We start from the raw sequence: 288,358 nt of genomic DNA on the forward strand, positions 1-288,358 counted from the left end.
GAATAGTTAGAAGGAATAATATTAGCTAGAACAGTAGAGCCATTTTTGTGAAAGATAAAACACTGTAATTAGAGATGAATGGTAGAGGAAAATAGTCAGATGCCATGCATTACAGAAGCACAGAGTGAGGAACACTTCCCTGCTGTGCAAGGTTAACGATCCTAAGACATATACATCCTTTTAATATAAAATTTACATGCAGAGAAATGAACTGTCTATGGGGGCTAGAACATTAAAAAGGTCATAATTGTATTTTTCACATTTGATTTCACATATTTGTATTCCATTGTGTCTTCTGCCCATTCTTCCCTCAAGTTCACCCCTGCTCTCTGAGGGCTCACCTCCCTAGGCTTGCTAAAAGCCTAGCTAAAGTTAACATTGACTCTTGTCTGAAGAACTTTGTAAAGGATGGGGATAGAATAGGGATAATGAATGACTCAGCTTTTAACCCCTCTGATGCTTTCCCTCTGCCTGAGGAATTCATATGCTTGGAATCTTCCATTGATAATATAAATTTTATAAACTGTAACATAAATTTACATTGAAAATAGAAACACTATAATGAACATTTTAAACAGAAATGAATAACTGAAGTTAAGTAAAACTGGCATAATCATTTTATAAAGGATTTTATTTAGATAATTTTGAAGTGAAGTGTGTGGTTGTTCACCATCTGTACAATATTTAACATGATTAAAAACTAAAGTCATACTTTATCAGTGTTCTTTTGTTTCAGTACAAAAGACAAAAGCACTGATATTTTTGGAGCCATGATTATTAATGTAGGAATTAAAACTATTCCTCTAGTTCATATCTGAAATTTGTGGCATCTTCAGCTTTTAAGATCTTACTGAAAGCTCTGAAGGGAGACGGAGGGAAAAAACAATGCCCTATTTTCCAGGGGAGAAGGTGTCAACAACTCAAAGGGAGATTCCCATGCCAGGAACACAGGTTTTCATTATATAGTCCTATGAACTTTGGCGGGGAGTCTTATCACCTTCTGGCATAATTCCATCATTCATGTAGGTATGTGTGCATATGTATGTGTAATGTGTTTAGGAAATAATGTTTCCCAGTTGTTTGGATTACTTATATCTGCTTCCTCCTTGTTACTCTGCATACCCTCTGTCTCCTTCTTAGGTAAAACAAACCCCACATCTATGTTACTATTTAATAATTGTAGATTGAATCCTGTAATATTGGTAATAGAAGTTTATTAGACTCACATCATGTCTATGTAGTCGCACAATAAGTGTATTTTTTAATCTTAAAATTTCATGGATCTTTTTAAAGAATGCGATCAGAAGGCATTAAAAAAGTGACTAAGAAAAATTAAAAGATAAAGGGAAAAATATCAGGTATACCAGGAACCATAAAACAGCAGGGATTTGGGACACAGACTTAAATCCCAGCACTTCGGTGGATGAAACAGGAGAGTTACCATGGTTTAGAGGCAGTGCTCTGTACACATAATAGGTTCCAACCAGTCAGGTCTACAGTATAAGATACTGTTAGTCGTGTAAATAAATTTCTCTTTAATTAATTATTTACTTTACATCCTGACCCCCAGTTTCTCCCTCTCTCTCCTCTCCTTCCTCCCCCCACCCCATTGCTGCCACTCCTCCTGCAATTCTTCCTCTGTTTCTGTTCATAAGGTGCAGGACTCTTATGGTCAACAAAGCAATCCACAAAGTTGCAGTAAGACTCAGCAAACCCCTTGTAGTATGGCTGGGCAAGGCAATCCAGTATGAGGAATAGGTTCCCAAGAACTATCAAAGCAAAAGGAATAGGTCTGCCCCCATTATTAGGATTCCAAAAGTAGACAAGGCTACTCAACAGTCATATATCAGGCACCTAGGTCAATACCATGAAGGCTCCCTGGATGTTCGATCAGACAGCATGAGTTCTAATGAGCCAGGTAGTAGTTTCTGTGGGTTTTTCTTGTGAGATTTTCTTTTTTTTTTTTTTTTCTTGTTTAAAAATTTTTTTAGGAATTTCCTCCTCCTCCTCGCCTCCCATTTATCCCTCCCCTTCCATTCCCCCTCCCTCTCCTGTCCAAAGAGCAGTAAGGGTTCCCTGCTCTGTGGGAGTCCAAGTTCCTCCCCGCTCCATCCAGGTCCAGGAAGGTGAGCATCCAAACAGGCTAGGCCCCCCAAGCCAGTATGCGTAGTAGGATCCAACATCCAGTGTCATTGTCCTTGGCTTCTCAGCAGGCACTTATTGTCCGCCATGTTCAGGGAGTCCAGTTTTATGCCATGCTTTTTTAGTCCCAGTCTAGCTGGCCTTGGTAAGCTCCGAATAGATCAGCCCCAACATCTCAGTAGATGGGAGCACCCCTCGCGTCCAGACTTCTTGCTCATGTTCTCCCTCCTTCTGCTCCTCATTTGGACCCTTGGAGCTCAGTCCAGTGCACCAATGTGTGGCTCGTCTCTATCTCCATCCATCGCCAGATGAAGGTTCCCTCATGGTGCTGACTTTCTTTCTCATGTCTCGCCTCCTTCTGCTCCTCATTTGGACTTGGGAGCTCAGTCCGGTGCTCCATTGTAGGGCTCTGTCTCTATCCTCCATCCATCGCCAGGTGAAGGTTCGTCTCAATGGGTAAACGCACTCCTCACAGTCCTGACTTCCTTGCTCATAATTCTCCCTCCTTTTGCTCCCTCATGGGGACCTTGGGAGCTCAGTCCGGTGCTCCATGTGGGGGCTCTGTCATTTCTCCATCCAATGCCAGGTGAAGGTTCTATGGTGATATGCAAGATATTCATGAGTATGAACAAGAGATCTAGACATTTCTGGCACCCTTTCCTCAGCTGCCCAAGGACCTAGCTGGGGGCATCTTCCTGGACAACCTGGGAACCCCTCTAGAGTCAAGTCTCTGCCAACCCTAGAATGGCTCCCTTAAGTAAGATATATAATTCCTTGTTCCCATATCCACCCCTTCCTATATCCCAACCATCCTGTTTCCCCAAGCTCTTCCCATCCTCCACTTCACACTTTCTCTCCCCATCCCACCCACCCCCATGTTCCCATTTTTTGTCCGGCAATCTTGTCTACTTCCAGTATCCAGGAGGATAACTATATGTTTTTCTTTGGTTCACCTTCTTATATAGCTTCTCTAGGATTTTTACGAATTATAGGCTCGATGTCCTTTATTTATGGCTAGAACCCAATTATGAGTGAGTACAAATCCCCATGTTCTCTTTTTGGGCCTGGGTTACCTCACTCAGGATGGTGTTTTCTATTTCATCCTCCATTTGCATGCAAAATTCACCAAGATGTCGTTGTTTTTTACCGCCGAGTAGATAACTCTAATATGTATATATTCCACACTTTCTTCATCCATTCTTCCACTGAAGGGCATCTAGCTTGTTTCCAGGTTCTGGCTATTACAAATAATGCTGCTATAAACATAGTTGAACAGATGCTTTTGTAATATGATTGGGCATCTCTTGGGTAAATTCTCAAGAGTGGGATTGCTGGGTCCTGGGGTAGGTTGATACCAAATTTCCTGAGAAACCTCCACACTGCTTTCCAAAGCGGTTGCACAAGTTTGCATTCCCACCAGCAATGGATGAGTGTACCCCTTACTCCACATCCTCTCCAGCAAAGGCTACCATTGGTGTTTTTGATTTTAGCCATTCTCAATGAACCCAATTAAAAAATGGGGCACTGAACTGAACAGAGAATTCTCAACAGAAGTTCGAATGGCCAAAAGACACTTAAGGGCATGCTCAACCTCCTTAGCAATCAGGGAAATGCAAATCAAAACAACGTTGAGATACCATCTTGTGATTTTCTTGATCCTTCTTGGTGCTGCAATCTTTGCTCTTTCTCTTCAACAGGATTCCCTGAGTTTTGCCTAATATATGGTTGTAGGTCACTGCATCTATTTTCATCAGTTAATGGATGAAAGCTCTCTGATGACAATTGGGGTAGTCACCAATCTGATCACAGGAGATGGCCAGTTCAGGCTACATATTCTATATTCGCTATTATTAGGAGTCTTAGCTGGGCAGGTGTGACATCAACAAACACAGATGCCAGAAGTCAGGTAAAAAGGCTTACCTGACTCATTTATTTAACAACAGGGAAAAACTTATATAGTCTCGCATAACCCAAGCATTCTGACTTATTGACAATTGACATTTCCTGCTCATCCCTCATTGACTATACACTCAGGAAATCCAAACTTGGTCACTCTTTTTAAGATAGGCAAGGTCAGGACCTCTGACAGTGGCATGCAGACTCCAGGTTGGCTTCTTTTGGCCTGGTAGATTTTAAATTCCTACACCTGCCTTGAACTCTCTCTGGGTCTGTGGAATATAGCATAGTTATCCTGCCCTTACAGCTATTAACCATGTATGAGTGAATACAGACCATGTTTGTCTTTCTGGTTCTGATTTACCTCACTCAGGATTTTTTTCTACTCCCATTTATTTGCCTTCAAATTTCCCGATTTCATTACTTTTAACAGCGTAGTAATACTTCATTGTGTAATTGTACCACATTTTCTTTATCTTTATGCAGTTGAAGGGCATGTCAATAGGAGAAAAGCATTAATGTAAATATTAAAAAAACATATGTAACATTGAAGTTCCATATTAGTACAAGAATTCATAAACAAATTTAAAAAAAATTGTGATACATAAAATAAAATGAAACAAAAATAATTGAGTCAATGAGAGTAAATCGTAAGTATAGCTTAAAATACTCCTAAACTTATTTCAACCAAAAAGTTGCAAGTTGTATAACAGTAAGCACTTTTGCCTATACTGGGTTAGTAATAAATTATAATACTGGATAATAACCCATATTGGCAACTGAACAGAGGAACTGTCCTTTTTATTTTCAAGGATGATATTCAGTTAAAATATACTATTATAGTAAAATATCTTCCCTGCATTAGAATCCAATGAGATTGGACAGTGTCTTAGTTCTCATAATTTCAAGATATTTTCATAGTTCTCTGGTGTAAATAGGAATACAGTTTGACAAAATATTCTTAAAGCACAAAAGATATATCCAGACTCAGAATAGGGTATCATGGGTAAGTGAAATCGCTAAGGTATAAGGGCAATTGCTGTCAAATAGACAATCTGAGTTACATGCCTGGGTTCCATATGATGGAAGGAGAATAAGTCACTCTTACAAGATAACCCCAAGGTTTCAGAAATATGACCCACACAGTGACAACACCCGTCAAAATGTCAGTGTGAGTATGGAAATTTCCATAGTTCAGTACCTAGACAAAGAGATGCAGGCTATCTACGACTGTTTAGAGAGGGGACATTGCTTTTCTTCAAGGAAGAGACTCTAGAAAGCTATCCAAACCCAAGCAGTTAACCTTGTGCATATGTACATATGAGCAACACCAAGTGGATTTCATAGGTTATATATGTGTAAATGTAACAATAGTTATTATGAAAGAAGTCATGAATTTGAGAGGGTGGGAGAGACAAGGAAAGAATCCAAAGGTGAGATATAGGAATAGAAATAACCTAAAACATGTATGCACTTCATAAATCAATGGTAAAATAGAGAATAAGGCAGGATTACCTAAAAAAATCTTTATATAATCACTAAGAAATCAATATATTTTCAACTGGTTGAAAACATGGAATGAGGTTAGTGGTAAAGAATTTTGGTAATAACTACCTAAGCAGATGCCTTTATTTCTAATGATGTGCATTTAAAAGTTAAAAGACTTCTATTTTGAGGCAAATTCCAAGTATAAGATCTAACTAATATTAATTGTATTCTCATTATTTTTCTTCTGTCAGTCCATGGATTTTTGAGCCATAGTAAAGAAGGTGGTTCACATTAGTTATACTCTCAAGAAGTCTCACTGTGTAGATGCTGAATATGTGATTCTGTTGCCTTAATTATTAATGTATAGCCACAGTGCCATTTTCACAGTATGTACAACCTACCCCCTTGCCCACTGGATCATACATGCTCCTGGTCATTGGCACCTTTAATAACTGGCTACCCAGGCATTTGGCTTACCTCCAAAGGATGAAAGAAAGTTTAGGTCCATGCTAAAATTATTATACCTGCATAATTATAATGACTTTAAATCCTACAGTCATCTGTATTTGAACTACTGGTTTATGGTACAAATATATACAATTTGTTGTTTCTGATTCTCCTTTCAAAATGAAACTGGGATCTGGAAGTCCTTCAGACAATTTGCCAAGTGCTCTCATGATATCAACATTAGGAATACTAGATTCAAAATTATCAGAGCACAGGAAATCTAATTCATAGAATCTGTTTAGGTGACTTCGTAAGCCAGTGAATAAAAGAATTTTTCACAATTGTTTGCCTCCTCTTTGATCAATAAGAGAATAGGGAGAATTTTAAAGTAAAATTCATATATTACATCTCAACAGCTTATGAAACTATACAGTATTTCTAGAGGCAAATATACTTGCAAAACTTTGAGTTACTGGTGTATTTATTACAATGGCTTATTTTGTCTTTTCTCCATCTCTGATACTACCTTTTTTGCTTCGCATTTGTTGATCAAGAGTAGTATACACAATTGAAAAACTTTACATTGTTCTAACTCTATATATGGGTCATCAAATAGAAGAGGAATGATTAATTATGAATAAAGTTTGTTAAATTTGAATATGCTATTGGATAAACTGAGTAAAATCTAGACTCATTTTTCCTACGGGAATCTTGAGTAAGACAGTATAAGAAATAAGCATTGAAAGCAAAGCATATGTAATTGGATTTTGAATTGGCCATTTCACCTACCTTGTGTTATTAAAATCCCTCTGACTTTTTAAGGTGCGAAATAAAGTTATAGCATGCCATAACATAACCCATTATTAAAGTGTTCACCTTCTCAAATTGTTATGCAATATATGACATTATAAGATCAAGAGGACGTTGCCCTGTGGATTTAAGGGCTATGAATCTATGAAGGATTGCAGGAAGAGTGACTCTTTTTTTAATGGCATTACAGAACTTACAAAACACACAGAAACTGATAGGCTTAAGGACACTTAATCTCTAATTTTAGATGTGTTTTAAAAGCCAGAAGCTTTTGAGCAGCTTCAGAGAGGATTATCATATACCACAACTGCAGGCAATGTAGGGCTGAAATCAAGCCTGTGACAGAGGTGAACAAGTTAGGTACATTGGATTGTTGCACGCCCAATTTTAGAACCCAGTAGAAAATGAATAGAAGCGTTGGAATTAAAATTTAGAGAAAGAGTTGAGGAATTTCATTTCCTAAAACCTGTAGAACATATTTTCTGGGAGCAGCTTCCTTATCCCACTGACTATACTAGAATACTTCCTTTGTGTGAAGACCTTATAATAATCATGAATGAGCATTTTCTTGATATTCATTTCTTTACCCCTTTTGGCTTAAGAGAAAATGCAAGGATATTTCTTCAGTACTTCCAGAACCTAAAAGAATGTGTTCAAGTACTAAAGTAATTGCATAAAAGGGAGACCTTTATGAGGACAAGGTGTCTGACTAGTTTTAGATAAGAGGATCAAAATCAAGCTGGTGAGTGAGAATTCATTGACAATTAGGTTTTGACACAAAATAAAATCTTCTTCAAATGAAATGGTCTGAATAGTTGGTGCATTTTTTCCTGTAAATAACTATCTCAACCATAGATTAAAATGATTAACATTATATATATGTGTATATATATATACATATAATAATAAATATTATTTATTATTATAATAATAATAGAATAAACTGAATACTCAAAGTGTATTGTTACAAAAGGCAGCACAATGACAGTGTCCTTTGCTTTACAAAAGCTTCTCATTTTAGGAGGTTCCAGTTTATTCAATGTTGCCCTTATTGTCTGTGCTACTGGGAATCTACATAGGAAGTGCTCTCCTGTGGCCATGTGTTGTAGAGTACTTCCCATTTTCTCTTCTGTCAGGTTCAGTGTGTTCAGATTGATATTGAGGTCTTTAATCCATTTGGACTTGAGTTTTATGCATGGTGATAGATATGGATCTATTTTCATTCTTCTACAGATTGACATCCAGTTATGCCAGCACCATTTGTTTAACATGCTTTCTTTCTTCCATTATATACTTTTAGCTCCTTTATCGAAAATCAGGTGTTCATAGGTTTGTGGATTAATATCCGGGTCTTCTATTTGATTCCATTGGTCAACATCTCTGTTTTTGTGCCAATACCAAACTGTTTTCATTACTGTAATAGACTTTGAATTCGGGGATGGTAATGCCTCTGGAAGTACCTTTATTATATAGGATTGTTTTGGCTATCCTGGATTTTTTGTTTTTCAATATAAAGTTGATTATTGTTCTCTCAAGGTCTGTGAAAAATTTTGTTGGGATTTTGATGGGGATTGCATTAAATCTATAGATTGCATTTGGTAGAATTGCCGTTTTTACTATGTTGATCCTCCCAATCCAAGAGCAAGGGAGATCCTTCCATTTTCTGGTATCCTCTTCAATTTCTTTCTTCAAAGACTTAAAGTTCTTGTCAAATAGATCTTTCACTTCCTTGGTTAGAGTTACCCCAAGATATTTTATGTTATTTGTGGCTATCGTGAAAGGTGATGCTTCTCTGATTTCCCTCTCTGCTTCTTTATCATTTGTGTATAGGAGGGCAACTGATTTTTTGAAGTTGATCTTGTATCCTGCCACATAACTAAAGGAGTTTATTAGCTGTAGGAGTTCTTTGGTAGAGTTTTGGGGGTCGCTTATGTACACTATCATATCATCTGCAAATAACGAAAGTTTGACTTCTTCCTTTCCAATTTGAATCCCCTTGATCTCCTTATGCTGTGTTATTGCTATTGCTAGAACTTCAAGCACTGTATTGAAGAGATATGGTGAGAGTGGACAGCCTTGTCTTGTTCATGATTTTAGTGGAATGGCTTTGAGTTTCTCTCCATTTAATTTGAGTACTACTCAGCTGTAAAATACAATGACATCTTGAATTTTGCACGCAAATGGATGGAAATAAAAAACACTATCGTGAGTAAGATAACCCAGACTCAAAAAATGAATATGGTATTTACTCACTCATAAGTGGATTCTAGCCATAAATAAAGGACATTGAGCCTATAATTCATGATCCTAGAGAAGCAAAATAAGAAGGTGAACCCAAAGAAAAACATATAGTTATCCTCCTGGATACTGGAAGGAGACAAGATTGCCGGGCAAAAATTGGAAACTGGGGGGTTGGGGTGGGGTGGGGGTAAAAGGAGATGGGGAGAAATAGTGAGAAGGGGAGGATGGGGAATGGGACCGTTGGGATGGAGGAAGGGGGAATATGGGAGCAGGGAAGTATATATCTTAATAAAGGGAGCTATTTGATGGTTGGCAAGAGTCTTGACTCCAGAGGTGTTCCCAGGTGTCCATGGAGATGTCCCCAGTTAGATTCTTGGGCAACAGGCGAGAGGGAGCCTGAAATGGCCGCATAATTGCTATAGCCACACTGATGAATATCTTGCATATCACGCAATAGAACCTTCATCTGGCAATGGATGAAGCTAGAAACAGAGAATCACATGGAGCACTGGACTGAGCTCCCAAGGTCGCAATATGAGGAGCAGGAGGGAGAACATGAGCAAGGAAGTCAGGATCGCAAGGGGTGCGCCCAACCACTGAGATAGTGGGGCTGATCTACTGGGAGCCTCACCAGGCCAGCTAAACTGGGACTGATATAGGCATGTGATCAAAAGGGACTCTCTGACGTAGCAGACAAGGAGAAGACTGACTGAGAAGCCTAAGGACAATGGCACTGGGTTTGATCCTACAGCATGTAACTGTCTTTGTGGGAGCCTAGTCTGTTTGATGCTCACCTTCCTAGACCTGGATGGAGGGGGGGAGGATCATGGACTTCCCACAGGGCAGGGAACCTTGACTGCTCTTTGGACAGGAGAGGGAGGGGGGAGGGGAATGGGAGGAGGGGAGGAAGTGGAAATTTTAATTAAAAATAAATAAATTTAAATAAAAAAGCAGAACAATAAATACTGGAAGCAAGGGAATTATTCTGCATAAAATGATGTGTGAGTCCGTTTCTTTGGCAGGTTAGGATAGAAGTTGGATACGCTGACTATAATATATATACTGCGTCTCTTCAGAAAATGGCAGAAGCCAGATGGCAGCAGTGGATTGATGCAGAGTGGAACCAATTATCTTAATGAGAAGCAAGTTGAAGTACGTTTGGAGTTCATTAGCCCCAGAAATATGAGGTAATGGATAATAAATAGATCACGTTTAGGGTGTTCTGTAGGCAGGCCGATAACTTACTATAGTTTACTCTATTTGCATAATGTATAAAGAGAGAAAGCTGCAAGCAAGACTGAGCTTAATTTTTGGCGAGGGAGGGGACTGCTCGTTCAACTTGGCCAAACAGATCTAAAATAACCACACAGAAACTTTATTAATTAAAACACTGCTTGGCCAATCACTTAGGCATATTGCTAGCTAGCTCTTATATCTTAAACTAACCAATTTCTATTAATTGTATGTAGCCAAGTGGTTGTTGCCTACCAGTAAAGATCCATACTGCATCTGGCCTCCAGTTCTGTCTTCTGTGGTGGCTATATAATTTCTCTTTGACTCCGCCTACTCTCTTTTTCTCCATCTTTTCCAGCCTGGCTATATTCTGTTAATCCAGTGGACAAAGCAGGTTCTTTGTTAACCAACAGTAGTAAAACTTTTCATATCATAGAGAGGGGAATCCCATATCACTCTTCCCCCTTTCTGTCTAGATTAAAAAGGAAGGTTTTAAATTGACATAGTAAGAATACCTACAAAAAAACCCCCAGATCTCAGGCAAAGATTTACAGTTACAATATTTACATCTACTTTATCTTTTATCATAAATAAGTAAAACTATAACTATTATTCAACTCCATAAAACACTCAAGAAGGATATAACATTACCTAACGAAACAGGAAGTGTTTGTAAGCAACTTCCAAAACTTTAGAATTGACAGAGACATATTGCTACCTGGAAAGTCACCCAAAGTTCTTCTGTAACATTGTGGCATCCATCTTCAGTCTACAGTTCATACTATCTGGCAGACTTTTCCATGAAGCAGGAAATTTTAAAGATAGTTTCACCTATACTGGCACTTTGCCAGTCACTTTTTTGTGTGTCCTGCAGAATGTCTGGCAGACTCATTCATGAAGTGGGAATCCTGATGGACTGCCTTGCCTTTTGGCAAGTTCAGCAGTCACTTTACTGTGGGACCTGCATGTCAAGTTCATACAGCATACCATCAAACAAACCAGGCAAGAGCAATATCTTGCCCAAATGGCTAGGAAACTCTATATGAAGCTTCTTTGATGACCACCATCCTTTTGAAGTAGATTGGTGCTGCCAGGAGCAGATGTGTCTCATTGTCATGAAAAGTCCTAAGTTCTTAAAACAATTTATTTTTTAAATTTTATTTTTAATTTTTTAATAAAAGAAAATAAACTATCATTTTTTCATTATATCATACAAATCCAGTTCCCACCCCTCTCCTCTTCCCAAATCCTCCACATACCCTCTCAAGCTACCCCCATCCAATCCTCAGAGAGGGTAAGTCACAATGCTTTGGGGAATGCCCAAGGCCCTTTGTACTATAAATAGGCTGAGCAATGTATCATCAAAGAGAACAGGTTCTCAAAAACCCAGCACATGCAGTAAGGCTAAATCCTGGTGCCAACTGCCAGTGTGTCTCTCCCCCCTCCCCAGTCTGCCCCAGCCATGCAACTGTTAACCACATTCAGAGGGACTAGTTTGGTCCTATGCTTGTTCCTTTCCAGATCAGCTGGAGTTGGTGAGCTCCCATTAGATTAGGTAGACAGTTTCAGTGGGTATGTCTGTCATGTTCTTGACTCCTTTGCTCATATTCCCATTCCTCCCACTCTTCAACTGGACTTTGGGAACTCAGTTCAGTGCTCCAATGTGAGTCTCTGCCTCTGTTTCCATCAGTTTGCTAGATGAAGGTTCTATGGTAATATTTAGATATTCATCAGTCTGACTCCAAGGGAAGTCAAGATCAGCAGCTCTTTTCTCTATTGCTTAGGTCTTAGTTGGGGTCATCCTTGTAGATACTTGGAAACTTCACTAAGGCAGGTTTCTGCTAACCTACAATTGCTCCCAAAATCAAGATATCTCTTAACTTGCTCTCATCTCTGTCCTTACTCCTTCTTGACTATCCCATTCGCTCATGTTCTTCTCACTCCTCCCATTCTCTCCTCTTTTTTGGCCTTGTTCTCACTCTTTTCCGCCCAACCCCATATTCCCAATTTTGTCAGGAAATCTTTGTCTGTTTCTACCTTTGAAGGTAGATCTTTATATGTTTCTCTTAGGGGTTCACCTTATTACTTAGCATCTCTAGGATCATGAATTATAGGCTCAATATCCATTGTTTATAGCTAGTATCCACTTATACCATATTTGTTTTTTTGGGGGGGGTCTGGGCTACCTCACTTGGGATAGTATTTTCTAATTCATCTATTTTCATGCAAAATTCAAGATGTCATTATTTTTGACTGCTGAGTAGTACTCTAAATGTAAAAGTGCCACGTTTTCTTTATCCATTCTTCAGTTTAGGAGCATCTAGGTTGTTTTCAGGTTCTGGTTATTACAAGTAATGCTTCTATGAACATAGTTGATCCAATGCTTTTGTAGTGCAATTGAGCATCTTTTGGGTATATGCAAAAGATTGGTGTGGTGGATCCTAAGGTAGGTTGATTCCCAGTTTTCTGAGAAACCACCATACTGATATCCAAAGTGGTTGCACAAGTTTGCATTCTCACCAGCAATGGAGGAGTGTTTGCCTTACTCCACATCCTCTCCAGAATAAGCTATCATTGGTATTTTTGATGTTAGCCATTCTGACAACTGTAAGATGGTATTTTAGAGTATTTTTGATTTGCATTTTACTGATGGCTGAGGATGTTTAACATTTTTTTAGTATTTTTCAGCCATTTGAGATTCTTCTGTTGAAATTCTCTGATATTTTTCTGTACTCCATTTTTCAATTGGGTAATTTAAAATTTTGATGTCTAATTTCTTGAGTTTCTTATATATTTTGGACATCAATCCTTTGTCTGATGAGGGGTTGATGAAGATCTTTTCCCATTCAGTAGGCTGCCTTTTTGACTTATTGACTTTGTCCTTTGCTTTACAGAAGCTTCTCTGTTTCAGGAGTCCCATTTTTTTATTGTTGCTCCCAGGGTCTGTGCTACTGGGGTTATATAAATATTTTAAATGGCATATTCTATTTTATCCATCTTAAATATATCTCTGGACATCTAGAAAATCTAAGTAATATTATGACAAGCTTGACTATTATAAAGACTATCTATTAACCTGAATAATAATACATTACATTTTTAAATGAGCTGCACTAGCAATATATTAATCAAGATCAGAAATATACATATAACAAAATTGGCCTTAAATTTGTATCAATAAACCAAGATCCACACCATTGCAAAGAATTCATGTCTATAGCATATCCCCCTTTAAATGTAAACAAACATTGATAAACAATATTAGGAATTTGAGTGTGGTTGACTCCAAACTATTTTCCTGCTTTTTGGTTGGGTGAAGTAATTTTAGGAATTCATGGAGACCTTTTGGGAGGGCTTGGTCAATCAAACCACATTAGTCTTGAAGGAATCCACAGGGTCTCATCTTCTGTGGAAACAAAAGCAGAACCTTTTTTCCAAAGCAACGTATCTATACACAAATTTTGAAGTCAAGGTATCTTTAAAGTACATATGTTGGTTTAGTTTAGCTGCCTGTACAATTAAATTTTTCTCTGTACTTCAGTCATTCACAGTCAAAAAAAATAAAGAAAACACAGTAGTATACATAATCCAGACTCTTTTTGTTTAATCCATGTTTATGTAGTTATTTTTCCTTTTTTCTTTTAATCTATTACTGCCTGTACTTTGTCTCTTCAAAGTCTTTGTTTTATTTCTTAAAACATTTACTTTTTTTATAAGCTTTCTATAATATTTTTCCTCTCTCTTTCAAGTCTCAAGTCTATGTACATTTATTCAACACGGTGACCTACTTAGAGGTTTTTTTTCCATCTTTATTTGTCTTTATTGTGTATCTGTAATAATTTTCTGACCAGGAGTGCTTTTTTATGTTAATTGACTATGACTAGTGCCAACTTCATGGCAATACCTGTTGGCTTCACCCAGTCCAACATGGCAAAAGCATGTACATTGCCTCTGAGAGCCATGCATATTTCCCCATCTCCAGAGTCACAGCGGGTCTGTGTTACCATTAATTGATTTGTAACTTTCTGCTCAGAAACCCCATTAAGTGCTTGGCATCCTGAAAGAGTCAGAATTTATATTAGCAACACAAACTAGGAAGCCACCATTTCCTAGGCTGAGTCAGTAAGCCTTTTCTTAAAGGAGCTGTGGGAACCCTGCTTGCTGCTAGCAAACAGAGCCCATCTACAGTAAAATAAACAATAAATAAAATAAAACGTGACTTCCGAGAAACTGTGCTTATCTCTGTGCTTTTGTGTCTAGAATTCCTTCCAAGTTTTCTTAGGTTTTAGGTGGATATAGTCATTCCCACATTGGATGTCAATTTCTATGCCTCCTCTCTCTCTACATTTTATTTAGACAGAAAAGGGTAGGTGATGCAAGATTCCTTTCTGTATGCTGTGAAGTGTTTGGTTAATGAACAGAAACTGCTTGGGCCTATAGCAGGGCAGAATAGAGTAAGGTAGGAATTCCAAGCAGATATACAGAAGAAAGTAGGCAGAGTCAATAAGAAGCCATGTAGCTGCTGGAAGAGAAAGATGACCATGCACTGGTACCAATAAACCATGAGCCTCTTTGTAAAATAACAAATAATACAAGTTGATTAAATTAAGATATAGAGCTAGCTATAATATGTTTAAGCTTTTGTCCAAACAGTTTTTCAGTTAATATAGTTTCTATGTGATTATTTGGCTCTGTGCAGCTGGAATTGAATTAGCCATCTCAGCCTACACTTAATCCTTCCAGAGTGGTCATAATTGCTCAAATATTTTCCAGGTAAAGACTACTAACAGACACACTGACTTGTTTAAATACGACACGTATCTTGATTGATATACTTTGTAAATAAGCATACAACTTTCAAAGATAAATAAAATTATTATATAAAATAAAGATAACAAATATTACTATGAAGACTTTTTAATAGCTATCTCAATATATGACTAATGATTTTTTTTTTTCATTCTGAATTCGAAGAACCTGAGGCCACTTGGTCAGTTAATGCCTATTAGAAGGAAGTCATACCAATTGGGAAAAAACGTTAGTAACTGGCCTTGATACTATCAACTGTAGCAGAAGACAGTGAGACTATTTTCAGCAACAATGTTTCAGTGCATGATTATGCTAATTTACCTTCTGTGCAGTACATAAAGGGACTATGTTTGGATGTTCACAATGGAGGAATTTGTAATGGAAACATGATGGCTAGCAAGGAAATACTCAGGTATTTCTAGATCTCTTAGCTATTCCTTAGATGAGGACACATGCTGGTCCAATTGAGTAACTCTGGGTACATGACAACTGTAGAAACTGATTCATATTCTTTGTCTTAGAATGTAAGAAGTCATAAGAGCTTAGTTTAATAATGTACTTAACATATATATGTATATATATATATATATATACATATATACGTGTGTGTGTGTGTGTGTGTGTGTGTGTGAATGGACCTTACTTTAACTCATGCATAGGTATAATTGATATACCTAAGTATGTCAAAGTAGCACAAAACACCAAATGTAACAGAATGAGATTCATCAACTTCTTTAATCCCTTGATCTCAGTGGTCCACGGTCTGAATCACTTGCTACCTGGAAAATTCTGATTGCCACAGTTTTAGCTTCATCTCCTAACAGTAACTGCAAGGACAATAACTGAGGGTTAATGTGGTATTTAATGTAATGACCATTACGTTCCAAGTAAGTATTTCCCCCACTCTGAGGAGAAATGTGTCCCATAGCATGTGTCCAGAGGATGAGGCTATACACTTAGGAAAAATAAGGGATTTACATCCTTTGTTTCAATTTAATATCAGACACATTCGGGGCAGGTGATCATAGATTAGCACCTTACATAATTCTTCTGTAAAGATTGCTATGAGATATGCTTATTCCATACGGCTTTTCTGGAGGCATTTTGTGTGGCTGGAGAAATTGCTTTATTTTCTTGTGACAATGTGGCCCCAGGTTACACAAACTTTTATTTACTTTTCTTACTTTTCAGAGTCATTTCCCCATTTGCTATTACTTTTTTGAGATTTTGTCTTCTAATTGATTTTTTGTCTTCCAACATATAAATTTTGCTTCAAACTTTTTTTATGGAATCAATGAAATATTTGGGTTTTTTTGTGTGCTTGCTTTCAAAAGCTTAAATATTAACTTTTAAGAAAAGTGCATATTGCATAGTAAATAATGTACATGGAAAATAACTTCCATTGTCATTGTTAATATTACAATGAAGAAATAAAATATGTGCCTTATCATTAAATGAAAACAAGTAAGGGTTGAGTTAGTACATGTTATCTAATCATTTGATATGTACACCATTTAAACATACATCTATTTTTACCTTTGATCATTGCTACTTACATTATGAAACAAAATTAATTTAAAATTAAAAAAAATATCCATCTTATTTTAGGCATTGGTTCCTTTACTGTGAGAGTAAACATGTAAGATCAGAATTGGAACATACAGCAATATATTATATTACTTTCCCTAAAGAGTCTATTTCAATTGACTACAAATTGATTGCAATGCTCAAAAAAATTCTCTCCAGTACAGCTTGGTGAACCACTTATAATTTATCAGGGTTACTCGTAGGAAGGTGGGTAGTTTCTGCAGTGATGACAAGAAAAAGCCAACTTCTTCATGTCTGATAACTTACCATGCCATTATCAAAGTTCGCCATGACAAGGGAAGGCAGCAACATGACTGATAACACTGCCTGTTTTCTCAGCAATTGAGTACTGCTTCTACAATATTGAGGATGGGCTTATAAATCTTTTAAGTTGTTTGATTTTGTGAATTCTTTGAAGCTCTTCTTTTATTTCAAAGAGGAAATGTTTCATCTAAGAGAAGACAGCCCACACACAACTGCTCCTCCCGACACATATGTTTTTGTTGCCTGCTCTTCCGCCAATGTTTCTTGAGCCTTGGAAAGGGTAATAGTAATTATTGGCTGTATTGTTTCATTTATAACTGAGCAGTATACTGATAGGCCATACAAATTATCAGTTATTCTCAATATTTTAACTGGTTAAGGTCCTGCTATAACTACTTCCCACTAAACCAAAGAAGTTTCAATTATCAAACAAGGTATAAAGAACCAGCAACTGATAATCATTCATAGAAGTATTTACAAGATGCTTTAAAAGACACATCCTACTCATTTAGCTACAGTGGAGATTTCCCTTTACTAGAGTCATTAATCACTACTCCCAGTCTTAGATCTTTGTTGTGACTACAGTGTTCTCTTCTGCTGTGTGAACCTTAAATCCAGTAAACAGCTGGTTGTAACCATCTTAGTTTTACCACTATTGAATCCATAAATATATCTCATTAATACTATTAATACTATATTAATACTAGGACACACAGAATCCACATCCTTGTAATTCTCTTGACGATAATTCTTCCCCAGGGGCACACATTGCCAGAATTATGAATAGCAACTAATAAGAAGGCAACTACTAATTACTAACTTATCTCTAGCTTCATATAAAAATTAAGTGTATGTTGTCTTTAGAAGTGTGGCATTAATATTTACTTCTTGTGTATAGTAAAAAACATGGTCATAACTTATATTAAGACAGGGAGCTTATCAATTTGAATTTCTCAGACCATTCAAGACAGCTTAGTTTATATTATGTAACAGTTACTTTGCTGCCCTTAGAATTGGATTTTGTTCTCTTTTTTATTCAGATCTATGTCATTCAAGACATAAACTATGAAGATCCATCATTATCTATTCAAGCAACAGCAAAATGGGATGTGGGAATTAACAGATAATGGAAGAAAAAAATATAAAGAAGAGGAATGAAAAGGAAAAAATAAAGGCCCACTGTAGCATTCTATACATGGAATTTTTTCTATTACTAAATAGAGTAATAAATAAATATTAATAAATAGAGTAATAATAGGTATTAAAGTACTATAGTTAGGGTATATCACCTTATTTATTCTTCTAATCTACAGTCATTCTGTATGAGAAATTACATCCTTTCTGGGTCACTGTCAGGCCTGTTGTGAATTTCCCACTATGGATGGGTTCAAGCATGTCAGTAATATTCTTTCTTTTTTTTTTTTATTTCGAGACAGGGTTTCTCTGTAGCTTTGGAACCTTTCTTGGAACTAGCTCTTGTAGACCAGGCTGGCCTCGAACTCACAGAGATCCACCTGCCTCTGCCTCCCAAGTGCTGGATTAAAGGCGTGTGCCACCAGCACCTGGGTGCCAGTAAAATTATGCACTATTATATAAGGTATGGCCTAAGGAAAGGAGCAGCAAAGATTGAGCATGGCTGTGCTCACCTTATCCCCCGCCCCTTGAGAGCAGATGAGACAGGATAATGACCTAAGACACAAGTGTGTTCATAATTATTTTAAATAGGTTATATAGTATTTTTTAAATCTCTAAAGCAGGTAACTTTTCCTGAGAGACTTTGTATGATCCCTGTTATTGACAGGACTGTTCAGATTGACTCTTACAAGAGATAAAAATGGCATTTCTTGAGTGTTTTTCTTGTTAGTGGTGATGTTGATGTTATTTTTAAATTTAAAACATTTTTCAAATTTTAGGAATTTTATGAGTATAGTATTTATAGCATTTCCATACCCTCTTCCTCTTCTAGAAATTCTTATGTCTCCCTGGTTTCCTCTCAAAATATTCATGTCTTCTTTAAATATTGACACACACTAATATAACATATGTCTATATAAAAATCCAGCATGTTGATGCCATTTAGAGTGGCTATTATGTCTATATACTTTTGACTAATTCTTGTAATTTGGTAACAATAACAGTCTCAGCGCTAGACTAGAAAAGTCAGATTTCTCACTTTTTCAGCATATACTAATTGCTGGTAGTTGCATAATAAGGGATAATGCCTTGCAAGGTTTCCCCAGTCCACACTGTTATATCAAATAGTGTCATCATTGTATATGTATTGTTAAAATGGCAATATTTTTAAGATTTCCTGGCTGAAACTTTTCTATACTCTATAGAAAATACTTTCTCAAATAGATATCATGGTCCTTTAACTCCTATAATGTTTCCCTACCATCTTCTGCAATATTCTGTGAACTTTTGGTACAACGGCAGCATTAGAGAAACATTAATTGAGTTTAGGCACAACATAGCCTTTTTTTTTTTTTTTGCATTTGAGTGGTTCTGGATTTTTTTAAATGGCTTCTATTTATTGGAAGATGAAGGTTCTTTATTGATGAGTGAAAAATACACTTATCATAAATCAGGATAAATATTTCGAATGCATCTAGAGATTATATTTGTTTATGAGAGTGGCATTAGAGCGTTCTCCTCCATTTCCACCATCCCACCAGCTATGTCTAGTTGTCTATATTTACAGTGCCAGGGAAGATTTCCCTCTTAATGAGTGGAATCAAGTCTAAATAGAAAGTTGTTTGCTACATGCAAGATATATGTGCCACTATTTTACATTAAGGACATCTTACCACTCTTGCAATTTTTGTGGTTTGTATCCTTTAAAGCTGAATACTACTACTGATTGCTTTTTTTTTACATTGGCAGCTTGCACAGCATCATTTTACATTAAGAAAGTTAGTTCTTAGAAAGGTGACGTCCAGTCCAGTTATAGCTCCTTTCCTCCAAGTTCTGGTCTTCAGAGTGTGGTGCTGTCATTACTAGTATCTCACTTTCAAGTTTTAAGAGGCAACCAAGGGCAAGGATAATAGCCTACACTATTTTTAGAAGCTCAACTCTTCTCACCAAATACTTGAAGAGAGGTTTCCTATGTTCCTAGTACTGGAGTTTTTGTCAGATAATCTATGGCTCTTTGGAGAGAATGATCATTTCCAGTGGCATTAATTTATCAAACTCTGTGTTATTTATGTATATAATTACTGTCATTATCATGATCCTTCATTTTTTCATGAATAAGTTGTAATATATATTTTACATATAAAATATACTTTGAAATAATTACATGGACATTATTCCATAAATTCTACAATGTATTTAATAAATGTACTACACTATAAAATAATAATTTTCCCTACAATATGATGGCTTTTATTTGAGTCATACTAAGTTACATATTGCTATCTTTTCCACTATTTTTTCTATGTATGAATGTAGAATTGAATCAGACACAAGAAAATGCACATGATATATGACAGACATAGTCAAAATCATATTCTTAATTTTGGAGAAAGGAATCAGAGATCCTGAAGTTTCCAAGGGTAGTCCAAGATCTTCTTATGAAGAGGATATTATTTGACTTGTTTTCATTTCTTACCATAACAAAAGACAAGAGCAGTAGTATGAAAAAAAAATCCAGTCTACAGTCTCTCTATGTTAGCTGGACTTCCTTTGATGCTTTAAATTCTGTAACAAACTCATCTTATGGTAGAAGTCTTCATTTCTGACTCATAGTTCCTGAGGACATATAGTTTATTAAAGCAAAGAACACACGTTAATAGGAGCATAAAGCCACTCCATTATATTATAATGGCAATCTGAAAGCAGAAAGTAGACGGAGAATGGGGCCAACCATAAAACCACAAGGGTAAGCTTAATTGACACACTCTTCCATCAAGTCTCAAACTCCTAAGAATTCCATAAACTGCTACAAAAGCAGCACCAGCTCAACGATAAGTGTTCAGATAAATGTGCCTGATATACAAATTTCAAGTTCAAAGTACAACGATACTTTTTATTTTTATCACTAAATGTTCTTTTTCAGTCTCTATATAGCATGGGATTGAAGACCCTACGGCAGGGAGATATTTTCTGGTTTGTCATAAAACTTTCAAGTTTTATCTCATGGGTTCAGATACTTCTTTGTGATTCTAGCTTGCCTTGAACTGCCCATATCCATTTTGTTTCTAGAATAAATCTATATGACACCACCAAATGCAGCTAATAGCCCTGCATAAACTGTTTATGCCCTCACTGTGAGACAAGATTAATACTTATAAGAACTCTTTGAAGGGGCAGTTTCTTTTCTTCTAAAAAAGGCTGATTCATTAATTTGTACCAAAAAAATAAACCATAGTCTATATTAAAGTTTATTTTTATATTTTATATTATTTATTATAATAAAATACAAGGATAAAAGTTGTTAAATTATAACATCTTCACAACAACATAACTTATATTTATTAAAATACAAAACATTCTCATACCTGTTTTCATTCAAGACTTTTTTAACCTTCATATAGGTGTTCTACTTTTAAATTACTTCAGTAATTTTATTTTAAGTAGAAAATAGAATACTGTATTAGTTGAATTCTTTGAAAAATTCATTGGTAATTTTTTTAAATGCAAATCTGTTGGGCCAAAATTATCTCATGGCCTAAACCTTAAGGCCTGTAGGACAGGGAAAAGCCTGACTTAACTTTGAAGGATAGTCTCAAAGCTACCGAGGATAAGACAGAAAGAAAGGTAGGTGGCCCTTCATCCAGAGGGAGGGATTGGCTTTCCATCATTGGCTGGAGGGACACCCACATCACATGATGTCTCCTAACCTATATAAGCTGACACTCACAGTAATAAACTGAGTTCTTGCTTTGACTTGACTCTCTATTGCATCTGATTGTCCTGCATAACAAGGCTACAGAAAGGGCAGTTGGCATACTCAACTTTCCCTAGGGAATAAGGCTAAAGGGGCATGGCACAAATCTAATAAGGATGCAATTTAAAATTTAAATTTACCTCATTCAATTCAGAGTAAACCACCTGTCTTTGCATTCCATGTGTTGAGTTTACAGGTATGTGCCCCACACAATAGTTCTACGATGTTAAACTATTTTGAATAGTCTTATTGAAAACATTGTCAAAAGATGAATAGAAGGACTTTTCTATTTCTGGATCATTTTCTTTTCATATTTAAGAAAAATAAACTGAATAATATAAGTCACCTATGAAAATATAGACAATTTTTAAAATCATTTATAAAAAACAGCCTTTTAAATTGTGGGGAATATATTGCAATTAGGATTTGATAGATGAGGAATCCAAAGAATATATATATATATATATATGCACATTTATCTGTTGGAATTTTGTTTTCAGTTAAGAATTTTTTTATTTCTGAAATCAAATATTTTGTTAATGATGTTATCTCCGTAGCATTCTAAAATTGTCCTTCACACATACACATATATCACATATACGTTCTTTGACAATTTTATGAAAATTAGTTTGATACTTTCCTTCTCTACATACCCAACATTGTGACTTAAAAAAACAATCATCATATCCAATTTGTGGTTCCAATAATCTGTGTCATGTGTCCTTAGGATGCAGCATAGTTAACTTGCTAAAAACTAAACTTTTAGTGAAAAGTGATTCTCCCTCTCACAAGAGTTAACAATTGTAAAAACTCTCCAGCTTCATGCCTCATACATACATGCCTAGGCTAGTATTTGTTCTTGTTTCTGCTTCATAGGCTTTGGTGCAATAGTGGCACACATCTGAGATATGAAGGTTTGGCTAAGAATGGCCCCCATAGGTGCATATATTTGAATGCTTAGTCACCAGGAGTGAAACTCTAAATGGGATTAGGATAAGGAGCCAAGGCCTTGTTGGAGGAAGTGTTTCAAGGTGGAGAGTTTTGAGGTTTCAAATACCCAAGTCAGGGCCAGTGTCATTTCTCTCTCTCAGCCTGCAGACCAGGATGTAATTCTCAGATACTACTACCACAACCCCTTGTATAACGAACAACATGTTTCCTGCCATGATGATAATGGACTAACCATCTGAAACTATAGCAAGCCTCAATGAAGAATTTTCCTTCATAAGAGTTGCCCTGTCACAGAGTCTCTTAAAGCAATAAAACAGTCACTAATTGGGATGTTTGCTTTATTAATGTTTTAGGTTTCTTTTTTTTTTTTATTCTAACCCTTAGTCAGAGGGTTTCCCTATCATGTAGATGTTTCTTCATTATAATTACTGAGTCCTTAGCTCTACAGACAAGTTTTATTTTCATGAGCTCTCATTTTTCACCATTTTTCCCAATGCTTATATTATCAGAGTTCTTTTCTGAAAATCTTTTCATACATCAATGAGCTTAAGGGCATTTCCCACATTCTCCTCTATAACGTAAGTTTTATGTTGAGATCTTTGAGGTGGTGTATTCTGTGCAGCGTGAGAATTCGGATCAGGTTTCATTCATTACATCCCCTTTTAAGTCATGAAAAGGTTATGAAGATAAATTGAGATTTGACACTTTGAGTAGGCGAGGGAAGGAGGGAAGCATTGTTGAAGGGACAGTCCCAATAGCAGTAAAGATTCAAGGATTGCTGGAGATGACAGCATTTTAGGACACCTGCTAAGGACAGTGCTTGATGTTTGGTGAAGTTGACACAAGACAATCTGTTCATGCTTTGAATAGCAGAAGTAAAAAGTGGAGTCACTGAAGCCTTTGGTGCCAGATCATGGGTGAATCCCAGCCATATGCCAGGAAGAAAATTTATAAGATTTTTATTTCAAAGCACACTGCTTGATTTTGGTCTTGCTTAAATATAATGTTTTTTTTTTTTTTTTGTTTGTTTGTTTGTTTTTTCTACCCTGGCTTTTTTCTATTGGAGAAATAGAAAACATTTAACTGGGTTTGGGTTTTACAGGACAGCACTACTGAGACCCGTTGGAGTTTGACAGAGACATTGAGCATTTTATTTTGCTGTTTTTGTTTTGGTTTTTATCAAGACAGCTTCTTTGGCAGCTTTGACTGTTCTAGACCTCACTCTGTAGACCAATCTGGCCTTGAATTCTCAGAGATCCACACATCTGAGTCTGCCTCCTGAGGGTTGTTATTAAATGTGTGTGCTGCCACCGTCAGGCAAGGTATTGAACTTTTTTTTAACAATTTTTAAAAGTTGGGAATTTAAGGCTGTATTGTGTATTTACTGTGCTATTACCATGAGATGGGAAAAATAACAAAAGAAAGGTCATAGCTAGAAAGAGAAAACTTCGATTGAGGAATTCTTTTATTATGGTTGGCCTGTGGATATGTCTGTGTGGTATTAACTTTATTGGTATTTTCTGCAATGGAGCCTGTCTCACTGTGGTCCATATTTCTGCTGGGCAGCTAGGTTTACGTTTTGTTTTTTTTTTTTTTTTTTAAAAAAAAAAACTGAGGTTGAGGCTAGGCCAGTAAGAAATATTCCTACTGTTTTCCTGCTGTAGATATTGCCTCAAATTCCCTGCATTAATGTCATGATTTGAATTCTTTAGATACTGAGCTGTAACCTGAAACTGAAATTTACATTTTTCTACACACAAATGCAGACAAACAGACAAACACATATAGACATACATGCACAGACAAGGGCACACAAAATAACTCCCAAAATGTACATATTTCTGTCTGTGTGTATGATGGTATAATTTGAATTAAAGGTACTAATCAATTTCAATCTCACATACTCTTTGTTTGAACCTTTTTCTTCCTATCAAAGGCCTAAAGTTACTAAATTTAATACTTATATTTTCTAAAGCAGGCTCTGTCTGTATTTGCAAATATAATTATTTTCTGAAGCATTTATCTTATTCTGTTGCTCCTTATATCAATGGATGTATATTTTAGAAGTTATGACATCCATGCATGTGTTGATTTTTTTTTATCACCAGATTTGCCAAATAGTAAAGCAGAATAAATTTACGTGCAACCTCAGGCATGACAATTCATTTCTTCAAATAAGTGTTTATTAGTAATGCAAGCGTGGATTAGTTCATTCATCAATTTATTGTCTCTTTTGCTTTTCTGAAAAAGGAGATTGTACTAGATTATCAAACATAAGACTATTCTTTGTGAAAGTAAATGATGAAATTCATATAATTATGTAGCATATCATAGAAAGATAGTTTGCAATAAATTGATTCTACTAATTCATGTGATCAATGGGTAGTATGTTGAGGCAAATAGATCTCCATTGAATTTTAATTTAAATAATTTCACTTCAATTGTGTAAAGTATTGGTTGGCTTATTAACGTATTTTCCTTTGTCAGATTGTATGATGAAACCACACTGACATAACCTATAATTCTGCTAGTAAATTTTGTATATAAGACTATTATCAGTTTTTAGGGGAAATGGTAATGTTAATTGACATATATCTCCTGAAATAGAACTTCCTTCCTGATACGAATGTCACTTTTGAAATTAATGTCTGGCAAGCGCAATCTGCTGGCAGCTCATTAGAACCAGTTACTTCTCTGAAAAAAAGAAGTGATAAAAAAAATAAAATCGCCATTTGTTGATGCATACAAATAAGTGACAGATATATGATATTGCAAAGGCTTTTTAGTGCAAAGGATCATACTGTAGAAATTCATGCAAGATTGCTGTCATTCAAATGCACATATATTTTGCATTTTTAATAATCTATGAGAAATTTATCCATTGTTCAAATAATATCTTCACAAAAATGGATCTAGCCTATTCAAATTAATATCTCTTAGTGAATCAAATTCTCTTGAGTCACAATAACATGCTGCAAATGTAATGAGGTGGTTTCATCCAATAAACAAGAAAATACATACTTATTATTGAGAAATGATCAAAGCACTGTCTCCATACCCATCAACACTTTTCTAGATGATAAGACCTTCTTAAGAAAATTGTTTATTATATTCACCCTTAATGATAATTAAGACTCCTCTGTTTTGACAACTTTCTCTTTTTAATAGAAATGCTACTAAAACAAAAACAAAATTGTTAAACCTTGTCAATTGCCCAAGGCTAGTAAAGTCATGGATTATAGAGGAGGTTCTAATACTACCAATTTAAGAAACCATCAGAATCCCTCCCTACATTCTAAATACTTGTCCCAATACCAATAACTGTAGTTTTTTCCCCACCCTCCTTCAAGAAAACTGATATTGTCAACGGACAAAGACCATACCAGAAAACCACAGTCAAACAAAATTCAGAGATGTACTGCCCAACCACAATGGATGCATCTAAAATACAATCTCTACTCCTCAAGGATCATTGCCGGCTATACAAGAAATTTTCTGAGAGATTGTGTCCTCTAGGAATATGAGAAGCCACGTTCATAAAATCAACCATCATGCATGGCTAAAACATGTGCTGAACAAGAACAACCTCAGTAGACATAGTGGGGAGGGAGATCCAAGGAGGCCTCATCCCTACACAAGTAACTACAGTCGAATAGAGAATGTTGAAAGTGAGAGGAATACACTTCTCTAGAAAAGAGAGAAAGAATGTGTGTGATGTCTGTGCACATGTAACAACAATTAATGAAAAGGGAAGGCATGAATTTGAAAAAGAATAGAGGTATGTGAGAGGTTTTAGAAGGATGAGTAGAAAGGGAGAATGATATATTGTAATCTCAAAAATAAAAGATATATTTAAATAGACATTAAATAAATTACAACTAAATTAACTAATAGCAAACTTCCACAGACATGTTTAGACATATGGTGTTGTTTCAAATATGAACATCATTAGGACATTAATGTGATAGCTTATGATGACATATGTACAGTAGTTGAATTTAAGAAACCTGTATAAACTTAAGAGATGGCCATTTAGGAAAAATAATTACCTTGATGTGATATCAATCTCTAGAATGCACGGCTAGTCTATTAACTGGATATAGTCAGATACCTTTGAGTACCTAGGGAGATGCTTGCTGCACGTTACACTTTTTGTCTTCTGAATGGACCAGCAGGCATTTGTGTTGCAAAACACTCACTTGAGGTAAATGTTTTTATTCACAGAAGGAATTATAATATGAAGAATTCTGTCACATTAAACACAAATTAACTCAAATAAATGCAAAATTGTTTACATAATTATTCTTAAAAATAGGCCAACATAAATAAAGTGTAGGGATCAATAATTAGTTCCAATTAAAGCTATAATTAAAAAGCATGAATACTGAGAAACATCAATAAGCATTTTAGTAACTAATAATTTTCTACCAATTACCTTAGTAAAAATATATCTTCTATTTAGTAACTTTTACTAAAGTAACTGACATTTATATAATCAGCTATATGTAGACCTGTATATTTTGACTAATTTCTTTCTCTATGAACTTTCACTACATTTCATTGCTTTCATGAGGAGACATGTAAAAGAAATATTGATATTGAAATCAAAAGTGTTTGTCAAACATTTTCTAGTCTACAATTTGATAGTAAGCATTTGAATTGACTTTGTTTTCTCACATTCACATATGAGAACATGTGATTTTTTTAAGTTTACCATATTTCTGAAACAAAATATTGCATAGTTTCATCCAAATTTCTATAAGTGAAAAGTATATAAAATTACTATTGCAGAATAACATATTACATATTTGTACATTTAAGGGATTTTCAAAGCTATCAATCATAAAGTATATTAAAGTAAAGGCTAATTGTTCAGGTTAAGAACATTGCATTAATATTCTGAAATATCATATTGAACCACATGAGTAGATAAAATAAATATATGCTAAAAATGATTCATCCTAATTTATACCCAGTGCAATTATACTTTCTTACAATTTGACTGGGTACTTAGAAGATAAAAGTGATTTTTTAAAAGTGAATTTTAGCTATAGAATTTTACTCTACAAACTGATAACTAATATTAATATAATCAAAGCAAATGTATACTAACTTATGAAATCAGTAAGTTTATTTTTATTAGTTATAAAATACAAGAACCATATGAAAATCAATTTGATATTATAGTGATAAGCATATTTTCATGGAAGCTATGCGCTTCTAATAAGCATTGGTCTTCTTGAAATTTCTCTGGATCTTGCCCAAATGCATGTTGATTTTTTTAAAATCACACCACTCATATCATTTGTTTTCATATTATCTAGTGAATACACTAATATTTACATGGTCAGCATGTAATAGCCTATGCAGTGGAGCACAGTTAGTCAGTTAAGGAATATTTACAGATTCATTTGTTCTCTTTGTTGTCTACTTCCTTTCCAATGGAGGTCACTTCCCCCTTGACGGACTGTCCAAGCAATGGGAATAAAAAAGTGAATCAAATGCTCACATAAGTGAAAACTATCTGTCAGTATCCAGTTTTATCTCAGCCAACCATCAAACACATTCAATTCCAATAACATATTCTACTGTTACAGGCTGTATTGCTGTTAAGAAAATTGTTCTGACTTGTGTTACAACCAGCTCCAAGTTACCACTAAAGTTCTACTAAGGCTAACAATGAGTTCAGTGCAAAGTAGAAATATGCTACAAAAGTTTACTATTACAATGTTTATGTATGTTAAATATGACTTTTATAAATACACCCTAAGCTCTCAGCTTATTATGTTAAAAAAATAAAAGATAAGAAACTTAAGCAAACTTCAAAACTCAAAACAGAGGAAAGTTATCCAACAGCAGTTACTGGAAAACACATATATCCATAAGCAAACTGAGACCATATAATAATTAAACATCTGAATAATTTTTTTAATTTATCTTTTCTTGGTTGTTGTTTGGTTGGTTTTTTTTATTTGTCTTTTGTTTTAGATAGGATATCACTTAGCCCTACCTGCTCCTTAACTCAGCCAGAAATGATCTGCAAATCCCAATTCCTGCCTCTGTGTTCCAAGTTCCAATTTTTTTTTTTTTTTTTTTTTTTTTTTTTTTTTTTTTTTTTTTTTTTTTTTTTTTTTTTTTTGGTTTTTTTCGAGACAGGGTTTCCCTGAAGTTTCTAGAGCCTGTCCTAAACTAGCTCTTGTAGACCAGGCTGGCCTTGAACTCAGAGATCCGCCTGCCTCTGCCGGGATTAAAGTGCCGGGATTAAAGTGCTGGGATTAAAGGCATGGGCCACCACCGCCCGGCCTCCAAGTTCCAGTTTTAGAATTACAAGCTGCCACACTAATCACATTCTCAAAAGGTGAATTAATACTGTTCTTTAACCAATTTATCGTATAATATGGCTCCATGCTAGTTGAAGGGGATCCTTGACTCTGTCCTGTAACTCAAGTGAAGTGAGAACATAAGAGACTTAAAAGGAACTGCTGTCATTCACTTTCATATTTGTTATAAAGGCTGTCATGATGCAGCTTCGCATTCAGACTCTTGCATCGGATGAGGACTGTGGCTTTCTCTCTTCCCACCAGAAGGGACCATGAGCAGATACTTAAACTGAATGGCAGCTACATGAAATCCACTCTTCCTCACCAGCATGACCACTGTTCCTCTCTTTGTCATCCAGGTCATTTCTTTCAGTGTCATCCTGTCGAACATGAGTCATGTATGGTTGGCACCTTTCTTAAAGCCACTTTCATTGGCCCTGTAATTCATAACGTGTCTGCATTTTAAAGGTGTTTGATTTTTCTCTTCTAGACAACTGTGTCTGTCTGGGCTGATATAGCTTTCCAAGAAATATCATCTGGAAGTTGTTTTTAAAACGCTATCTCATTAAGTTGATTTCCTTTACTGAAACAATAGAAGACTTGACAGGTGAAGTTCAAACAAGTGCACTAATGGGAAAATATAGATGATAAAAATAACTATAATCATGTAAAGGTGGAATCATGTGACTGTTTGAAATATTGCTAAGATTTTTATAACACTAGAAAATCTCCATCACTATATTTTGCTTAAATCTAGATAGTTTACCCTCTTAAAGGAAAGTTTAAAATGCTCATAAAAGAAGGGATCTTTTTAGAATATTTTTATGACAAACATAAAGAAAATATATCACGTGAAACTTTAAAAATGCTGAACAAACTGAACACCAATGAGATATTTCAGGGTATTTCAAAGTTTTTTTTAAAGAATTACAATTAGGAGATATAGCAAGAAAATCATTACAATTCATCTTTCTTTCTGCGTCTAGAAGATATAACTATTTAAACAAATAAGGGGTAATGGAGCAAAGCAAAACTAGTTTTGAAACTGTTTAATATGGAAAAGTCTCTTTGGGAATTCATTGTGTAATCATCAGGGAAAAGCTTATTGTAAGAATAAGAACTACATTAACAAGAGAAAAAAATATCCAGAGATTGGCATTTTACATTTGATGAAGTGCTAAAAATTTTCTAAAAGCATAATGTTTTTTCAGAGTTAATATCTCAATTTGGGCTAAATTACCGCAGTTTAAACATGAGTGGTCAGCAGTTTTGAAAAGTCCATGGGTATAGATCTACATTCTACAAATCCTAATGCAATCTCCCTTTGCTTACTCATTTTCAAGCAGTTGAGAAATTCTTCAAAACAACGTCAAAGAACAAGAAAATTAATGCAGACATTTTGTAGCCTGTGTTTGTCGATGTTTTATTTCGTGACTGGATTACACTCACCACCTGATAGGATACTTGGCAAAAGATGATCAGAATTTTCTCTGCATGTATTTTTGTGCTGAGAAGATCTTGTCAAAATCTTTTAACATGGCATTTAAATATTTTTTTGCATATTTTCTGTTAATATTTTCAGTTTGAAGTAGTAATATCTGGATTTACATCACATAAACATTACAAGGCATTGAATTAAGTACTATCTTCCATTTCTACATATGAATATTGAATATTGGATGCAACATTTAATGAAGTTTTCTTGAATTTGAGCATACTTACTTCAAGAAAGTAAATAATTCTTGAACCACAGCAGTAGAATGATGATTATGTAAAATTAACTTACATACAAGTAATGTGTTCCAAATTACTATATGTTCTATGACTACCTTTTTTTTACTAGTTTGTTTACAGTAAACATATAGCAACCAACTATGAACTTCAAGATAAATAATTCTGTAATTACTCTTCTAAATACCATGTCTGCTTCTTATGTTTAGGTTGTATCTCCTTGTCTTTACAGCTGAGTGTTTCAAAGATTGTTATCCATGAAAACATAATAGAATACTGACATTTTTGTGTATTATTATATGCTATTTTGATATTAATACGGAAGCAATGAATCTATAATCTAAACAAGGAATGCTGAATGTGTCAATGATCATTAAAGCTGCCCTGATGACTTAAATTAACTAATTTATTCATTTATGTATTTATCAATTTGCTTTTCCAAGATGCTTTTCAAAATGTTCCCATGAGTGTGGACAATTTAATCTGAATCTTGATTAATTCTTTCAGCTAATAATGGAAAACTCTACTGTTTTCATAAGTCAAATAGATATCCACGTGGTAATTTGTAGCCCAATGACTAGCAATAAGCTATTCTATTATAAATAAACTAGACATACTAGTCTTTGAAAATACTATGGGAGCTAAAAAATATATCTTAGATTTGGAATGGTGAGATCAGGACCCACGCTTGAATCAGTATATCACATAGCAGCCTCTCTGTTGACTTCTCAGTGACACTATAAACATTTTTGTTAATTAAAAATCCAAGAAAGACTGTTTCCCACTCAATAAAAAAATTATTTATTTCTGACTGAATTCAGATATATTATATTTTATATACATACTTTACCTGTTATTTAATAAACAAATAATAAAAAATGTATATTCCTCTGCAATAGAGTTAATATTCAGTGTCTCTATAAGAGCAAAGTATACAAGACAAATGAAATAGTCATTGACTCATAATTTTTAACTCATTATAATTAAGATACAAATTGCTTACTAATTATATTATAACGAGCACCTTGCTGAGAGACTTGATTCTAGTTAGTTCCTGACTAACTCAGATTTTTCTAACATGTTTTATATTGCTTGAGTATCAAGTCAATTTCCCTTAAATTTTAAATATATTTGCATACTGATTTCTTCATTATATTCTAATTACGTAAACTAATTCTTTCAGAGAGAAACAGGACAACTGCTGTGATGTTTGAGTGTCTTGCAGAGGATTCAGCAAGTTTCTCCAGGCTTGCTTGTTGTAAAATTCTCTCAGGACTTTTACAGAATGTCCTCCCATTTTAATCAAAACTATCCACTGTTCTCTTGTGGTGGGACTTATCAGTTAGGCAGGAATTTTTTCCTAGTTAATGTTTTTATGCTGTGAATACACCATGGCCAAGGCAACTCTCATAAAAGAAAGCATTTAATTGGAAGCCTGCTTGGAGTTTCAGAGGTTTAGTTATTGAATATCATGTCATATTCATGTTAGCACACATGATACTGGAGCAACAGCTGAACACTGTATCCTGATCTGACAGGCAGAGAGAGAGAGAGAAAAAGAGAGGGGGGGAGGGAGGGAGGTAGGGAGGGAGGGAGGGAGAGAGAGGGAGAGGGAGGGAGGTAGGGAGGGAGGGAGAGAGAGGGAGAGGGAGGGAGGGAGATTGAGAGATTGGCTTGGTTTGGACTTTTGATATGTCAAACCCATAAACCAGTGACACATTTCCTCTAGCAAGTCCACAGCTCCTGATTCTTCTAATCTTTTCAAGTAGTAGCACTCCCTGGTGACTAAACATTTTTATTAAAACCACTACATAATTGCTATCACTCTCCATTTGCACCAGTGTTATATTTTTGATAAGTTTCTGCCTTTATTACTTCATATATTAAATAAATACTTATTAAACATTAAAAAGATAAATGAAACAGTGTGGCCTCTCACTACAGAAAACAGTGTCACTAGATAAAAGCAATGAACACAATATTAGAAATTTTACCATATATATCCCCTCTCTAATATTTCCTGCCTTACTACCCTACTTTGCATCATTTCTCCACCCCCTTTAAGACCAGTTATGCCAATCAAATAGTCCTGAAAGTTTGGTTTTTCACTGGAGTGTGATGAACTTAACAGGGGATACATTCTTAGAGAACTGATTCTCCCTTTTGCTGCAGCTAGCAACTGTCAAGATCCCTACCCCTGAGAGTGGAAGAATTTTGTGCCCAACTCACTTCTCTATGTTTCGATTTGGACTGGCTTTGACTTGCATAACTTTCCACTTCAGGGATTTTAATTACACATTCCTTAGGTGAAAGATGTATCATAGAGAACAAAAAAAGTTTATTTCACTATTAGAGTCTACAGCAGGAAGACTGAGAAGCCAAGGACAATGGCAATGAACATGAACTCTACAGCATGGACGGGCTCACTGTGAGCCTTGTCAGTTTGGTTGCTCACCTTCCTGGACTTAGGGGGAGCTGGGAGGACCTTGGACTTAACATAGTGAAGGGAACCCTGATGGCTCTTTGTCTTTGGAGAGGGGTGGAGTGGGGGTATGGGTGGAAGGGAGGGGAGGGAAGGGGGAGGAGATGGAAATCTTGAATAAAAAAATGCGAAAAAAAAATAAGAAGTCTCTCTTAACAGAATATACTTGAAAACCCGGAAATAAATCCACAATCTACAGAAAGCTGATTTTTGATTAAAAAAAAAAAAGAAGTACACACTGGAAAAAAAGACAATATCTTCAACAAATAGTATTGGTCAAATACATGTTGAATGTAGAATAATGCAAAAGATTCATACTTATAACGTCACAAAAACTCACCTTAAAATGAAACAATGACTTTAACATAAAGCCTGATAGAATTGAATCTTATAGAATTGAAAATGGGGAATTACCTTGAACTCATGAAGGGCAGGAACTAACATGGAGGGTAAGGGAAGACAAGAGGGAAGGGAGGAATATGTGGTAGGGCAGTTAAAACTAGGGACCATTTGATAGGTTGCACGGAAAGCTAATACACTAGAAGTTTCCTATAATATATAGACATATCAAAACAATCTAAATGAGCATACCAAATAAAGGAGTAGACAGAGATATCTCAAATGGCTATTCCTTTTCACCAAATTCCAGTACCAAGAATGGGTTAGATCTAATTGAGTCGTTGGCCAAATGGTTCCCATGGAAACCCCCAAACAATACAGGCTATTGACAAAGCTATTTATCACATTACACAAACAAACATATGACTCTATCACTGAAGGAAACAGCTTCACAACACATTGAAAACAAAGAAGTTCAGCTTGTACCTACTGATGGACTCACCCCTAAGTTAATACTCATGGTGCCCGAAGTTACGGCTATACTTTACCAAAAGATAAATGTAAACACTAACACAATTTATAACCTTCTGATCCACAATAGTGAGCTACCTGCAGCACACTGGTGCAATAATGGCACAAAACTTGTCATGGTTCCATGCCATAGAGTGGCCAGTCATCATCTGACACTACAGAGGCTATAGAACAAGGGGGGAACCAATACTACCCTTTCAATAAAGGAATAAACCAACAGAGTCATGTCTAATGACGTTTTTCTATACTCAGCTATTTTTATAAAGTAGGAAGTGACTTTGTTTTATAGCACAATGCTGCCTGTGTAACAAGTGAGATTTGGACCCATGAAAATCTCCTTTTTAGTTTTTGTTTTTCATTTTGCAAGTAATAAAAAGAATGTTGCCAAAATATGAAATAGGTTGATATGTGTGTAATTAAAATAGGTTTATACTACTTTTTCTTTTTTTCTCTAATCTCTCCCTTCTACTTTTGCTCCAACCCTCCTTACGACTCCCAACTCTCAAACCGATAGTCATTTTTATTTCTATTTTTGTCATATACATATATAGGAGTGGGTTTTTTTTCGCTGTTTTGCTATGTTATTTTTAGGTATTATGTCTAGTTGACCTATAAAATTCAAAGCATGAATTCTTACATTTTGAGGCAAAATAAGTTATTCAATGCAAATATTGTGGGTTTAGGCAGTGGCCGAATGCATAGGACAGTTTTGAGTCTGATGAGAGTTGAAGAGAGATGTTCAAAGTGGGTGGTAAAGTAATTCAGTATGAAAGAAACTTCAGGCATGAGAACATACCTAAGTATCTGTGAATGTATTATTACATGTCTCTAATGCACAAAAAATCTTAAATAATTTTATCTTAGAAACTGTGAAGTGCTTATTATGAAAAATAATAATGTAGTGACCTGGAATTTTATATAATAAAGGAGACTGGGTCTATAAATGAGCAATTCTGTAGCTCTGAGTGGAAAGGTTTTGGTTATCTATATATATAATTGCATTTATCATATTTATATTTTTATTGTCTTTAAAATAGGTTTAAAAGTAATATTTCAATTTCAAAAAAATTCAGTATTCAAATACAAACAAAATATTTGCGTGTAATGTTGATTTCAAAGCATGCATATATAAGGATTATTTTTTCTTAAAGAAGTATAAGTGAGCCGGGCGGTGGTGGTGCACGCCTTTAATCCCAGCACTCGGGAGGCAGAGGCAGGCTGATCTCTGAGTTCGAGGCCAGCCTGGTCTACAAGAGCTAGTTCCAGGACAGGCTCTAGAAACTTCAGGGAAACCCTGTCTCGAAAAACCAAAAAAAAAAAAAAAAAAAAAGAAGTATAAGTGATAAATTCAATATGAACTATAAATATAAATTAATAAGATGAAATAGGGATACTTTTAATGTAAGACTAAAAGTACAATAAAGTTTTTAAAGAATTTTCTTTTAATCAAAAAAATATTGTAAAGTCGTATTGATTAGTGAGTGCTTTCTTAAAATCATACTTTTCTTGTAGATAAACATCCTGAGCTTAAGGGATTTGGAATTTTGTCCTCACTCTTCAGAGGGTGATTTATCTCAGATTAGCAAATTAGTCATTGTGCTCTTTATTTTCTCTTCATCTGCAGGAAAGAACTCATTGCACCTCCCAGATCAACTGTTTCAGGATTTAAATGGAGTATCTCATCTCAGTAGGTAAGTGTTCAAGTAATAATTCCTTACATTTCATCAGTATCCTGGCATATGATTCAGAACTCTGTTTCTTTAATATTTGTGATATGTTTGGCATGTATAAACAACAGATTTAAAAATTAAAGAAATGGCCAGTCTCCTGTGAAAATTTTGTTAGCACTCAAATATTTTAATTCCTGGGCTTTGAAAGATCAAACAAATTATTTGGCATGTTTACAGTTTCAACAGAGAGTGAGCCTCAGCATAAAACACATTATGAAGCTCAGGTAATTTTATACTGATTATTGTAACTTCGTGAAAGAATGTGTGATTTATTATACCTGTCTCTCTAAGTGAGATAAAATGTTTGAATAAAAAGTAATTTTCATCTTTAAGCCTAGAAATGGATTTCATAGGGAACAGCCAATTAGTGATAAACCCCTTGTGATGTAAGGAGTTGAAGGTAAAGACTGAGTGAAAAGAAGAAGCAATTCCATTGTTCCAGAAGTGCCAGAGAATTCTCAAAACAGGGCTGAGGCAGAAGCTGTGAGAATTCAGAATTTTGCTGTGGGTTTTATTGAACAGATACCATCTCTATTCCAAATTAAGATCAATCCCCTTTTTTTCAGGATTATTGAAAGATAAACAACTAGTTTGTGTTTATTTAGTTGGTTTATCATAACTACTGCACTATCCATAGAAGTAGAGTTTATCTTTTGGTATTAAAGTATCTATCAGTAGAAGCAGAGTTGAAGATAGGACACAACACAATATGTAGGTCAGTGACTGCTCATTTGGTATATATTACTGACAACCACTTCCCTATAGTGAAATGTGTGCCGAAGAGACTTATTTTAACTGACATTTTATATCATCCTGAGAATACTTTTATGATAAGAGTTAATCTCTAAGTCTAATCATGAATAGATATCTTTCTGTTAAAATAATCAAATTCATCTTTATTTATCTAATTCTTCTGACAGTCTAACAGTAGTATAACATTGAGAAATTACTATCTTATCTGTAGTTTATAAACATTTTAAAAGTGTGGTAGAAAAACTTTACCCCATGTAAATAATTACAATCTCCCAGGATATTGCTGATGGTAAGTTTAAATATTATGAGATTTCCATGTATAAGTGATTTGTAGAAAAGCCAAGTAAGTTTCACTGTGATGTTTGATTTAGTTTTATACAAAGGAATTAGGATAAGCTATAACAAAAATATGTATTCAAATAGAAGACATGTTGAATTAATTAGATTAGCAAACAGCCAGTTACAGAAGTTGTTAAGAGGGAGATTCTTAATATTTGTGGAAGAGGGATTTCTTGCTTTCTGCCTTAAGTGTGGAGCAAGCTAGATACACATGAAGGTACTATCCTTCAGGAACTGAAACTCAAAAAAAAAAAAAAAAAAGAAGTTCTGTATGACTTCTTCCATTAGGTAAGTTAGTTACAAATTATTCTTGTTTTTTGTATAGGGAAGCATGCATTCCCCTCACTAAATAAATTGCTTTTAATTTAGCAATTTAATTTAATTAGGAAATGGTTTGTCAGCATAAATTAGGGAAAGTTTTATTATCCAACTCATATTGTACTGAGAATAGTAAAAGAGGACGTAAAATAGTATGCTAATATATAAGAGCTGACGAACTCTATGTCTGCCCACTTATTTTATGTCTTAGTGGTCTTGACTAACTTTTCAGCTTTCTGTAAGACTAGTTCTAGTCTTGTGTTTGAAGTAGATGATTTTGTTGGAGAAATCAATCACCATAACAAAGAACAAACAGCTATAAGAACCTAAGAAATCAATCAGGTCACCTTTTGAATTATCATGATACACATATGTCTGAAACAATACCAACATGGGAAGAAGCATGCACCACAATGACTTTCTCAGCAACAATGAGAAAGTTTCTTCCTTTAGCTAAACTCTAGAAGACTATTGGAAAGAACCCAATTGAGTTTATCTGTGAGGTACAATCACAACACAAAGGAGACCAAACGTGTACAAGCTGGATCACGGCTGTTCATTACAAATTAAGCACATAGCAGATACTGAATAACATTTTGGGCATCAATGAATGCAATAACTTGAAGCATAAAACAAGTTTCATGGTAGTAGTAGTAGTAGTAGTAGTAGGTATGTGAGGAGGTATAACATTTTGTCTGTCTTTTTTTAACTCTTGGCCTTTTGGAAACTCATAACACAGCTTCTAAATAAATAAATACTTATTCTTACTTATGATGTCTGACATTTGCTTGGCTTTTTCTAGCCAGCTTTTCTTAAATTATCCATCTTCCTTCAGTCTCTGGGCTTTTATTTTTCTCTATTTTATGTTCCTTTCTTTCTTACTCCATGCAGGTTGTGTGGATAGGTGGCTGATCCCAGGTGTCCTCTTTTTCATTTTTTTTCTTGATCCTGCTTCTCCTCTCTTCTATTTATTCTCCCTGCCTGGCATCTCTGCTTAATTCTTTCCTGAATAGCTATTGGCTGATCAGCTCTTTATTGGACCAATTATGTGCTTTAGACAGGCAAAGTAACACAGCTTTACAGAGTAAAACAAATGTAACATAAAAGAATGTCACACATCTTTGCATCATTAAACAAATATTCCACAGCATCAAAGAAGGTAACACATCTTTAACTAATTTTCCACAATGGCCCATCATTTGGTATATGTGGAATATACAGACGGAAACAAAGGAACTTTTAATATTCTTCATCTTATCCTTATATATAAGAGTAAAAATGCATTTGTTTAGAAGCATGAATTATAACATATTTATGTTTGTTAATTCCATTTCTACTATTAACTAATAGTAAGAAGCAACTTAAAGGAAAATAGGTTGATTGTGGCTCTCTACTTGAACTATATAATCTATCATGGCTGAAAAGGTATGATGGATAGTACTTGTCCAATGGAGAAGCTGGTGACAACTACTTCATTTGTCATGGATACCAGGAAGCAGATAGCACATGAAAAGTAAGGACAAACCATATATTCAAAAGGCTGACGTACCTCCTCAAGTCTGCCTCCTGCAAATTATTCACTGCCTTCAGTTAGGCTACTCATAAAAGTTCCATAAACGTATAATATTAGCGACACTGTACCCTGGGAACTAAGTGGCCAAAAAACATGATGTTTCAAAGGAGATTTCATTATAAACTGAATCCTTTTTCCTTTATAGCCCTACTTACTCATAACTAATACATAATAAAAAGGCATTGGATATAACTTCAACAATTTCCAGTCCTAAAATTTCTGTGCTGTTTGATGCTCAAAGTACATTCTTAGTCTCCCACTGAATCCTTAACTGAAAGCTTTTGTAAAATAAAATATAATAAATAGACCATTGACTATATACCTGTTACATATACTCATCAATTAATATGATAAAAATTCTCATTCTAAAGGGAAGGGGTTGGGGCATAACCATGCATGATTAAAACCCACAAAAACAAACTCTAAACTGAACTCATAACTAGATTGGGGTTCAGAAAGATATCAATTGTGCTATAATTTTCTTCATTAGGTCTTCTAATCATACTCACTGAGACATGTATGTCATATCCCTCAAGTCAGGTCTACTTGTCAATTACAGCTTGCCTCTTCTGAAATCCCGCATTCTTGAACTTCCAATGTCCTGAAATGTTCAGTGCAATTTAGGCATTTTTAACATTTGTAGCATCAGTCCTATTATACCCTGGAACTCCATTCACACAATACTGATGTGGTACATGATAGATTATCTTTCTGGAATTGTCGTGCAAGCTCTACTGAATCTTTTGCTTTTGCATTTTTTCATCCTGCAATCCCACAGAATCAATACTATGAGACAATGACAATATTTGCTCTCAGATCAAGTTGTATCTTCACCCTTACTTATGGGGAACAGTGACTTCTAGGTTTCTTTATGTTGGAAACTACAAAACACTTCCATAGGTGGCAATGCCTCAAGAAACACATTGTAGGCACTATTTTTCTATGGGCCCTCTTCTGTTTAATTTGTTATCAGTTTTGAGATAGTTTCTCATTGCAGCCTATACAGGCCAGCATTAACAATGTTACCCAGTTTTGTTTTATTATACTCTGCTCTCAGTCTCCCCAGTTCTGAGACTATTAAAATTCAAAGCAGGCCCAGCTAGGCACTCTCTTTTGGAATGAAGACTCTTCAAATATGTTTGTGTTGTCACATGGGTAGTACCATGTGAGTAGATTCCTACCCATCAGGCAATTTTCTATTGTGCCAGTAAAAAGTGTTATATTTATTCTTACTAGCTATAAACTCTTTGTACTCCTTGTCTATGACTTTAAATGTTCATTCTACTCTTTGTTACATGGTGCACATGATTTTACAACTTCACTTCCACTACAAACTTCACAAAACACAGAGACGGCTAACCATGTCACAGCTTGGCTGTTAGGTTGTCTGGATTTATTCTACCATGCAACTGAATCAATTAGTTCTGAAATTTGCTTCACTATAGATTTTAACACACTGGGAGACACTATCTGGGTCTTCTCTAGAATAGAGCCAGAATGACATTTCCTCCAATTCCTCACGAAGCCCTTTGTTTTGCTCTAAAATCTTATAAGCACAGTCTATACTGTACTTATTTAAAACTGGTGTACGAGGTTCTTCTTTTATGTGTTGCTTTCATTGGCTGAATAAAGAAACTGCCTTGGCCTTTTGATAGGGCAGAACTTAGATATGTGGAGTAGACCGAACTGAATGCTGGGAAGAAAGACAATGTGGCAAACTCCGTGAATCTCCTGCCTGAGAAAGATGTAGGTTAGAATATTGCCGGTAAGCAACAATCACGTGGTGTTACACATATTTAATAGAAATGGGTTAATCCAGATATGAGAGTTAATCAATAAGAGGCTAGAGCTAATGGGCCAGGCAGTGATTAAATGAATACTGTTTCTGTGTGATTATTTTGGGTGAAAGCTAGCAAGTCAGCCGGGACTAAAAGCAGGCCCTCTCACACAACATGAAACTATTATTATAGTCTTCTGAACTTTCACCAGAAATGCCTGTTAAGTGTGGCTGTTAAATTTAAATGCTTTTCTTTTTCATAGCTTCATATATTCCTATATAATTATGTAGAGCAATTGCAAATACTTTGGAATCTCATGGCCACACTTGTCACATCAAAAACCCAGTTCTAAATTTCTATTTTCTCCGTTCCTCATTACTGTGACCATATCACATATCAAAACAATGTAAAGAGAGAAATGATTTTGCTACATGGATCGACAGTAATGGTGACAATTAGATCCCTGACAGAGAGGTTCACAGTTTATTACTTTGCACTGGCAAGGAACAGAAGAACTGCCAGAAGAAGAAGTGGCTTGTAAACCTCAAGACCTGTTCTTGACCAATTCACTTTCTCCAGGGACATTCCATAGTCTAAGTGTTCCACAACCTTGCATAATAGTACCATCAGCTAGAGTTTCAATCTTCAGACGTTAGCCTGTGGGGGGAAAAGAACAATAAAATCATAACATACAACATATCTCCTGTTTCTATGTGCTCTGCAACAGCATATACTCCCTCATTTATTTTCCAAAATGCTTGGTTTGTGGAGGTGAACTAGAGCTCCAATAATTTAACTTACAAAAAAATAGGAACTGAAATGGAGCAATGCTAATGTAACAAATGTTGTATTGTGATTTCACAATAAACTAGAAACATTTATGAACTAGACATTTGGCACATTATCAATTCAATCAAAAGATGTAACCATGATAATAAGTTTGAAACTAGCCTATGCTATATAGCATGACTCTATTTTTTTAAAAGTCACATGGAGAAAGATGGTTACTACACTAGGCTGAGTAAAGTTCATAAAAGGCATACATTCCCTAAACTTTAGAAATCATGACTATGTTTGATTGTAGATTAGTTAGGGAGTCAAATTTAAAATATGTAAATCTTTTGTGACTTGACTACATCTGGAACTAACTAAAACCCACAGGGCTCGGTCCACCTGTGAGAGATTTTTTACTAATTAACTTATTTGAAGTCTGAAGTTTAAGGACCAACTTTAAGTCTGTATCTTTTGAGATGGAAAGATTAACCTTTAATCTGGACCACACATTATACTCAAAGTCTATATAAAGAATATAAAAGAATGAAACTTAGTTTTGTGGGGTTTTTTTGTATTTTTTTTTTTGCCTGCCTGCTTTTGTTCTTGCTGGCAAGTCCATTCCTCCACAGACATTAAAGCCTACTTCTTTGGAATTCCAGCATATACTAAAAACCAGCTATGATATTCAGCCTCATGGACTGAATAACAGCTTGATTCTAGGACATTCAGTTGTTAGACAGCCATGAACAAACTACATATATTGTTCAAAATTTTAATAAACATCTTCTTTCTACATACACACACACATATATATGAACATATACATCTATATTGTATATGTAGAATGAATATATAACTCTTTTCCTTTAGAGAGCCTACTAATTTCTTACAACACAGAGATTCCTATACATTGAATTAATAATAAGGATTGTGAGAAATTATAGAGAACGAGACTATGAAAGATACTGGAAGAGGGCTGCCTATTTGGTCTTTGAGTCCACATGCAAGTGTTTAATGAGGCCACTGGAAGATAAATGAGAAATAAAATGTTGAGTTCTGGTTGTCTGCAGAGTTTGCTTTAAAGTATTCTAATATGTTGACAGAGATTTCCGTCCTGCCCCATCCTGCAGCTGTTCAGCCCCAAAGAAATACACAGAGGCTTACATTAATTATAAATAGGTTAACCTATTAGCTCAGACTTCTTATTAACTAATTCTTCCATCTTAAATTAGCCCATTATTCTTGTATGTGTTAGCCACGTGGCTTGGTACCTTTATCAGTGAGACTTTCTCATCTTGATTTTTCTGTGTCTGGCTTCCTCTGTGATGACTGCGTACTGACTGTTTTCTCTTCCCAGAATTCTCCTGTTCTTGTTACCCTGCCCCTACTTCCTGCCTGGTCACCCCATCTATACTTCCTGCCTGGCTACTTGCCAATCAGCATTTTATTAAAATACAAGTAACAAATTTTTACAAGGTACAAGACCATTGTCCTAGAGCACTAATAACATAAAAATAAAGGCATAATTGCTTTTACAATTTTTGAAATGGGTCAGTCACCTTCTTATAACACTGTCCTAAAATGATAAAATGACTGTTCAGGAGCCAAGTAAATTATTCATTTGTATCATTGTTCTTTAACATAGTGGGAGTTTTTATTTCTGACCTATGATGAATACAGAAATAATTAATACTGTTTTCTAAAACATTTTACATTTGAAAAGATTCTTTGGAATGCTGTTCCACTGAATTGTTTGTCTCAAAACCTATGACATTCTCCATTATGTAAGCAATAAATATGATAGAGAAAAGCACATGGAAGACTTTTTATTCAATGCTATGCCCAGAAAGAAATGTATCTCATTTAACACTGATAAAAACATAGAAAGAGTTGATTGCAATTGTTATTTCACAGCTGAATGGTCTGCTGGTTTACGTTTATCCTCTACAGTGATGAGGTCAACAGTTGTATCCCACCTACGTTTCAATGCCTATTCCTTTCATGTTTTTAGTATTCAATCTTGTCATTTCTATTTTCGTATAAAAATGTTTCTATTGCAAGGATCATCTAAAAGTAGCAAAATTGTTTTTAACAATGATACAAGATTAAGATTTGCTAAATCAGGGGTAGGTTTATTACCTCCATATAACACTTGAGATTTAAATGACACTACTTTAATATAATAAAACAAAACAGCACCAATACCATCAGAGAGACAGAGATAAACACACACACACACACAAACATATAAAAAATACGTACACATAAACACATATACACAGAAGTTGCAGGAGGAACTGAGTAGAGTGATTTCTATAAGACAACTGCAAGGAAGAGACTTAGTACTTAACTGTTCTTACAGATTCTGGCTTATGCAGATGTAAGTTATCTAATCACTCCTTTATTAGCTTGCATAGATTGGATGCTTCTAAGAGCATCTGTAGATTCTGTGCTTCACTGATGTTATAAGACTCATCACCATGGTCTGGAAAAGAAAACTGTTGCTTTGTATTTTAATGATGGGAGAAAATTACACACTAAATGTTTAACAGACGAACTCTCTTTGAGTTTAACATAAAAACTACAAGTGGTTAGTGAAGTGTGAGGCTAGAACACTCACTCACTGTATTTGTCTTTATGCTAGAAAAGGGAAAAGAGCCAATGTAACAAGCCTACATGGATTTTCCAGGGATATGAATCAATTAAAATTCAAGAAAAGAGAAAACAAAAGTCCAGAGCAATTTATTAATTTGTTTACAGCTGTTTGAATATGTAATATGAAACAGTAGTTTGGGGAATAGCTGTAGATTGAGGGATATATTGATTTTGATGATATTGCTCACAGAAATAGACAAGAGCGTTTGATGTATAAACTGCTACAGTGTAACTTGTTTAGTCTATTGATTCATGCGCTTTGATAGAATTGTATTTGTAGGCTGTTTGGGGACTCATTGAAAAATGAGATGCCATTTCAATGTGTACAATAAAGGGCATATTTAAATGTGAAAAGCCTCTGTTTACTTCTGCCATTTTACTGTAGTTTTTGTTCATTGGGCAAGAGATTTAGTTGCAGCAATCATTGTACTTGATTTTAAATAAAGTGGAAAGAATAATTTAAAACTTCTGTATAAAATTAAAGCTATATATATATATATATATTTATATAATTATACATATATGCGCATATGTACCCTTATGTGCATATACATCCATATGCATATGATGAGCCAGTAATTAAAAGCATTTAATTTTAATTACTCTTGCAATAGAATAGACTTGGGTTCTCAGCACAAACTGTAGAGTGGCTTACAAATGTCTTAACTACAAGAGATCAGACAGCTCTAGGTAATTTGGACACCTGTATTTCATAGAGACAGAGACATTCCTAAACTAAGATATAAATTTAAAAAAAAAGCAGTCATCAAATTTGTATTTAATGATAAAATTTTAAGATGAAATCACTGTTTCAGAGACAAAACAATTGACATCGAGAATGAATTCATTATTACACCACAATTCATTTTTTATGTTTTGAAATACTTTTGCTTGAAGCATCAATCTAATGAACCTTTAACAATAAAAAAAATAAGAGTCAAATATGGGGGTAAGAAGCTTAAAGAACAGAGAGGCAAGGAGCAGCTACCGGATGCTTTCTACCTCTTCTGTTTCTTCATCCAAAAAGAGAATCCTGTCTCAGCCATGCCTCACTACTTCCTGTCTCCTCTCAGTCTACAGCCCTTCAATACTCTATGATTAATTTTGTTCAGCTAGCAGATAGCTCTTTTGTCTGACTCAAGCAAGCTTTATTTGTCAAAATACAAAAAAAATCACACAACATTTTCTTTTCAAAAATAATTTTCTTTTTAGAAATTATAGACGCATCATTTCCCCATCCTTTTTCTCTTTCCTAAACCTCCCAAATATTCCTCCTTGCTCATTTGAAAATTCTTGGCACTTGTTTTGATTAATTTTTGAATTATTTATACATACATACATACATACATACATACATACAGTCAGACACAGACACAGATACATACATACATACACACACACACATATTTATTTAGTTTAATTTTTCCTGAATACATAAGGGTAGGTTGCTTCATCTTTATAATGCTTTATATGTGTTTTCAGGCAATATAAAAGGCCATGTACTAGATTAGGGTGTGTTGAAAACATTTTTATTCTTTTTATATTTTCCTGAATTTACTATTGCTATTTTTGGTTACTTATTTTATTTTACAGCCAATATATAATTACATAATCTTCACCTTCCATTTCCTCCTGCAAACCCTCAAATCTATGGCCTATTTTTTTAAAAAATATTTTTTCTATGCTCATATATGTCCATTTATATACATACAGATCTCTAAATATAGCCTACTAAGGCTTCATAATGATATTTTATATATATTTTAAGTGGTTTTTCTTTCACATAAAAATAGGTCTGAATAGCTTTTAGAATACTTGATCCTATTGTAGAAGGTACCACATAATTTGGTCATCAGACATATAGAAATCAATATGGTAGTTGACTAAAAGAACCTCCTTGTTGGTTTCTTGCTATGGTGCAGGAAGGTATGAAGCAGGCTATTGTGGATGAAAAGTCCTCAACAATCTTATGTAACTCTTAACACTGAAAACAACACTCATAAACTACTTGGCAAAACATACCCACTGGATCAACAGTGATAAACGGTTGCCACAGAGGGTGGGTGGTGGGTGGTGGGAAGAGTGTGGGTGAGAAGCTGCTTTTATTGGATCTGAAGTCCACTAAAGAGGTGGGAACTTCTACCCCTTTCTATGAAACGTGTCAAGTTCTGATAAGTAGGGAAGTCATAAATGGGAAAAGGTTGCTACTATTGTGTTCATAAATAATCATAGTATCAAATTGCCTTCTAAATACACATACCAAAATTTTTTAAATATAAAGGTTATCTAGATTTAGATACCTATTTCTAATTCTTGCCCTCAGCTCTGACAATTTATTGTAGTGAGAGCCAGTTAGTGCAGAGATTCTTAAATGCTGAGTGTCCAAAACATAGATGACAGTGGCTTACTTGGCCCTAAATGGGATATTTGCACTACCCACTCGAAATCTCAGAGAACACTGTAGAAGAATGACCAACACAATGTCAGATTCAGGGATTTAGGAAGTATGTCTTGAAAGTCATCTTATAGATATGGCCCTGAAGTTGCCCTCAAACATTCATTGCAGCCGTGTTTACTCTTGAAAAGCTTAAACAAGATCAGAACCAATGATATTTTGCACGGCATGTGAAGGGGCTCATAAGGTTCTATCTCTTCATTAGGGATTGTTCAAAGTTAACAAATTTAGTGGGAAACATAAATGGGGGTGGAGCTTTACTTTTCTACTGATAACCCAGTCCAAATAAAGGCAAAAAAGTTTATATTAATTACAGAATGCTTGGCCTATAACTCAGATTTTTTTAAACTAGCTCTTGCAACTTAAATTAACTCATTTGTATTAATCTATGTATCCCCATGTGGAAATGGCTTTGTTGGTCTTCTGTCATCTTTCTTCCCCAGTGGATAGCTCATCTATCTTGACTTCACCCTTCTTCCTCTTCCCACCTCGCCTTATTCTGCCATGCTATAGGACAAATCAGCTTTTATTGTCAACCAAGGAGAGAAACACAAATTTAATGTATACAAAAGGATCTTCTCACTGATTTCCCCTTTCTTCCTGATCAAAAAGGAAAGTTTTAACTTTAAAATCATAAAATTATTTAAAACTACACAGACATAAAGAAAGAAAAACAGTTGCAATATCCAGTCCATTTGTATTTGGCAAAATTGAAGAAAATACTCATCTCATCTTGTTGAGTTTAAAGTTTTATATCTATTTTACATTTTAAATTAACTAATAAAAACTTTACTTATTAATATTTAGTCTTCAACTCCATCAAAGACATGAAAAGGAAATGTTACTTGAGTAAGCAAGACAATTTGGCAAGTGACTTCCAAAAATATGTGAGAAATGACAGAAAGAGATGGCTCTCTGGACAGTCACAAAAGGTTCCTCTGCAGTGTAGGGGCATCCATCTTTGGCCTACTGGCTTAGAATATGTGACAGACATTTTTTGTGAACCAGAATATTTTGAAGGACCTTCCTACCTTGTCTAATCAAAGCTCAGCAGTTACCTTTTTTATGTTCTGCTGTTCCAGTTTTGACAGTAATTTTCAGCAATAAAGGCAAAGGTAGTTTCTTTGCCCACGTGCCTAGCTTTTGTCATAAAGAATATAAGCTCCATTCAGAGTCTCTTTGTCGGCCATCATTTATGGAGAATATTGGTTCTGCCGGGAGTGGACATATCTCACTGTCATGACAAAATGAAGTAATTAAAACTTGAAATGCCATATTCTTTAGGTCTTTGAAATGTTTATAGAAAACCTATATATCTGAGATATAATTTTTATATGTAGAAAACCAAACTAACATAACTATTACAAGTTTGACTATTATAAATGACTAACTGTATTTTTGTAATTTTATATTTCTTAATTATACATTACATTTTTAATTAAGCTTAATAAAAGCAGTACCTTAAACAAGAGTAGAAATATTCATACAGCATAAAATATTAGCTTTAAATTAGTAGGAAAAAACTAAAATCAATAACAATGTAAACTTTTTTGAAATAACAGTTGATTTTTGTTGCATTAAAGTATGTTCAATAATCGACTTTTTAATATTATGTTTTCTATATGCCCATTATTCTTTTTAGAACAAGATCCCTGAATCTAAACATTTTTGTTCAGCTTTTTTCCTTACATTACCCCAAACTCCCTGTAATCAACCCCTTAAATGATGAGAAACAGTCATAATTTAGTTTGGGGAATGTGGGTGCAGTACCTGCTTGGCTATTTCCTGTTGATTGGGGCACTGATAATCTTTGGAGCACCCTGACAATTATTAAGGTAATTGTTAAGTCCTAACTATACTATTCTATAAGGCAGGGTCATCTCTGTCCGCATCCTCAAAGCTGCTTAGGATGCTTTATCACTTAGGCCATCATTTTCATTAGTGATTTTTTTCAAGGGGGGTCTTCCTCATTCAAACCTGCTTTTTCTTAATCCAGAGTGAATCCAGAGCCTCTCATTTTCTGTAAAAATAAAAGCATACCCTCTCTTTCAAAGTGGCCTGTATCTTTTGACTTGAATTTTGAAGTCAAGATAATTTTAAACTATAAATTGGTTTTTCTAGCAGTTTCTATAATACAAGGTCTCTTAACAGCCAAAAAAAGTTAAAGACAACACAGTAATGTACATAATCCAGACTCTATGTATATCTTTCATCTTTATGGGACTTATTATATTATTTTATTTCTCTAATTATTTTTTACAGATTTTGAAATCATTTTTTTAATCTATGACTGCTCTTACTTTTTCTTTTCTCTCTCCCAATCCTATGCAAATTTTACAGACATGCTAAACCCATTTACAAGCACTTTTTTCTGAATGGGTCCTTACTGTGTATCTCTAACCATTATTTTTTTTTTGTTTGAACAAAAACCTTAAATTCACCATGCAGAGCACAGCTGTGTTCTCAAGCCTGCAGGCAGCTGCTGGGAAAGAAGTCTTTTTGTACTTTAGCCCATGAGAGACTGATGGAGTCTGCCATGCTGCAACTCAAGCCTCGAGTAGCCAGGGAATGCTGTACTATGGCCCGCATGAGAGACATAAACTATGAAGCTACTCTTGGCTCCATCGTTGTGTTTCTAGAACCTTTTACAAAACCTTTGTAGGATTTATATGAATGTACATGACCCATGTTTCATGCCATGTGGGAATGGTAGTGGAGCTTTTTTGTTGTCCTAAATAAGGACACAAAACTTTATATTAATTACAGAATGTTTGGGCTATAGCTTAAGCTTATTAACTAGCTCTTACAAACTAAATTAACCTATCTCTCTTAATCTATGTATTGCCACATGGTCTCGACTCTATCATTCCTCTGGCATCTTGGTTCTTGCTTACCTGGTGGATATCTTCCTCTTTGACTCTGCCTCCCTTTCTCTCTCTATTTTCAGTTTTTCTTTTTCACTTAGCCTTATTCTGCTTTGCTATAAGCCAAATAGACTTTTATTATCAACTAATGGGAACAACACATATTTTTAGAGGACAGAAGGACTACCTCACAACAGATAATTCTCTTTCTTCGGGAATAGCTTTGATGAAGTTACCCATGTTTCATCAAATACCCTTCCAAATATTTGTCTGAAAGAATCTACAGTCGAACTCAATAAATCACACTGTCTTATAGACAGAGTTATAATAGATAACCCACAATTTTGCTTAAAAATATTGTAGAGATAGTTCAATTAAATATTCTCTATAGTATAAGCATTGTACTAATTTTGATGTTTAACAAAATTTATAGTTGTATGAAGTTAAACTTCTCTGTCTCTTTCTCTCATGTGTTTGAATAGTCAAAGATAAGCTACTTTCTCCACCTAATATCGTATTTAATTATCTTGATATTGTTATGTAAAGAAAAGATTGATTTGTAAGATGAGAATATTAATGTTGGAAACAAATACTACTCAGAAAAATCATGGTTTTACCTCTGCAGATCGTTTAAGGTCTTGTTTAAATTAAAACATGTGTAGGAACTTGGGATGCTTTATCACTTAGAGAAATTGAAAGACATCCCCCAATGTATCTGTGGTGTATGTAAAGATATTGGCTTTTTGGAGATATTCATTTACCTATAATCATAATAAATCTGAAATCTTATACTCTACCGTACAGTCAAAATATTCATGGAAAGCTGCATCGAATCATCTGTCTCTTGGTTGGAAATGATGTGGAGATTTCACATCAGCTTTATAAAACTCAGAATCTCTTGATTTCAAGATTTTCCTATTATGACACACCATACTGCAGTCATATTGTATTAAATTTGTAACCCTGTTGACTGATGGTACTGTAAATGATCAAAAATTTGTTTCTTTCTCCTAGGAGTATTTTTTCTCCTGTAATTATACAATTAAAAATAAATTTCGGTAAGTACAAATTATGTATGTGTTTACAAACTGATTGTATACACATATTTACACTTACATTTTAAATATCATTTGTTAGTTTGCAAGTATAAAACCATCACAGTTTCTGACACTACAGTAAAGTTTAACATTAAAAATAACTAAAATATGGTATTGTTAAATAAAACATAAAATATTACTTTGCGCCAATCATCAGTAGGTGATAGACTATATAAATTATATACATACATATCACCTTAAATCAGCTCTACCCGAATTTTTAAAACTTGCAAATATAGCATGTGGTATTCCATGCTTAGCTTATGAACACTTGAACACATGGATCTGCTGTGAGACAATGGTTTGTACCTTGTCAATTGCATTTTAATAAAATACTAATTGTCCAGTAGCCAGGCAGGAAATATATGTGGGGCAACCAGGCAGGAAGTAGACATGGGGTGACAGGAATTCAGGGAGAGAAAAGCTCAGTCTGTAGTTGTGACCCAGCTGCAGAGGAAGCAATATGTGACTGCCTCACTGAAAAAGGTAACAATTCATATGGCTATGATAGACAAGTTTATGGGCTAATATAAGTTATACGAGTTAATAAGAAGCCTGAGCTACTAGGCCAATCAGTTTATATTTAATATAGTCCTGACCTATGTGTGTTTCTTTTGGACTGAATTACTGTGGGGATGGGGAGTGGGTGGGACACAACCCCCAGTCAACATGGATCATAGAAAAGGGGGTGAGAGAAAGAAAGAGAGAGAGGGAGAGAGAGAGAGAGAGAGGGAGGGAGGGAGGCAGAGAGGGAGGGAGAGAGAAAGAGAGAGACAGAGACAGAGAGACAGAGAGAGACAGAGAGAGACAGAGAGAAGAAGAAGAAGAAGAAGAAGAAGAAGAAGAAGAAGAAGAAGAAGAAGAAGAAGAAGAAGAAGAAGAAGAAGAAGAGGAGGAGGAGGAGGAGGAGGAGGAAGAGGAGGAGGAGGAAGAGGAGGAGGAGGAGGAAGAGGAGGAGGAGGAGGAGGAGGAGGAGGAGGAGGAGGAGGAGGAGGAGGAGGAGGAGGAGGAGGAGGAGGAAAGAATTAGAAAAGAATTAAGAATGGTGATTGAAACTCTCTGTTTTGTATTTGCCATAAAAATAGAGTTGGGGAAAGGGACCATGATCCTAGAGTCTGCTGTATGAAGATCTGCCCTTAACTGAAATCTGGTATGGGAAAATAAGTCCTTCAGCATTCAAATGCAAGTGGATTAAGGAGCCACAAAATTCTCGCTACTCCCAAAGGCAGCACAGCTCTAGCAATGTTTTAGTTTTAACTTCATTTTGAAGAAATTTATTACTGCTTTCAGCCACAGGTTTGAGTGAATCAGTGTATCCATTCTTTCAGCTACACTGATAGGCATCTTACCCAGCAGGATGCTCGTAGCCATTACTTAAAAAAAATTGGAAAACATGCTGTTTCTTGAATCCATTTCATCTGGTTTTTAAGCTATAACCTCACTACTGTATTTAACTATGATAACTTTTTTTAAAATTATCACATGTTGGGAATAGAAAAAAAAAAACACATATAAAGAAGACCACAGGAGCAGAGCACAGTGTAAGGACGACCAATGAACTCTATGAAGTTATTGGATTATTGTATTTATTCTTAACTGAGACTAGCAGTGTCTTTAGATATTTTCATCATGCAAGTCCATAAATACAGTTTTATAGACAAGCCATATTTAGATTTTATACTGCTGACTGATACTTAATTCCCAATATTTCATGAATATTATGTGCTCTACTATAAGCTTTAGTCAGCACTTTTTCATGATTTAAAAATCATTCTTTTCTGCTAAAATGGGGTTCATGTTGTTGAAATAAAATTCATGAATGACAAAATTTCTTCATAAATTTACCTAGGTCATCCATTATAGAGGTAGTTTTAAAAAATAGTACATGAAATACAATTTGCAGACAAGCATCCTCTTAACCACTGGGGTATTCTTAGAAAACAAATTGGAAGCCAATGATTTCATAAGATGGAACTATCATCTAACTCATAGGTACTTTTCATCCAATACTCCACAGCATAAAATACATTTAATATTGTATTTCATCTAATATCGATGAACCTTTTGGAAGAATACAGATTTATAGTTTATAGTAGCATAATTCAAAGAAGCAGAAATAGACATTGATTTTTCCGGATGGGTTATTGATAAAAGGGAGATAGTGTTACCTTGATACCTTTACTCTTTTGTCAATAACAGCAAGGTGAACTATGTGAATTATTTTTTCTTACATTTTTCTTTCTTCTATAATTTGTTTATGGCCATGTGTCACAGACCTCTCTTTAACATACTTATATGTTTGGCCAAGTGAAAAATGCATGCTCAATTATTTGTAATAAAATAAAATAAATAAGAGCCCAGGGAGGTGATTCAGAGGTTAAAGTGCCTGCCACCAAAACTGACCACTGGAGTTGGATGTTTGACACTCACCTTCCTGATGTAAGGAAAGATCTGATTCCAAAGCTGTCCTCTGACTTCTGAATGTATGACACATAAAACACACACACACACACACACACACACACACATACACACACTAAAAATTTATTTTATTGAAAAATATTCATTAATAATTTATTTAAAATAAATTACTTAAAAAGACATGCTAATGCAAACTTTAGCACTCAGAATCTTTTGTCTCCATTAATGTAAAAGAATACTTTAAATCCTGAAGAATGATAATCATTTGTTGTATTAAGGTAAACAAAGACAAGCAACAGTGAGAAGTGGAATCAGCTTAAAAGCAATAACAACCAGGTGAAATTTGGCTTTACTTTGATCCAGTAACTCTCCGTGAACCAAATTGAGAAAAACTCATTTCCCTCCATATAGGTGACAGCTTACATCTGTAGCTCTGGGATTCATGAGGCTGAGGAACAATGTCTGCGGCAAGTTTGAGGCAGTTCTGGGATGAATAGTAAGTACCAGCATGGCCTGAGTTATAGAAAATAGTGAGAGTGTAAGGGAGGGAGGGGAATGAGGAGGTGAAAATCGAAGGAGAGACAGAGAGACAAGATGGAGTCCTTTATTGCTGATGCTATCTGAATTTGGTGTATAATATATGGCCCTGAAAGAGACTTTAATGCATACAGAACAGATTCTGTTATAGACAGAGTAGTGCCAGCAATTTAGTCAGAGAATTTTCTTAATATAATGGATTATTTCCTAACATAAATATTTTTACATTTTTGATTGTTAATGATAATTATTAAGTCATGGTGATGCAATATTTTCAAATATCGAAATTATTTTTCTTCATAAACATTTCATAAGCTATTATGTGTTTTAATCCAATGATGGAACTCCAATGTTTTATTTTTTGTCTGTTTTGTTTTCGTTGTTGTTGTTGTTTGTTTTTCGAAACAGTTGAACAAAGCTACAAAGAGGATTTATTTATGTCGATTCTATTTTGAAATACTATTTTTAAACAATAAAAAATTATCTTCAAATACACATAATATACTTTAGCATTTATTTCCTCAAAACCATCTGAACTTCCACTTATGTGAAGTTCTTTCATCATTAGGGTTAAGTACATCAGGAAACACAAATTCCATCATACGAAAGGACCATTTAGAAAACTTAAAAGAAAATTTTAAGTATTTTTAAAATATTCATTTTAAAATATTCATTCATGCCCAACCACAAGAAACATTAATTTAATTGACTTGTCATTGTTATTTGTTTCCAATGTGCTAAAATGATTTACTATTTAACTACAGTCATATATCATTGCTGTAAATTATCATCTCCAATTAAAGTATTATATTAAGGCTAATCTCATTAATTCTTCAACTTACTTTACAGATACTTTAAACATCTAGTTCACCTAAATCAACTTTGGAATGCTTACTTTTCAGAAATATACATAAAATACCCACATATTCTTTGCTTTAACATTTTTAAGGACTAGTCTCAGGCTTCCTCCTCTTATAAAACATGAATTATATATATATATATACACAATTTGATTAAAGTTCACTTATATAATTATGTGTAGTAACTTTATGTGATGTCTTTTCTAAACAATAAAATTATTCAAATTGTGTTTATTGATCTCAGCTATAGAAACTTGAACTGAAAGGCTGTTCCTTCTCAAGCAACTTTTGCATCTAGGATAAAATACAGTGTCCTGGGTGACTCAAGGAGTTAGTTTGAGTCGACTCCTTTTCTCTTAATGGCATTCCATGGCTTCGTCAGTTATTTACATATATGTTTCAGCCCTAGAAAACTTTTAAAATGGTTGATTTTTAAAATGTTAAATTAATACATATAGAGAACAATATGCATAGGATCATGAACTTGTGAGTCGAAAACTTTACCTCCTCAGTTTTGCCACTTTTCTGTTTTAATTTCTTTGCTCATTGGAATTTGATATTAACTTGGACAGTGTTTTATAGAAATTTCAAAAAATAAGTCTTCATACCTAATGATGAGTACATTTAATACTCATCATTGTGTAAATATACATTTTCTTTCACATATATAATTATATATATATATCCATTATTTGACTGTTAATATAAAAAAATTGTGATGTTCACAGGTAATAGATAGCGTTAGAAGAAGTTAAACACTTTCATTAGTGCTGAAAAATCAATTTAACGGAGGAGAGGATGTTGTAATGTGCTATCTTCAACAGCAGTCTCTTACCAACAAATTCTGTATGGTAACCAAGAGCACTGTTAACTTGTTAAAGAATAAATTCTTTTTTTTTATTAAAAATTTCTGCTTCCTCCTCGCCTCCCATTTACCTCCCCCTCCCCCCCTCCACTCCCCCTCCCTCTCCTGTCTGAAGAGCAGTAAGGGTTCCCTGCCCTCTGAGAAGTCCAAGGTCCTCCCCCCTCCATCCAGGTCTAGGAAGGTGAGCATCCAAACAGGCTAGCCTCCCCCCCAAGTCAGTATATGTAGTAGGATCAAAATCCAGTGCCATTGTCCTTGGCTTCTCAGCAGCCCTCATTGTCCACCATGTTCAGGGAGTCCGGGTTTATCCCATGCTTTTTCAGTCCCAGTCCAACTGGCCTTGGTGAGCTCTGATTAGATCAGCACCACCATCTCGGTGGGTGGGTGCACCCCTCACAGTCCTGACTTCCTTGCTCATGTTCTTCCTCCTTCTGCTCCTCATTTGGACCTTGGGAGCTCAGTCCAGTGCTCCAATGTAGGTCTCTGTCTCTATCTCCATCCATTACCAGATGAAGGTTCTATGGTGATATGCAAGATATTCATCAATATGGCTATAGGATCTGGCCATTTCTGGTTCCCTCTCCTCAGCTGCCCAAAGAACTAGCTGGGGGCATCTCCCTGGATACCTGGGAACCCCTCTAGAGTCAAGTCTCTTGCCAACCCTAAAATGGCTCCCTTAATTAAGATATATACTTCCCTACTCCCATATCCACCCTTTCTCCATCCCAACTGTCCCATTCCCCCAAGCTCTCCCCATCTTCCCCTTCACACTTTTCTCTCCCCATCTCCCCTTACCCCCATCCCACCCCACCCCCAAGTTCCCAATTTTTGCCCAGAAGCTTGTCTACTTCCAATATCCAGGAGGGTAACTATATGTTTTTCTTTGGGTTCACGTTCTTACTTAGCTTCTCTAAGATCACGAATTATAGGCTCGATGTCCTTTATTTATGGCTAGAAAACAATTGTGAGTGAGTACATCCCATGTTCATCTTTTTGGGTCTGGGTTACCTCACTCAGAATAGTGTTTAAATCTCTTTTTCAGAGTCTGTAGTTTTACTAATCATAGGTACCATAGGAAAATACTCAACATGCCACATTTCTTTCTTAATCCTATCTGGTTGTAAAATATTATGGTACAATCTGGTCAAATTTTCTTTTTAAAAATTGATTATCTATTAAAAGAATCCTTATGCTTTTAAAATATTTAACACTTTTTAGAATTGAAAATAATAACTTGAGTAACAGTAAATGAAGTAAATCAAAAATTGAAGTAATAAATTAAAATTCTAATTTATTTTATAATAAATATTTCAAAAATATACATATAAATATATGCAACTTCTGCTGGTTTTTGCCTGATAACTCTAATATTATTATGAAAATACATCTTAAAATTTCTATAAAAATAAATTAAATCTTATCTAGTCAAAGTATTTTATCTTAATCTTCAAAATTAATAAAATTCTATCCATTTCAAACGTCAATCAAGGATTCAGTTATTTTGAAATATTTATGATTTTTGCATGTTCTTATGGAGGGCCACTAGACAACATGGAATCATTGTTACAAAGTAGAATTCACAGTGCAATAAATCACTCTTTTACACTCAAAAAAATCTGAAATATATTCAACCAAGTTGCATTTATAAAATGTAAATCATAGTATGGCATACCTTCTAAACACCATCAATCACACAGTTCATTACTGTCTTGATAGTATACATGATTCAGACACTCAGAATGTAGAAAACTTAATGTAGATTTCATGAGATGGACTTAATGCTTTTACTAATAACAGTCTTGGAATTTTTAAAGCTTCCTGTGGTCCCTGTGCAGCTGCAGCAAAGGATTTGCAAATTCTTCTCCTGTGTAGTCTTTGGACATCTGACATAATGAGATTCTACTACAATGATCATGATTGACTCTCCTGGGAGCTGACTGCTGAGCCAAAGGCAAGAGCTTGCTGCCTGTGCGTCATGAGAGCCTGTGTGTATTGGTATTGTTTGAGAACTCTCTCGGAGGATCTGCTTTATTAAACATTGATGACAGAATATCGTTGAGAGTTTCTGGTAAAATATTGTACTGATAAAAGAACTTTAAGTACGCAAAAAGTTAATTCCTATCACCTCTGTTTTGGTATTGAATATGATAGGACATTGATAATAGCTATTCCCAGGCTCTGCTCCATACTACAGATATAGAAAAATATCTTGGTTCAAATTCTTTCCTGACAATTTTCTGTGAACATATTTTGTGCATAATATTTTATTTTTATCACATAGCATTATATGTAACTGATAATTTTAACACAGCAATTATTGCTTTTATGATACATTTAGGTAATTTATTTCCATTTTAGTCAGAAGTCACTAACAATTGTAAATTAATAGGATATGGATCTTATTTGAGTTCATGTCAGAAAGCCTATATTATAATTTTAAATGTTAGAAGAATGAAAAATAAATTACATTAAACTCAAAACTATCCCAGAAAATACTCTGACAGTAATAGATATCTTTCCATAGTCATAACAGTTCAAATAAGATGATTTTGTCAAAATATTTTGTATAAAATGCTAATAATCTCTTACTTTTCTTATTAAATCGCATTAAATGCACGGTTTTGACTACTATGTTATTGCAAATGCAATTATGTGGGATCTATTAAAAAACGGTGGCATACTGGATTGAGTATATATTAATTCTTCAACTTCTCCACATGTTATCTATCACATCAATGAAAAGTTTCTTTCCAAGTTTGTTGTTTTAGGTTCACAATTTAATTACTTTGATTAAATTTTTAACGTGGTACCAAAATTGTTCATTTCCACATCTATTTTTAAAATTTCCCTTATGGCAGTGTAGAAGGTATGCAAATCCAAAGTCAAAGGTACAAGAGCTTAACTAAGTGTGAGAGCAGATGTAAGCACCCTGGTCACTCATATCTGAGAGTGCAATCAACACACCTCTAATTATCTCATGAAAGATGAAGGTATATTTCCATAATTGCCTTCTTCCCAAGTGAGCTGGCTGATTCACTACCTCATTAAAAATGGCCATTTGTTGTGTTTTGTCTTCAGAAAGGCATTCTGGCAACAGATAATGACACCGAAGGCTAAGAAGCAGGTCCTAACCACTGTTATGACAGACAGAGGAAAAACTCATACCAATAATGTTGAAATAAAGAGAACTTGAGGAAGTCGATTGAGATCAATTTGGAATGAAACACATCATGCATAATGTGAGGATATGAATATTTTGAGACTTATAAGTTATAATTAAGTTATTGCTCAGAAAACTGTAGTTAATATATAAGAATAATAATAAACCTAATAATATATTATTTCCATGAATGAAGCAAAAAATTAGTTTTGTTGTTATGAAAATATTAATGAAAATGTTGCAATAATACTTGGCATTGACTACATATTCATTTGTTCTGATACTAGTGTAAAATCTTGGATATATTATTGCACTAATTATAATAGCAAAGATAAAGGTTAATAATGTTCTCATTTGTATTCATAATTGAGCTAAGCTTTGGAGAGGTTAAGTAGCATCCAAAACATAATACAGTTGGCAGTCAACTAAGTCATTTGGCTACACAATCAGTGTTCTTAATTGTTTCTCTGTATGTTATTCCAGTAATACTATAGTTTCAATCACAACATTTTATATGTATTTATGAACTTTATAGTATAAAAATTTGAAAACAAATCATTGCAAAATTCAAACATTTACATATATATTTTTCACAAAATTCTAATTTTTGTAATATATTTTACAAAAATATAATTTACATGCATATATATATGTATATATATATATATATATATATATATATATATATATATATATATATATATCAATAACCTTACAGGAAGTAGTGGCATCCCAATTAATAAGTCAAGCATTTGTATTATCAAAGATAGATATGAATACAAATATGTGGTTTACAAAATATTAAATAAAAGCACATATAAAAATATATATAAATAAATAAAGAACAAATAATGCCGAATAAGGAACACATTAGAAACTGTTCAATCCTTTTTACCCAAACTCTAATCATCAATTTTATATCAGTTAAGAATCAACTTGTTGCCAGGCGGTGGTGGCACACGCTTTTAATCCCAACACTTGGGAGGCAGAGGCAGTCGGGTCTGTGAGTTCAAGGCCAGGCTGGTCTATAAGAGCTAGTTCCAGGAAAGGCTCCAAAGCTACAGAAAAACCCTATCTTGAAAAAAAAAGAATCGACTTGTTTAGGATGTTATATTTAATTCATGAGGTATTAGATTTAGGAAATTCTGCAATTTTAATATAAATGTATAATTATTATCTCTTCCCTTTTTCTTACTCCAACTCCAATCATTCACTTATTTTTGTTTTCTCTCTCATATATATGGTTTCTTTTTCTTCAGTTTTTATGATACACATTATAGGGGTGTGTGTGTGTGTGTGTGTGTATGTATGTATGTATTTTCACAGACATAAACACAAAATGTTTAGTCCACATTGTACTTGTATGTATGCAATCTGATTACTTAGTGCTGGATAACCATAGGAAAGGTCATTACTTCCTTTCTTAGCATTTCTTGGATGCCTGTATTCCTTTGTCTAGCAGTGGGTCTCCAAGAATGTTATCCCTACCATATGTGCATTACTATGAGAACTGTTGTCCTTCTGGTACTGCTTTGTTAGCCATGCTGATGAGACATCATGTGTGTAACTTCTCAGATGTTTCTAGGAGATGCAATCTCACAGGAAACTTTGTTTCTCAGGTTCTTAAAATGTTTCTGCTCCTGCCTTCCTCAGTGACCTCTGAGGCTTAGATGCAGGAATAGTGTTGTTGATGGAACAATTGGGACTGGGCATCACAGGACCTCTTGTTCTCTACCTTTAGATTAGTTGTGGCCTCTTGTAATTGTCTCTCTGTGTTTGTTTCAAAGGTGTAGGGGGAGGTATATGGAAGGGAGGATCAGGTTTGCTCTGGTGAGGGTTCTATATAAATTCTTAAATTGTGTCTCTGAGTATTAAGCATTAACTAATATAGATGCTAAGCTCTTGGTTATACTCAGTGTTTGTCTCTTCATAATATATGACATATGGCACTTTGTACTATCCATTCTAGATATCAAATTATTTCATAAGATATAGAATAGAATAAAATATTTAAGTTTATTGATGAAATATGTGTATAAATTAATTATTTTGGCATTATGATATGAATGTCAATGGCATTAAGAGTATTTCATAAGGAAAATCATAATAAATTTGTTTCTTTAGTAAGAAATTGGTATCTCATTTAGTACTTCAAAATGCCAAGAATTTGAATGGGTACCATGGCTTTATTAAATAATATGTTCTAGAAAGCTGAAGGGTTAACCATTTATATTATCCTCCAACAAAATTAAGTACCTTTAGATGAAGGTCTGAATGAATTCAGGCAATTATGCTTGCACTTACCCCTTAGCCTTGACCCTTGTGACAACCAAAAGAAATAAAGGTCATGGGTTTCGAAGCTGTCTATGAAATTAATGAGCAGCTTCCTAAAGTGAAATATTCAACTATGTGCATTAAAAAATGCATTACTTTGTAACTGTGTTTCATAAATTGAACACCTAGGGGTTATTTTGTGTTGGTGACTAGCCATAAAAGGTAGGTAAATGCTTTCTGCTTGGTTGATATTGAAAGTAGAACAGATTAGACCTAGTCAGAGCAGTGACCACATGAGTGCTGTATACCATGGTTTATGGTTTTGATTATTGTCTCAGTTCATTTGGGATATGAATTCTCACCCTTCTAAAATATTCTATACATATCTAAATATTTTTAGTATTTAAATAAATGTATTGGTTTCAATTTTTAGACAAACTTAGAGATTATTTAATATGAAAAACTATTTTCTTCTTTAGATGTATAGACTTGCAAAAGCTCATTCAGTATGTGTCATTAGCATTTCTAAGTAGTTGAGTCATTTTTGAAATGTAATTAAGCTTACAGTACTAGTTGGAAATGTGCTGTTTTATGTGATGCTTTTAATTCACATAGATATTATAGTTTTACTATGCAATTAGATACTGTGGAAAAATATGGTTATGAATAAAATAATGAAGAATGATGTAAAAGCGAATGGGTCAGAGAACATGAAGGCTTGAATGGCAGAAGAAAATTAAATTTCAACAATTCATATTTATATAAGATGATCTTAGTTTTCAACAAACATGAAGATAAATCAAAATATATTTATAAGCCTTAATCTTCAAACAGAATGCACTGGAGTATATCTTTTTATATGATCTATCCAATTATGCATGTCCATGTTGCTCAAATTTGGCACTTCTATTGACTTAGAAAAATTAGATAAAAATTGCATGCTTAGTACAGACCTGATGAGTTGGAATTTCAGTTTAACATTTAATATGAGAGTTTAGAGAAATGCTTTACTAATAAAATTCCAAGATATATCAAGCTACCATCCTTGAGGAGCTATTACTTATTTTTGAATTTTTATTTTAAAAGTATCTTGGACAGTACTCAGGCTTGTATTCTCAATGGTATAGATTATCTTCACTAAAATAAATTGTTTAAAATTAATGAAAGGGAGACCGAAATAATAAAAATTTTATATTAACTAAAGGAAAGGAATAAAGTTAAATCTTCAAAATAAAATCAGACAGAAAAAAGAGATGAGATAAAATGGCAGTGAGAGATATCTGTTCCTTAAGATTGAAAAGGCTTGAGCAGGTGAGATGGTTCAGAGGGTAAAGATACTTGACTTGAAGCATAATGACTTCAGTGTGATCCTGGGACCCACATGCTGGAGGTAACAAACTTACTGTTGCAAGTTGTCCTCTGGCTACCACACAAGTAGTAGTAGTAGTAGTAGTAGTAGTAGTAGTAGTAGTAGTAGTAGTAGTAGTAGCAGTAGTAGTAGGTGTGTGTGTGTGTGTGTGTGTGCGTGCGTGTGTGAGAGAGAGAGAAAGAGAGAGAGAGGGAGAGGGAGAGAGAGAGAAACATACATGAACACTAAGCAAACAAAATATAAATGACTAACTAATTAAACAAATAAAGGTAAAATTAAAAACAGTCTACAAAGACACTAAAGAAGTGACTCCTGAATACATGAAAAAGTACAAGTAAAGGGCTGGAGAGATGGGTCTTCTAGACATCTATCTTCAATTTCTAACACTCAAGTGGCAACACACAGTCTATGTAATTTTAGGTTCAGGAACTCTGAATATAACTTATGACCCTGAGAGACAACAGGCACACATGATATATAGACATACATTCAGGCAAAATATCCACACACATAAAACAAAGAAATAAATGTATTTAAATGTAATTTAAAAATAAAATTAACAATGCAGGTTCAGACTAAGCATTTATTGCCTTTTTCATCCTTGTCAGGTATACAAAATAAACACACACCTTCTGCTTCTGCCATGGTGAATTTCCCAAATGAAGCAATATGTTTCCTGGAACTGTGAGCCACATCTTCTGAGGTTCTATTACAATGAGCAGTGGTCAGATACCTGGGATAGTGGCACAGTTATTTAACCATTATAAACAGTTGACAATTAGTAAGTATGTGTTGGGCATGAACCTACAAAGCTGAAGGCTCATATTATGATTGCAATTAACATTGCATTAACATGGTTAAATGACACATACCTATTTTTTTCTCTTTGAAACCTTTTCAAAATCCCTTGTATTTAACTTACACTATAATTCGTTGTTGTAACCAATGAAAGAATTTGGTCTACAAAAAAGAGTATTTGTTATTGATTGTAGTCTGATTGGATTTAATTTTCCAAAAACAAAATTAAGAAAATATTGTTGAAGAAAAGAAACTTTAAAATCAATATTTTAGGGTTAAGTCCTAACCAAATACTGTGAGCTCAGAAGTTTACATAATATTGGTAACCAACTCATTCGTACAGTATTTTCCAAAGAAATGATACTTTGGGATGTAGTTTAGTGGGGTGGGATGGGGGCAAAGGGAGATGGGGAGAGAAAAGCGTGAAGGGGAGGATGGGGAGAGCCTGGGGGAAGGGGATGCTTGGGATATAGGAAGGGTGGACATGGGAGCAGGGAAGCATATATCTTAATTAAGGGAGCCATCTGAGGGTTGTCAAGAGACTTGACTCTAGAGGGCTTCCCAGGTGTCCAGTGAGATTCCCCCAGCTAGTTCCTTGGGCAGCTGCAGAGAGGGAGCTGAAAAAGGCCAGATCCTATAGCCATACTGATGAATATCTTGCATATCACCATAGAACCTTCACCTGGCAATGGATGGAGATAGAGACAGAGCCCCACATTGGAGCACCGGACTGAGCTCCCGAGGTCCTGATGAGGAGCAGAAGGAGAGAGATCATGAGAAAGAAAGTCAGAACCGTGAGGGATGCGTTCACCCACTGAGACGGCAGGACAGAACTAACGGGAGATCACCAAGTCCAGTTGGAATGGGACCGATGGAACATCCGACCAAATCGGACTCTCTGAATGTGGCTGACGATGGAGGAGGACTGAGAAACCAAGGACAACGGCGATGGGCTTGGACTCTACAGCATGGATGGGCTCACTGTGAGCCTTGTCAGTTTGGTTGCTCACCTTCCTGGACCTGGAGGGAGTTGGGAGGACCTTGGACTCAACATAGTGTAGAGAACCCTGATGGCTCTTTGGCCTGGAGAGGGAGGGAGTGGGAGTATGGGTGGAGGGGAGGGGAGGGATGGGGGAGGAGGAAGGGAGTAGATGGAAATCTTTAATAAAAAAATGAGGAAAAAAAATTGGAAGGGGTAGACTGAGTTCACTCTTAGCTTCTTAAATATCTAGTTAAAAATTTTCCCTATTGTTCTTGTATCAAAACTAGATTTTTGTTCATAAAATACACTCCAATTATGCTTTTCCTTCCTCTAATTTCCCTAAGATTTTCACTACTACCTCTATCAATTAAATCCAGATGAATTCTCTCTTGCTAGAATACAAACAGGCTTGTAAAACAAAATAAGATAAAATTAAAGCAAACAATCTGAATTGGGACAAAACAAGCAAACATAAGAAAAAGATGAAGAAAACAAAGAAATGCATATAGATAGAAAGACTCACATTTGCACACATAGGAATCCCATAAAACACAAGTCTATAGCCATAATATGAGCAATAAACAACCTGTAAAGTAAAAATAAAGAAATCATTTTATATTGTTGTAAGGAGGCCACTTGGTCATTATGGCAGGAGACCAGTCATTCACCTCTTCTTCCAGTTTGTACAGGTGGTCCCTGTGACTCCTAGGTAATCTTTTTTATGATTTTGGATTTGGTTGTCAAGTATTTTTTTGAATTTTTTCATCCATGTTCATAAGGAATTTGTTCAGAAGTTATCTTTCTTTGTTGGTCTTTACATATGTGGTTTTAATATCAGGGTAATTGTGTTTTCATAAAAAGATTTGGGCAATATTTCTTTTTTCTATTTTGTGGGGAAAATTGAGGAGTATTAGCATTACTTCTTTGAATATTTTAGAATTCTTTTTATTTTATTTTTTAAATTTAATTTTATTTTTTAAGAAGGGAAAAGAAAACAAATTATTTTTTTTCATTACATATGCCAATCCAAGTTCCCACTTTCTCCCCTCCTCCAATTCTCTGCACTTGTTCCCCCACCTCACCCCCCATCCACTGCACAGAGAGGAAAAAGCACATTGCTTTGGGGAAGGTCCAAGGAGTCTTGTAGAATTCTGTGCTTAACTGATCTGGCCCTGCAATAAGTAGTTGGGAGATTTATTTATTTATTTATGGCTTGAATAATTTTATATACTGTTTCTGTTTTACTAGGGTATACAGGTTTTTGAAATTGTTTTTCTGATACTGATTTAACTTTGATAGGTTTTCTATATCAAGAAAATTATCCATTATTATTTTTTCATTATTATTATAGCTTCCCAATTTCATTACAGTCAAGTTTCTAAAGAATGTCCATGTGATTCAGTGATTTACTCTGTCCGTGTGATTATGTTCCCTTTTTTACCTCTTATAATTCAAATTTGAATCCACTATCCACTTTTTCCTTAATGTGACTAAATTAAATCTGGCTTGTCAACCTTAATTTTCTTAAAGAACAAACTCTGCTCCAATGATTTTTAAGTTCTGTCTTATAGATTTCAAACTTGGCTTTGATTATTTTCTTCTGTCATCTCCTTTTTTGTTAGTTCATCTTTTGTTCGAGAGCTTTCAAGTGCGTCACAGAGTTCCTAATATTAAATCTGTCTCTGTATCTCTTTCTCATGCACTCTTCAGTGTGGGCATTTAGAACCCTGAGCTTGTCTCAGAACCACTTTGGTTGTGTTCTACAGGTGTGAGTTAGTCATTTACTCCCTTTCATTCAATTGTAAATTGTCATCATTAATTCCTTTCTGAATATCTGCCATGGCCCATTTCTCCTGTAAAAGGTAGTTGTTCAGTTTCAATGAACAATTTGAACGTTTTCTATTATTTCTGTTGGAGTTGAAATATAGCTTAATCCGTGGTGGTCAGATAGAAGATAGAATATAAGAGTATAATTTAATTTTTCTTGTATCATTTGAAGCTGGCTTTGTGTCCACATATGTGGACAATTTTGTGAAAAGATCCGTGAGCTTAAACAAAACAAAGCAATAAAAGAACCCTATATTCTTCTGTGTTTAGTTGGAATATTCTGTATGTTGTCTTTATCTAAAGTTATTCTATTACCGGTAAAGACTTGGGAGTAAGAAATTGGGGTGAAAACCTGAAAAATTGAAAAAAATGGGAGAGGAGTAACTAGCAGACTTTCTTTCCACAATTCCCAAATCGGGTTGCAAAATCCTCAAGTCCCTCACTAATCCTGCCTGTGCATCTGTTATATCCATATTACAGCCTTCTCCATGGCTAATTCTGTTCAGCTAGCTGCTGGCTCCACCACCTCATTCAAAGTTAACTTTATTAACTAAGTCGTGGGGTGTCACAGATTGATCAAATATCCTGAAATATCTGTAAATATGTATTAAGACCATTTGGTTTATTACATCATTTAAATCTGGCTTTCTTTTCTGTTTAAATTTTATCTGGATAACTTCTCTAACAGAGAAAGTAAGGTAATGAGATTTCCCACTATTCCTGTTTGATAGTCAGTATATGATTATGTGATTTAAGGTGTAATTGTTTTTTTATGAACCTGAATGTTCTTGTTTTTAGTGCACAGATGTTTAGAATTACAGTATAATCTTGGTGTATTTTTTCCCCATTGGTGAGTTTGTAGTATCCTTCCCTTTCCCTTTCTTATCTGATTAGTTTTGGTTTGAATTTTTTATATAAATATATTAAAAGGCCAATTCTGACTTGTATCTTGGGTCTATTGCCTGGAAGATTTTTTTACATCCTTTTACCCTGCTAAGGTTTGTTTCTTGGATGCAGCATTAAGATGGATCGTGTTTTCTAATGTAACTTTTGGTCTGCATTTTTTAAAATCTATATGATTTTACATTTGAAAGGTGCAGGCAGGATAAATGTTTAACCACCAGTCTTTTTCTATTCATGAGGAAAGGTTTGGTTGTGGGATAATCTTTTTGTACACTGTGAAGTTATGTACCCATTGATTTGTTTAATAAAGGGCTGAATGGGTAATAACTAGGCAGGAGAGAACAGTTGGGATTTCTGAGGAGAGAGAGGACCGCAAAAGAATCTGAGGCTTGTGGAATTTGGCGACCAAACACAGAGGGAGTCATACAAATAGAATAGAGAAGGGGTTAAAGACCTACATGACAAAACATTGATTAAAAGGAACAGGTAAAATTAAGTTATAAGAATGAGATGAGGAAAAGCCTAAGCTAAGGCCAAATTTTCATAATTAATAATGTTTCACTGTCACTTTAGGGGGCTGGAAGTCCAAAATGTCTGATAAAAAATACCTGCTCTATTGTTTCTTATTGCTAATTTAATGGATGTCTATGTTTAAAATCAATTATAGGAAAGAAGATAGACAGTTTTATTTGAAAAAAACAGGAATTCTATCAAACTGAGTTGCTTACTTGGCTGTATTTACAAATTCATTATTTATATTATTAATGTTCTGTTTAATTGGCCACAAAATACCATGTGATTTTAAGGTTTCTAATGCAATTTGTCTCCTTTGGTTCTATCGAGTTTTAGTTTTATGTTCTCTATTGTACTTGAATATGTTTAATATTGTTGTGTTTTAATATATTTTATAATAAAGTATTCATTTCATCCAATACTAAACTATTTAAAATAACTTTTCAAGAGTTTATAGAAGTTCTTTTCATGAAATAGCTCCAAAATAGTGAAAATTTTAATTCTATGACATATAGAAATCATCTATTCAGAAGTATTTCCTTACCTGTGGCAAAATGCTAAACAAGCTGTGTTCTATGATGAGAGCCTGAAGCTATGACTTAGCAACAGAGTCAAAAAATAAAATCCTAATAAAAAGGGAGGCAGCAAATATATTTCCTGGCAGAAAGCTTTAGGAATCTCAATGAGCTATGGGGGAAAGGAAAACATACGAATGTAAAAAAAAAGGACAAGAGACTGTGGGGAGAGAAGACCTCAAGAATGCTGTGGGCTGATAGTAAAATGCATTATTATACCAGTGGCATCAGCTTTTAACAATAAGACCCTAATTTCAACCCTGTTCCTTATATGCTGTTTCTAATTGATGGTCTTTCTTTTGACAAGGATGTAATTCACTAGAGACCAGTAACATTGCTCCAACTGTCTACTATTTCACCCGAATTTTAATAATTTCTGAATTTCCATGGGTTTACTGATATTTTGCATCTTTCAGTGATTATGTTCTGTCATTATAACATCACATAACCCAAACATACATGGTATTATGGACATCACTGTACTATGAGAAAACTAGCAAAGAGAAAGGGGCTCATGTCTATATTTCTTCTCTTGTGAGACATAGGAAGTATAATAGGTGTAAGTTTTAGTTCATTAAGGTTACATGATGATTTATGAGATAGCTGTCTTACAGAGCACAACATAGTCTCAAAAAAGCACAACTAGAAAAACTAATAATTGGGCAAGTGTGATGGTGGCACATAACCTTATTCCCAGCACCGAGTAGGCAGACACAGGTAGAAACTTAAGAGATGAAAAGAAGCAGGGTCTACCTACAATGTCCCAGATCACTCAGGGCTACATAGAGAGACTCTGGCTGGAATAACAATAGCAGAAATCATTCACAGAAGAAATCCAGAGGTAAAAGAAAGAAGACGAATGTTGTTAGAGAAGTCTAAAGAAGTAGGTTTGCTTGTGGACCTCAATGTGGTATGAAATTTTTGCTTTGATTATTCTTGCTGACGCATAAATGAGAGTGAACTCACTAGGTGACTATTGATTGGCAAAGTTTTGAGTAAAGGCATATAGCAAATGCTTCCATATTTACAAAAAGTATAAATTACCATGATGTTTGATGAAATAAAATACATATGGACCTTTTATATTAAAGAATAGGCTAGTAATGCAGAAAATTAAAAGAAATTATTTAGATTAAAAATGTTCAAATATCCTTAACAGTAATATTTTCATATAGTGTATTTAAAAGACATTTTCAAATATAAAATGAAGCGCCATTCAGAAAGTTTAAAGCAAAAATGTCTTGTTTTTATTTAACTGCTTATATCAGTGTTTTTCATTGGCTTTGTATTGTAAGGTAATTTATCAAGATCTCTACAAATAAGAAAGAAAATTCAAGGAACCATTTCAATAACTTAAAAGATGTTTTGTATTATTATAGTGACCCCTATAATGAATCTTTTTTCTGTGTTCTAGAAACTTCTTTAATATATTCTGTTATTATAATGATTATATTTAAATAAGCAAAATTCCAAGAGTATTGTAGACTTGTTATCAAATGTACCTAAACCTTAATTCATCCTATTGCAGAAACATTACCCTCCACCCCCTCACTCTGTCTTTTATTTTCTCCATCTTTCTTTGGCTAATATTAATTAATTAGCAAACTCTTTAAATGAACATTTTTGAAATAGTGCTTAACTACTGAGCTATGATTTGAAAATTAGCATTTTGACATTGTTGTATATATAGTACAAATTTCTTTCCCTCATATTGTACTGTAAGTTGAAAATAAAGAACATTGTGTCATTCTGATAGTCTAAGCATTATGTGTTAAGTGAAGACATATCAGAATAAACATATATTTTAAATATACATTTAACAGCACATCTACAATTATTTTCAAGGCTCTTGCTAATCAATAAAGAATGACACTGTATCCATCATAAGAGAAAACTGGGAATATGGGATAAAAAACACAGAACTTCTTTTCAAGCTTTTAATTCCTCAATGTATGAGAATGAAGAAAATCAATATTATGAATCAATGAGTAAGAGAAAAGTCTTGTTGCTTTTGCCTACATTTTTAACTTTGCTGTTGTTAAGTAGGACTAAAGGAAACAGAGAGAACAAACATATAAGATAAGGAGAACCTTTTAAATATACTCTAGATGCAACAAATAATATGGCAGGTAAATATTTTTAAATGTATTAATTGAAAAAATATTTGCTTAGAAAATTTCCTTAAATTGTTTGCTAAAGAATCCTTGATGTTCTACTGTGTTATTTTTATACAGAAGCTTTGGGTCTTTCAGAACTTTGTTTAAAATAGTCAGATCACACCTTTAATTCTAGCATATGGGACAAAGAGCCAGGTAGATATTTGTGAGGTTGAAGCCACCCTGGTCTAAAGAGTGAGTTTCAGTATAGCCAGGGATGTTATAAAGGGAAACTCTGTCTGGATAAACCAAAAACCAAAAGCAAAACAAACAAACAAACATAAAGTTTAGAACACAGTTGTTCACTCCAGTATTATAATGAGACATTGGGAGGTTTTTTTTCTTTTTTTCTTTTTTTTTTCTCATTTTTTTATTAAAGATTTCCATCTCCTCCCCTCTCCTTCCCCCTTCTCTCCCCTCCCTTCCACCCATACATTAGGAGTTTTAAAGAGAAGCTTTAGAAATTTCTAGTTACATTATAAAATTCTTAGAACAATTTTCTGTTTAATCAGACTTGAATATTTAAATAATTAGAGATTTATAAGCACCAAACTATGTTAACATGAAAGATTTGATGCATTCCTTTAGAGTCCCACAGGTTCCAATGCTGATTTTATATGTTTGATACACATGCTACCCAACAGTTACTTGCAGTGAATCATGGGATTAGCTATCAATTAGTTAGGATTTCGTCAATATGCTGCAAGGAATTCTATGATTTTAGCTTGACTTGCAAGACCTAATTATTTAGCAACAGTAAAATCTGAACAAATCTACAACCAGTAAGAAACTGAGTCAGCAATAATTTCTTATCAAGGTACAAGAAAAAAATACAAAAAAGAAAGACAGAATCATTTTTTTTTTTTACCAGCAATCTTGGTGAATATTAAAAAAACAAAGAACAAATATCATTTCTTCCCAAACTCTTACAACAATTTATATATAAAAATCAGTTTCAACTCACTTCATGAGACAACAAATTCCTAACACAAAAGTAAATAGAAATATCTTAGTAAAAGCATTGACCAATAATCCTGGAAGTTAGAGATTCAAAAGTCCTCAACAAAATAATAGCAAATTTCATTAAACAGCATAATAAAAAAAATCACATACCGTGACTGGGTAAGTCTTCCCTGAGAAATAAAGATAATTCAAGAAACAAAAATCAATTAATGTGATAAATATCTCATTAAAACAATGAAGGACAAAACGATGTATGTATAAATGAAGATAAAGCACTTGACAAATTCAGGACGTTTTCATGAAGAAAAATGATTTTCAGTTAAACAAGAAATAGAACATAGTTCAGATAAGCTCCTTTTTTGACAAGCAACAGCCAACTGTTGCAAGAGGGGCCACTTGTTTGTCCTAGCCACCCAGCTAGTTTAGATAAAAACAATCGCATAGAAACTATATTAATTAAATCACTGTTTGGCCCATTAGCTCTAGCTTCTTATTGGCTAACTCTTACATATTACTTTAACCCATTTCTATTAATCTGTATATTACCATGAGGCTGTAACTTACAAGGTAAAATTACCAGCATCTGTCTCCGGCAGTTCCATGCCAATCTCTCTCTGTCTCTGCCTTCTTCCTCACAACCCCCCCCCCCCCCCCCCCGCCAGCAATCACTTTAGTTTTCCTGTCTAGCTCTGTTCTTTTGCCCTACCACAGGCCAAGAGTTTCTTTATTAATGGTAATCACAACTAGTTGCCAAGTGTCCCTCCCAATACATCTCTATGACAACTCAGGCCCCATCTTCTTTTCTCTTGATTTACTGAGTCCAATTAGTGATGCCCATATGTGTATGGATACGTAGCCATCTAGTCAGTCAAGACATGATGCACTTACCTGTGGGCATACCCTAATAAAATAAAAGAGAGTTTCTGCCAGAGCAAGCTATCAACTCCCAATAACCCTCCATCTCCAACCCCCTCCTTGCTGAAATGATTCACTGCCAAGGTTTGATCAGGTCTTTTCGGGTAACTGCAGCTGCTTTACAGCATGGCATGGCCAGAAAACAAGACGCCATAAATTCTTTACAACCCTCTATTTCTAAAGTTTCCATTATCTGGCTTTTATATAATTTTTGCTCCTTCTCTGATGATTTCTGAGCTTTGGACTTTATGAATTGGTACAGATAAACCATATATCATGAAGCTTTTGTAGTCACATATTCTCACTACCTTGTGTGTCTGCTATACTCGTTATCGTCTACAAAAGTAAACTAAACACATTCAACTCTCGACAAATGTCTAGGTTAAAACAAAGATTTGGAATTCAGTTTGAAGATATAACAACTTAGCAGACAACAGTAAGACTACTCACCTACAGTATAGGTCTTCTCCACCATGTATTAGGCCAGGCTTATAAGACCTGTAATGAATTCCAATCTGTTGAACACTTTTCTCCTTACCTTTTCTCTTATTGAATCATTTCTGTGGAATGAACACATATTTTGTCTCTTAAAATTTTCATGACAATTTTAATCATGATATTTTTATCATAATTTTATTTTTTAAAATTAATGGCTGATGGTGGAGGCTGACCGAGGAGCCAAGGACAATGGCGGTGGGCTTGGTCTCTACGACATGGACGGGCTCTGTGTGAGCCTTGTCAGTTCGGTTGCTCACCTTCCTGGACCTGGGGGGAGTTGGGAGGACCTTGGACTCAACATAGTGTAGAGAACCCTGATGGCTGTTTGGCCTCAAGAGGGAGGGAGTGGGGGTGTGGGTGGAGGGGAGGGGAGGGAAGGGGGAGGAGAAGGGGAGGAGATGGCAATTTTTAATAAAAATAAATAAACTGGGAAAAAAATTAATTATTATATGTTGTTCATTTAGAATCAGAAGTTTTACATAGGTTGGTGTAGGAGGATCTTCTTTCTCTGTGTTGCTTTCATTGGTCAAATAAGGAAACTGCCTTGGCCTTTTGATAGGGGAGAACTTAGATAGGCAGGGAAGACAGGGCTAGATGCTTTGAGGAAGAAGGCAGTGTGGCAGACACCAGGAATCTCTGGCCCAAGACAGACGCAGGTTAGGAATTTTCCCGGTAAGCCACAGTCACGTGGTGATACACAGTTTTAATAGAAATTACTTAATTAAGATGTGAGAGTTAACCAGTATGAGGCTAGAAATAATGGGCCAGGCAGTGTTTAAATTAATACAATTTCAGTGTGGTTATTTCGTGGGTTAAGCTAGCCGGACACCGGGAATGCAGCCCCCTTCTCACTATAGCAATAGGTAAAACAGAAATAAGCCATGGTGAAATTAATGTCAAACTATGAGTTAATGAGGTGATCCACTGTAAAAATTATTCTATAGATTGTTTTCACATTTTAAGGAACATAGCTTCCATTAGCAGATCTGTCCATCTATCTCTCTCTCTCTCTCTCTCTCTCTCTCTCTCTCTCTCTCTCTCTCTATCTATCATCTATCTATCTATCTATCTATCATCTATCTATCTATCTATCTATCATCTATCTATCTATCATCTATCATCTATCTATCTATCTATCATCAATATTTAGTACTTGAGAAATTTCAATCTTTTAAGACTAATTACAAGTGATAAAACATACAAAGATATTTTATAAAACTTTTTATTAGCTAAGCTTTTACCAAGACAATAGTTTGTTGTCTGAATTCATTTCTAAGCATCTTCACAGTATTTTCTGAAACAACAGATCTTTGGGAAGGATATTGACATTGGACTAGATCTGCACTATTGCTTTGAATAATATATTTACTGCTGCAGCCATGTGGTAGTTTCTATATGAATACTGAATTTTTGCCAATCTACCTAGTGCGTGCGTGTGTGTGTGTGTGTGTGTGTGTGTGTGTGTGTGTGTGTATGTGTGTGTCCATCCATGTCTGGGGTATGTGGTTACATATATTTCTGAACACTCTTGTTCAAGGCACGGGTGAAAGACAGAGGACCTCTTGCAGGTGACCGCTTTCTCCTTCTACAATTTGTGTTCCAGGAATCAAAATCATGTATACCATCATGCTTGACACAAAATGCCTTTACCTGCTGAGCAGTCACCCTGGTTCATAATTTTACCCTTTGCTTTGTTTTCTTCAGTGCTTGGTTTGATCTAGGGACTTGCAAAGCAATGGAAATATCACTAGAAATAATAGGTGGTCTGTTTGGCTGTTTTTGCTCTCTTCCAATAATATTTCTATTGCTTTGCACTTCATTGCTCCAGTTCCTTCCTCCTTGATGGGACGAGTCTATTCATATACAATGACTTCACCCATATTTGTTGAATTACTTATATTTTCATGGTCAATATGCCAAAATGAGGCAACAAATAGAGTTTGAGATATAGGTTAATGTTAAATCTTCTGCCTAACATGAGCAAGTCCCTTAATTCAAAACCAAGCACTGGGATGGGCACCAGCCAGCTCTCAAATAAATCCCACGCAGAGGCTTATTCTTACTTATGAACACCTGGCCTAATTTTACTTGTGTCTTGCCAGCTTTTCTGAAATTATCCCAACTACCTTTTGCCTCTGGGCTTTTATCTTTCTCTGTTTTTGTATACCTTTCTTTTCTTCTTTCTCAATGGTTTGTTGTGTAGCTATATATAGCTGGGCGCTGGCGTCCTCCTCTCCTTGTTATCTTGCTCCTCCTCTTCATCATTTCTCCTTCTATTTTATACCCTCTGCCAGCCAGCCCCACCTATTCTTGCTCCTATTTTGCCATTGGCCATTTTGTTCTTTCTTAGATCAGCAGGTGTTTTAGACAGGCAAAGATTCACGGCTTCACATAGTTAAACGAGCAGAGCATAAACAAGAGCCATACACCCTAAAATAATATTTCCCAAGAGAGGTCCTGGAAAAGTTCAAGGAATATACTCTTTTATGTGATCTACTGTCATTATCAGGAAACAATTACTATGAGTAAAGAAGGGTAAGTAATACAGAGTTCACCTTTCTTCTTGCTAGAGATGACTGCACATCTTTATATTATAGTTTGTCTTTTCAAAGATTATCTTTGGGTACTTAAAAATTTGCATATAGAATTTTTAATGATCATTTTATTTGCTCTGTTAAAATGAAATACTGTCTCTTTGTTCACATCCATGTTACATTTACATATGACAGTGTGTGAAAAAGAATGTCTGCTCACTAATTATTTTTAATGGATGGGTAAATGAAAATTAATTCATCTGAAAAATAAAGAAAATGAATATTTCCAAACCTAAAGAAGAATATTTTGTCAAATGTTAGACAAGAATGAAAAATATAGAAGCTTACCTTTCTGAATTATTTGATTATATTAATTTATTTGACTATAGTAGCTGCTATAATTTTTGCAAATGAATCTCTTAACTTTTTCTAAAACACTGCTGAAACAAATGTCCAACTTCAAGGTTCATGTCTTTTGTTGCCCAATTTCAATTTCATTTGATTCTTTCTAGCCATTTTTAGAAATTAATTATTTTATTTTTTCTGAGAAGTTCATACATGTGTACCACATTTACACCATTTTCTCCCCGTCTTGCTACAACTGTTGTGATATCTCCCTCATTTCCTCTCAAATTTATGACTTGTTATTGGTAAATATGTATACATAATGTATATGTAGCAAATATGTATAATTTTGTGTGTTTCCTATCACAGTCTATGCTCATGTGTATATGTAGTTAGCATTGGCTAATTTTATTTGTATCATGTGTCCTGTAGGTCATCTCAGGGAAAAAAAAACTGATTCTGTTTCAGCAGGCATTGATTACATACAGGCCTTCATCCAAAGTTATATTATTACACCTCCCCAGTACCGCCAGCCCCCACTAGTCATTAATATTGACATGTCAACTGGAGGTGTTATTCTTCAGGTTTTGTTTAAGTGGTCATATTTTAAGAATATTATTTGTACAGCTTCTCTCTCATATTTTGAAAGCCCTATCTCACAACATTTATTCTGATTTTACGATCTTACAAAGAGCTTACAATCTTTCTGCATGTTCTTTGTAATGAACGCTGAGCCTTGGCATGTTAATTGATGTTGTCATTTATTCAGATCACGTTTAGACAGACATATTATTGAAATTTTTTGCATTGAATTGCTTCAATAAGCATGGAAATAGATTTTGGCAGTTTAGAATTATTCATTTAATAAATATGTATTATACTGTACTGTATACATTAAAGAAAACAAAACATTATTTTCCTAAAATGTCTAACAACGGTTCATATCTTTTGTGGGAATTATTATTTTCTCTACTTTCTAAATTTGTTAAATAACTTCTCCTAAAATAATAACATGTAAGAGGAAAAGTACTATTAAATCCTACTCTTAATTTCCTGTGTTTCTAAAGAACAAACTGGAGTAATTAGAATATAAATCTTGAAACAGAAGATTGACATAAAAAGGTTGTAAAGTTTTCTTAAGTTTATAATTTATAAATGAACTTGGAGTCATATGTCTCTGAATAATTTTTAAAAACTATGTAAAATTAACTCAGAATGTTACTGGTGTTTGGCTTGCATTTATTGCTGCATCTGCCCATTGTTCAACACTCAGTGCTCTGGGTCACGCAGATGGCAGTGCTTGTAATCTCCCTTCTTCATTAGTTGACACATTTGGATTCAGTGCCTAGCCAAAAACCCTACAATTCTGGATGTCAAAAATTTATGATTATATTGTGAAAAATTAAAAGATATGTAAAATACAAGATTTGAGTAGATTTCTCACATGTAGAACACTCTCCTAAACCATGTCTCTAAAGTACCTGGAGGTCACCTCATTCATATATATAAGATACCTATTAAAGTGCTTTTACAGATTTTAAAAAGGAGCTGGGGATTAACTGTTCTCTGTGGAATCACACTTTAGTTGTTAAACAGCTCTTTTGATTTCAGTAGGAATCCATGATTCCCAGGAAACCAAATCTATTTAAGAATTTTATCAAATGTCACAAGACTCTACTATAAAAATCCGCTCCTAGACTTCCTCAAGTGGAAATGCTGTCATAGTTTTTCAAAGTATTATATACTAAATAAACAAAATACTCAGATATTAATATTTTAGGGTGTTGAGCTCACTTTGAAATCCAACAGTCAAACCTGCTATGAGTCAAAGTGAAAAGGTCATGTAGTCTTTTAGGTGATATCTATTCATCCCAGTCAGTTTATTCAATATTATTTCAAATTACTTGCCAATCCTTTAAATCAAAATTTATACATGGCATCAACAAGTATTATCATATCACTTAAACTTTTATTTCCACGTGTAGTCTGTGCATGTGTGTACACCTATGCACCTGTGTGTGCTGGAGAGTTTACATGAGATCGATTCATAATTGTTAGTTCCAAACACTTGTTCACTCTATTTACTATAGAAGCTTACTTAACACAAAGTTTACATTTTCAGAAAAAGATCAGATTACCAACGTGCCCTTGGATGTACCTGTTTTGCCCCCATAACTGACATTTCAGGCATGCCACTATGCTTGGAACCAGAACCTGGCTTTTGATCACAAATGGGGGTCTCCAGCCTGTAAGCTAGCATTTTACTTACTGAAACACATCTTTGGGTCACTACAAAATGAGACCAAATGTAAAAAAGTTTTTCTTCCGGGTTAATACCAATGGTAATGCCAGCTGACTTGCAAATTAGAAGAGGAAATTGTCACAATTAAAGATAAAAGACTCACTGTTAGTCCTCTAAAGGATTAAGTTGGCTTTGTGAATATAAAGGTATAACTTAGGCTTTATGAATTACTAGTTTCAAATATAATGATTTGTCCTAATGTGTTATCTTTCTTTGTTGAAATTGATTCATCAGCAGCAGTTGATGCAGAATCATCAAACTGTCACATGTGATTATTATTTTTATCTTCCCATAGTGCATGATTATCATATCAATTGGGGTTTATCTCCTCCTTGTTCCACAACACTGTACTGAGCAAATGGTCGTTGACTGTCAAATACTCCATACATAATTACTGAATATATTTTATAAAAATCATTTCCCTGCATTGAGGTCTTAAAGAGCATGAGTTATGGTACATACATTGCTGTAAGCAATACTTCCCCATGGTGCTTATGGGTAACAAAAGGGAAATTATAGCACCCATACTGGCATTGGATATATCAGGCCACTGGGGTTTAATCAAAAGGTGGTAGTCGATTTGATATTGGTCCTCAGAAAATACCAACTGTATGCAGAGATTCATAAACAGTTGCCTTAGAATTTTATCTTTTTACAAATAGTGCTATGACTACCCTTTCTCAATTTATATTAGTGGAATTTTAGAAAATTTGTTATGGAAGCCATATGACTGATAGATGATAGGTAAACAAAAAATTAGATATATCTAATAGGCACTCTATAGACAGATTGATTGATAGACAGACAGACAGACTGACAGACAGACAGATAGATAGATAGATGATAGATAGATAGATGATAGATAGATAGATTTAGAAAGATACATGATGATAGATATTTAGATAGTCACTTAACCAAAACTGAGAGTAATGATATAATGAATTTCAAGGACCAGGATGAGAATAAATCAGGGAAATTCCATTATATATAATACATATTTAAATATATATGTATATGTATGCATAGGTATGTACATTATTGAGTATTTACTAGGACATGTGCAAGTTGGGGACGAGAGGGTTATACCAATTGTCTTCTTCTGTAGTTATCAGTCTTGCTAATTGATATAGAATCTGGAAGTGACCCCAGAGGTCATTAGTCACTATTCTTAATGTCCAGCAGGTTCCTTTATCTGACTGTTTCTTAGCAGCCACCAAGAATTCTGATTATAGATCTCTACCACGTGTCCAGATTTTCACACAGGTACGAGGGAGCTAAACTCAGATTAAGTCTTATGTAGCAAGCATTTTGCTAATGAAACCTTCTCCCAGCCTGAAAAATTGAATTTCAAATAGTTCATGACATTTCTTTTTATGGAAAGCATCACTGAGGTAAAGAAAATATTTTCAACTAACAGCAATGACTAAAGACCTAAATCAATTTTCAGAGAACAGAATCCGGAGAACAGTTGCACAGGTGTGGATCAATCTCCCAGAGTTTGATAAAGGTTAAAGGATGTTTATTATCTGCTACTTAGTAATAAGAATCAATGAATATGGAGACTCATAACAATCAGATGTAGGACTATTCTTCCTTGTGATTGTAAATCTTTCAGTACCTCCTCCAACTCACCTCCCCACTCTTCTAATGAATTGATTAGAAAGTAATAGTTTTCTCAGGATAGAATACAAGAAATCTTTGTCATGGATTAAGTCTCACAAAAGTGACGAAGATATGCTGGTATTGAGTGAAAACTTTGCCAGACTATTGTATAGTTTCATTTCTCAACACAACACCCTGCTCTTCTCTTACAGCAATGAGCCAGGTATATCATAGCAGGTTGTGTCTGTTGTGGTAGCCAAAATGTTTTCTCACTTGGAAAGACAATTTTTTTTGAATTTTAGGTTTCTTTCTTCTTTTTACTTCCTCTTTTACAATTAATAGGCTCCTAAAATGTACAACATCAGAAACTTTAAAATGATCATGTTTTCATGTAAATAATACAAAGTAAGTACATAAAATGTCATAAGATCTAATTTGTTAATCAATGTCATAACTTTACCTTCATGTTTACCATAACAGCCCAGATCAGACCTCTTCATGTGGTGAACATATCTGCGCTGTTTTCAATTTTCTCTCTGATTTCGCTAAAGTTTTTTCTTCTTGAGGTAACTGCTTTTATTGTACCTCTCTCATGGGGCCTATTGTGTTCTCTGTCATGGAGAATAATGAATCACAGTATGTAATAGCATAACTAAATTTTGGTAATTAATTAAACTGTACAGTATTTGTTCCTTAGGATGAGGTACTGTTAAAATTTTAATATTGTGTAATGATATTTTCCTTCTTTTAATCATAGCATGACAAAAAATATAATCTAGGTCTAGTAAAAGCAACCAAAAATTTTAATATTGTATCTGCAAACCCATGTTAAAAAGGTCTTTCCCTGGCTACTGGTAATATTTGACTTAGAATCTTGAGGTCCAAGCCAGAAATGCATTATAGTATACACATTGACTTGTTCACCGGATTTTTACCATAGCAACCATAAGGTTAATAATTCTATAGGGCATCCTGTATGCATTTCCCTGTCTGAAAGTCAAATCATCAAAGGCTCAGACCTCTATGTAACAAAATTTTGAATTGGGCTACAATTTAATATTCTATTGATTTTAAATACATTGTAAGCTCACCCTCTCTCTTTCTCCCTTCCTCTCCCAGGCTGCTTTTCTGATGTATGTGTGGGTATGTATGTGTTCACATGAGTATGTATGTTTAATTAATTAGAGGAATAATTATATGTAATTAACTTTTGTGAACCAAATTACTGTGAATAATGACTCCAATGCTTTTGTTTGTTTGCTTAGTTTTTGTTTGTTTGTTTGTTTGTTTTTCAAGTTAGGGTTTCTCTGTAGCTTTGGAGCCTGTCTTGGAACTAACTCTTGTAGACCAGGTTAGCCTCGAACTCACATAGATCTGCCTGACTCTGCCTCCCAACTACTGGGTTAAAGGAATGCACCACCAACGACCTTGCAGAAAGCTGCTTTATATCACATGTACAGTTTCATCTGCTGATCCAAGTGCATTTTATCAACAGTCATTTTAATTTTAAATATAATTTGATATTATTGATGAGACACATATTTTAAGAACTTGTAAATAGATATTTTTGTTATGTTAAAGAATCTCAAAGCTCTGGCTAACCTACAGTTTGTCATGTAGCCTAAGACTCTCTTTCCAAGTTATCAAGCACTGGGAATACAGTCCTGTAACCTCATACTAGGGGTTGTGACAGGTAAATATTAATATGGAAAAAGGACCTTCATTCTCTGCTTTTGGGATTGCAAGCTGCTGCAGCTACAATAGAAATCATTGTAGAGAATATTCAAAATGCAGAGTAACAACAACAAACAACAGTAACCAAAAACACAACAAAACAGAACAATCATATGAACCAGATATACTATTCATTGGCTTATATCCAAAGACATTACAACTATTCCCTACATACTTGCTCAACCATGTTCTTTGCTGCTCTATTCACAATAGCTAGGAATAGCTAGGAAGAATTAGAGGGAGGATTTGGAGAAATGAATTCAATCTGATCCTTTCCACTTTTGTATAAAAGCAACAACATTGAATTCTTTAGCCAAAAATAAACAAATAACAACAACAACAAAATACTATGGTGTCTGTGTGCTCAATATTTTGTACTCATTTTCCTTGAATTTTTCAATTCTACAGTCAAAAGATCAACATTAGTAAAGATATTGATTGCAATGCAGCTGTTTGTTTCAACAAATATTTAAGACTATGTTTTAAGAAGACTTTATTATTATCATCTTAATGTCTTCTCTCAAACATTCAATTAGGAAATTCTTAAATAACAATTATTTTTTTCTTAAACTAAACATATGCAGAAGAAATCAGTCAGCTCATTAGAATACTATGACTGTCCTGATTCAACAACATTGATTTCAGAGGTCTACCTTTGCAAGTGAGAATGGTTGGGTATAGAAAGAAGGCAGCTTCAAGTCAGCAAATACTAACCTTCAGAGCATTCTGGTGCACACTTCTCTTATTTGTCTTATATCAGTGTAGTGGTTGTTTTATTTCTAATTTCTGAAATCCAGTGTATGCATTTTACTGATTGAGAGGCCTGCATTTTTCTTCAGGTATTTTTTTTTCTGTCCTGTTATAAATGGAGTCCTGATAAACATTCACTCTCTTAATCATGCGGAAACAATTTTCCCTTACTCAGTCTAAAAACTGAAAAGCAGCAATGACTAGTGAGCATTTATATATCATTCAGAGATTTTTGCATTCTTACCTAAAGTTTCTTTTATAAGAGATGTGAATTCCCAAAATGTGGGCCCATTTTTATTTTGTCTGATGGCCAAAGAGTTTGAAGGTTACATAAATGATGGACAAGCATAGTTGCACATAGTTGCTTGGGTAATTTTAACAGTAAATAGCTCATTCAAGTAGGTCCACGCCATCCTGACAGGGGATCAAGATGTACAAACGTACTTATGCTCCTTCTTTTGTAACAATGAGGTAACCTGGGGAGAGGCAGCCTTCAGAATAGTGATGTAGAGCAGATTCACTACCTAGACAACAGAATGCTAATGATTTGATGTCTCAGAGAGTTAAGGACATTGGCAATGTGAGTTATCTTTGGATCATGTTAATAAAGTCTTTTGTTACCTTCCTTGCCCCCATTAAGTTGGGTATAAAAGCTGTGGCAAAATAAATGCAAATGATTTCAGGATTTTAGTATCACTAGAATCCCCTCCTGTATTGTTCTTTGGTTTCTGTCCGGTTATTTTTAGGCATCTTAATATTCTCTACTTATATTTCTAAAAGTCCCATGACATCATTCTGGTAAGATGTGATTTTGTCAAGGCCAATCCTTGACAAAGAGAAATATCAATTTTGCTGATATGACTCAAATTAGTTATTTTTCACAGCCATATTCAAACAACCATAATACATAAAGCAAGACCAAATGTAAACCATCCCGAGAACTTGGTAATTTTGGCATTACCAACCCATTCAGATTAATTCTTCTCCAGTATTTATAAAATGTAAAGTTTCTAAATTTGACCAATGATGTAAGGGGGAAAATGGCATCATTTCTATGCTAAAACTTTCTAAGGAATTGGTCATTTTTATCACTATTAAAACTAATAGGCTTACTTAATACCTTCATGTTAATGCCTTATTCACTTCAAGGATTGCATTTGAAATACAATAAAGCCTATACATTGAGGTTGCTTCTTTGTTGGAACTACCATGATTATCTCACTTGGAAAGAGTACATTGAAATAGCTTTTTCATATTACTTCATATTTTTCATATTACTTCAATAAGAGACAGATGAGAAGCGATGTTGCATTCTTTCTAACATATGTCTCATTTCAAACCCAATGCTTTAACCATTATCATAAAAAATTAGCTATATTTCTTTATAATATGATATGAAAAGTGTTCACACTTAAAATTTAACATTACAAGTTAAGTGTTCAGAGGCTGGAGAGACAACTCAGAATTTAAAAGCAACTGCTGCTCTTGCAGGGGAACTGTGTTTGATTTTCCACACTTGCTGGTTCACAGCCATTTGTTTGTTTCTGGAGTCAGACTTTTTCTGTAGCTTTGGTGCACATTCTGCAACTAGCTCTAGTAGATCAGATTGGCCTTGAACTCACAGAGATTCCTCCTCCTTTGACTTCCAAGTGCTGGGATTAAAGGCATGTGCCACACTGCCCAGCTTCCAATGTTACTCCAATTTTAGGGTTCCAACTCTCTCTGCTAGTTCTCTGGACACACATGGTGCATATACATATATGAAGGCAAAACTTTCATACACATAAAATAAACCAAATAAATCTTTTGATCAGCTAAATAGGCAAATGCCAATTTTGCTAGTTAAGAATGTATTTAAAAGACAACTAGTTCACAAATATTTAATCCAATATAACACTGATACCCATATCATGAATCTTAACAAAGAAACATAATAAATTTTAATTCTACCATTCTACCATATTCCCTAAATTTATTTCTAAAGCAATAATATTTAGCAAGATATTCAATATAGTACTTTTCAACTATCAATTACATGTAATAGGTGATAACAATTTTTGAAAAATACATATGTATTTATTACCCTTTAATCTATGATGACACAAGTTCATTATGTATATACAACTACAAATTAACCTTGTATATATAAATATTTCTAATTTATGCTAGAAATATATTTGGCATTAGGGTGTTATTAGTGATAATAAGTTGTTGATGTTGTAGGTTTCTGGGAAGTATGGGCCCACCATGCAAAAGTTCATATAGTTAACACTAGTGTACCTAAAAATTAATATTCAAAAAGACTAGGATTATATAAAACATTTTTGATACCATATTTATTCATTATAACAGCAATATATGGTTAGAAACTTTGGAATTGTTATGAATAAATTCTAGAAAAAATGTTTCTCCATCCTTGAAAGTATATATTTCAAATATAATTTCCAATATTATATCACACATATTTCCCATTCCACAAAACAAAAATGAGAAATACAATACTTAATTTTCTGAATATAAAAATTCTCATTTTATGATATGCTTAAAAATGGATTTATTGAAGTTTAGATGAATATATGATTTTTCTCTGAATATACCTCTTAAATCACTATAGTTATATCATAATATCATGGCTCATTTCAATACAACAATAAAATATAAGTATTTTAAAAAATAAAATGAGGTAATATATATAAACTATATTTTTAGGCAAGTGAATTGCCTGTAATTTCCTTGTCATGCTAAAACAAAATCTATATTGTAATAATAACCATTTCACAAATTGAAATGCATTTGGTAAATCAGGAAAATATCAAAATGTAAACAATATTGCTAAAAGCTTGGACGAGAAGAATAACAAAAAGTTTAAAGAATTCAGTAAATCCGTAAACGATATCCTAGGAAACCAAGAAAAAACAATCAAACAGATAATGGAAACAGTGCAAGACTTGAAAACTGAAATGGAGGCAAGGAAGAAAACACAAACCGAGGGCCAGCTGGATATAGAAAATCTATGTAAATGAACAGAGACTACAGAAACAAGCATAACCAACAGAATACAAGAGATAGAAGAAAGAATCTCAGATTCTGAAGATACCATAGAGAAAATAAATGCACTGATCAAAGAAAACAGCAAATCCAACAAATTCTCACCACAAAACATTCAGGAAATCTGGGATACAATAAAAAGACCAAACCTAAGAATAATAGGCGTAGAAGAAGGAGAAGAATTACAGCTCAATGGTCCAGAAATTATATTTTTCCCAAACCTAAAGCAAGATATTCCTACTAAGGTTCAAGAAGCTTACAGAACACCAAATAGACTCAATCAAAAAAAAAAAATCATCCCCTCGCCATATTATAATCAAAACACAAAACATACAGAATAAAGAAAGAATATTAAGAGCTGCAAAGGAAAAAGGTCAAGTAACTTATAAAGGTAAACCTATCAGACTAACACCTGATTTCTCTATGGAAACCATGAAAGACAGAAGGTCCTGGATAGATGTTTTGCAGAAACCTAGAGACCATGAATGCAAGCCCAGATTACTATACCCAGCCAAGCTTTCGTTCACTATAAATGGAGAGAAAAAATATTCCAAGATAAAAACAAATTTAAACAATACGTAGCCACAAATCCAGCCTTACAGAAAAAATAGAAGGAAATTCACAAACAAAGGAGTCCAGCATTGCCCAATTTAACTCAGACATCTAGCGACCCTTCACCAGCACATTTCAAAGAAAGGAAACACACAGTCTGTACTACCAAATAAAAAATGACAACCGGAGTTAACAACCACTGGTCATTAATATCACTTAATATCAATGAACTCAATTCACCTATAAAAAGGCACAGGCTAAGAGATTGGATACGAAAACAGGATCCAACATTCTGCTGTTTACAAGAAACACACCTCAACCACAAAGACAGACATCTACTCAGAGTAAAGGGTTGGGAAAAGGTTTATCAAGCAAATGGTCCTAAGAAACAAGCCGGTGTGGCCATACTAATTTCTAAAAGTTGACTTTAAACTAAAATCAATCAGAAGAGATGGAAAGGGACACTTTATACTCATAACAGGAAAAATCCTTCAGAATGAAGTCTCAATCCTGAATATCTATGCCCCAAATATAAAAGTTCCCACTTATGTAAAAGAAACACTTCTAGAACTCAAGGCAGCCATCAAACCATACACACTAATAGTTGGAGACTTCAACACTCCTCTCTCACCAATGGACAGGTCAATCAGACAGAAACCTAACTGAGAATTGAAAGACTTAATGGAGGTAATGAACCAAATGGACTTAACAGACATCTATAGAACATTCCACCCAAATAGGAAAGAATATACCTTCTTCTCTGTGGCTCATGGAACCTTTTCGAAAATTGACCACATACTCAGTAACAAAGCAAACTTCCACAGTTACAAAAACATATTAATAACCACCTGCATCCTATCGAATCACCATGGATTAAAATTAGAATTCAACAACAATGCTACCCCCAGAAAGCCTACAAACTCATGGAAACTGAACAGTCAACTACTGAACCACAGCTGGGTCAAGGAAGAAATAAGAAAGAAATTAAAGTCTTTCTTGAATTTAATGAAAATAAAGACACAACATACTCCAACCTATGGGACACTATGAAAGCAGTGCTAAGAGGAAAATTCACAGCACTAAGTGCCCACTTAAAAAAAACGGAGAAAGCACACATTGGAGACTTAACAGCACACCTGAAAGCTCTAGAAAAGAAAGAAGCAGACTCACCTAGGAGTTCTTGATCATTTTAATGTGACCAAAACTTCCATACTTGAATGAAGAGTATTTGTATTTGTATTTGAATTGAAGAACAGCCAAATGGAGAGTTTCTACTAGAAGTCAGACCATTAAACACTTTATTAATAAATATCTTAGTGACTCTGAGCAAAATTATATATCCACCCATTGTATTTCTTGAATCTTTCATCCAGACATAAAATGGTTATTTCTTTAAAGACTGAACATCATTATGCAGGAAAAAGTTAGAGGGATGGTATCAGGTTCAGTCTGGCCATTTTTGTAAGAAAAGTCATCTGATAAACAAAATAAAACTTTCAAAAATTTCAACATAATGCTAAAGACAGTGGTCAATAATAATTGACAGCAAAGAGGCTGAATACTATCCTTACTTGCCAGAAGGACTTAAGATTGTTTTCTCTAGTTGTTGACTGAAATTTTCTAAAAATTAAAGTGACCATCTAGATTTTTGATTTGGAAATGCATCTGTTAAGGGCATTTGATGTTGTTGACAACACTCTAGTCAGCCATCATCTGTCTACGGGTATTCTGAGCGCTCCAGGCCAGGAATGAAATCTAAGGTAATTTCTACAGAAATAAGGAATGTGTTAGACTTTAAATTAGCTCTGAAACTATAATTGTAAAGAACTTCTTCCTAGTTTCAAACAGTGGCTATATATACTAATAATTAAGTATGTGTCATTTATCAACTTAAAATAATTTTAATGTAAAACTAGTTTTTATAAGTTTTATAATTTATAAATCCCTTTGGTATAAATTATTATTAACTATCAAACAATAGAGATCAATTTAATAATTAAAACAGGTAACTAAACTGTTGGTTTCTCACTATAACAGATTATATGTGAGTGTGTAAATACTCACACACATATATGTATATATGTATACACACATACACACACACACACATATATATATCATTGATAAGCAAATACAGTATTGTTTTCTTAATATCCTAATGAAGTTCCCTTCATAAGTGTTATAGATACAGTGTAATAAGGACCCAAATTTGGAGCAGAAACAATATGAAAATCATAGATTTTACCAGCGTGTGTTTCAACTGTGAAATAATTTATTCAAAATGAAATTCATCAGTATAATATTTATATTCTCCTTATATATTTAATTATTAGATGACTTCCATGCATGTTGGGGTGTCAACTAGTGTGTCATTTTTCCAGAACTGTCCAACATTCTTCTAATTTCCAGACGGTATTATCTTACAGCATTCACTCTGATTCTCAGGTTCTTACAGGTTTTTCCACTCACCTTTTTATAGCCTTGATATTCTCGTAGTCTTAATGTATATTTGAAATGTTTTCTTTTAGATTTTTTTGGAATTGCATTATTTATTCCTTCCCTTAATTGCCTCCAAACACTCCCATATATGCTTTTTTATTTCTTTCAAATATATTGTTTCTCTCTAATTGTTAACAAGTGTGTGTGTGTGTGTGTGTGTGTGTGTGTGTGTGTGTGTGTGTTTCTAAAGCATTTTTGGTCTAATGGGAAGAAAACATCTATTTGTTATCCAAAACCAATTCAACAGCTGTGCAAACATATATGTACAAGAGACATAGTAGCATGATAAATCTCCCACCTGAGGGCATGCATGCATTGTTCACGTATTCTCTGCATTTCAACAATGACTGTGAATCTATCTAACAGTTTCTTCTGTGGAATGAAGATTCTTTGAAGAACACTGAGACCTGTAGTACTATATGGGTAGGAAGATGAATATTTAAAAAGCAGCTGGATTCTATATTACTTCAATAACATCATCATGGTATGTTCTCCTCTACAGTTTGTGTTCTTTCCAGCCTTGGTTTCAGTCTAGGTCAACTGTACCAGGGATGAGTTTCCTGCATTTGAGTGGTCTTGAGACCAACTAGACAGCTATTGGTTACCTACAAAATGTAAGTACACTACCACATCATGCTGGATAGCTTACCAACCTTGTCTTTATTATTGTTTTCAAACTTTGTTGAGGGGTTGAACTGTTATTAACTTATCTCCTCTAGTTGCTTGAACAGCATCTTCTAACACTGTGAATCATAGCCCTCAGGAAAGCACTTCCGGGTCACTACTAGCTTGACTTTTCTATGTTCTGTAAGAAGTATATGCTTTTTGTTTTATAATAAGGTCTTATGTTAATTTTCTGGAAGGCAAACAAGGCAAATGATAAACTCTTGGTTAGTTTGGGAAGGTTTTTACACCCCATATGTAAAACTGAAGGTTGTTTGGCACTGGGCATTTTGTTACATAATCTATGTCTGCTCATGTGAAATATGAACCTACCTTGTAATATAATTTCATTAACAATATTTGTAAATGTATTATATGCACATATACATATAAACATATGTGTATAAATATATTTGGGATTATACACTAATGTGTATTATATGTATATATACATATATATATAATATTTAAGCAAGTTTGTAAAGCTAATGTTTTAAAATACAGTCAGGAGTGATATAGTAGCTACTGCAGGCAGAGAAGCTGTGCTTTGTGCCTCATCTTTCCATCTTGATTTCTTCTTTGTACAAAATTAAGGTAAGTAAAAATAGAGACAACACACTTCTTTTAAGTTGAAGATAGGGAGAATTATATGGACAGTGAAGTTTAGAAAATATTACAATATTAGCAAAGTAGAAAAAAAAGTTGTTAATTTGCCAGGGTGTGACCTCATACAGAGGTTATCTACAGCTCACTCAAAATGTTGATACAAATGAACAAAAGCAAATCACAGCTCATTTATAAAAGCAAAATGTACAGCCATAGGTGGTGATTTAATATTACAATGAGACATGATATAGAAAGTTCTATGGAGTACTACATGTAATAAAAACTCATTCACAGACAGGTCCAGTGAGCCAAATGAAAAAAAAAAAAAAACAAAAAAAAAACCTGACTCTAAGTCACTTTGTACCGTGAGAACATTTGACTTTTTTTTTTTATACATTTCCACAGAGGGAATAAGTTGATGTATGCTTTATTCTAATGTTAGTTGAGTATAGACAAAATAAAACTAAACACAAAGACATCTATTGACTCAGTCATGGTGTTCACAAAAGTCTGTATTGGTATCCATCGTCTTTTGCTTGGCCAGCTCTTGGATGGTCGCTATCTCTCCAGCAGTGAACTTGGGAGTGAGAGTCACATTGTCATAATCAAATTCTTCATCGAGAAAGAAGGGCTGTACTTCATCTCCAAATATCTCTTCCATTTGCTTCAGAGTTCTTCGCACAGTGGGTTTTGGCTTCACCTCAGAAGTGAGAGGCAGGTTCACCAAAGGAACGTAAGCAGGAACACTGGTGCTTATATCCTGTTCTACTGTCTCTGTTCTACCCCTCTTTTTCCTTTAAAAGTGTATTTTCTCTTATAAGATGTGCTTGATTTCTCTGTTGCATATGGTTTGGGTTCCAGGACACTAATTTTGACCTGTGAGGGGCTGAAGAAAAAAACAGACACTAAAGCAAACTCAGACACATGGATACAGAAAAGATGGGTTCAGGTCAGATGTTTACTCTGAGGGTGTGGTACAGGTAGCATGCATTTATTAGCGACAGCACAGGACAGAGGTGTTCCCTAGTCTCTGTAGGAAAGAGTCTGTTTGTAAAGAAAAAGAGGAAGTTACAGTTGATAGCCTTGGTAGTTTGTGTTTATTTTTGTTGTTGTTGTTGTTGTTCATACTGATCAATTCTCCATAAACACTTGTAATTGGCCAAAAAGGAAAGAAAAGGAAAGGCTTTGGGCAACTTTGAGCTTATCCCACAACTTTGGAAAAGCTTTGCCAATTTTACATTGATTGTTACTTTGGTCTTTGTTGTTACTCTTCCCATGTCAACAATACATATTCACTTGGCTCCACTCACTCTGGGCATTCTCTGCACCTTATACCTGGTGAGCAACACATCCTTTTCTGGTTGAACCTCTTACTTTGCTAGCTACTATGTACATTTCTGAGACACAAGAACCTGGATATTAAATCTTGTAGATGTCAGATGCCTTTAATGTGTTTTTCTTGTCTTGTTCTGTTTTTGTCATTCTTATAGTAATTTTTGATCATGCACACTTTATTTTTCTGCAGAAAATACTTCCTTTATGCAATCATATTTTAAAGCAAGATTAATAAGAAAAAAATACTTATTTAAAGATATACACTCAAGAAAACATTGCTAGAATCTGGAGCCAGATTATATGTATTCACTCATAAGTGGTTTTTAAACATAAAGCAAAAAAAAAAAAAACAGCCAACAAATCACAATCCCAGAGAACCTAGACAACAATGAGGACCCTAAGAGAGACATACATAGATTTAATCTACATGGGTAGTAGAAAAAGACAAGATCTGAGTAAATTGGGAACATGGGGACCTTGGGAGAAAGTTGAAGGGGAGGAGAGAGGCGGGGGGGGGGAGAGAAAAATGTAGAGCTCAATAAAAATCCAAAAGATGAATTTATAATACGAAATTTGAATCTAGGTGTTGTATTTCCCAACACAGCAGATGGAACACACTAAACATAAATTTGTTCATATGTTAAGGGCAAGATGCACATGTGATTGAATATTAATAAACTAATTAAAAGAGCAAAAATATAATCATTATAGGAACTGAATATTTTTTTAAATATTTATTTATTTATTATGTATACAATATTCCATCTATGTGTATGCCTGCAGGCCAGAAGAGGGCACCAGACCCCATTACAGATGGTTGTGAGCCACCATGTGGTTGCTGGGAATTGAACTCAGGACCTTTGGAAGAGCAGGCAATGCTCTTAACCTCTGAGCCATCTCTCCAGCCCCGGAACTGAATAATTTTGAGTGGAAAGAAAACTTTAATATAGGAAAATAACAGGTATTTTATGATTTGCACTGATAGGTGTGAGGATCCCATTCAGATCCAAGTTCCAGATTATACCAGTGATGAGCAGTGGTAGATAAATAAGAAAAGTCTGAAGTTGCCCTGCCAGGGAGAAGAAAGAAGTTGTGGCACAAAGTTGTGGCAATTGTTTGTTTTCTGAGAAGAAAGACTTTGCTTGAGAAAAAATATGAAAAGTTTATCTCAAATGAGAAAAGAAATTTCTCCTCATTCAAACACCTTCATCACTTCTATCAAAGAGAAACAAACACAAACAGGCAACTTGTAAGTAAGACCAGGAAACTGACAAACTATTGTTGAATGACAAGGAAAAATGCACAAGAGAAAGGACAAGAAGTTAATTAATTCATTAACCGAATAAACACCCATAAAGATGATTTTTTAAAAAGTTTAAAGACCATAGCCTCAGAAGTCAGTTCTACTTGTCCTTATAAAGATATATTTAATCATAGGACTCTAGATCCTTTCTGGCTAAACTTCTCAACACTGCAAAAGAAGGTCGTTTAATTACAATAGATTACAGATGAAACCTTTCCACAACACAGATCCCAGTCAAGGACTAGAGCAGAAGAAATTTTCCCAATGAAGACTGAAGATAAAAATATTAACACCAGCTCAACTCACAGTTTTCTCTACAGACACTGAAACTCAATGAATTATAGTCCTCATTGTGATATCTGTTGTCCGCAATTCCCAGTGCCCCTTGAAGCTGCCAATAGAGTGCCATTGAGGAAAAGCAAACAGACATAAAACAAGAAGTCAGTCTACGATTTCTTTCTAGTTAGAAAGTATTCACCCTTAGGTTCAGGCACAGTAAAAAAGACTTACCAGCTTACAACTAAGATGGTTATATTAATATACTAAGGATTCTAATTAAAACTTGAATATATATGCCAGATGGATGATATCAGCAGAGATGGAAACTATTAAGTGCAGTCAAAAATATATTCTGAAGTAAAACAGTGAACAATAAATCTGAGTTTATTTTACAAGCTTGTTAGAGTATGAATGTTTACATCCTTTCTTGTTTCATATAAAAATTATTCACCATGTATAAAAGTTTATTTCAACAATAAGCTTGGGTCTTAACAAATATTTAGAAAATATAAATCAGCCACATTACATGCTTTCTACTTTTCTTCAAGTTGTTTTTCTGAACAATGTAAATTTTGTACCACAGTGGGAGAAAGTGAACAGATTATTCTCTTTATATGAAAATAAAAAAGCTACTTAAGAGGTAAAAATCAATGAGACGTTTTAAGAATCTTTTAGCACAATATATAGATCTCATAGAACATGTATAAGATCCAATAGAAACAGAAGGAAAATTGCCAAACACTTTTTATGATGCTGCAATTACCCTGATACCCAAACCACATAAAGACATTAGTAAGAAAGACAATTACAGACAAGTCTCACTTATGAACATTGATGCAAAAATACTCAATAAAATGCTAGCAAACCAAATACAATAGCATATCAGAAAAAGACATCCACAATGATTAAATCAACTTCATCCCAGCGATTCAGGGATGGTTTAACATATAAAAATCTGTTAATGTACTCCACCATATAAACAAACTGAAAAATAGAAGCCACATAATCATATCATTATATGCTGAAAAAGCATTTGACAAAATACATCATTCCTTCATGATAAAGGTCTTGAAGAGAGTAGAGATACAAGGAACACACCTAAACATAATAAAGGCAACACACAGCAAGCCAGCAACCAACATCAAACTAATTGGAGATGAACTCAAAGTGATCCCACTGAAATCAGAACAAGAAAAGGTTGTCCACTCTCTTTACATCTAATCAATATAGTATTTGAGGTTCTAGCTAGAGCAATAAGACAGCAAAAGGAGATCAAGTGGATACAAATCAGAAAAGACGAAGTCAAACTCTCACTATTTGCTGATGATATGATAGTTTACATAAGCAACCCCAAAAATTCTACCAAGGGATTTTTCTCCAACTCATAAATGCATTCAGTAAAGCAGCAGAACACAATATTAATGCAAAAAAATAGTAGCCCTCTTTTGCATAGGTGATAAATGGGCTGAGAAAAATATCAGAGACACATCATCCTTCACAATAGCCACAAATAACATAAAATATCTCGGAATACCTCTACCACCCAAGAGGGAGACCTGTATGACAAGAACTTTAAATCTTTGAAGAAAGAAATTGAAGAAGGCACCGGAAAATGAAAAGATCTCCCATGAGTATGGAGAATTAACAGAATAAAATGGAAATCTTACCAAAAGCAACTACAGTACTGAAAACAGTGTGGTATTGGTATAAAAACAGACAGGTAGATCAATGGAACTGAATTGAAGATACAGATATCGATCTACACACCTACAAACATCTGATTTTTTTTTATTAAAGATTTCCATCTCCTTCCCTCCTCCTCCCCCTGCCCTCCCCTCCCTTCCACCCATACCCCCTCTCCACCCCTCTCCAAGACAAAGAGCCATCAGGGTTCCTTTCACTATGTTAAGTCCAAGGTCCTCCCAGCTCCCCCTAAGTCCAGGAAGGTGAGCAACCAAACTGACAAGGCTCACAGTGAGCCCGTCCATGCTGTAGAGTTCATGTTCCTAGGTCCTTGGGCAGCTGAGGAGAGGGTGCCAGAAATGTACAGATCCTATTGTCATACTCATGAATATCTTGCATATCACCATAGAACCTTCACCTGGCATTGGATGGAGAAAATGACAGAGCCCCACATAGAAGCACCGGACTGAGCTCCCAAGGTCCCGAGGAGGAGCAAAAGGAGGGAGATCATGAACAAGGAAGTCAGGACCGTGAGGAGTGCGTTTACCCATTGAGACGGTGGGACAGACCTAACGGGAGACCACCAAGTCCAGTTGGAATGGGACTGATGGAACAGGGGACCAAACCGGACAAACATCTGATTTTTGACAAAGAAGCAAAACAAATAAAATGGAAAAAGAAAGCATTTTCAACAAATGGTGCTGGCATAACTGGATATCAAAATGTAGAATGGAAATAGATCCATATCTATTGCCACACACAAAACACAAATCCAAATGGATCAAAGACCTCAACATAAAACCAACCACACTGAACCTCATAGAAGAGAAAGTGGGAACTATACTTGAACACATTGGCACAGGAGACCACTTCCTTAATATAACCCCAGTAGCACAGACACTGAGAGAAACAATTGATGAATGAGACCTCCTGAAACTGAGAAGTTTCTGTAAAGCAAAGGACACAGTCAATAAGACAAATTGGTAGCCTAAAGAATGGTAAAAGATCTTCACCAACTCCATATCTGACAGAGGGTTGATCTCCAAAATGCACAAAGAACTCAAGAATTTCGTCATCAAAAGAACAAATAATCCAATCAAAAAAGGGGTATCGACCTAAACAGAAATCTCTCAATAAAGGAATCTAAAATGGCTGGAAGACACTTAAGGAAATGCTAAAAATCCTTAGTCATAAGAGAAATGCAAATCAAAATGACTCTGAGATTCCATCTCACACCTGTAAGAATAGCCAAGATCAAAAATACTGATGGCAATTTATGCTGGAAAGGTTATAGGGTAAAGGGAATACTCCTGCATTGCTGGTGAGAGTACAAACTGCTACAGAAGGTTTGGATATCAGTATGGCAATTTCTCAGAAAATCAGAAAACAACCTACCTCAAGACCCAACAATACCACTTTTGGGTATATACAAAAGGACATGTGCTCAGTTATATTCATAGCAGCATTGTAGCCAGAACCTGAAAACAACCTAAATGCTTTTTGACCAAAGAATGGATAAGAAAAATGTCATACATTTACAAAATCGAGTTCTACACGGTAGAAAAAAAATGACATCTTCAAATTAGCAGGCAAATTGATGTATCTAGAAAACATCATATTGAGTGAGGTAACTCAGAACCAGAAAGACAGTTATCATATGTACTCACTCATAAGTGGCCTTTAGACATAAAGCAGAGAAAACCAGCCTACAATTTACAATACCAGGGAATCTAAACAATAAATAACACTCTAATAGAGATATTCATTGTTCTAATCTACTTGGGAAGTAGAGAAAGACAAGATCTCCTGAGTAAACTGGGAGCATGGGGACTATGGGAAAGGTTTGAAAGGAAGAGGAGAGTAAGTGAGGGGAGTGGAGAAAATAGCTCAGTAAAAATATTAAAAAATAATATATATACATATATAGGTATATGTGTATATATATATATATATATATATATATATATATATATATATATATTTGGAAACCTACTTGTCATAGAAGTTTCTTATATTTTATATATATACAGTTTTAATAGAGCTTCCAAAAATGGTGAGACAATACTCCAACTAGAATAGAATATGTTAGCAAATAAACCTCCCTGAGTACATGAATGGATTACTTCTGAAATAAGAGATTTCAGAATAATAATAATATGGTTGTTATACAATAGTGAAAAAAAATAAAAGAAAATTTAATATTGTATGGGTAGGGGGTGAGTATGGAGAAGGTAGATAGGGGAGGATTTGAGAAGGAGCAGATATAATCAAGATTGAAATGCACTGCCAATTATACTGGAATTATCAAACTTAATAAAAATATTCTTAAATAAAAAATAACATGGGTAAGATCAATCACATATTTTGAGGTAGTTAATATTGATATAAAATTATGTGTTACTAAGTGTTATCCTCTGAGATGTAGCAACTAAATTATTAGATAATAATAATTTTGATCATTTTAATAAAGTTTATTGTTATATTGTTGTGGTTTAGGAAATATACAACAATGAATACACTCAATGTATCAATTTCTATCATAATGTTTGTAGAATGTATAACAAAATTTATGAATTTAACATAAAACTTTAAGAAAATCTGTTTTATTTAGACATATAAGTCAGTCAAATTAGATAACTGAGAAACTAGAAATTCTATTTTGTTTGTTTCTTGATGAGTGGTTATTACAAGTGGTTAGTAGTCATCTCATTTTCTTATTTCAAAATAGTTTGATATTTTAGGATTATTAAACTTTCTATGTCTTTATCATGGAGTCTTATACAGAAAACTAATTTGTTGAATATTCTCATAGTGCCCAAATGTCTCAAATGTTCTCTACTTACCTCTTATAAATTTATCTTTGCCATTGTTTTGGTGATCTACCTACTCTATGGCTTTCTAAAAATTTCTGTTAGTGTAAAAAAACTCAATGAAAAAAAGCAACTTGAAGTACATATATATATATATATATATATATATATATATATATATATATATGTATGTATATACATATATGTGTGTGTGTGTGTGTGTGTGTAAGTATGTGTGTGTGTGGTGTTAATCTTACAGCACTCAGATTAGAGTTCCTCACTGAGGAAAGCTTGGGCCGCTGGGGACAGGGAACTGAATCAGAGAGCATGGAAGGATTCTGTTATTACCATCTTCATGTTTCTTCCTTAGTTTGCTCTCTTATATACCCAAGAAACACCTGCTTAGGGATCACAGCAGTCCCACTGGACTGGCCCTCCCCACATAAATCATCAACCAGGAAAATTCCCCCACAGACTTGCTGCCAGACCAAGTCTGATAAAAATAAAATGAGACACCTTCTGTCCAGATCTCTAAAGATTATGTCAACATAAAGCTTTAGAAAACAACAACACATATAATTTGTCTTCAAGACCAAATAGTCTTTCTAACTTTGAATTGTTTATTAGTGAAATGTTCCATGAAGTTTATATTCAAACTTCTGAAATTTGATTTCTAGTATTTACGGTTCATTTGCTTTCAGTGTGTCTCTTTATGAATTCCACTCTCATACTGTTTCAACTTTTTTATTTTGTATTTAGCTGTTCATCTTCTTTTGGCATTCATCCAAGGGGTTATTTTATCTTCTTTTAATCTTTTTATTTCTGTTTTAAACATACTGAAATAATTTTTTACTTTTTATTTCCTTGTCTTGAATTATCCTGAAACATGCTATTTAATATCTTCAGTGGTCCTTCTGAAATCGGACCCCAGATGCTGGATATCCTATCATGATAGGTGTCTAAATATTGGTCTATTCTCAAGGACTGCCTCCCCCACGTCCTGTGCGGTGGCAGCAAAGTTGCATCTGTGTTTCTGATTATGGGTATTACCCAATCTTCCCCTTGCTTAGTGTGCTGTTATGGTTTATTCTGTGTTTCTGTTGTTGTTTTGCTTTACTTAGTTTTGATTTCTTCTTTGTTTTGGTTTTAACTCTGCTTGAATGTTGATATTTTTGGTCAACACTCATTTCTTCTCATAATTGTGATAGAACCCTTTGGCTTTGTTTCAAGTAGGTTCTTTGCATTTATCTATTTTTATATTTATCTAATTACTTATTTTGGTGTTTTTGAGTGAAGGTACCTCTTCAGGGCCCTGACTGTCCTAGAACTGACTCTATAACCAGGTTGGCTTCAAACTCAGGTATACACCTGCCTCTGCCTTCTGGATTCCTGGAATTAAAGGTGTGCACCACTACTGCCTGAACCAAGGAGAATCTTATAGAATACTTCTATTTATAAACCATCATCTTCTTAACTCCCTTTATATTTATTTGCATTTATGTTTTTGCAGACAAAATATTTTAATGGCACTTTAGAAGCATAAATTATGAATTTTTGTAGGAGGAAAATTGATGATACCTTTTAAAATTCTGTTTGACACGTTATATCAAATTTATTTCTTTCATATAATCAAATATAAAACTATTAAAATCTGTAAAATACCAAATCATCCAAGAATAAAGTGACAAAAATATTACAGCATCAGAAAGAAGACAAGAGGAAGATTTCAGATTGCTAGCTATTATGAAAGTATCTCAATCAAAAGAATGTTTTCTCAGATTGGAGAGATGGCTCAGAGGTTAAGAACTATGGCTGTTCTTAATTGTTCATGAGCTCAATTTCCAGCAGCCACATGGAAAATGACAACCATCCAGAATGAGATCTGGTGCCCTCCTCTGGCATGCAGACATAGAAGCAGGCAGACCATTATATACAAAATAAATAAATATTTATTTTAAAAAGTATATTTCCCTATAAGAGCAGTATACTTCCAACTTTTACTGCAAAAGTGTAAATTGTATAATACTTACAATAGAGAACTGATTTGAAAAATGAGATACATGCCATATCTCTTAAAAAGATTAAGCTTATTTTCTACATATCTATGAAGTTATCTGTAAGAGACTCCAGTATTTTTAATTGGTACGAAATATTTTCACAAGCTTCTCTTTCATAAATTATACCATAAAGTCTGTAATTACTCCTTTGTCTGAGAATAAATGGTAAATATTTATTACAGTTATAAATAAACAGGATCATGAATGGTTTCAAGTTTTTAAATAAACAACCACTGAATTTTTGATTTATTGCTGTTAAAGAGGTATGCAGACAGAATTTCTGTTAGTTTTTTATTTTGGCATAATAAATTATACATTTTTAATTATGTTCTATGCACCAAACACAGAATAATATAAAATGTTTTCTTTTCTGAGTAACTGAGAGGTATTTAGTCACAAGAGATAAGAAATCTTGTGGGCATGGGCAGGTGCACAGGAGTATGCACATGCAGATGAACACCATGCTTTAATATTAACTGTTTATTTCTTTTCTCATATTTCTTCATCTTGGATACAACACTGCCAAAGAAAAATAAAAATGGAAAAACAAACAGGTCAAAATCTTTTTTCTCCATTAATATTTTTAAAATTTTCATACAATTTGCTTGGAAAATATTCTTCCCTTCCCCTTTTTATTCAGATTGTTTTTACTTTCCTATTGAGCCAACTTCATGTTCTTTCTTCATTAAACATAAAACTAACAAAAATCTTAAAAACAAAACAAAAACTTCAAATATAAAGTCACCACCCACAGAGATAACACACATATTGCAAACACCCAAAAACATGATAACATGTGTTTGTGTGTGTATGTATGTATGTATATATATATATATATATATATATATATATATATATTCTCATGCATTGGTAGAGTCAGAGAGAAGCCATGTAGCAATGCTGAAGACAGATGCCAAAACTTTTGCCGATGAGCTACAGCCATGTAGAGATACACAGATTAATAAAAAATTGGTCAAATTAAGATGTAAGAGTTAACCAATAAGAAGCTAGAGCTAATGGATGAGGCAGTGATTTAAATAATGTAGTTTCTCTGTGTTTATTTCATGGCTGAGTAATTCAGAAATGAATAAGTGGCCTCCTCCAACACTTAGATAAACATGATTATTGGCTTTTAGTTTTTCACATATTTGTTGACAGACACTTGTGTTTAGAGATGAGGCAGAGTCAAACAAATAATAATTAAAGCTGCTAATTTCTGTTTTTGATATCTCATTTATCAGTTATCACATGGAATTCCAAGAGAAGTTAAATAATAGAGTCTATTCTCTGAGCACGAATATTTGAACAAAAAATTTCCACTCTAGGCTCCTATTTAAATCTTATCACTGAAACAATCAAAACACTGTCATATTCCTTATATTTTTGGCATATTGTTATAACACATATGCTGTATGCTTTTCAGTTAGCAATGAACTATAGCTGTGATCATTATATTTTCATAAATACTTAAAGTATAAATACAAGTTAATCATTGATACCTATAGATAATATGCCTTCTAATCTTTACATTGGTAGGTCTGCTTTGGAATACAAATCAGTTGTACATAAAAAAAAATCTTTACGAAAGACTTTAGGATCCAAAAAGATGTCCAGCACGGCATCTTATAGTAAAATATAATATAGCAACATTGAGCAATTTACAAATGACAGCATTGGCTGAATGGATGAGTTTTCTGATTAAAATAATGTCATCTTCACTTCCAAGATTTTATGCAATATTTTCTTTCTCTTTCATTTCTATTTTTTAAAGATCTTGTTATATCATCAATTCTGTTTGCAATAATAAATATCTTCTGTAATATTTTAAAATACTCAAGATAATTTAATGTTGTATTTAAAAATAATGAAAGGGGTGCTAATTAATAATTGAAAACTCAGTATCTATCATTTCTCAACAAGAAAGAAGAATTTAGTGATCTGCTTCTTAGTTTATTGTTGTAGGAGGAGGGGGGGGGCCTTGTTTGTCCCAGCTGCCCAGCTAGCTTATACCCAAAATAACCACACAGAAACTGTATTAATTAAAACACTGCTTGGTCATTAGCTCTAATAAAGAGTTATTGGCTAACTCTTACATATTAGTTTAACCCATTAATACATAATCTGTGTATCGCCACGTGGCAGTAGTTTACCTGAGATTCTCACCAGCATCCATCTCAGGCAGAGGATGCATGGCTTCTCTGATTCTGCCCTTCTTCCTCCCAGCATTCAGTTCTGTTTTCTCCTCTACCTAAGTTCCACCCTCTCAACTAGGCCAAGGCAGTTTCTTTATTAATTAACCTATAAAAGCAAAAAAAAAAAAAAAAAAAGAAGGAACTCCTCTACCAGGTTATTCTTTTTTTTTTTCCAGTGGCTAAATAGTCAGACCAGATGCTGCTTAGTGCTTACCCTGAAAAGAAAAGGTAAATTATCAAGAGCTTCTTTTACACACACTGAACTTCTAGTACAGGAAAAAAATTCTGAGTATTGAAAATTATAGAGAAATAAATAGTTTATTTTATAAACCTCAATCCCATGAAAGTCAGATGTAGATATTATATCACTTAATGATTTTTGAAATGTAAAACTCTGTATGAATTATTTAAGCAGTATTGTATAGACACGTCCACCAGAACAGGATGTATCTACCTTCTACAATTACTCTTGAATGTTCTTATAGCAAAAAGTTTAAGTAATTTATGCTATCTTCATTATTTATAACATCCTTGGGGAAGCAGAATAGCATTTGAGGAAATTTAAAAAATTGTTGTGAATTCCACCAACTGTGATGAAGTAAGAGAAACATTTTTATTGTTAAAAAGTTTTTCATGCTATATGAAAATTGTATAGTATTAATCAGTATATACTTCTGCATATATTCCCTACTGTTACAAAATAACACCCTTAAGACTTAGAATACAATGCTGAGGTAGCAATCAATAAGCATTCATTTTCCTACCCTTATTGAAACTATTATTAGCAATAATTTTCTATAACATTTGTCTATTAAATTTTAATTTTCTTATTTCAATCTGATTACTTATACTTACTGATTAATATAGTTATTTTGTATTGTATTCATTGATTTAACATTTACAAAAATGCTTAATGTACTGCCCTGAAACAATAATCTCTCATGAATGATATATGTAGCAAGGAGGCTGCTTGTTTTTCCCAGCCATTTAGCCCTGAAACTGTCACAAAAAAACTGTATTAATTAAATCACTGGTTGGCCCATTAATTCCAGCTTCTTTTTGGCTAACACTTATGTTTTAATTTAACCCATTTCTAGTAATCTCTGTATCACCACAAACTGTGGCTTTACCGGGTAAAGTTCCATTTGGCTCTTGCAGGGCTACATGACTTCTCTCTGACTATGCTCTTCTTTTTCTCAGCATTCAGTTTAGTTTTTCCCACCTAGGTCTGTTGCCCTATAGCTCTACAGGCCCATAGGAGTTCCTTTATTAACCAATGATAATCACAGCATACAGAGGAAAATCCCACATCACGTTTCCTTTTCTGTTTAAGTAAAAAGGAAGATTTTAACTTTAACATAGTAAAATTTCATGTAACAAAATATATATCAAGCAAGAATTACAGTTACAGTATTTATAGCTACTTTATTTTTATCATAACTAAGGAAAACTATAACTGTAACTATAAATTCTTTAATTCTATCAAAGAAGGTTATAATATTACCTAAGTAAACAGGAAGTACATTGTAAGCAACTTCCAAATCTCTAGAAATGACAGAGACATCTTGCTGCCTGTACAGTCACCCAAAATTCTTCTGTATCATCGGGGAATTCAATTTCAGCCTACAGGCCCATAGTAATCAGCAGACTTTTTTATAAAGCAGAAAATTTCAAAGACATTTCTTTCTATATTGGCAGTTTTTCAGTCACTTTCTTCTGTGTCCTTCAGAATGTATAGCAGACTCTTTCAGGAATCTGGAACCCTAAAGAATACTCTCACCTTTAGGAAATTTCAACAGTCATTTTTCTGTGGGTCCTGCATGTCCAGTTCATACAGAAAAGCATCAAGCAGTACAGGCAAGTGCAAGAATACCTATCTATCTGAAATATATCTCTATATATCTAGAAAACTTAACATGACTTCTCACTTGATTATTATATATGATTATCTATTAACTTATATTTCTTAATTTTATATTATATTTTAAATGAGCTTCACAAACAAAATACCTTAATTAAGAGCAAAAATACACATATAACAAAAATTGAACTAAATTATGTATCAAAAAAAAAAGATCCATGCCAATGCAAATCTCTATCCCCCTTTAAATGTAAACATGTATAAACAATCATTTTGGGAATTTGGGTGTAGTTCTCTCCAAATTGCTTCCTGTTTTTTGTTGCATGAAGTAATTTTTGGGGGTATTCACAGTGACCTTTTGGGGGAATCTTGGTGCATCAAACCACATTAGTCTGGAATTAATAAACAGGTTCCCATTTTCTGTTGAAACAAAAGAAGAATTTCTTTTCCAAAGCAACATATTCTTTTAGCCAAATTGTGAAGTCAAGATACCTTTAGAGTATATATTCTGGTTTAGTTTAACTTTCTGTACAATGAATTGTCTCTCTGTACTTAGCTCATTCACAGTCAAAAAATTCAAATAAAACATGGTAGTATTCATAAAGAAGACTTTATATTTTCCATCTCTATATGGCCTATTTTTCTTACTTTATTACTTTTTCTATGTTTACTCTATCTCTTTAAAACGGAGCAAAAGGAGGAAGATCATGACCAAGGAAGTCAGGAACGTGAGGAGTGCGTTTACCCATTGAGATGGTGGGACAGATCTAACGGGAGACCACCAAGTCCAGTTGGAATGGGACTGATGGAACAGGGGACCAAACCGGACTCTCTGAATGTGGCTGACGGTGGAGGAGGACTGAGAAACCAAGGACAACGGCGATGAGCATGAACACTACAGCATGGACGGGCTCACTGTGAGCCTTGTCAGTTTGGTTGCTCACCTTCCTGGACTTAGGGGGAGCTGGGAGGACCCTGGACTTAACATAGTGAAGGGTACCCTGATGGCTCTTTGGCTTGGAGAGGGGCAGAGTGGGGGTATGGGGGGAGGGGAGGGGAGGGAAGGGAGAGGAGGAGGGGAGGAGATGGAAATTTTTAATAAAAAAATGAGGAAAAAAAAACTTTGCTTTATTTTTTGAAACAATTTACCTCTTTTTATAACTCTCTATACTATTTTTTTCTCTCTTCCAAGCCTAAGTACATTTATCTAATATTTTGACCCATTTTGAGGTACTTTTCTATCTGAATTTGTCTTTATTGTGTATCTATAATCCTTTTCTGACCAGGATTGCTTCTTAAAGTGCTAATCACTTCTTAAAAACCTAATCTGTGGCCGGGCTGTGGTGGCGCACGCCTTTAATCCCAGCACTCGGGAGGCAGAGGCAGGCGGATCTCTGAGTTCGAGGCCAGCTTGGTCTACAAGAGCTAGTTCCAGGACAGGCTCTAGAAACTACAGGGAAACCCTGTCTCGAAAAAACAAAAAAACAAAAACAAACAAACAAAAAAACCTAATCTGTGACATTGCTAGGGTAAATATGACCCTGTTTGCTCTGCCGAGTCTGACATGATGGAAGTCAATTCACTGCCCCTGGGAGCCATCCTCATCACCCTAACTCTGGTCACTATTTGGCTCATGCTGCCACCAAGAAATTTGAAGTACACTGCCTACAAACTCCATTTAAATGCTTGGCCTCCTGAAAGAGCCCGAGTTCACACTGGCAGCATGGCTCAGAAAGCCATCATTTTAAAACCACGTGCCTTTATTTCTGCTACAGCTGAATCAGTAAAATCTCTCTTAAAGGAGCTATGACGTTAATTGTGCTTAACTTTTTTCTTTCCCTAGAATTCTTTCCCAAACTCTCTCAGATTTTAAATTGATTTTAGTTGGCCACCTTGACACCAATTTGTAGTAGGAGGTTTCCGCTCTACCTTGTCCTGTAATAATCATGCCAAAACCATACTAGTTGCAATAGTGTTTGGCCAATAACTTAAGCATATTTCTATATTAACCCATCTCCATTAATCTGTGTATTGCCATGTGGCTGTTGCCTGATGGGTAAAGTTCCATTTGGCTTCTGTCTCTGGCAGGGCTACATGGTGTCTGTGTCTCCAGACTCTGCCTTCTTTCTCCCAGCATTTAGTTTTCTATTTCCCCACTTAGCACTGTTCTGACCTGCTCTGCTATATGCTCAAATCAGTTCCTTTATTAACCAATGAGATTCACAGCATACAGAGGGGAATCCCACATAATTTATTTGTTTATTTATTTATTTTTGATATTTTTATATTACATTAAGGTATCATCAATAGAGCATGCTGTCTTAGAACTCACAAATATCTGCCTGCCGTTGCCTTTCAAGATTTGGGATTAAATCAGATGTCATCATGCCCAGTTTGAACCTGTTTCATATGCAAAGATTCTTGCCCAAATAGGGTTTATCACATATTCACTCAAAATTATGCTTCCTCTTTATATAATTTTAGTACTATGCTATAATAATTTAAAATTTAATTTTGATAAAGATTTTAATTTATATATTGAACTTAAAAAGTAGCTATATTTCTAATAAACCATTGCTAGACACATAATAGCACTACATATTTTTAATGTAGACTATTATAATAAAAATAAGCATACATAGCCTCTTAAAGACAAATTAGAACTTAGTGTACAAACTTATCTGTGGAAACAAGAGCATATGAAAACGTTAAATATTTATTTGGGCAAAGTGGTGCACTTGTGATTCAAATATTGAATCAGTATTTAGAAAAACTGACAAATTTAAAATTAATCTATATATTGAAAAATATTCTTGTGCTAAATACATGTTTAATTCAATAAATTAACTCTCAACTGCTATTAACATAATAGTAATAATTATTATGAGGAATCCTTATGTTTATATTCTCAGTATAACAATATTGCAGCATAGGGTTACCCTTGAGACTCAGACTCAAGGGTCTCTATCCTATTAACAGAAAAAAAACAAGCATACAAAAAAAATGAAAAACAAATTTTTACATCTAGATTTTGTCAATTTTCCAAATCTTTATTATGGGTCCCAAATGGTATAACTCTTTCATACTAGAGAAAGAAAGTATTTCAAAAATTTAAAATCTGCTGTATTTATAGTAAACAGGACAAACCGCTTGCCCTATATTTTTGTTTTTACATATTTAGTACTTTGCTGACACACACTGTGTGTCTCTTTGGCAGCTGTATCTGTAAAAGCATATAACCTTCCTCCAACGCTATTTCACAACTCTAAATTTATCCTAGGTGTCAATTTTGATGGCTGCCAATTGAATCAGAACTATGTCCCATGAAATTACAGTAGCAATTTGGATATTATCAAGTAAAGTTGTAAGTTTGTTCCTAGCTAAAGAGGGTGTTAAATGGGTCTTATAGTTCTTGTTTACAGACTCTAAGCAAATGACTTCAATGTAATAACAGTAGCTTTTCCTTCAGTGTTGGCAGACATTTTCCGTGGAGCATGAAATATGTGATGTACCCAATCCAACCAGAAACATGGACCTTTAAACCCCACACTGCCTCAGTATGAAGAGTACTCCACTCTGTGGTTAATTCAATATAATAAAATCCTTAGAAGATGAAAATAAAAAGAACAAAGGAAAGAAAGAAGTCATTTCTTTAGGAAAAATTTTTACTTATTCTCTTTTGTACTCTTACATCTGATTACTAGACACCTTCTTTTCTATATGACAGTAATGGTTAATATCCTTATATATAAATAGATGTATTAAACAGAAACATATCTATATATTGGTGTTACTCCCACCTATTCTTTTCAGTAAGTGTAGAGGTTTGTACTGTTTTTGAAGAACTGCTTTCACCAGCTGAACTCTCAATTTCTTTCTCCAGTTCCTAGTATGGTGAGTGTCCTGGTTCTCCTTCTCTGTTCCTTCTTTTCCACAAGCTAGATTTAGCAAGAGTACTACATACAGATACCAGGTGTCTTCTGACAGTGCATCCATGCAATAATCAATCTCTATGTTTCCACTAGTTCCCAGCTTCTGTGCTACAACTCATAGGTCCCTTCTGTACAGAATCTGACTTCTCTATACAGCCAGGCATACAGTATCACCTCCTTCTCTTGAGACAACACTTTGAATGTCCCTGACCTCCCAAAGGAACCAGATCCAACTAGGTCATATATCTAATGACTAGGCCTAGTAGTGCCTCCCCTATGTGAACTACAAATAGTATTTAGGCTTTCATAGGTATCCTCTTTACTATACCCAAAGAACAGACTCCCACAGTGCCATTCCACATGACCCACTCAGTCAGATTGAGCCCCACACATCAGGACTCAAAATAGATATTATATAAAAGCCCAGTATATCCCATTCATCTGAGTTCATTCTACCGAAGCCATTTCCAACCTCTAAGCTGAACCTGCCCAATACCCTGTCTTTTCCAATGTATTAGTTAATGGAGCCTTAGCAGAATATAGAAGTCCATGTGCCAAGAACATAAATCAAAAATGCCGAAAATATAAATGATCAATCAATATCCTTTCTAAAACAAAACAAAATCATACAAAACCTTAAAGCCCTATAGACTGGCTTGACAATGAACCCCATGAGACAAAATTCAAAAAATTAGCATAAAATCTATCAAAGACTTCAATGACTTAAAAGAAGACAAACAAAAATGGCTCCATGAGAGTAAGAAAAAAATTGAGAACAAATACCCGAGTGATACACAAAAAAAGCATTAGCCCAGGACTTTAGAATAGAATTTAATCAGGAAATTGGGAAAATAGAAAAAAAAAAAAAACTCAATCTGAAATTAAGGCAGAATTGCAAAACCTACTAACTCAACTAAAGAGCAAAAGGAAAACTTAGGAGTAGAGTGAACCAAACAGAAGATAGAATATTATGACTTAAAAATCTCAATCAAATGAACAAAAAATTCAAACTATTTAAAATGGAAAGTAGCAAACAAGAAATATGAGACAAAAGAATCCAACAATAAACATTTGAATTATAGGCATAAATGAGGGATAAGAATCCCAGGTTGACGACATATACCAAATCTTCAACAAGTTAGAGAAAACTTTCCCAAGCTAAGGAAAGCCACACCCATAAAGATGAAAGAACACAGAGCACCAAACAACAAATGAACAAAAGCAAGAACATGACATATCCCACCTAAAATTCTTAGCACACATAACAAAGAAAGTGTATTGAAAGCTACAAAAAAACTGCACATAATCCACATGTAACAGGCAATCTCTCAGAATAATAGAAGATTTCTCAATAGAAATTTTGAAAGCCAGAAATGCCAAGAACAATTCATTCCAAGTCATAATAGACTATGACAGCATAATCAATTAAATCCAGTAAAATTATCTGCCATAATAGAAGAAGAAAGAATTTCTTTCCATGGCATATACAAAGTAAAACATTCAACAAAAATAAAATACTGGAAACAAAATTTGGATTGAAGAACTGCATGGGAATAATAAACTGTGAAAGAAAATACATAGCCATAATTTTTAAAACACAAAGTACCATTGACAACACACACAGAGACTGATAAAAGCAAAATCAACAACAAAATGACTATTAACAGTATTAACACACACACACACACACACACACACACACACACAATTTCCTTAATAACGTTAAATGGCTTTAAACTTTAAATAACTTTAAACTTTTAATGACCTCAATTCTAGAGTCAAAAGATGAAAGTAAATAAATAGATCAAGAAGAAAATACATCATTTCTTGACTTTAGAAAAAAAATCTTAGCTATAGAGTTTGGATGAATAGAAGTAATCCAATCATATGGGACCAGGAAGCAAACAGGGGTCACTATCTTAATATCTATCAAAACAGACTTCAAATCTAACTAATCAGAAGAGAAAAGGAGCAATATTTCATTCTCAAATAGGAAAAAGTGAACCAAGAACATTCATGCACCAAACTCTAGGACTGCCAATTTTTTTAAACAAATTGTACTACTAGATTTAATGACACAAATTAACATTAGTTCATTAATGGTAGATCATTTAATACAGCACTATTTCCCAAAGATATAAATTATATATATATATATATATATATATATATATATATATATATATATATATAATTTATATGTGTGTGTGTGTGTGAGAGAGAGAGAGAGAGAGAGAGAGGGAGAGAGAGATCATATAATTATATATCATGTTAAATATTTTAAAACAAATAACATATTTTGCGATTACTATAAATCATCAGAAAATGAATTGATAATTATGCATTTTTTGGAAAAAGTATGAGTAGCCCTGTTTGTCTTTAGCCTGCAACCACACTTCTTTTACTCAGATGTTGGGATAACAGGCAACTACCACCAAACATATTTAAAATAAAATACGTTTTGAATTTTGAATAAGTTCAGAAATAATACCATCAGATATTTACCTACTAAAAATTTCAGAATAAAGTTGTTAGTGAAGATTATTACTCAAAGGCAGTTAGAATTCAGGAATATTATTTTGGAATTTACAAATAAATAATTTCTGTGAGTTTCTAAATATATATTTTGTAGTATTTTCAACGAGAAAAGTCAATGATTCTTTTCTGTTTCCTTACCAACAGCTTCTAACAGATCAGTACCAAATGATGTAAGAAACATCCGTAGGTGTCTTAAAAAGAAAACAAGTTGTGTACATAAACAGATAAATCTTGAGAACATTAGTCCGCAGGAACAACTCCTGCTGTGGACCTCTAACCCATGGGGCATTTTTCTTCTCTAAATTGCCAATGAGGTCCCTCAGCTCAATGATAAATAGGAATCACTGAAAAAATTATTCCTTTCTCTCATATAATATTTCAGTATAGGCATGAGCTTTTAAGTAAAATGCATAATAAAACAAGTTATTTTCTATTGTGGTGTATTTCATATTAGATCTTTATGCAAACTCATTTTCTCCAATATGAAAAATTAACAAATAATTTTAAATAATACCTTAGGTAAAAATGTACACAAAATGACTGTTCTATCATTCAAAGTAAGCAACAAGGTTTCCTCTTTTAAACCAATAGTCATCCAATGTAGTGAGCAATTTATCATTCTTCCTCATTTCCTAATTAACATTAATGAGAACATGTTATTCTTCAAAGTGTTATCGGGTGATAAATTTATCTTGCATTGGGAATGTTTTAGTTTAAGGTATGTTTTATGTATTGAAAAAATCAGCAACATTAGGTAGATTCTTTATAGTTTCTTTTACTATTAGATACTCATGCTCATAGTTTTGGATAAGACACTGGTTCAATAGTACAGCTGGATAGTACTGGCAATTTAATGAAGAGGTAATGGGAGATGAAAAGAAGAGGGACTGAAGAGAGACTGGTAACAAAGGAGAGGGAGAGAATGAGTATATTGTATTCACACATGGCAGTAACCCTGTTACTGCAACACTCGCCATATCTTCAAGAAAAATGACAGATGCACTGAGGGATTTCTCACCTTTTTTCTGGTGCCCATTGTATGGGTACTGCTGTCTTGTCGGTTCCAGAATCTGAGGGATTGCAGAAATGTAGATTGGAGGCTCTGGGTCAAGGGGAAGCTTTAGTTGCTGACACCAGGAACTAGCCAGGGACAGAAATGTAAGCTGTGGTCTCAGGGAATCCTCTTACCTGCTGTTTCTGTGAGCTGCATTAAGACAGAAAGTCAGGGCAATAGTGTGTGAGGGTTTGGAAGCCCTTACCATCTCTAGAGAGCTGCAATCAGGTACTATTTTCAGGGTCTGGGGATAGTTTCACTGTTATCACCGAATACTGGGAAGAGAGGAGCTGACTGTAATTTTAAAGAATTTATTGGATTATTTAATTTTCTCATTTATTTTTGAAATATGCTGTCTGTGTGTATGTGTGTATGCGTGTGTGTCTGCTTGTGTGTGCATGCAACATGGTACATTTGTGGAAATCATAGGGAAATTTGGTGGAATCAGTTCTTTCTTTCTATGATTTCTTTATATATTTCTTTATATGATTCTAGGGGAATAATTGCAGGTAATCAAATTGCTTAGCACAAGTTTTTACTTATTCAGCTATTTTTCTGCCAATATTATTTAATTTAACAAATATTATGGGGGAAGGGGGAAAAAGGGGAGAGAAGGGGAAGAAACTAATATGTCTGTAATACTAAAAAATCCTAGACAAAGTCAAACATATAAGTTATTATTTACAATGAACTATTGATTAAAACAACAGTACTTAGGTGTCTAAAATGTAAAATTAATTTCAAAAGTAAATAAATTTTTCTGCTATTAACTCTGTTTGGGGACTTGAATTTATACAGAGTGTAAAATGGTATTTTATAAATCAATTTAAACAACTGTCGATTAAAATAACTTCTGGAAATGAATAATTTCAAGAACTAAATATGTTTTAAGACACTAATATATAAAAAGGTATTTTACTTCTTCCAATTCAAAGCAGAAGACTGAATAATTAACAAATTTCAGATATGCATCATTTTAAGTGTCTAACTACTATGAATCAATTGTCCATAACCATCTGCATATCAAATAACTTTGATGGAAAACTAGAATATCCATTTGGAAAAACAATGTAATCTTAGTTCATTAGCTTACATAGCACTAAAACCTCACTTTGAAATGTTTCGTCTATGGCAAAACCTCATGCACTAAATTTCTAACAAATAAAATAAAATAGATCCCACACTGGATCAGAGTTAAAACATAAAAATAAAGCCAGATCTGGAGTACTGAGGGAAAATTCTGGAAAAATGGTTACTTTGGAGCAGGGAGTTTGGAAATGGATTTATTTGCCAAAAATCGAAGTATATAAGACAAGGAAATGTTTCCCACTCCTCTCCAATCAATCATCCTTCTAATTCTTCATAATTATCACTAATACAATGTCTAAGAATATTTGGTAAAGTGGCATGGAATAGCAGCCTGTGTATAAGTTTTTAGCCATCATAATTTTTTTCAATCTTCTCTTCCTAGATATTCAATAACATCATTTAGAAATCTTCTACAAAGACTGGAATCATGTTTGGTAATTGATCAACTTCTATTCTATAGGACTCAGGAGATAGAAAGGGCTGTAATTAACTCAGCAGATATTGAGGGATACAAAAGTACACTAGGGTTGTTAAGAAAAATTGCCTGAAAAGTATATTTAGAAAATACCAGTTCATTTAAAAAAAAGAATATATATAATTAGAAGGCTTAAAGCTGCAGGATAATTTCATGTGAACCCCTAAACTTACTACATCCATTATTGAAAAATATTGCAGGAAGTTTTAGGAAGATTTAATTAATGGCAGTTCTGGAGAAAACAGAGGAGTTTGTTAAAATGAAGCTTACTAATTTTAGTTAAAGCATCTTTAAATGAGGAAAGGTGACCATTGCTATTGCAGTCCTCTGTTAGAAATTAGACTATTTTTCTAAACTATTATCCTTCCTGGATCTCCTGAGAGAGATTAGACATATTCTTAGACTCCCAATTATACTGGTTAATCTTGCACCATTTTACTAACTCAGTCTTAATTTAAATGTGAAAATTCACATTCGTATTTAGAGCCAAAGTAACTGGGCACATTTGCTGGTGATTTTGACATGGCCTGACTTTTCTACAAAGAACAAAAAGAAAACAAGTTTTAATCCTAAAGATCAAGTAATAAGAACCAATATTGATAAAGACATATAGAAGTTTTCAAGTATTAATGCTCAATAATTTTAAGTAGCTTTGAAATATTCTGATTATATATGGTGATATTAAAAATGCAAACATATGTACTTTTTTATAATATTAAAATAATATTTTTACATAAGGAACTTTGAGAACCCCATGGCCATTTCTATGGCTTAAATCAACTTCAATTGATGATTTAATCAAATTATTTTAGAAATTATAAAATATGTAAAAGTTTAGAATAAAAAATGAGTGTAATTTCTTTATTATAATCTTTAAATACTTTAATAAAATCTTTATTTGGCTCTATACTATTTTGTGAACATAATTTAAAGTATTTTACTTACTTCATTTTTTCTTATTTACTCATTTATTTATTGGAGTATAAGTATTTTTCGACTTGTGTGTATCAAGCCTCTACTTACTGAGCAAGCACTGTGCCAATGATCCCCAGTCCCAATCTAACTTCCTTTTCAGTAACGATTTATAAACGAATGCAGAACTTGACAATAATCTATGGATGATTTTCTTTAAGTGGCTTTTTAAGGGCAGATATAACACTTTCAAGTATGTATTGATTTCAGAGAGCAATGTGATACAGCCTTGAGGTGTCTTAGGTTAGAAACAAGACCAGTCGAATGAATTTTGTAGAAATTCACTTAGTGAAGCCTTGTGTGCCAGACTTATATATCACAGCTTGGCAGAGAAAGAAGTCAGGGAGAATTGATTTGCTGAAGTAACCAATAAACATAGTCACTAAGTGATTAAAGGGGCTTAATACTTTTGGCAAACAAGTTGAGAAGAAGACAAATAATTCCATCTAAATTGGAAAACCAAAGCTCTCTGAAAGTGAAAGAAATAGTGTTGACCGCTTGAATATCATTTCAAGAAATTAAGTCGTATATTAAAAAATAATAATACTTCACTTAGTTATGCAGAAAATCATAAGAGAAAAGTCCACATTGTGCACACTCAACATTAAATTATTCACTATATAATAAAATATAAAATATTGTAAAACATGAAATATCTTCTAAAATTCAGTTTATATACTTCGATTCTGTGGAATTAATATTACTCTAAATTAAACATTTATGTTTGAAACAAATGTCAGAAGAAAACTAAAATCTGTGAATTTGTTTGTCCCACCCATCTGAATCTATCATGCTCCTCACTGATGTCTTTCTGGATTCTTCTTTGATATACTGTATTTTTTTTTAGCCTCCTTTTTAATAGAGACATGAACACGTTTGTATGTGACAGAATAGGGGTCCTTACTTTCCTCTATTTTCTATAAAGCTGACACTTAAGAAACTGCACCAAACTCTTGTGTCAAGTTCATCCTTAAGTGACTTAGCAGTAATGCCCATCAATAATAGGTAATAACCAGCTCACTCCTATGCTCAAGCCTGGAACAACTTATACATAGCCCAGATTATCAACTTTTTGTTTATTGTTGGGCCATGGGATGGTTTGTGAATCTGCTTTGACACTTTCAAAAGCAAAACAGCAAAGCAAGTTTGAGAATCTGAAAATTCTTAGACAACACCTGTGAGGTTCCTTATCGGAAATTTCCAAAATAGTTCCTCTCCTGTCTTTTGAGTAGCTTAGAAGGTCTGATCAATATGTTCCCTTGAAAATTCTAGGTTCACTTAAAACATACCTTATTTTTGACAACCCCTGTGCATTCCCATCCTTCCTTGCCTAGTTTTCCTAATCCTCAACACCCTTGTCACAGAGAAACACGTGTGACAACTGATAAACCTGCAGTCATACATCCTCGTCACCCAGAGCTGATTCACCCATATTTCATTCTTACCATTCATTCATGAAGTTAATTCAAATGAGCAATGTCCTGAACCTGCCATTACAGCATTAAACAGTGATCTCGGTGCTCTACAGTTGTTCTGTGACTGTGATTGATTTATTCATCTGTCGCTTCTGCCAGATACCGATTGGAAACGACACACCGAATTTCAGCATTTTGGTTTGTTCTTTCCAGGCTGTTCTGCAGTGGAACACAATCAAATATAATACCACAACGATTTCATAGATTATACACCACAAACAACGTCACTCACTGTGTTTAACAACAATATCTGTAAGATTCTCAGTTATACAGCACCCATTCTTAGCCTTGTTACTACCTTTTCTTTCAAGGAGCTCACTTTGAGATCGGACGACATTTCATTCTGCATCAGTTTGTTTTCCCTAAATAAATGAAAAGAAAAACTGGTAAATTTTCTTTCAATAGATATCAAATTTTAAAAATATTCACCTTTGAGAAAAGACTTGGTATTTTCTTTTTATTCATTTACATTACTATGATTTTATATGAAAGTACCTTCTTTTACTAGTTTTGGAATATTAGAGGGCTGGTGACACAGCTTAGAGAATAAGAGCACTTGTGTCCCTTCCAGAGGATGTGAGTTCAATTGCTAACACCTGTTAGGGGAGGTTGTTCATTTGTTCCCCAGCTGCTCAGATCCCAAATATAAGACTTTTGAACACTTTCTATTTCTTCAACAGTAGAGATCTGTTTAATTTGCTTATCCAGTCTTGATTTAATTTGGGTAAGTGATATTTATCCATAAAAGTTGTCCATTTCCTTTAAATTATTTTTCTGAAAAGAAAATATTGGAATATGGGAATGATAGAATAAAAAGAAAGATAATTGAATCTACTTTTAGACTGAAAAGCAACGTTAGTCTCAAATATTTTACATTGCTATGGATTTCTGTATGTTGATGTAAATTTAAGATTTTTTGTTTTATCATACTGTAATATGTTTTTAATATAATTTAAAGTATTGAATCCATTCAACTGATTTAAATGTAATGCATAATAAAGAAATACAGGTTAGTTAGTAATCTAATAATCAAGCTTGCATTCATGTCATGTATGTTTTGATGTTTAAACAGACATATATCTTAGATAGATAAAGGCCTTTCAAACACTTCACAGGTCTACATAATATGGCATTTAATATGTTTTAATAATATAAGACTTTTCATGACAGTGAGATATATCTGCTACTGACAGCATAAAGCTACTTCGTAAAAGGATAATCAGCATCAAAGAATCTCTATATGGAGTTTTCTTTTATTGTGGCAAATTATGTCAGTGGACAAGAAACTGCCCTTGCTTCAACGGCTAACAGTATGCTGTCAAAATTGAATATCCAAGACATAAAAGAAGGTGGGTGGTGAACTTTGCCAAGACAAAGTAGCAGAGTCCTTCAAAATTCCTGCTTGACAGAAACGTCTGTCAGATATTCTAGAACTTTAGACTGAAAATGGTTGTCCCAATGTTAAAGAGAAACCTTGGCTCACTGTCCAAACAGGCAGATGTGTTTTTTCATTTCTCTAGTTTCTGAAGTTGCTAGGTCTTTAGATTCTTTTTACTCAGGTAGTAGTTTATCTTGTGTCTCTGATAGTACTGAAGATTAAATTGGTTATAACTCTTCAGTTTTCTCTGTTACCAAATTCAAAAAAGAAACTTACAAAAGAGATGTAGAATTTATAAGGTTGAGAGACATAAAAATTTAAATTATGTAAGAAAATGTTTTTAGGTACAAAAAGGTATTTTTGGGTTGGTTAGAAAGTGAGAATAGAAAGTGAATTAGGTTCAAAACCTTAGATTCATTAAGATAAGATATATAATAGAATATGTAAAATACAAATGGACTAGAAACTGTACTAGAAGGGCAGAGGACCAGGTGAAGTCCTGTACACCCCTGTGCTTGCTGCTTCAGTCTCAGGGTTCATATGAACGTTACTCGTGTGGATTCTGAGGATCTTGTTTCCTTGTGTTCTCACAGAAATGTTTTCATGATGCGAATATACATTTTGACAACTAACTTCTATTTTTCACATATTTTTGCTAAACATTTATGTTTTGTAGTCACCAATGAAAGAATACACAAGTGATAATGGGAACTGACTAAATTATAAGAATCTCTGAGAAGCCTGTTTTCCTGCAGAATTTTGTGTACCATTAAAAGAAATGTGGCCTAAATTATTTCTTAGGAAAAGCAAGATTAATTAAATGTCTTTTGTTCTTTTATAGGCTTATGGCTAAAAAAGGAAAATGAACATTTTCTGAAAACACAAACACAAGTGATATAATATTTAATTGACTAAGAACATCTGCCCACTGGGGACTGAAATGTTGGCTTAATACTTTTAAGCAAAAAGATAAAAGATAGTAAAGAAAATAGAAAATAAGTATAAAAGGGTTTCCATTAAATTAATGTAGTTAATTAATGTAGATTAAATGCTTAATATATAACTAACTGCAACTAAAATGATACTAAGTTATTGGCTGTTAAGTAATTAGTTCAATTATTGATTTAATTATTTAAAATTTATTTGTTGCAATTAGCATCACCAAATGTTTGATAATACACATGGGTATGTATATTTTACTTAGTTTTTTAATGTTTTGCTTGTTTTATAATGGGGATTATTATTTTCAGGTATTTGATTTTTGTTTATAGTACATTTGTTTAACTCTGTGAAACTACAGTTCTTTGCCTGTCTAAAATAACTGATGGTCTAATAAAGACCATAATGGCTTTGGGCTTGCCTTTTCTGACCTGACTCAAGAGTGGGTGGAGACCATCTATAGAACACGCAGAGGATCCAGGTGTAGGTTAACAGTCTAAAGTTTGCTCATGTGGTCAAAAAACACTAAAAGTTATGACATAAAAGGCCCTAAAAGTTATGACATAAAAGGACCAGGTGGACATAACTTCGAAACAGAGTCCAGTGTGTTTTACAATCTGTGTTAGGCTTAAGAAAGAAAGAAAATGGGTATAGGCAGTATAGGCAGTCATAGAAAGAAATGAATACATTAAACATAATTAAATCAAAATTTTAAGGAGACAGTAAAAGTAATGTTAAAAAAAAGCCACTTAAACAGAGTAAACACACAAGGGCTCTGATCCCTGTATGCTAGTGTGTTGGTTTTGAATTTTTTGATTACTGAGAAGCAAAAGACAGCTGTAAAGAGACCTGGAATTGAAAGAGGGAATGTGAAAATATACCAACCTATATATTTAAAGAAGGTCCTAGCCTTAAAAATATCAAAAATGTATTTGTGAAATGGAAATTAATATTGCTTTGAGAAGCAATTTGGTTTTGTTTCCACAAGAATCAATAGGTTGTGGGTTTGTTTCAGGTTGATTTGGATCTGGTTTGATCAAGGGGGACATCCTGAATCTTGACAGATGGTATCTATCAACACAAGTCAATGTTGGGCTACCCAGCACTTGGCCATCATCACAATTTTTTCTCTGTGACTCTAAAAATATTTCCCCCACAAGAAGCAGTTCACATTACTGAGATAAATGGGGTGTGGGAAGTCTTTGGATATTTTGTGGTTATAGTTGTTTGTTATAATTTAGGGGAATCTATGAGTATAGAATAAAAACAATTATTAATCTCTGATACTTTCAATTTGCTTGAATTTTGATATATGAATACAAATTCAAAGTCTATTTTTACATTGTAAATATGTTTTTGCTCTTGTTTAAATCACTTTTGTGTACTGATGCAAAAATAAAGTAATTTTTGCAGCATACAATATACATATAGTATATATATACTATATATAGTATATATATACATATATACATGTGTATATGTATATATATATACATATATATATATATATATATATATGCTCTTAAAGAATTTTGTATATTGATACCAATTTCAGGTTAGTTTTGTTACAAAATATTGTATATATGTTTTTTCTCTTGTTTAAGAACCTATGCAGTTCATTTAAAAATATTAGGTAAAATTCTAATTTTTGAAAGGTATTATTATGAACTACTTTGGAAAATCAAAAAATATAGTTCAGTAGTTAGTCATTTATAGCAATCAAATTTGTAGATATGCTAGGTATGCTTTGCTGATCATATAGAGATATATTTTAGATAGATGGTCTTCAAAACTTTCAAAGACTTACAGAATATGAGATTTAAAATGTTTTGTTAATTTGGGTATTTTCATGACTACGGGAGATATCTGCTTCCGGCAGCAGCAATTTACTTCAGGGATGGAGGACATTAAAGAAATTCCTTGTGGAGTTTGCTTTGATTATCAAAAGGTTAGCCACTGAGCATAGAAAATTCTCTTGCCTTTGATTATATACTGTCAGGACATGCAGGACCCAAAGGAAAGTGACTATTGAAAACTTTGCAAAAACAAGGTGGGATGGTCATTCAGGGTTCCTGCTTCCCAGGGGAAACTGCCAGACATTCTGCAGGACAGAGAGGAAAATGATTGACAGACATTGCCAATAGAGGGGTTACAGTTTTTCAAATTTCCTGCCTCATTGAAAAGTCTGCCAGATAATATGGGCCTGTAGGCTGAAGATGGATAACCCAACATCACAAAGAAACTTTTGATGACTCTCCAGGCAATCAGATGTTCTGAAATATGTAGAGATTTTTGGAGGTTTTTTGAGACATACTTTTTTGTTTATTTGAATAATATTATATTCTTCTGTTGTCTTTGAAGTAGTTTAAAACTAGATTTTTATATTTGCAGGCTTTCTTAGATACAAAAGCAAGTAAGTTAGGTCTAAAATTTTGGATTTACTATGATAGGAAGATTATGAAGTATTTTCTTTAAATTTGACAAACACAAATGAATTAGAATTCATTAAGTTTTAAATGTTTTATTTATCTGATAATTATATACTTGGGAGCTGGGTGGTGGCCTTAAAAAAATCCAAGAGTAAAATGTACAGTAATTTTATATATTTAATCATATTTTCTTTCCTACTACTATTTTCTCAGATCCTGACAGCCCAACTTCCATCCAAATCCTGCTCCTCCAAAGCTAATTTTTGTTTTCCCAGCAGGTATCTAGCAAATATTTCTTGGTTCGGTATGGGACTATATGTTCACTTTCTCTTCTCTGTGCTGAGACTTATTGCTTCTTTATAAATGTCCAGGTCTTCTACATGATGTCACAGTCTCTGTGAGTTCATATGTGTATCCATGTTATGATATCTGCAAGACACTGTTTCCTGAAAAAATGTCTACTACCTCTGGACCTTACAATCTGCCTCCTCTACAGCACAGATTATAAAGCCATAGGGGAGAAGTATGTTGAGGATATCTCTTTTAGGACCAAAGGCTAAATCATCTCTGCATTTTGGCGAATAGAGGGGCTCTGTGTGAATTGTCATATACTATAAGAAGAAGCTGCTTTGATGAGGGTTGAATGATGAATGGCACTGATGTAGGAATAGCATTGTTGTAAGAAGTGAATTTTGATGCTATGTTCCTTCAGCAGAATAGTAGCTTTCCTTTTAAACTGCCTTGTACAGCAATCTGGACCACCTAGGTCAATGAAATTATGCCCATTCTACGGTACTGAACAAAAATAGTTCAAAGTGGAAAAAAGAACTCAATTTGAAACCAGAAGCACTAATAATGCTAGAAGAACACATATCCAGGTTTGAAGAAGATATTGAACAACATATAGGCATAGAGGAAATTTTTCTGAATGGGAATCTATTTGCCAAGTATTTGTAGTCAACACTTGATATCCAAGATTTAATAAAACTAAAAAAGTTCTGAGTTTTTTATTGATTTTTTTAACTTTTATTTTATTTATTCTTTGTGTCTTTCGCATCATACATCTCGATCCCATTCATTTCCTCATCTTTTTAAATCTACCCTCTGCCCTTGCATTCCCCATTCGGGGATGTCCCCAGCTAGGTCCTTGGGCAGCAGAGTAGAGGTGCCTGAATTGTCCTTGCCCCACACTGATAATCATCACACTGATGATTATCTCGAATATCACCATAGAGTCTTCCTCTGGCGATCAATGGAGATAGAGACAAGGTCCCTCATCAGAGCAACGGACTGAGCCCCCAAGGTCCAGTTGAAGAGCAGAAAGAGGGAGAAGATGAGCAAGGAAGTCTGGACTGCAAGGGGTTGGTCCACCCACTGAGACACTGTGCCTGTTCTAATGGGAGCTCACCAAATCCAGCGGGACCAGGTCTGAATGAGCATGCAATCAAAGGAACTCTCTGAATGTGGCTGAAAATGGGGGCTGACTGAGAAGCCATTTATAAAGGCACTGGGACTTATTTCTACTGCATGTACTGGCCTTTTGGGACCCTAGTCTATTTGTCTATCTGGCTGCAAAGCTTCCTAGGACTGGATGGGGGGAGGGCTTGGACTTCCCACAGGGCAGGGTTCCCTGCCCTCCCTTAAGGAGGGAGGGGGAGGGAGGAAGGGGAGTTGGGAAGCAGGAGGGGAATGAGAGAAGGAGAGGAAGTGTAAACTCTTTGAATGGAAAAATAAAAAAGATAAAATAAATGTACATGAAAAAATGAAAAATAAAGTATAATTTTCATGTCTAAAAGTTAAAAAGATAAAATAAAATAAAATTTAAGAGAATTGAAGTAAAAAGAAAATAAAAATCTTATCATGGAAGCTATAATTGTGTCACAGTGATTCATTCATAAACCCTTTTACCAATACATCTTTACTTGCAGGTGATCATTGCAACGTGCCCTTGGTCTGGTTCAAGGCCTGTAGTCTTTGCACAATACTTAGTTCTCACAGACGCTCCTCTTGGAAATCCTCTTTTTATTCTGTCATGGATATCCTGAAGCGTTGGGTCTCTGAGCCATGCCCTTTCCCATGCTCCTGCATAACATAGATGGATGGATGTTGGGGTAGACCAACTCATAACCTTTTTCTGGGAAGGGGTTGTTGTAGGGATTGTCATCCCACCAGCCCTCACCTTTTCTCACTAACAATATCAGCTCTTCAGCATTTCCCCAACTGTTTTACCCCTTGCAGCTACTGACAAGAAGCATTGACTGTCTGCCTGCATTCATGTCTTCAGGATCAACTCTCCTGACACTGACCGGTCAGGAACAGCTGTACTGTATTGCTCAAACAGGGTACAGGAGCCACTCCACTCTCCCCAGTGCTGCAACTGGGGAAGGAAACTTAGGGTACAGTAAGGTGCTATAATGATAAAGGTCATGATTATGAATTATTTATATCAAAAAGTAAAAAGAATTAGTGTTTTATTATAGGAAACAGTCATTGTTTATATGTGAGGGATACATATTATACTTGTAATTTAAGTAATGTACACATGTATCTAAGCTTACCTGGAACCTCATTAATAGATATATTTTCCATTCACCATTTTAAAATAAATGTTTAATATAAGAAAGTATGCCAAGAATTATGAATGACTTGAACTTCCACCTTACTTAAACAAGTTAGCCTGTTGCAATTTCACAGATGCTAACAGAGGAAAGCGGATTCCTAGATCAGACATGAGGGTCTTTATTGCTCACAGTACTATAGCTGGTGTGAGATTCATGACCAATCAGGTTTTTTCACAACCCCTAAGTCCCTTAAGACAAGACCGAGACAGCCCCAGGTGGATGTTATGCACAGTAATTTCATGTCACAGTTGAGGAAATTTAAATTTGGAAAACTGCTTTTATAAACAAAACTGCTAGTAGACCTGTCGTACCATTAGCCTGGAAGGAGGCATTATCTTTGATAAACAGGATTGGAGAGGAAACATATCTGCCTTCTGTCACTAAAGGACACCACTGTTTCAATCTTCAAGGTTATTTTCTATACCATGTTCATTGGAAAACACTGGAAAGACAATCTGATACAGATGTGATACAAGATATAAGAGAATGCTTGGGTAAATTATTACACACAAGGATGAAGCCTGGTGGTATTCATTTAAGACAGCATAAAATCATAATGATTTAACAGCTTTTTAATATCTCTTGCCCTTTAGGAAAGAAATAATTGTTAGGACATGCACTGATAGAAATTATTATTATAATGGATGGAGATAGAGACAGAGCCCCACATTGGAGCACCGGACTGAGCTCCCAAAGTTCTGATGAGGAGCAGAAGGAGAGAGATCATGAGAAAGAAAGTCAGAACCATGAGGGATGCGTTCACCCACTGAGACGGCAGGACAGAACTAATGGGAGACCACCCAGTCCACTTGGAATGGGACTGATGGAACATGCGACCAAATCGGACTCTCTGAAAGTGGCTGATGGTGGAGGCTGACCGAGGAGCCAAGGACAATGGCGATGGGCTTGGTCTCTACGAAATGTACGGGCTCTGTGTGAGCCTTGTCAGTTTGGTTGCTCACCTTCCTGGACCTGGAGGGAGTTGGGAGGACCTTGGACTCAACATAGTGTAGAGAACCCTGATGGCTCTTTGGCCTGGAGAGGGAGGGAGTGGGGGTATGGGTGGAGGGGAGGGGAGGGAAGGGGGAGAAGGAGGGGAGGAGATGGCAATTTTTTAATAAAAAATAAATAAACTGGAAACAAACAAAAAAATATTATTATAAAACATATGTTTATATATATGATTTATACATGCATATGCATATTTACAAACAAATATATTATAATATCAGCAATGAGGATTCACAGATAGGTGGATGCTACATATTTTCCTGACAGTCACTGAGCCAAGTCAAAAAGCTCCAGGTTCGGTGAGACATTATACCTCAAAAAACAAGCTGGGGCCGGGCGATGGTGGCGCACGCCTTTAATCCCAGCACTCGGGAGGCAGAGGCAGGCGGATCTCTGTGAGTTCGAGACCAGCCTGGTCTACAAGAGCTAGTTCCAGGACAGGCTCTAAAGCCACAGAGAAACCCTGTCTCGAAAAACCAAAAATAAATAAATAAATTAATTAATTAATTAATAAAAAAACAAGCTGAAGATAAGTGAAGGAAGCAATCATTTTTGTCCTATCACATGTAATACATATGTATACATGTGATGTTTGTGTGTGTTTTTATGTGTGTGTTCATGTTAAGCCTTTATTGTACAATGGTGTACTGACTGCAAGATACAAATTTGTAATGGCAGCTTAAAGTTTGTGTGACAGACCAATACCTAATTTGGCTAAAAGTCAACTCCATGAGATGGGAGCCATGCCTGACATTGTTTGGGTGGCTAAGAACCTGACACAAAATAAATCAAATATTACTGCTATAAAGAAAAAACATAAACGTGCAATAAAATGACTCAGTGGCATCCTGCTGTATTCATATAGAAGTGTCTTGCTCAGTCATCATCAGAAAAGCTTCCTCCTGCAGCAGATGGGAATGAATGCAAAGACCCAAAGCTGGACATTATTCACAGAGTGAGAGATATTGTAATACTCAGCCTTAAATAGGATTTCTCCACCAAATCCCTCAAAAATCTCAAAAAAAAAGCAGGTGGTATCAGTGTATAGGAACCAAGGTAACAAAACCATCAGTTCAGCATGATCAAAGCACATGTGAACTCACAGAGAATGAGGCTGCATGATTGGGGCCTGCATGGGGCTGCATCAGTTGGAATCCTAGAGCTGAAAGGAGAGGTGAAAACTTGCCCCATCCCTTACTCAGAGGAATCCAGTTAATAACCACCTTCAAATGAAAATTTGTTTCCTCTAAGTAAGTGTCATTGAGGAAAAAAACAGCTTTTGCAGTAAGTAGATGACCAGTAGAAAATGCATTCAACACCATCTCTGGGGATTTTTTTGTCTCCTAATTGTCAGACTCCCCATCCTCCTTTTCAAATTTTATTTTATTAATCATACTTTTTATTTCTATATGTTTCTCTGTTTTTATCTACAGTTCGTTGTAGCTATATTATGGCTTTCAGCTTAGTGTTTTTATGAAATTCCTGAATGTGGGAACCAGTGGGTCTCTGGTTCTGGGATCTGGTCTCAGACTCTTTATATTCTTGGCCTGTTTTATCCAGGTCTGATGTGTTAGGTCTTTGTTTTCATGTATTTATTTTATTATTATCATCCCATAAAAATCCAGTTTGTTGTCTAAAGAGACAGAAAGGAAATGGATTTGTATGGGAGAGAAGTTGGGAGAAGCTAGAAAGCACAGTGGGGGGGGGGAATTATTATTAGCATATTTTATGTGAGAATAAAACCTATTCTCTTTTTTCAAATTAGATTTATATTTTTGTTTTTAGCCTATCAACAGTTTTCCCTCCCTTTTTTGCTGACATTCCCTCCACATAACTCCCCTCTCCCACTCCCATTGTCCACTCCTCTGTTTCTGTTCATAAAGGGACAGGGCTTCCATGGATATCACCAAAGCATGGAATATATCAAGTTGCAATAAGACTAAACACCACTCTTTGTATTAAGCATGGGAATGGCAAGCCAGTGTGAGGAATAGGTACCCAAAAGCAGTAAGAAAGTTGTTAGGCATTCCATAAGTAGATCTAGCTACATAACTGTCACATTTATGTAGCAGGCCTAGGTTGTTCCCATGCAGGCTCTCTGGTTGTTGGTTCAGACTCTGTGAGCTTCTAAGAGAACAGATTAATTGTTTCTGTGGGTTTTCTTATGATGTCTTTGACCATTCTAACTTCTACAATCATTCCTCTTACTCTTCCACATGATTCCCTGACCTTAGCATAATGGCTGGCTGTGGGTCTTCACATCTGTTTCCATCAGTTACTGAACAAAAGCTCTCTGATGACAATTGGAGTAGTCACCAATCTATGCATATAGCAGAGTATCATTAAGCATAATTACAATGACCTATAAAACCTATATTAAGTAACAAGAAAAAATTGATTAGTCAGTACACTTGTCCCTCCCAAAGCTATAGTCTCTATATTCCCAATAAGTCATAATTATTCAAAGCAGACATTTGAGGAAAGCAGATAATTAGTCCTGTGCAGTTGGCATAGAACAATCCTGGCTCCCTCATTGATATCATTAAAAAATTGGCAAGGTATCTTATAAGCAGTACCCCTGGGCAAATAAGACAAATTAAGCACAGGCGCATTTTTCTTTTAGTAAAATATATACTTAGTTCAGTGTGTGGAGGGGACTAATAATTTTGCTCTTGAATCAAATAGGCAACAAAGTAAAGCATAATCCAACATTGTTTCCTTTTGATATAAAACAGAAAACACATCATGTTCAATCAAAATAGTTTGCCTTAAACTTAGGTATTATTGATGACAGAGGCTGCTCATTCATTTCCTAGCTACCCATACCCAAAATAAGCACATAGAAACTATATTAATTAAGTTGCTGCTTGGTCTATTAGCTTGTGCATATTTCTAGCTAACTCTTACACCTTAAATTAACTCATTTCTATTACTCTGTGCATTACCACAAGGATATGGTCTATTGGCAAGATTCTGGCTGGTGTCTGTCTCCTCTGATAGTGCCTACATTGCATCTCTTTGACCCCAACTTCTTTCTCTCAGCATTCAGTTTTGTTTTCCTGCATAGTTTTACTCTGTCCTTTCACAGGTCAAAGCAGCTTCTTTATTCATTTATCAATAAAAGCAACATATATATAGAAGGGCTCCCCTCATCATCTCCCATTTTTTATCTAAATAAAAAGGAAGGTTTTACTTTAACATGGTAATATTACATATTAAAAAACAGGTATCAAGCTACAATTACAGTTATAACATTTATATCTTATGTATCTTTTATTATAACTAATGAAAACTATAACTATCTATTCTTCTACTCCATCAAAGATTCCAAGAGGGTATAATATTACCTATTATTAACAGAAAGTACTTTGTAAGAGACTTCCCAATAGACAGGGACAGCTTGCTGCCTGGACACTCACTCAAAGTTCTTCTGTATCATTGGAGCATCTTCAGTCTAGAGGCCCATAGTATCTGGCAGACTTTTCCATGAAGCGGGAAATTTCAAGGACAGTTACACCTATATTGGAAGTTTGTCAGATACTGCCCTCTGTGTCCTGCAGAATGTGTCTTGCAGACACTTTCATGAAACAGGAACCCTGAAGGACTGTCACACCTTTTGGCAAGTTCAGCAATCATTTTTCTGTGGGACCTCCATATTTACTTCATACAGCATAATATCAAGCAGTCCAAGCAAGTGCAGTTTCCTTTTTTCTTTTTTTTTTGATATTTCATTTGTATTTTATTATTTTTTTCTTATTTAATTATTATTTATTTATTTTTATTATTAAAAATTTTCACCTCCTCCCCACCTCCTATTTCTCTCCCCCTCCCTTAATTCCCCTCCCCCTCCCTTGCCAGCCCAAGGAGCAGTCAGTGTTACCTGCCCTGTGGGAAGTCCAAGGTCCAACCCATTCCATCTGGGTCCAGGAAGGTGCACATCTAAACAGACTAGGCTCCCCAAAAGCCAGTACATGCGGTAGGATCAAAACCCAGTGCCATTGTCCTTGGCTTCTCAGTCAGCCCTCATTGTCTGCCATGTTCAGAGAGTCCGGTTTGATCCCAAGTTTTTTCAGTCCAGGGCACTCTGGCCTTGGTGAGCTCCCATTAGACCATCCCAGCAGTCTCAGTGGGTGGGCGCACTCCTTGCGGTCCTGACTTCCTTGCTCATGTTCTCCCTCCTTCAGCTCTTTTTTGGGCCTTGGAAGCTCAGTCCTGTACTCCAGTGTGGGTCTCTGTCTCTGTCTCCCTCCAACTCCAGATGGATGCAAGTGCAGTTTCTTGCACAAATGGGTAACCAATGCCATAAGGAGCCTCTTTGGTGCCCATTATCCTCTTGAAGTAGATTGGTGCTTCCAGGAGCAGATGTGTCTCATTGTCATAAAGAGTCTATGTCCGTAAAACATTTAAAATGCTTTATGCTGTAGCCTTTAAAATGTTAGAAATATATCTCTGTATTTCTAGAAAACCGAATTAACATGACTACAAGTATGACTATTATAGATGACTATCTATTAACCTGTATTTCTTAATTATTTGTTACATTTTTAAATGAGCTCCATAAACACAATACCTTAATCAAGATCAGAAATATACATAGAACAAAATTGACCTTAAATTTATATCAATAAGCAAAGATCCATACCAATGCTAATCTCAAGAGCTTATATCCCTTTAAATAAAACAAACAGTTATAAAAAACATTTGGGTAATTGGGCATAGTTTTCTCCAAACTGCTTCCTGCTCTTTGTTGGGTGAAGTATTTTCTTTGGGGTGGGGGTTTCTCAGAGAGCTTTCTAATGGTCTTTGTCTATCAAACCACATTAGTCTGGAAAGAATCCACAGATTTTCATCCTTTGTAGAAACAAAAGCAACATATCCTTAGACCCAAATTTTGAAGTGAAGTTACCTTTAAAGTATATTCGTTGGTTTACCTTATCAGCCTGTACACTGAAATGTCTCTCTGTACTTATCCCATTCCCAGTCAAAAAATTCAAAGAAAACACAATAATATGCATAATTCAGACTCTCTCTATATATTCCATCTTTACATTGCTTATTGTTCTTACTCTATTACTTTTAACAGTTTATTATTTATTCTATTATCTTTACTCTTTTAACCCATGATGGTCTGTACTCTTTTATATTATAACTCTTTTTCTTTTTTCTCTCAAGACTACATATATGTATCTAACACTGTGACTCATTTAGAGGTCTTTTTTTTTAATCTTAATTTGTCTTCCTTGCCTATCTGTAATTACGTTTTAACCAGAAGCAGCTTTTATTTTAAATGCTATTTGGGTGTGGTGAAGACCAACTCTGTGATCCTGTCTGTTGGCCCCTCCTAATACAACGTGGCAGAGGCCTGTCACTGCCTCTGAGAATCATGCACATTGCTCCAGCTCCAGGATCACAATGGATCTATGTCACCATTAAGCAATTTGTAACACACTTCTCACAAACCTCATTTAAGTGCTGAAAGAGTCAAGTTGTTCTGCCAGCGCAAACTAGGAAGCTGATCTTTTAAAGAAATCCTGCAATGTTTTGCCAGTAAAACTGAACCAGGAAACCTCTTAAAGGAGCAGTGCCTATGCCTGCCAACAGCCAACCTAGCCTATATAAAAATATTCAGCTCCCAAGAAATTCCAATTGACTCCCATTTCTTTGGGTCCAGAAGCCCTCTTTTTTTTTCTTAAACTTCTTTAGGTCTTATGTATATCTGGTGGGCACCATTCATCAGTTTGCTAAAGGAGGTTGCTTGTTCATTTCCTGGCCTCTCAGACCCAAAGATAATCACACAGGAATTAAATTAATTAAATTACTGTTTGGCCTATTAGCTTATACATATTTCTGGCTAACTCTTACACATCAAATTAACCCATTTTTATTAATCTGTGCATCGCAACAAGGTTATGGCTTACCGACTAGGTTCAAGTACCTGTCTCCTCCAACAGTGGCTACAAGGCGTCTTTTTGGATTTCTCCTTCTTTCTCCTAACATTAAAATTAATTTTCCTGACTAGCTTTGCTCTGCCCTATCACTGTCCAAAACAGTTCTTTATTCATTAACCAACAAATGCAACATATAAACAGAAGGACTTCCCATACCATATTATGCATTCTCTAGCTGTTCTAATTTTTTTCTTCATAATATCCTTTTTATTTTTAATAGCTTTGTTTATTTAATGTGCTGCATGTCTTATATTCTAGAGATGGATATAAAATAAGTACACATGTAAGCCTGACAGTGGTGGCTCACACCTTTAATCCAGTACTTGGGATGCAGAGGCTCGCAGATCTCTATGAGTTAGACACCAGTATAATCTACAAGAGCTAGTTCCAGGATAGGCTCCAAAGCTACAGAAACCCTGCCTTGAAGAATAAACAAAACAATAATGGAAGTACAAATGTAAAGAACCACAGTCGAAAGTATACTGTATATTCACAAAAACAAACAAAAAAAAAATACAAAAGTAAATAAAGAGCAAAGCCTATTACTTACATACTCATAAAATATTTATGTGTGTGGGTGTCCCTCTGTATGTACATAACAATTCCTTTTCTGTCTTTGGGACAAAATACCTGAGGTAAGCAATGTCAGTGAATGAAATGTTTAGTTTAGTTTAGTTTAGTTTGTGTTTTAGGTGATTTCAGAAATCAGAGAGATAATTGTCCCTGTGAGGAAGCAAAAATCATACTGTAGCACACAGAGGTAAGTGATATGATTGGAATTAGAGACTAGAGAACAGGGAAAACACACAGACACAGACATCATATGGAAGGAGAGGGAAGAGAGAGACGGTAGAAAGATGGAGAAAATGGAGGGGAGCACGATCCCACTATAGTCATGGAGAGCATCCCTCCTACAAATTAATTTCTTAAAGCATCCCACAAAAGGAGTTGATTATCTCCCAATAAACCCGTTAAGGGAAGAACAGGCATATTATTATGGATAATATTTATATTTTAGTCATAAGAGTATTGTATGCTTGGTAGACTTTATAATTGTACGTTTTGTGCTATGATATTCTTTGGCACTCTCATTTATTTTTTTCTCTTTGGTTTTTCAAGACAGGGTTTCTCTGTAGCTTTGGAGCCTGTCCTGGAACTAGCTCTTGTAGACCAGACTGGCCTCAAACCCACAGACATCTGCCTACATCTGCTTTCTGAGCACTGGGATTAAAGGCACGTGCCACTCCCAGAGATATTTTCAAACTCTCATTATGCTTTATTTATTTTTTACTAATGATTTTAAATCATCGACATGACTCAGAGTCCAGGTCTTTGTTAATGTCCACACACAATATACTAAGAAAGCTAAAATATTTACAAAACTTATAAATATCATTAACTTTTCCTTCACACCAGAATCTAACACAATATCTAGATATATTATCCTATTAATTCAATTTTGTATTCATAGGATTCATAGATAGCAACTATATTTTAAATAATATTATATAATTGGTCTGATAATAGAAGACAGTTTTGCATTTACCAAGAAGGTATACAACTATTATTGCTATGAAGATGAATTCTAAATTTAATTGGAAAACCTAGAATATTAGAAATGCCACGGCCATGAGATCTCTAGCAAGGGAAGCCGTAAGTATAAGGTGAAGCTTGTCAAATAGGTAGGATATGTGCACTCATGGCGACAAAACTGTAGTTACGGCACCGTACAAAGCTGTTTGAGCTTAGATGATGCAGGCGAGAATCACAGATGTTGAATTGAGGAATGGAGAATTTCATACCCACTTTCATGTATTGTGTTCTTGCTTTATAAAATCACCGTATCTCCCTTGTTTTTATTTTTAGCTTTTGGAATGAAAATTTTATCCTGTGTCGTTGCAAACAGGAATTATAAAGAATGAGAAATGGAATACTATCACGTATACAACAACCAAAGAATATTGCATCTGTGAGCTTGCATTCGAGAAAAATCTGAAAAAAAAATGTGACTGTGTTGTGATGTTTTGAGAGAACCATCATGGAGTGTTCTCAGATGCTGTACTGAAGAAACCTAATTAGCAGCCCTTCAGAAGAAACGAAAGAGTGAGTGCAAGATTTGTGGTGAGGAAGAATGGTCTGGACTGGATCCACATATGAAAACTAACTCTACCTTTGAAAGAACCTGAAACAAAGTAGCTTTGAAGGCAGGTAATCTGGGCTATGTAGCATATGCCTAAACAATAATCAATAATGATTTTTGGCACTATTGCATATTTATTAATAAACGAGCAAATGTAAGTTTAGTTCATTAAATATCTTGGGGGTAACATTAATCAATGGATAATGTATAATTTTGTTGGTTGCACCACATTATTTTATTGATAAGGGACAAGGTTCATCTCGTTGAGTGATTGCTATTCAGAAGATGGTATGTGGAAAGTGGAATTAGCACATTTTATCTTGTAACTCATCAGATAAAAAAAATAGGATAGTTCACATTAGTGAATGATGGACAGAGGTTAGTGTTTTCATGGTAATCCCAAGAGAGTGAAGCATTGTTGCTCTGCCAAAAGTAATTTAAAACTGAACGCGACAATAACACAGAAAGAAAATGGAACAGATAAGTGAGTGGAACAGCCAAATTACAGAGGAAATGAAGTGGACTGCCAGAACTACACATCTTTAAATCAAGGATATCAAGACAAATTTTATCTTTTAAATATTTCTTCAAATAGTTCAGAGAGTCAAGATCTACAAAATGTGCAGTGAGTCATGAATGAACTAAATTTCAGCAAGAAGAACCGAACAAAGCTTTCATAGCTTTTCGACAAACAGTGGAGGAAAAGGTAAATACCAATAAGAAGGAAGGAAAGAAGTCTGCCCATAAAGATCCTCTCCTTTCTTATTCTCAATCCTTAAGATGACATTCCCTGAACAGACTAACTGCAGCTGTTTGGAGATGTGTTGAAACTGGAGATCACAGCAAGACTTGTCTTTTCGAGTGGAAAAGTGAGAAACACTTTACTGAACATACCTCTGGACTGTGGTGGAAGGGTAGAAGGCATCAAGGCAACATTTTCACAATTAGTGTAAAAGTTGTTGCAGGTTAGTATATAGGAATTTTTCTTGTTAAATTATTCAGAAGCAAGCACACAGAACAAATCTACTGAGTACAACAATTGTTTAGGGGCAAAGATATAAATTTATTTTCAGGGACTGAATTAAGCTTTTGTTTGAGAGCATTAGAAGATTTCAGTTGCTTTTCCAAAAAGTGGAATTGGTAGTAAGTACATGTCACAGATCACTTTGTATTTTTTTTTTCTGAAAGATCAGTTTTTTCATTATTCTTTTCTTCCAAACATAGATGCAAGCTTTGTATCATTCTATTTTTTGACTTCTGTATAAGCACTGCATATACATATTTTTCTACAGCTTACTTCCCCCTTCCAACTATTGATGTGTCACTCCCATTCCCTCTCAATATCATTACTGCATCTTCTTTAATTATTGTTATCCATGCACACAGATGTATTTGTAAATGCAAAATTGTTTAATAATTGGGTGTAGCTGTGCCCTTTTAGCATTAATTGTATTTAAATGTTCTTAGGGAAAATCATTTCAGGGGAGTGATCACTGAAGAAGGCTGATTCTACTAGTCTTAGCTGTTGTCTTTTCTTTTGTATATTTGTTTTCTGTTGCTTTGTTTTAGTGAAAAGACACCATGACCACAGCAACTCTAATAAAGGAAAACATTTATTTGAGACTTGCTAAGAGTTCCAAGGTTTAGTCCAGTATAGTCATGGCAGGAAGCATGCGGTATAGAGACAGACATGGTTGGGAATTCTACATCTGGATCTTCAGGCAACAGTGACAATAACACACCAGCTAGGCTTTAGCTCCTGAAACTTCAAAGTCCAATCCCTAGTGGTGCATTTTCTCCAGCAAAACCCTACCTAATCCAACAAGACCACACCTCCTAAGAGTGTCATTCCCAATGGGCCTATGAGTAACATTTTTATCCAAAACACTACAATTGTCTATACCTTTTCCCTGTAGAAATAAGCTTTGGTATATTTTCCTGATTAAGTGGATCATCAACTTGTATTGTCACTGCACGGGTCTTCTTTGGACAACCATGTTGTTAAGGTTCCATTATCTTAGTTTTGATTTATATTTGTTCTTATCATTTTGTATACATTTAAAATTATATCATTCTCTCTGAGGAATGGTTGGGGAGTAGTACTGAGGAAGGTAGGTGGAGCTGGAGGAGTGGAGAGACAGGGAACTAGGATTGAAATTTAAAATAAGAAAAGATTGTTTTAAAAAATAAAATAAAACACAAAAATTATATGTATAGTAACACACCTTTGTTATTTCTTACTAATTTCAAACAGATTATTTGTGCTTCCTCTTTCTGTTATATTTTATCTACTGACTCTCTGGATTTCATTTTATTTACTTTTGATATTATAAAGCCTGTCTTTCTCGAGTCACTCAATTCTGTAATGTATTCATTAGCTCTTTGCTTCATTGTGGCATTTTGCATAATTTTTCAAACCATAAAGTTCTATTCTGTAGCAAATGGGTTTTAAAAGCAGGCATGATGATCACTGTCGATTAGAGTGAAACTCTCTCTTAGGCTATTGAACTATTAGCTGTGTTTTTATAATTTGCTACGCATGATAAAAGAATTTATAACTAATCAAAATTATATTTAATAAGTTTTAAAGATCATTTTTATAGAATTAAGAAAATCACAAATACTCTAAGCCATTTCTTAAAATAGAAGAAAAAAATGCCAAGAAGCAATAACAAAACTGAAACCTACAAATGAAGATTAGCAACAAAACTTAATTTTGTAATAGTTGGTTCTCACCTAAAAACACAAGAACTCAGGAAGTTAAGGTGAAGACTTCAAGTTGGTATCCTTGATGGTAGAATATTTCCATATTTTGTGACATTTATCAACAATTACAGCATGATTATATGTTTACAGACATTCATATATGAACAACCACAAACTTCAATGAATAAGGAGAAATATTCTAGAAACTTTAACCTTCTATTAGAGATAATCAGTTAAAAATCAATACCCTCTAGTATGCACTTTCATGAGGGACTCCACTTGATAAAAAAACTATTTTGAAAATTACCTACCAGTACAAATAGTTTCTTTAATTCCAAAGCCATTCTGTCATTACTGGGTTTAAAGTACTCTTAATTTGAAAACATTTTATTAGATTAAAATGTACTAATGTAAGTATTTCAGAATTAATATATTGATAGACTAAAGAATAATAGTAACTTGAGTTTCGTATTGAAATATGCATAAACTGGTTCTTTAAATTAGTACTAAATAAATCTGTGCAATGATCATTGAAACATTTATCAATGTAGAAAATATGAAGCAAGATTTTGTTTTCTTTTTCTACAGAAACTAGAAAATATACAGTTTGTATATAAAATCAGGAACATATAATCTAAACTATTTTCCTTGTGTATAAACACATGCATTGTTATATGTGTGTGTGTGTGCAAAAACATGCATGAATGTCACATAATTGTTAAAAGAGAATTTTAATTAAATAACAGAAATTAAATTTGTTTAGTGCATGAAGGATACACAATTCTAAAAAAAATGCATTATAAAAAAAACCCCTCCTCTTAAGAAAAAGAAGGTACTAGAAGGAAATGCTCTGGAAATGCTAAATGGTCTTGAGCAATCTACTTACACATAAGCAATGTATTCTGCTTACTTTTTTCATTTAATTTTTCTCATTCCTTTACCACTTAGCAGCTTACAGTCTTCCCTAGAAATTTCTTCCTTATACACGTCTTTATCCTATGTCTGACTTGGAACTATCTACTAGAGCCTGCTAGCTTCACCAGTGTTTATATAATTGAATAGTGTGCCTCGATATCTCCCTAAATTTTTAGTGATACAGTCCTATTAAGCCCCTTTTCATCCATACCTAAAAGTTAGGTGGGCCCACCTTTTCTGAGCCCAGCAGGGTGGTCAAAGCTCCTATAAATTTGTGATGGTCATGGCCGTGTCACACACGGATGATAGAATTTCACAGCTCTGTCCTGTGCCTTCATGCTTTTATGTCCCTTCTGCCCCTTCTTCCACAGTGTTTACTAAACCAAAACAGAATGTCTTAATTAGGGCTGAGCCTTCAACTGTCTTCAAATTCTCAAAATATTGTATAGTCATGGGACTCTGTGTTCACATCTGTTCATTGCAAAGAGAAACCTCTTTAATTAAGGCAGAGAGTAGCATTTGCCCATACTTATCATTTCAAAGAAGACATAAGTTGGAGCATTGAGTAAAATAGTCTTCAACCCAAGGTTCGGTAACTGAGACAGTGCTTCAAAATGTCACAGCTGGGGAAAGCAATTTCGAGGCAGCAATATCTTTCCTGTGGGATTTCTATTTTAGTACTGAATGAAAAAGAATAAAACAATATTCTGAAACTATAAATGCATAGATATGGTTGTTCCAGAATAAATAAGTTATAAATAGGAATTTAAAACATTGCTGTAATTGTTGACACTAAAGTTATAAATTTATATTTCCAATAAAAAACTATCCTGTGTATGGCAATAGGATCTGGGCATTTCTGGCACCCTCTCCTCAGCTGCCCAAGGAACTAGCTGGGGGCGTCTTCCTGGACACCTGGGAACCCCTCTAGAGTCAAGTCTCTGCCAACCCTAGAATGTCTCCCTTAATTAAGATATATAATTCCTTGTTCCCTTATCCACCCTTCCTATATCCCAACCATCCTATTTCCCCAATCACACATGAATATCTTGCATATCACCATAGAACCTTCACCTGGCATTGGATGGAGAAAATGACAGAGCCCCACATAGAAGCACCGGATTGAGCTCCCAAGGTCCTGATGAGGAGCAAAAGGAGGGAGATCATGAGCAAGGAAGTCAGAACCGTGAGGAGTGAGTTTACCCATTGAGATGGTGGGACAGATCTAACGGGAGACCACCAAGTCCAGTTGGAATGGGACTGATGGAACAGGGAACCAAACCGGACTCTCTGAATGTGGCTGCCAGTGGAGGAGGACTGAGAAAACAAGGACAACGGCAATGAGCATGAACTCTACAGCATGGACGGGCTCACTGTGAGCCTTGTCAGTTTGGTTGCTCACCTTCCTGGACTTAGGGGGAGCTGGGAGGACCTTGGACTTAACATAGTGAAGGGAACCGTGATGACTCTTTGGCTTGGAGAGGGGCGGAGTGGGGGGTATGGGTGGAAGGGAGGGGAGGGAAGAGGGAGGAGGAGGAGAGGAGATGGAAATTTTTAATAAAAAAAATGAGAAAAAAAAACTATCCTGTGAATTATACTTAGTACAATAAATATTCTGCTTGTAAGAAATATGAAGGAAATGTACAAGAGCAAGAAGAACAAATGTGTGCTTGGAGACAGGTGCTCACAGATTATGTTTTCAATTTTCCTCAAATTGTTGATGGTAAAGTAACATAATCTTGAGACTTTTCCCAGAAATGGTTTAATTTACTCTAGACTATGACGTAAGCATTTACCCCTACTTTTGTCTCTCTAATTATTTCATACTCCACTCAGCTTTTCAGTATGTAGAGGTAGAATATAGAATATTTGACAAACAGCTTTAGAGAAACTTGGTAATATCTCATGTCTAAGCAAAGTTGCAATCATATTAAAACCTTTTCATTGGAGCTTCATTAGATGGTTCAGTGGGTGAAGCTCTTTCTTCACATGTAAATCCAAAAGCAGCAATCTCAGTACTTCTATAATGAGGGAGGGTTATTATTATAATGATAATGAGGGAGTTTAGTGATCTACTTTCCTTTCTTTCGAGTGCGAAGAACTGAAATGAAATGGGAGATCATGCTTGAGGATAGTTTCATTTTATTCCTTCTAAATCTGTATCCATATTCCCACCATTTATATGAAGCCCAGATACAAAGTTCTGATACTATCATATCGTTAAAATGGCAAGCTATCATGTGAGAAGTTGTTTTCTACTAACAGAGCCAAAGCAGTTCATACTGTGTAAACTGTGATCATTCATTTGAATCACTGTCATGACAAAGGGAACTGATCATTTCCCAAGTGTAAATATTATTCTTCAAAATAAATAAAATAAATCAATTTGTAAGTCAAAATAAATTTATAGGATCATATATACAACGCCACTTAATAGCCAGTAACAACTGCATAAGTATGATAGTGGACTGTGATATCCTTGGCAAGTAGACTCCTTATTAATTTAGTTTTTCTGTTTAAAGGATGCTTCTATTGCAACTTAATAGAATAAGATCATTAAAAATTGTGTTGTGATAATGAATCTGAAATATTTTAAATTAGTATATTCTTAGGGTTTTTAAATTAGGCACTTGTATTTTCTAACTATTGATACAGGATTATTAATATAAAAAATGAAGTACACTATTTTATGCCTTGAAACTAACAATATAAATAATTGCAATGGAAAGAATATTAATTCACCTGAAAATTAATGTTGAATTGTTAACCCACAAAGCAATATATCTTGCTAGAAAAGAGGGATCTTTTAGAAGATGATTTGTTTGCAGGAACGATAAATCCATAAGTGACATTCCATTCCTGACCCATAAAGGAGCCTCCAGATAATCTATTCATTGTTCTCTTATGTCAATAAATAGTAAATTGGCAATATTTATAAAAACCCTTTGTGCAGCCAAATTCTAAATAAAACTTCTAATAGTTGGTTCTTGATTTTCCAAGTCTTGTGTACTTTGGGAAATGAAGTCAACTTTTTTTATCATATAAATATGGTATATATATTATTTTATTGAGCTATACATTTTTTTCTGCTCCCTCCCTTCCTCTCCCTTTCCCTTCTACCTTCTCCCATGGTCCCCATACTCCTAATTTCCTCAGGAGATCTTGTCTTTTTCTACTCCCCATGTGAATTAGATCCATGTATGTCTCTCTTAGAGTCCTCATTGTTGTCTAGGTTCTCTGACATTCTTAGCCATCAGAGAAAGGGAAATCAAAACAACTCTTACACCTGTAAGAATGGCCAAGATCAAAAACACTGATGACAGCTTATGCTGGAGAGGTTGTATGGAAAAGGGAAAAAATGCATTGTTGGTAGGAATGAAGGCTGGTATAGCCCCTTTGATTATCAGTATGGCCACTTCTCAGAAAATTAGTAAACATCTTTCCTCAAGACCCAGCAAAGCCAGTTTTGGGTATACACCCAAAGGCTGCTCAATTGTACCACAAGTGCATGTGATCAACTATGTTCGTAGTTAACTTATTTTTGATCTTATTTTTTCATAGCAAGCTAAACAATAAATACAATAACAAAACTAAATAAAGATATGCAATAAACTCTTTCAAAAATATTGAAATATTTTCTAGTACTCCATCAATATAACTTACAAGTGGAATTAATTTTGTTTGAATATCTGAGTTATAGATTCAATTGCATTTGAATACATAGGTCAGTGATTATATATGCATATATTTATTATTTAATAATATTTTGTTTTTCTCATATATTATGCTTAAAATACTGTGATTTTTTTTCTGTTTTCCTAAGGGTATAATACTGGTGTTTTACCAAGAAAGGAATCCACAAGATCTGTTTTATTGTTGTTTTTTCTGTAAACTTTTCAGAACTAAGAGATATAAAAGTCATAAAAACTTATTAAAACACGGAAAAGAAAAGAACGAGATGCAGCAATCCTCAGTCATGTGACTTTCTATGCTCCTGATTATTATTTTGATTGTATGAGTATACTACCATCACTGAGTATAATGAGATACTGATATGTGTGAGTCATGAGACCTCCAACAAGACCACAGCATAGTCGACTTTCTGATGCAAACACACAGGTTTCTTTACTGCTTACAAGCAGGGACCTGATCCAACACACTGACACAGCCAATGAGGGAGGAAAGTCCTCTCTTGCATTACAAAAGACTTTTAAAGGGAAAAACTGCCAACAGGGTGTTAAGTGCCTTGGCATTACCGGATTGCATAACGGGATTTGCTTATGTTGCAATTTGCTGTGTTAAGAGCAGATTTTTTTTCAATTTTTAATTTTTTTCCATTCAAAAATTTACACTTCCTTCCCTCCTCCCATTCCCCTCCCGCTCCCCCACTCCCCCTCCGCTCTTCCCCTCCCTTCTTAAGAGAGGGCTGCGAATCTTGCCCTGTGAAGAGCAGAATTTTTTTTTTAATTTTCAAAAAAAATTAAAACATCTGGTAAGTGTAAAAACTTGTTTGCCTAACTTCTGATCGGCAGTTCTCAGGTTTCTGGGCAACCAGGCAGTTTGGGGGTTCTTTTGTGTCTTTTCTCAAAATTTCTTGGTATACGGTGTGGGATGTCTGGGGGTGGGGTTCCTGCTAGTTTAGATTATCACAAAATAAGGCCTGGATGTAAAATGGCTTTCGTTTTGTCTCTTTAGTACAAGTATCTAGAAGATACTTTTTCTTTTCTTTCCTAAATTTTTTATTAGATTTTTTTTTTTTTACATGTGGAAGCATGCGATCTGATATAAATTAAAAAGCATCATTGTAAAGACACAACTTGCAAAACTTGCCTGGACAGCTGTCAGTGTCAGATCTAAAAGTGACGAAGATAATCCGTGTTCATCTTTTTTTTTAAAAAAAAAATGCAGATAAAATAGCTTCTCAGCAATAGGTTCCTTTTAAACAATTAAAATGCTATTTGTTGGAATATTTACTTTCTTAAAAGATGACTTTCCAATAGAAAACGTGCTATGACGGGAATCTAAAATGTTGACATGTACTCCACCAGAATATAGACGAATATTAAGATGAGGCTCCTTTTTTCCGGGCTGTTCCCATGTTTGCTAAGAGAAAACACTTCATGCTTTAATTAAACAGAGCCCATTCTTATACATACTGATTCCAAATGAACTCCATTTCCAGCATCTCAAATTATTTCTCATTAAAAGTTAGTACCTTTAATTTTAATTCTCTTCTTTCTAGAAGTTTTATGGCAAACATATATGCAAACTTGTCAGTGTAACTAGCAAACATTAAGAGAAAACGTATTGATCACAATTTGAAGGGAAATATTAATTACCTATTTTCATTTTGTGCTTAAGACTATAATTTTAAATTTTTTGTCTGTCCTTAATAAATAGTTGAATAATTGTACCTAGAAAATATGTGAAATTTCCTAAAAATAATGGGACAATCTTATTGCTATGTTGCAAAATTTAATAAGCAAATAGATATATTCAGCAACATAAAATGTGTATATGTATTATAAGCTATTTAATTAAAGATGACATGGTGATTGAGATTTACTTCTCTCATGAACTCAACTGTGGCTTATGAATTCTGAAACACATTGAACTTTCAGTCATCAAGTAGCAAAAACTGTAATTGTGTTCATATGATTTTGCTTTCTGAGTTTTACACTGAGTAACAAACTGAATAAATGGAGACCAAATTGTCATGTGTTCAATGCTATTAACATCTGAATTAACTTGGGAACAGTCATTATGGACAACTTTTGGGAACTCTTGACTTCTCTACCATTGGTGATACACGAGGGGGACACAGTAACTGAATGTTACACATTTTGTGTCTGGCAGCAGAACTCAAAATATTAAATGATCCATTCATCTACATGTAAATGGTTGCTCTTATTTATCATATTTTATATTTATACTTAATCATATTATTCTAAGTGCTTGAGGAATGTAAGGTCCTTCACATAATTCCTGGAATTCATTCCCTTTTTATTGACAAATTACTTAAAGTTCCTTTTGACAGTTTCGTTCCCTTATCCTGAAAATCTAATGCCCACGTTTATTTGATCACTACATTTGTTCTTGTGCTTCTCACTGAATCTTAAACTTCACCAAGGCCAAACTCTGCTTTTTCTATTTTTTTTCTTTATTTTTCTCTCTCCAGCAGACAGGTCACTAAAGTGAGTATAACACTGCTCATCAGAAAAAATTGTAGAAAAAATAAGTGAATGAATGATTACAAAAAGGACAAAATAATATTTACTTTTATGTTACTGACAGACATGAATATTATCCCCATGGATTAATATGTCATGCTTGTACTGCAAATTGTAAACACCTGAAAGAAATATATCAATATATAGCAAAAAGAAAAGAGAACAAAATGTTAAGAGAGCATTATGATTTAAAGATGAAACCATGATATGTTTACAGGCTAGAATTACAAAGTTTAGCTCTTAATGTTATATGTTTATCTTTTATTACATTTAGTCATTAGATATAGAAATAAGAAAGATATTTTATCTATAATATTAGTTTTAATGCATTATTGTGGGTTTTATACATATTGTGATACAATGAAGAAAGATTTGTCCATATGGAAAAAATCATTTTCATAATTAAGTAGCTGTGAAAGAATTCAAATACCGTTAAAATACCTTTAAGATTCTGGTTTGGGAAAATACGTAATTACTGGTTGTGATAAATACATGTAATATATACAAACACAACAATTTCTATATAATACCATTAATATATTTACATAATGTAAGCATATAATTTTAATAAGACAGTAATACATTTAAATCATTTTCTCTCTCTCACACATACACCCATATATATATGTATATATATATATATATGTACATACATAAAATTTTCTACTATTTAGTGCCAAAATGTAATATCTCTCCTTTAACTATCATCTTTTTTCAGATTTCATTTTAAGCAATTGATAATCATTTCTGTTCAGTAATAAAATTAATAAATGCATATTAGATAGAGCTTATAACTTTTTTGTATCTTGGAAGTAATCTTTTGTTAGAATAGCAAATATTGTTCTACAAAATTGACATTAAAACAAAAAGAATCTGTGTTGAACAGAAACTTCATAGAGAATAATATCCTAAGGTAGACATATTAAAAAAAAAAAGTGGCCTTACTCAACCTCAGCCATTCATTCTCAAAATGGCCTACCAAGAACGCTTAGAGGGAACAGTTTAATGACTGTTCCTCTGACATACATAATACATTTTTTAGTTCCATACTCTTGCATTTATTTAAGGGCAAATGTTGTATGACAAAGCTGTCTTCAAAGTTTTTTTTTTTTTCTCTATTATCCCCCTTGGCCTACACAGCTAGTTTTTAATAATCATAACCTTAGGAAGACACTTTAAGATAAATAGTAATTCAAGTTCTCATTTTCTAGTATAATCCAGGAACAGAGTATGGCTTCCTTTTCATTAGCAAGCTTGGAAGTAAGTACAAGTACATCAATATTCTGTACTACCATCTACTTGCATATGCTGTTGAAAGAGCTGTTTGTGTCTATGCCACTATACTACTCACCAGTGTCTGCATAAACATCCATAGTATTTTATATATACAGATCTTCATTATGTAGCACTAGGAACTCAGTGATCAACTTCCAGTAATGGAAGGACAAATTCTATTTTTGTTCATGCTACATAGTACCCAATATGAATCATAGTAGTTCCTCATAAGTATCAGAATAAAAATTCTATAGTGGTTTATTTTATCTTAATTAGAGTGAGAGGTTACTTTCTTCATTTACTTTTATTTTAAAAGAGCACTATTTAGCCTTATAATAAAGCTAAGCATATAGACTGAATGTATTCGCTCATCTTGTATGGCAAGCTGAGTCACATATTCTTTATAAAAATTAAGAACTTAAAACCAGTAATACTTTTTTACCCCCCCCCCCGGTGGTATTCATAAAAACTCTCCAGAACTATTTAAACTAGTAAGAAAAGATAAAATTTCCATGGAGATACCTGATTTCTGCATGTTCTATGAACTCAAGTATGTGGTATTTTCAGCAACATCAAACTTCTACAGTGTATCCAAGAAGAATGGCAATAGCCAATAATGCTGAGTGTATTACATGGAACTTTACTGACCAACAACTCATAAAGAGATAGTCCATGCCTAGAATTGAGGATAGTCATTTAACAGGCTATCGTATCTGGCAGAAGAATGTTGCCTCTATTAGAATATAATTCTGTTAACCTCTTTTTACATGTGTATATCTATATTTTTTTATTTTAGTAAGAACCCAGCAAAAGGCTTCCATATGACTTTTTTCAAGTATCTGTAGTATTTATAACTTGTAGTTCTTTTGGGTCTAGTGCAATCCTCAATTTTTCATTCAGTTACTTACAAGTGAGAATGTAAGTTACAATAATAATTACCCTGGCAAGATAGGTCCCCTGCTGTAAATTACAGTGACTTGAATGTTATGGCAGTAACCAAATCCTCTGACTGCATGAAAGGCCTGCTTCAGAAGATAAAACTATACTTAGATCTCTTAAATTTGCCTGAAACTCTTGGAGAAATGCATAATATTAATGTAAACAGATACAGTTATAAACTGTCCCCTAAAGTCATACCCTTATACTCAAGGAATGAGGCATTTTTCAATTCTCATGAGGAAAAAAAAGTACTTATCAGGAAATAGAGATCAATAGAGATTCAGAACTTGCCAGTGTGTAAATAATAAGAGACTGTGACATACAGAACTCTAAATGAGCGGTCAGTATCATACTCCACTCACTCAAGACACAGGGATCTTTGCAGAAGAGCAGGAAGAAAAATCTAAGGGCCTATGGTGTTGGATATCTTCAGAAAATAACTTGATTTGCCAGTTATAACAGGGCCATGAACTCACAGAAGCTATGACTATATGCTTATGACATACAAAGTATCAGATTAATCAAAACCCTCGCATCAAATGGGTAGGACTCATAAAATTCTTGTCATAACTGGTATTGATTAGCAGTTTCTTGGTTCTGGAAAATACTAACTTGTTTTCCTCATGGTGGCTGTTTAGTAGACACTACACATGATCCAATAGATTGTCCTATACTTGTGTCTATATAGATCACTAAGTGCTCTCAGTGATTTTATAAACACATCACATGAATGTATATTCAAAAAGGGTGAGGGAAAGAAGGAAGAATTGGATGATTTACTGGACCGGTTAATACATAAGTGTATATGAAATTTCAAATGAATTTTTTTAAAAAAATTCATGACTATCAATGTCACTAATATGTTGAAATTTAAGCACTAATCAAATATGGGTTTAAATGCATATATCTCAATTAACATAAATCAATTAAAACACACAGGCTGGACAAACAGAATCTTTACCAGTAAGCCAAGTGTTTTGCCCAATGTCATAAAATTTTCCATCTGACATCCAAATGATCTGGAAGAGCTGATTTATACAACAACTTCTGCAGATTTATGTTTGATTCTGAGTATATTCTTTCATTATTCATAAGTATATGTACAGTATTCTAAGTATTTCCTCCGGAACAATTTTTTCTCTTTGAAATATTGCATTTGGTCATCGTCAGTCCCTGTACAAAAGCTTATGACTAGTCCAGTGTAGGAACGGTACTCAAACTGAAGGCATCAACAAGCAACATTGATTCAGAGAATGCTACTTGAAAACGGGCAAGCCCACCCTTCCCCCTTCTATTAATCTACATAATCCCTCTCTGGTTTAATAGGATTTTAACTAGTCCTTAATATATGAGCCTTTTGGAATTTTGAGAGGCTTACCTTCTCTTCTAAGCAAGAAGAGTGGATTAAAACCAACCTTTGAGTTTCCCAATTTGCATTTAGTTGACCTATTCTGTGAGTCTTACAAAAGCCCCTAAGTGTTTTCCTCTCCAGTCTCCGGCATCTTGCTTGGATAAGATCATGAGATTTTTCTCCCCTTTGATTTATCTCAGCTTTGTAAACACAAATACAAGAGCAAATTCTTTGTGAAATATTTCTTCTCTCTCAACTCACACACACCCCTTTAGCACTTCCCTGTTTTCAGATGTTTCAAACATAGCTCTTTATTTTTGTGTGAACTATTTTCATTTTTAGAGGAAAATTGATTTTCTGTGAAAATCCTGAAAGGAAAAAATAGATCTTCTTAATAAACTGTCAATAGGATATCAATGAGATGTCAAAATACATTTAATTTTTCCTCTCCTTTTCTATAGTTTTCTCTAACTTTCCAGATGCTGATGTCAACAAATGATGTATACCCTTCTTTCTCATCTTCTGCACCTAATGAATCTGTCATTCTCAAGTACTGTGCATATTTTATTCAGTTAAGCAAAGTTAAATATATATATATACAAATTACATTGTATAAATACATTTTGTTACTTGTACAAATCAAGATGTTCACATATTTATATGTACATATCAAACTAAAGGAGGTTTCATATAGGCCATTGATTTTAACCTTAAACTGGAAACTATAATCTTATGTGTGGTTGGTCATATGTTTACTTGTAGATAACAAAGAAGTGGTCACATTTTTATGTTTGCTGAATAAACAGCAAAGAATTGAAAGAAGACAACAATGTTTTAAAAAAGGAAGAAAAATGGAAGGAGTGAAAAAATATTATTTGGTAATGAAGAGAAGAAAGCTGTAAACCACAGGGCATTTTTTACTACCGAAGTAGAAAGTTATTTTTGTAAGTATGGAAATTAAACATAAAGGTTAACTTGGGTACTGCTTCATGGACTGGTTGACTTTCAGAAGCATGACCATTTTGGTTTGCTAAGTTTTAAGAAGTCTTTCTCCTCACATCAAATTATTGTTGATCTTTTACAATTATTTTGGTATTGTTTAGGAAGTTCCTAGAGCTGAAGAAAGGTTCCTAGTTGCCTAGTGCGTCAAGAACACCAGTCCTCGGTGTCATCCTTTGGTTCCTTGGATCTGAGCTCTCAGAGAAGGATAACAACAATTTACACCTGGCCCATCACCTGCATTGCCAATTTGACCAGAAGATAATAATGATACTCTGTCAAAAGGCTGGATTCAGAGATTGTCATTGATCAGCATGGTTTTATACTATTTTTTTCCTTTGGATAATTTTATAAGCCATGGTGATACCTACAAAAAAGGAAGCAAAGCTGGCTAAAAACACAAGTTAGCATGAGATAAGCACAAGTAACTAAAAGCTAAACACTTGTTGGATTGCTAAAGAAGAAAAACAACACTGAATCTAGAGTCAAAATTTAGTAATAAATAATTATATTTTATATTATATATAAAATAATGTCATTGTTTTTATCATTTTATTATCATTATTATTTATTATTTTTGTTAAAGTGAAGTTAAGACAAAATGTTCTGACACTAGTATAGACTTAGATTCTTCATCTTAGCACTAAAGTACATGCAGCTATGATTTAGATTTTCTTAAATCAGAAAAGAGAAAGGACTCCAGAAAAAAAATGCTGTTTGAGACACTTGGGAAGACTCAGGTCATTGCCCTGATCCTGCACTAACATATCTTTAGCCACTTTTACTTGCATGATAAAAATTCTTGAGCAAAGGACTTAAGAGAGAAAGAATTTATCTTAATCTATATTTTGGCCCCATTAACTCTGGGCATATACATAATATATAGAATCTTGGTGAAAATGGGTGGCGGGGAAAGGGTCTTGCCTCATAATGAGTAAGAAGCATAGATACCACTAGGGAACAATATGAGAAGGCAAGATAAAGTCCCTAAAATTCCATGTGTGACCTACAATTTGAAAGGTAGAAACATTAAAAACAGATGAACACACACACACACACACACACACACACACACACACGTACTGAACATTTCTACATAAAATAGTATTAAAATTCAAGATAAAATATGAGATACAGATGCACTTGGCAACAGAACATGTAGTCCCAAATCAAAAGTCTCAGTTTCTTCCTTTAACACAATATAGCGCAGGTGTTTGGTGACACCCAGCAACAGCATAAACATAACAAATTACCTTTTTTTGAATTCCAGAGTATCTATAGCGTTCTGCAATGAAACACAGTAGTTCTGATTAATGCCTGCATCTCTAACACATGGAAGGAAAACAATTAAAACCTTTGACACTTCTAAAATAATTTCTGAAGAAATATCATTTTTTGTTGAGCATATTATAGGTCAAAATCAGATGCAAAAAGCCGGTATATTTTATTGGATTCTAATAGATTGGAAACGTCTTACAGTGCAATGACATTGAAAAAGTCCAGAAACCTCAAACAGGGACTTGATTACTAACATACTCACTTGCACTTCCTCAACAGTCTCTTCTTGGGAGAACGATAGTATAGATTTCCTATCCATAATCTCATCTTTCTTCTTAGCCTTCACATTCAAAAGTAACTTTAGTAAGTGCTCAATTTCATTGTGTTTCCAAGCATGTACATCAGGCCACTCCTCTTTTTTAATGTAAAATTATTATCAAAGATTTTAACCTACCTTTAATAAAATTTAAAATCTAAAGTGTGGAATTTCTCAGACTTCTTAGGATAAGAACCAAAAGCAATATGAACATTTTCTTGAAGGTTTCTTTGCCTGAACCACTTACTTCCCTTCTCAGCTTTGTTGGTATGGGATGTCCTCAGGTATGAACAGTTGCCTGGGGCTGGAGTCGTTGATGAAGCAGAATTCACAAGGGTGGGAAACTGTTGATTGTCATTTAGATGGAAGGGGTCTTCTTATCTAGAGGAAGAAGAGTGTTTTCAAAGGCTGTATTTATTATGGCAGCATTTTCTCTCATTCATTATGGCTGGTAGAGTGCCTCAGACCACTAGAGAGAGAAGGCAAGTTAGGATATGAACATTTGGCCCTGTATTAAAAATGATGCTTGCATTAGACCCCTTTGATTGTACTGCTAAGCTTCTTTAGTGGGTATGCAGATTCGATCATTAAAGAAAAATGCCTCCTTATTGTTTCTGTTGTGATTTTGGTTTAAGTTACAGGTGCTGTCAAAGGACCTCAGCTGTTGATAGAAGAGACACCAACAGTTCTACCACAGTTTTTTCTTCTGTTTTTTTGTTTGTTTGTTTTGTACCTTGGTCAACTGTTTTTTCAATTTGCTTTCAGATTTGGCTCAAGATTAAAAGAAGAGGAGATGCAAACTGTGTAAGAGCCAGAGGCAGTGGATGACTATAAGGAAGTTGTGCCTTCTAGAGAGCTAGAATGCAAGGAAGCTGCAAGTAATGAACTCATAGCAATTGTGACAGCATGGATGAGACCTCACCAACCCTAACCATACCAAATTGTAACATGGAGAAAGGATTTGGGTGTGAAGTACCTCCCATACCTGATTATTGATCGCCAACCGATAGCTGTCAGTTTTCTATAACAGTGTACACCCTTAAACATAAAGCCAAGAAAACCAGCCTACAAACCACAATCCCAGAGAATTTAGACAACAATGAGGACATGAAGAGAGACTTCCATAGATCTAATCTACATAGGAAGTAGAAAAAGACAAGATCTCCTGAGTAAATTGGGAGATTGGGGACCTTGGGGGAGGCTTGAAGGGGGAAGGGAAGAGGCAGGGAGGGGAGCAGAGAAAAATGTAGAGCTCAATAAAAATCATTAAATAAAAACAGTGTTCACCCTGGTAAGTGGATCATACTCTAGTGGAATGCAACCCATTCAAGAATATTTGGACATTGAAATTTTTCCTTAATAGGTTATAAAAATGACAGAAACTTGTCCCAGTAGAAAAGTTGGATGGAACTAGGAAGAGTTTAGGAAAGGGAACAGTGCATTTACAACATGTTGTTAAAGATTTATTTATTTATATAATGTATGTAAGTGCTCCATCTGCACACACACCTGAATGTAAGAAGAGTTTTATAGAATTCTCAAAGAACTAACTTTAAGAAATTCAAATGGTTCCCTTTTTATTATCTCTTACATTATTTCCAGTGTTTATAGCTGTGTGTAGGATGAAACATCAATAAGAAAGGGATTTGTATTACTTTTTATCCCTCTGTTGGCTAGTTTTAGGTCAATTTGACCCAAACGTGTAGTCCTATGAGAGGAGGGATACTCAGTTGAGAAATTGCTTCCAGAAGATAGGGATTTAAATAGAGAAGGCTGTAGGGCATTTTCTTAATTAGTGATTGATGTAGGAGAACTCATCTCTTTGTGGATGGGGCCGTCCATGGCCTGGAGGTCTGATGTTCTATAAGAATGCGGACTGAGCAATCCATGATGAACAATCCAGTAAGCAGCATCCCTCCATCATCTTACCATCAGCTCCTGACTATACAATCTTGCCCTGCTGAGTTCCTGCCTTGATTTCTTTCAATAATGGATTATGATTATGGAGGTACAAGCCAAAAAAGACTTTTCTTCAACAACTTGATTTTGGTTATGTTTTTTTTTTAAAGCAATAGTAACCATGACTAAGAAAACCATCAACCATAACTCAGGCAAAATGTGACAGTCATTTTCCTTATGTTTCTGTGAATTTTTTTTTTGTGTGTTTTGAAAATCAGCTTATTTTTAGCTGTTACTTAAAACTTACTTATTTAGCATAATAATTGTCATAGATGTTATTGGGTTTTCTTGAACTTGCTTCACTTAATCTATTTTTCCTTTTTCATATTCATTTTTATTCTGTAGCATAGAAATAAAATTTCAGGATCCAAGCTAAACTGGGTATTTCTTTCCTTTTCTTTTCCCAACTAAGAAATGCATTAGCACATTATTTCAGTTCAGAAGAAATATGAACTCAGAGCAGCTCTAATTTCCTGGTCCCTCTGGCTTCCTAGAAGAATAAAATACCTGTTTGTACCTTTGAAGATGAGTAGTTTCATTAATTGGTATCTTAGAATATATCTTGAAATGGTACTTTCCTTGTTCTCTTCTGGTTCTCCTAATAGGATATATGCTATGCACATAAAAGCAGGTTCTGTGCTTTTTCTGAAATCTTTAGCTTCCATTCATTATACTAAAGTGTTCTATTTATAATTTGACTCTATAATTGTATCCTACGATATAATAAAATATATAAATAGATCTCCATTTATGTAATATTTATCATGGAATTGTTTTCTCTTTATTTTCTGCTTCAGCTCATTCCTTCAATTCCTTAATAAAGTTAAAATATGCATTTTGTTTCCTTTCGATGCATTCCTATATATATGTAAAATATATATATATATATATATATATTTGACTTAAGATCATTATTTCATTCTCAAAATTTGCACACACACCCTTAAACAAATTCTTATTTAAAATTCAAAAGAAAACTTCAGCTTTTCATATATGAAAGTTAAGGAAAAGGATATAAACTATGTAAATTGATAAAATGGTGTAAATTAAGTTGGCAGATGAGGTTGTAACTTTCCCACTAATTACATGAAAATACTGAACATTGAAATATTGGTTTAAATACCATTCCTTTCAATATAATAAATCAATGCAATCTATATAAACTAAGGAAAATGTCTACTAAGGAAAATATGAATAGTCTGGTAATGTAACTCAGTGGTAAAGCCCTGATAGCATGGATTTTGCAAAGGCCTGTGTTCTACCCAGCACTGTAATACATAAGAGAAAAATAGGGCATAATTAAATGTTTCCTACCTTTTTACTCTATTGTATTATTATTTGAGATTTGTTTCATTTATTTCATTGTTTTAATCATTTTCTAATAGATTCGAATCCTATGTAAGAGTTTGTTTGAAAGCCCATATATTGATAACAGTTCTATCCCCCATCCCTTCCCAGATATTTCTCACCTCCCCACCTTTCCAACGCCACACCATCTTTCTCTTTACAAAAAGAATAGGCACAAAACCAACAAAACTAAAAAATAAAATAACAGGGAACATCATAAGGAACACATATACATTGAAAATTCTGCTTCATTAATAAATATCCAAACTGAAAAACCTATGTTCCTTGGACATTGTCAGGTGTATGTTATTCCACTGATATTTCTTCATATTTGATGACATGATAGCTCAAAATTTTACAAGCATATAGACACGCATTCATGTATTATAAATTAATTTACTTAATGTTTAAAATAATTATTTAAAGAAAAAATAATCTGATTTCCAGATACACATTCAGGAAAAAGGTTTTTGGAGACTTATTCATTACAAAATCTTGGTCAATGATGTTTGCCTTTTATGAAAACATAAAATCTAAATTTCTATATTTGGTCTATGATTGCATCAAGCAATAAGCATATAGATAAGGAATTTACACAAATTCAGCATAGATTAAAAGAGTTAAGAGAGAAAATTTTTAAATTTATGGGCATTTTTTCTTTATACCATATGCAGAATTAATTTAAACAAAGTACTTCTTTTTATTTATGGGAACATAATTTGTGCACAGATTAGTAGCTATTCCTCATGACTTTTGTTCTGTACTCAAATGTCTTATGTATATCTTACATTGTGAAACAATTTTATTCATGACATGATATTTATTAACCTTAAAATTAAAGACAATAAGTAGAAGTAAATTGACTGAAAGAAATAATAAACTAATTTTAGCTAAATAAAAACTCACAAATAATAATTATCTAAAAGATAGAATCAATTATACAACTTCCTCATGTAAAATAAAAGATAATTGACAAACAAGAATCTGCACAGATTTACAAAAATAACACATAAAACAGATGGTAAGAATCGTATCAACTTTTCTATAAAATCACATTCTTTTTAGGAGCATGCTAATGTTAATTATTGGTCAGTAGCCATTTTGGGAGACTTCCAAGACAGATGTAACCTTGCTTAGTGTGAACTCAAAGGCTCTGAAAGAACTTGAAATTCCCAAGGCCACCCAGATTTGAAGGACACTCAAATTAAGTGTATGCAGAGAACTACAGCCTCACTGATGAGAATGCTATCATGAGGGGTCTGTTGACAATTCCTTCATGTAGTTGAGCCCAATCAAATTTTAGAACTCTAAGATATCATAGAAAGTTTATAGATAGATACTTAGAAAATTTTCCTAGATGAAGATGCTGTAGCTCAAGGGATAAGTAGACACTCAATGTCATATAAACAAAGATGTTTGAGTTCTTTTCTATGTATTTTATAATAATTTTATTGATGTGGATGTCTTTCTGTGTATGTGCAGATTTGATTGGATAACTAAGTTGTTTTGGCCAATGCTTAGCAGAGAAAAGTAAGGTGGGAAGTTTGAACAGAGATATATAGAGAGCGTGAGCAGAGTTAAGGAGAGACCATGCATCTGCCGAATTAGAAAGACACCACCACAACTTTTCTGGTAAGCCAGAGTCTCATAACAATGCTCAGATTAATAGAAATTGGTTAATTGAAGATATAAGAGATAGGTAGGAATATGCCTAAACTGTTGCCCAAGCAGTGTTGTAATTAATATAGTATTTGTGTGATTATTTGAGTCTGGGTAGCCAAGAAGCCAAAGTGCAATTTCTATTTACATTTTATCATTGAAATTAAAATACTATTTCATCATTTGCCTCATTTTATTTCCTCCCATTGAAACTTAGCATGTACCACAATTGCTATCTCTTAAATTCATGGAGCTTGTGTTTTTCAATTGCTGTTATTGTACTTATATTCCTATATACAACTGGTTTAGACTGTGTTACGATGCACACACAGAGAGAGTCATACAAACACACACACACAAACACACATATACACACATGCACACTCACAAACCTCAAGGCTGACCACTTGGTACTGAATTGTGTTTGGGGGTATTTTTGGGGTAAATAATTTTTCCCACTCAGCACAGCACTTCTGAGTTGCCCATAGTTCCTTCTATAGGGTTGAGGTCCTGCAAGTTTTTCACCTTCAGTGATGCTGTGTCCATTGGTGAAATCACTGTTCAAGTTTTCTGCAGGTTGACATGTTGATGATACTTTGTTGATGTTGGCTTTCTGACATTTCTAGAGACACAACCTCACAACAAACTCCGTGTCTCTGCTTCTTAAACATCTTCCTGCCTAACTTTCATAATGTTTCTTGAACATTAGGTACAAGTGCTGTATGGTAGAATATTTCAGTTGGGATGAAGCAACAATACAGTTCTTGCTCTGTAATTTTTTATTACTTTTGGTTTTCTGTAATGATCTTTGTGTCAAGCAGTTTCTTTGATTGTGGCTGGCAATGACACTTATTTGTGGGTATAAGGATAAATATTTAGTATGTAATTAGTAATTATGCCTGTTCATTAAAGTGGAAGTAATGGGTTCTTTTCATGCTTCTACGATTTCACTACCTCTGAATAGATGGTTGGTGTCCAGGAGCACATATGATTTCTAGTTTGTTGAGTGGGTGTTAAGCCTAATTACAGAGCTATTGCTTACTACCAAGGTATGTGTGCCACTTCTGTACCCTTAGAGTAATCATACCATGCTGGCCATCGCTGTTTGTCATAGAGAGTCTAGCTAAGTAAGACTATTATTTGCTTCCCTTCACTTGTAGCTTGTATGGCACCTACTGGTTCCATGAAAGCTAGGCATCATGTCATATCGATCATTTGCCCACTGGTCCTGAGTCCAAACTGCATGGTTTCTCATCAATGTTGATTTACCTTCCACCCCTGATAAGAAACAAAGTTCAACAGTAATAACATAATGTCTTACAGTCCTTTAAGACAACTCTGACCAACAACACAAAAACGTACTTCTCATGCTTGAGGTTGAGTATTTGTTATGTGGTGTATGGATCTTAGGGTAGTATTGACAGCACTGAAGTTATAAACCTATCAAAAAAACTGTATAGGGCTTTAGGTGGATAGTTAATAATATAGTTGCTTAACATTTTTTCTAATGTTCTTACTATTATTTTACCCTTCTCCCTCCTTCTCTATCTCCCTGAGCACTCACAAATTAAAGTCTTTGTTTTCCTCACTCAAATCTTTTTTTTTTTTTTTTTTTTTTTTTTCTTTTTGTTTTTTTTTTTTTTTATTTAAAAATTTTCCTTTCTCTCCCTCCTCCTCCCCCCTCCCTCCCCTCCTTCTCCCCTTTCCCTCCCCTCCTTCTCCCCCTTCCCTCCCCTCCCCTCCACCCATACCTCCCCTCCCTCCCTCTCAAGGCCAAGGAGCCATCAGGGTTCCCCACTCTATGCTAAGACCAAGGTCCTCCCAACTCCCCCCAGGTCCAGGAAGGTGATCGACCAAGCTGAGAAGGCTCCCACAGAGCCCGTCCATGAAGAACAATCAGAGCCCAGAGCCATTGTCCTTTGCTTCTCAAGTGTGAAGGGGAGAGCGGGGGGAGCTCGGAGGAACTCAAATCTTTTGTGCATTGGTATTTCATTCTGTATTGCTACTCTCTTCAAACAACCTTGTTATTTGATACTTGTCCTTTTGTATTCTTCTGCATTGACCTTCCTTTGCTCCCCTTGGTTGTGAGAGTCCTTTCCTGTTTTTTTCTGTTTCCAAATTCATACTGCCTCTCTCCTGCATTTCTGCTCTCAATCTCCATTACCTTATGCCTATGGTCCTGTCTTTTGTATTTAGCAAAAAATTTCAATAAATATAAGCATATTTCTATGTGTATTAAAAAAAACTTAAAGGGAGTTATGCTGCTTGGGCTAATGAATCTGCATAAAACTACTCACTAACAAACTTACCAAAAGTGAAAAAGAGAAAGTACCTTTATGTTGGTTGACATAGACTATTGATGTAGCCTGTATGCCTCTTAGTGGCTAAAATATACCCTTGTTGCTGAAGATACTGTATGTTCAGAAAACAAGATTTTGTTTATTTGATTTGTATCTAACCTAAAAGCCTTTACCATCAAGAGCTTACCACAGACAACTAATTTTTACTGGGAGAGAGATGTAACTTTAAAATATTACAACAGGGATCAATTTAAACTGTTAGGTTCCCACTCCCCCAAATTCCAGAGGCTTCAAATTAGTACCACAAGCGAAAAAACAGGCATTTAGATCATGAATGTGAAAAGGACTTTTCATAAATAAGCCACAACAGAAAGTCTCAGGGGGCAGTTCAGTGGGTCAGCTAATGTCCACATCTGGTATTATGCAGGTACCAGTAATTTGCGAACATGTGAAAATACTTGATTCCTATATCAGTGTTGTGGAGCTATCCTTTTCCAATCTTATGTTGTGACATTGTTTTTAAATTACATTTACCTTTCTTTTACTCTGTCACTCTTTCTTTGTTCATTATTCCCATGCCTGCCTTGGCCATTATGCAAAATGTCTGTATTAACACGGTGCTACTGTCTTAGCAATGTCTTAGTTCAAAATGGTCTCAGCCACAGACAGTGCTTTGGAATGAAGTAAGAGTTTCATTCCTTTTCTTTTCATTTTTTATTTCATGCTTACAAACTCTCTTTACATGACTAATGTTTAAATTAAATATATCCTCTATTACTTCAAACATATCTATTTCTTATTTTCTTTTTTGAGAGGTAAGGTGTATTTCTAACAGGTCTGCCTTTTTTATATTACTTAATCTTTTTCCCTTGCAGCCTTTTAAATGAATATTTTCCCTTTATTTTTCATACCGACCAGAGCTTCCCCTCCCTCTTTACCCCCTATTCCCTCCATCTGACTCTGATCTACCCCCTCCCCATCCACCCACTACTCCTCCATCTCCATTCAGAAAGTGGCAGGTCTAACATGGACTTGAACATACCATGGCAAATCAAGTTAACATAGGACCGAGCTCCTTCCCCTATATAAAGCCTGGTAATGTAATCCAGTATGGGAAAGAGGTTTTCAAAAATCAACTAAATACCAGGGAATGGCCCTGATCTCACCGCTAGGAACCTTGCAAACTGACTATGTTTAATAGCCAGACTCTGCAAACAAACTAAATGTCCCATAACCAAAAAAATATAAGGAAAATGTGGTTCATTTACACATGGACTTTAACTTAGCAGTAAAAAATAATGATCTCATGAAATTTGCAGACAAATAAATGGAACTAGAAAAAATAATTCTGAGTGAAAAACATGGCATGCACTTACTAATAAATAGATATTAGGAGTGAATGAAGTACAGGACAGCCAACCTGCAATCCATAGCCCGAGAGGCTAGACAATTAAAAGGGCCCAAAGAGTGATTTATGGATTTTCCTGCAAAGGGGAAAAAGAAGAGATTTCCTGGGTAAACTGGGGTGTGGGTGGGAGGATAGGAACTTGAAAGATTGGGTTGGGCAGACTGGGTACAAGAGGCAATTTAGGGACAAGACAGAGAGCTAGGGAGAAATATGGTGCCAGTAAAGCTCCCAGGAATTCCAAAGGATAACTCCAGCTAAGACCTGTTGCAATGGTGAAGAGAGGGTACCTGAACCCACTATCTAATATAATCACATTTGTGACTACCCTATTTGTCATCATAGAACCTTGATCTAGTAAATGACAGAAGCAGATGCAGAGATTCACAGTCAAGCACTGGTCTCAGCTTTAAGATCCTTTGAAGAGAAGGAGGAGGGCTTGTGTAAGCCAGGAGGTTCATGGCAGGGAAACCCACAGAGATAACTGATCTGAACTCCTGGGAACACATGAACTCTAGGCCAACAGTTAGGAAGCTTCCGTGGGATCAACCTGGCCCTCTGCATGTATGAGACAGTTGTGTAGCTTGATAATATTTAAAGGCTCCTAGCAGTGAGATAAAGACCTGTTCTTGACAACTAGGTGGCTCTCATTATTAATTGCTTAAAATTAAACTGTAAGCCCCAAAGAAACAAAAATGACCATTCAGTTTTACCTACAGTGCTTGTTGGTAAAATAATTGCCTATGTTTTTACCTTAGAAGTTAGGAAATAATGATAAATAAAAATTAGATATTATATGACTATCTATGTAACTGAAAAAAACATTTTTCATACAATATAATCTGATTATGCTTTTTTCTTCCCTAAACTCCTCTCGGATTCTTCCCACCTTACCCTCCAGCAAACTCCATGTTCTTTCTTCTAATCCTCCTTTAAAAAGTAATCAAAAGAGCCAGACTAAACTTATTATTCAACTCCTTTCACAGGTGTTGAACTAGATAGATAGAGAGATGATAGATAGATAGGTAGATAGATTGATAGATAGATAAATAGATGATAGTGACTTTCTATTGTCAAACGACTATATGTAAAAATGACTTATAGTATTCTGAAGTTGTTCTATTTAATTATGTTTTGAGCATGAACTCTACAGCATGGACGGGCTCACTGTGAGCCTTGTCAGTTTGGTTGCTCACCTTCCTGGACTTAGGGGGAGCTGGGAGGACCTTGGACTTAACATAGTGAAGGGAACCCTGATGGCTCTTTGTCTTGGAGAGGGGTGGAGAGGGGGTATGGGTGAAAGGGAGGGGAGGGAAGGGAGAGGAGGAGGGGAGGAGATAAAATTTTTAATAAAAAAATGAGAAAAAAATTAATTATGTTTTCTATGGACTTATTTGTCATATTACAGTTTAAACTGCATTTAACTGAACTTGATTGCTAAAATTTTAAGTGCCCTGAAAAAGAGTGAAAATCTTTAACTTCCTTTGTAAAACTGGGCAAACATTAAGTACTGGTATATAACATCAGTACTCAATATGTGAAATTGATCAATATATTAACTACTTGCAACTATAAAGTAAGGTGGAAATAAATTAATCTCAAAAGAGCACAGTAAATACTTACCAAGAAACTTAAAGTATTTCCCAGAACAATAACTTGCAAACACATAGATTTCTGCCTAGGTCCCTAAAATACTTTTCTTGTTTTCCCGTTCAATATCTCTGCCTCTTCCATTGAACAATTTCAGCTACTGAATACAAATAGATCAAAGGGTCCAATATATGAAGACGATTTCTAGAGATAAAAATGTTCTCTAAAATCAAATATTTGATGATGAAAATAAATGGCAAGAACTCTATCGGCAATGCCCTAGTTTTGAATGGACTCACATCTGGAGGTCATATTGGTGAGAATTTGTATGTTCTGAGGTTACTAGGAGACACATATCACAGCAGAGTCACTGTTCTCCTGCATCTTATAATCATTCCATGCTCTCTTTTGTAACATTCTCTGAGCCTTATGTGTGGAGTGTTTTCTAGATAAAACCTTTGGGATTGCTCTGCTTGCAATGTGTAACAACTCAGCACGCAGATTGGTTGTGTTTTTCTGCATTAGTCTCCATCTCTTGCAAAGATGTGGAGCAAAGAACACACTTAAACGTTGGGTATAAGGACAAATGTTTAGAGATTGTTGTCTGCCTAATTCTTTTTAAGTCAGGGTCTCTCACTGAACTCAGAGTGATGCTAGCAGTCAGCAAGCTCCAGGGATCCTCTTGACTACACCAAAATGTGGGCGTGGTTGGCTTTTCACATGTGAGTTTGGTTTTTCAAAACATGCGCAATGATTTTTGAAGCAAATGTTTTAACCCACTGATTTCCACATTTTACTTGTTACATTGAATTACACCTAAAAGTAATATGTTATTTTTTCATTAATTTTAGAAGTTTTGAGTATCTTCTAATAAATTCATATTTTGAAGAAGGATATTTCCACTAACTTTCTAGAATATCATAGGCAGCTAATGGCAAAGAAAGGAAATGCAGTCCACTTTTATTAGTTGATTCATTTAAGTTGCAAACTGATCATTAAAGAGTTATTATACCACTTTAGGACGTGCCACTGTTTGTATAAGCCCTGTTCTCATGTATACATGAGATAATGGTTATTTGGTTTCTTATATTTTGACTATATAATGTTCATGTATTAGTAATGCTAGGTTTAAAAATATTGAATGTTCTTTTCAAAAACTTTTTAATTGGGTCATATGTGTTTTTCAAACAAATAAAAATAGTCAATCAATCAAATCTACTGTGAAGCTTGATGAGCTATGAAGCACATATAAAATGCCAGCCCTGCTCTAGATGGAGAATTCATAACATGCTGGACTGCACAGTAACCCCAGGGATCCTGTCAACAGAAAAAGGTAGAGAGAAAAGGAAAGCAAAGGGAACAAAGAGAAGAGGGGAAGGACTGACCAGAGTATTAATAGATCATTCTCAGTTAATAAACATTTTCTACTGTAAATATAATCAAGAAGGACTGCTGTTTATATTCTCAATCATTCGAAGACTTTATAACTCCAACTTATAAGTCAGATTGGGACATTTGTGGAGATTTTGTGAAAACTGTTCTGAGGAAATGCTTTAAGGAGAAATTATAGTAGAATGAATGAGTAATTTAAGTTCTGTGTGGCAATCTAAATATCATTTTGGTCAGAAAATGGACATGTATGTCATCATATATTACTCTATATATGACTGAGACGGTATTTATGAATAATAATATTAGAACAGTGGACCACATTCACAGTGCATTGCACAGTAATCTAGATGGATATCATCTAATTATTTCATAAAGTGAACACTGGATAAAGAGGAATATGGGTTATGTAAGAATAACTTCTGCCAGACTGGTAAGAAGTTACCTTTAGTGTTCTTAAGTCTGCTGAATATCAGGACACGAAAGCTGATGGTTTTCACAAGAATTACTTTATATCTTCATTATATATTATGCTTTTTAGAAAGTTCAAGAATGTAATAAATTTTAAAGCTGCTGGAGGTTCATCTGTAAAGGCTCTCAAAGATCGATGCCTTAAAGGCTTGTTTCTCAATATAGTGGTAACGGAAGTTTATGGAAGCTTCTGTAGGCACTTCTGTTGGGCCTGGAGACAGGTCATTGGGGTCAGCATGTTTATGAACATAACGGTCACTAGAAATAAAACTCCTTCCTTTTCATTTATCTTTTGTTTTCTCCACACAAGGTGAGCAGAGTTCTCTGTCACACACTCACCAACATCATATCTAAGTAAACCCCCTAGAGGCTATTCCATGTCTGCCCAAGGATAAACATGGGGCACTTTGCCTGGAAACTCAAATGACCATTTTCTTTTTGTAAGTTAATTATCTCAAGTATTTTTTATTGTGACAGGAAACATTGAAAATTAACTTCTTGAGACAAAACTGAATCTGTGGAACTCCATGTCAAGACCATGTTAGTTTATATTATTTAAAGTTACTTGTGAGAGTGCCAGCTATCCAGAAGAAAACCTGGGAGGGAATCAGCTACTACATAGTTAGATTAGTCTTTCGCTCCTAAACCCAGGTTGGGTGACCAAAATGTATAGCTCATTAAAAACAATAAAAACAATAAAAAATTACTTGGTCGTCTTTTCACTGAAAAATACATTTCCTGGGTCCACAGAAGTAATTATTTCTTTTTTTTTCCTCATTTTTTTTATTAAAGATTTCCATCTTCTTCCCTCCTCCTCCCCCTTCCCTCCCCTCCCTTCCACCCATACCCCCTCTCCACCCCTCTCCAAGACAAAGAGCCATCAGGGTTCCCTTCACTATGTTAAGTCCAAGGTCCTCCCAGCTCCCCCTAAGTCCAGAAAGGTGAGCAACCAAACTGACAAGGCTCACAGTGAGCCCGTCCATGCTGTAGAGTTCATGCTCATTGCCGTTGTCCTTGGTTTCTCAGTCCTCCTCCACCGTCAGCCACATTCAGAGAGTCGGGTTTGGTCCCCTGTTCCATCAGTCCCATTCCAACTGGACTTGGTGGTCTCCCGTTAGATCTGTCCCACCGTCTCAATGGGTAAACGCACTCCTCACAGTCCTGACTTCCTTGCTCATGATCTCCCTCCTTTTGCTCCTCATCAGGACCTTGGAGCTCAATCCGGTGCTTCTATGTGGGGCTCTGTCATTTTCTCCATCCAATGCCAGGTGAAGGTTCTATGGTGATATGCAAGATATTCATGAGTATGGCAATAGGATCTGGACATTTCTGGCACCCTCTCCTCAGCTGCCCAAGGACCTAGCTGGGGGCGTCTTCCTGGATACCTGGGAACCCCTCTAGAGTCAAGTCTCTGCCAACCCTAGACATCGAGCCTATAATTCGTAAAAAAATCCTAGAGAAGCTATATAAGAAGGTAAACCCAAAGAAAAACATATAGTTATCCTCCTGGATACTGGAAGTAGACAAGATTGCTGGACAAAAAATGGGAACATGGGGGTGGGGTGGGATGGGAGGAGGGGGGATGGGGAGAGAAAAGTGTGAAGTGGAGGATGGGAAGAGCATGGGGGAATAGGATGGTTGGGATATAGGAAGGGTGGATATGGGAACAAGGAATTATATATCTTACTTAAGGGAGAAGTAATTATTTCTAACAATAATTACTCTAAGGCATTACTTCATTGTGAACATATACATATTTTAAGTATACTTACAAAGCTTAAGATAGCACATTTTATTTCCACTTTGTAATAATATCTGTTCCCTGTTCCTTGTTCAAAAGTGGCTTTATTCACATATATTATCTACAAAAGCACCTTTAGAATGAAAAATACACTGTATCTTCTAAGTATACATAGTATGTCTAGAGTGTGCATTTAAATTTCTCTCTGAGAACACCATGCTTCTTTCTTTGCTTTATTAAATATCTTAGAATCTCACAAAGGAGAAAAAAAATAAAATCCCTTATTATGTGTAGTTTCTCAAAACACCTTATTTTTGGCTTGGAACACTTTTCAAAGGGGGCAGGCATTATCTTTATCTATTGTGTTTATTAAACTTAGAAGGCTCTACTAACTTTCTTTATGAATAGAGAAAGTATCGCACTGGCTAAGTGTTCAAATTAGCCAAGTTTCTTTTAACCATTTGAATGATGTGTTTTGACACAGAGTCTCAGACGCCTTAATTGAAAGGCAGGTTTATGATCAATAATGGGTAAGGTTATGATGAGTGAAGAGTTACTGATTTCCTTCCTGCTTGTCATCCCGGGCTCCAGTGAGTGGCTTCTTGTGTCTATCACACCTGTCTAGTTAGAGTGAGTCTTTCATCCTCTCTCCTCATGTGTCACTCCATAAGAGGGATGAGCAGAAAATTGGATATCTGTGGAATTTTGGTAAATTTGCTGTTCATTAAGATGGGGTTTATTTCACTTGTGATGTTTTAAAAGAAGACAGAAAGTGTATAGATCTGGAAGTTATAAAACTCCATTATCTATACCAATAACATGACAGCATTTTAGGCTATTCACAAATTTATTTCAGCTTGAATCCTTAAATTCAACTGGAATGAAATTTGAACTCTAATTTAAAATCTGTCCGGTAAAATGGATAAAATTGCCAACTTAAATTAGACCCATATTCTTCTAATTCTTGACAAACGATCACTCTGAAATATAAACGTTTTTGTTGTATAATCTCATTTTAAGACAGATTTGATTGGTTTGAAACATACAGTTGTCTAATTTCAAATTTCAAAAATGATCCAGCTTAGTCATTCAATAAAACAATAAGAATTACTATTATGAAACTTTCCTGAAGAACATAACTTAGAAATAGAAGTAACTCTTTTTGAATGTATTTCTATTGTGTATATGTATATATGATACCAGTTTAGTTGAAAATTGTAATCAGATTACTAAATTTAACTAATAGGATATCATGATAATATTAACATATTCTTTAGGGTTTATACTCATTTAATTTTGTAATTTACAAATTAATATTTGTTCTGAGATTGTACTAAGTATGACTCCATCATAATTATATTATATGATCTTAATGAATATTTGCTTGGTTCTTCATTTACTGAGTATTGTTTTTTCAGATTAACTTTGCCCTATGCAATGGAAAAACAAAAAATGAACAAACAAACAAGAACACTACAGTAATATCAGAGTGATAATTACCGCCAAGTAGGAGTTATAATTTAAGTAAATGACTGCTATTGATCATTAATTTGTGCTGAAAGTCTCTGATACATTGTCACGTACAGAATTTGAATATGGACACATAGTTTAAATAATATATAATATTTTAACCTGAGACTGGAATGAATGTCATTAACATAAATCTGAAAGATCACAGGTAGGAAACAATGGAATAAGTTAGTGTAAGTTGGAGAAAGTGGGATAATTCATGAGAAATTTTACTAAACAGTAGTGTCTTGTTTAAAATATTCACAAATGAAACATTCAGAGAGTTTTAGCTCACATATTCTGGCCTCATCAGTCACTACATCTACTTTATTCAACACATTTCTATCATCCATCTACTCACCAACACATGGGCTAATAGAGACAGTATAAAGGCAAGCAACTTTTTGAATATTGATTATTAAAGATACAAATACATCATGGGTATTTTAATCGATTAGCAATTAAAATGCACATATAATACATGAAAGTTGATATTATATAGTATTAAAATTAGTCTCATCTGTTCAAAATGCTTTCATAAAGGTAATAGCAAATGTGAAATTAAGGCATCATAGGTAAATTTTTCTCAAACGCTGTCTATGGGATAGCATTACTCTAGAGCTATGCATATTTAAAAGAAATGCCATTATGAATTGAAACAATGCTAAGGCAAAATTCATAGTAGAGAATACAAAACCTACACACTTTTGATAAAAAAAAAAAAATAGCTGTCAGCCTTTTAAGTTTCTTAGAAATGAGAAGATCTCTTGAGGGTCCTATTTCATTTCTCTGGAACCTGGGAGACCCAAGCTCATTATATCTGTCATGTGCAGTGACAGGTGTAGTTACAGCTGCAGAAAGATCCCCTTTTATATCTCAATTTCCATGTTCTAAGAGGGAAGAATATTTCACTTTTCTTCTGGAAATTTGCCATTATTTAGCCTCAGGCCAAAAAGCTTTAGTATGTTTTTTCTTTCCTTCTTAAAATTGTCATGGACAGCAAAGATACACTTTTTCCTCTACCAAACACTCTGAGCAAAATTCATTTTATGAAGTAAGTTAAAAAATCATAAAATACAAAATATTCAGGACGGACAGTACTTTTCACAATAGTAAGCATAATGTTCACACCCTAAATTGATTTATAGGAAAATTCACTTAGTAATTTTTCAATTATTCAAAATGAGAGGAGAAAAACATGCTGAAGAGGCTGTAAATACTGTTGCCCTGAGACCATTTTGAAGGCTCATCAGCCACTCATAGTTTTTTTTAAGGTGGTGAAAACTCTGACCCTCTTTGTTGTTTTTATACTTCATTTATAAAATGCTTGTTGTTATGATAAGTCGGGTCTTGGAACTGTGCTTCAAGGTGACTTTGTGGAATTAAATGGAACTACTTGCAAGCTTTTATGGGGGACATTCCTCCTCTTTATGTTTCTGAAGTATGCACAAGTGACATCTAGAAATCCTGCCCTTATTTCATGATAGAGAGTTCCTAATATCAAGTGTTGACTTCAGAAACTCATCAAAACTTTTCTTCTTCACTTGAGATAACTCTAAGTGTGTTTGGAGCCTTTGAGTTATTCAGCTCCTACTGTGATTAGGGGAGCTGTAAGAGGGACTGGAGAAGGAACTGTTCGCTGAAAAGTCTTAGAAATTTTTCTTATCATATTTGAGGTCTCACATCTAATGCAAAGTTTAGCGTTTCATTATAGAATTTAAGAAGTGTATGACATCTTTGTTGAGTGCTTCCCCCTTGTTGTGTGTGTGATGAGCATTGGGAAGTGCACAGCAGAGAGTCCCAGCTACCAGATTTTCTCTGGACAGGAGCTGGCATATAGTGAAAAATTTTCCTGTCAAACTGGGAAATAGGTAAAAGAGATCTTAGGAAGGACTTTAAAAACAAAAATGAAACACCAATATAGAAATTAATCTTAAGGACATGATGGTATCATGTAATCAAACAGAGTGAAGCACAGGTCTTTGAAGACAGTCGAGGTCAAGACTAATTCCCTAAAACTGGTTATTCTTTCCTAGATGAATTTCCTGTGCTGATAATTAAATGCTCACAATTTTCAAGATAGTACTTTTCTTTTCTGGACTTAGTAGAATGTTGTGGAGTATCTTTAAAAACATATGATGACACTTCAAATAAAAATCTGTAGTAGACCGGTTGGTGGTGGCACATGCCTTTAATCCCAGCACTTGGGAGGCAGAGACAGGTGGATCTCTGTGAGTTTGAAGCCAGCCTGGTCTACAAGAGCTAATTCCAATACAAGTTCCAAAGCTACAGAGAATAGTTGTCTCAAAAAATTTTGTAATAGAAACCTTGTGATAACAAGTAATGTCAATAAATAATCAGCCAGATATGGGTGAGCCTGTGTTCTCTGAAAATTAATTTTTGACAAAACAAAATAATCTCTAAATATTTTTACTCTTGGTACATTAATGAATTGTCCTCTCTGCTATAACTGCTTTGATAGATCCATGTTAGAGATACTTATTTATAATAGATTGCTAAATGTAGTACATAGATCTGTAGAGAGATAACTAACAATAGTATTGCAACAGCTAGACTTGCCTGATTATTTCTTTAAGTATTCAGACTCATTATTTGAAATTAGCAGTGTCTCTGATGATATTAAAACATGCATGATATGTATGAAAATTCTTGACCTTATAGATGTGATTAATGTTAGAATACAGGGGATGATATGCTCTAGGGAAACTAATAATAAGAATCTCTTACCACTATGGGAGGTAAATGATGGGATGACATGGCTTATGTAACATCATGGACTATGTTTAGTGTGACTCAGGCCTTGAATTAGAGGCTCCTAAGAAAATGAAGAATAGGAATTATATACCTTAATTCTATTTGAGTATCTCCAGTTTCTTCCCTTAAAATTCTATCAACAGCGCCCACCCTGAAACTAGCCGATAAACTTTCTTTTTATTAGGAAAGGTGCCATCAAACTCTGAAAATATAGAATGTATTTTGATCTTTCCATGTGCCTTTTAAGGAATGCCCATCACTGGGTTAAAGAAACAATGTGAAAATTTTACTGGAAACAAAAGAATATTTTTGTAGCAATTTTGTTACATTGAGTATTGTAACTCTTTCTTTTCTGTAAAAACAAAACAATTATATAGGATGTGGCCCATGTCAAAGTGTAAAAACTGGTGTGTTATAGTCTATGCTATTTGTTTGGCATTCTATTGGCTAAAATGCATGCTGAAAATATTGAAAATTTACAACAAATAGTAGATATAATGAGGCAATAAAAATGAATAAAATGTGGTCCTTTTCTCCATATTTTATTTGAGGGGAATTCTGTTATTCAGGATATAAAACACTAAGGAGATATGATCATACCATTGGTAGATGCACATTAAAGGTATCTTATTTCTGAATTAAAATACCCAAGCAGAGTAAAAAAAAAAAAAAACCTACAGTTTTTAAACAGATAGTGGAACATGAAAGCAGGAAATGAGTATCCCTGGAAATGAAAAGTTGAAAAGTTAGGGGAATAAAATCTAGGATCTGAGAGAACTACAAAGATGAGGATCAGGCCGGGCGGTGGTGGCACACGCCTTTAATCCCAGCACTTGGGAGGCAGAGGTAGGCGGATCTCTGAGTTCGAGGCTAGCCTGGTCTACAAGAGCTAGTTCCAGGACAGGCTCTAGAAACTACAGGGAAACCCTGTCTCGAAAACCAAAAAAAAAAAAAAAAAAAAAAAAAAAAATGAGGATCAGACAATAAAGTATTTTATCTTAGTCCAAGAGATTCTGCCAGGTATTGAAATTGGGGTTATATTTGCATACACTAACACACTATATTTAGCAATCTATTATAAATAAGTATCTCTAACATGGATCTATCAAAGCAGTTATAGCAGAGAGGACAATTCATTAATGTATCAAGATTAAAAGTATTTAGAGATTATTTTGTTTTGTCAAAAATTAAACATGGAAATGCTGTGTAGGGAAACTCTATGTTTGAATTATTTGCCATAAAGCAGTGTCTGTATATGCTAAGAATACAATACAATGAAAGTTTCACTTAGGATCCTTCATTACCAAATGCTGTAGTGTTCTTTGAAACAATAGAATTTGTAGATAAATACTCCTGCATATTCTTCATAGGTGTCAGTTTTTTAATTCTAACACCATGGGTTGTAAACACGATGACATCACAATTATTAATAATATAAATATAATTGAAATAATGTTAATTACAAAATAGGAAATTGTATATGCATAATTTAGAACATTCATAAGATGAGCTCCAAAATGTGCAATACATAGGTTAAGAAAAAGTAAAAGACTCCTCGGTCAGACTCCACCATCAGCCACCCTCAGAGAGTCCGATTTGGTCGCATGTTCCATCAGTCCCATTCCAACTGGACTTGGTGGTCTCCCATTAGTTCTGTCCTGCCGTCTCAGTGGGTGAACGCATCCCTCATGGTTCTGACTTTCTTTCTCATGGTCTCTCTCCATCCGCTCCTCATCAGAACTTTGGGAGCTCAGTCCGGTGCTCCTATGTGGGGCTCTGTCATTTTCTCCATCCAATGCCAGGTGAAGGTTCCATGGTAATATGCAAGATATTCATGAGTATGGCAATCAGATCTGGACATTTCTGGCACCCTCTCCTCAGCTGCCCAAGGACCTAGCTGGGGGCGTCTTCCTGGACACCTGGGAACCCTTCTAGAGTCAAGCCTCTGCCAACCCTAGAATGGTTCCCTTAAGTAAGATATATAATTCCTTGTTCCCATATCCACCCTTCCTATATCCCAACCATCCTATTCCCCCAAGCTCTTCCCATCCTCCACTTCACACTTTTCTCACCCCATCCCCCCTCCCCCCATCCCACCCCACCCCTATGTTCCCATTTTTTGTCCGGCAATCTTGTCTACTTCCAGTATCCAGGATGATAACTATATGTTTTTCTTTGGGTTCACCTTCTTATATAGCTTGATGGTGGAGTCTGACCGAGGAGCCAAGGACAATGGCGATGGGCTTGGTCTCTACGACATGGACGGGCTCTGTGTGAGCCTTGTCAGTTTGGTTGCTCACCTTCCTGGACCTGGGGGGAGTTGGGAGGACCTTGGACTCAACATAGTGTAGAGAACCCTGATGGCTGGTTGGCCTCAAGAGGGAGGGAGTGGGGGTGTGGGTGAAGGGGAGGGGAGGGAAGGGGGAGGAGGAGGGGAGGAGATGGCAATTTTTAATAAAAAATAAATAAACTGGAAAAAAAAAAGAAAAAGTAAAAGAATAAGTATTTACTCTATGTTAAGACCAAGGTCTTCCCAACTCCTCCCAGGTCCAGGAAGGTGATCAACCAAGATGAGAAGGCTCACACAGAGCCCCTCCATGAAGAAGAATCAAAGCCCTGCGCCATTGTCCTTGGCTTCTCAGTCAGCCTCCACCTTCGGCCACATTCAGAGAGTCCGATTTGGTCGCATGTTCCATCAGTCCCATTCCAACTGGAGCTGGTGATAGAGTAGGGAACCCTGATGGCTCCTTGGCCTGGAGAGGAAGGGAGGAGGGTATGGGTGAGGGGAGGGGAGGGAAGGGGGAGGAGGAGGAGAGGAGATGGAAATTTTTATATATAAAAAAATAAACCATGAAAAAAAGAATTAATATTTACAGCTATTATTTTCAGATTTCAGTGGACAGAGGAGCAACTTTACAATGAAGATTCTGATTTAGTAGTCTGAGACAAAGGCTAAGACTCACCCAGGTGAGTCTACAGTCAATATGCTGATGTGAGTCAAAGGTGTGCACTTGGATATAAGGTCTTTAGACAGACCTTTTAACTTTTTCTTATTTTATCACTCTCCCTCAGGTCTAGAGTTAACCATGAAGCTGAGTTAGCTTTATACATGACCTTGAATTTCTTTATATCTTACTACACATATATGTCTCTTGAATTTGTATGAGCTGAATATGCACTATTATATTTTATAATTATGTTACTATTCATGTATATGTTGATTATATATTAAATATTCATAATTCTTATTTAACTACTAAATTTACTTTATGATGCATTATTTTTTACATAAGCTATTATTTATTGACCATTTTGCTGTATATTTTGATTTTAAATTTATTATAGCCTATGGTGAGTCATTAGGGGATATATAATATTTTGATCATAGTTCCATATACATGCTGGGTAATGATTAACTAAAGACAATTAATATGTTCAAGAGTATCTTTGTTATGGCTCTAGTGCTTGGAAATATAACTGAAAGAAACTTGGCGATGAAAAGGTTTATTCTAATTTACAAATCTAACTTCCCAGTCTGCCGTAGAAGAAAGTCAGTCAGGAACCTGGAGACAGGAACTGAAGCACATGCCATGGAGTGGTGCTCTTTATTGTTTACATACCAACTGAGGTTAGTTTGCAAAATGAAAAAGAAAACCTTGTCTACAAGAGCTAGTTCCAGGACAGGTTCCAAAAGCTACAGAGAAACCCTGTCTCGAAAAACCAAAAAAAAAAAAAAAAAAAAAAGAAAAGATGAAGACACACACAAAAGCAGCAAGCACAAATACTTTACCTCAGACACACATATTAGTGATATTACTCCAACAATAACTTTAAACTTTATTTTTTGTGTATAGTATGTGACAAATTCATGTAACTATTTTGGGATAAATGCCCCATGTTAACAATGACTTCCTCACAGTGCCTTAGAACATTCTATTTCTCATATTTAGCCACTGTAATGCTCTTTCCATGCCCTCTCCTTTCCTGTAATTTGCCAGTCCCCAATAGCCACTCTTGTATACCCATCAACTGTAAATTCAGTGTTTTTGGATTTCATAGCCCGTGTTTCTCTTCCTGTGCCTGGCTTATTTCTTCACAACATAATGTCAACCAGGTCTACTTACATTCTCAGAAACATCAGATTTAGGGCTGGAGGGGTCAGCTCAATGGTTAAATCCACTTTTTTCTCTTCTACAAGACAGAATTTAGATGAAATCAGGCAGCTCACAATCTTCTGTAATTCCAGTTCTAGGCCATGACCTTCACAGGCACTTGTATTGACAGGTATATACCCCATAAACAGTCACACCCTGCTGCACATAGTCAAATTATTTTTAAAATATTTCAAGTAAGAAATAACAGTTTTAGAAAATTTTAATAATGGAAGGGACTTCATTACACATATAACATATATCCTTGATACATCTACATTTTATCATTAGATTAATTTTAGATTAAATTTAGATGAATTTTATCAGCTGGTTATGAACAATACTGAAATAAGCCTATGAATGCAGATGTCTTTTTAGATGCCATTTTATTTTCTGAGTAATACACTCAGAGGTAGTATTGAAGAGCTATACAGCAGTCCTATCAATCCCAATTAATTTTTCCTGGCGAATCCATGTTTTCTTCCATGGCTATAAAACCATTCATTCTTTCAGGTGAATATGTGAAAACACATTTCTATATATTTTCAATAGCATTTTTCACGTCTTGGTTATTTTTGAAGGCAGCTTGTTGAGAAGACAGACCAATACAAACAGGACAAAGATTTGACGGACAAAAGAAACTGTCCTCAAAGGTTAAGGACAAATAAGAAAATTGGCTAAGCCACTTTCAAGTACACTAACAATAAATGGGAGAAAACATAAATTCTTTAAAGGATGAAAATTTCTGCTTATCACTTCCCCGATGAAAGATTCTAAAGGTAAATGTGGATACAAGTTTTGAACCAGGAGTCAAGTGTCTACTCTGAAGTATCTGATGCTTCTAATAAGTTTCATTTGACTACTGGTCTTTCGTTTAAGGTCACTTGGACAGTCAGCTTTGGTATTATCTTGGCATGATGTCAGAGGACCTAAGGTGAACCTCCATCATGATTGCTCTGTAGATGTTAAATAACTTTAAAGTTTCTTCCTTCTAAGGGGACAATGCCTGCTTTATTCTAAATCCGTCTTAATGCACTCAATCTTGTGACCATTTCAACATAGGCTGTGCAGTAGTCAACCCTTAGCTGATATGTTTTAGTATACTATACATACTATAAATTATGTATAATAGTAAGGTACACATTATCACGTATTTATATAGCTAGTGTCAGTTTCATAGTACTCTGTTAAAGTCCCCATTTCATATTTGGTATATTTTGAAAGTTTTTTTTTTCAAATTTTTGTGTTGGTGGTGTGGCCTTGCCTTTGTTTGGTTGGTTTACAACTGCTTATACATTGGAACATTTAATTCAGTTTCTAGAAATGTATTTTTCATAAATTCCTTTTCATGCCTACATTTTTATGTTTCATTTGCCCTGAGGATTGAAGATGAGATGATACAAAGCATGAAATTTTAATGAATATCTCTGAGGTTTTGCAAATAAATGGTTTATTTCTGTTGTAAAATGAGTTCCTTGGTCTGAATTAGGGCACAAAAGAAACTCAAGATGAGAAATACCATTAGTTTCTATTTTTTTTAAACTGTTGGGTTGGTGTGCCCACTTGGATAGTACCCAGTCCATATACATAACGTGCTAACAATATTTTAAAAGAATATTTCTCTTAAGGTCAAGGTAAATTAAATGTGGAGCATTACAAGGGGGCGGTGGAACATGAAGACATTCTGAGATATACTAGTCCACTCGTGGAATTTGATAAAATATATAGGCCCCACTCTTGGAAATGGTTTGGTCTGACATTTATGGATGCTGGGCCAGAACCCACTTGATTCATTTGCTAGACAATCTGCTATCTACACATGTATCCCACCTGATGGGAGAGAAGTTGCAGCCTAAAGACAAAAAGACAGGCGGCTAACTGAAGTTCATTTAGTTCAATGTTCCATACATCTCATAATTGCCTGGCCTTTTGTTGCACACATCTGTCATTTTTTTCCTGATTTTGTTGCATTTTCCTGATGGTAATTTGAGGCATGAATAAAAGCAGGTTTATAGATTATATAAAAAGGGTAGGGTTGCTTTTTTGTTATATACTGAGATGTTCTGTTTGGCCTAATCATCTCCTGGAGATATGCCATCAATTTCAGTGGTACAGGATCGACGGCGGGTAATAGTGAGCTACCAGAGAGATGGATAAGCTGTAATAGTGCAGCCGTTCTCTGTTGTCTCTGGCATTTGACATCACTCAGAAGCTAAGAATCTGCGGGCTTTCCAGGGTAAAACAACTGCATGACAGGATACAAAACCATCTCAAATCAGTGCAAATCAGGAAAATTTTCTTTCTGTCCATATACAGGCTTACAAAAACCAATGATTTCACTGGTTTAATCTGATTTGACATTGGGAGAATATTATGCTTCAAGTATTGTTTTTTAATCAATTATAGCATAATCAATAATGTTTCACTACTGAGTTGGTTAAGTGGACAACTGGCCTGGAGAGCGCTTTCATATTTCAGTTCGTTGTATAGACGAAAAACAGTCTCTCCATCAGTACAACGTATGGTAGAGTAAAAATGACTTAGAGTATTACTGTTGTAAGGATCAGTGTTAATTGTCAGTTTGTCAGGATCTGAACTCATCTAGGAGACCAGTCTTCAAGTGAGTCTGTGAGAGATTACAAAGTTTAATGATACCTTCTAAGAATAATGGTGAGTATCTTAAATAGGGTAATCATTGTTGAATGAATTATGAAGTGTAGACAAGAATGCCCCTTAGATATGCATACTGAACTTTACACAAATGGAGAAAGAAAACTCAGTACTAATGTTCATGCTCTCTGTTTGCAATTGTGGATGGCATGTGACCACCCGTCTCAAGCACTTTAGAGTGTCATATCTGTGCTATAAAGCACTATAATCTTAAACAGGAAGCTAAACTAAACCTTTCAGAAATTCGTCAGAGTACTTTACCACAACAATGGAAACAGAATCTAAGAAAATATTCATGTAAATTGACGGAAGAATTTGCTAATATTCTTCATATAAGATCATTCCCACTATTGAGAGGTATAATATTTGATCAAATTATTAAATAATAAAAATGGAGAATATAGAGCATGTGAAGCATGAAGCCTAGATAAAAGCAGTGAAGTCAACATCTGTGTGTCTAACAAACAGTTATGGACATAGTCCTACAGCATGCACGGACATTTTAACTGCTAATTTCAGACCTAAGGGAAATTAGTGATACCATATAAAGGACAATAAAAAGATAACCCTGGGTTAGGTTCTGTAACTTTTTTGGCATCAGATGAATTAAGAACATCAGTAGGATAGAGTCTGTACATTTTAAGTCATACTGTAAGCTTTGTGTTATTTGGAAGTAAAATTTGAGTCTTGATTTACTGCAAGATCTGCAACCTTCAGAATGAAGAAAGTAAAAGAAGAGCCCACTACTCTAAGTCCACGTGCAAGTTCCAAACATGCTGTGCATCAGCAAAGGGAGATAATCGAGATGTACAAATGCTTTTTGTAGAGAACATATACAGGTTCAACACATAGTCATTTAATTCACAGGTATTGAATGAGGTCCTTCAATTTAGCCTCTTTCCTGACAGTTGCAGGAGATGGTGCAAACACTGGTTTCCTGATGGGGTAGTAAAATATGTATAGTAAAGTCACATATGGTAAGAGTTCTTATTGGATCAACTGAGATCTCTGTGTATGGCATTGTTATTAGCCACTGAACCTTCTGTCATCTCTGTAAATCTGCTTGGATTTTCAGTAATTGGGGACAAATTGGCTTTGTTCTAAAATCAAACAAACAAATAAAGGCATTGTGTGTGTGTGTGTGTGTGTGTGTGTGTGTGTGTGTATTTACTTGATCATAGGACATGTCTACTTAAACGGTATGTTCAGTTATAATGAGTATGTAAGCAAAGAGTTAGTGTCAATGAGGATGATCATTAGGGAAAGAAAGAAAAATTACACAATTCTAGTTCTTTAGAGTGAGTGTTCCCCATAGGCTGCCAAAGAAGTCTATGTATCTTGGTGAAAAGGAAGAACAAGGGAGGAGGAGAAGTGAACATGTTTGCTGAGGTGGTAGAAGGAGGAGCAGTAAGAGGACCGATTAGTAGGGTAGAGAAGGGTGGACCCACAGAAGTGGAAAAAGAGAATAAGAAAAAAATAGAACGAGGAAGAGAAACAAAAGGGTAAGGGGAGGTGAGAAGAGGATTTAAAAGAGGTGGAGGTGGAGGAGGAAGTTACATCTGACTCATTATAGCTGCATTGGTCAAAACAATATCTCAATTGGCCATTATTGTCATTAACTTTATACGTCACATACCAATAACTACCCAAGACTATTGTTCATAAACGTTGAAAAGTGATAGAATGTAATTTCAAAGTACTGGAAAGAAGGTATGATTGCAGAGGTCAACCAAATGATCCTGGTTCTGTCTCCAGGGCTTCTGTTAAAGCTACTTCCCCACTATTTGTTTTGACATGTAATCATGTGATTATGTAGCTCAAAGCCAGTGGTCATATCTAGTTGTGTTTTGTGTGTGTGTGTGTGTGTGTGTGTGTGTGTGTGTGTGTGTTATAAAAATGGAGGGTAAATTGGCAGATGGATGGTTAAGGGCATTTTTTGTAAAGTTGAGGAGTAGATATATGAATTGAAAGAATTTGAATAGGAAATGGAGGCAGGATTTAAGAATTGGGTTTTGTGGCCGAGTTATGGATACAATATTGGTAATTGTTAGGATCATGGTTATCAGATAGAAATACAAACATTTGAAATAGATATCATTTAGATAATATGATGTGCATCCATAATGCCATTCATAATGCATTTTGAGTCCTTTGCAGTATGTACTGCATACTAGTTCTAATCCTTTCCTGTGTAGAAGTGATAACAAATTAGATGATATGTCAATTTAACAGTCAGTTGTAGTGTCTTATCCTATTCTAAGGGTCACAAAAGACTGAAGTCATGGGAAGAATTGGAAGCTACTATTGAGACGTAGAGGACATTTTCACTATGGATATGTTAATCATTCTTTGAGCAGGTGTCTCAGGATGTAAGAAATCACAACCAATCGAAATCACAAAATGTGAAAACACTTTGTCCCATATAGTAAAGATGATATTTGTAAAAACACCTTTCTCTGATTTACCATATGTTTGATATGTATTAGCCCAGATTCTTAGTATCTGATATTGGAACAATTCCTTCCAGAATAATTATTTTCAAGGAACTAAAAAATTAATGAATAATAAAGTGCATGGCCATTTTTCTTAGGCAAACTTCCTTGAGTGTTTTCTCCATCAGAGATAGAAGGCTGTCATTAAACCTGCTGCCTTAAGTGTTTAATCTATACCTTGGCTGTTTACTGAAAATGAATCATGTGTGTACACTGAAAAGTGGGTAGTACATAGTAATATTTAATATACTATAAAAATCAGAATGGAAGACATTTCTAGTTCTTTTAGAGACTCAGCACTGTTTTCCCAAATACACACCAGTCTGATGAGAACAACAAACCCACTTGGTTTGAAGAGCCTCAGGAGCAACATACATGTTTAGTTGTTAATCCTGCCTCTTACCTTTGGATTTTCTGACTTAAGATAAATTTCTAAGGGACAAAGGATATAGGAAATCATAGTTACCTTTGGAAAAGGAAAGGTCAGCATAAAAAGTCAAGTAAAATATAAGTGGTAATACCCAAGGTAGTGCAAATCAATATTTTCTCCTTTTATACACTTAGAAGTAAAGGACCTTAAAAGACAGAGCTTGCCATTGTATCTCAACTAGTAGAGATTGGAAACACAATGGGTGGCTCGGGGAGAATGCTTGTCTTTTTCTGGCTTCAGAAGTCAGTAAGGGATGTTATACAAGCCAACACAAAGAATGCCTTAAGTAACAGACATTGCTTTCTCACAGTGGTGGAGGGTAGAAAGCAGGTTATTGTCTCAGTATTATCAGGTTTGCGCTTAGAGTTACTTTCTTATTGTATCTTGTGGCTGTATGAGATTTCTCGTGTGAACACTAGTGTCTGTCTTGTCATTATAGCAATCATGTTCATGGGATTTCTACCTTTATGACAAAATTGCATTTCATATCTAGCATTTTAGTATAATCCAATAGGGAATCAGGACTTTCACACATTCATCTGTGGGTATGAACCCATTCAGTTCACAGCATCAAGCATTACAGACCCAAGCAGCAGTCTTTGGGTAATTGCATGTCTCCAGTTAAATCATCCGTTTGTGGTTCCAAGAAGAAGTAGATCTTTTCTCTTACCTTATAAGTTCAAATTCTGGTCCCTGTAAATTTGACTGGTGATATTTTATATGCATGAGGTCTGCATAGATAGTGAAAACTGAAAATTCCAATCAAATAAGAACTTATATGCCTTCTCAACAATGGATGATTGATGTGGGATTCCCTCTGTATGTTGTGAATACCATTGGAAAATAAAGAAACTGACTTGGACCTGCACAGAGCAGAATTGAGCTAGGCAGGGGAAAATTAAAATGAACGCTGGGAGAAAGGAGGCAGAGTTAGATAGAAGCCATGGAGATGCTGCTGGAGACAGACATGCCAGAACCTTGCCAGTAGGCCATGAGCCTCGTGGTAAAATATAAAATAATGAAAATGTGTTAAATTAAGATGTAAGATCTAGCCAATAAGTTAGAGATAATAGGCCAAGCAGTGATTTACTTAATACAGTTTCTGTATGGTTATTTTTTGAGTCTGGGCAGCAGGGAAATGAATAAGTGGCCTTGTACTATAGCTGATGCATGGTGAAGGGTTGACAAGATAAAAGGTAATTGCGGTAAAATGAATATATGTGGGGCTCATTAATGATAGGAGATCTTAACCATATGTTTGATATGTATTAGCCCAGATTCTTAGTATCTGATATTGGAACAATTCCTTCCAGAATAATTATTTTCAAGGAACTAAAAAAATTTTGTTTTTCTTTCTTTATGATATCATATCTGTTTCCACTAAGGAAGAGAAGAACTTTTTTTTTTTTTGTTTTTTAAAAGGGAAAACTACCACAAATGGAAATCTTTGCCTTGGTTTTAGTCAGTAAGGATGCCAGAGACTTCCTTCCAGTATCATAGTTCTCAATTGCCTTTAATTCAAAATAACCCATATACCAAAATGACATATTTGACATATTAAATATTATGCAAATATTTCCAAAATTATGGTTAGTTTTATTATTTTAAGTAGAAAGTATAGTTTGGTGTCAATACATAAAGATGATCTTAGTTAATATCAATTAATAGTACACTTCAAAAAGAACCGCATGCTAGCAATTATTTCCAAAATTTGCTTTGATTTATGACAGTTAAGAATAAAGAAGAGTTTTAGGGAATTTAAGTTGTATGTTTTCACAGATCGTTTTGTGTCTGCTTGATGTCTTAATACAGGCTTTGTCAATAAAATGTTCCCACAATTCAATATTTTGAATCAACTTCCCTGCAAACACAGCTCTCAGGTTACAAAATCACAGTAAGGGCAACCAGCTAGTTGTTTTTGTTTTTCTCAAAGGATATCTCCAAAATCCTTTTGTTTATTTTTATAATTATCTAAGCTTATCTTTGTCAATGCATATCATTTACATTATTTACTTCTTTGTTATGTTTATTGATATTTTGTTCGATATCTTCTCTAGGCAAATGTCTGTCCAATTACATGTTTATGGAGTATATTTAGGCTCTAAATATTAAAGATCTAAAATGCTGATGAAAGATTTAAGCCTTTGAACAGTGGTGTGGGAGGTGCTATTTCACAAACACAGAAACATATCAGGATATTTGTTTGTTTTCTTTAAAAGGATGGTACAGGATCTCTAATAATTACAACCAAACTCAAATAAGACTCTAAGATTTACTTTGAGGAAAAATGGCAAAAAACAAAACCCAAATATTAGGATTCTTCAGGTGAGAAAAGTATATTTTCTGTGAACTAAGACTGCCTTTATAGACAATGAAAATTTGTAGATGATAAATATATAATAGATCCATCATATAAATATTAATAAATACTGCATTAAAAAGATTTTTAAAATTTACAGAAGTTTTGAATTACCAATGATATGAGATATCCCTCTGTATGCTGTGATTACCATTAATTAACAAAGAAAACTGCCTTGGCCTGTTGATAGGGGAGAACAGAGCTAGGCAAAAAAATCCTAGCTGAATGCTGAGAGGAAGAAGGGCGGAGTCAGAGAGATGCCTTAGAGCCACCTCCAGAATTAGACATGCCGAAACTTTGATGGTAGACCATGACCCCGTGGTGATGAACAGATTAATGGAGATGGGTTAAATTAACATGTACATGTTAGGCAATAAGAAGCTAGAGCTAATGGAACAAGCAGTGATTTTAATAATATAGTTTCTGTGTGATTATTCCTGGTCTAAGCTAGGTGGTTGGCTGGGAAAAATGAGCGGCCTCATTGCAAATACCAGTGAGGTTTAGGACATTTAAAAGATGAAATATAAATAAGTAAAATGTCATTGTATTACCTTTTACAACTTCAGAATGCTATTATTCAATGCGTAAGTAGAAAGACACTTGCACAGAAAATTATGTTTTATTTTAAAAAGAAAAGAGAAAGAAAGTTCAAATTTAAGGGTTGTGTTTCTCAAAAGTTTAGTACTACCATCTTATTACCTTGCTTTTGGTGGAAAAGTGTTAGTAGCTAAAATCTTTAAGTACATACATATAAGGAAGAATGTGGATGATAAAATACCCTCTGCAGTCTTTGCATTCCTGTGTGGCATTTAGACCTTGGGAATATCAATGCGTTTGGAATTTCTGTAACAAATAACATGGACTGTAATCAATAATACCCTAATACCCTTTGCTAACTGGTATGACTGGTAAGCACTACTATATTTTATAAATGCAGATAATAGGTGTCTCTAATGTCCAGATTGAGTCACGAAATATCCTTGAATGTAAGACATGCCTTCCTCTGTTAAAGGAGAAAGGACATATCCTGATATGTCAGCCCTCAAAGATATATGATATATGATATAATAAAGAAGTAGGAAAATCTTTCTCTGCCTCCTACACTGGATTTCTTTGACCTCCAAGGAGAGAAATCTGATTGAGGCCACCAGTTCAGACTCTCTACATATTTTCTTTATGCGGATATCAGCATCTGTTCCCATCTGCTGCCTGAAGAAGTTTCTCTGATAATGACTGGACAAGGCACCAATCCTTTTGGGGAATATTTGAGAATTTGTGAATATCATTAGAAAACATTTCATCTATTTATTTATTAATATCTGTTTGTTATCTCTTGGAGGCCTGCTCTTTTCTGAAGTGGGAATGCAGGGGGAGTGGATCTCAGGCTGTATATTAGTGACAGTTTCTATTTCTGTGAAGCAACATCATGACCACAGAAGGTCTTACAAAAAAATTACACAGTTTCAGAGATTTAGTACATTTTCATCATGGCAGGACATGGTGACATTCAGCCAGACATGGTAATGGAGAAGTAGCCAAGTGTCCTACATGCTGACCTGCAGATAGACAACAAGAAGTGATTTGAGAATATTTTAGGTTTCAAAAGCTCACATCCATAATGACACCCTTCCTCTGTCGAGGCCATCTGTACCTCAGGAAAGCCACATTTCCTAATATTGTCACTCCCTCTGTGCTATGGTGGCCAATTACATTCAAACCACCACAGTGGGAGAAGAAATGCAGTGGTGGTGGCCTGGGTGGAGTTGAAAAAGTGGAAAGTATGGTCAGGATATATTTTATGAAAGAAAGAAAAAATCTATTTTTAACTATTATAAAAATAGAACAAAGTAAGGAAAGGATGTGGGATTCCCCTTTGTATCCCATTGGTTAATAAAGAAGCTGCTTTGGGCCTCTAGCAGAACAGAATAGAGAAAGGTGAACATTCCATGCAGAGATAGAGGAGAAGTATGCAGAGTGAGAAGCCATGTAGCTACCGGAGAAGACAGGTGCAGGAAACTTGCTGGTAGGCCACAACTTTGTGGTGATACACAGATTAATAAAGATGGGTTAATTTAAGATGTAAGGGCAAGCTAGAAATATGCATAAGCTAATAGGCTAAGCAGTGTTATAATTAATATAGTTTCTATGTGATTATTTCAGGTCTGAAGGGCCAGGAACCAACAAGTAGCTCCTGCCAACAAGGAAATGGAAGATGAACTACCCATTTAAATAAGATATGCACCTATATTCCATTGGAGCACCCCCCTGGATGCAACAGTGTATGCACAGTCAGTGTTGAATCTGCCTGCTTTCTAATTTCTAACTTCCCTCCATTTCCCTTTTCTCCTATGTCTTGGTTGCCTGCCCTATTGTTCACTGAACCCTGTCTTTCCATGACCCAACAAACTGCATTCATAGTCTCTTGTTTGACATGCTTTATTATTATTATTATTATTATTATTATTATTATTAGTAGTAGTAGTAGTAGTAGTAGTAGTAGCAGCAGCAGCAGCAGCAGAAGCAGTAGTAGTAGTGGTGGTGGTGGTGGTAGAAGTAGTAGTATCATTATCATTATTAAGAACTATATTTAGGTAAACATCAGATATTTTTCGTTGAGTACTTTCCACTTTCCTTTAATTTTATCTTCAAGCAAGAATCTATAATTGATTTGAAACCCATGGACTTGTATAGGCTGGATGGCCATTGAACAATGTATCTAGATTTACCCCTTACAGTTTGGAAATTACAGGAAAAAAGCCACCATGTTCTTTTATATTTTTTTCCAATCCCATGTCTTCTGAGATCCTTATCTATTGAGCCATCTTTCCAGCTCTTTTATTCACATTTAAATGAGCTAAAAATTAGAACCTGAAGAAAGGCAGGATGTCTCTCATCCTAGGCCAATTGTGCCTTAAGTTTTCACAGTTTCTTTATGAGTATATTAAAGCTTAAAAAGGTAAATTATCATTTAGAATAGAATTTCTTTCTCTGTGAGCTTTACTCAGTTGATTTAGAGGACATGTTCTCCTGGTACCCTCTCTCCACTCTGATTCTGACACTAATCTTATCAGTTCTTCTTCTGTGGGGTTCCCAGCTCTGAGAGGAGAGATTTGATGGAGATCTTCTAATAGAGCTGTATGTTCCAAGGTCTTTCTTTCTGCATAATGTCAGCTGTGGCTCTCTTTATTTGTCCCATATACTGCAGGAGGAAGGTTTTGTGAAGATGGCTAAATAAAGCACTGATATATGAGTATAGAGGTATATCATTTTTTAAAGAACACTAGTGTTTGGTTTTCCCTTAGATATCTGAACTATTTTGCCTCTGGTACTGGGTTACCCATCACAGAGACTAAAGCAGCATGGACATGACCAACATAGGTCTGCTTTATGTCCTCTGCATATGTATTATAGCTTTGGGTTTAGCATTTTTATGGGAGTACTGAATTTGTGAATGAGTGTCTCTGGTCCTTCTCTTGGTGATATTTTCATTTTTTTTTTGGATTGCCTTTACAATGACAATGTAATGAGTTTGTTATACCTTATTATATTTAATTTACTTAGTAATTAAAATTAAATTAAAATTTTAAAAAAATTAAATAATTTCATATTTGACTAATTGATTCATAAATAAGATAATATATTTGTATAAAAATAATGTCAGAATGATGCTATTAAAAATATTCTTGAATGTACAGACTTTCCATTCCAAGGGTGACACCGCCACATAAAAACAACATGAGGATATAACATTTTCTAAAGAGGTATACATCATTTCCTTATTCCTATCAATCCTTCCATATAATTTCAAATTTAGAATATAAAATATTTTCTTTCTCATACATTCCTAAATAAAAATATTTCTATCATTAAATTAGAGAAGGGAACATAAGATTTTAGACTTAGGAAAAATTAGGATTAAAACTTCAACAAATTATACAAAAATAGAATCTTGGGTTTTAAAATACTTTTAGTTAGCTTATTCATTTTTAACTATTTTGAAAACTTTATGATTTCAAAAATGGAAACAATAATGCAAAAACAATTTCCTGATGGATCCCAACCTATATATATTTAATCATAAAGCAAAGAAAACTAGCCTACAAATCAGAATCCCAGAGAACTTAGGCAGCAATGAGGACCCTAAGGGAGACATACATAGATCTAATCTACGTGGGAAGTATAAAAAGACAAGCTCTCCTGAGTAATTTGGGAGCATGGGGACCTTGAAGGTTTGAAGGGGTGGGGCGAGTCAGGGAGGGGAGCAGAGAAAAATATAGAGCTCAATAAATATCAATAAAATAAAAAAGAAATAATAAATAAAAAATCCAGCTCTAAAACTACTATATACATATATAAATATTAAGATATTTAAAAATAAAAGAGGGAAATTTCCTATTTCAACTTATATATTTGCTATCTATATCTGGAGTTGTAATCTTTAAAATATTGAAAGCATACAATCACATCAAAAATATATTTAGGAAACAAGGTGTTAAATAAAATCATTTGCTTATTTTTCATTTATGATGTGTGTAAAAATATGTCACATTGTAAACAATATTTCCATTAATACCTTAAGAAATTCCTGCAATGATTTTGAAGGTATTTGTCTCCGGTTACCAGCCTGTTCTCACTCCCATGCCTTCCCACCAAAGTTTGAGTCTTTTTTTGATTGGTTTTGTTTTTCCTCTTTACACATCAAGTTCTTTTTTTTTTTTTTTTTTTTTTTTTTTTACCTAACCAGAATTGAAAGTATGTCCTGCCCTATATGGGCAACATACTATCTTCTTCCGAAGCTGCCAAATTCTAAAAACACCTCCGTTAGTGTGTTATCATGTCTCTCTTCCCTCATGTATGCTTTGATTTTTGTCTTACTGGAGTCTAACAAGTCTTGTGCATGCTGAACCAATTGTTCTGAGTTCATGTGCTCACTTTCTCTGTTGCTTCTGGAAAATACCATTTCCTTGATGTTTTCCCATTAAGGACTGAGTACTTCATTGTCTCTTATTCTGTTCATGGTATTAAGTTGCCCTGTTGAGTGTCTTTTATGAATTCTCACATACTGCAATAAGGCATTGTATTTAGTAGTTTATGTAGGATTCTAGAAGTGCTGGCAAGTCATACCACTTTTAAATATATGCTCAGTAATATACTCCATGAAACTAGCACAAATTTATGCAATTCTATCAACAGAACCATTTAATTTTTCAGAAAGTGTATAAAAACAAGGTTTTAATGAACAATTTTAAGATGGTAGTTTAATTATTTCCCTAGGGAAGATGTGTTAAGCTTTACTATATTCTGTTGTTTTGAATTATGTTGCCAAGAAATCTCTATAAAAGTGTTATGAAGTATATTTTCACTAACAAATAACTAAGGCTGTTTTATTCGTATTTAAATAATATATGTTGTTTGTTCCTTTACAAACTAGTAAAAAAAAAAAAAAAACCTACCAGCAATTAATTTTATTTAAATTTAAGTTAAAATTCTTATTAATCCAGGAAATGAAATTGGGTGTATGTAAATATATTAATTACTCTTTGAGGAACATGAAAGGATTAAAAGCAGATTTTTCAAAGACTGTTCTTGGTAGAACATTGGAACATTGTCATGAAGGAAAATCCTTTGAATACCTTCACATTATATCACATAATTTCTAAAGGCCTTTTGCGAAATCTGTATTGAACTTGGGAAGACAAGGATGTGGTAATTTCATTGACCTTAGGTAAAGTAGCAAAGTGAGGGGCTGTATTTTGCACTGAGCCTTGAGTATGTTCACTTTCAATTCAGATATTCACATCTAGAGAATTAATACGGTCAAGATTAAAAATGTCTTTCATGTGAAGTCGTGAAGTATAGATTAAAGGCGAGTTGTCTCTATTTTCATATTAGTGGTTTGGGGAAGGGAAAACTTTTAAATTGTGACTTTAAAGAAAAGATTTGAGATGTTACTTCCAAAAAATGAAAAAAGAAAAAAAAATGAGGTTTTCCAATTCTGCCTGGAAGATGCGTTTTTGCCCAAGGGCAGATGAAGTCACTCCCTCAAAAACCCATAGGGACCAGGTCTAAATGGCCAGAGGAGACGCTGCGGGCAGGCAAGCAGAGGTTATTGTGTGTTGTATTTCTTGCTCTGCTGGCTGAGAGCCCTCAACAGATATCTGCATCCTGTTACACTAGCCAAACAAGGAAGCTTGTCCCTGCTTGGGAATAAAGAGGAAAGTGATTAAATCTTTATATTCCATTTTATAATTTTAAAATTTTGCAGACTTATATTTATGAAATTAAAAAACACAGAGTGGTGCTATCTCTAAATCAAGAACAGATTAAAAACTAAGGCTCAACTCTACATATTTTTCTAAATATGCCAAATTAAATTCTATTTCTATCCTATGCCTTCTTTGTTACTGCCTCCTCTTCTCTAAACAGTAACATTCAGACATTGCTTGGAATGAGCTACTAAGATTTGTATTCTTATTACTCTTTATGAAAGAAATGAATTGATTCTCAAGATTGTGCTGTGAGGTCTTTTTAAAACCTCATTTTAGATAAGAGCTGCATGGTAGTAACAGCTTCAGATCAACTAGTGGGCAAAGATAATAGGGAACAACAGAGGAATTCAAGACGTTTGTTGTCTTGAGACACGCTGGTCCTTTCTATGCTTTAAATAAAACTTTAGGAAAAACATTTTAAGCTAAAATTTTGACATGTGTCACCCCTTTGTCTGGCCAGTGTGAGAGCTCAGTAGTGCTCACCTAGAGAGCTGAGTTCAATCATTAGTATCTGATGGTGAAAAACAAGGTCCAAGTAGCAAGTTTTCCTCTGATGACCATATATGCTATGGTATGCATGCATACACACACGCACACACACACACACACACACACACACACACACACGCATGTGCACAAAAACAATAAATGTAACAAAAAGCATAAAAATAAAATTGTTAAAATGTCACTAAATGGAGCTAATTGTAGGAGAATAGGAAAAGCTCAAGTTGAAGATTGGATTCTGCTAAAAAAAATTCGGTATTCAGCATTTTGTACAACAATGTAATGATTCTTAATGATATCCTGCTATACTCACAGACTGGAGCCTAGCCCAACAATCATTGGAGAGGTTACATACAGGAAATGATGGAAACAGATAGAGACTAACAGCAAACGTTAGGCAGAGCTGGGAATCCTGATGGAGAGAAAGAAGAGAGCTGGTAGGAGTCAGAGAGTTCCAGGATACCACAGGAATACCGACAAAAACAATTAACCTACAAACCTGGGCTTACAGGGCTCACAGAGACTGAAACAACAACCAGGAAGCCTGAATGGGACTAACCTAAATCCTGACCAAATTGCCTAGCACTACATGTCACAAAATCACAGGTCACAGGTCACAGGTCACAGGTCACAGGTCATGATGCTAAGTGAATAATAAAAGTTGGTAACTTCAGTTTACCAGATTCAAAGTCCCTTTATGACTTCTGAATGCACCAGGCATACACAATATACAGATATACATTCTGGCAAAGCAAAAATATACATTAAAATTTAAGAATTTTAATATAAAAACAAAAGATTTTTTTAAGCAAGTTAATTTCCATTAAATATAAATTCTGACTTATATTTTCTCTTTAAGGTGGTGTTATCTATATTTTGAGATATAGATAACAGAGGCTAATCTCTGATGCAAATAACCATTTAGGAATCAGTGATGCATGTCTCTCTCTGTTGCACTCTAGCGTAGGAGTATATATGAAATCATCCTTCAATCAATTGCTGTCTTAGTCTCCTATTACCTGGAAATTATTAGCCATGGTATTTAAGCTAGACATTTATTTTTAATGTAACATCCACAGAATTTTCTTCCTTTTGTCTTTATTTTCCAAAACACTATCATTTTTTATTATATATTAGGTTTTTATAATGTGAAAGCCTTGTAATGGATCTCATGTTCATGGTCTTTGTACCTCAACCTGCCAATCCCTAGGAATCCATGTGCCACTTAACTACATCTGAAATGAATGTCTCATCATTCAGCTATGTAAAATGGTTCAATAGATATAATGCTGTTGCATCATGTATAGACTTCAATATATTGCACATAAATATGTATCTACAACAAGACAACATTTGTGTCATTCACCTATTTTCTTATACTGCTCTGGAGCAAAACTTAGCAGTCTCTGGGGCATCCTTGCATTTTGTTTTACATTAATAATATTCATGTAATAATATATCTTTACCAACTGAGGGAATATCCATTGCTCTACATGTGTAGCGCTTTGTATCCAATTTCAAAGTCATTCATTTCAGAAATATGAAATAAAATGTTACTGTAACATAGACACTATTTCTACAGGGGCTGCAGATATTGATCATTCAATAAAATGCCTCATACAAGTATGAGGCACTGGATTTGAGTCCTCAACAACACTGCAAGACTTTGGGTATCACTGTGTATGCCTGCATTCATTGGTTTGAAAATACATACTTGAGGAGCTGGAGACAAAAATCTTTGGAGCTCACTAGCCAGACTTGCCCTATTGGTTAGCTCAAGATGGAGTGTGAAAACCTGTCTCAACACATAAAGTGGAGAGTATTGGAGATAAACATTCAAAGTCAACTTCTGGTTTTCACATGCAATGACACGGACGCATACATATAAACAATCTCAGTCTCCCGCTCTTTCCCTTCCCATCTATCTATTTACCTCTCTATCATCTATCATCTACCTATCTCTCTAATGCACACGAACACCTACACACTTAGCAGCACCTAAACATGCACATAAAATAAAATGAAAACATATCAACAATCTATTACCAGTGACATAGATATAATGATGCTTGTCATAACTATATGTCTTCCAGAATTCACTATCTACACTGTGTAACCCTGGGCTGGTCTAACTATTTTCTCTTGCTTTGCTATTTCACCCCGAGGCACTGACCTTCTTTTACTAGCAGAAAGTATTAGTTCTGAAAACTTAAAGATGTAGCACAGGAACATAAAGTCAGACATTTTCTCATTGGAATATTTGTTTGTACATTACATGAACAATGCCTGCTTGAAAGATAAATTATAAATTTCAGTATAATTATTATACTGTTTTGTTGACTTGGTTAGTGTGATTTTATTTGTTTGTTTATTTAGTTTGGCTCTCCTCTTATTTTTTAATTTGACCATTTTCTCTTCTTACTTGCATCAACTTCCATTAAAATTTTACTCTTACTAATTTTGCTGATAGCAAATTTCATTACATACCTCACTCCAACCCCCTATATAAATGAATGAGTATATATAAGACATTTATGTAAAGATCATTCAAAATCAAAATGTTAATACTTTAGTTTATATTTATATACAGATATTTGCTTGCATATTTTTCTGGAATCTAAAAAATGATGAATCACAGTTTTCTTGGTTTTATTATCTCAAGTTATTGCAAATTTTAGTGCTAGCTTTTTATGAGTTCTTATCAATTAAATATTTCTTTAAAGCTCCTATAGAAAAATTAAGACACATTTGAAGAAATATAAAGCATTTTGTCTTTAAAAATATTGCAACTTCCAACCTTTGTACAAAAGCAGAAAGTGTCATGGTTCTAAAATAAATCCCATGACTTATGAAATGTCTTGCATGAATTAACTTCCATATGTTTGACATGCTGAGAAGTACATCACAAGTTTTAAAACTACTTAAAGATCCTGAAGGACAGGAAAGTACATCCTTAAAGTTTTTCTGTGCCACATGCTCCTGGTTTAAGTCACACAGAAATCCATCCAGGTTAAATGAGCTCTAGAGAAGGTTTTAACACAAGGAAAATGTTTTTGTTCTTGCTCTTAGTAGCCCCCTCTTACTGCTCAGTTTATTGCTGCCATCAGAGCCTACGTCTGTTGCTCCCCTCTCTATGGAGGTAAAGAACAGCTGGCCAATATCTTCTGCATAAAGTCATTTGAAATCCTGGAATACAGTAATTAAAACACTTCTTTGTCTTTGACTAACATTTTCTAGGATTTATTGGAACCTTTAATAAGTTTTTAAGAGTTCTTACACATTTTCTAAGCTCTAGAATACTTCTTTTTATGAAGCTAGTATTTCCCCTGATGAAGTATCATCAGACTAGCTAGAAGTAATAAAAGAAGAGTTGTATATTGCAGTAATATATCATTATCTTATTGTTTAAGCATTCCTATAAACAGCACAAGTTATCCAGGTAAATATTCATAAATAAACTTTATTTTCCTACTAAAAATAAAGGAGAAAGAGACAAATTATGAAAAAAGTATTATTTTATACTGCATAAACTTCCTTTACTAAATATGTTTTTCAGAATTTTATCTAATTTATCTGCGATCTTGAAGTGCCTTAGGTTATTCCTTGCAAAAACCAATTACCAATTATTTGTAGACGCGCATAATCTCCATGGTACGTCACAATCATTTTCTCTAAACTTGTTATTAGCTTTGATTTCTTACATAAATTGTGATTTTTTTCATTTTGTCATGAAGTGTGTTTGCATTTTGCCTTTGCTTGTTAAACGCTTAGAAGGCAATAAGTCAAAAAATAAAGGACAAAGCATGAAAGAAACAGTCTTTTCACAAGTCATACACCTATCATAGTAACGGACTAAGGTCTACAAATATTTTCTATGAAGTTCAATGTAGCAATAGTTTTGAGAATTTTATGCCATGATTTCACATCCACTCAACTCTGAAGTTGTGACTCTAAATCAGATAGAAGCATATAAACAAATATAGGTAACTGTTTAAAAATGTAAATAAGCCAACTCAGCGCAGGTTAGATTGTGTCTATATCTCTTATTCCCCTGCTTTGCACTAGAATACAAAGTACCGAAAAACATTGATGCCTACTGTCATTATTAGTTACACAATGCAGGTTTTTCACTGCTAAGACTATTCAAAATATTAATCTACTTCCCAGAAGGCAATTTCCAAATCTAAAAGTTTACAAGTTCCTTCACCTATTGTGATTTGCCTTGATAGACTGACTCCAGGTACCATCCTTCTACAGCCTAACTGGTGGGGATCATGAGCTATTATCTCAGTGTTAGCTGCCCTGTAGAGTTTTCATCTGTTAGTATTTAGAGCAAACTTGGAACCTTGCCACTACATTGTAGTCTGTACCCTGATCCTAAATTGTATCCCCTATGATTGGATTCTGATTCATTTCTACTAATCCTTTCCTTTCTTTCACAGTTCCTATAGCTAGACTCACTTTTAATTGTTTTCACTCTTTGTTCACTTCATCAGGATATTTGTGAACACTAATTTACAGTACTCTCAGCTTTATAATTTTTATGAAGCCTTGTGGTTGAGCATTCATTGACTATTTTGTGAAGTCTGAAATCTACCATCAAAAAATAGACATTCTAGTCTCTTTTAATGGAACAATTATATTATTAACAATAAAAACATATGTACCTAAGTAAATTGAATTCTGGATAGAGTGTTTGTCTAACATGTATAAAGTCATAGGTTCTGTCCATAGCACTAAAATTAGCTTATAATTCCCACATTAATAGAGATACAGTGATGGAGATAAACACGACTGCTGATCTGTAGGTCCACTCCAATGTAATGTCTAACCTTTCATTCCAAATACTCTCTCAAAGTAATCACATGATGATCTTGGTAGTGCTTTTTTACCATATTGAAAAACATGATTAAGTCAGATAATTAACTTGTAATTTCTCACCACAGAAAGAACAATCTTCCACTCTTGGCTAGGTCTGGCATCTTCTTTAATTTCTATCATGTAATCACTCATACCTTGAAATCTGATTATTGCGTTTCTGTCATTCCAAAATTTTGTTTATGGAAATCACACTCTTCCTGTTTAATCTTTTCTCTTTTCCTATCTCAATCTTTTCTACATACAACAGACTTTTCATATTTATATGATGCATTTGTAGTTCTTCTTTTTCTCATTTGCCAACTTCTAGAAGAGCGAGGGTGTGAAGCGTTGTCTGCTTTATATCTGGCATTTCACAAGGATCAAAAGTAGGTCCAGCCAATGGCCAGCTGTTTCAGAAGGAAAAACCTCCTTGCTGTACAAGCCTGATGATCTGAGATTGATCTCAGGATTTCTCAGTTGAAAATGAGTAGTGATTCCATGGGATTGTCCTCTGGCTTCCACAGGTACATTGTAACATGTATACACCTGGGCATACACACAGACACACACACACATACAGAGTCAGTGCTCAATAAACTATGAAGGCATAAATGGTCACATAGGCATGAGACTATTGCCAGGATTTATGATTACATGAAGCAGTACAGAAACAGTGATGCAATAAATATGGGGTTACCCTGAGATATAATAAAAATGCTGAGCCATATAATAGAAGGGATGTTTGTACCACTTTATAAATACATGGAATAATAACAAGTTACTTATTTTAAAATGGTTAATTTTTATGTTAATATGAGTTTCACTCTAATCTTTAAGATAAAAAATGTGAGCCAAGATCTATAGGATTTATTCGCCTTACTGATCTGAGTGTCCTCATGTTTCAGGCAAACACACAATGTTGTATGGACTGGGCATTGCTGCAGGAGCTCCTTCCACTCCTTCAGCCAATAGCCTTTAAGATTTAGCCCACTTGTGTGTGGTCTCTTTTGTTTTAAAAAGCAGAGGTAGCCCTGGTGGCACACGCCTTTAATCCCAGCATTAGGGAGGCAGAGGGGGTGGATCTTTGTGAGTTCCAGGCCAGCCTGGTCTACAGAGCAAGATCTAGTCTCAAAGGAAAAAAAAAAGAGGAATGAGAGGCTTAGCCTGCTTTTTAAAGCAAAAGAGAAAAAGAGACCATGCCCTAGTGGGTTGGTATCTTAAAGGCTATTGGCTGAAGGAGTGGAAGGAGCTCCCGCAGAAGGGCATTGTTGTAGAAAAGGTCTGTGATATTATTACAGTGTTGGAAAATTTAAATCAATTTACAGTGAGCTCAGTTCACACATGAACTTTATTTGATCATTTCTCTGTATCCACAAATGCATGATTTACAAGTACACAGAAGGGAACTGTGATTATTGGAACATCTTTCTCAAAAATCACAAATTAGTTTGAAATTTCATGGTTTCTATATTTCTGGTAGTGAACAAAGATGCTTGCTTTGGGTAAGCAACAGTTTTTTTCCTGTTACTTATGAATGTACCTTCAGGAGCAGATTAAAAACTTTAAAATAAAACCCAAAAAAACTTTAAAATAAAACCCAAAGCATTCTTTTAAAGTCTTTACTAATGTTCAACTAGTATCTTAATGAATCCAGATTACTCTGAATTGCTTTTAAATCTACTCAGAAGGTTTATACTGTCTGTCAGCTTTAGCCATTGGAATAATTTCTGTATGTTTTCTGTAATGGAAACTGTTTTAATGGAATAATTGCAGCAGTTTGCTTTTACGATGTTCTAAGGTTCATCACTTGGTTCACAGACTCAGGCTTAGCTGCTTTTCTTACATAACCAGAACCACCTCTATAAAAATAGACTGGGCTCTCCCACCTCAAGAAAAGTCCAGAAAGACCTGTCCACAGGCTCATGTAATACAGGCAATCTCCTAAATAAGACTGTCTACTTCTTTGCCATAAACAATTGTTCACTGCAAATATAATCTCCGAGAAAGGCTTCATGACTATTTAACTTCTTGACTTTTAGAAGCATTTTTAAATGTAATATTATTTTCTTAATCTATAAGCCCTTGTAAATCCTTTTCTTTCACTGATGTAGTAATGTTTCAATTTGAAGAAAACAACTAAATAAAAGTCATATAATTGAAGTATCAGGAAGTGGCTAACAATTATCTCTCAAAGTATGATATCTACAGCAAACACGGGTCTACTTCTAATACAGAATTTCCATCATAAGTGTTGATTTATTTGTTGTCATATTTATTTCCAACAGACCCAGTTTGCAGATGAGTTGTTGACAATATAATTATCATTTGCTCACTGGAGTAATGGGATTCATGAGAAGTCAACTGTAGGATGGTTTCTGAAGATCTAAGGCAGCCTGAAAGCACTCAAAATTCCATCGAATATTTAACTTTTCTCCATCACAGTTTCTGAATGTTGCCTATTGGTATTTCCTGGTAGATGCATTGTAGTCACCCAGATAAAGCAAATTATTCAAATTTTATTCTGCATACTTTGATTTTAGAATAAAACCAATATTGGATAACGTGTAAAACATATTCAATGACTCTGGCTGGATCTATTCCTTGTGGTGTTACATTGTATCTGAGATTTTGTGTAACTCAAAATAATCACTTCACAGCATCCTGTGATATGCTTAGAAATTCATATTTGTCTTAAATATTGGATAATTTTATCATTATGTTATTGAAATAAATTGTATGTTTCCTATTTGAATTAAGTATAAGATTCTTCTCAATAAGATATAGAAATAAACAAGAAAACTGAAATATCTCTGAAGAAAAAACATAAGTACTAGTCTTCCACACACATTTCGAACTAGCTTTGATTATTTTTGTACAATAAAAGTTAAACAGCCGGGCGGTGGTGGCGCACGCCTTTAATCCCAGCTCTCCGGAGGCAGAGGCAGGCGGATCTCTGTGAGTTCGAGACCAGCCTGGTCTACAAGAGCTAGTTCCAGGACAGGCGCCAAAGCCACAGAGAAACCCTGTCTCGAAAAACCAAAAAAAAAAAAAGTTAAACAGAAAGTGTTAGCTGAATAAACAACAGAATGGCACTCTCCTTTATCTCGTTGCCCAGCCTGAATTGTTAATATTGTATTGAACACAGATAATAACTTTAGAAGTACAATATATACTTAGTCTTTTGTAGTGTGTAAACATAAAGGACAGTTGCACAGATGAACTCAACTCACAATTGTTATAACAGTATGCACATGGCCCATGTATGATAAGGTCAGAACCAAATGAATAAATAAAACTCAGCATCTAATCAAGATGTGGTCATGAAGCCCCCATCCCTTGCTGAAGATCTATTGATAATGCATGACTACTGAAATAGGAAGAGTCAATTTTCCTCCAAGATCCAACCATGGAGAGAATGCCTAAGCACCAATGTATTACGTTAAACCCCCCAGACACACACATACTGACTTCATTGAATGGGTTCTGTTGGAAACAAAACAAAAGAAAGACATCAAAAACAATTTTGAATATAACAATGATGGGAAGAACCTGGAGTTGGGTGGTAACCACCTGGTTACTATCGGATCACCATGGAATAAAGTTAGAATTCAACAACAATTCTAACCTCAGAAAGCCTACAAACTCATGGAAATTGAACAGTCAACTACTGAACCACCCCTGGGTCAAGGAAGAAATAAAGAAAGAAATTAAAGTCTTCCTTGAATTCAATGAAAATAAAGACACATCATACCCAAACCTATGGGACACTATGAAGGCAGTGCAATGTTTCTGACTTTAAGAATTCGAGTTTTTTGAAAATATATGGTTTTGTTAGGGCAAGTTAACACAAGATAATAGAGATACACATACAAAAGATTTCAGAAGTTGTGGTTTTGCACAGTGCTCCCAACTTTGTAGACTCTCATATTTCTGCAACTGTTGCCATCTCTCCATCACTTGCCTATTAACTTTATGTTTCTCTTTTGTAAAATTTCAGGGACTTCAATGCCTCCAGAGACCTCAATATGTTCAGGGGGATGCAGGCATATGACTTCTGCAAGGGGTTGAATGCTTAGAAGGGAAAAAGTACAATGGAGTAAAAGTGAAGCAACTTTCTCTAAAATCTAGAAAAATACATTGTATGGGTTAGAATTTAGTAACGAGGCAGGCAAGGCATCATTCAACTTCGTTCAGATTTATAAGATAGAATTCATAAGTTTTAATTGACAGCATGGAAGAATGAAGTGCAAAGCAGAATTCCTGGTTTCAGTAGATGAGTAGTGGCCCCTATTTTCTTTCAAGAAACTTGATAATAAGTAGATATGCAGAAAACAATAATCTGTTTTAAAAAGTTGAAAACTTATAGAAATACCATTAAAGATACGAAAGATTGGTTATCATCGATTCAGATAAGGTTCTAAACTGAGTTTGTTATTGGTAGATATATAAATATAGTTGAAACTGTGGAATTCAAAATCATTTTTTAAAATAATTACCTGTTGTTGGTGATTTTCTTTGGGTCCTCAACCAATTCCCAAATAAATATATGGAGACTTGCTCTTAATTATAAGTGGTCAGTCTTAGTTTAGCCTTGTCCCTTTAGTTCTTTTAACTTTATTGAACATGTTTTTATTAACTTTTGTTTTGCTTTGGAGCTTTTCCCCTTTCTAATATTCTGTATTTCCTACTTTTCTACTTCCTTAGTGTCTGTCTCTCTAACACTTGGCATCTACCGGGTGTCTCTTTTTCCCTCAACTCCAGCCCAAAGTCCTCCCCATATACTCTCCATACTCAGAAGTACCACCTATACTTCCTCCCTCATTATTGGCCATTCAGTTTTTTTGTTTGTTTTAATATTTATTTATTTATTTATTATGTATACAATATTCTGTTTGTGTCTATGTCTTTAGACCAGAAGAGGGCACCAAACCCCATTACAGATAGTTGTGAGCCACCATGTGGTTACTGGGAATTAAACTCAAGACCTTTGGAAGAGCAGGCAATGCTCTTAACCTCTGGGCCATCTCTCCAGCCCTGGCCATTCAGTGTTTTTCAATGATAATATGATAATAACAACAGAAAAAATAATGCATTGAATGAAATAAGTTTGTAATTATTGGGTAAATGGTATAGATAAGATAATGTTAGAAACAGTTCTCTATCAAAGTAGTCACTAGATAAATAGGAAATAAAGATGAAAGGGAAGTAAATGTAATATAATGTGCTGTGTAGATGTGAAAAAATGAGTCTTTCTGTGCTAGGAGTAATCACATGTTCATTAGGAAAATTATTCCTAAAAAATTAGAAATTACTAGTACCTAGAACACATCTGTAATAAGAAAAAGCATATCTTCCCTCAGGAACTCATTCAAGATAAAATTTTATTTACTTTCAGTAATAAATTTTTTATAAATAATATATGTTTCCCCCACAGAGGTCAAGGAAAGCCTGAGCTTTTTATTTTTTTTTCATGGTTTATTTTTTTTTATATATTTAAAAATTTCCATCTCCTTCCCTCCTCCTCCCCCTTCCCTCCCCTCCTCCTCCCCCTTCCCTCCCCTCCTTCTCCCCCTTCCTTCCCCTCCCCTCCACCCATACCTCCCCTCCCTCCTTCTCAAGGCCAAGGAGCCATCAGGGTTCCCCACTCTATGCTAAGACCAATGTCCTGCCAACTCCCCCCAGGTCCAGGAAGGTGATCGATCAAGCTGAGAAGGCTCCCACAGAGCCCGTCCATGCAGAAGAATCAGAGCCCAGAGCCATTGTCCTTTGCTTCTCAGTCAGCCCCCACTGTTGGCCACATTCAGAGACACGGGTTTGGTCGCATGATCCATCAGTCCCATTCCAACTGGAGTTGGTGATCTCCCATTAGTTCTGTCCCACCGTCTCCATGAGTGAACGCACCCCTCTCGTTCCTGATTTTCTCCCTCATGTTCTCGCTCCTTCTGCTCCTCATCAGGACCTTGGGAGCTCAGTCCAGTGCTCCAATGTGGGGCTCAGTCACCTTCCCCATCTGTCGCCAGCTGGAGGTTCCCTCACGGTCCTGACTTTCTTTCTCATGTTCTCTCTCCTTCTGATCCTCATCAGGACCTTGGGAGCTCAGTCCGGTGCTCCAATGTGGGACTCTGTCATTTTCTTCATCTATCGTCAGGTGGAGGTTCTATGGTGATATGCAAGAAATTCATCAGTATGGCTATAGGAACTGGCCTTTTCAGGCTCCCTCTCCTCAGCTGCCCAAGGAACTAACTGGGGGCATCTCCCTGGAAACCTGGGAACCCCTCTAGGGTCAAGTCTCTTCACAACCCTCAGGTAGCTCCTTAAATTAAGATATATGCTTCCCTGCTCCCATATCCACCCTTCCTATATCCCAAGCACCCCATTCCTCCGAGCTCCCCCCATTCTCCCCTTCACACTTTTCTCTCCCCATCTTCCCTTGGCCCAGTCTTGCCCAACCCTCAAGTTCCCAATTTTGCCTGGCGATCGTGTCTACTTCCAATATCCAGGAGGATTACTATATCTTTTTTTGGGAGTTCACCTTCTTATTATCTTCTCAAGGATCCCAAATTTATAGGCTCGATGTCCTTTAATTATGGCTAAAAACCGAATATGAGTGAGCACATCCCATGTTCATCTTTATGGGTCTGGGTTACCTCACTCAGAATAGTGTTTTCTATTTCCATCCATTTGCCTGCAAAATTCAAGATGTCATTGTTTTTTACCGCTGAGTAGTATTCTAGCATGTATATATTCCACAGTTTCTTCATCCATTCTTCCACTGAAGGGCATCTAGGTTGTTTCCAGGATCTGGCTATTACAAATAATGCTGCTATGAACATAGATGAGCATATGCTTTTGTAGTATGATTGGGCATCTCTTGGGTAGATTCCCAATAGTGGAATTGCTGGGTCCTGGGGTAGGTTGATCCCGAATTTCCTGAGAAACCGCCACACTGCTTTCCAAAGTGGTTGCACAAGTTTGCATTCCCACCAGCAATGGATGAGTGTACCCCTTACCCCACAACCTCTCCAGCAAAGGTTATTATTGGTGTTTTGGATTTTAGCCAATCTGACAGGTGTAAGATGATATCTCAAAGTTGTTTTGATTTGCATTTCCCTGATAGCTAGGGAGGTTGAGCATGACCTTAAGTGTCTTTTGGCCATTCGAACTTCTTCTGTTGAGAATTCTCTGTTCAGTTCAGCGCCCCATTTTTCAATTGGGTTAAATGGCATTTTACCGTCTAGTCTCTTGAGTTCCTTATATATTTTAGAGATCAGACCTTTGTCAGTTGCAGGGTTGGTGAAGATCTTTTCCCAGTCAGTAGGCTGCCTTTGTGTCTTAGTGACAATGTCCTTTGCTTTACAGAAGCTGCTCAACTTCAGGAGGTCCCATTTATTCAATGTTGCCCTTAATGTCTGTGCTGCTGGGGTTATGCATAGGAAACGGTTCCCTGTGCCCATTTGTTGTAGAGTACTTCCCACTTTCTCCTCTATCAAGCTCAATGTGTTCAAATTAATATTGAGGTCTTTAATCCATTTGGACTTGAGTTTTGTGCATGGTGATAGATATGGATCTACTTTCATTCTTCTACAGGTTGACATCCAGTTATGCCAGCACCATTTGTTGAAGATGCCCTCTTTCTTCCATTGTGTACTTTTGGCTTCTTTATCAAAAATCAGGTGTTCATAGGTTTGTGGTTTAAGATCCGGGTCTTCTATACGATTCCATTGGTCAACCTCTCTGTTTTTATGCCAATACCAAGCCGTTTTCAATACTGTAGCTTTGTAATAGAGTTTGAAGTCAGGGATGGTAATGCCTCCAGAAGAACCTTTATTGTATAAGATTTTTTTGGCTATCCTGGGTTTCTTGTTTTTCCATATAAAGTTGATTATTGTCCTCTCAATCTCTGTGAAGAATTTTAATGGGACCTTGATTGGGATTGCATTGAATCTATAGATTGCTTTTGGTAGAATTGCCATTTTTACTATGTTGATCCTCCCAATCCACGAGCAGGGGAGATCCTTCCATTTTCTGGTATCCTCTTCAATTTCTTTCTTCAAAGACTTAAAGTTCTTGTCAAATAAATCCTTCACTTCCTTGGTTAGAGATACTCCCAGATATCTTATGCTATTTGTGGCTATTGTGAAAGGTGATACTTCTCTGATTTCCCTCTCTGCTTCCTTATCCTTTGTGTATAGGAGGGCGACTGATTTTTTGGAGTTGATCTTGTAACCTGCCACGTTACTGAAGGAGTTTATCAGCTGTAGGAGTTCTTTGGTGGAGTTTTTGGGGTCGCTTATGTATACTATCATATCATCTGCAAATAATGAAAGTTTAACTTCTTCCTTTCCAAATTGAATCCCCTTGATTCCCTTATGTTGTCTTATTGCTATTGCTAGAACTTCAAGCACTATATTGAAGAGATAAGGAGAGAGTGGACAGCCTTGTCGTGTTCCTGAATTTAGTGGGATAGCCTTGAGTTTCTCTCCGTTTAATTTGATGTTAGCTGTCGGCTTGCTGTAAATAGCTTTTATTATATTTAGGAATGACCCTTGTATCCCTAATCTCTCCAAGACCTTTATCACAAAAGGGTGCTGAATTTTGTCAAATGCTTTTTCAGCATCTAATGAGATGACCATATGGTTTTTTTCCTTCAGTTTGTTTATATGATGGATTACATTGATAGATTTTCGTATGTTGAACCAGCCCTGCATCTCTGGGATGAAGCCTACTTGATCGTAATGGATAATTTTTCTAATGTGTGCTTGGATTCGGTTTGCCAGTATTTTATTGAGAATTTTTGCGTCAATGTTCATGAGTGAGATTGGCCTGTAATTCTCTTTCTTGGTTGAGTCTTTGTGTGGTTTAGGTATCAGGGTAACTGTAGCTTCATAGAAGGAATTTGGCAGTGACTCTTGTGTTTCTATATTATGAAATACCTTAAGGAGTATAGGTATTAGGTCTTCTTGGAAGTTCTGGTAGAATTCCGCATTGAAACCATCTGGTCCTGGGCTCTTTTTGGTAGGGAGGTTTCTGATAACAGTTTCTAATTCTTCGCGACTAACAGGACGATTTAGAGCATTTACCTGGTCCTGGTTTAACTTTGGTATATGGTATTTATCTAAAAAACTGTCCATTTCTTTTACATTTTACAATTTTGTGGCATACAGGCTTTTGTAGTAAGATCTAATGATTTTCTGAATTTCCTCTGTGTCTGTGGTTATGTCCCCCTTTTCATTTCTGATCTTATTATTTTGCGTGTTCTCCCTCTGCCGTTTGATTAGTTTGGCTAAGGGTTTGTCAATCTTGTTGATTTTCTCCAAGAACCAGCTTCTTGTTTCATTGATTCTTTGGATTGTTTTCTGTGTTTCTATTTTGTTGATTTCTGCCCTCAATTTGATTATTTCCAGTCTTCTACTTCTCCTAGGTGAGTCTGCTTCTTTTTTTTTCCAGAGCTTTCAGGTGTGCTGTTAAGTCACCAATGAGCGCTTTCTCCGTTTTCTTTAAGTGGGCACTTAGTGCTATGAACTTTCCTCTTAGCACTGCTTTCATTGTGTCCCATAGGTTTGAGTATGTTGTGTCTTTGTTTTCATTAAATTCAAGAAAGACTTTAATTTCTTTCTTTATTTCTTCCTTGACCCAGGTGTGGGTCAGTAGTTGACTGTTCAGTTTCCATGAGTTTGTGGGCTTTCTGGGGGTAGCATTGTTGTTGAATTCTAATTTTAATCCATGGTGATCCGATAAGACACAGGTGGTTACTAATATTTTTTTGTAACTGTGGAAGTTTGCTTTGTTACCAAGTATATGGTCAATTTTCGAAAAGGTTCCATGAGCCGCAGAGAAGAAGGTATATTCTTTCCTATTTGGGTGGAATGTTCTATAGATGTCTGTTAAGTCCATTTGGTTCATTACCTCCATTAAGTCTTTCAATTCTCTGTTAGGTTTCTGTCTGATTGACCTGTCCATTGGTGAGAGAGGAGTGTTGAAGTCTCCAACTATTAGTGTGTGTGGTTTGATGGCTGCCTTGAGTTCTAGAAGTGTTTCTTTTACATACGTGGGAGCTTTTATATTAGGGGCATAGATATTCAGGATTGAGACTTCATTCTGATGGATTTTTCCTGTTATGAGTATAAAGTGTCCCTTTCCATCTCTTCTGATTGATTTTAGTTTGAAGTCAACTTTGTTGGAAATTAGAATGGCCACACCCGCTTGTTTCTTAGGGCCATTTGCTTGATAAACCTTTTCCCAACCCTTTACTCTGAGTAGATGTCTGTCTTTGTGGTTGAGGTGTGTTTCTTGTAAACAGCAAAATGTTGGATTCTGTTTTCGTATCCAGTCTCTTAGCCTGTGCCTTTTTATAGGTGAATTGAGTCCATTGATATTAAGTGATATTAATGACCAGTGGTTGTTAACTTCAGTCATTTTTAGTAGTAGAGTTTGTGTGTTTCCCTTCTTCTAGTTGTGCTGGTGAAGGGTCGCTAGATGCCTGAGTTATTGTGGGCGTTGTTGGACTCCTTGGTTTGTGATTTTCCTTCTATTACTTTCTGCAAGGCTGGATTTGTGGCTGCGTATTGTTTAAATCTGTTTTTGTCCTGGAATATCTTGTTTTCTCCATCAATGGTGAATGCAAGCTTTGCTGGGTATAATAGTCTAGGCTTCCATCCATGTTCCCTTAGTGTCTGTAGCACATCTATCCAAGCTCTTCTGGCTTTCATGGTTTCCATTGAGAAATCAGGTGTAATTCTGATAGGTTTCCCTTTATATGTTACTTGACCTTTTTCCTTTGCAGCTCTTAATATCTGTTCTTTATTCTGTATGTTTTGTGTTTTGATTATTATATGGCGTGGGGATGCTTTCTTTTGATCCAGTCTATTTGGTGTTCTGTAGGCTTCTTGTACCTTCATAGGAACCTCCTTCTTTAGGTTGGGGAAGTTTTCTTCTATAATTTTATTGAATATGTTTTCTGGGCCTTTGAGTTGTAATTCTTCTCCTTCTTCTACCCCAATTATTCTTAGGTTTGGTCTTTTCATGGTGTCCCAGATTTCCTGAATGTTTTGTGTTAAGAATTTGTTAGATTTGTTTAGTTCTTTAATCTGTGAGTTTATTTCCTCTATAGTATCTTCAGAGTCCGAGATTCTTTCTTCCATCTCTTGTATTCGGTTGGAAATACTTGTCTCTGAAGTTTCTGTTCGTTTACTCAGAGTTTCCATTTCCAGTCGTCCCTCAGATTGTGTTTTCTTCAATACCTCCATTTCATTTATCAGGTCTTGTACTGTTTCCCTTACCTGTTTGATTGCTTTTTCTTGTTTTTCTTGGGTATCTTTGAGAGATTTATTTATTTCGTCTACCTTTTTGTTTGTCATCTCCATTTCTTTATGGCAGTTTTTTACCTCCTGTTTAAGGTCCTCTATTATTTTCATAAAGTACTGTTTAAGGTCGGTTTCTTCTATATCTTCTGGGGTAGGGTGTTCAATTCTTGTTGTTTCAGGATGTCTGGCTTGTGGTGATGTCATGTTGCCTTTCATGTTGTTGGAGGAGCTCCTGCTTTGGCGCCTGCCCATCTCTTCCTTCAAAGGGAGCCCGGAGGCGTTTGGTGTCCTAGACCAATCTTTGCTGTGACTGAAACTAGTTGGATCTCCCCAGTGCCAGAGGAGGACCTATTCCTTGCGACACAATCTGAAGAAGCCCGCACTCCCTTGCAGGAATCCTCAGACCTGCCTGGAGGCCCGAGTCTGACCCCTTTGGGTGGATGGCCTTAGAACAGGAGCAGGACACCTGAGAACACTAGGGAAAGCTTGGGAGACACAGGGACGGGAGAAACAGACATAAGCCTGCAGAGGGAAGTGGGGGTAGGGGGTCTGTGCTCTCTTCCAGGGCAGGTTGCCCCAGGGTCCGCATTCACTCACCAGTTCAGATGGAATGTCAGTGCACAGGATCAGGGATTCCAGGCAGCCCAGGGTCGCAGCCCAGACAAAAGGGCCAAGGTGGGGGCAGGGCGGGATGGAATACCACACAGCGAACCTGGCAGCACAATCTGAAGGAGCCTGCACCCCTCCGCAGGAATCCTCAGACCTGCCTGAAGGCCAGAGTCTGACCCCTTTGGGTGGATGGCCTTAGAACTGGAGCAGGACACCCCAAAGAATGATGGATCCTCTGGCAGACTGTCAGGTCCCCTTGCAGGCCAAGCAGCTCTCAGACAAAGGCCTACCTTGCCCCGGGCAGTCAAATGAAGGAGGGGACCTCCCACCGGCCTGGGTGCACTCAATTCCAGGTCCCCAGAGCCCAAACAGGCTGAGCTGTGGGATTTTGTGGCCCCAAAGACGGGAGGATGAGGCAGGGGGAGGGGGGGAGGATTCTGGGTGCAAGCTGGGAAGGGACAGGAAGAGAGAGGCGGTATCCGGGGAGAATAACCCCTGGAGGAAGAGCAGGAAGTGTGCTGGTGGCAAGGGGAGTTGTGGAGTGTAGGTGGTCCCTCTCCGGGCAGCTGCCGCGGTTCGGGCACTCACTCCTCACTCACCCCAAAGAATGATGGATCCTCTGGCAGACTGTCAGGTCCCCTTGCAGGCCAAGCAGCTCTCAGACAGAGGCCTACCTTGCCCCGGGCAGTCAAATGAAGGAGGGGACCTCCCACCGGTCTGGGTGCACTCAATTCCAGGTCCCCAGAGCCCAAACAGGCTGAGCTGTGGGATTTTGTGGCCCCAAAGACGGGAGGATGAGGCAGGGGGAGGGGGGGAGGATTCTGGGTGCAAGCTGGGAAGGGACAGGGAGAGAGAGGCGGTATCCGGGGAGAATAACCAAGCCTGAGCTTTTTAATTTGCTTTATTGAGCTATATATTCTTTCTCCCCTCCCTTTCTCCTTCCTCCCCTTTTATCTTTTTCCATGATGCCCATACTCCCAATTTACTCAGGAGATCTTGTGTTTTTCTTCTTCCCATGTAGATTAGATATATTTGTGTCTCTTTTAGGGTTTTCTTTGTTGTCTAACTTCTCTAGGATTGTGAATTGTAAGCTGGTTTGTCTTTGCTTTATGTCTAAAAGACACTTTTGAGTGAATATATATATATATATATATATATATATATATATATATATATATATATCACCCAGCAGAGATAATTACATTGTACATCTTACTTTAATGGACAGACAAGTAATGGTATATTGTCACAATATTCTAAAGGTCATTGGATTCTTGGTAATCAGCATGTAATGCTACTTAAGAGAGATTTGAGATGCAGCCTTGTGTAAGAAACTGGAGAGTGATTTTCTGTTTCCTATGCCCAAACCACTCCCAGAAGACTCTTCTTGTTTCCTGCAGAAGAGATCCTACTCCAGATGTAGAATTCTCAGCTTTTTCTCCAGCACTATGTTGGCCTGTGTGCTGAAATGCTTCCCAACGCAATGAAAGTGGACTAAACCTCTCTAATTGTACATAAGGCACAATTAAAAGTTTTCCTTTTTAAGAGCTGCTATGATTATGGTGTCTCTACACAGCAATAGATACCTAACTAAGACAGTTCTATAACTGCCAAGATGATAACAAATATTTACAATTCATTCTGCAATGTGAATGTATCTCTAGGACAATAAATGTTATAATATTCTATTTATTTTAAAATGTTTAATGGTGGACATAACCATAATCAATAATGTTAAGGCACTGAAGAGTAATTACTCACTCTCACAAGAATATGTAGAAACATGTTGGAAAGAGTTTGTGGATTGTTGGTAACATACATATTGTTATATAGTTTCAGAACTGCACTATATTATTTTTTGTATTTCTTTTGTATAGAAAGTATATATTTTATAGAATATTCATGGTTCTGTAATATTCTTTAAGATCTGGAATTGTAATACCTCCAGTATTGTCCTTAATCCCACAGACAAGGGAAGTCTTCTTCCCTCATCAAGGAATGTTTTTTTGCAACAGACAGAGACCAATACAGAAAACTTCAAACAATCAAGATGCTCGGTCCAATTGGATACATCAACAAAGCACACTCACTTATAAAACTCAGGGAACATTGTAGAAGGAGAGCAGAAATATTGGAAAAGCCAGATCAGAGAGTTTGCTGTGAGGATTTGTCTTCTAGCAACATCAGAAGCTGCACCTGTAAAATTCTACCAAAATAACAACCCAAATGAATGACACACTGAACAAGGATGACAGCTATGAATATGACACACTGGACAGAATATTGCCCATGAGGCCTCAATCTTTACACAAAAAGCAACAGGCAACTGAGAGCTGGGAGCAGGGGAAGTGGTCCTTCCCAGAGAATAAGACACCAATTTGTCCAATATTGGCAAATGATCAGTCCTGAAAATATACATGAAGGTCACATCATAAAACTGAACAGGTTATATTCAGGAATAGAGATGTATCTACAAATGCACATACGAATACAATAACAATTAAAGAAAAAAGTCTCCATAAATTGGGAAGAGAATGGAAAAGGTATAAGGGAAGATCTGGAGGGGAAAAATGAAAGAAGAAATGTCGTGAACAAATTGAATTAAAAAATCAAATGAATAACTCCTAACTATATATCAAATACTTCATAATTATATTTCATTGCCCTCTACTACTTATTAGTCACAGAAAACAGAGTTAGTTTTCAAAAGGAATTTCTCTCTTATTTCATGTGGCATGTATAGTGATTGTTTATTCATATATAAAAAAACTATCATCAATATCATATATAGTTTTCTAGAAATAGACATAAAGGAAATTCTCAATAGAACTTGTTCACATTAATGGCACTCAGGTAAAATATAAATGTTAAATTATCTAATTTCTGTTCATCTTATAAGTATCAGGAAACCTTTACAGGTTTAATCTTTGTTATATTTTCACTTTAACTTTAATATTCATATTTTGTTATCTTTCAAAGAATTGATGATCAGTTTCTTAAGATATGGAATGACTAAACCATAGTCTAACTGAATAGATTTTGCTAAACTATAGAATCATAAATGACAAATCTTAGTAGTGCATACATTCCTATCATATCTGAGATAAAACATCTTGAAATACAATTTTCCTCTTCTGATACTAATTATAAATATATAAAATATGGAGCACTCAGTAAATACCAACAAATCCCAGCAATAACTAATTGAAAATCTATTTTGAACTTGAAACAAAGAAATGTTTGTGTCTATGCCTTGAAAGAAAGTAATTAATTGAAAATATCACATCTCTAAAATTTACATTAAATCAGTATCCAAAATAAATACATAATTATCTATAGCAATGCTAACATGTCACAGAATGTTACAGTTGCAAGAAATCAGGTCAAATTGTACATTACTAAAATTAACTTTGAACTTCAAATATGAAACTTGCAAACATGCAAAACAGAAATTAATTTTGATGAAATATAGACTTTAAATAAAAAGGGAAGAGGAATAGAATTAAGGAAGGGAAATTGGAAACAGAAAAAGTAAAATTAAGTTTAAATTCTTTTTCTGTCAGTGGTTATTACATGAAAGAATATACAATGGTACACAATATGTTTTCAATGTTTAGATCACAGCAATTCCTCTAATGTTATTAATATTTAAGTTTAAAACTTTGTATCAAGACTCAAGTGTAAAACAAAAGGCTTTACTCCTTGAAACATAATATTTCAATTTAAAATATCATTAATAGAAAAGAAAAAATATATATATAGTCGGATCATAATGTAGAATGTCTCAGGCTGGGAATGGTAGAGTTGGTAAAGAGCTTTCCTTGAAAACATCAGGACCAGAGTTTGGACCCTAGAACCCAGACAAAAAAGTCAGACGCAGTGTCAAGTACTATTTACCCCAGTCTAGGGAGGTAGAGATGTACAGACCACTGTGACCCTTGGCCAATTAGGCGACTTTAGCATATATCTATTCTCTATCTGTAGCTACAGATCCCCGTCTCATATTCTCATATGCCCAATGAAGTCTTCAAAAACTAGATAGTGAGTTTCAAGGGAGACTGAAAATTGGTAGATGAGATGATTCTATGTGCATGACAATGTTTTAAAATTAGATTTTATTAATAACCATGCAAATACATTTATGAATATAATTAAATTACTCCCTTAAATGGTGAATTTAATTTACTTTTATATCAGTCAAGCATTAGGAAATCTTGAAAGAGATCTTAAAGTTACAAAAGCTTAGTTGTGATGAATAAAGAAATAAAAGCATAAAGGGTTTAGTAGATTAATTGTACAGTTGAATATGAAATCTAATAATTGAGGGGACAGCATGTTAAAGGTATATTCAGTCATCTAGCGGTAGTCAGAATGCTTCAGGAAAACTAAGCATGTCTGAGTTTTTATGAACTATATCATGATCATTCAGGAGCAGCCTAGGCTAGAGGAGAATTAAATATTTCAGTTTCCTACAACTTCCTAGCGATTAGAGTAATGTGACAAGAGTAACTTCTCATATGCATACTGTCTGTGTGTGAGAAGTCAAAGTTCAGAAAGGACCTTAGATAGACTGGCTGAGTGTAACAATTGTAATCATGTACTAGCTCTTAGGGAAATAAGAAGGAAACATTCACATTGTTGATTTGTTTTCTTCTCTTTTCTTGGTTTACGTGAAATTTTCTGTGTAGACCAGACTGGTCTTGAACTCACAGAGATCTCCCTGTGAAACACTATACCAAGAAGCCTTATGTGTTCTTAAGGAAGACTAAAATCTGTGTGTGTGAGTATGTGTGTTTGTGTCTGTATGAACATCAAAGAGGCATTTATAAATACACCTAGTACCTCCTGCCTACGGATGGTGCCCCCCCCAATGAACTAGGACCCAAAAAATGAATTAATAATCAAGAAAACCCAATAATCACATAATCAAAAATGACATTAGTAAATTCTCAATTGAGATTTTCCTTTTAGGTTGCACAAAACTGTCAAACTGAAAATTAAATTCAACTAAGACAGCTTCCAGATAGATTGAAGAGGAAATTCTGTCATTAATAATTTCTCATAACTATGGCTACTTAAAATGGTACATTTTTATTGTCCTCTTTGAATGACTTATCTGACTACCACAGTATTTCTAAATAGAGTCATCCTTCTAATATGTGATTTGATATCCTTATTTCTATTTTTTGCTATTTTAATTTGATTTTTTTTAAAAATGTTTTTTCCCCAAATACTCTGGGGTCAACATTTTTCCCAACATGAATTTATGTGTCTTAGAGTTTTTTTTTTTTTTTTAGAGTGCAATCAACTTCACTGAATCATTCTTTGAAAAGAACCCAAAAAGTCACTTTTGATGAAAACACATAGCAACCAGAATGTGGAACAAAGAAAGAAAGACAGGTCCTTTGCTATTTTGGGCATAATACTGTCATTGTATTTTTAGTGATTCTTTGAGTTGTACTTCAAATCATGTTCTATAATGAACAAAAGAGACAAGGAGAATATTCTCTCACTTGTGGTAAAACAATTATTTATGCCAAAGAACTGAAGCTTTTAGTTTTCAGTAAGATGATATATTTGCTCCATTGAGAAAATACAGACAGAAATTGAAAGCAAGCTGATTGTGGCTATGAATACATGTCCCAATCCTGTCAACCTGAAATAAAGTGGCAAAATCCTACAAGTAAACTTTACTAAAATCAACATGGTAATAAAATCAACAGTAAGGTGACCTAAATACAACATTATAAAGTCATTGCTAAATTTTTGTTCTTTCATAGAAATATATTTCTTGTTAAATAATGTAATTTTACTTTGAAAAAAATGTACTGGAAAAGTACATATTCTGAGTTTCTGATTATGGAAGGGATACTTTTGCTAGTCCAGCAGTAAATGTTGTTATTACATAACCTAATGTAAGTCTCTTATGCTAGTCAAAACTTCCATCACTCAAACTTACTTTAATTAGGGCTGTTAGTTAGAAACTTCTGAATTTAAAAAAAAATCACACCATATTTACTAAGTCACACTATTAACTAAATAAAATTATAATGACATTTTAAATATCTCATCTATAAGATTAATGTTACAATTTGAACATCAATATGTACTTATGCTTACGATTTGTTAGTAACAAGCAATGGTACACCTCGGTTATGAACAGTACATTACATGGTCATAACAGACTGGTCTTTTAGTCAAGTCATTTGATGATGATCTAAGTTGACTAAACCTATACTGCCTCACATGCTACTATGTCAAAATGACTCAAAGTTGGTAAAGACATAAAGAAAGAATAGGAAATCCAAGGCAAAGCTTTACTTTTGTTCGTATTTCAGCAACCAACGCTGTAAATACAGTCATATTTCTCCTCAAGGGACCATGAAATTATCCTTTCAGTATTCTAGATAAAAAAGTGTCTCTGTGCAGTGATACTTGCACCACTGCTGGGGGAACATAATTATAACTGTCATTTCAAGTTATTCTTAACACTTTAACTCTTCACTGCTAGGCAATATAAAATATGACTTCTGGTTATCATGCAACTTCTAATTAATTTTTTTCCAGAGGATGTAGAGGTATCTTTGAAGGTTTGCTGTTTTTTCTCTGTCACCTTCACATTAAAAGACAACCTTGCCAGGCAAAGTCTATATGGTTTAGAAACTTATTGCACAATCTCTTTTTGACTTAGTCTGGTTTTGTTTCTGTATTTAAAAATATTTTTCTTGGTTGCTTGTGATACCCTTTGTATATGAACTAGAGTAACTTGACAGGATTATAATCTTTTATGTATTGAGAGTAACAACATCTTTAGGTAATACTATGAACCATTTAAAATTAAATTGCATTCATTATTTCAATTTAATTCAGTATTTCTGACCACATTTTTTGGCCGCTGTAATCATCAAAGTCATGTTAATTAAGCCTTTAAGATATTTCATATTAAGCTGCTGTTAAAACTATATATGAAATTTAAAATATTACCATTGTTACCATCACACTGAGTGAGTCCTTAAGAAAACTGAGCAATTTTTGAATAAAGAAATTTTAATTTATTACTAGTTAATTATAATTAATGCTTCATTCATAGTCTTATTACCAACAATACAAGCATGGTAGAAACAGTCAGTATATTAACCATACCTATATATTAACGGTACATAATGTGTCTATATAGTCTGATTCGATGTTGATTTTTAATTTATTTTTCACGCCTTTAATTACTTCAAACTGAGTACTGGAATTTTCAGTTTCTATTAGTCAAGGTTGATTAGCACCTATTTGGTATATTTTTTCAATGGATAAGATTTTGAAATAAAATTTTAAACAAAATAGACTTGTGATGGAGGTCAGAATAGGGACTAAGAAGCAATGAATTTACTTTTCTTGTTTCATTATGATGATCATTATTGTATGGATGCTGGCCTCAGCTCTTTGTCTTTTGTTATTTTTACCTGGTCTTATGGCAAGCCTTAGTCAGTGTGATGAGCTACCTAGTATGTGGCTCTGAAGATTCCTAATATCTCCAGAGAAGAACAGCAGGAGGTGGGAAGGTAGAAGAAGAAGGAGAAAGAAGTGGTGGAGGAAGAGGCTAGTCTAGGTACTGCACAGTCACAGTACTTACGTTTAATATCACTTTTAATATTTGGTATTTTATTTGTAGTAGAATTTGAACTTTCCAAGTCTCTATAATCACATGACTTTATACTGTATTGTAATAAACTTAATAACAGCTAATACACTAAGTTCATAGTAGCAGTTCTATACTAGAAGGAACTATAATCTAGAGATGGGAAGTATCTTGATAAGATTATAAAGCAGCAAGGGCAAAGCTCAATTAAAATGAACACAAATTTTAAGTTAAAACCTGTGGACCTGGTTCAGTAAAAACTGAGTCAATGGGAACAGGCATGCCAGTGAATATTCAGCATGGAAGGAGTCACTGGACTTAAGTGTAAAGTCAACATTTTTGTAAGATTATATGCTATTATTTTAAGTGGTAAGGCTGCCAAAAGTAGTTTATTTTTATCTATAGAACAATATTATTGAAATAGTACACATTTTATTTCTAGCATTTGCTCAGTAATTCATTCATTCTCTAATATTTTAGAGTATTTTCCAAGTGAATGTAGCCAAGACGCAGAAGAGAGTTAAAGGATATGATTCTTGATTCACAGAGCTTCTGTATCAAACCAAAACTTCCCCAAATTTTCCCACCTGCACCATTTTGTATAAGACCTTGGATATATAGGCACATAAATAGGCATCAACTCACACACACACACACACACACACACACACACACATACACACACACGTGTGTGTGTGTATGTGTGTGTGTGTGAATTTGAAATTATTAAAAATTTACTTGGAAAAAATCCCTTGCCAAATACATTGTTATATCATTCACTAAAGATTCGCATATACTGGGCCAGCATTGCGCTTTATTTCTACATCCAGTTAAATCTAGGCATGTGGCATGATTCTATCCCTAGGAGGCCTGTACTTTTTTTTAAAGGGAAACAAAGCAGGAGTGAATCGGAGGGAGCTCTGAGGTGGAAGCAAGGGAGAGAAGGGAGGAGAAATTTCACTTGGGATGTACTGGAGGAGAAAAGAATTTAAAAATAGAAGTAACTAAATATGAGATGAAGAGATGGCTTGGTAAGTAAAGCCCTTGGGACAAAACCACAATAAAGACTTGGACTCTATTCTCAGCAGACACACAAGCCCACAAAATCTCTGTGAAGCCAAACAGATCTGAACATGGTAGACGCAGAGACAAGCGGAACCTGGAGATTTGCTGGTCATCAGTTTAGACAATACACAGGGAGGCCCAGGTCATGGAGAAATCGAGTCACATTGAAATAAGGTGTTATGTTATGGAAGAAGACACATGGCCCTCTCTTCTGGGCTCCACTTGTGTGCACAGGCAAAAATACACATACATCTAACAAACTTACATATTACACACATCAAATAGTATTTATATTTGAATATTGATGCTGCAGGGTAATGAGAATATTTGGGACTTTTGGATTTGAATATTTTGACTTAATAACTGTCAATACTAAAATAATTATTATAAATATTATAGTACAGGTTGACAGAGGTATGTTTAGTTTTATTTGAGAAACTGTTGGAAATTCTCAACTAATCCTAAAGATCATTAAACAATTTTTAAAGCCAAATATTTGTCATATGTTATACATGCTAAGAAACAATACTAGAAAATATTAAAAACACTTATTTTCCTAAATCTAATCACTGTGATTTTAAAAGAATATATAATATTTTTCCTTTAAATCAAGGCAATTCATATTATTTAATATTCTATGATCTGAACTGATATGTGCCAGGCAGCCCATGCTACAATGACTTCTCAGATGGAGGACCATACTGAAATCACACAATATCACACAGGTAAGTGCTGTTGGGATAGCTTGGATTTGCAATTTTGTCTTAATTTTTAGTCATTATGTATTCAGAAATCTAATTACTGTCAAATGTTAAACAACCCCCACCTTCAATTACAATGCCCATATTGGTTTATTACCCACAGTTTAAAAAGCTGACATCTAAACCCAGAACAAATATGTGAAATTAAAATAAAATATTATTTTTTTGAGAAAGTCTTTCTCAATGTATTTCTGGACATTTTTGGATCTCATTATGTACTATTAGAGCTCCTTCCTCTTTTTTGTGAATGCTTGGATTAAAAACATAAGCTACTATATTCAACAAAGAGGAAAAAAATATTTAACATACCATATTATGAATGAAAATAAAAGATTGTTTCAGTTACAATTGAGAAATAATTGGTATTGATGGCTGGAATATTTTCTCTGAAATTAATATATCAAACCTATAGAATATTTAATACAACAATACAATAAGAAATTTGTGGGGGAAGAATGGACTTATACAGTGATGAATAAAAGAGAAGAAAATATGATCAAAATGAGTACTGCACATTTTGTAGAACTTCCATACACTTAACTCAAAATGAAACAAAACAAAATGGATTGAGTACCCATTTTCAAAAACTTAATTACTTCAAATGTATGCATTGATAAATGTTGTTTAGCCTCCTAAAATTTACTTGAATAATTACATTCTGGTCCTTCATGTATTTTATTAAACCTCTGCCTCAGCATGGATGTGATATGAAAATTGGAATTTTATTATTTGGTATAAATAAAGTCCTTCCTTAAAGATGAATGATTATTTTGTGTGACTAGATTACCTATCAATAAATAATTAGGTACCAAATAATTATACTTGTTAATTGACTGAAGTGTTTCTGCTTCAGATATAGAGGATGGACAAACTATATTTAATTGTGGTACAGTAATAGGTGGTTTAATTGAGGACATAAAATGAAAACCACTAACATGGCCACAGAAAATCTGTTAGCACTTCCCTCCATCTCTAGGCTCTCTTTATCAAGATCCTAATCTCTAAATTCTTTGTGTTTGAGAATTGCATTCAATTCCCTTCTATAACATAAAAATATCCAGAGAGATTTCACTTTTCTAGTCTTTGAATTTGTGTCTTTCCTGTTGCCCTATTATTTCTTCATTTTGTTTCATTGTTTTTCCTGCTAATACTATGAGGTAAAGTCAACACAGCTCAAAGAAATGTATATAACTATAATTCTTTTCAAAAGTATTTATATAAAGTGGAGGGTAAGATTAAAGGGAAATGTCCGGTAACTGATAGGGGATGTGACTAATTTTCAAATTTTAGCTTATAGAATGCAAATTCCAGAGTAATAATACTAACTGAAATAATAGGATGTTGTAGATTCAAAAGTAAAGTTTGAACTGAATACTAGTTTGAGAGTTCAGTTAAAGAAATACATGGTTTTCTTCAAATTCCCAGAATAATATGCCATTAGAAACTGATGCATGAAGCAATGATTTCAGTATAATATAATTTAATGTAAAATATCTCAATGTGTGATGACTCGAGGTGGCTCAACTATTAGAAGCACCGGCTGTTCTCCCAGCTTAATTACAACCAGCCAAATAATGGATCACACCCCTCTGTAATTCACTTATAAGGATTTGAGGATCCCTCTGGCCATCACACTTAGTACACTGATATACATCCAAGAAACATTAGGATACACATGAAATAAAACATAGAAAAAATAATTGAAACATTCCTGCACTTATCACACAAACAATATAATTTCAAAAGTATTCTGAATAATTTTCAGTAAAATAAAAGCTGTATAGTCTGTTAATAAAGATTATAAAGCCTATTTAGGTAGTTGGAAGTTAGGTGCAATTTATTGTCTTTCTGCTTACAATAAGGGTATTCATCTTTATAAGGTAGGTCCACCAAAAACCAATATTGATCACCTTGGTATTTCAATATAGAGGATAATGGTTGATAACTGTGAGAGAATTACTTATGCATATGGTGTTAAATAGCCAATCTTTTGTATGTAAATGTCAAAGATTTAAGTGAATATATATACTTCTTATTCAACTTTTGCTTTAAAACTATTAATATTCTCCCAGGTTTCTTGCAGAAGCTAGAAGTGTAAGCTAGCAATTGTCACTAGACTGAAATGTAAATAGATTTTACTATTGAGCACACACATGGAGAATGAGTAAAAGTTCATTCCCACCTTCCTCACAACAGTACACATACAGGGAAATTTGATCTGGTACCATGAAAGCTAATGAGAAATGTGTAAATGGCAATCCACTTTCTATCAATATGCACTAAACAAGTGCTTTTGGAATTGGGATTAAGGTCACTATTTATTCAATTAAGTTTTTATCCTCTCCTTTAAAAGCTTTAAATAATTATTATTAAATAATATATTATTTAAAAAACTAATATTTAAATAAAACATATTTGTGAAACATTCATTCATATATTATTTGATTATAAGCACTAAGATTTCTAAATCTTTAAATTATTGCAATATTATTTTCATTCAATTTTATATAGTGATTGAGATTAAAGAAAATAATTTATGAATATAAATCCTGAAGTTTTATTTGCATCTAATTTATTTGTAGCTTCTCCATATTTTAATAAAAATATAGTTGAAAAAGGATTGAATATAAACATGATATTATAAAATTTGAAATCATATGTAATTTGATTATATATTAAAAACTTTGACTACACTTATTAAATGAATTCACTTGAGTTCACTCTTTAAACTATTTGATATAATTCTATACTTGACTACTGTTTTTAATTTGATTATTTCTAAGCATTTATTTTTCAAATAAATCTTTAGGAACATTGATCAAATATTGTTCTCATTTTAGAGAATAGAAATTACATTAGTGTCTATTATTTATAGCAAAAAACATGCAGAACATTGACCCTATTCTCAATTTATATTGCAGTTATATTCCATGTTATACCATAATTTAAATATTTGAGACTTCCACAGTAAAGTTGAGAGTCTATTGATGGTTTTATAACTGAATTTAAAATTTTACCTTGCAAAAAAATCCACTGCAACATTTTTTAGATTTCCATTTTAATGTTTATTTAAGGATAGATTCAAAAAGTGAAGGACTTCCAAATATATAAATCTTATAATCTCAGATAAATATATGAAAATGATACCAGATAACTTTCAAGCTATATACATTGTCTAGTCTTTTTTGCTAACTCATAATAAAAATATACCATCCTGGAGAATAAAAGCCCAAACAAGAAGTGTTGGGGTTACTTTTCATTGTTAAAAGCACTGAATTTTCATTTTTGTTAGGATTCTGCTTTATTTAAAAGTAAAATATGATAACAAGCAAAAAATCAGAATAGGAGAAAACACAAATGATGAAATTAAAATATCATCATTCTTGTCTCTAGAATTAGATAAATGGTGGAAGGAGATAATTAAAGGAAAAGTAGTGACATGATATTTGCAATCCACACTGAGGAGCGAACACAAATATTTATGGACTAAACAGCACAGCCTTTATACTAAGAAGACATTTATGGCCAAGTTTGGAAAGGGAATTGATGAAACACAATAAAAATAGAATAGTTAACCTTTTGCTAATTTGTGTCAGCTTAAGTAGAAACAATGGAAGATAAAATTATGAAAATAAACTTACTAATCTTATTGAAATAGATATTATACATGTGTTGATGCAGAAAGAACAAAATGCTCTTGTCTTAAAGGGAATAATAAAATAGTTTACTCTGGAGTCATTTAGAATGACCATGGCCAGGGATCACAAATTGAGAACACGCCAAATTACAAGTTCCAATGTGGAAGCAGTTTCATGAAGGTTATATACTTTTATAGAATAAAGAACATTAGGAGTCAAAGCGGGTTGAGGACTTTTAGTGCATTGTCAATTTCTTCAGTTATTTTATTTAACCCAGAGTTGCTAATGTTAAGACAATGTTAAAATAGTGCAAATTGTCACACTTTGTAACGACATTATTTTCATTTCACATACCAACCACAGTTCCCACTCCCTCCCTTCCTCCTTTTCCTTCCCATCTCCCCCATCAACCTACCCCCCAATCCACTCATCAGAAAGGGTAAGGACTCCCACGGGGAGTCAAAAAAAGCCTGGCACATCAAGATGAGGCAGGACCAACTGCATTGAGACTGAGCAAGGCATCCCACCACAGGGAAGGGAAGAGAATGCGAGATGCCAGCTTATGCATCAGGGATAGATCCTAGTTCCCCTGACAAGGGCTCCACAAACAGACCAAGACACATAAGTATCACTCAAATGCAGAGGGCTTAGTTCAGTCTTGTGTAGACTCCCCAGTTCTCAGTCCACAGTCTATGAGCTCGGGTCTGCTGTTTCTGAGGGTTTCCCTGTCATGATCTTGATCCCAACCATGCCCACTTGTTCATATAATACTTCCTCCCTCTCTTTGCCTGGACTTCTGGAGCTTGAGTCAATGCTTTGCTATGGATCTCTTCACAAGTTTTTAAATGCTAATAGGCTAAAGTATTATAAATTTTCTGAGTTCATATGTTTTTACTTTTAGGGCAGGAGAGTAATGAAGAAAAACTATATGAGGGTACTTTTGTTTTTTTTTTTAATCCAACTATTACTTATTCATTAATTCAGTTATTTATTCATTTATTTATTTTGAATTTTTGAGACCGGATTTTTCTGTGTAGACCAGTCTGATCTTGAACTCAGAGACCTGTCAGCCTCTGCCTCCTTGGTGCTATTATAAAGACAGCGCTTCCCTTTGCAATCTTGAAACACACTCTGTTGTCCAGGCTTAGGTTGAAATCAGAGATTTCTCTACCTCCTGCCCGAGTGCTGGGATAGTCTTAGACACAAGCTTAGGACTTCTTCCTTCTTCACAGACATCAGGGTTACACCTCTTGTTTAGCAATCAGAACTATCCAAGACATGTGGAATAAAACCCACAATGTAGATCATGAGCTTCTCTTGCATGTCTCTTCTAGTCAATTGCCTTTCTGTAGTCACAGCTCTTCATGCCTTACTTCTGCACCTCCCCCCACATCAGTGCCCTTCTCTGTTCTGCATTCTTACATTTTAGGAATGGTTTCTTCAACTGCCAAGCAGCTGACTACCAGCCTACCCTGTTTTACTCTGGTGCCTCTGCTTCTATCCTTTTATTATAATACTAGGAAACTCTGCAGTACTAAACAAAGTTGACTTCAAACTAAAATCAATCAGAAGAGATAGAAAGGGACACTTTATACTCATAACAGGAAAAATCCATCAGAATGAAGTCTCAATCCTGAATATCTATGCCCCTAATATAAAAGCTCCCACTTATGTAAAAGAAACACTTCTAGAACTCAAGGCAGCCATCAAACCACACACACTAATAGTTGGAGACTTCAACACTCCTCTCTCACCAATGGACAGGTCAATCAGACAGAAACCTAACAGAGAATTGAAAGACTTAATGGAGGTAATGAACCAAATGGACTTAACAGACATCTATAGAACATTCCACCCAAATAGGAAAGAATATACCTTCTTCTCTGCGGCTCATGGAACCTTTTCGAAAATTGACCATATACTTGGTAACAAAGCAAACTTCCACAGTTACAAAAAAATATTAGTAACCACCTGTGTCTTATCGGATCACCATGGATTAAAATTAGAATTCAACAACAATGCTACCCCCAGAAAGCCCACAAACTCATGGAAACTGAACAGTCAACTACTGACCCACACCTGGGTCAAGGAAGAAATAAAGAAAGAAATTAAAGTCTTTCTTGAATTTAATGAAAACAAAGACACAACATACTCAAACCTATGGGACACAATGAAAGCAGTGCTAAGAGGAAAGTTCATAGCACTAAGTGCCCACTTAAAGAAAACGGAGAAAGCACTCATTGGTGACTTAACAGCACACCTGAAAGCTCTGGAAAAAAAAGAAGCAGACTCACCTAGGAGAAGTAGAAGACTGGAAATAATCAAACTAAGGGCAGAAATCAACAAAATAGAAACACAGAAAACAATCCAAAGAATCAATGAAACAAGAAGCTGGTTCTTGGAGAAAATCAACAAGATTGACAAACCCTTAGCCAAACTAATCAAACGGCAGAGGGAGAACACACAAATTAATAAGATCAGAAATGAAAAGGGGGACATAACCACAGACACAGAGGAAATTCAGAGAATCATTAGATCTTACTACAAAAGCATGTATGCCACAAAATTGGAAAATGTAAAAGAAATGGACAGTTTTTTAGATTAATACCATATACCAAAGTTAAACCAGGACCAGGTAAATGCTCTAAATCGTCCTGTTAGTCGCGAAGAATTAGAAACTGTTATCAGAAACCTCCCTACCAAAAAGAGCCCAGGACCAGATGGTTTCAATGCGATCAAGTAGGCTTCATCCCAGAGATGCAGGGCTGGTTCAACATACGAAAATCTATCAATGTAATCCATCATATAAATAAACTGAAGGAAAAAAACCATATGGTCATCTTATTAGATGCTGAAAAAGCATTTGAAAAAATTCAGCACCCTTTTATGATAAAGGTCTTGGAGAGATTAGGGATACAAGGGTCATTCCTAAATATAATAAAAGCTATTTACAACAAGCCGACAGCTAACATCAAATTAAACGGAGAGAAACTTAAGGCTATCCCACTAAATTCAGGAACACAACAAGGCTGTCCACTCTCTCCTTATCTCTTCAATATAGTGCTTGAAGCTCTAGCAATAGCAATAAGACAACATAAGGGAATCAAGGGGATTCAATTTGGAAAGGAAGAAGTTAAACTTTCATTATTTGCAGATGATATGATAGTACACATAAGCGACCCCAAAAACTCCACCAAGAACTCCTACAGCTGATAAACTCCTTCAGTAACGTGGCAGGTTACAAGAGCAACTCCAAAAAAATCAGTCGCCCTCCTGTACACAAAGGATAAGGAAGCAGAGAGGGAAATCAGAGAAGTATCACCTTTCACAATAGCCACAAATAGCATAAGATATTTGGGAGTATCTCTAACCAAGGAAGTGAAGGATTTATTTGACAAGAACTTTAAGTCCTTGAAGAAAGAAATTGAAGAGGATACCAGAAGATGGAAGGATCTCCCCTGCTCGTGGATTGGGAGGATCAACATAGTAAAAATGGCAATTCTACCAAAAGCAATCTATAGATTCAATGCAATCCCAATCAAGGTCCCATTAAAATTCTTCACAGAGATTGAGAGGACAATAATCAACTTTATATGGAAAAACAAGAAACCCAGGATAGCCAAAAAAATCTTATACAATAAAGGTACTTCTGGAGGCATTACCATCCCTGACTTCAAACTCTATTACAGAGCTACAGTATCGAAAACAGCTTGGTATTGGCATAAAAACAGAGAAGTCGACCAATGGAATCGTATAGAAGACCTGGATCTTAAACCACAAACCTATGAACACCTGATTTTTGATAAAGGAGCCAAAAGTACACAATGGAAGAAAGAGGGCATCTTCAACATATGGTGCTGGCATAACTGGATGTCAACCTGGAGAAGAATGAAAGTAGATCCATATCTATCACCATGCACAAAACTCAAGTCCAAATGGATTAAAGACCTCAATATTAATCTGAACACATTGAGCTTGATAGAGGAGAAAGTGGGAAGTACTCTACAACAAATGGGCACAGGGAACCGTTTCCTACGCATAACCCCAGCAGCACAGACATTAAGGGCAACATTGAATAAATGGGACCTCCTGAAGTTGAGCAGCTTCTGTAAAGCAAAGGACATTGTCACTAAGACACAAAGGCAGCCTACTGACTGGGAAAAGATCTTCACCAACCCTGCAACTGACAAAGGTCTGATCTCTAAAATATATAAAGAACTCAAGAGACTAGACGGTAAAATGCCAATTAACCCAATTAAAAAATGGGGCGCTGAACTGAACAGAGAATTCTCAACAGAAGAAGTTCGAATGGCCAAAAGACACTTAAGGTCATGCTCAACCTCCCTAGCTATCAGGGGAATGCAAATCAAAACAACTTTGAGATATCATCTTACACCTGTCAGATTGGCTAAAATCCAAAACACCAATAATAACCTTTGCTGGAGAGATTGTGGGGTAAGGGGTACACTCATCCATTGCTGGTGGGAATGCACACTTGTACAACCACTTTGGAAAGCAGTGTGGCGGTTTCTCAGGAAATTCGGGATCAACCTACCCCAGGACCCAGCAATTCCACTATTGGGAATCTACCCAAGAGATGCCCAATCATACTACAAAAGCATATGCTCATCTATGTTCATAGCAGCATTATTTGTAATAGCCAGATCCTGGAAACAACCTAGATGCCCTTCAGTGGAAGAATGGATGAAGAAACTGTGGAATATATACATGCTAGAATACTACTCAGCGGTAAAAAACAATGACATCTTGAATTTTGCATGCAAATGGAGGGAAATAGAAAACACCATCCTGAGTGAGGTAACCCAGACCCAAAAAGATGAACATGGGATGTACTCACTCATAATCGGTTTCTAGCCATAATTAAAGGACATCGAGCCTATAAATTTGGGATCCTTGAGAAGATAATAAGAAGGTGAACTCCCAAAAAAAGATATAGTAATCCTCCTGAATATTGGAAGTAGACACGATCGCCAGGCAAAATTGGGAACTTGAGGGTTGGGCAAGACTGGGCCAAGGGAAGATGGGGAGAGAAAAGTGTGAAGGGGAGAATGGGAGGAGCTCGGAGGAATGGGGTGCTTGGGATATAGGAAGGGTGGATATGGGAGCAGGGAAGCATATATCTTAATTTAAGGAGCCACCTGAGGGTTGTCAAGAGACTTGACCCTAGAGGGGTTCCCAGGTTTCCAGGGAGACGCCCCCAGTTAGTTCCTTGGGCAGCTGAGGAGAGGGAACCTGAAAAGGCCAGTACAGAACATGCAGGAGTAGCCAATCAATTTCTGATTTGCTTTAAGGCCCACTCCACAAGACAGGACTCATATCCAATATTGCTTGGGTAACCAAGAAATGGAGAATAAATAATTTAGAGACCTAGATTCAAACAACACACTACTGACCTTAGAAAAGCAATGAAATAATTCTTAATGGTATTCTGCTATACCCATAGATCAGTGCCTTACTTAATCATCATCAAAGACACTCTGTATTTCAGCACACAGGAAGAGATAACCACAGTCAGACAATATTCAGAGAGGTGATCCTTGGGATACACAACTCTAAATGTGATATTTAACAAACCTCTCCCCTCAGACTTTAAGGAACCCCACAGAAGACAAGGTGGAAAGACTCTAAGAGCCAGAAGTATAGAGGTCACAAGGAGAGCAAGGACTTTGGATCAACTAAGCACACAGAGACTTAAGCAGAAAGGACAGGGCCTACACCAGTAGAATTATGTATATTATTGTGTTTTTTTTTTAAATTGTTTTACTGTGAAGGAGCTAAGTACAGACAGACATCAATTGTATAGGCTGCTAAGCTAAATCAATGTATATATCTGAAAGATATCTTGACTTCAAAATTTGGTTCTAAGAATATCTTACATTGGAAAAGGGGTTCTACTTTTGTTTCCACAGAGGCTGATAATCTCTGTATGTTTTTCAGACTAATGTGGTTGGTGGACCAGTGCCCCTTGAAAGGTCTCTATGACCCCTCCCCCACAAAAATTATTTCACTCACAAACAGCAGGAAGCAGTTTGAAGAAACCTACACCAAATTCCCTAAATGATTGTTTGTAAATGTTTGTTTACAGCTAAAGGGGGGATATGCTACAGATATCAACACTTTGCATTGGTATGGATCTTGGCCTATTAAATACAAATTTAAGGTCAGTATTGATATACTCATATGCATTATTGCTCTTGATTAAGGTATTGTGTTTGTGCAGTTCATTTAAAAATGTAATGTGTAATTAAGAAATACAAATTAATAGTCATCTAAATAAATAGTCAAGCTTGTAGTCATGTTAGGTTCTGTAGATATATAGAGATATTTTTTCAGTTAGATAATTTTCAAACCTTTCAAAGACCTATAGACTATGCTATTTAAAATGTTTAAGAACTTAGGACTTTTCACAACAATGAAACACATCTGTTCCTAGCAGCCCCATTTACTTTAAGAGGAAGATGGGCATTGAAGAGGCTCCTTATGAAGTAGGTTATCCATTTTGACAAGAAAATGTTCTTCCCTGAACTGTTTGACTGGATATGAAGGACCCACAGTAAAAATGACTGCTAAAGTTGCCTTAAAAAGATGAGACAATCCATCATTGTCCTTGCTCCATGGAAGTATCTGCCAAACATTCTGCAGGATACAGAATAAAATGACTGAAAAACTGCCAATAAAGGTCGAACTGTCTTTGAAATTTCCTGCTTTATGGAAATGTCTTCTGGATATTATGGGCCAGTAGGCTGAAATTGGATGCCTCAACAGTACAGAAGAACGTTGGGTAACTGTCTAGGCAGCAAGATGTCTCTGTCAATTCTAGAGTCTTGGAAGTTTTTTACAATGTACTTTCTGTTAACTTAGATAATATTATATCCTTCTGGAGTCTTGATGAAGTTGAAGAATAGATAGTTATAACTTTCCTTAGTTATGATAAAATGTGAAGTAGATATCAATATTGTAACTATAATTCTTTTTTTCCAGTTTATTTATTTTTTATTAAAAATTGCCATCTCCTCCCCTCCTCCTCTCCCTTCCCTCCCCTCCCCTCCACCCACACCCCCACTCCCTCCCTCTTGAGGCCAAACAGCCATCAGGGTTCTCTACACTATTTTGAGTCCAAGGTCCTCCCAACTCCCCCCAGGTCCAGGAAGGTGAGCAACCGAACTGACAAGGCTCACACAGAGCCCGTCCATGTCGTAGAGACCAAGCCCATCGCCATTGTCCTTGGCTCCTCGGTCAGCCTCCACCATCAGCCACCCTCAGAGAGTGCGATTTGGTCGCATGTTCCATCAGTCCCATTCCAAGTGGACTTGGTGGTCTCCCATTAGTTCTGTCCTGCCGTCTCAGTGGGTGAACGCGTCCCTCGTGGTTCTGACTTTCTTTCTCATGATCTCTCTCCATCCGCTCCTCATCAGAACTTTGGGAGCTCAGTCCGGTGCTCCAATGTGGGGCTCTGTCTCTATCTCCATCCATCGCCAGATGAAGGTTAAGGCTCACAGTGAGCCCGTCCATGCTGTAGAGTTCACATTCATTGCAGTTGTCCTTGGTTTCTCAGTCCTCCTCCACTGTCAGCCACATTCAGAGAGCCCGGTTTGGTCCCCTGTTCCATCAGTTCCTTTCCAATTGGACTTGGTGGTCTCCCGTTAGATCTGTCCCACCATCTCAATGGGTAAACGCACTCCTCACGGTCTTGACTTCCTTGCTCATGATCTCCCTCCTTTTGCTCCTCATCAGGACCTTGGGAGCTCAGTCCGGTGCTCCTATGTGGGGCTCTGTCATTTTCTCCATCCAATGCCAGGTGAAGGTTCTATGGTGATATGCAAGATATTCATGAGTATGGCAATAGGATCTGGACATTTCTGGCACCCTCTCCTCAGCTGCCCAAGGACCTAGCTGGGGGCGTTTTCCTGGACACCTGGGAACCCCTCTAGAGTCAAGCCTCTGCCAACCCTAGAATGGCTCCCTTAAGTGAGATATATAATTCCTTGTTCCCATATCCACCCTTCCTATATCCCAACCATCCTATTCCCCCAAGCTCTTCCCATCCTCCACTTCACACTTTTCTCGCCCCATCCCCCCTCCCCCCATCCCACCCCACCCCTATGTTCCCATTTTTTGTCCAACAATCTTGTCTACTTTCAGTATCCAGGAGGATAACTATATGTTTTTCTTTGGGTTCACCTTCTTATATAGCTTCTCTAGGATTTTTACGAATTATAGGCTCGATGTCCTTTATTTATGGCTAGAACCCAATTATGAGTGAGTACATCCCATGTTCATCTTTTTGGGCCTGGGTTACCTCACTCAGGATGGTGTTTTCTATTTCCCTCCATTTGCATGCAAAATTCAAGATGTCATTGTTTTTTAGCGCTGAGTAGTATTCTAGCATGTACATATTCCACACTTTCTTCAACCATACTTCCACTGAAGGGCATCTAGGTTGTTTCCAGGTTCAGGCTATTACAAATAATGCTGCTATAAACATAGTTGAACAAATGCTTTTGTAATATGATTGGGCATCTCTTGGGTAAATTCCCAAGAGTGGGATTGCTGGGTCCTGGGGTAGGTGGATCCCAAATTTCCTGAAAAACCTCCACACTGCTTTCCAAAGCGGTTGCACAAGTTTGCATTCCCACCAGCAATGGATGAGTGTACCCCTTACTCCACATCCTCTCCAGCAAAGGCTATCATTGCTATTTTTGATTTTAGCCATTCTGACAGGTGTAAGATGGTATCTTAACGTTGTTTTGATTTGCATTTCCCTGATTGCTAAGGAGGTTGAGCATGCCCTTAAGTGTCTTTTGGCCATTCGAAATTCTTCTGTTGAGAATTCTCTGTTCAGTTCAGTGCCCCATTTTTTAATTGGGTTCATTAGCATTTTAAAGTCTAGTCTCTTGAGTTCCTTATATATTTTGGAGATCAGACCTTTGTCTGTTGTGGGGTTGGTGAAGATCTTTTCCCAGTCAGTAGGCTGCCTTTTTGTCTTAGTGACAGTGTCCTTTGCTTTACAGAAGCTGCTCAGCTTCAGGAGGTCCCATTTATTCAATGTTGCCCTTAATGTCTGTGCTGCTGGGGTTATGCGTAGGAAACGGTTCCCTGTGCCCATTTGTTGTAGAGTACTTCCCACTTTCTCCTCTAACAGTTTCAGTGTGTTCAGATTGATATTGAGGTCTTTAATCCATTTGGACTTGAGTTTTGTGCATGGTGATAGACACGGATCTACTTTCATTCTTCTACAGGTTGACATCCAGTTATGCCAGCACCATTTGTTGAAGATGCTTTCTTTCTTCCATTGTGTGCTTTTAGCTCCTTTATCAAAAATCAGGTGTTCATAGGTTTGTGGGTTAAGATCTGGGTCTTCTATTCGATTCCATTGGTCAACTTCTCTATTTTTATGCCAATACCAAGCTGTTTTCAATACTGTAGCTCTGTAATAGAGTTGGAAGTCAGGGATGGTAATGCCTCCAGAAGTTCCTTTATTGTATAAGATTGTTTTCGCTATCCTGGGTTTCTTGTTCTTCCATATAAAGTTGATTATTGTCCTCTCAAGATCTCTGAAGAATTTTGAAGGCATCTTTAAGGGGATTGCATTAAATCTATAGATTGCCTTTCGTAGTATTGCCATTTTTACTATGTTGATCCTCCCAATCCAAGAGCAAGGGAGATCCTTCCATTTTCTGGTATCCTCTTCAATTTCTTTCTTCAAAGACTTAAAGTTCTTGTCAAATAGGTCTTTCACTCTCTTGGTTAGAGTTACCCCAAGATATTTTATGCTATTTGTGGCTATCGTGAAAGGTGAAGCTTCTCTGATTTCTTTCTCTGCTTCCTTATCCTTTGTATATAGGAGGGCGACTGATTTTTTGGAGTTGATCTTGTAACCTGCCATGATACTAAAGGAGTTTATCAGCTGTAGGAGTTCTTTGGTGGAGTTTTTCGGGTCGCTCATGTACACTATCATATCATCTGCAAATAATGAAAGTTTAACTTCTTCCTTTCCAATTCGATTCCCCTTGATCCCCTTGTTTTGTCTTATTGCTATTGCTTGAACTTCAAGTACTATATTGAAGAGATAAGGAGAGAGTGGACAGCCTTGTCGCATTCCTGAATTTAGTGGGATGGCCTTGAGTTTCTCTCCATTTTAATTTGATGTTAGCTGTCAGCTTGCTGTAAATAGCCTTTATTATATTTAGGAATGACCCCTGTATCCCTAATCTCTCCAAGACCTTTATCATAAAGGGGTGCTGAATTTTGTCAAATGCTTTTTCTGCATCTAATGAGATGATCATATGGTTTTTATCCTTCAGTTTATTTATATGATGGATTACCTTGATAGATTTTCGTATGTTGAACCAGCCCTGCATCTCTGGGATGAAGCCTACTTGATCATAGAGGATAATTTTTCTAATGTGTTCTTGGATTCTGTTTGCCATTATTTTATTGAGAATTTTTGCATCGATGTTCATGAGTGAGATTGGCCTGTAATTCTCTTTCTTGGTTAAGTCTTTGTGTGGTTTAGATATCAGGGTAATTGTAGCTTCATAAAAGGAATTTGGCAATGACTGTTCTGTTTCTATATTATGAAATACCTTAAGGAGTATAGGTATTAGGTCTTCTTGGAAGTTCTGGTAGAATTCTGCATTGAACCCATCAGATCCTGGGCTCTTTTTGGTAGGGAGGTTTCTGATAACAGTTTCCAATTCTTCGCGACTAACAGGACTATTTAGAGCATTTACCTGGTCCTGGTTTAACTTTGGTTCATGGTACTTATCTAAAAAAGTGTCCATTTCTTTTACATTTTCCAATTTTGTGGCATACAGGCTGTTGTAGTAAGATCTAATGATTCTTTGGATTTCCTCTGTGTCTGTGGTTATGTCCCCTTTTTCATTTCTGATCTTATTAATTTGTGTGTTCTTTCTCTGCCGTTTGATTAGTTTGACTAGGGGTTTGTCAATCTTGTTGATTTTCTCCAAGAACCAGCTTTTTGTTTCATTGATTCTTTGGATTGTTTTCTGTGTTTCTATTTTGTTGATTTCTGCCCTCAGTTTGATAATTTCCAGTCTTCTACTCCTCCTTGGTGAGTCTGCTTCTTTCTTTTCTAAAGCTTTCAGGTGTGTTGTTAAGTCTCCAATGAGTGCTTTCTCCATTTTTTTTAAGTGGGCACTTAGTGCTATGAATTTTCCTCTTAGCACTGCTTTCATAGTGTCCCATAAGTTTGAGTATGTTGTGTCTTTATTTTCGTTAAATTCAAGAAAGACTTTAATTTCTTTCTTTATTTCTTCCTTGACCCAGCTGTGGTTCAGTAGTTGACTGTTCAGTTTCCATGAGTTTGTAGGCTTTCTGGGGGTAGCATTGTTGTTGAATTCTAATTTTAATCCATGGTGATCCGATAAGATGCAGGTGGTTACTAATATGTTTTTGTAACTGTGGAAGTTTGGTTTGTTACCAAGTATATGGTCAATTTTCGAAAAGGTTCCATGAGCCGCAGAGAAGAAGGTATATTCTTTCCTGTTTGGGTGGAACGTTCTATAGATGTCTGTTAAGTCCATTTGGTTCATTTCCTCTATTACGTCTCTTAATTCTCTGTTAGGTTTCTGTCGAATTGACCTGTCCATTGGTGAAAGAGGAGTGTTGAAGTCTCCCACTATAAGTGTATGTGGTTTGATGGCTGTCTTGAGTTCTAGTAATGTTTCTTTTATATAAGTGGGTGCTTTTGTATTAGGTGCATAGATATTCAGGATTGAGACTTCATTCTGATGGATTTTTCCTGTTATGAGTATAAAGTGTCCCTTTCCATCTCTTCTGATTGATTTTAGTTTGAAGTCAGCTTTGTTAGAAATTAGTATGGCCACACCGGCTTGTTTCTTAGGTCCATTTGCTTGATAAACCTTTTCCCAACCCTTTACTCTGAGTAGATGTCTGTCTTTGTGGTTGAGGTGTGTTTCTTGTAAACAGCAGAATGTTGGATCCTGTTTTCATATCCAATCTCTTAGCCTGTGCCTTTTTATAGGTGAATTGAGTCCATTGATATTAAGTGATATTAATGACCAGTGGATGTTAACTCCGGTTGTCATTTTTTATTTGGTAGTAGAGATTGTGTGTTTCCTTTCTTTGCGATGTGCTGGTGAAGGGTCGCTAGATGTCTGAGTTATTTTGGGCAATGCTGGACTCCTTTGTTTGTGAATTTCCTTCTATTACTTTCTGTAAGGCTGGATTTGTGGCTATGTATTGTTTAAATTTGTTTTTATCCTGGAATATTTTGTTTTCTCCATTAATAGTGAATGAAAGCTTGGCTGGGTATAGTAATCTGGGCTTGCATCCATGGTCTCTTAGTTTCTGCAAAACATCTATCCAGGACCTTCTGTCTTTCATGGTTTCCATAGAGAAGTCAGGTGTTAGTCTGATAGGTTTACCTTTATATGTTACTTGACCTTTTTCCTTTGCAGCTCTTAATATTCTTTCTTTATTCTGTATGTTTTGTGTTTTGATTATAATATGGCTGGGTATAGTAATCTGGGCTTGCATCCATGGTCTCTTAGTTTCTGCAAAACATCTATCCAGGACCTTCTGTCTTTCATGGTTTCCATAGAGAAGTCAGGTGTTAGTCTGATAGGTTTACCTTTATATGTTACTTGACCTTTTTCCTTTGCAGCTCTTAATATTCTTTCTTTATTCTGTATGCTTTGTGTTTTGATTATAATATGGCGAGGGGATGTTTTTTTTTTTTTTGATCCAGTCTATTTGGTGTTCTGTAAGCTTCTTGAACCTCAATAGGAATATCTTTTTTTAGGTTTGGGAAGTTTTCTTCTATAATTTTATTAAATATATTTTCTGAACCATTGAGCTGTATTTCTTCTCCTTCTTCTATGCCTATTATTCTTAGGTTTGGTCTTTTTATTGTGTCCCAGATTTCCTGAATGTTTTGTGATGAGGATTTGTTGGATTTGCTGTTTTCTTTGATCAGTGCATTTATTTTCTCTATGGTATCTTCAGAATCTGAGATTCTTTCTTCTATCTCTTGTATTCTGTTGGTTATGCTTGTTTCTGTAGTCTCTGTTCGTTTACATAGATTTTCCAAATCCAGTTGGCCCTCGGGTTGTGTTTTCTTCCTTGCCTCCATTTCAGTTTTCAAGTCTTGCACTGTTTCCATTATCTGTTTGATTGTTTTTTCTTGGTTTCCTAGGATATCGTTTACGGATTTACTCAATTCTTCAAACTTTTTGTTATTCTTCTCGTCCATTTCCTTAAGGGAGTTTTTCACCTCCTGTTTAAGGGACTCTATTACTTTCATAAAGTCAATTTTTTCTACTTCTTCTTGATTAGTGTGTTCAAGTCCTCCTGTTATAAGTTCGCTGGGTTCTGGTGCTTTCATGTTGTTTTTCAAATTGTTGGAGGAATTCTTGCATTGGCGCCTGCCCATTTGTTCCTCTGAATAATCCCCTTTGGGTCTTCTTTTAGAAGTTCAATTCACCCCAATGAATTAAATTCACTCACCCCAATAAATGATGGATCCTCTGGCAGACTGTCAGGTCTCCTTGCAGGCCAAACAGCTCACTGAGAAAGGGCCTAACTTGCTGCATGCAGTCTAATAAAGGAGGGGACCTCCCACCGGCCTGGGTGCACTCAATTCCAGGTCCCCAGCGCCCAAACAGGCTGAGCTGTGGGATTTTGTGGCACCAAAGACGGGAGGATGAGGCAGGGGGAGGGGGGGAAGGATTTTGGGTGCAAGCTGGGAAGGGACAGGAAGAGAGAGTCAGTATCTGGGGAGAATAACCCCTGCAGGAAGAGCAGGAAGTGTGCAGGTGGCAGGGGGAGTTGTGGAATGTCAGTGGTCCCTCTCCAGGCAGGTGCCGTGGTTTGGGCACTCACTCCTCACTCACCCCAAAGAATGATGGATCCTCTCAACTATAATTCTTTCTTGATATCTGTCTGGCCATATGAAATTTTACTATATTAAAGTTAAAACCTTCCTTCCTTCCTTTTTATTTAAACAGAAAGGGGGAAATGGTGTGGGAAGTTGCTGTGGGACAATGGACTGTGTCTTGTGAATTATATTTTAAATAAATGCTGATTGGCCAGTAGCCAGGCAGGAAGTATAGGTGGGACAACTAGCCATGTAGTAGAGGCAGGTCAATGAGAACAGGAGAATGCTGGGAAGAAAGAAATTATAGTCTGAAGTCCTGACTCAGCCACAGAAGATGCAAGATGTGACTGCCTTGCTGAATAAGGTACAGAGTCATGTGGCTAACATAGACAAGAATAATGGGCTAATATAAGTTATAAAAGTTAATAAGAATCCTGAGCTAAATGGCCAATCAGTTTATAATTAATGTAGACTTCTGTGTGATTTCTTTGGGTGGAACTGGGCAGGACAGAAACCCCAACAACAGGAAGTACTTCTGACTATGTTTCTTTCATTGGTTAAAGAATAAATCTGTTTCAGTTAGTGGCTTAACAGAATAGTTCTAGGTGGAAAAACTAAACCAAATGCAGGGAGAAAGAAGGCAGAGTCAGTGTTAAGCCATGTAGCTGCCACTGGGACAGATGTTTCTGCAGAACCTACAAAACTTTGCCTGTAAGCCAAGACCTCGTAGTGATGCACATTACTGGAGATGGGTTAGTTTAGGATATAATGGCAAGCTAGAAATATGCTTATGCTATTGTCCAAACAGTATTGCAAATTATTTGGTATCTATGTGGTTATTTTGTATATGAGCTGCTGGGAATGAGCAAGCAGTATCTTACCACACAACTGCAAACATGCTAGATCATACATGCACAAAAACAAAGTAATTCTTAGTCACATATAAAGATTCTGAAAGAATAAATGCAAGTGTTTAGTAAGACAATAGAATCCTCCATATCAATTGAACATGTTAAGCTGTGGCATTTCTAGAAAATAGCCATTATTTTCCTGCTTGCTTTATTTGAGTGAATAACATAGTGAGACACATAGATCTCAAGAATATTAAATGCCTTCTTTAGAAATGTTATAGCTTAAATAAGTGTTTATTTGAAAAGTCTGTTCATAGTCTCCTTGATTTTCTTCTTTGGAAAGGTTTTTAGTAATAGTCAATAAGTGTTAGAAGAGAGTTGTCATTGCTGAATGCTAAATGATTAGATTCTTCACAAATTTCATATCTACCAAGTTATTACATTCCACATATGTTTGAGCTTGCATACACACATGTACACACAGTCTCTAATGTTATTTTGATATATAAACAAATATGCCCTCAATCCTTCTTAAACTATTTTTTAATTTGTATCACCCAGGATATCTACTTGGATTACATTCTAACCACTTATACATGTTCTCCTATGGGAGATTGCTCATTTACTGGAAAAAATATTCTCTTTCAAGCTTGTCATGTTTTTATGATGTACTTACTGTAAAATTATTCCATATGTTTGCAGAAAATGAAGACATATGTTTCATATAGCATAGCCATATGTTGGCGAGTATTTGCTTGTGTTGGAACAAGTACACATACTTTAAATTCATGAAATCACTCATTTTAAACTGTTTTAATTTATGTTAGACTACTTTCAAATATTATAATTATGTTTACCTATAAATTCTTTACAGTCACTAATATCCTGCTCTAAATTTTACAATGAAAAAAACTATAAGATGTTACAGACATATGTAAAGCTGATAAATGTCATTCTTATAGATTAAAGTTTTAAATATATAGTTTTTAGAATTGTTAAAAATATTAAAAAGTGTATGACAACAGGATATAGATATATATACTCTGAAACAGTAAAAGTAAATAAAATAAACTTTAAATTAAAATTAAATTGTGCTTTAATGTATAACATCACAAGACCCAAAGTACACTTCAAAAGCAGAAATATGCTTTATGGTCAAAGGTATTTTTGAGATATTTTAGGAATAGGGAAACAAATTATGCTACCCTTTTCTTCATGTGTTCCTTATCTTATTATAGAGCAGCAAGAATTGCAATGGGTAAATTTTCTTACTTTATTTCACCTTGAAATTCCCATTGTCTTTGGAAAATATAAGTTGATGACTCTAAATCCAAGTTATATCTATGAATATCATGTGCACTGGAGTATTTTATTGGTGTCAAATATTGACAACTCTTTCTAGGTTTGCTCTTTTCTCCTGATTACCTGTTTCTAATGAAATGTCATGTGAGTTTCTAACACAGATAATCTATTGAAAATATTCACAAATGGATTACAGTGAAGTTGACAAGATAAAGGAAGACCTTCAATTAGAAGATAAAAATTTATCTATTTTATAAGGAAAATAATTGAAAATTTTATTCATTATACATTTTTGTTAAAAATTCTGCTTTTTTTACTTCCTGTTATTACTGGGATAGTGACTTTTAACTTTGTATGTTATGATAACTTATTTCTAAAAGTAGTTTTAAAATATTACCATGTTGCCCAAATATAGTAATGATTTGTTAGTGTGCCTTCATCATATATAAATATACATAAATGAAATTATAATGCAAATTTGCCTTATTTTGCTAGTGGACTGTGGTAATTGGCTAGAACTTTGTCAGAGATCATGTTCTCAGTCTATCCTGCACATCATTTTTGTCATTTATTTTTAGAAAGACAGTACCTCTGACACCTAAGTTTTTAAACCTGATTGCTGAAATGAACAAGCCTCATGTGTAAAAGCTCAGTATATATCCATTCATATTTATCCAGCTTGTGAACATTACTTTCTACATAAAAAACAGTAAATACAGTTTTTCAGATTAGACTAAATAAAGAATATCAGAGTTCATCAGTCAATAATCTGACATGCTTGTAGTTAATATATAGTCTCTGTCACCATGGACAGAGTGTTGTATTGTGTTTTCAAGGCTTATTTATTGTACAAGATGGTAATTTATAATTTGATCTCCCAATATTTGAAATAAGAATTTTTAAATCAATTTCGATTTAGTTACTAGGCTAAATGTATTAGTCATTGCGAGGGAGGCATAAGGATTGGAAACATTTTGGTATAAACTGTGATTTTCTGGAGCTTGTCTGACAGTCAAATAATTGAATGATTAATTATTTTTGTGTCAAAATCAGAGGCATTTAATTATTCTGTCATTAATAAAAATAAAGGATTTCAATTCATGTAATTGTTTGCACAGTAACGTATTATTTTACAGGCCTTTAATGGGTTAGAGAGCTACAGAAGTTAATTATTAGTATTGCAGACCACACACCCCCTGGAGCCACATTTGATTTAGTGTAACATCAGGTTTAAATCGCTTAAAATGTATATCAATGAGGAATATTTACTTGAAAGTATTAGAAACTTTAACAAATTTGTGTTGATTTTCTTGTTATCTTCACTGTTCAGGCTAGCGGATTTTCTTTTCAAGAGAATCCAACTTGACAGAAATATACTGTGCCACTGGAAGAAATGATTAATCCTTATACTCACGGATTAGTGGAACGACATTGTGCAAACCTGTCACAAATGCAAAGGTTAGTCAGATAAATTCTGTTTCCAACAAGGACAGAGGGAAATCTCTCAGTAGAAATTACCTTGTTTATATACAAAAATATATATTTTAACTTTAAAATTTGTTTCCATTTTTGAAAAAACTATTTTTCTTCAATGAGTACATTTGTTTTCACTCTTTCTTCTTAAGATTTGCATCCTATTGTTATATTTAAAGATATTATACCCGTATGTATGTATAATAAGTCAAATATATTTATTATGTTTGTAATCTCAAATACATTTTATGGATATAAGAATTTACATGTGATTTGTTTTCTATTGCATTTGAAAATGATATAAATTTGTCTTATAATGCATTGAATTACTGTGCTGTTTAAATACTGTTTTCTATTTTAAATAAGTAACCAAAGAATATTATGTTTCTCTTAATTTCAAATAAACATTTGGCCTGGGAATATACCTTACTTGTAGAACACTAATTTACAAAACATAATGCCCTTGGCTCAATCACCAATACTATCCTAAAAATTTTAAGAATTGAAATGATAAAATATTATTTAAAATATTACTAAAATATAAATTAAAATTATAAATTTGATATTAAATTAATAAGTTAATGTTTAAATCAATAAATTTATATAGTATGATAAAAGAATAATTAGAATGCATTAACATGAAAGAATTGGAAAGATGAAAGAATGGACAGATCAGTACAAAGTCAAGATATAAAAATTAAATTGTGTTGATATCTAAAAGACAACAAATGGGATGTCTTTAAATAAATGTGCAACTTTTTATGACCTTTAAGATGCATTATAGAGAATATGCTATAATATGTACATATTTATTGGATATGTTATTTCCTTCATTTGTGATTGTCAACAAAGAAAGCCCCTATGCTTAAGTTACATTAAAAATCAGTGGCCTGGTAGCATTATGACCAGAAATATTTAAAATAATTTCTTACAATAGGAAAGTGATATTGAGGTGTAATTTTCTGGTATTCTAACTTGACCCAATACTACAAACATAGGCTACAGTATATAAAAATACATACTCAGCAGCTTTCTGAGTTCACGTGTGACCCTGAGACACACATACAAGCCAAATGCAGTAATCAAACACTTGAGAGTTTGAAAGCTAAGATTCCATATTGTTACAAAAAATAGTTTCTTGTAGTGTTGTGGTGCAGCGGGCTGTGTCCCGCCACCCAGCTAGCTTTACCTGAAATAACAACACACAAATTGTATTCATTTAAACACTGCTTGGCCCATTATATTTAGTCTCTTCTTGGCTAACTCTCATATCTTGCTTTAACCCATATCTAGTAATATGTGTAGCACCACGAGGTGGTGGCTTACCAGGAAGATTCTAACCTGCGTTCATCTTGGAGAGGAGAGCTATGGCATCTGCCTCACTGCTTTCTTCCTCCCAGCGTTCTGTTCTGTCTACTCTGCCTACCTATGTTCTGACCTATCAGGCTAAGCAGTTTTCTTTATTAATTAACCAATGAAACAACAGATAGACAGATGACCCTCCTATATCAGTTTCTCAAATGGAAAGTATCAAAGTTATATTAAAGTTATTTATATACTGCATCATTTAAATAAGTATAAGGCGTTATCATTGGGGCTGGTCATTCTATGATTAGTTGTACTGTGTATTTTGACCAGTATTGATTTTCCTTGATTGTCTCCATCTGCTATGAAGAAAAGGCCCTTTGATACAAATATATGTTAGTGTAAACATCAACTTCTAAAATACAGTTTGTAATTATGCTGTTCTAGTAAAGTAGAGGTAGTCTGTTCTACAAGTCCATTTCCTCATTAGACTCAGATAGTTGCTGAGCTGTTGAGTAAAAGGAATGAATTCTGTCTTGTTGAATTACCTTTCATGCAGTAGACAGAAGATGGGCAATCAAAAAAATATGAGAGCCACTATAGCACCATTAGGGATATCTAGCTATGCTAGTCTGGTTGTGGTTCATAGACTTCAGGAGGTATGAAAACATTGTAAGAGACAAATAACCAGGAAGTCCAGTGAAAGATCATTTCTTCCTAGAAATGAGAGGGAAGCTATACTCAAAATATTTCAACATTAGTTCAGCTTACACAGTTCTCATGCAATAATACTATTAGACATTCAATGTGGAATTGGAAAGTCTCAAGGAGCCCCACCCCTAGACAAAGAATGGCAGGCAACTAATGGTTGCTGAGAGAAGGAGACTATCCTACTGGTTCATACAATACCACTGCTTAGCACTGAAATAATATGCATAAAAGTAACACTGACCTGACACAACAGGCTGTACTCATGTATATACATTAACAAATATTTAAGAAAAGAAAAAAAAGGTCCTACACATTTGAAACAGTAATGAGAACATGGCAAGAGTTTGAGGGAAGGTACGGGAAAAAGAATGGAGGGATGGGCTGGATAAGGATTGGAAAGAGAAAAGGGGTGGAGGTACACAGTTTACAGAAATAAAATAATAAGGCTACTAGGCTACTAGCTCGACACTGAGGGAAGTAGATCGACTCACATAAGCTTATTCAAACACTACACATAAAACTAGGATGTAACATTCTCTTTCCTTTATGAAACAAATCCCATCTGAGACTTTTCAACTTAAGGACTTAGAGTGTCAGATACATAGTCATGAACGATGAAGAGCTGAGTAAATGGTTTGATTTTTTTGGTTTTGGACTAGAGAACAAAAGTAACTTTGTGGATGGACAAAGACTTTAAAATTTAACAAAATAAAGTTAAGCAGCCAAATATTTGAGGTGTGGTTAAGAAATTTGATTTGCGCCTGGTGTGGTGGCTCATGCATCTAATTACACTTGGGTAGTTGAGGCAGGAAGATTATTATGACTTAGAAATCAGTCATAGATAATTGTGAATTACACTGCAGTTCGTGATACAAAGGGAACTGCACCTAAAAATTAAAGAAATAAATTTAAATTTTGAAATAGATAAAACATTTTTTATTTAAGAAAAGGTCATTATATAACATTAGAGCCCACTATACTATAAGGGGTTAATAATGGTAATTTTCATGTATGGTGAGAAAAAAATCAGAGTTTGATGGAATGTTTCTTGACAGTCTCTAGATATGCAGTAGATTGGGGGGGACGAGCTATCTATCTTAAAGTCATTGTTCTTCCAAGATGCTTTGAAGGAGTAAAATAAAATAGTAATCAGTTCTCAAGATACACCCTGTGATATTAAAAACCGGATGAGGATGAAAACCTTACATCTCTGCCACTCAGAGATTGCTTTTTTTTTTCTGCTGCATTTCACATGTTCTTTTCTCCTCTGCACCTTTTGTAGTTTCATGCTTCTTTTTTTCTAGGTTCAGAATTCTTTCTAGGATTCTTATCATCTCCTGTACCAAATAACATGGTGCTTTATGATCAATAAAAAGGGTTTTACACTACTTGCTAAGCATGTGACTTCATCATTTTTGTCCCAAATTTCTAAGTTATTGTAGTGAATAAAGTTTATAATTTTTTAAAAAAATAGTTAATATTTCCAATAGAGATATGTTTTACAAGAGACAATATTTTCTGAATTTACAAAGTATCAAAAGTTATTGTTTTGTACTGAATCAATCACTCAATGTCTTCAATCATATTTATACTAAAATTTGATGTATCCTTATCAGGAATTACAATTCTAATGAATTTATTTTTGAAATTTGAAATTTCAAAATAATGAACATAATTTTGTTAAATAAAAAATTATGAGTTTCCAATGCATATTTTAAAAAAAAATTAATAAAGCATAGAAAAGAGGGGTAAGTAGCAGAATATTTGAAAAATAATAAGGAAAGTTTAATTTTTATGTATACTAAAATACAGTGTGTGTGTGTGTGTGTGTGTGTGTGTGTGTAAAGAAGAGAAGTGTGCTGAATGGAATAAGATGACATGGCTATTAGCATTTTCCTAATAACCATAGTCAAAAGAATACATAGTGTCCTCACTTCAAGCTGTTTATTTGAAGTTCCAAGAGGGGTGGATGGTATTTTGTATATTCTTGGATTTTGTTTGCAATTATTTTACTGAGTATTTTTAAAACTATGATGAGAAGAGAAATTGATTTGTATTTATTTCTAATTACTCTTTTTGAAAATTTATTTTATTCGTTAAAAGAAAACACACTGTCTTTTTTCATTTTACATACCAATTCCAGTTCTCACTCACTCTCATATTCTCATTCCCTCTACCTACACCCCCAAACCACCACCCAATCCACTCCTCAAAGAGGATAAAGCACATTGTTTTGGGGAAGGTCCAAGACCCTCACTTCTATATCTAGGCTGAGCAAGGTATTGATCCAAAGAGAATAGGTTCGCAAAAAGCCAGTAGAAGCAGTAAGGATATATCATGGTGCCATGACAGTGGCCCCTCAGTCTTCCCCAGCCATACAACTGTCACCCACATTCAGAAGGTCTAGTTAGGATCTATGCTGGTGCTAGTTGGTGAGCTTCCACTAGCTCAGGTAAACTGTTTCAGTGGGTGTACCCATGATGGTCTTGACCATTTTGCTCATATACTCACTCCTATCACACTTCAACTGGACTTTGGGAGCTATACTTTGTAAATGTATGCTTCCCTTTGGATTATCTTCCATTTTCTAATGTTTTTTCTATAATGTCTAATGTACAATTTTTCATTAGCTTGTTCTACTAGAATTTTCATCTTTAACTTCTATTTTATCTGGCTATGACAAACAATGCTACTATAAACATGTTTGAGCACATTTCTCTGTGGCACGATTGAGCATTCTTTGGATATATACTCAAAAGTGATATTACTCCTTCTTGAGGAAGGTTGTTTCCTAATTTTCTGAGAAATCACCACACTGATATCCAAAAGGGCTGTACCGGCTTGAATTCCCACCAGCAATGCAGAAGTGTTCCATTTTCCCCACAACCTCTCCAGCATAAGTTGTCATCAGTGTTTTTGATCTTGGCCATTCTTACAGGTGTAAGATGGAATCTCAGAAACTAAATGCCCCTCGACCGAAGAATCGACAAGGAAAATATAGTACAATTATACAATGGAGTACTACACAGCAGAAAAAAATAGCAAAATCTTAAAATTTGCAGGAAAATGGATGAAGCTAGAAAACATTATTTGAGTGAGGTAACCCAGACCCAGAAAAACAATTATCACATGTACTCACTCATAAGTGGTTTTTAAACATTAAGCAAAGATAACCAGCATACAAATCACAATTCCAGAGAACCTAGACAACAAGGAGGACACTAAGAGAGACTTACATAGATCTAATCTACATGTAGAAGTAGAAAAAGACAAGATCTCCTGCTTAAATTGGAAGCATGGGGACGTTGGGGGAAGGTTGAAGAGGGGAGGGGAAAGGCAGGTAGAGGAGCAGAGAAAAATGTAGAGCTCAGTAAAAATCAATAAAAAACAAAAAACCTACTATTTTACCTGCTTCTACTCAGTATTATTTCATGTTAATTTTCTTGTTTCAACAGTTTGAATACACCTACACACACACACACATACACATACACACACACACACACACACATATATATACACATATGCTAGAACATAGAATGTTTAAATAATTTAAATAATTCTACAACTTATTGCAGAATACTTTTTGCTGAAGCATATTATTCTCCATTGCTGCATGATGGTCTTTATGTTTGATGTTTTATGCTCTGGCAGAAGAGAAAATGAATTATTACTAGATCACTTTGTCATTAATGACGGTGAATTAGACTCCAATTCAAGAGGATTGTTTTCTTATTATTTAGTGTTTTCATGTGCACAACATTGCTTAATCTTTGGATACTGTCCTCAGGCATATGGAGTTATTTATGATCTCCTCTTCTTGTGGTTTGCCTAATTACATCATGGGTTAATTTTCCTTTTCATTACTAAATTCAAAGTTGGATATATTTGGACTCCTTTAGCTACCAATATGATTTCCTGGCTTTCCCATGATTCCTTGAAACAAGCCAAAAACAATCAACAAGACAAACACTCATTGAATCTGTTGCTTAATATAGACAGTCTTTTAACAACAGTTTTTAATATATTTGGTTTAGTTTTTGGGTTTCTTTTTTATTTAAGAGTGCCATTAGGCTAAAACAAATATAAGTTATTTTTTGATAAAATATCAAATTATATTTTCAACATGAAGAAAATAAACACATACACAAATATTCTGATAGATTTATTTGACACTGTCTGAAACAAAGCCAGAAACAATATCAAAATGTATCATTGTTTGCTTAAATTAAAAGAAACAGTTGCTTAAGAAAAATATTAAGGATAAAATTTAATGGCTTTAATTATGTTACAATGAATAACAATGAATAACCTCCACTTTTGTAGTATTATTTATAAGAATAGATGTTATATCACTATATTGTAAAATTACATTGACAGTAAGGGACATTGAACTCCTAACTTTCTAATCAACAATGGTACCTTTTGTCTGGTAGCTGAGGCTTTGTGAGAATGAGTAAAAAACTACAAACCAAACATATTAAAACTGATTTCCATTATAATTTACACAATGAGGGATGTATCCATGTCTAAATACTCAGTGTTTCAATGCTGCAGTTGTGATACTCAATAGAAATTCTGAGCAAAAATTTGAAAAATTATACAGCGTATAAGTATTAAGAATGCTTTTTTAGGTATTTTGTTTAGAAGTCACTTTTCTAGCTATGTGTGTGGTCTGTGTTCTGTAGGAAGGATGCTTATGCACCCACTGGCTCACAGTCAAAGGCCATGTGCCTTTGAGCTTTGCATGATGCCTTTTCTTCTATTCTACAAATCCTGCACTGGCACTGATTATTTGTTTTATTCCCAGTTTTCTTTTATGGGTCTGAAGTGGAATTATAGCGCCTGATCTTCTGCTGGCTATTTTAAAATTAAATACATTTACTTTCCTTAAATGTTTCATGACATTTTTAGACATTCCGCAATCCCAAGACAGAATGTTTTGCCCTACGTCACATTTGGTACATTACAATCTCCATTTCCTCTTGTTTGCCTTTAGAGACACATCTAGAAAATGAGCTCTCTCCTTTGAACGAAGCAGATTATTTTGCTTAGATTTATATCGTGTTAATGAAGATGTCATTTTGTATCTCCCTAAGAGACTAAATGTGGCAACCAGCAGTGAGAGTATTGTGATAGTAACAGTGTGTTTTCACAATTTATATTTATTTTCTCTCTAATGTTATTTGCTTCATTAAAAATGACAGCACCTACAATTTTTAAATCCCTTATTTTGAAAGGATATTTAAGAATTCACTCAAAGCAATCAGAGAAACCTTCCATTAGCAAACACATTGGTCTCTAAAATGAGCAAGCACAGACTCATGTCAATAGAATGGAAAGTATTTAAGCTGCGCAGTGAAGCCTGGAAATATCTTTAGTTTTGAGAGTGACAAAAACATCAATGATAAAAATGGAAGTCGATCACCATCTAACACTCTCCAAAGTCAGGCCAATATTTATTGGACAAGTGATATGCTAGGTGTTTTGAGGAAAATAATACAGGTCTTGATTTAACTAAGCCACCTTTCATGTTAAACTTCACATGAAATATCCATCCATCAAGACTCCCGGATCACTGTGAGCAAAGTTCAATATGTTTCAATATGAAAGGGAATATGAAGGTCTGAGGGGAGAAGTGCAAGTTCCTAGAGTTACGATGAATATTGCTTTGTGCCACTAAGTGATAAGCTAAATGTACCAGATGAGATTTATGGTATAAGCTAAAAGTAGAAAAACACTTGCAGACATGAACATAAATATTTTCTTCAAGTACGTGAAGCAATGAAATAGAAACTCTGAGGAAAGATTTATAGAGAATTTACTTTCACCCTTAATGGGACCATGGCTATTGTAATCTTTTAAATAATTCTATAGAAAATATAGCTTATCTGAGAGAGGCCAAAAGACTATACTCCTTAGGATTTATCTGTCATTAGTGATTTATCTTTCTCCAACTCATAAGAGGAAGCGGATACATATCAACTTATTTAGGAAGGAGTTGCTGCCTGGGAAACAAACTCAAACTAGGCAACAAAAGTATCTCTCTGCAGTAAAAGTACCAACAGTACTCTTAAATATACCAAACTGATGACTGCTGTCATTCTGCTCACTCTCCGTTAGTACTGATGTTGGGGTAGACTTGTAACTGTCTTAAGCTACAAACACAAATTTTACAGCAAGCCAAGTAAACTCTGTCACAAACAACCTGGCCCTATTTTGGTAACTGCTGCTATCACAAGAGCAATGAAACAATTTGGTCTAGATCACATAGCATGCCATGGGGCATATAAAACACAAAATGCCCACATATTTTGATGCATCTCCACCGTTTTGAAAGAATCTCTTAATAGAGACAGATAAATAAGGGGAACTGGAGCAAACTTAGCCTGTGTCTTCCAATGACTAAACAGATGTTGTAGCATAAATTTGTTACAGAAATATTAGAATTATCTATTTTAGCTGCATTTAAAAGTTGTTTGTGCTAATATAATAGGCAACAAGCATCCATGTAAACACTATGGTCTAATGACCCATTATCTTCTCATAAAAACATTGTAAAGATATAAGAGGCTGAGTTATTCCTAATGATAACTATACCATTAAAATAACAAGGCCTAATTATTTTCTGTTGTTATAGTTTATATTATAATAGTTAATTAGATTTATCTAGTTTTAATAAACGTAGAATATTTTAATTCTTTAATATTTTATATATTAAAACAGAGTTTAATAGCATGTATATATTAAAACTCTTTGTCAAATCTAATTTGTTGTTGAAATATAAGTAAGTATGCACATAAATATGACATCTATTCATCACTTCTTAATTTGTTTTTAGAGGAAGAACTCGAAGCCTTATTATTTCCCTATGAGCCTGAAAGGCATTAAAACTCATAACATCTTATCCACAAAGCAGTGAATTAACCAACATAAGTAATTCCACAAACAAATGCCAAAAATTAAACTCACATGACAGTCTTCAGCATTTTAAAATCCTGGCTGTTTTCTATTTCATTTGACCACATAAAACTATCATCTTCCAGACAAACTTTCTATGTCTCTGTCTTCTCTAGGAAGAAAATCACCTCACACTTGAAGTAGCTGTGTCCTGATATGGCTGATACAATTAAGCATCCTTTTGGAAATGAAACAATGGAAATGTAAAGTGCATGCTGATTGGGCAAATGTGAAAAAAAGAAGAAGGAATGATGTAATTAATTTCTAACAATCTTCCAAAATTACAGAGATAGCATAACTAGACAAGTCTAATAACTGGCATATCAAGCCATGATGAAGGGAATGATAGAGGGGAGTACCTAAGACTACGCATCTATTAAGGGTCGATCACATGGTCATCATTTTATTCTGCATAGTTAAAAATGGCCAATGAAAGTACAGCAGCTCCCACTTCCTCTTGCTCAAACTGCAAAATTCAGAGAACTACACAGTGTAAATGGAAATTATTTTAGTCTGCTTTTTTGGCGGTTTCTGCTAGAATTTCTAAATAAGCAAAGCAAACAAGCAAATACCAATGTCTTGTGACCCCTCTCACTGCCTTTCACTTGCTTGTGCACACCCACTTTTCCTTTGAACACATCTTTACTACATTCTGTGCTGAAACAACTATCTCAGGTTAATGTTTGGTTATGACACATACATTGTCAGGGAACTCAGTAACTTAATCATAAGCACAGTGGACAAGAAGTCACGTAACTCTTGAAGATCTATATTAGCATAAATGATTATTGAATAATCCATTCACTCTGGGTTGTTTAACATTAGGAAAAGGTTAACCTGGTTAAAAAATATTACATAGGAGTAGGAGCATAAGAATGACAGTAAGGACCCATTGCTATGGAAAACACACACACACATTATTAGAACATGGAGAAATTGAGCTGGTGCCTATATGGAACCAGCAGTCCTATGTCCTAGTCCCTTTGACTTCGGAAGATACTATGCAGGCTACTGGAAGAGATATATGAAAATCAACACAACTACAAAATCTTTGATCTAACATCTGTCCTGCTTACAAAATATGCTAGAACAATGGTGGCACAGAACTTGTGAGAGTGGCCAAATAATTCCTGATTTGAATTACAAGCTACTCCACAAGAAGAAACCTATATCTAATCGTGCTTGCATAACCAAGAACCAGAGACTAGATAGCTCAGAGACTTAGGGTAGAACATTAATGGCATATATATAATCTCAAAGCGAGGTTTCAGGAGGTAGCATTGCTGAGTTATTGATCTATGATGAGTGTGGCAGAGTATCATTAGGTTCATTTTATTGATATGTTTTTGGAGTAGCTAGTTAGTCAACATTACTTTCTTATATCACTCTCCATTTTTTCAGGACAATATTTGATATCTACTCATCTTTCTTTCTTTAATAATGTGTTTTACCATTAAATGCAGTCAACGTATAGTGAGTACATATAGTGGAAAGAAGAGTAACCCCAAAACATGGACTGAGCCCCATTTCTACCCCCCCACCTACCCAACTACTCTCAGTCATGAATGTATTCCCATCTCCCAATTCTTTTGATATTCAACATGTGAATGTGATCTTGTAGTGAAGTTTCATTTCCTGTGTATGATTTCTTTCACGTTCACTGCTTTTCGGGTTTATCCATAGGGTTTTAATTGATATGAGGTTTTGCTTATTCTCTAAGGATAAAAATATACTATGTTTTTTCATCCATTCATCCATTATATGGTAGGAATTGTTACATCCTAGTTACTATGTGTACAGTTAAGTCATAGAAGATGAGAAGCTGTGTGGCACTGTGCTTTCTCCGGGATGTTGCCCCGCTTTACCAGAGTGATGTACCATGCAATTATGGACTGAATCCTAGATCCATAAGGCAAAATAAGCAGGTTTCATTTTTAATTATGTCAGTTATCTTGCCTTAATGACCTACATTTTTAAAACAGTATTTTTGGTGACATGCATTCTAGATAAGAAACATTAGAATAAGCTTACCCTTCTTCTAAAATACTTTGATGAAGTGAATATGGTAAAATTATTTAACCTGTTAGTGAATGCTGTAACCACGCATTCAATACATTCAAGAACAATGAAGTCCAAGTGTTCATTCCTGTGTTGATTTGTGAATTTGTAATACTAACATATTCTTACTGTATAATACGTGAAGCTCTTCTGTAATAATGTGTGTATAGCTGTTAAACTAGTATTTAAAATAATTTTGTTTTCAACATAAAGAGCTTGATTTTTAATTTTAATTATTCTAAAGTACTGAGTTTAATAAAATGAGATTGCAAACATGGATCTAAGGCTGGGAATTAACAGAGAGCCAGGAACACAGGGCAGGAATAATACTCACCAAAATATAGATGACATTAGTCAAAGAAGAACTGCCAGATGTTCAGTTTCCATTATGCTCACTGGGCTGAACCACAGCACCGAGGCATCTCTCTGGGGTGTAGCTGAGTTTTGAAATTTAAAATTGAAATGTATTGATTGTTTATAATGTGAACAAAATCCTTTGCTGTCTTTGCTAATCCAATTTGCGTTGGAGGAGGGTTAATGTGATTGGTAGAAATAATAGCATTTTCTAAGAGGTATGTGACAAATCAATTCCAGGAAGATATTTAATAGGGCAATGGTGTTTGCAAGAATACGTGTTAATCATCCTAGAGATAAGTACATTCCCAAATACTATTCTGTAGACAATACTAAAATGATGTTCTCTCACTCAGGTTTTACATTATCTAGGTGCATACAAAGGCAGTAAAGAGGAATCATATTAACATCAGAGGAACATGGTAGGATAATAGTATGTGAATACTATTTGGCTTAAGGGATAATAATATCTATTACTTACATATATTTATCTCAACTTTTTTTCATAGTGGCCATTGAAGAGCTCTGTGTGATGTACACCAGTAAATGATTCCAATGGCTTGCCTCATAGGCTAATAAAAATATGTGGACAGAAAGATGTGAAACATCCAGTTGAATGAACATCCATTGCGTGAAAGTGTTTTGTCACTCGACAGAAGGAGCACCTTCTTCACCCAGAGTGTCCTTATCAGACCCAGAAGCTGGGTTCTTCTACAAAGGGACTTCAGCAGCTCTAAACTGAACAAGAGTTTATAACCTATCATTCTGCATGGACCTTCAGACGTTTCACTCCTCAACTATCTTCTCTCCCCTGAGAGATAATTGGGTGTACAATTAGAAGATTCAACTGATGTTGGGCTGCAACAATTTATTGCATCTTTGTCTGGAATTTGATACACTCAATGCATTTCTCATAGTTGGTTCCAGATTACAAAATCACTGATTTTAGTGCAATATTATATCAATTTCTCTGTGAAAGAAGTATTTTGAAAAGCCAGTTACCCTTAGCCTTTATTTTTGTTTCCATTCCTTTTCATATACATTTTAAGTGTTATTATTATTCACATACACATAAGTTTTCATTCTTTTATCTTTCATATGACATTAAATTAAAATTTTTATCACATTTTCAAAATTATATTTTGAATTATATCACACTTTTAATTAAACATATATATATATATATATATATACATATATATTTCATGAGTAAGTGTGTACAGGCATATGGACTTCATGAGTAAGTGTGAACAGGCATATGGACTTCATTAGTAAGTGTGTACAGGCATATGGTTGGGTACTCATATATGTGACAGTATGTAGGCCAGAAAAAAAAACATGTATGTATGTATGTATGTTTCATCAGGAATCATTCACTTTGTTGAAACAAGGTCTCTCAATGATTACACTGGGATGTCGATCCAGTGAGCCCTACAGATCTGCTTGATAAACACCCCTCCCCCGCTTTCATTAGGGTTAGAGGCATGGTCAATCATGCCAATTTTGCTTTTGTGTACCCTTTGGGGATTAAACTAAAACCCCTCTGTTTGTGATGCAAGTACATTACCTACTGAGATTTTTACCAGTCATAAATAACATTTTTAAAATTTTTTCATACAATTTCATTGATGATTTTCCCCTACTTCAGCTCCTCCCAAATGATGCTCACCTCCCTAAACAATTTGATATTTATTCTCTGCTTCCAAAATAAAACAAAGAAGAGTCCTTTTAACATCATATAAACCATACTTCATATGCTGGCATAAAAATGCTAATTTTGTCTTTGCTCAAATAGTCTTGATCTTGCTCAAAATATGCTTTATCTTTTTGGCTCTCTGATTCTTTCAAAATAAGTTTTCACAACCACAACTTATAACTTTGTGAGAACACTTAAGAAAATTAAAATAAAAATTTTGTTCTCCAAAATATTGAATGGTTTAAAACATCAATCACACAAACAATGAACAAATATGTCATTGACTATATTTTATTCTAATTTCCCCCATATTTTGCGGCACATTTGAGAATTTTCATAAAACAATGTTATAATTATAATAGTAATTAATATTTATATTTATATTTACTCTTCTGGATGCTATTCCATGTTTTTGTTTTAAAAACTGATTATATCTTAAAGTATATACCTAAAAATACTACTGTCACTAATAGAGGCATGAACTGAAAACAAAACACCACAAAAATTAAAGAAATTTGCCTAAAGTCATGTAATCAGACATGCTAGAAGTAGAATTTGACACTAAGTGGAATATTACTCAGGTGCCAATTTTCTTAACTAACTAACTATGTCACATATGCTACACTGAAGGACTAGATGAGCCTGTAATGGAGAAGAATAACAAGTAGATTCACTGGAATGGGCAATCTATTTTGGATTGTGGTTATTCCATATTACGCATTGCAGTTTATCAGTGAGGATAAAAACTCAAGGTAGGAATTTAACACAGAATCCACGAAAGAATGAGGCTTGGTGGCTTTCTCATTGGCTTAAGGACAGCTAGCTTTCTTAGACATTTCCAGATCACCTGTCTAAGATGCTGTCCACAGAGGCTAAAGCTTCCCACATTAATCAAGGAATCATTTCTTCAGTGACATATTCACCAGGCAATATGATCAAGGAATTACTAAAGTGATATTGCTTCTTCTTAGGTGACTCTAGAATGTTAAAATGGCATTCAAATCTAAGAACACTCTTTTATCTTTTATAATTTAGCACACAAACAGCACCATTACAGAATAATTTTTTTCTTTTAAAATATCCTTTAAATGGTTCCAATTTTGTGCTAAATCAAGATTACGATTAAGGAGAATTATTTTTAAAAATGCCAACATTAAGAAGTATTAGTATTTTATTAGAAAAAAATTGATGAATAGGAGAGAGAGATATACAGAGAGACAGATATACAAAAGGAGGGAGGGAGAGAGAGAGAATTTCATACACTGAGAAATGAGATGCTTGAGTACAAGACAGGAAATGTGTCCTCAGAGGAAACTAAATGAATATTAGGCACAGAGAGTGAGTGAATAGCCTGTGGGTACAGGGATGAGCTTGAATCACTTTATAGACCAGAGACTAGGAAGAAAGCGAAGTTAGTTCTTTTCATGAAGTAAAGAGGAATGCCATTCAAAACAAGTGATATAACAGACATTTTCATGGATGACAGGATTGATGGTGTAATTGAAGATCTAAACACGGGCATCTTTCAAAAGACAAAGTGAGTCGTAAGTAATTTGCTTAAAAAAGTGAATTGTCAAGAAAATGTTTTAACGGTTAACTTTGTCTTTTTTGTTTAAAATACTTATACAAGGTTATAAAAATCAAAGTTGGTAAACAAGGGTAATATAGAGATACAACATGGCATAAAAGGGATGCTATTCACTAATTTTCAGAAAAATTATTTTCATGTATGTAATTTAGAAAGATGTATAAAATCTTAAGCTTTCCCATTTTAATTGCACCTTGTAGTGATATTGTGCACATTCAGATGACATTGAGGCTATACCCAGACCTCTATTCTCAGAACATTTCCAACTGGCAAATGATGAACTGGAGAACCTACTAAATTTTTAATTTTAACGTAAACAATAATAACAATTATATAGTTAAAGGACTGTAAGGAAAACACCAAACTTATATTAGTTTTGTCATGGGTAGTCTCCCAGTAAACACATCCTAGGCTCTCGGAATGTGAGTTAGTAATCTTATTCCCATCTATGAAAGGGATTTTTACTGATCTCTTACAGGTATTCTTCACATGGTCACAGTCTTTAAGAGTTTTTGTAAGCAATGTCTCCATATTGCATCCAGAATATACTTTATTGTGACAGATATGTACTAACTCTGCCTCTTTCAAGCTTTCATTACAGCATTTGCTTCTATTAAATCCTTCTACTTAAAACTAAACAATTGAAAGAGTGAGACTGTTTAGATAATAGAACACTTTGAGGAACTAATATTTAATTTCACATAAATATCAAACATTATTTTAGGAATTTACAAACTGAAGTATCATATATTTATATGAAAATCAATGTTCTTTTTAAAAGCCCAAATGTGTTGTGTGCCTTGTTAGCAGCCTAACAGAGGAATCATGGAGCATTTTTGGAGGTGACAAAATAGAATCACTTTTACATATCTGAATTACAAATTATGAGACTTTTACAAGTATATTAAATGAATCCTCTTAATTAACTTAGGAAATTACTGTGTCATAAAAAAATTTGCAAAGTGCCAAATTCAGCGTGTAATGTAGGAGCCAGCCATGATAAGTTAAATATGAACAGATCACCCAAAGAAAGTTCTTTACTTCCAATCATTATCACCTGCCAGAGTAAGACTCAGCCATTGATAAGTTTAATAGAGGCCTGAGTCTCAGTAGTTTACCCTGAAGCAATACCTGGTTGCAAAAAGGACCATAAACTAAGATTACCTGATCATCACCCAAGAACATACCCTCCAAAGGAAATGCCTAACATTCCAATCACCATAGATAAGACCACCTACCAGCACACACTCACCAGGACACCCATAGACAAATGTTAGCCAGTCAGGGTTACTGAACCTCAGAAACACTTCACCCCCCTTTACTACTATAAAATCCAACTCTAACTGAGCTCCGGGCTCTCTGTTTATTCCAATATGTTGGACATGCGGAGAGAAAGAGTTTGCAAACTTGCATAAAATAAAGGCTTTTTGCTTTTACATACGGGACTGGGTCTCCTTGTTGGCTTTTGAGGGACTTCACGGATTTGGGCATAACATGTACTAAACATAACTATTCTTCCCAGCATCTGAAAGCTTCTATCTAAAAATATACAGAATAGATTCATGGAAGAAATAGCCAAAGTTGAGTGATATTCATGGCTAAGTAAGCTGAAGAAGATCACTGCATTTTACTAGTTCTATAAAAACTCACAAAATCATAAAAAATATGCACATGAATGCTAAATGTATTTATGACTCTATTTCCTAAGAAAATGACAGATTTTGAGCTTACTATATTTTAGACATTTCACTAAATAAAACAAATACAGAAATGATTGCATGCACACACACACACACCCACACACATACACACACAGAGAGAGATAGAGAGTGAGAGACAGAGAGAGAGAGAGATTCTCTTTTAGCCAAATCTTCAAAATTATCATGCTGAGTAAAAATATATGAAAGCAGATTCATGTTGCTCATCTATTTAATAATTATCTATTAAAAACAATGCATTTTAAGACATTAAATAAAATACAGATTCAAATAAGATAATATATAAGAATGTATAAAGTTTAAGTAACCACAATTCTCAGACAATAGTGACTTATTTTATAAGCTTCCTTTATCCTTGCTTTCATTACAAGGTATCATCTGTCCATCCTCTCAGTACAAAACATGCTAGTATCAACATATGTGTACACGTTTGTTTGTGTGCATTATCAACAAGATTAATGATTGTTTGATGATTTGCCAAGTGTAATTCATTTCCTGGAAGGTCTGCTAAATTATCTGTATTCTTAATCTGTTAATCTGATTTGATGTTTCCATAGTTGCAGATTTTATTTCTACTTTAATGGCTTCATAAGGCTAATTTTGATAACATATATACTTATACCTCTTTTGCTAACCAGTTTCATTTACTATAATTGAGTTTTTATTTTAAAAGCATGGATTTCACATTTTAGTGGTCTGGTTAAAATTTAATCAACTGTAGATGTTTAAATGACAGATTTTTTATTGGTATGATTGCATAAGATTTTGTAATTACTTCAAAATTTGGAAAAAAAGGCACTTTTCCTTGAGATTCATAGTCTAAACGTTGGAGAAAACACTAGAAGGAACATTATATTATTTGCAATAAGTAGAGTCTAAAACATTCTTTAAAATACATTCATTTGGTATTTCTAGGAATGAAACAGAAAATGCAAAATTTTGTTTCTATTACTTATTCTCACTACTAATATTCATAATAAGAAAATGCAACTTTTTAATGAAAATAATAGATGCTTACCAAGTACTAACACTTAAAGAATTAAATATTTTCACATATTTACTTTTTTACTGTTGCAATTAAACATCTTGCACTTTATAACAAAATCAAAGCCTAATGAATAACAAAGCAAACATTCAGTGTAATAACCACATCTGAAGAAAGTAACATTTTTCTGTGTTTTCATAGCAATGTATTGAAATTTGATGTATATTAGATTTTATGCTTGCCATTAATGTTTTCTGTCACAAGATAATATATTTTAATTTTTTAGTGATATTTTCTCAAATAATAATAATTTCCTTGAATATTATTAACTATACTATGCTTTTCAAATGTTACATTTAATTGCAGTTTAAATTCAAGGTTAAAGCTAGTGGACCATCAGTTATGATAGTTTTTTAATGTTTACTAATATTCATCCTAGAAAATGAAATATAAACCAGTACAGTTTAATATACATTAATAAATTCTCCTTCTTTGAGTGATACTAAACTATGCATAAGTACATGAATGTGATGCTTTCCAATTAACATTTATAATGATTTATCATAGTGGTCGGGTGTTTATTTTTTTTGGAACTCAGCAATAAATGCTTTTGACGCAAAAGACAGTAGATAGTGTATAAGAAATAAATATATGCTATTTTAATTTGTAATCAATATTTTCTATTTGTCACTATTTTCATTTTCACATTTGTTGATATCTTTTGAATATATTCCACACATAGTTTGGAATGATAGCACAGAGTTTATTAAAATTGTTTTGTTCTAGGGATGCAACTCATAAGTAAGCAGAAAGAAGAAAATAGTACACAAAACTCTGAGGTAATCCTGCAGTAACACAGTTTGAAAGTTAGCTGGTTTACTAACTTTTTTGGGGAAGTGATTCCTTAAGTTACCTGGAGGTAGATATAAATATCTTGACTGAGAATTTTAACCTGATGCCAGACCTTCGCATCAGCCACCCACAAAGATGGCACAAAATTCATAACCACTGGATTTGAGAGTAAAAGGAAGGGATCCCATCCTTCATCCAAGCATTTCACACACTTAAATAAGAATCCATATTCCTTAGGTTTCCTGGTAAGATCATGAGTGTGGTCAGCAGAGGGTACGTGTAACTTTGTAAAGCTAGGGCACAGCAACGGTCCTCAGATCATGGACTTGCAAGTGTTTAATTGGGGGAGCTGACCATAAATACAGAGCTGGCAGCAGAGTGTGCTGAAGAAGATGGAATCAAGTTGGTGTGCAACAGGTGCTTTCTCAGCAGGTGGCTTCTCAGCAGGTTGGTTGGCAGCAGGGCTGGCAGATAGCCTGACAGCAAGGAGACTAGCAGGAGAGGGTTATGGTGTCAAGCATGGAGTGTGACATTCTTTTCCCAGGGGATATTTCTACACATTCTTCCATCAGGGCATTTTATACAACAAGCCTTCAAGGTTGGGACCAATCAGAAGGATTTTCCTTTGTTTACTATTTTCCATAATTAAATTGTGTTTATCAGCGAGGAAATTGTCGCCTAGTACTATGAATCAATAGAAAGCATTAATTTATTTTTTAGTTCATTATATATTTTTGTTTGTTTTCAATGCATCATGACCACAGTGTTTATTCCCTCCTTTCTTCCTATTCTCCCCAGCTCACCTCCCTGTGTCCCCAGACCCTTTCCTGCTCTATTTCTCTTCAGAAATGAGCAAACCTCACATAAATACCCAAGGAACATTACATAACAAGATGAGATATAACTAGAAACCATACATCACATCAAGGCAACCCAGTAGGAGGTAAAGGATCTCAAGAGTAGATAAGAGTCAGAGATACCCTGACTCACACTGTTAGGGGTCCCACAAAATATCAAGTTAACAACCATAACATATATGCAGAGACCTAGCATAGACCCATGCATCTCCATGATTCCTGTTCCAGTATCTAATGGCCTTTGAACCCTTCTTATCTGAAGTCTGTGGGCAATGTTCTGCTGGCATTCTCAACACCTCTGGCTCCTACATTATCTCCTGCCACCTCTTCCGTGGTGTTCCTTAACTCCAACTGTAGAAACACCAAGGAAATATTCAATTTGGGCCATTCCCTGCCTGATGTTTGGCTATGGGTCTCTGCATGTGGTCCTAAGAGCTGCCTGTGGTGATGGTGATTGGGTTAGGGACCAATCTATAAGTCTATAAAAATATCATTAGGAATCATGCTATTAATTATTTTTCTATCATACGTCTCTGGACTATTCAGTCTCTTATTCCTGGACATCCAGGCAATGTTGGTCATGAACTCCCTTGCATGGAGTTGGCCTCAAGTTAGACCAGTCTTTGACTAATCACTCTCAAGATTCTAGCCTCCATTGTCCCAGGACATCTTGCAGGTGAGATTAAATATTTGATCTTGAAATTGTTGTTTCTTAATATCAATGGACAAAAGACATAGAGTAACAGAATGGATGAAAGAACCAGATCTATCCTTTTGCTTGACACAAGAAACACAAATCAACATCAAAGATAGATATTACCTCGGAATAAAGGATTGAGAAAGGTTTATTCCACGTATCTTTTTTCCATGATATTTATTGAGCTCTACATTTTTCTCTGCTCCCCTCCCTGCCTCTACCCTCCTCCCTTCAACCCTTCCTCAAGGTACCCATGCTCCCAATTTACTCAGGAGATCTCTTTCTTTTTACACTTTCTACTTCCCATGTAGATTATATCTATGTAAGTCTCTCTTAGTGTCCATATTGTTGTCTAAGTTCTCTGGGATTGTGATTTGTAGGCTGGCTTTCTTTGCTTTATGTTTAAAAACCACCTATAAGTGAGTACATGTGATAATTGTCTTTCTGGGTCTGGGTTACCTCATTCAAAATAATGGGGTGTTTTTTTTTTGTTTTTTTTTTTTTTTTTTTTTTTTTTTTTTGAGACAGGGTTTTCCTGTAGTCTCTAAAGCCTGTCCTGGAACTAGCTCTTGTAGACCAGGCTGGCCTTAAACTCAGAGATCCGCCTGCCTCTGCCTCCCGAGTTCAAAATAATGTTTTTAAGTTCCATTTATTTTTATGCAAAATTCCAAAAGATCACATAATCCAATAAAAAATGAAGTACAGGCCTAAACAGAGAACTCTCAACAGAGGAATCTAAAATGCCTGACAGACACTTAAGGAAATATTCAACATCCTTAGTCATCAGAGAAATGCAAATCAAAACAACTCTGAGATTCCATCTTACACTTGTAAGAATGGCCAAGATTAAAAACACTGATGACAACTTATGCTGGAGAGGTTGTGGGGAAAGGGAACACTCCTGCATTGCTGGTGGGAATGCAAACTGGTACAACCCCTTTGTATGTCAGTGTGGTGATATCTTAGGAAACAACCTTCCTCAAGACCCAAAAATACCACTTATAGGTATGTGTATATGGATGAAACTTCTTCTCTGCTCCTACATCCAGCCTTCCTGTGTCTCAATTATCCCATTCATCCAAGCTCTCCCCAATCCTCCACTTCTCCCTTCTCCCTCCCCATCATCCCTTCCCCCAATCCACATGCACTCCCCTGCTCCAAACTTTTGCCCGAGATCTTGTCAACTTCTGATATCCAGGAGGATAAATATATGTTTTTCTTTGGGTTCACCTTCTTATTTAGTTTCTCTAGGATCATGAACTATAGGCTCAAAGTCCTTTGTTTATGGCTAGAATCCTCTTATGAGTGAGGACATACCATATTCCTCTTTTTGGGTCTGGGTTATCTCACTTAGTAGAGTGCGTTCTATTTCCATCCATTTGCATGCAAAGTTCAATATATCACTGTTTTTTTTTTAACCACTGAGTAGAACTCTAAAGTGTATATGTGCCACACTTTCTTTATCCATTGTTTTACTGAGGGGCACCTAGGTTGTTTCCATGTTCTTGCTATTACAAATAGTGCTGCTATGAACATAGTTGAACAAATGCTTTTGTAGTATGATTGGGCATCTCTTGGGTATATTCCCAAGAGAGGAATTGCTGGATCCTGAGGTACGTTGACTCCCAATTTCCTGAGAAAGCACCACACTGATTTCCAAAGTGGTTGCACAAGTTTGCATTCCCACCAGCAATGGACGAGTGTTCCCCTTACACCACAACCTCTCCAGCATAGGCTATCATTGGTGTTTTTGATTTTGGCCTTTCTGACATGTGTAATATGCTATCTCAAAGTTGTTTTGATTTGTATTTCCCTAATGGCTAAGGAGGTTGAGCATGACCTTAAGTGTCTTTTGCCCCCCCCCCCCAAAAAAAATGATCATTTCATTAGATGCTGAAAAAACATTTGACAAAATTTAAGAACACATTATGATAAAGGTCTTGGAGAGATTAGGGATATAAGGTTAATACACAAATATAATAAAAGCTATATACAACAAGCGGACAGCTAACATCAAATTAAATGGAGAGAAACTCAAAGCCATTCCACTAAAATCAGGAACAAGACAAGGCTGTCCACTCTCTCCATACCTCTTCAATATAGTGCTTGAAGTTCTAGCGATAGTACTAAGGCAACATGAGATCAAGGGGATTCTAATAGGAAAGGAAGAAGTTAAACTTTCATTATTTGCAGATGATATGATAGTGTACATAAGCGACCCCAAAAACTCTACCAAAGAACTCCTACAGCTGATAAACACCTTTAGTAATATGGCAGGATACAAGATCAGCTCCAAAAAATCAGTTGCCCTCCTATACACAAAGGATAAAGAAGCAAAGAGGGAAATCAAAGAAGCATCACCTTTCATGATAGCCACAAATAACATAAAATATCTTGGGGTAACTCTAACCAAGGAAGTTAAAGTTCTATTTGACAAGAACTTTAAGTCTTTGAAGAAAGAAATTGAAGAGGATACCAGAAAATGGAAGGATCTGCCTTGCTCTTGGATTGGGAGAATCAACATAGTAAAAATGGCAAATCTACCAAAAGCAAATTATAGATTCAATGCAATCCCCATCAAAATCCCAACAAAATTCTTCACAGACCTTGAGAGAACAATAATCAACTTTATATGGAAAAACAAAAAACCCAGGATATCCAAAACAATCCTATACAATAAAAGTACTTCCGGAGGCTTTAGTATCCCTGACTTCAAACTCTATTACAGAGCTACAGTAATGAAAACAGCTTGGTATTGGCATAAAAACAGAGATGTTGACCAATGGAATTGAACTGCAGACCTGGATATTAACCCACAAACATATGAACACCTGATTTTTAACAAAGGAGCTAAAAGTATACAATGGAAGAAAAAAAGCATCTTCAACAAATGGTGCTGGCATAACTGGATTTCACCATGTAGAAGAATAAAAATAGATCCATATCTATGACCATGCACAAAACTCAAGTCCAAATGGATTAAAGACTTCAATATAAATCTGACCACGCTGAACCTGATAGAAGAGAAAGTGGGAAGTAGTCTGCAACACATGGACACAAGAGACCAATTCTTATGTATAACCGCAGTAGCACAGACAATAAGACCAACAATGAATAAATGGGACCTCCTGAAACTGAGAAGCTTCTGTAATTCATAGGACACTGTCATTAAGACAAAAAGGTAACCTACTGACTGGGAAAAGATCTTCACCAACCCCACTTCAGACAAAGGTCTGATCTCTGAAATATATAGAGAACTCAAGAAAGTAGACATTAGAACTCTAATTAACCCATTTAAAAAGTGGGGCCCTCTCAAGGGGAGAGCGGGGGGAGCTCGGAGGAATGGGGTGCTTGGGATATAGGAAGGGTGGATATGAGAGCAGGGAAGCATATATCTGAATTTAAGGAGCTACCTGAGGGTTGTCAAGAGACTTGACCCTAGAGGGGTTCCCAGGTTTCCAGGGAGACGCCCCCAGTTAGTTCCTTGGGCAGCTGAGGAGAGGGAGCCTGAAAAGGCCAGTTCCTATAGCCATACTGATGAATTTCTTGCATATCACCATAGAACCTCCACCTGACGATAGATGAAGAAAATGACAGAGCCCCACCTTGGAGCACCGGACTGAGCTCCCAAAGTCCTGATGAGGAGCAGAAGGAGAGAGAACATGAGAAAGAAAGTCAGGACCGTGAGGGAACCTCCAGCTGGCGACAGATGGGGAAGGTGACTGAGCCCCACATTGGAGCACTGGACTGAGCTCCCAAGGTCCCGATGAGGAGCAGAAGGAGCGAGAACATGAGGGAGAAAGTCAGGAACGAGAGGGGTGCGTTCACTCATGGAGACGGTGGGACAGAACTAATGGGAGATCACCAACTCCAGTTGGAATGGGACTGATGGATCATGCGACCAAACCCGTCTCTCTGAGTGTGGCCAACAGCGGGGGCTGACTGAGAAGCAAAGGACAATGGCTCTGGGCTCTGATTGTTCTTCATGGACGGGCTCTGTGGGAGCCTTCTCAGCTTGGTCGATCACCTTCCTGGACCTGGGGGGAGTTGGGAGGACCTTGGTCTTAGCATAGAGTGGGGAACCCTGATGGCTCCTTGGCCTTGAGAGGGAGGGAGGGGAGGTATGGGTGGAGGGGAGGGGAAGGAAGGGGGAGAAGGAGGGGAGAGAAAGGGGAGAAGGAGGGGAGGGAGGGGGGAGGAGGAGGGAAGGAGATGGAAATTTTTAAATATAAAAAAAATAAACCATGAGAAAAAAAAAATAAAAAAAATAAAAAAATAAAAAGTGGGGCCCTGAACTGAACAGAGAATTCTCAACAGAAGAAGTTCAAATGGCCAAAAGACACTTAAGGTCATGCTCAACCTCCTTAGTGATCAAGGAAATGTAAATCAAAACAACTTTGAGATACCATCTTACACCTGTCAGAATGGCCAAAATCAAAAACACAATGATAGCCTATGCTGTTAGTTTCTTATACCTTCAAGGATATATCTTACTTTAGGTTGGGAAAGTTTTCTTCTATGATTGTGTTGAATATATTTTCTGTGCCTTTAATCTAGAATTTTCTCTTTCTTCTTTCTCTATTATTTTTAGATTTGGTCTTTTCATGGTATCCCAGATTTCCTTGATATTTTGTGTTAAGAATTCATTGGATTCAACATTTATTTGACCAGTGAGTCTACTTCTTCTATCATATCTTTGACATCTGAGATATTCTCTTTCATCTCTTGTTTTCTGTTGTTTATAAATGCAGGTGTAGTTCTTGATCACTTATTTATATTTATCATTTCCAGAATTCCCTCAGATTGTGTTGTCTTTATTGATTCTATTTCAGTTTTCAACTCAAACTGTTTGAAGTGTTTGCTTTGCCTGTTTGTTTGTTTTCTTAGTTTTCTTTAAGAAATTTATTGATTTCTTCCATTTTTGTCTTGTTTTCCATTTTTTTCAAGTTTTTTGTTTCATCTTTAAGGGTCTCTATTGTCTTCATAAAGTTATATTTAAGGTCTTTTTATTATGCTTTTATCATTAGAATGTTCAGGTCTTGCACATGTAGAACTACTAGTTTTTGGTGGTGCTGTAATTTTTTTATGTTGTTGAATGTCTTCTTTTACTACCATCTGCCCATGCAGAATTCAGAACTCCATCAGAATTTTAAGGAAGAACAAATACCAATACTCCACCAATTTTCTGCAAAATATAATAAGAAGGAATATTACCAAATTCTTTTTATGAGTCTACAATTATCCTGATATCCAAGGCAAATATGCAGCAAAGAAAGAGAATAACAGACCAATCTTCATTATGAACATTGATGCAAAAATAGTCAACAAAATTCTGGCAAATCAATAGAAGAACACATCAAAAATATCTCACCATGATTAAGTAGGCTTGATCCCAGAGAATCAGGAATAGTTCAAAATATGAAAGTGTGTCAATGTAATCCACCTGTATGGTGAAAAAACAGACAACATGATTATCTCATTAAGTACAGAAAAAAATCATTGACAAAACCTAACATCCCTTCATGATAAAGGTTCAGGAGAGAACTGGGATACAAGATAATTAAATAAAAACAATAAAGGCAACAGACAGTGATAAGCCAACAACAAATTAAATGGAGAGAAACTCAAAGCAATTTCATTAAAATCAGGGACACATCAAGACTGTCCTCTCTTTCCATATCTATTCAATATATTTATTGAGGTGCTAACTAGAGCAATAAGATAACCAAAGGCGATCAAGGGAATACAAATTGGAAAGGAAAAAGTCAAACTTTCACTATTTGGAGTGAATGTGATAGTTAATATAAGTGACCCCAAAAATTCTGTCAGGGATCTTCTACAACTGATAAACCCCTTTTGTAATGTGTCAGGATACAAGATTAACCCAAAAACTATCAGTAGCCCTTCTATATACAAATGATAAATGGACCTACAACAAATCAGAGAAAAACTTTAATGATAAACATGAATAATATTAAATGTCTTAGGGTGGCTCTAATAAAAAGTAAAAGATTTATATGACAAGAATTCTAAGCATGAAAAAATAATTGAAGAAGATCTCAGAAAATAAAAAGATCTCCCATGATCACGGAGGAGTAGGATTGACAGAGTAAAAATAGCAATCTAACCAAAAGCAACATATAGATTCAATGCAATCCCCATAAAGATCCCAACACAATTCTTTACAAACCAAAAAAGAAAATTCTCAACTTCATATGGAAAAATAGAATTTGTAAAAAAAAATTCTGTATAATAAAGGAGCTTCTGAAATTATCACCATACCTGACTTCTACCTCTACTATAAAGCTATACTAATAAAAACAATTTGGTATGACGTTGAAACAGACAAGTGGATTAATGGAGTCAAATCAAAGATCTGACATAAATCCACACACATATGAAGACCTCATTTTTGACAAAGAAGCAAAAAATATAAAATGAAAAAAAATCTCATGAACAAATGCTGCTGTTATAATGGGGTATCAGCATGCTGAAGAATGTAAATAGATACACATCTATCACCATTCAAAAAACTCAAGTCAAAGTGAATTAAATACCTCACCATAAATACAATTACACTAAATTTGTTAGAAAAGTAATGGTAAGTTGTGTTATATGTTATCATATTATATGTTATAATTTATATATATATATATATTATAACATAACATATTAGCATAGACACTGAAATCAATAATTAATAAATGGTAACTCCTGAAAGTAAAAATCTTCTGTAAGACAAAGGATATTGTCAAGAAATCAAAATGTCAACCTATATTATGGACAAAAATTTTTTTTACCCCACATCTGACAAAGGACTGTTATCTAAAACATATAAAGAACTCATGAAACTAGACACCAAATTACCAAACAATCCCACTAAAAATGAGGTAAAAACAAAGAATGGTCAACAGAAGAATATCTACTGGTCAATATACACTTAAAGAAGTGTTTGATATCCTTAACTATCAGGAAAATGTGAATCAAAATAAAACTGAGATACCATCTTACACCTGTGAGAATGACCAAGATAAAAAATGCTAATGACACTGTTTTGGAGAGGATATGGAGTAAGGGGAACACTCCCACTGCTGGTAGGAATACAAACTTGTATAGCCACTTTGGAAATTAGTGTGGCAGTTTCTCAAAAATAATGGGAATCAATCTACCTCAAAACTCAGTGATACCACTCTTGGGTCTATATCCCAAGGATGCCCAATGACATTTTCTTTATCCATTCTTTGGGTCTAGGGACATTAAAGTTGTTTTGTGGTTCTGGCTATGACTAACAATGTTGCTATGAATATAGTTGAGCATATGTCCTTGTGGCATGATTGAGCATCCTTTGGATATATACTCAAAAGTGGTATTGCTGGGTATTAAGGAAGGTTGTTTCCTAATTTGCTGAGAAGTTGCCACACTGATATCTAAAGGGGCTGTATCAGCTTGCACTCCCATTAGCAATTTAGGAGTGCAGAACACAAAATTTTAACAATAGATTTTAATTATTTCTCTTATATTATCTGGAAAAAATCTGTATTTTTAGGTGGGCTTACACATACGATTCCATGTGTTATTTACAATGTATATGTTAACAAGTCATTGAAAACTCATAAGGAAAATTGCCTTCAAAAATTCTTCAGGAGGCTAACAAATAATTAAAGAAATTAATTTTTTTTTAGCATGGACGGGCTCACTGTGAGCCTTGTTAGTTTGGTTGCTCACCTTCCTGGACTTAGGGGGAGCTGGGAGGACCTTCGACTTAACATATTGAAGGGAACCCTGATGGCTCTTTGTCTAGGAGAGGGGTGGAGTGGGGGTATAAGTGGAAGGGAGGGGAGGGAAGGGGGAAGAGGAGGGGAGGAGATGGAAATTTTTAATAAAAATATGAGAAAAAAAATTTTGCTACAAGAATGAAGAAAACAATTTTTATGCTATAACAATAAAAGTAAAATTCGAACAGCTAAAACTCACAAAGTTAAAATGCTTAACATCTTTTATTCAGCATTTATTGAATATGATAAATTATATTTTAGCCATTGCTTTAGAAGACACAGTCCTATGTTTTGAAGTACTTATTGTAGATAGATAGCTTAGAGATGTTCTATGTCGACTATCACTGATTTCAACAGCACCATTTGTCCCTCTCTCCATCTTATTGTTTGACATTTTATCAATCTGTGGATTATAGGTTTTAATTTAACATGCTGAATCTTGCCAGTATCTGTTTCATTTTTTTTACATTTATACATATAATTTTATCAAGAAATAGATTTTATTTATTATGCTATCTCTTGGTCATAATTAATTTTACTTTTCAATTTTTGGTGATTCTCTTCAGAGTATTTACTGATTGGTACTACATTTAGTACATCTATATTCTGTGTAGAAACAAGTTATATTGCACATTTTTTTCAGGACTTTACAGTTTTCCTTGAACACAATCCTGAGTATATTGATTTCAATATAGTCTAGAGAACTCATTGCACTTGTGAGCTAACCACATCTTTAAAATCTCAATATTTTCTCTTTTGTCTACTGAACATAGTGTATTTTCGAAAACATCAGAAATCTTATTATTATGGGTACACATCAATATCTAAGGCTTAGGTTTGGAATAGTTTTTTCACTCTATTAAATTCTTTACTTTAAAAAAATTAAAATCAAATTATTTCTTGAAAGGTAGAAGAATTTATATATAGAATTTATAAAGGTAGAAACTTTATATTGAATTACAAATGATCTTCTGAACTATACACACCTTTTTATTATTAGCCTTCAAAGATTAAATAAAATAGTTGTTTGTAGTTTTCTATATGTGTATGAATATATTGCTATGGTTTATACTTCACCCTATTTTTTATATTTAAGGATTCATGGCTTATAAATCCTTTAATTAAACAAATGTTTGTTAATAATGTGTAGTATTTGAGTTATTTTCTCAGGAAAAAAAGCTGTATCAACAAACACAATGAATCATGGTGTCCTCAAATTTTTTTGGAAATAACAATTAATTTTATTCTACCCTTGCAAAAATTATGAGACATTCAGTCTTTAAAACTAAACTGAAGACTATTAAAGGAAGATACAAAATATGAAACTTTAGTCTCTCTTATAAACATACACCCACATGACTACACTAAACCTGAATGCATATGTCCATATATAGAGAAACATACACAAACATACTCCAAGACTCAAGCAAGTGCTAACTCTTCATAAATAGCATTATATTACAATTATTAATTATAAGATTAAATTTGAATACATATTACCATGATTTCATTGTGATTTACATTTATGTTTCATATATATATATATATATATATATATATATATATATATATATATATATGACATATATATCATCCTTCATGACACTTTTTAAATACCTACCAAGTAAACATAGTTTTAAAAAAATAGAAAAGATGATCTCATTTCATGTACTTAAAAATTTAATAGTACAAATATTATGCTTAGCCAAGAAAACTAGAAAAATTAATGTGCTGTTCCTTACCAGATTTGCAAAAATGCAAATATAGCAGTTTACATTGCACATATTTTAAAGAGATAAATTTTAACAGTAGAGCCATAGTGCTTTTGTTTGTGAAAGTAAGAGTGAGCTTAGATAACTTCCTATTGCAAAACATTTAGAAAGAGGAAATTATGAAGAAAATATTAGTCTCAACTTCTTTTAACAGGAACCACTTTTCTAAATATGTATGAAAATATATATGTGACTTTATTGCTCTAAATATTTATAAGTACTGCTAAACTAAGGGAAACGTAGTTTTTAATAATTATCTTAATAATTAATTTATTGTGTGTTGCTTTGGTATTTTCCTACTCTGTTATTTTGCTAATTTTTGTGTGCTGTATATCAATTTTGCAAAAATAAAGCTAATTTCATATGAATACTTGAGGCTTGATAGGTAAAACAGGCTATAAGAAAATTTTAATGGAACCTTTTCTATGATAATTTAACTCCTAGGCTATCCGTGATTAGAAGGAGGACTAAGCATGCTATGAAGAAAAATTGTGAGATAAAAGGGAAGACACTTCCTCCTCTAAAATGCCCAGTCTTATGGATAGATCTGCATGCTCTCTGTTGTTCTTGCATGGAACAGTGCTTTCCCACAGGTCATTCTGTAAAGCTGCACGAAAAGACTTTTTAAATATAAATAATAAGCAGAATTCATATGAAGTAATATTTTAATATCTTCAACTGAAGTTGAGCATATATGTATTAATATGCAGCATAAATGGTATTTAAATAAACACTGAGAGATAGAAGCCTCATCTTTGGAAAAGGCTTAAATCTTACATAAGACTCACCATTTGTGAAGGATATGTTTATGATATCATAAAAGTACAGAGATGTAGGGTACAAAAAGTTCTTCTGCAAAGAAAAATACTGTAGAAGGCAGGAAAGTTAAACACATAGATTACCTCTTCAGAAGAATGAACTGCATAGCTGCTCCATATAGAGATGCTAGGAACAATTTAGTTTTACAACCTGCTGATCCTTTGCTATCTGATGAGACAGGCTTGGCTTGTTTCTGTCAGAATTTTAAAAAATTATCCAACACCTTTTCTTCCTAAATTTTGAATGTTGTTTTAGACCATGAACTCCACTCTCATGAGTGATGGCAGTTGTGCTTTACAACTGCCAAAGTGACTTCTGCGTTATCTTAGGGCCCGGCGAAGTCTAGCAACATAGGCATTATGTTGATGTCAGTCAAGATCCCTAGACTCTAAAACTTGGGCCCTATCTTTGAGTCAATGGTATCTATGCTTGAAGAGAAGGCTATTATCTTGAAGATAAAGCAATAGAATTTATCAAATCTACTAATACAAAAGTAATAAACTGAATAAAAATAAACTCTCAACCATACTAAGTGCAAAATTCCTGTCATCAGAGTACCAGCAGGACTGGTAAAAATAGAAGTAGTGAAAATTTAAGAACATGTAAATTTAAGACGTTCTAAAAAGAGCAGGTATCTGTAGAAGACCAATACTTAGAATCCTGCTGCCTTGTTAACAGAATATATGCTGGCCAGAAAGACTCACAGTGAGAAGGAAAGTCAGCTTCCTTCATTGAGGTGACCCCTGAAAGCTTATTTACAACGCCATAGACAGATGGTCCTACACCTCCACACAGGTGTGCATCCCTAAAGGAACTAGTAGATTTTTGCTTGTTTGCAAACAATGATCAAACACAATACGGCAGTGACAGTTTGGTGAAGGAGACAGAAAGTTGTCAAAAGTGAGACAGTTGGTGTGAACTTGAGCCAAACACATTACATGAGTGCATGAAATTGTCAAGGAATAAAAATGCCCCCCTGTCTCTGTGAGAATGTATAACCAGTGATCAACCTAGGCATCTTCCTCAAACTCTTTTCACGTCTTTTTTCTTGTTACTTGTTCGAATGTCAGTGTCATTTTTTCGCCCCACATTGAAGAGCTATTTCCTATCGTGTTTGAGATTAATATAATTATATTATTTTCTTCTCTTTCTTACCCTCCAAGTTCCTATATAATACTCCTTGCCCTCTTTCAAATTATGTTTTGTTTTCATTAGTAGATAATACGAATATATTCGCATATCTATAGATTCCTAATTATAACTTATTCACTCTATGTATTACTATTCATATGCAGGTTTTCAAGGCTCACCAATAAATTTTGAAGAATCAATAGGTATATTTTTATTCTGGAGAAGAATAAAAATTTCCCTTACTCTAAGTATTCCTTTGTTGTCTGGAATACTATCTCTAATTTGAGGTTATGGTCTTTCCTCTAAATACATTACTAAGTATATTAAATGTGGTTTTCACTCAAAATCATTGTAGCTATATAAAATAAAACTAGGAACATATACAAAAACATAAGATGAAATGCATCAAATGCATGTAAGCTCGTTAAATTGTTTCCAAGTAATCTGTGTTAAACAGAAGCCTGGAGAAAACTAGAAAATGACTCAAACAGAAAAGGAATTAAAAATATAGCTAAAATATTTTTGACATGTGTATCAACTAATTTATCTGGTAATTAAAGCAGTTTATAATTATTAGAATATCAAAAAGACTACTTTGTGTAAAATCTCCTCTAAATTGTTTAGCAAGAAAAGAACAAATTAAACGCTAATGTGACTAAAGTATATTATAAACGCAAGAGGAAAATCAATTGAATTGACAAGGAAATTGCAATGGACAAAATCAATGAATGCAAATTCTGGCTCTTTGAGAAAAGTTCAATAAAGCTGCTAAATTTCCAGCAAGTCTGATAAAAAATATAGTGCAACTTGTGAAATTTGGGAATGCCAAAAGGTTGCAGCTAGACACCAAGCAGGGCTAAACAGATAATTGCAAAATATTAATATTAGCCATTCTATGCACTAGCAAAATTTATCCCAAATTAAAGTAAAATATGAATTGTCCTACAAATGTTACAGACATCAAGTTCCTTGAATACATTTTAAAATGTGCACATGCAATTATTTGATTAATTTTAAGAACTCTTGTCTCCAGATCTTATTGTTCTCTATAAAATAGAAGAAAAAAATCACTGACATTAAATACCAAACTCAAAAACAGAATAAACATGACAGGAAAATGGTATAATAGTCCTCCTTAAATTAAAAATAATATTCACCACATTCCACTACTACCACAAACTATGCAGTCATGCTTTCTGCATTTGGGGAAATCACGGAGATCTGAACATTCAGAGGGCGATGGATAAGCCTCACCCTGGAAAAAAACACTGTCATGGTCGTAATATTTCCTTTGCCTGGTAAGTATAGCATGAATGGGAAAAATTAAGTAGCTTAATTTTTAGACCTTATCTGTCATTTTTTTGTGAATGCTTTCCTTACTCCTTATTATTCTGGAAGGTAATTCCAGATCCCAGACAAGTGTTGTACTGATATGTGTACTTAATACACAGCTAATAGTTCTGATGGAAATTGGGAAGTTATTTTCTTTCCTTCAGCTCCTTCCTATGTTTTTAGAGGTTTGTCTTATATAAGACTCTGTTATTTTCTTCATAGATTAACTGTATGCCTTAATCACCACCAGGACCGCTCTACGACTCTCACTATCTCAACCACACCCTCTGCATTTTCAATAAAGAGATTTATGCTTTCATGTATTGGAAAGTCTTAGGTGAATACAGTATATGTTAGATATTTCAGATATGTGCAAAGTCTCACATATATCAACTTATCTGAATGACTTTGATTATTTTCTGTAGTCATCATTTGCAAGAAATATATTTTTCATAAACACTACTTACACACACTTTGTATGGTGACTACCTGAAAAGAAATGTTGAGGCATTTTCAACATTTTCAGAACCCATTACTTTATTTTGTGACATTTGCCCATTATGTGTGGACTTTCTCACTTATGAAAAGTAAATTGCTTTCCTCTGTTCTCAAGCTACATCCTCACATTGATTAGATGTCTTGTATACAAAATGTCAGCAGGGCTCGATGAGGGAGAAGACCGAAGACATTGCTATATCTTTACTTTGTTTTAGTGACAAATGTTTTAGTTAAAACACTCTAAGACAGATAGCCGATGCATCCTAGAGAGGAGACAGCTTAAAATACGGATATCATTGTAGTATTTATCAACATCGCAGCTCCTTCGATGTTTCATAGGAATGTTTTCTAATGTTTGTTTAAGTGATCAGTAAGGCTGAAAATTAGGGATTTGATAGGGAGGTAATTTTAGAGAAAGAGGCATTACATTTACTACTTAACAATATCTATTCAAAAAGTGCCTATAAATACATTCATTTTTTTAAGGATAACATACAAAATACATGAATGTTTCCAAAATATTCACGAAAACTATGAAACACAGCTTTATGGAATAAAATTAAGGTTTTTTTTTAAGTTTTAGTTCTAAGTAGACTGTCAAAGTTACAGTTTTTCAGCAGTAATTTTATTTTCAAGATGAGATGAACTGTCCTCTTCCATTCATATCTGTATATTTGGATGTAAGATCTAAGAACCAAAAATAAATATTAAAGTATGTTATGAAATATGATGTAGTTTGTTTCCATATTTTAAAGTTTTTCAACTAATGCCTATAGAGGTTCAAACAGAGCCCAACAAATCTGCTTCCAATTAAATTAACCCAACTAGGTTATTTGTTTCCATTATAATTTGTATTTTATTTTGTACATATGTATTATATATTTTTATTTATTCTCAGCCCCAGTAAGGTATCAAAGTCAAATAAAGTTGTATATACACATAAATTAACTAATATAAGAATATTTTTGTAGAATTTACATGTAAAAATTAGGATAATTGTCTACATAATTTCACATATGTAATTGTAGGGTAAGAATATTTAAATATATACATTTTTTACTGTTAAATTCTAATATGTATTGTTACTGATACTATCATACTCTTGAAACAGATCTCAAATGCTTGTTTATCAAAGTTGTAACTTTGTGACCTTCATTCATGTCATTTCTTTTATCTTCCAATATAAATAATTTAAATCAACTTAGGTGATTAGAAACTAGGACTGCTAGCAAGACACAATATTTTCTCAATATAGCAGAGCAGTTACATAAAATTAACTTACAGCAGCTTTAACATCATGCTAAAGAACTATATTACCCAATCCTATCATTAACTTGTGAATTAAACGTGAAACACCACTTCCTGCTTTGGAGTTAATAGAAAATGTCAAATGTTCTGTTTATTTTTTTAAGTAGTATTGGCCTGATAAATTTTTCACTGTTCAAAGCAAAGCCACATGTATAAAAATTTTTTGGAAACACAAATATCTCTTGTAAGTTTTATTTAGGACAAAAGAAAGAACGTTGGTTGGATTGGGCTGGGTGTTGCATCTGTGAAGAGTACAGAAAGGTTTGTAAATGTGATTTTAAAAATGGTATAAAATTCTTAAGAGGATTATTTTTTGAAAAAATACCAAATAAAATTAAAAAATAATAAATTAGTCGTTATAGAATGAAGATATATTTAATGTCATTTCCTTGGAATGCTAGGAAATGTTTAAATATTTCAACACTAAATGTTACCACTTAGAGAAGAAAGAACACAATGTATAAGATGGGTTTATTAAAGTGCTAAATAATATTTTTATGAGATGCAAATCTAGTTAACACCAATACTCATGTTTTTTCTTACTTTAGTTGATACTGTTTTTGATTAGAAATTTACTAAAAATTTCAATAATACATTTTCACAAATAAAATAAAAAAACACTAATTGGCATTTGCAGGACAAAGGGGGAAAAATCTGATATTGAGAAATCTACTATAATTACAAATCACAGAAAAATGGCAATGTTATCTAAATTTAAATTACATTAAACTTCTAAAAATATTTCCATTTGATATCCTTTGAATTAAATCTGAAGGGAACACATTTTTTTCTTTCAAGTATGACTGCTTTACAAGTAAAAGAGAAGGGTTTAAGTTGTTTACATCATGTAATCTATGTCATTTAAAAATCAAAGTTGTTTTTTTTATTAGGATAGTATCTAAATTGTAGGAGTATTTGTCAAATGGGATTACATGAAGTACTGAGACTCTCAGTATAGGATGCTCTTCTGTTTGGCCATAAGAGCAGATTTACTACTTGTCTTTGTCATCTTTAACATGTAATCACAAACATGTCAGTGATAAAGACTCAAAAGTCAATTGCAAGAACTTCAGGATGAGTGAAATTTAAGTCCCTTGAAACTTTGATTTTTCACATTGCTTACTTGGATCTTCTTTGAGGGTTTAATGCAGTTCTCATATTAGTGAAGATCAATATTTGTAAATCACTGAAAACATGGAATGCTTTATATATTACAATTTTAAGAAGAAAATATATTATTTTAATAATTTATAGTATGGCATTGAGTTCTGTTTAGAAAGCATATTTATACATGCACTATACATATAACAACATACATAGTCATGCATATATGTGCATCTATGAATGAGGCAACATGAACTGAAAAAGTAATCAAATGTGTTAATCATTACACATTCAAACATCAACTTTTGCTGCTTCAGTGATATTGAAGATTTTTTATTTAGTAAAGATGCTCAAAAGGACTTTAAAAATTAAAATCATAAAAGTACCTTAAAATCTTTTTTTACTTATTAGCCATTTTAGTCCATTTGTGCTGCTACATCAACAAATGAACAGTAATAACAACAGATATGGTGAGTGGGTTCACTCGTTAATATCGAACAGAAATCATTGATTTACAATTATGTAAACCAGGAAGACTTAATAATCCCACTGATCCCTTGAACATCCTGTCATCATTTTAAGATCAAAGAAAAGTGCATAGTCCTTTACACATAACAGTATATTTAATAAAAATGAAAGCTTTCTATAGAGAATCAAATAATAAAAATGCACTACAAAAAGAGATATCATTGATTAAATCTATAATAATATTTAAGGATATACTAGACAGAAACAAATCATACTAGTCCTCTTTGAGGAATAAAGACAATATTACTGATTATTTAAGTAGATGTTCAGCAAGAGCCTTAAAAAGTAGAAACTAAACCAATTTTGAGGCAATTATAATATATAAATTTTATTAACATGAACTCTTAAAAATGATATAATTTATAATTGAAATTTAACATAGAATACATTGGTAGTTTGTCCTAAATTGATATACAAGGATTAAATTCATTTGGGCAGGAATACAATGACAATGATCATAAATTGGATGTTTTTGTTCATATTTGTCATTTATTCTTAGTCAATTTTCATTATAGTCTTTTAACATTTGTTTTGTGATTTATTTGCAGTATTGTGCTATAATCAGTGCTATGCAGTAGATAAACAAATACCAATTATTAAGAGGTTGATAACATTTTTTTCAGCTTTCTTTTCCTTAATTTCCAATTCAGATGTTAAATATATTTTTATGAAAATTCATTTAGAGATTAAAAGCTTAGATTTTCTTGCATAATATTTTTCATGTAGAGAACTGAGAGGACTAAGCAATTATATTTTCATTTTTAAATGAAATTCTTGTTATTACCTTAAATTATGTTCTTTTATAGAAAAAGTTATTTTACCCTGAAATATATAATAAAAGTGTGTAGTAATAAAAATTATAGACCAAATGTACTAAATTATATTATGTATCTTCTATTTATTTTCTGGCTCAAAGAAGTAACCTCCAGAAAATCCTAACTACATTTAGTAATAGAATTTTTATTATGCTTCTCTCATTATTTCGCTCAGTATTTTGAATCATATCACTTTCCTTGATTACAGAATTAATTTTATTCATATGTAGTTCTTTTCAATAAATCCAGGAAAGCAGAAAGAAATGAGGAAAATGAAAAAATTGGTTCAGACCTTGAAATAGAAATCGAAGCAATTAAAAACAAAGAACTGAGGGAATCTCAGCTGGAACATATTGGTAAACTAATAACAACATCGCCAGCAGAATACAAGAGATGGTTGAGAAAATCTGAAGCATACATGATAGAATAAATTGATACATTATTCAAAGAAAATTATAAGTATGAAAAGTTCCTGAGTCAAAACATTCAGGACATCTAGGACACTATGGAAAGATTAAGTGAGAATAGTAGGAATAGAAAAGATCTCACACCAGCCATTTAAAAGCACACCCACACATCTAGAACAACAACAAGAAAACACACCAAACTGGAATAAACTACATCAATAATAATCAATCCCAGGGCTGAAATAAATAAAATAGAAACAAAAATATTAAAAAAAACCCAAAGAGCTGGGTTTTTTGAACTCAATAAGATAGACAGAAATTAATGCAAATTAACTAAATGGTAGAGAGACAATATTCAAAGCAACTGAAAAAAAATGAAATGAAAAGTGGGACAAAACAATAGCCACTAAGGAAATTAAAGAATCAATAAGTAATATCTCAAAACATGTACTCTACAAAATTAGAGAACACTTAAAGAAATGGACAATTTCTCAATAGATGACACCAAAATAAAAATCAAGATCAGAAAATCAATTCAAATAGATATAACACCCCCTAAAATAGAATCACTCTAAAAACACCCCCCAAAAGTTCTGGATTACAAGGTTTTAGCATAAAATTATACAAGTCTTTTAAAGAAGTGTTAATACCAATATGCCCCAAATTACTCGAAAAATAGAAATAGAAGGAACACATTCGAATTCATTTTATTTGGCCATAGTTACTCTGATACATAAATTCCACAAAGATTCAACCAAAAAAAGAAGATTCCAGATGATTTCCCTCATGAACATGTATTCAAAGCTAATAAAATGCAAACTGAATTCAAGAACACATCAAAAACACAACCCACCAAGATCAAGAAGGTTTCATAACAGAAATGTAGAGATGATTTATACAAAAATCTGTCAATGTAATCCACCAACTTGAAAGAAAGAAAGAAAAATTTAAAACACACAATCATCTTGTTAGATATTGAAAAAGCCTTTGACAAAATCCTTCATGATAAAAGTCTTGGAGATTAAAATACAAGGAACATCACAAAATATAATAAAGGAAATTTATGTTAGGCCTATTTCAACCAACTGAAATGGAAAGAAAATCAAAGTAATTGTGCTAAATTAGTAACAAGACACGATTGCTCACTTTATCCATATCTATTCAGCATAAAATTTGAAATTCTACCTAGAATGATGACTACTGGAGGAAAATCAAGAGGATACAAATTCAACAAGAAAAAGTCAAAACATCATTATTTGCAGGTGATATGATAAAATACATACATAAATGACCCCAAAAATTATACCAGGCAACTCTTACATCTGATAAACCTCTTCAGTGTAGTGGCTGGATACAAGATTAACTATAAAAACAAAACAAAACAGTAGTCTTTCTGTATAAAAACAATAAATTTTCTGAGAAAGAAATCTGGGAAATACTCTTCATAGTAGCCGCAAATAAGAGAAAACATTTTGGGGTAACTCTAACCAAGCAAGTGAAAGTCCTATATGCCAAGAACATCAAGTCATTGAAGAAAAAAGTGGAGGAGATATGAGAAGACGGAAAGATCTCTCTTGCTCTTGAATAAATAGGATCACCATAAGAAAACAGTCATCTTAACAAAAGCAATCTAAAGATACAAGGAAATCTCCACCAAAATTTCAACACAATTCTTTAGAGAACTTGAACTAACCATACTCAAATTCATATGGAAAACCAAAACCTTAGGGTACCTAAAGCATTACTGTCCTATAAAAGAACTCCTGTAGGTCTCACCATTCCTGATTTCAAGCTTTATTATGGAGATATAGTAAATAAATCTGCATGGTATTGGTATAAAAATGCCAATATGAATCAAAGACCAAGTAGCACAAAAAGGCATTATACAGAATGGAAAAAGCCATTTACTAACCACACATTTGACAGAGAGCAAATTAGCAAAAATTATGAAGACCTTCAGAAACTAGACATCAACAAACCAAAAATACAATTAATAAATGGGGTACAGATATAAACATGGCATTTTCAAGAGAGAAATCTCAAATGGCTAAGAAGAGTTAAAGAATATATATCCTTAGCAATTAGGGAAATTAGATTAAAATGATGTAGTATTTCATCTTATTCCATCATTTCACCATTCTGTTTTCTTTCATACTCTATACCAATAGAACGGCTAAGATCAAAATTACAAGTGACAGCTCATGTTGTAAGGGTTATGACAAAAGAGAAACACTATTTCATTGTGGTGGAAGTACAATCGTACAACCTCTATGGAAATCAATGTGACAACTCCTCAGAATTGCAAATGGATCTGCCTTAAGACCTAGCTATACCACTCTTAAACATATACACGATGAATGCTCCATCATAACACAAAGACACTTGTGTAAATATATTCATAGCAACTTTAATAATAATAGCCAAAAACTGGAAACAGATTAGACGTCCCTCGATGGAAAATGGATAAGATAAAATATGTGGTACATTTAATAAATGGAGTATTAATCAGATATAAAAAATGACATCATGAAATTAGTAGACAAAGAATATAACTAGAAAAAAAATCATCAAGAATGAGATAACTCAGAGCCAGAAAAAAAATAAAAGCATGGTATGACCTCCCTTATAAGTGTTTATGGGCTGTAAATTGAAGGATAATCATGGTAAAATTCATACTTCCAGAGTAGTTAAGTAACAGGATAGTTCAAAGTGGGACAATGATTTTCCTGTGGAGGGGAAAGAGAAGAGCCTTTGTGGGTATACTGGAATGGAGATAGGAACAGAAGGAATCAGATGGGATGAAGAAAGAGGGAGAGAGTACTGTGAGAAATAACTGGCATTGAAAGACATCGAAGGCACAAACTAGAAATCTATTGCAATGGAAACCCCCAGCAATCTCTAAAGGTGATACTAAATAAGATTTCTAACAATTAAGCCTGAACCAGGCATCTCCTGTTACAAAGCAGGACGTTCAGTGGGGAGACTATGAAACAAACCCTGCAACAAAACCTTGCACCTACAATTTGACCTGCCTACATGATATGCTGGGGTAAACATAGCACAGACATCGTAGAAGTGGCCAATGACTGGTCCATCATGAGATCAATACCAAGAAAGGGAAGCCACTCTTGACACTGCCTAGGGGCCAGATTCCAGAAGCTGGATAGCCCAGAGGCCCAGTATCGAATAAAACATGACTGGAAAAAAATTAAAAAGTCAATGAATCGATATTCTTCTATAGTCATGAACTGGTGCTTAGCACAACTGTCATAAGATAGGTTTCATCTGGCTAATGATGGAAACAGATGCAAATACCTACAGTCAAACATTAGGCTGATCTTGGGAATCCTGCTGAAAGACAGGAGTGAACCAGAAAGTTCAAGGCCAACAAATGAGAACCCATAGAATAAACTAACCTATGTTCATAGGGTCTCAGAGAGACTCATCAGAAAACCAGAGTCTGCATGGGACTGACATAGGACCTCTGCATATATGCTGCAGTGAAGAATCTTGATCTTTTTGTGGACCTCCTAACAGAAGTATCAGGGGCTGTTTCTGACTCCTTTGCCTGTTTTTTTTTCAGCCCTTTCCACATAATGGGTTACCTTGTCTAGCCTCAATAAGATAAGAGGTGCCTAGTCTTATTGCAATTTTACATTATGCTTGGTTGATATGCCTGGGAGGCATTTTTAGGAAGAACTATAGAAGGGGTAGAAGGGGGAGAGGGGAAGTGAAGGAAGTACTTGGAAGAGATACTGTAGGGGAATCTATGATCCATTTGGGATATGAAACAAGAAAAGAAACAAAAATCCCAAAATGTTAAGGAAACAAACACTACCACCACCACCACTCCATCATCACCGACAAAGAACTGATTTTATACACTGACACATGAATTCTGTTTACAGTCAACTACATCCAGACGTTCAGGTGACAAACCAATTTCTCTGAATGATTTTTTTTTCCTTAGAGTGACTCTTTTTTTATTTATTTTATTTTTTTTATTTATTTTTTCTTTTTTTTCTCATGGTTTATTTTTTTTTTTTATATTTAAAAATTTCCATCTCCTTCCCTGCTCCTCCCCCCTCCCTCCCCTCCTCCTCCCCCTTCCCTCCCCTCCTTCTCCCCCTTCCCTCCCTTCCCCTCCACCCATACCTCCCCTCCCTCCCTCTCAAGGCCAAGGAGCCATCAGGGTTCCCCACTCTATGCTAAGACCAAGGTCCTCCCAACTAATAGCCAGATCCTGGAAACAGCCTAGATGCCCTTCAGTGGAAGAATGGATGAAGAAACTGTGGAATATATACATGCTAGAATACTACTCAGCGGTAAAAAACAATGACATCTTGAATTTTGCAGGCAAATGGATGGAAATAGAAAACACTATTCTGAGTGAGGTAACCCAGACCCAAAAAGATGAACATGGGATGTACTCACTCATAATCGTTTTCTAGCCATAATTAAAGGACATCGAGCCTATAAATTTGGGATCGTTGAGAAGATAATAAGAAGGTGAACTCCCAAAAAAAGATATAGTAATCCTCCTGGATATTGGAAGTAGACACGATCGCCAGGCAAAATTGGGAACTTGAGGGTTGGGCGAGACTGGGCCAAGGGAAGATGGGGAGAGAAAAGTGTGAAGGGGAGAATGGGGGGAGCTCAGAAGAATGGGGTGCTTGGGATATAGGAAGGGTGGATATGGGAGCAGGGAAGCATATATCTTAATTTAAGGAGCTACCTGAGGGTTGTCAAGAGACTTGACCCTAGAGGGGTTCCCAGGTTTGGGGAGACGCCCCCAGTTAGTTCCTTGGGCAGCTGAGAAGAGGGAGCCTGAAAAGGCCAGTTCCTATAGCCATACTGATGAATTTCTTGCATATCACCATAGAACCTCCACCTGACGATAGATGAAGAAAATGACAGAGCCCCACATTGGAGCACCGGACTGAGCTCCCAAGGTCCTGATGAGGAGCAGAAGGAGAGAGAACATGAGAAAGAAAGTCAGGACCGTGAGGGAACCTCCAGCTGGCGACAGATGGGGAAGGTGACTGAGCCCCACATTGGAGCACTGGACTGAGCTCCCAATGTCCTGATGAGGAGCAGAAGGAGCGAGAACATGAGGGAGAAAGTCAGGAACGTGAGGGGTGCGTTCACTCATGGAGACGGTGGGACAGAACTAATGGGAGATCACCAACTCCAGTTGGAATGGGACTGATGGATTATGCGACCAAACCCGTCTCTCTGAATGTGGCCAACAGCGGGGGCTGACTGAGAAGCAAAGGACAATGGCGCTGGGCTCTGATTCTTCTGCATGGACGGGCTCTGTGGGAGCCTTCTCAGCTTGGTAGATCACCTTCCTAGAGTGACTCTTTAAGACTCTACTTACTGTTTGCACGACTGATGTGGGTTTCCTCACTGTATGCTGTGATTACCATTGATTAATAAAGAACTGCTTAGAAGAAGGAGGGAAAAGTTAAGTTGAATTCTGGAAGAAAGAAGGCAGAATCCAAGAGAGGCAATGGAACTGCCACCAGAGACCGACATTCCGAAACTTTGCCGATAGGCCACAGCCATATGACGATACACAGAGTAATGGAGATGCGTTAGTTTAGGATATAAGAGTTAGCCAGAAATAAGTTTAAGCTATTGGCCAAACAGTATTATAAGTACTATAGATTTTGTGTGGTTATTTTGGGTGCAGGTAGCTGGGAACAAACAAGTGACCTCCTTACAACTCATGACTTTTCTTTCAAGAGTGATAGTTTCCTTTTTTCTAGACAGCTTGAAGACAATTCCTTTTCTCTCAGTCCATGCATTTATGAAGGCAATCAAAGGGCCAGAGATCAATTTACTCAACAATCTTTCTTTTGCTTTTTTAAAAAGCTGTTTATTTTTTATACCAATTCTTATTAAGGAACTTTCTGTATTTAATTTTTCAGTTTAGGTTTCTTGTTTCAGAACTCACTTAAATGACCTCAGCTGAATAGTGAATTCTGAAACACCCTAAGTTGCAGTCCAGAGCTACCCTTAGTTAGTGTTCTATTGCTGTGATAAAACACCATGACCTTGACAACTATTATTATAAAGGAAACCTATAATTGGGGTTGGCTTACAGTTTTAGAGGTTCAGTCCATTCATGTCATGATGGGCAGAGTGCTGATGGACAGGCAGACATGGAAGTAAAGAAGCAGTCCAGGTTCTCCATCCTTATCTAAAGGCAACAGAAAGAAAGAAAGAGAGTAGTAGTTTGGAATATACTTTTTGAATCAACAAAGCTCACCCCCAGTTACACACTTCCTCGAACAAGCTCACTCCTCTTATTCCCTTCGAATAGGACTACAATCTGGTGACAAAAGATTCAAATCATAAGTTTATAGAGCTACTCTTATTCAAGACACCTCATTCCACTTCCTGAAATCTTAGTTAGGCTTGTAGGCATATCCAAATGGAAAATGAAATTAACCCCACTTGAAGAACCTTCATTGCCTATTGCAGTCCAAAATTCAAGATCTACTCTGAGACTCAAGGCAATCTCTTAATTGTAGCACCTGTAAATAAAAATAAAAATGCAAACCACATACTTCCAACATAAAATGGCAAGGAATATACATAACTACACCAAAAGGGTAGCAAAGAAGCCTAATTAGGAAAAGCAAAGCAAGACCAAAAACCAGCTGGCCAAGCTCCAAACTCTGCATCCACATGATTGGTGTCAAAGAGTTCGTCAGATCCCCAACTCCTTTTAAATTTTTGACTGCAACTCACCTTTTTCTCATGGGCCGTTTCCACACCATGTTAGCAGGTCCCTTTGGCAGGTATCCTGCAACACTGGCATCTCAACATCTCAGGGGATCCAGGGAAATCCGGACTTCACTTTCACCCATTGACCTCTTTGAGCCTCCATGCAGAGAGATCCTGACACATGCCAGATCTCAGCAGCATCTCTTACCTGCAGAGTGAGGTTCCACAACCCCTTTAATTTATCCTTGACAATAAATCCAGAAACATGTGACAACAGCTGTCCAGTTGTGCTGTTTTCTGAGAGTAGCACATGGTTCCTTCCTTCAAGTATGTTTTCACCAATTTTTTTTTATTTTTAATAGTTTCCTTCAGTACTTAAACTTTTCTTTAATTCTTTTGTTCTTTTTCTCCTCAAACTGTATATTTTCCATTTTTATATACACAGCTTACTCCCTTTTATTATAGATCTGCATAAGAATGACCACTAATAGACATGCTAGTGTGGTGGTTAGTTTGGAATAGGAATGACTCCTATAGTTACATAGTTTTTAATGCTTGGTTACTAAGGAAGGGCAACATTAAGATGTGTTTCCTTGTTGGAGTAGATGTCACCTTGTTGGACGAAGTGTGTCACTGTTATGAGCTTTCAGGTTTCTAATTCTCAAACCAGGCACAGTTTCTCTCTCTCACCATTCCTCCTGCCTGCTGGTCCAGGTATAGATATATCTATTCTTCAGCATCATATATACCTATGCACCATCCTGCTTCCCACAATGTCAATAATGGACTAAACCTCTGAACCTGTAAGAAAGCACCAATTAAATGTTGTCTTTTATAGGAGTTGCCACTCATGGTGTCTATTCACAGCAATAAGAAACATAACTAAGACAGAAGTTGGTACTAGGGACTGGGGTGCTTCTGTTTTGGGCCAGACCATGCTTATGTTTGGAGAATATGGAACTCTTTGAGACATTGGACTAGAAAACTGATTGGATACTTAAGTGGGGTTTAATAGGTCATTCTAGTAGGAATATAGAAGACAGTGGTACTCAGGATGATTTAAACTTTAAAGGGCCAACTCAAGAAATTTCAGAAGAGAAGAATAGTATGTTCTTACTTAGATATTTTTCTTGTGATATTTGACAAAGAGTATGGCTGAAACTTCTTGAGAAATATCCCACTTCTGATATCAACTTTTATTCTCTGCAGTGTTCCTTTGTTGTAAAGAGACACCATGACTGTAGCAACTCTTTTAAAAGAAAACATTTAATTGGGGCTTGATTACAATTTCAGAGTTTTGGTTAAGTATCATTATGACAGGTAGAATAGAGACATACAGAAGGACATGGCTCTGTAAATAACATAATTGAGACTTCTTCCACATCTGAATTTACATGCAACAGGAAAAGATTTGGCATGTTCTTTTTGAAACAACAAAGATCATCCAAAGGGACACATTTTTTACAATAAGGCCATTTCTCCCAATCTTTTTAAATAGTGCCACTACTCAGCAACCAAGTACTCAAAGCTATGATTCTATTGGGGGCATTCTTATTCAAAGGTCAACAAGATCTTAACAGCACATTAATCTTGCTTTCAGGAACATTGACTGTTGAGCCTTCACATTTGAGAATGGATTCTTAGGAAAAGTTTTCTGATGAAAAACTGCTTTCTCAGTTTCAAACTTCTTAGCTAGGATATACCACTCTTTTTGTAATCAACTAATTAAAATATGTCAACATATACTTTTTGTATATTTTTCACAGGTTGAGAAAACTGTGAAAAGAGATGCTGTAGAGCAATGCTAAATCTACAGATCCGAGTGAAAATTTATCTGTAATATCAATTGAATGAGCATATCACAAAGGATGTGTTAGAAAAATATCATAGTAGCTTACCACTATATATCCTCACCCCCCATTGTCCAAATATGGATAAAATCTCCCATTCTACATGTCACCAAGTATATTACTGGATATTTGATTAAAATCAATTTCCTTTCTAGGAAATACCTATAATCTAAGATTATATATAAAACCCTCTGGAACCAGTTCATGTCTAATTGTGGTAGAAAAGTCAAAATCTGAAAATCAGATATTTTGAAAGGATAGTACTACTTTAGATATTCTATATTCAGAAATGCCCCCAACACATAAACTGTCTTTCTGCCACAGTAATTTGTTCAACAGATTTGTGAAGATCTGCCTTCATCCAAGCTATTCAATGTTTCCTATGGTTAATTTATACTATGCTTTAAAGTTGTATTTCTGCTGTTTAAACTAAAGTTCCCATATTTTACAGTGGATTATAAAGACATAAAATTGACTACACAGAAATCTCAAATACTATACCACAGAGTTCCGTTTTCTAGCCATTCTAAGATTCTTATATTTCTTTGAGTATAATGCTACCGATTGACTCCTTCCTCCTTGTACTTTATTGGCATGCTTTCCATTTGATTTCACCCATTTCCTCACATTCTGATTCAAATTTCCATAGCTTTCAAATGTTTTCTCTATTAAATGCATGTGTTAATATAGATGCTCTTGAAGAAGTTTTTCAGGGCACACTAATGAATTAACGCTTTGGTTTATTTTCAATTCATTAACAAATATAAAAATACAAATAAAGGCCGGGCGGTGGTGGCGCACGCCTTTAATCCCAGCACTTGGGAGGCAGAGGCAGGCGGATCTCTGTGAGTTCGAGGCCAGCCTGGTCTACAAGAGCTAGTTCCAGGACAGGCTTTAAAAAAGCTACAGAGAAGCCGGGCGGTGGTGGCGCACGCCTTTAATCCCAGCACTCGGGAGGCAGAGGCAGGCGGATCCCTGTGAGTTCGAGACCAGCCTGGTCTACAAGAGCTAGTTCCAGGACAGGCTCCAAAGCTACAGAGAAACCCTGTCTCGAAAAACCAAAAAAAAAAAAAAAAAAAAAAAAAGAAAAAGAAAAAAATACAAATAAAGGAGTCCTACAGGAAAAATTGCTTGATAATTATTTGGAATGACAAGTGACTGTCTTCATGGGCATTTGTGTAATTAAGAGATAAAAAACAAACTTTAAAGCCCGTGTATGTGGTTGTACTACAGAGCAGAAAAGATAGTGACAGAAATAAAGATATTGAAGAGGGAGGAAGATGAGTGAATTACACTAAAAATAGGTAATATTTGGAAAATGAATGGTTTGTTAATAGTAAAAATTAGAAAACAAAGATCAGCCATTTTCCTCAGCTTCAGGAAGTCACTTGACAAAATATAGTATTATTGACTAGAGTCATTGACTTAGCAAAGTGATAGACCATTGAGTAAAAGACAATGTGCTATTTTTTAACAATGATATACTAGGCATCTCTGGGTTATTTGAGCAGTGATCTGGTACAGGAGTTTACATGGTGCTGTGTTCATCAAGCATGTGATGTACCATTGTGGTAACCATAATAGAAAATAAGTACAAGTGAGACTTATGTGTATATCCAGTATCCAAGTACACTGAACAGAAACAGAAGGAGAGAACATGAGCATAGCACAATGGTTTACATACATAGCCACTATTGTTTTTCTTCTGTTTGTTGAAAAGTTTTCTACTGTTAAATAAGCCTTAAAGTGGGGAAGAGAGTTTTATAGAGAAAAACTATGAAAACGTTACAATCTAAAGTGGTCCAAATTAATGTCAATGGAATTATTTCTCAGTTATATTATTAAAAATGACATTTAGAATAAAATCACATTATAATTTATTGGGGCATAATGCTTCAAATTAATTAATTATTATCTCTTAAAATAATTATATGTAAATTACTCAAAATGTGTATACCACTTTCCAATATGAATGGACCTCTCAATATAAGACAAAAATGCCTAATAACAAATTAATACATAAGTTTATTTAATTTTTCATCAACTAAGGAGACATTTATGGACAACAAATAATAAAATAAGTACAATAATCTGATAATCTATATTTGAGATCTATAAATATTCATGACTAACATTATATTTTCACCCATATGTTATATGCTCGTCAAAAAGATAACTTTAATATTAATAAATAAAGTATCAGTAGGCAAGTAAAATTTTCACCTCTAGTAGGATGTATTGCCCAAAAGATACATTTATAGCAGCTTGTGGAGAGCCTCTACATGCTAAGTACTTGGATAAACATGCAATTTCTATCATGTATACAAAAAATTTTCTTTTTAAATGCAGTCTTTGTAATGTAATAGAACAAAGCACACAAGGACTGATAGACATTTAAGCACCTATCTTTATGATACTCTTATTACTGTCTAATTATATTTTGTCATAATGCTTACCCATGCAAGAAGAAAATTCTAAAATGGTTGTGTTGCTTCTTTTGCAATGTTATAGGAAAGGTGGAAAGCCATACAAATAAAAAATCTGGAAGTGTTTATGGTGTATAGAAGTGAAACAAATTGGAAGATTAGCAAGAACAATAATATTATTAATAATATTTTTGAGTATACAGACTTGAATTTCTATTGAGGCATAATAAATTTTAATTGAAGTTAAGAAAGAATGAGAAACTAAAGAAAACATTTTATTCAAAGGAAAATATAATGGAAAATGTTTCGTTTTGTTTCTAAGAAATAAAACAAGGTGTAATGTCTTACCAGATGGAAGTAGACGGCTAGGTGTTGGAGAAAACAAATGTTTTAATTGAATATACAAAAAAGTTGAAAAATGTGATATCACTGATCATGTCTCAGCAAGATTTAACATCTTTATGTATATAAGCTGTTTCTAAATTTATTTTTTACTGCTTTAAATCAAAGTCTGTTTTTCTCTCTTTCAGTAAATTTAATAGACTTGTTGCTTGAGAAAACAAGTTCTAAAACAAATTACAAACTATATCTTAAGATAAAATTAAAGAATTTGAGTGAAAATATAATACATTTGCTAGCAGAGCCCAACCATGCCTCATTAAGTCTATTTTCCATTTGTCTGTATAAACTATACTTCTCTGTTTGCAAACTATAATACTTATATTGAATTGACTGCAGAATATAGAGGGCAACAGCATTTTAAAAAAGTCATTTCATGGTCTAAAATGATTGTTTTGAACCTTTGTCTACATTAATAGGATGTGTTTAAATCTCTTATAGTATTTTTTCATAGAAAATATATAATTGTATTTTAATTTAGGAAATTTTTGTTTATTGGCTAAAAGTTTTCATAAACTCTAAGATTATTCAGAAATCAATTCTATTATCAATGATTATTACCAAAATGTTTTAACATATAATCATATTTTACATGATGGTATTATGAGGGGAGGAAATTTATAAAGGGCTATTAGTTGTCTTTATATAATTGCATTTTAAAAGAACGGTGGGAAATTTCTGTTGAAACTTTAATAAAAATGGTTAGTGTTACCCCAAGATATTTTATGTTATTTGTGGCTGTTGTAACAAGTGATGTTTCTCTGGAAAGGATGTGGGAAACACTCCTTCATTGCTTGTGCGAATACAAACTTGAACAGCCACCTTGGAAATAATTATAGTGGTTTCTCAGAAAATTGGGAATCCATCTTCCCTAGGACTGAACAATACCATTCTTGGGCATATTTCCAAAGGATGCACACTCACATATCACAAGGAAATTTGATAAACTTTGGTCATAGCAACATTATTCATAATAGCCAAAGCCTGAAAAAAAAAAAAACCAAGATACCCTTCAACTGAAGAATGGCTAAAGAAAATGTGGTACATTTACAGAATGGAGTACTACTCAGCAAAAAAAAAAAATATCCTGAAATTTGCATGTGAATGGGTAGAACTAGAAAAAAACATTCTGAACAAGTTAACTGAGACCCAGAGACAAACATGGAATGTACTCACTCATAAGTGGATATCAAATTTAAAATAAAGGATAAACAACATATAGTCCATGATCCCAGAGAATCTAGGTAGAACCCTAAAAGAGACAAATATGGATTCCCCCTGAGAAGGAAAAATAGACAAGACCTACTGAGAAAATTAGGAGGGGGGAGAAGGGAAGGTAGAAAAGGAGGAGGAGGGAAGAAGGGGAGGTAGGAGGAGAACACGAGGGAATGGGATGCTCAAGAAGTGAGAAGGACAGTGTGGGAGAGAAAGGAAAGAGATATCTTGATTGAGGTAAAAGCTATAATATGTTTGTACAATAGATGGTAGGCCCTATACTTGCTGATGCAGTCTTCATGTGTTCATGTGTGCCTTACTTAACTGATTTAGAGGGCATTGTTCTCTTGCTCTTATAATCTTTTTTCTTCCTCTTTCTAATGGTTTCTCTGAGCTTGGAGGGAAGAAACTGATGGAGACCTTACATTTAGATACTCTCTACATAATGTCTGGCTGAGAGTATCTACATCTGTTCTCACCTTGTGGTGGTTTAAAAGAAAATACCCCCAAAGGGAGTGTCACCATTAGGAGCTGGGGCTTTGCTGGAGTGTGTGTGGCCTTGTTGGAGGAAGTGTGACACCGTGAAAGCAAGCTTTGAGGACCCATGTATACTCAAGATACTGCCTAGTGTCTGACCATTTTCTGTTGTCTTTCAAACAAGATATAAGGACTCTCAACTCCAGCACCATGTCTGCTTGCATGCTGCCTTGCCTTCTCCTATGAAGTTAATGGGACTGACATCTAAAACTATTAAGTGAGACACCCCAATTAAATATTTTCATTTATATGAGTTGCCATGGTCTTTGTGTCTCACAATTAAATAAAGACAAAACAAAATAACAATTCCTGTTTGAGAAAAGACAAATACTTTGGTGGCAAGGAATACAGGGAATGGTTTGAAAAGAGCTTAATAAGGGTAAACTGTGGATTCCAGAAATGATAATGAAACATGGGTTCATGTATCACCATGCAAATACAGTATATGTAAGAGCTTGACAAGTTGAAACTTGAGAGAAACCCAGATACTGATTCTTTTTTTGCGGATGACTGATATAAATATGAAGAACATGGTATTATTAGACTTGCTATCTTTACCTATATAAAATAAAGTACACTCCTGGTTATGAAGAATAAGGACTTCTTAATATAATATACATACATACATATATATATATATATATATATATATATATATTAGTGTGTGAGTATACATAGTCTACTTACTGTCATTGTTTATAGCACAGTGTTTAATATTAGGATAATGCCTTATCCGAGATTGTATGTAAATGAATAATTTAGAATATTTAGCAAAAATAATCTGCAAGATATTTATGCATGCAAATTAGTGAGTGAATCATATTTGTAAATTTTATCAACGATCAAACTCTTGGAAAATATAGACAATCACTAAATGACAATTTTAGTTAGCATGAGATATTTAAGCCTGTGGGATTGCACAACATACTGCTTTATAGTATTTTCATGAGAAGTAATTGATAAGCTATGTTGGAAGAGGGCCTGCTTGTTTGTCCTGGCCACCTGGCTTATATATAATATATAATATTGTCAAAAGTATATTTTAAAAAGTAACAAAATTGATACTTGACTGAAAACTGACACTAAGACTTAAAACTTGGCAGCTATTGTTTGTAATTGTTGAAAACCTTAAAAGAAATTATATAACTCTAGAAGTGAAGAATCATAACTTATATGTAATTAGGGACATGTTGGAATAAACACTATTACTGTAGTTTCATAAATACCTTAATTAATGTCTTTGCTGTTTGGCATTATCAACTAGTATAATATTTAATTTTATTGACCACACCATTTTATGATTGAGAGCATAAGCAATAATTTCACAAGAGTTTCACCATTAACACATGAGAGGTGTAGTGTATAATAGTGTTCATTTATTAATAACCAATACAATGTTTCAGCCCACTGTGTTGACATGGGACCCTGCCCCCCCCCCGGCCTGGTCCAAAATTTCTATATTTTATATATGACTCTATTTTGTTTTCCCATAGTTTCCAGAAAGAAATTTATTTTATTTCCCTTTCTTTGTAAAGTTTGCAAAAAGTTGAAGCAAATTCTTTGATGTTGTACTATTGCAGGGAGTTATGAAATTTTAATAAGAATTCATTTTATGTTATGCCAATGGTAAGTGACAGAGATAGCTGTAGAGAAAAATTGACCATAAATAATATCTGAATTCTTAGGATCAAATTTGACTGATGGTTCTTCTCATGAGTCAGTGGATATTAGCTATAAAGCTTTATGAAAGTACAAAATGAAACTGGAAAATCATCCTTCTATAATTATTATATAACCAATAAGAAATGCAAAAGTCTGAATTTTATATTTTCCTCCATGATTATTACATAGTTTTGTGGATTTTATGAGAATGGCAAGATGAACATAACCTGTTCTGAAACGTTTTAGAGAAACAACGGCCTAAATAGTACCGGGACTTTTGTTTGAAATGCTGGTCCTCAGGCTCTATCCTAACAGCTTTATCATAACAAAACTTTAATAAGATCCCCTGGTGATTATTTGACAATCTAATTGTAAAATAGCTGTCCTTGAAGGTACATAACCCACTTGAGTACACTGAGGGGGTAGTTAATGCAATATTAGAATGATATTCTTATGAGGCTTTTTGTCATCTATGAGTTTTTAAATGAAAATTAATAGTTATTTTCATTATTTAGAGATGATATAGGTGGGAATCTAGAAACTCTTTGACTTCATAGTGTGAAATAATTTTTAAAGTCTAAGGAAACTGGACTCAATTTGTTTTTGTGAACATCCAGTCAAATGTTTCTTAGCCAAACTACCTTCATTCTCACAGACAGAAAATTATACTGGATTTCCTTTCCAGTTTTAATAGGATGACTTCTTCCTTGTCTTATGATGTTTCTTTTGTTTCATTTGGTTGACATCTCCTGAAGACACACTATTTTCTGAAGAGGAAACAGAGGGGTTGTGGAGCTGTGGGAGAGGAAAGGAGGGAGGGTAATTATTTTGAGTGGAGGAGGGGAAGCCGAGGTTGAGAAGTCCTGTATGAGAGAAGAACCTATATTCAATAAAAAAAGGAAAAATCAAATACATACAAACTCTCGCTTTTACGAAATGAATGAATACAATTTTTTTTCTTGAAAGTCTGAAAGAGGATCCTGTGGGGCATGGTGGTGTGCGCCATTAATCCAAGCACTGGGGAGTCAGAGTCCGGTGTGTCTCTGTGCATTAAAGGCAGCCTGGATCGTACAGTCCATATCAGGACGTCAGGACTACTTTCAGTGACACTGTCTCTAAAGAAAATGTTTCATTCAATTCTAAACATTTTATTTTTGTAAGCTACTGTATTATTTAGGTGCAACGGCAGCATGATTCCTCAAATACTTGATGTGCTACTTGAGAGCAAAGAACTCCCAGAGAAGGCTGTGGAATTTCTATGCAATCGTAGAGATGGCGGTTTCACTTTCCATTGGTACATGTAAGAAGTGAAGAGTAAGATTCCCCAAAGTGACTCTGATTGCTGGGATCTCCAGGAAGCAGATTGGAAACTATTAGAGATCATCTAGCATCATAGTTATATGCTTACAGATAAACAGTAGTTTCATAGTAAAGAAAGGAACAAACGTCTAACAATGTACACAAAAAAAGAGTATCTAGTCTGCTTAGAAGGATGCAGCTCCAGTTCCGGTGAGCTCTCCAATCCATGTGCTTAATAAGCACAGTGGCATAAGGTAAGAAACAAGGCTTAAGGCAATGATACAGACTCATACAATTTTCTCTGTGTTTTCAGTAATAGAGAAAAGAAAGAAAGGTAGGTAGTCACTTGGAAAATCTCTCTTCTGGACACCAGTTAATTGACAATTTGAAGTAGTCTATCAATTGCTGTTGCCCTATGGGGGAATGTTTGAGAGACAACCTCAGAGTGTTCTACAAGTTGGGAAAATGACCTGAACCTTAGAATGGAATGGACTGCATAAAGTGATATATGGCAATTATACCTATGCCAGAGACTATACACAGACTGAGCAACTGCATCAATGATAGGGAACTCATAAGGAATATCTTCCTACTATCATTTCTCTGCCCAGTTTTGACTTTCTTTAATAAATAGCCAATTTCAACTTTCTGGATAAGTTTTATCCTCTCTTGCTGATTTTGTTTTGCTATTATTTAAGCGTTATTTACTTACTTATTTATTATTTGTATATATTTTTAGGGGAACTGTAGCAAGCTTTCTCTAAGGAAACATCTGTGGAAGTAATGATCTTCCTCTCCTGAATTCCCAATGTTTATATTATTTCTATTTGTCTTGTTGTACTCCTTCCACTCATTCATTTATTCTACCTTTACTTAGACCTGCCTCTTCTCTCTCTTTCTTACTCTAACCACTTCTACTTATTTTCTATTTTTCTTTTATCTTATACTAACTATTCATTACCACCACAAATTAACAATGCTGTCATTTAATAAACATGTGTTAATATTTGGGAATTGAAAAGTTTATAAAGAGAAAATTAATATAGTTGAATGAATATATTTTCATACACTTTTTAAATGAAATTATTTACAGCATGCTTTAAAGTATATTTACTTAATAGTACAACTTGAGTTAAAAGCTAAATTGCCTTCCAAAACTCTTAATCTGAACAAAGGAACAAAAAAGAATCACAGGTGTTTAAATAATAGCACTGATCCTTTTCTTCCCAAGAAGCATGCACCTACATGGGTTATAAGCAAAGGTTTTGACAGAGCAAATGGAATAGTGTCTTCCTGAGAAAGAAGAAAATCAATGAATCTGTATTCAATAGATTCATCCTGCTGGGCTCAGCTGTCCAGACCTTAGGTTTCAGTTTCCCTTATTGAGGCCCGGTGGATGTTCCCTTTGCTTTTGTCAAAATGCTCCCTCTAGCTAACAAGTGAAGAAAGATAGCAAGCAATAATATTCCAGAAAAACCCTCTCACAAGCATATGCTTTCAGGGAAAGCAGAGGGAAGGTTTCTAAGTGTTCAGTGTTTATTTAGGAGTTAAGTATTTCAATTTCACTCTAGCTAGTTTGAATCCATTTGCTCTCAGTAGTTTGCCAGAGAGCTCCTTCAATGTGTTGTTTCCTTTAACTTTGTCAGCTTTGACACCTATTGTTAACACAGACTCTAAATGCTTTCACCAATTTCTGTGTTTATTCATGCAAAAATAGTAGCAGTATAGATGCATCTAAAGATGTAAAGCCACAAGAATGAAAAACTTCGTTATTGATGAAATTTTAACAAACAGTTAATTCTTCAGGGACATTTCTAGAACTTAGTGACAATGTGGGCCACAATTTTAACACACATTGGTTACAACAGCCCTACTAACATAATAGACCCATATGTAATGACTATTACAGGATTACATGTAAAGAAGACATGACTAACTACTGCTGCGTATCCATTTGAAATTCCTGGCCATTTTATCTTGACATTATTCTGTTGGGACCATGCATGTTAAACTTACCCATCTAAGCTGTATTTGCAATACTTCTTATCTCTAGCCAAGCATACCTTTGATATCTTTACACCTTACTGTTTGGAGAAGACATTAAAGGTTCACATCATTTTCACTTCAAAGACATCTTAGGGAAGGAGGAGACCGGAGTTCAGCTCTCTACAGTATTATGCATTTTGACAAAATTATTTCAATACTGCCCTTGAAATAACATCCATAACTTGATGTCAATTTCTCTCCTAATTCTGCTCTATATTTTCAACTTGGAAGATAATTTAAAAATAACTAACAGTGTCTTTCTCATTCATCTGATAGATTAATTGAAGAATGATTTTAATGATGCCCATGGGTATACACAGATGTTAAACAGAGCAAACCATTCTTGTTTGTTAAAACTTACTGAAGAACAATACATTTGACAAAGTGGTGACGCAGTTACTTCATTTTATTTGTAATTATTTCAGTAAGATATGTCAAACACTTGCAATATCTTATTCTTAAAAATCAAGTCCAAAATTTAGATTGAAAAAATGTGTTTTTTTGTTAAATTTGTAAAATATTACATAATTTTCAATATCAAGTTCCACTATTCAATGTAAAGTAACATGGATTTATAAAGTTGAAATAAAGATTTGAGTGGTATATAGGCATGAAAAATAAAATTATTAACTTCAAATACTTGTAATATGACTTCCAAAATTATTAACTCTTATTATTAAAAAAATAAGTCTTCCTTTTAACTTCAACTTAGCACTGGGCTAAGATAAGAGCCTGGGCATTTTGGAATACTTTGTTTGTAAAAATTACAATTTTTAAAAATATTAAGATATTTAAAGAAATTATCATTTATGATTACAGAGAAAATATTATTTTAAATTAAAACATGTAGTATTTGCTATGGAGATATAAGCAACAGCAGAACTTATTAATCTTATTTTCTAATTGGGATCATCATTTTCTTAGATACAATCACTGACATTTGCCTTCTCATCAGAGAGTATGCTAGCATGGGTTTTCCCAACTGATATTGCCACACAGGTAAATAAACTTGAAGACTTGAATTTCTTTTTGTTTGGTTTTTCTTTGTTTTTTTGTTTTTTTTTAAATAATATTTGAAATCATTTTTGAAGATGATCCTATTATCTGCCCAAAGCAGAGGTAGGAGAGATAAATACAAATACACCACAATCAAGAAAATATAAACCTTGTAAATATATATATATATATATATATATATATATATATTTACACAAAATGTATAAAAGACTTTCTTTGCAGTAGCAACAGCCAAAAAAAAAGTAATTTAAAGCACGATATTAAAAAAAGTAACTTAAAGCAAGACATTATTTTAAAAAAAAATCAGCACATTTTTAAAGGAGCTGAGCATCTAGAGAGACAGGAGCTTTGGTGACAGGCCCGCTGTTGTGAGTTATCTTTTGAGAAATTAATGTAAATTTATATGAGGATGGTATAACAGTTAGTCCACAAATAAACTGAATTTCAGTTATATTTCAGAAGCTTTCATGTGGGAATTGCTAAACATTAAAATGTCTATATGATTACTGAAAAATTTCAATACCTGGTAGCCTCCAACAAATGAAGAAAACTTTCTCCAGTGCTAATGTCATAGCAATAAAAGTAGAATGACATTTTCACAGGAATAGATAAATAGAGCAATACACCAAAATGAAAAACTGAGACGAACTCAATATTCATTAAATTAGGCACCACAAATCAAGGAGAGAAAAGACGAGTCTACCCAGTTTAAGAAAAGTTATTAAATGTCATGAAAAACACCTTATCCCCATCTGACACAATTTGCAGAGATGACAACAATATACATGAGCAGATACTCAATGTCACCAGTAATCACAAACATCGCATGTAAAAGAGAATAATTACCTATAATTTCCTTCTTTTTTAGCTTAGAAAATTAGAAGGTAGTTTAATGCTTCAAGTATTTGTCCTGATAGAGTGAGGAAAAACTTTCTTTATCGCTGTTTAGTATGCAGATTACTCATTCTACAGAGTAATTTTTCATAGCTAATTAATCAGATACATTCTGTAAAAGAATAATTTTTCATTAGGCTTTGCTATGGCAAGGAGCCACCCCAAATTCCAGTGGTTCTTAATATTACAACTTTGTTTCTTATTTATGCTATGTGACAGCAAAATGACTATCTGAAGTTGTGTTCTCTTTAGTTGTTTGTGTCTCCATGAATCTTTAGCTAGAGTTCTGAGTGGAAAGACTATCTCAGATTCAAAAGTTTTTCTTCATGAATGGAGAA

The 288,358-nt window shown here is 34.8% G+C and overlaps 1 non-coding gene across 1 annotated transcript; it reads right to left on the minus strand.

Annotated features, from left to right (window-relative positions):
• Nucleotides 1-263,092: 263,092 nt before the first annotated feature.
• On the minus strand, nt 263,093-263,254 carry LOC119813882. The gene has a single exon (XR_005285323.1). It is a non-coding gene; the product is annotated as a U1 spliceosomal RNA (small nuclear RNA).
• Between the last annotated feature and the right edge of the window lie 25,104 nt (nt 263,255-288,358).

Source organism: Arvicola amphibius, chromosome 4 (assembly GCF_903992535.2).
Source record: "Arvicola amphibius chromosome 4, mArvAmp1.2, whole genome shotgun sequence".
NCBI lineage: Eukaryota > Metazoa > Chordata > Mammalia > Rodentia > Cricetidae > Arvicola > Arvicola amphibius.